The sequence below is a fragment of the Rhinopithecus roxellana genome, chromosome 8 (assembly GCF_007565055.1).
Source record: "Rhinopithecus roxellana isolate Shanxi Qingling chromosome 8, ASM756505v1, whole genome shotgun sequence".
Taxonomy (NCBI): domain Eukaryota; kingdom Metazoa; phylum Chordata; class Mammalia; order Primates; family Cercopithecidae; genus Rhinopithecus; species Rhinopithecus roxellana.
Genome location: NC_044556.1, coordinates 8,321,095 through 8,576,662, shown reverse-complemented (window position 1 = coordinate 8,576,662; position 255,568 = coordinate 8,321,095). Strand labels below are relative to the sequence as shown.

General features: G+C 49.8%; 4 protein-coding genes, 1 long non-coding RNA gene and 1 pseudogene across 15 annotated transcripts in view; 3 read left to right on the top strand and 3 right to left on the bottom strand.

Moving 5' to 3' along the window:
• Window positions 1–2,625, bottom strand: part of TEX45 (testis expressed 45) — an 8,167-nt gene extending 5,542 nt beyond the window's left edge. Inside the window, exon 1 of the mRNA XM_010385088.2 lies at window positions 2,033–2,625. Within this exon, the coding sequence (XP_010383390.2) occupies window positions 2,033–2,609 (577 nt within the window). The 5' untranslated portion in view covers window positions 2,610–2,625. The remainder of the gene's footprint in view (window positions 1–2,032) is intronic.
• A 10,081-nt stretch (window positions 2,626–12,706) lies between these two features.
• Window positions 12,707–13,636, bottom strand: LOC115899040 (annotated as a pseudogene). Its single transcript, XR_004058644.1, has one exon. The product of XR_004058644.1 is annotated as a probable ribosome biogenesis protein RLP24 pseudogene (transcript).
• A 1,957-nt stretch (window positions 13,637–15,593) lies between these two features.
• Window positions 15,594–27,529, top strand: PEX11G (peroxisomal biogenesis factor 11 gamma). 2 transcript variants are annotated; one of them, XM_030936246.1, is made up of 6 exons: window positions 15,597–15,681; window positions 18,731–18,919; window positions 22,212–22,390; window positions 24,670–24,739; window positions 26,046–26,108; window positions 26,955–27,529. In XM_030936246.1, exons 1-6 carry the CDS (start codon window positions 15,622–15,624, stop codon window positions 27,033–27,035), a joined length of 642 nt encoding a protein of 213 aa, XP_030792106.1. In that variant the 5' UTR covers window positions 15,597–15,621; the 3' UTR covers window positions 27,036–27,529. The 2 variants fall into 2 exon arrangements, with proteins under 2 accessions (XP_010383392.1, XP_030792106.1); XM_010385090.2 differs by lacking the exon at window positions 24,670–24,739 and having other exon boundaries at window positions 15,594–15,681.
• A 4,033-nt stretch (window positions 27,530–31,562) lies between these two features.
• Window positions 31,563–161,732, bottom strand: ARHGEF18 (Rho/Rac guanine nucleotide exchange factor 18). Of its 6 annotated transcripts, none has more exons than XM_030936242.1 (30): window positions 161,583–161,732; window positions 147,015–147,139; window positions 136,584–136,843; window positions 133,500–133,650; window positions 132,618–132,732; window positions 130,638–130,695; window positions 130,106–130,150; window positions 128,432–128,509; window positions 126,203–126,305; window positions 125,895–126,036; window positions 66,403–66,541; window positions 65,114–65,226; window positions 64,827–64,967; window positions 62,449–62,699; window positions 59,737–59,862; window positions 56,074–56,191; window positions 51,054–51,302; window positions 48,422–48,498; window positions 45,877–46,055; window positions 44,577–44,668; window positions 41,909–42,091; window positions 40,372–40,509; window positions 39,634–39,764; window positions 37,357–37,413; window positions 37,215–37,262; window positions 36,649–37,119; window positions 34,951–35,257; window positions 34,036–34,161; window positions 33,755–33,944; window positions 31,563–33,527 (listed from the first exon to the last, which is right to left on the bottom strand). In XM_030936242.1, exons 1-29 carry the CDS (start codon window positions 161,680–161,682, stop codon window positions 33,772–33,774), a joined length of 4,296 nt encoding a protein of 1,431 aa, XP_030792102.1. In that variant the 5' UTR covers window positions 161,683–161,732; the 3' UTR covers window positions 31,563–33,527; window positions 33,755–33,771. The 6 variants fall into 6 exon arrangements, with proteins under 6 accessions (XP_030792102.1, XP_030792103.1, XP_030792101.1 ...); XM_030936243.1 differs by having other exon boundaries at window positions 31,563–33,005; XM_030936241.1 differs by having other exon boundaries at window positions 31,563–33,944.
• Window positions 161,733–172,481: 10,749 nt separating this feature from the next.
• Window positions 172,482–207,709, top strand: LOC115899283. The gene is made up of 4 exons (XR_004059029.1): window positions 172,482–172,566; window positions 177,861–177,991; window positions 179,563–179,716; window positions 207,504–207,709. It is a non-coding gene; the product is annotated as an uncharacterized LOC115899283 (long non-coding RNA).
• Window positions 207,710–210,041: 2,332 nt separating this feature from the next.
• INSR (insulin receptor) overlaps window positions 210,042–255,568 on the top strand; it is a 189,748-nt gene continuing 144,221 nt past the window's right edge. For 3 of the 4 annotated variants that reach the window (XM_030936305.1, XM_030936304.1, XM_030936302.1), the window contains exons 1-2: window positions 210,043–210,627; window positions 234,431–234,982. In XM_030936305.1, coding sequence (XP_030792165.1) covers window positions 210,528–210,627; window positions 234,431–234,982 — 652 coding nt within the window. In that variant the 5' untranslated portion in view covers window positions 210,043–210,527. Of the gene's footprint in view, window positions 210,628–234,430; window positions 234,983–255,568 lie in introns of all 4 variants that reach the window. The other variant, XM_030936303.1, reaches the window with a different exon arrangement.

Sequence of the window (255,568 nt, the reverse complement as noted above, 5' to 3'; positions counted from 1 at the left end):
GACGGAGTCTCGCTTTGTGGCCCAGGCTGGAGTGCAGTGGCACAATCTCGACTCATTGCAACCTCCGCCTCCCAGGTTCAAGTGATTCTCCTGCCTCAGCCTCCCAAGTAGCTGGGATTACAGGCACGCATCACCAGCTCAGGCTAATTTTTGTATTTTTAGTAGAGATGGGGTTTCACCACATTGGCCAGGCTGGTCTCCAACTCCTGACCTCAAGTGGTCCACATGCCTCAGCTTCCCAAAGTGCTGGGATCACAGGCGTGAGCCATCATGCCCGGTCCCACCTTCTTGGACCTGGTATCATTTCTCTTATGTTACAGTTTCCTTGAGGCTCAGAGAGGTTAAGCAACTTACCAGAAACCACAGAAACTAGGAACCACAACTAAATGTCAAATCAGGGTTTGACAATCCCTGAGGCCATCTTAGGGACATCTGACCAGTAATGTTCACCAGAAGGGTTCCTGGAGTCACAGAATTGGAAAATCATACGAATGGTGGCTACTCTTTGTTGGGTGCTCTCTGCACCAGACACACCATACACATTCAGCTTTACCAGATCCTGTGAATGGGGCTCTGTGATTGCACCCATTTTGTAGATGGGGAAACTGAGGCTTGGAGAGGTCAACTCATTCAGTCTCACACAGCTACTAAGGTGGTAGGGGAGGAGGGTGTGCAGATGGAAAACTTAGCTGATTTGTCTGACCCCAAACTGGCATTCGTGACTCCTGCCAACCACGCACCACTCTGGACAGATTCAGAAGATATGTCCACCCACCTGATGCTGAAACTGACGCTCAAGGTGGTTCCAGGGTTTCTGAGGCTTGGCGTGATTGACATTTGGGGCTAATTCTCTGCTGTGGGGGCTACCCTGTCTGTGGGAGGATACTTGGCAGCATCTCTGGCCTCTACCCGCTGTCTGCTGGTAGCACCTCTGCCCACCTTTTTAAATTTTATTTTGTAAGGGCTGGGCTCATTGGCTCATGCCTGTAATTCCAGCACTTTGGGAGGTCGAGGCGGGTAGATTGCTTGAGCCCAGGCATTTAAGACCTGCCAGGGCAACGTAGTTAGACTGCATCTCTACAAATAAGTACAAAAAATTAGCTGGGCCTGATGACAAGCATGTCTGCAGTCCCAGCTGCCTGGGAGGCTGAGGTGGGATGATCGCTTGAGATGGGCAGATCCAGTCTGTGTGAACCGAGACTGTGCCACTGCGCTCCAGCCTGGGTGACAGAGAGAGAGACACTTTCTAAAAAAATTATATATATATATAATATATATAAAATGTATATATATAAAAATATATATAATTTTTGTGTATATATATATGTATTTGTAGACATGGGTCTTGCTATGTTGCCCAGGCAGGTCTCCAATTCTGGCCTCAAGAGATCCTCCTGCCTGGGCCTCCCAAAGCACTGGGACTACAGGTGTGAGCCACTGCGCATGGCCTCCGCCCCCCACCAAGTCTGTCTTCCTTCCTTCCTTCCTTCCTTCCTTCCTTCCTTCCTTCCTTCCTTCCTTCCTTCCTTCCTTCCTTCCTTCCTCCTTCCTCCTTCCTTCCTTCCTTCCTCCCTTCATTCCTCCCTCCCTCCTCTCTCTCTCTCTTTCTTTCAGACGGAGCCTTGCTCTGTCTCCCAGGCTGGAGTGCAGCGGCACAATCTCGGTTCACCGCAACCTCTGCCTCCTGGGTTCAAGCAATTCTCCTGCCTCAGCCTCCGAAGTAGCTGGGATTACAGGCACCCACCACCATGCCATACTAATTTTTGTATTTTAGTAGAGACGGGGTTCCTCCATATTGGCCAGGCTGGTCTCGAACTCTTGACTTCAAGCGATCCACCCACCTTGGCCTCCCAAAGTGCTGAGATTACAGGTTTGACCCACCGCGCCCGACCAACCCCCAAGTCTTGACCATCAAAACCGTTTCCAGACATTGCCAAATGTTCCCTGGGGGAAGGGGAATGAAGAGTCCTTGCCCCTCTTTGAGAACCACTGGGTGAAGCAAATCGCCCTCTCAGTCCAGGTGCGCGCTCACCGAGGTGGCGACTGGGCGCACGAGGCTGCGGGCGCGCGTCGTGGGGTGGAAAGAGTGCCTGGTGCGTGGTGGGCGGGATGCGCAACTTGTCGCGGTCGCCGGGCGGCAGGGAGTCGCGGTCGAAGATGAGGCGCGCGCCGCGGATCCGCTCTCGGGCGCGCGCCGGCAGCTCGGGCCAGCCGTAGGCGGCGCGCGCGTTGGAGAGGCCGATCCCGGCGTGCGCGTCCTCGTGCAGGTGCAAGTTGCTGGCCCGCATGGCGAGCGTGCGTTCCCGCGCCTGCGCTTGCAGCAGCTCCCACGGCGGCGTCGACGGCGGCGGGAACGCGCGGCGCGCCTCCGACACGCGCTCTTCCCGGTCCCAGCGCGGGTCCGTTGGGAAAAGCAGCGCGGGCGGCGGCTGCAGGCTTGGCGACTCCCGGGTGGCAGTCGGGTAGGCGAAGTCCCGGTGCGACGTGGTGTGCATGGTACCCTCGTGCAGCCGCAGGTCGGGCCCCAGCGAGAAGTGTGAGGCCTTGAGGAAGTCCTGCTGGGACATCGGGCACGGGCGCGGGCACGGCAGGAGGGCGCCTGCGGCCATCGCGGGACACCAGCCACCTGCGAGAGGGTGGAGATGAGGGACTGAGCAAGTGGCCAGCGGGGCACTTGCCTTTGACTTCTGCCTTTGACTCCTGCCTTTGACTCCTTTCTGCTCGCCAAGCACTGAGCTGGAGGCTGGGGACATCACGGGAAACTGGCACAGCCTTTGTGCCCTCCTCTAGCAAGAGCAGAGATAGAAATAATCATTCATGGCCGGGCGCGGGGGCTTACACCTGTAATCCCAGCACTTTGGGAGAACCGAGGCGGGTGGATAACCTGAGGTCAGGAGTTCGAGACCAGCCTGGCCAACATGGTGAAACCCCGTCTGTACTAAAAATAAAAAAAATGAGCCCGGAGTGGTGGTGGCACCTGTAGTCCCAGCTACTCAGGAGGCTGAGGCAGGAGAATCGCTTGAACCCGGGAGGCAGAGCCAAGATTGTGCCATTGCACTCCAGCCTGGATGACAGTGTGAGACTCTGTCTCAAAAAAAATAAAGAAGAAAAGAAAAATCATTCATGTGGTGCCTACTGTAGGCCTGGCACACAATAGGCACCACATAAATTGATTATTTCTGTCACAGCTCTAGGCCTGGAGGCCAGCAGGGGTTAGGAACTAACATTAGTTCACCAAATAGACCTAGATCCCTGACTTTGTGGAATTGATAATGGGGCGGGAGATGACAGACAATAATGAAAAAATATAACAACAAAAATTGAAAAGTAGGTTAGAAGGTAATAGCCAGGTACTGTGGCTCATGCCTGTAATCCAGGCACATTGAGAGGCCAGAGCGAGAGGATTGCCTGGGCAATATAGTGGGACCCGTCTCCACACACACACACGCACAAATTAGACAAGTGTAGTGGGCTTAACCTCTTCGGCTCAAGCAGTCCTTTCACCTCAGTCTTCTAAGCATCTGGGACTATAGGTTTGCACCACCATGCATGGCTAATTCTTTCTTTCTTCCTTTCCTTTCCCTTTCCCTTTCCCTTTCCTTTGAGACAGGGTTCTCGCTATGTTGCTCAGGCTGGTCTCAAACTCCTGGGCTCAAGCAATCGTTCTGCCTCAGCCTCCCAAAGTGCTGGGATTACAGGTGTGAGCCACCATGCCTGGCCAAGGGTAGGTTTTAACCACTGCTTCACAAAAGACGTTGAGGCTCAGGGAGATCATTTGCTTGAGATTTGAACCCAGGGCAACTGATTCTAGAACTTGGAGAATTAACCACTGCATTCTACTGTATGTCTGATACGAGAACCCCGTCTTCTCACCCTCAGTCAGTTATCAAGGCCACGGTTTTCTCCTTCTTCCCCTCTGCAGACCCTTTTTTGTTCCTCTGCCTGACTCCAGCCCTGCACCCCAGCCGCTGGCCATTTCTGCTTCTGCCACGCTCCCTCCCTCCCTCCCTCCCTCCCTCCCTCCTTCCTTCCTTCCTTCCTTCCTTCCTTCCTTCCTTCCTTCCTTCCTTCCCACAGAGTGAGACTCTGTCTCCCAGGCTGGAGTACAGTGGCGCGATCTCAGCTCACTGCATCCTCCACCTCCTGGATTCAACTGACTCTCCTGCCTCAGCCTCCCAAGTAGCTGGGATAACAGGTGCCTGCCACCACGCCCAGCTAAGTTTTGTATTGTTGGTAGAGATGGGGTTTCCAGGTTGGTCTCGAACTCCTGACCTCAAGTGCTCTGTCCGCCTCAGCCTCCCAAAGTGCTGGTATTACAGGTGTGAGCCACCACGCCCAGCCTGCCACACACTTTCTTACTGGTTTTCCCTTCCTCTGCAGTTGTCCTAGGTCCTGCCTATTGTCAATCTCTTCCTGTCTTCACACTTTTTGAGAGCTCTCTCTTCTGACCTTCAGCTTCAGACTCCAAGCCTCCCTTGACCCTCCGCCTCTGCTCAGCCACCTGGGACTTCCTTGCCTTTGCTTAGATCACAAGTGTCTCCCCTGGTCTCCTTTCTGTCTCCCTTGGAGACCAGCATTCCAAGTTCTCAGGCTCACCTCCTGCAGGAAGACCTCCCAGATCACTTCAACCCACAAAACCTGCTTACCTCTACCTATTTAGAAAACATGGACTAGATGGGCACAGTGGCCCAGGCCTGTAATCCCAGCACTTTGGGAGGCCGAGGTGGGTGGATCTCCTGAGGTTGGGAGTTCAAGACCAGCCAGACCAACATGGAGAAACCCCATCTCTACTAAAAATACAAAATTAGTCGGGTGTGGTGGCACATGCCTATAATCCTAGCTACTCCAGAGGCTGAGGCAGGAGAATAGCTTGAATCTGGGAGGCGGAGGTTGTGGTGAGCTGAGATCGCACCATTGTACTCCAGTCTGGGCAACAAGAGTGAAACTCTGTTTCAAAAAAAAAAAGAAAAGAAAAGGAAAGAAAGAGAGAGAGAGAGAAAGAGGAAAGAAAGGAAGGAAGGAAGGAAGGAAGGAAGGAAGGAAGGAAGGAAGGAAGGAGGGAGGGAGGGAGGGAGGGAGGGAGGGAGGGAGGGAGGGAGGGAGGGAAGGAGGGAAGGGAAAAGAAAAGAAAAGAAAAGAAAGAAAAAAAGAAAAAAAAGAAAAAAATTACAAAAATTAGCCGGGCATGGTGGCATGCGCCTGTAATCCCAGCTACTTAGGAGGCTGAGGCAGGGGAACTGCTTGAACCTGGGTGGTAGAGGTTGCAGTGATCCGAGACCACGCCACTGCACTCCAGCTTGGGTGACAGAGTGAGACCCCATCACGAAAATAGAAAACATGGATGAAGAGGGGTGTGTGTGTGTGTGTTTTAATGAAACCACAAGTTTTCAGTGTGTTAAGTTTGTTCTTTTTTTTTTTTTCGGCTCACTGCAACCTCTGCCTCCCAGGTTCAAGTGATTCTCCCACCTGAGCCTCCAGAGTAGCTGGGACTATAGGTGTCCGCCACTATGCCCGGCCATTTTTTGTATTTTTAGTAGAGATGGGGTTTCGCCACGTAGGCCAGATTGGTCTCAAACTCCTAACCTCAGGTGATCCACCCGCCTTGGCCTCCCAAAATGCTGGGATTACTGGCGTGAGCCACCGCGCCTGGCTGAGTTGGTTGCTTTTTGAATCAGTTTGCCACCTGAAATAGTTGAGAGTTGAATGTGACCTCCAAAATGGGTCATCAGAGAATCCAGCAACTGAGATTACTAGCCAGGTAATGTTGGAATAAGTAATTAAGTTCCCATGAGCCTCAGTCTTCACCTCTGTACATCAGGGACAAGGACAGTGTACCTACCTCAAGGGATGGCGTGTGAATCAATGAGTCTTAGAAAACGCACTTAGCTACAGACTAGATCTTTGGATCTCCCTCTGTCCCTGGTCTCTCAGAGGACCCTCGTGTTCCTTCCCAGGCTGCATCCAAGTGTGGTCTGCCCTGCCCATTGTGATCCCAAGAGCTTCCTTTATGTAATGAAACTGTCACAATGACTACTCAGCACCTCTAGGGGCAGCCGGGAGGAAAATTACCAGGCAGGCTTGGTGCAAATCCTGCCTCCTTAGAGCCCCAGGAACCCAGGCAAGTAATTGACTTCTTGGAGCCTCTGGGATTTTTTTTTTGGTTGGTTTCATTTTCGAAGTAGGGTCTCACTATGTTGTCCAGGCTGCACTTGAACTCCTGGGCTCAAGCAATCCTCTCGCCTCAGCCTCGCAAGTAGGTCGGTCTACAGGTGTGTGCCACCATGCCCAGCTAGAACTTAGGTTTTTGTCATCTGCAAAAGGGGATTGGTGATGGTAACCACTTCAGAAAGCAGTGTCAGTGTTGAGGACTTGATGAAATAGGCTGCTGGTGTCCATTATTATCATCCTCTGAAGTTTTTCTGTCCCTCTACCTTCTACACACCCCACACAGAATGGACCCAATTCCCTGAGTCACTGCGCCTCTTAATATTATTCTAGGGCGCACAGATCTCCAAAGTGCCCTTTAAAGGGGACAGTCATCCCTCCTCCCCCAGCTAAAGACCACCAGCAATGTTTTCGTGATTAAGCACATTCAAGCTTATTACTCATCAAAGAGAGAGAGACAGAGAGAGAAAGAGAGCGGGAGAGAGAGCTCATACATGTCATAGGGCATGATGGGGGTCTCAGTAGGGAGGTGTTAGAAAGAACTTATTTTTATTTATTTTTTTGAGACAGAGTTTAGCTCTTGTTGCCCAGGCTGGAGTGCAATGGCGTGATCTCAGCTCACCGCAACCTCCACCTCCCGGGTTCAAGTGATTCTCCCACCTCCGCCTCCCGAGTAGCTGGGATTACAGGCACACACCACCACGCTGGGCTAATTTTGTATTTTTAGTAGAGACGGGGTTTCTCCATGTTGGTCAGGCTGGTCTCGAACTCCCGACCTCAGGTGATCCACCCACCTCGGCCTTCCAAAGTGCTGGGATTATAGGCATGAGCCACCGTGCCTGGCCAGAAAGCACTTATTATGGGCTTTGCAGTTCTGCTCGGTGTTTTGGGGGCACAGCTTAAGGAAGTGGGGGTTTGGGTGGGATGAATTTATTGGTTGGAAATTTTACTTTCTTTTTTTGAGATGAGTAGATAAAAACATATAAAAGCAACACACAGGTGAGGCATGGTGGCTCACATTGGTAATCTCAGCCTCCCAAAGTACCATCCAGAAAAGGGCTGTTGTGGCTAGGTGCAGTGGTTCACTCACGCCTGTAATCCCAGCACTTTGGGAGGCTAAGGCAGGTGATCACTTGAGGTCAGGAGTTTGAGACCAGCCTGACGAACACAGTGAAACCCCGTCTCTACTGAAAATACAAAAATTAGCCGGGTGTGGTGGCTCACGCCTGTAATCCCAGCACTTTGGGAGGCTGAGGGGGGCGGATCCCCCGAGGTCAGGAGTTCGAGGCCAGACTGGCCAACATGGTGAAACCCTGTCTCTACTAAAAATACAAAAAATAGCCGGGTGTGGTGGTGGGCACCTGTATTCCCAGCTACTCAGGAGGCTGAGGCAGGGGAATCTCTTGAATCCAGGTGGTGGAGGTTGCAGTGAACCGAGATCATGCCACTGCACTCCAGCTTGGGTCACAGAGCAAAACTCTCTCTTTTTTTTTTTTTTTTTTTCAGACGGAGTCTCACTCTGTCGCCCAGGCTAGAGTGCAGTGGCGCGATCTCTGCTCACTGCAGACTCCACCTCCCAGGTTCAAGCAATTCACCTGCCTCAGCCTCCCGAGTAGCTGGGATTACAAGTGCCCGCCACTGTGCCCGGCTAATTTTTGTATTTTTTTAGTAGAGACGGGGTTTCACCATATTGGCCAGGCTGGTGTCGAACTCCTGACCTTGTGATCCACCCGCCTCAGCCCCCCAAAGTGCTAGGATTACAGGCGTGAACCACTGTGCCCAGCCCCTCACCCCCCCAAAAAAAGAAAAGGAAAAAAAAAAGCAAGGGAGACCGAGTGCAGTGGCTCAGGCCTGTAATCCCAGCACTTTTGAGAGGCTGAAGTGGGAGGATGGCTTGAGCCCAGGTGTTTGAGACCAGCCTAGGCAACACAATGAGACCCCATCTCTACAAAAAATTAAAAAGCCAGGTGTGGTGGCGCATGCCTGTAGTCCCAGCTACTCGGGAGGCTAGGTGGGAGGATTTTTTGAACCCAGGAGGTTGAGGTCGCAGTGAGGGTGCAGTGAGCTATGATTCCACCACTGCACTCCAGCCTGAGTGACAGAGTGAGATTCTGTCCCAAAAATGACACAGAACAAAAGAGCAGCTAGGGAGAGAAGGAACTCTATTATTCAGCATCTTTTTTTTTTTTTTTTTGAGACGAAGTCTTGCTCTGTCGCCCAGGCTGGAGTACAGTGGCCGGATCTCAGCTCACTGCAAGTTCCGCCTCCCGGACTTACGCCATTCTCCTGCCTCAGCCTCCTGAGTAGCTGGGACTACAGGCGCCCGCCACCTCGCCCGGCTAGTTTTTTGTATTTTTTAGTAGAGACGAGGTTTCACCGGGTTAGCCAGGATGGTCTCGATCTCCTGACCTCGTGATCCGCCCTTCTCGGCCTCCCAAAGTGCTGGGATTACAGGCTTGAGCCACCGTGCCCGGCCTATTCAGCATCTTAATCATCTGTGCGAAGAAGTCGGAGGGAAGGGAGGGAGGGAGGGAGGGAGGAAGGAAGGAAGGGAGGGAGGGAGGGAGGGAGGGAGGAAGGAAGGAAGGGATTTGGGATCTGCAGTTCTGTTAGGTGTTTTGGGGGCACAGTTTTGGTGCAAATCCTGCCTCCTTAGAGCTCCAGCGAAGCTGGAAGGAAGGAAAGGAAGGAAGGAAGGAAGGAAGGAAGGAAGGAAGGAAGGAAGGAAGGAAGGAAGGGAGGGAGGGAGGGAGGGAGGGAGGGAGGGAGGGGAAGGAAAAAGGAAAGAAGGAAGTAAGGAGGGAGGGAAGGAGGGAAGGAGGGAGGGAGGGAAGGAAAGCAATGAAGAAAGAAGGAAGGAAGGAAGAAGGAAGGAAGGAAGGAAGGAAGGAAGGAAAGAAGTCGGAAGACTAAAGCTGTGCTTGGTAAGGAACAGCCGTCGCTGGTATTAGCTGGCAGCAGAGGAGGTCCAGTTACTCTGATGGTATGGACAGTGTTCGTGTTTTGCCTGTGTTCAGACATGATTACGGAGCAGGCTTGTTTTGTCTTGCTCTGCCACGGTCACAGAGTGGCCTTGTCTGATGTCGGCGTCATGTGAGATTGTTTATGTCCAGCAGGAGGACACCAGGGCCCTGCTTTGACTGCCAGACCAGCTCCTAGCAACACCAAGGCCAGCTGTGAACACCAGGCCAACTCCTGGTTCTGTTTCAAAGGTCGAGCTCAGACCCAGCCAGAGGGGGGACGCTGGGAGGGCTGGGCTGTGTCTGCAAAGCTCACTGCTGTATCTCTGTTGCCCAGAACAGGACCTGGCACACAGGAAGCACTCGGGCAAATGCATTGCGCTGTTCCAAGGCTGTCAGGCTCGAGAGGAGGGTTCTGCTTATTCATGCAGCAGCAGGCTTTGCAGCCAGAGGCCTCTTTCCTCTGCATGTCTGGACCTTGGCTTTGGATTTTTTTTTTTTTTTTTTTTTTTGATTTTTACTTTTTTAGATGAGTCTTGCTGATGCCCAGGCTGGAGTGCATTGGCGTGATCTCAGTTCACTGCAACCTCCACATCCTGGATTCAATTGATTCTTATGCCTCAACCTCCTGAGTAGCTGGGACCACAGGCACAGGCCACTGCAGATGGCTTGGCTGTGGACCCAGGTCTTCATAGGAGCAGGTGTTGGCTGGATGTAGGAATTAAAGAGTCTCTTGGGGCCAGGTGTGGTGGCACACACCTGTAATCCCAGTGCTGTCGGAGGCTGAGGATGGAGGATCACTTCAGCCCAGGAGTTCAATGCAGCAGTGGTGCTATGATCACGCCACTGTACTCCAGCCTGGGCAAAGAGTGAGATTCTGTTTCAAAAAAAAAAAAAAAAAAAAAGAGAGAGAGAAAGAAAATCATAGGAGTGGACAAGATCTTTCTTGTGCCCCCTTGTGTTCCATGCTCCCTTGGTGCACAAGAAAAGACCTTTGGACAGGGTGCTGAGCCCCGCAGGCAATGAAACTTACAAAACAGGTTCTCTGTTTTCTGCCAGGCTGTGGGGATATAGCCATGAATGAGACAGATCACCAGCAGGTAACACGGGTGGGAAGTGTCCAGAAGGGTGTGATTGGGTGGGTCCCATGAAAGAATGACATTTGAGTAAAGGAAGTTAGGGAAGGAGGGAGCCACGTCGGTATCTGGCGCAAAAACATTTCTGCAGAGGAAGCACAATGTGCAAAAGTCCTGAGGCAGGAATCTGCTGTAATTTTAAACAACAGGAGGAAGGCAATGCAGAAGAGTAACAAGAGTTGAAATCAAGAGGAAATATTTTGTGAAAGAAAAGTGGTTAACATCAAGGCCAGACACGGTGACTCATGCCTATAATCCCAACACTTTGGGAGGCCAAGGTGGGCAGGTCTCTCGAGGTCAGGAGTTCGAGACCAGCCTGGCCAGCATGGCGAAACCCCATCTCTACTAAAAATATAAAATTAGCCGGGCACAGTGGCAGGTGTGCTGTAATCCCAGCTATTTGGGAGGCACGAGAATTGCTTGAACCTGGGAGGTGGAGGTTGCAGTGAGCTGAGATCACCACTGCACTCCAGCCTAGGCAATAGAGTGAGACTCTGTCTAAAAAAAAAAAAAAAAAAAAAAAAAAATTCAAACAAAAAGTTGGTTAACATCATTAGTCATCAGGAAAAGGCAAAACAATACCACAACGGGATACTACTTCACACCTACTACGATGGTTATCATAATCAAAAAAGGATGTTGCAAGGATGTGGCAAAACTGGAACCCTTGTGTAACGCTGGTGGGGATGGAAAATGGTACCGCTACTGTGGGAAACAGTTGGGCAATTACTCAAAAAGTTCAACATAGAGTTACCAAATGACCCAGCAACCCCACTTCTAGGTATAGACCCAAAGAAACTGAATCCAGGGACTGCAACTACATATTCACGAATGTTTCTAGCTGTACTTATTCACGATCACCAAAAGGCAGAAACAGCCCAAATGACCATCAGCTGATGTGTGCATAAACAAAATGTGGTCCATCCACATGGCGCAGTGTAATACAGCTGCAAGTGGAATGAAATTCTGATACATGCTGGAACTTAGATGAACCTCAACACCATTATGCTCAGCTGGGTGCGATGGCTCACACCTATAATCCCAGCACTTTGGGAGGCCAAGGCAGGAGGATCCCTTGAGTCCAGGAGGTCGAAACCAGCCTGGTGAACATAGCGAGATCCCATCTCTACAAAAGAAAAATTTAAAAAATTGCCCAGATGTGGTGGCGTGCACCTGTAGTCTCAGACAATGTGGAGACCGAGGCAGGAGGATCTCTCAAGCCCAGGAGTTCGAGGCTGCAGTGAGCTATGATCCCACCATTGCACTCCAGCCTCGTGACAGAGCAAGACCCCGTCTCAAAAACAAAAAGCAAATACCAAAACAGCCCATTATGCTTGCTGGAAGAGGCCAACACAAATGGTCACATATTGTATGATTCCATTTGTATGAAATATCAAGAAGACCAGGAATGGTGGTTCACGCCTGTAATCTCAGCACTTTGGGAGGCCGAGGTGGGCAGATCCCTTGAGGTCAAGAGTTCAAGACCAGCTTGGCCAACATGGTGAAATCCGTCTCAACTAAAAATACAAAAATTAGCCGGGTGTGGTGGCACGCACCTGTATGTATTCTCAGCCACTTGGGAGGCTGAGGCAGGAGAATTGCTTGAACCCGGGAGGCAGAGGCTGCAGTAAGCTGAGATCGTGCCACTGTACTCCAGCCTGGGCAACAGAGTGAGATTCTGTCTCAAAAAAAAAAAAAAAAAAAAAAAGAAAAGAAAAAAAATCAAGAAGAGGTAAAAATAAAGAGAGACAGCAGAGAATGCAGATTAGTGGTTGCAGGGGCTGGGAGGAGGGAGGAATTGAGTGATTGCTTTATGGGAACAGGGTGTAGAGGAGGAAAAATACTTTTTCCTTTATTCTTACTTCTTAGCTGTGATGGATCCTTGCAATGAAAGAATTAACAAGGGCGGGCGCGGTGGTTCACGCCTGTAGTTCCAGCACTTTGGAAGGTCGAGGTGGGAAGATTGCTTAAGCCCAGGGCTCAAGGCCAGCCTTGGTAACACGGTGAGACTCCATTTCTACAAAAAATAAAAAGAAGTTAGTCACTGGTGGTGGTGGGCACCTGTGGTCCCCGCTACTCAGGAGGCTGAGGTGGGAGGATCGCTTGATCCCAGGAGTTCAAGGCTGCAGTGAGTTAAGATCATGCCACTGCACTCTACCCTTTTTTGTGGGTAGTTGATCATGCTACCATGGGGCAGAATGTAGCAAGCTCTGGGGATCAACCTGGGTCCTCAGGCCCAGAGAGCACACATCTGGTGGCCTCACATCTGCACATTTGGTTCCTCCCACAGTGAGACCCTGTCTCAAAAGAAAAAAAAAAAAAAAGAATTAACAAGGAAAAAAACACTTATTATACCTTATGTATACATGGGAGATGCCAAGAGAAATGAGGTGGCTTATATAGCTTATATAACTCCTGCTTATATAGCACTTTTTTTTTTTTTTTTTTTACTGCAAAGAATATTTTATTTTATACATCACTAGCCATGAATTTTTGCCATTAGTTACTATACAAATGCTGCCTAGTGCCATTATCCAAATGGCATAACCATTTTACATCCACAATTCACTTCTATGGTTATAAGTAGAATTTTCATGATTTACGTAAGTACATCTATCAGTGAAGATTTAACACTGAGATGCAATCTAACATCCGTAATATCTGATGTTATGTAGAAGGCAATGTAGGAAAGATGTATTTTAATTACTTTTCATTTAAGTGACCTTATGTAAAAAATAAGATAATTTAACAGTTCCAAGTATCCAAAGGGTATTTTCAAATGTACACAAAAGAAATGGTTACAGAGACTTTTAAGGAGCATCTTCCATGTCCACATCCTCTTGTAACTGCTGTACCATTTTCTCTTCCAACTGCTTCCCTTTGCCTACAAGAGGGGCTCGGATAAGATGGATGTTTTGCTTGACTTCTTTGATATCCTGAACTTTCTGTAGCTCTTTATTTTTCTTCAATCTGTTTATTATAAATTTAGCTTGGCGTTTCTGTTTGATCTCTTCAACTCTCTTCATTGCATCAATAGTTTTATTCCATAGCTCTTGCTGGTATTTGATAGGTTCATTTCTACGTTTTTCAAATTCAAATGAATTATCCACTGTAAGCTCTTTACCAGCTGCTTTCCGGAATGCTTTGGTCCACCTAACTTTGCGAGGATTGCGCTTCTTTTTAAAGTTTTTATGACATTTAGATTTGCAAAATCTGAACACCTTGCAATCGTTGCGGACGAACATCATGCCGTGTCCAGGGTAGATGGGCCCCGAACAGAAATAACACTTCTCGATACGCATGTTGAACCCGCGTGGGACCCCACCAAACAAACGCCAAGCTTGAGAGGAAGTGACACATCCCCATCACCGGAAGTGACCTCTATATAGCACTTTCAACATAGAGCAGCAAATGTTTGGAGAAGTGACAAGATGAAGGAAAAGGACATTGAGGCCGGGTGCAGTGACTCACACCTGTAATCCCAGCACTTTGGGAGGCTGAGGCGGGCGGATCACTTGAGGCCAGGAATTTGAGACCAGCCTGGCCAAGGTGGTGAAACCCTGACTCTACCAAAAATACAAAAATTAGCCAGGCAGTGATGCACACCTGTGATCCCAGCTACTCGGGAAGCTGAGGCAGGAGAATTGCTTGACCCAGGGAAGCAGAGGATGCAGTGAGCAGAGATGGCGCTACTGCACTCTAGTTTGGGAACAGAGCAAGACTCAGACAAGAGTCTAAAGGTGTCCCTGGTGATAAATCAACCTTTGTCCTTCCTGGTAGAGAGGGGAGGAGGGCACCTTTGTACATTTAGGTCCTGCTTTGAGGCAAATCAGGGAAGAGCAAAGAGCTTTTCCGGGATCAGCTCCATTGATCTCAGCTCAAAATAATCCTATACCAAGGTCGCGTATTTCAGAGTGGCATATGCTGGTCTCCTACCGGGGTGTCTTTTCGGGGTGATAAAAATACTCTGAAACTAGCAAAGGGTGATGGTTGTACAACATGTGCATGTACTAAATGTCATTGAATTGTGCATTTTTATTTATATTTATTTATTTTGAGGCGGAGTCTCGCTCTGTCGCCCAGGCAGGAGTGCAGTGGCCCTATCTTGGCTTACTCCAAGCTCCGCCTCCCGAGTTCACGCCATTCTCCTGCCTCAGCCTCCCAAGTAGCTGAGACTACAGGCGCCTGCCACCATGCCTACTTATTTTTTGTATTTTTAGTAGAGACGGGGTTTCACCGTCTTAGCCAGGATGGTCTAGATCTCCTGACTTCGTGATCCACCCACCTTGGCCTCCCAAAGTGCTGGGGTTACAGGCGTGAGCCACGGCACCCGGTCTTATTTTTTATTTATTTTATTTTTTTGAGACGGAGTCTCTCTCTCTCTCTCTTCCAGGCTAGAGTGCAATGGCCTGATCTTGGCTCACTGCAACCCCCGCCTCCAGGGTTCAAGCGATTCTTCCGCCTCAGCCTCCCAAGTAGCTGGGATTACAGGCGCCGGCCATCATGCCTGGCTAATTTTTTTTTTTTTTTGGTATATTTGTAGAGATGGGGTTTCACCATCTTGGCCAGGCTGGTCTCGAACTCCTGACCTCAGGTGATCCTCCCAAAGTGCTGGGATTACAGGAGTGACCCAACGCGTTTGGCCAAAAATCGTGCATTTTTAAATGGTTAATTTCATCTTGTGCGAATTTTACCTCAATAACAAACAAAAACGGGTGAAAATGGTATTTGACTTTTTTTTCCCACGAGATGATACAAGCATATTGCACAAAATTTAACAGCTACAAAATGGCATAAAGGTGAAAATGTAATATTTTCCCCAATCACACGGTTACCTTTTCTGGAGAAAGTCCAGTTACAATTCTTGTGTATTCTAGAACAATTCTATGCGTTTCCTTAACGTCGAAAGATGCCTTGTTATATTACAGCAGTCATTCCTGCTCACTACAGGCAAGCAGACAGTGCAGAAAAGGGGAAGCACAAAAATTAAAAAGGAAAATCTCTCCTTGAGCCATTGCTAACAAGTTGGTGGTTTTGCTTGGAATATTTTGGGAGCGTGTGGGTAGTTGGTTAAACTTGGAAATATATTTTTTTGTGCGTGGGTAGTTGGCCAAACCGCCGTGGGGCAGAATGCAGCAAGTTCCGAGGATCATCCGGGGTCTGCAGGCTTGGAAAGCACACACGTGTCGGCCCCACCTCTGCAAACTCTGTCCCTCCCCTACAGCGGACAAGAAGCCGGTCCGGGGACAAAGGCCTGCAACCGCGCCTGCGCGCAGGCCTTCTGGGCGCTCCCGGGACCCCGGCCTGGCCCCGCCCTCTGGTGCGGCGCGCCGACGTCGCGGTGACGTCACGGAGTTGCCATGGCGTCGCTGAGCTGCCTGGCGTCGGCGCTGGAGTCTTACAGGGGCCGGGACCGCCTGGTGAGGCAGGGGCGGACCGGGGCCGGAGGGCCAAGAGTTTGGCCCAAGCTCAGAGACGGGGAAACAAGCCAGAGAGGGGAAAGAGTCGCCCAGGATACTCCGTCGCAGAGGCCCCGTCCGAGCTAGGCTCAAACGCGGTGCCCTAGCATTGGACATTTATTTATTTATTTAGGCTGGAGTGCAGTGGTGTGATCTCTGCTCACTGCAGCCTCCGCCTCCCGGGTTCAAGCGATTCTCCTGCCTCAGCCCCCCCAAGTAGCTGGGACTACAGACGCCCTCCACCACGCCCTGCTAATTTTTTGTAATTTTAGTAGAGACAGGGTTTCACCGGGTTAGCCAGGATGGTCTCGATCTCCTGGCCTCAAGTGATCCTCCTGCCTCGGCCTCCCAAAGTGCTGGGATTACAGGCGTGAGCCACCGTGCCCGGCCAACGTTGGACATTTAGATCATTTCTGTCAACCCAACCTGGCGGGACATTGACACACTGGCCAGATTCCTGTGTTTGGACGTTTTGGATCTGACCAGGCCACTGAAGTCAGTCCCTGCCTCGTCCTGAACAATCTCATGTCGGGATTTGGGATGTTGCAGGGCTCCCCTGTGGCTGGACATTCATTTCCAACCAGGTCACCTATAGGTGGGCATTTAGGTTTTTTCAGCCAGCATAGACCAAAGAACCCACCGTGGCCTGGGCCCTGCCATGCCTAAGCAGTGATGGGTTCCAGCAAAACCCCAGTTGGTCATTTAGATCGTTTCCGCCAACCCAGCCTGGCTGGACGTTTACATACCAAACAGATTCCCATGTCTGGACATTTAGGATCTGACCAGGCCACTGTAGTTGGTCCCTGGATTGTCCCCAACAATCTCATGTGGGGATTTAGGATATTGTAAGACTCTCCCTATGGCTAGACAGTTTTAAGTTCCAATCAAGTCCCATAGGATTTAGGATATTGTAAGACTCTCCCTATGGCTAGACAGTTTTAAGTTCCAATCAAGTCCCATATGGTTGAGCATTTAGGTTATGCCATCCATGCCCCTGAGTCTGGACTCTTAGCTTGTCTCCACCAGTCTCTTATAGGTAGACATTTAGGTTGTACTAGGGGATGTACTGGTGGCTAGGCATTTAGATTCCATTCACATCTCTTATGACTCGGTGTGGGGGGGGGGTTAACAAATCCCCCCGAGTTAGACATTCAAATTGCAGTGTTTTGCCGTTATAATGGGCTGGAAAGGAATTACAAGTAGAAATAAATAAAGCAGGAACAAGCAATTTCTGAAAAGCAGGTAAAATAAAGATATAAGGGAGGCCGGGCATGGTGGCTCACGCCTGTAATCCTAGCACTTTGGGAGGCTGAGGTGGGTGGATTGCCTGAGCTCAGGAATTTGAGACCAGGCTGGACAACGTGATGAAATCCCGTCTCTAGTAAAATACAAAAATTAGCCTGTTGTAGGCCGGGCGCAGTGGCTTATGCCTGTAATCCCAGCACTTTGGGAAGCCGAGGCGGGCAGATCACGAGGTCAGGAGATCGAGACCATCTTGGCTAACACGGCGAAACCCTGTCTCTACCAAAAATACAAAAAATTAGCCGGGCGTGGTGGCGGGCACCGTAGTCCCAGCTACTCGGGAGGCTGAGGCAGGAGAATGGCATGAACCTGGGAGGTGGAGCTTGCAGTGAGCCGAGATGGCACCACCGCACTCTCGCCTGGGTGACAGAGCTAAACTCCGTCTCAAAAAAAAAAAAAGAAAAGAAAAAAGCCAGGTGCGGTGGTGGGTACCTGTAGTCCTAGCTACTCGGGAGGCTGAGGCAGGAGAATTGCTTGAACCTGGGAGGCAGAGTTTGCAGTGAGCTCACACCTTTGCACTCTAGCCTGGGGAACAGAGTGAGACTCTGTCTCCAAAAAAAAAAAAAAAAAAAAGAAAGATATAAGAATAGTGAAGATGACTTATTTCACACGGCTCCAAATCACCTACTGAGTAGGTTCTTTCTAAAGTAATTCAACCAAATTATCCTATTGTTCACTGGGTTGAAACCTTTTCACCTGCACCCAGCGTTCAGCACAGCCAAAGGCTTTGGTCCAGGCAGGTAAATGTAAATATACACTTTAGCTGCGGCTTCCTGCCACCTGGGAAAAGAAGGACCTGGGAGGTGGGAAGTAAGGAGTTTTGTTTTCTTTGTTACTGTCACATCTGTCCCCAAAGTCTGTGCCCTTCAGTTACATGAGCAGGCACTCTCCACAGTACCTTTGGACAATGATGTTATGTTTCTTCATTTGTCCCACCTACAAGTATGTTTTTAAACTTTCAGCTTTTTTTTTTTTTTTTTTTTTTGAGATCGGGTCTCGCTCTGTCACCCTAGCTGGAGTATAGTAGCACGATTATAGCTCGCTGCAGTCTGGAACTCCTGGGTTCAAGTGATCCTCCAGCGTCAGCCTCCCAAGTAGCCACCATGCCCTGTTAACTTAAAAAAATTTTGATAGAGACAAGGCCTTGCTATGTTGCCCAGGCTGGTCTCAAACTCCTGGTCTGAAGGCATCCTCTCACCTTGGTCTCTTAAAGTACTGGGGTTACAGGCGTGAGCCACTGTCCCCGACCTACACTTTCAGCTTTTACTGTCACTTTGTAGATTTAGAATCTTCCAGACCCTTGGGTCAGGCACCGTGTCTCATGCCTGTAATTCCCACACTTTGGGAGGCTAAGGCAGGTGGATCACTCGAGGTCATGGGTTTGAGACCAGCCTAGCCAACATGGTGAAACCCTGTCTCTACAAAAAATACAAAAATTAGCAGGGTGTGGTGGTGGGTGCCTGTAATCCCAGCTACTTAGGAGGCCAAGGCACAAGACTCGCTTGAACATGGGAGGTGGAGGCGGCAGTGAGCCAAGATGGCACCATTGCACTCCGGTCTGAACGTCAGAGTGAGACTCTGTTTCAAAAAAAAAAAAAAAAGAATCTTCCACACTCTCAATCCAGTGGGGCCCAGGCCAGGTCGGGGGAGATGCAGCTCAGTTCTGCAGAACAGGAGGGCCACGCTGACTACTTCTGGTTTCCCACAGATCCGAGTGCTGGGGTACTGCTGCCAGCTGGTTGGTGGGGTCCTGGTTGAACAATGTCCTACCAGGTCCGAAGTGGGGACACGTCTGTTGGTGGTGTCCACCCAACTCAGCCACTGCAGGACCATCTTGCGACTCTTTGATGACCTGTCCATGTTTGTCTACACTAAGCAATACGGCCTGGGGGCACAGGTAACATGGTTTGTGGGGCTCTAGGGAGTAGGGCGGATCTGAGTGGACATTTAAAAAAACTTTTTTTGGCCCCTCACAGTGGCTCAAGCCTACAATCCCAACACTTTGGGAGGCCAAGGCGGGTGGATCACGAGGTCAGGAGTTTGAGACCAGCCAGGCCAACACGGTAAAACCCTGTCTCTACTAATAATACAAAAATTAGCCGGGCGTGGTGGCACACGCCTGTAGTTCCAGCTACTTGGGAGGCTGAAGCAGGAGAATCGCTTGAATCTGGGAGGTGGAGGTTGCCGTGAGCCAAGATTGTACCACTGCACTCCAGCCTGGGCAATGGAGTGACTCCATCTCAAACAAACAAAAAAAAAAATTTTTTTTTTAGAAACAGGGTCTTGCTGTGTCATCCAGGCTGGAGTGCAGTGGCGAGATCATAGCTCACTGCAGCCTTGAACTCCTAGGCTCAAGTGGTCCTCCTGCCTCAGCCTCCCTGAGTGGTGGGATGACAGGCGTGAGCCACCATGAGCGTTCTATAGTCTTGTCCCAAAGTGCTCCCTGCGTGGGTAAGTTTATTACTTTTAAAAATTTCACTTTCTTCTTTGAGAGGATCAGATGTTCTCATTATGATTTCAATTTTTAAAAATAGCGAACATGTTCACACGTTCCAAAGGGGGATATAATTTTAAAAATCCTCCCTCCTTCCTGATCTTCCAGGCCTCCAATTTTTCCCCACAGAGGCAGCCACCATGGTCAGCTTCTTTTTTTTTTTTTTTGAGACAAGGTCTCACTCTGTCACCCAGGCTGGAGTGCAGTGGCACGATCTCGGCCCACTGCAACCTCTACCTCCGGGATTCAAATGATTTTTCTGCCTCAGCCCCTCGAGTAGCTAGGATTACAGGCACCCCCACCATGCCTGGCTAATTTTTGTATTTTTAGTAGAGATGGGGTTTTGCCATGTTGGCCAGGCTGGTCTCGAACCTGTGACCTCAAGTGATCCACCTGCCTTGGCCTCCCAAACTGCTGGGATTACAAGTGTGAGCCACCGTGCCTGGTCCTGTGGTCAGCTTCTTGTGTCTCCTTTGTGAGATTTCCTGTACTTGCATAGGCAGATACATATGGTTTACATAAATAGTGCTTTTTTCACTTAGCAGTACAGCTTGGGCATCATTTCTTTATCTTTCTTTTTTTTTTTTTTGGAGACAGGGTCTCACTCTGTCACCCAGGCTGGAGTACAGTGGCATGATCATGGCTCACTGCAGCCTTGACTTCCTGGGCTCAGGTGATCCTCCTACCTCAGCCTCCCAAATAGCTGGGACTACAGGTGCACCACCACACCTGGTTAATTTTTTGCGTCTTTTGTAGAGACAGGGTTTTGCCGTGTTGCCCAGGCTGGCCTTGAACTCCTGGGCCCAAGTAATCCACCTGCCTCGACCTCCCAAAGTGCTGGGATGACAGGCATGAGCCACCGTGCCTGGCCACAGATCATTTCTTATCAGTCTAGAAAGAGCTCCGTTCTCGGGACCACATAGTGTTCTGCTATGCAGATTCAGATTTATTTAACCGGCCTCCGGCTGATGCACAGGGCAATGATTTCTAAGGTTTTGCTATTGCGACAGTGTGCAGAGAGTAGCCTTGTCCCTGTGGTGTCCCACAGGCGTGCCAGCCTATCTAGAGGGCCATCTTGTCCCCCAGGGGATGATCTCAAGCGGGTGCGTGGGCCAGCCTCTCAGGGTCATGCCCCTCCCTGGGCTGCCCTGTCTGTTCTCTCTGTCCTCCCAGGGATCACCCCTCAGAGCCACTTGCTACTGAGATGCTCCCCGCCTCGAACCCCCAAGCCCACCCCATTCAGCTCCACGTGTCCTTGGCCCTATCATCCCACATCACCAGTGTTGCTCTGGGCCACCTTCCTGTTTTGACACCTGTGGCATCCTCCTCCTCCGTGTCTGATTAGGACAACGCTCTGGTGCATCCCTGATACCCCTCCCTCCTCTATCTCCTCTGTGGAAGAGCCCTCAGGCAAGGGGTGGGGGCCCTTGCACCTCAAGTGTCCCTGGGCCAGAACAAGAGCCTCTTTTGTTGGGTTCCCAGTTTATACGTCTGTGTTCCTTCCTGCCCTGGTGAGCCTCTGCCCCTCCCCAGAGTCTAGCCTGGATCCTGCCGCTTCTCAGGAAACCCGGGTGGAATGACCACATTGGGGCGGGGTCTGCCATCCTCAGGGAGGTGGGAAATGTACCAGGACACGCCAGGCAGATGAGGGAAGCTGGAGTGAGGTTCAGAGCCCAGAGGGAGGCAGGATCGTGTCTGGCCAGAAAGGAGAGCAGCATCAGCAATCAGCGGTGGGGGCGGGGAGGAGCTTCCTGGGAAGTCAGAGAGGAGGGGAAGGGTGTGGCAGGCAACAAGGAAGGTGAAGGTAGAGGGGGCGAGGTCCCCAGGGGCGGGACCCCAGTTGGCTGCGGGGCTCCAATCCCAGAAACCAGGCTTCAGCGCTGTGCTCCTACAGCCTCCGCTGGTCCTGCCTCGCTGGCTGTAGGCGGTGGTTAAGAACTTGGGGCAGAGGGTGTGGGCAGCGTGCAGCACCGAGAGCCCGCATGTGCATTGCAGTTTGAGGGCCTGGAGGACCATCCCTGCTGGAACTGGGACAGCAGCTTTCCCTGAGAGCCTCAGCATGGCTGTCTGCAACGCGGGACAGTAACTTGCTCGGAGCTGGGGGAGGCGATGAGCCTACAGCACTGTGCCTGGCGCGTGCTCAGCACTAGGCGTGCGGTGGCCCACGGGTTGGCACACCACCTCAGCCTGGTCAGGGTTCCCTGTGGGCCACCTCTCATGCTCCCTGCATAGAGTCTGGCATCAGAGGTCCTTGCCTGTGCAGGAACTGGAAGCCTTTGGGAAGGAAGGTTCTGACACAGGGGTCCCACTTGGCTGTACCTGGGAATCCCCTGGGAATGTGAAAATTGCTTGTGAAAATTCCTGGTACTGGGGCCTGCCCCAGGCTAAGTGAGGCAGAATCCTCACGGCTGGCACTGGGCATGGGGTTTCTTAAGCTCCGCAGAGGATTGCACTGCACAGATGCGTCGGGACCCTCCCTTCAGGGGGCCCTGAACACCGTGCTGCCGAGACACGGAAATCAGGCCTGTGCGGAGACCCGAGCCCCAGAGCCTTTCTCCTGCAGGGCCTGCCGGGCCTGGACATGGCCCAGGGACTGGGGTCAGGAAATAGCTCACTGCTTCCTGGCATGGCTACAGTGCTAAAATGGGCAGTGGGTAAGTCTGACCCTAGGCCCCCTCTGCTCCTGGTCCTGCAGGAGGAGGACACCTTTGTCCGCTGGGTGTCCGTCCTAGGGAACCTGGCCGACCAGCTCTACTACCCATGTGAGCACGTCGCCTGGGCGGCTGATGCCCGGGTCCTCCACGTGGACTCTTCCCGGTGGTGGACCCTGAGTACAGCCTTGTGGGCCCTCTCTCTGCTCCTGGGGGTTGCCAGGTAAGTGGCATGGGCCAGAAGGCAGCACCCAAGGTCCCCGGGCGGAACCTCCTTAGCAAAGCAGCAGCGGCCCCAGCAACAGCACAGGCTTCAGACTGAGGCATGTGGGTCTTTGCCTCTTAGAGTTTTCCTTAGAGGTTTTATTGTTCCTTTTGTGGATGTATTTGTTTAGAATAACTGCTGAAACAAATTACCACAACGTTATAGCGCTGGGCAACAGAAACTTACTATCTTAGGATTCTGAGGCTGGAAGTCGGAACACTCCCTGGGCTAGTGTCAGCAGGCGCTGATGCCTTCTGGAGGCCCCAGGGGGAGGTCTGTTTCCTTGGATTTTCCAGCTTCTAGAGGCCACTCACATTCCTTGGCTCATGGTCCCTTCCTTCATCTTCCAAGCATGACCTCTGCTTTCAGGGTCACACCTCCTTCGCTGACCCTCATCCTCCTTCCTCCCTCCTGTAAGGACCCCTGTGATGACATGGGGACCACCTGGATGATCCAGGGTAATACCCCATCTCAAGATCCTTAGCTTAGGTTGGGCATGGTGGCTCATGCCTCTAATCCCAGCACTTTGGGAGGCCAAGGTGGGCGAGGAGCCCAGGAGTTCTAGACCAGCCTGGCCAACATGGTGAAACCCGGTCTCTACTAAAAATACAAAAAATTAGCTGGGCTTGGTGGCATACACTTGTAATCCCAGCTACTTGGGAGGCTGAGGCGGGAGGATTGCTTGAATTTGGGGAGGCAGAGGTTGCAGTGAGCCGACATCACACCCCTGCACTCCAGCCTGGCAACAGAGCAAGATTCTGTGTCAAAAAAAGAAAAAAATCCTTAGCTTAATCCATCAGCAAAGCCTCCTTTGCCTTGGAGGTAAACATGTTCACAGGTTCAGGGCATGGCCATTTTTGGAGGGGCCATGACTCTGCTGACTATACCCAGAAAGAAGAAGTAACTCCAGGGCCTGTGAGAAGCAGCCAGCGGAGTGACCTTTACCCGGGTCCCTGAGTCCTGCCACCCCGGAGAAGACAGTCAGCAGTTTCCTGACTAGCTCTGTGCCTCCAAAAACTGTACAGTTTCTAGAACTTTCCAGTAATGGTTTCCTCCCAAACATTTTCCTCTTTGCAAATGTGCTGAGTCGGAATCCCCGGCCCCTGAAAACACCAGGAGGAGCTGGGCGCCCTGGTCTCCATGTTTCAGTGGCTGTGAAGGGCTCTTAGATCACTGGGCTGAGGCGCGGCTGTCCCCGGCCTTGGGGTAGGCTGTGTCCTTGGTTGTGGGGGAAGCGTTTGCTTTTCCCCGGGCGAGGTTCTGACTCTCAGTAGTTCTTGTTTCCCCCCACACAGATGTCCTAATTACATGCTTACTGTAGACAATCTGGAAAATGGATAAACCTCAGAGTAGAAGATTTGAATCACCCACAATCCAACCCAGAGACTCCCACTGTTCAAGCTTCGGTGGTTATTTTCCAGCCTTTGACCTAACACCCTGTCTACGCATTTCGACCGTCTCAAAAGGGTCATGTTTCATGGCCGTGGACCCTGGAGGCCGCAGTGTCTGTGGTGCTGGCCTTCCCCATGTGCTGGCAGACCCGGGGAAGGGTGCCTGGGCCCAGCCCGGATGCTCCCGGGGCTCAGGTCAGAGCAGGGCTTTGGCTCACAGCCCCTCTTCCTCCACCTTCCTCTGGGTGCCTCGTGACCTCTGGTTTGTATTTTAGGGGCAGCCTTGGTTCCTTTCTTTTTTGCTTAAATAAGCTTTTTTTTTTTTTTTTGGGACAGGCTGGAGAGCAGTGGCTGAATCTTGACCCACTGCAACCTCCGCCTCTTGGGCTCAAACAATCCTCCCACCTCAGCCTCCTGAGTGGCTGGGACCACAGGCATGTGCCACCACACCTGGCTAACTTTTATAATTTTGTTTTTAGAGATGCGGTTTTGCCATGTCGCCCAGTCTGGTCTCCAACTCCTGGGCTCAGGTGATCCACCTGCCTCAGCCTTCCAAAGTGCTTGGATTACAGGTGTGAGCCACCACACCCGGCCCAGACCTTATTTTTTTAGAGCAATTTTAGGCTCAGCAGAATTGAGTATAACATTCAGAAAGCTCCCATATACCCCCAACCCCTCCCCCAGACAGCCTCCCCAACTACTGGCACCATCCCCATGGTGCATTTGTTACAACTGATGCCCCTCCATGGATCCACCATCACCCTGAGTGCATAGCTCACATTAGGGTTCACGCTAGGTTTTGGGCATCCTGTGGGTTTGGACGCTGACACATGTCCCCCCTTGCAGTATCCAATGGAATTGTTGCATGGCCATCAAAGTCCTCTGTGCCCTGCCTGCTGCGGCATTATTGTTTCAGGCATGTGGTTTTCCATCATTTCTCTGGGTTTGGGGTGAGCAGGGGGAGTGGGTGGAGAGCATTCCGTGTGTGCTCATCATGACCAGACATCTGCCCTAAGGCCCAGGGCTGCCAGAGCATCAGCCAGGAGGTTGCTAAATGGAGATGCCTGGGTCCGGTGCCCAGGGCTTCTGATTCTTTTTCTTGAGACACAGTCTTCCTCTGTTGCCCAGGCCAGAGTGCAGTGGTGTGATCTTGGCTCACTGCAACCTCCGCCTCCCAGGTTCAAGTGATTCTCCTGCCTCAGCCTCCCGAGTAGCTGGTATTTCAGGCACCTGCCACCACCCCTGGCTAATTTTTGTATTTTTAGTAGAGACGGGGGTTCACCATGTTGGCCAGGCTAGTCTTGAACTCCTGACCTCAGGTGATCCGCCTGCCTTGGCCTCCCAAAGTGCCAGGATTACAGGTGTGAGCCACCGCGCCTGTGCTAGAACTTCTGATTCTGTGGGTCTAGGGAGCCCAGGAATCAGTGTTTTGCCCTAGCCCCCCAGGAGGCTCCCACCTGCTGTACCACTGGTGCTACCCTGCATCCTGCACCCTGGGTACCCGGTGGCCAAAGAAGATGTGACCAGGCCCTGCCCATTCTGGTCAGGAGGTCACAGTCACAACCTGGCACACCCCACTGCCGAGGCTGGAGAGTGCAGGTGCCTGGTGGACTGGCCTGGGTGGGTGCCATGCACGGCTGCAGAGTCCTCTGGGAGCACAGAGGCTGCCCACTGGGTAGCCCCTTTCTCAGCCTGCAGATGCCAGCCCTGGGGACCCAAGGGGTCATCCAGATAGATCCAGCCAATGTCCGGGGTGTGTGTGCAGGGGACGCTGGCATGGCACTGGTTTGGGCCTTTCCATACAGAGCAGGCGAGGCAGCTGAGGCCCGGAGGGGAAGTGGCGTCCCCAGGCCTGTCCAACTGCAGGCCCCTTGGCATCCTCTTCTGTCTAGGACTCCCTGCCAGGCTGTGAACACCTCACGGGGCTTGATGTTCCTTTGAGCACTTGCCAGTGGTTTGCAGAGGCTGGGCCAGGCCCTGGATGGCCGTGTCAGAAGCGCAGGACGATGTCCAGGGTGGGACGGGGCCGTGTTAGGGATGAGTCCCCGGGAGTTTGAGGCACAGCGGGAGGGCGTGGGACTGTGGGGGCAGGGAGAGGGCAGGCCATTTATTCGAGATGCAGCACCTGTCCCAGACTGTCTGTCTGGGGCCAGCGTTGCGGAGCTAACCCTCCTGCTCCCCCGCCCCCCCGGGGCATCCTCCCTCGGGCTCTGGTGCCGCAGGTCCCTGTGGATGCTGCTGAAACTGAGACAGAGGCTGCGGAGCCCCACGGCGCCCTTCACCAGGTAGGAGCCCGCGATTATGCAGCAGGAAGGCCCACTCCCTCCAGCAGGCGTGGGATCCTGGCTCAGAGCTACCCCTGTGCAGGCCCGTGCTGGGGTCTGTTGTGCTCAGGTCATGGGGGTCTCACTGCAGCCTCTGGTGGGTGGTGGTACCTTTGACAGATGGGGAAACTGAGGCTTGCTTGAGCGAGGACTCCAGGGCTGAGCCTTCATGGCTGTGCCCCCAGCAGGAGAGAATGATCAATTTCCCGAGGGCCATGGCCATTGTTACTGTTGCTTTTTCTTTTCTGAGACAGGGTCTTGCTCTGTCGCTCGGGCTGGAGCACAGTGGTGCCATCTCGGCTCACTGCAACCTCCACCTCCTGGGCTCAACTGATCCTCCTGCCTCAGCCTCCCGAGTAGCTGGGACTACAGGCACGTGGCACCATGCCTGGCTGATTTTGGTATTGATTTTTTGGTGGGGATGGGGTCTCGCCACATTGGCCAGGCTTGTCGTCACTGTGTCTTCCTGAAAAAGAAAGCCTGGGCAGGCACAGGCCACGCTCCTGGGGTTCCCCTTTGCCTCCATAGCACTCCCAAAGTGCATTTGTGCTTTCTGTGTTTTACAAGGACCCCCCCATCTCCGGGTGTTCAGGAGGAGTGAGGTGTGGATTTGAGGACTTAGACCCAGGTCCCTGCCCTGTTTGTGCTTGGGCCGTGGGGGTGATGGGGACTCCTCGGCCCTGCCAGCTCCCCCAACTCACAGGCAGGGGCTCAGGGCTGCCAGGTCACACAGGGCCTTCGGGGGCTCGGGAAGGGCAGGCAGGCAGGTGTGAGCGTGAGTGTGAGTGGCTCCTCTCTGCCCCACAGCCCGCTGCCCCGGGGCAAGCGGAGGGCCATGGAGGCGCAGATGCAGTCGGAAGCACTGTCACTTCTCAGCAACCTGGCTGACCTGGCCAACGCCGTGCACTGGCTGCCCCGGGGCGTGCTGTGGGCCGGCCGCTTCCCGCCATGGCTGGTGGGCCTCATGGGCACCATCTCCTCGATCCTCAGCATGTACCAGGCGGCCCGGGCCGGCGGCCAGGCCTAGGCCACTACACCCTGACACTGCCAGAAGAGCACAGGGACGCAGCCGGAGCCCATGGAGGGCCCTTCCTGCAAAGCAGAAGCCACTAGGGCAGGGGCTGGGGCTCTCATGGAGCTGCCTTTGGCAAAACCCATAGGTTTTTGGGTTTTGGGTTTTTTTGGGTGGAGGGACTGATGGGAGGTCTCCCAGGCCTCAGCCCTGAGCTCCTGAGCCGGAGTTTTCAGGGGCTGCGAGGGCTTCAGCAGCACCTCCTGCCTGCCAGCTGGAGTCTTGTATCCAAATCAGGATGAGGAGGAGGGAGCCTGTCGTGCCTTGGGAAAGCTGGAACGGGAATCTCAATTAAACATTGTGGTGCTGGTGCCTGGCTCAGGGTGAAGGTTATTATACTGGTGGCTCCTGGCCCCTTACCCTCCATGGGATGGAGCCACAGTTGGAAACCACACTTCCCCAGCCCACCTTCAGGAATGCCCTCGGCCCTTTGGGTCCTCTCCATCTTTGAGCAAGCATTGCCTACGGACCCCAAGTGGCCTCCAGCCATTGAGGGCTGTTCTCTACTCCCCAGAGTCCTGGGCACACGGGCCAGAGGTACCACCTCCGGTCAGGCCACCTGAGGGCATGGCCTCATGCCACTGTGATGCAGACGCAGGGCCACTGTGAGCGTTTTGAGGGCTCCAGGCTGAGACTGGGCAACACACACTGGCATCGCTGAAGACACTTGGGGCCTCCACGTCAGCAGTGTGTGGTGGGACGGGATGAGGGTACTTCTTAGTCTGCTGGCTGAGAACGACACTTCAGAGTCTGTGCACATGTGGCTTCTGGCAGACACTGGGGCACAGCCGGGCCCAGGAATACAATCGTCAGTATGGTGTCCTTGGGCCTCGAGATATCAATTGCACTGCCTTGATTTTTGTCTTTTTGACACAGGATCTCACTCTGTCACCCAGGCTGGAGTGCAGTGGTGCGATCATAACCTCACTGCAGCCTCAAACTTCTGGGCTCAAGGGATCCTCCTACCTCAGCCTCCTGAATAGCAGGAATTATAGGCATTTATCACCACGCCCAGCTAATTTTTAATTTTTTTGTAAAGACGGGGTCTCGCCATATTGCCCAGGTTAGTCTTGAACTGGCCTCAAGCCATCTGCCTGCCTCGGCTTCCCAGAGTACATTTGTGGTTTGTTTTGTTTTGTTTTTACAAGGAAGACACCAGGTGGCTCTGAGCCGCTGGGAGGCCCGGGACTGCTCAGGATCAAATGGGTGCAGGAGATCCCATCTCTGGGGGCTCATTCTGCCCAGGACTCACGAGTGGGCCAGGCTTGGTGGGTTTCCCCCTTCTCTCCCTTGTCGGGGGTGCAGGCCTGTCCGGGCCCTCAGCAAAGGCCACCTTCCCAGACCCTTGCGGCACCTGCATGATTAGGACATCTCATTATCTACCTGGAGACCCAATTACTTACCAGCTCATACCTGTGGGGCCCTTGGAGCGGCGCCTCTGTGGGGAGGCCACACGACCACCTGGTCACAGGAGCCAGGAGGAAAAGTAAGCCACCTTCAGGGATACAGCCTGGGCTGGGAAGGCCTTGGACACTGACCATGTGGAGCCCAGGCACAGACAGGTCAGATGCTTCCAGAAAGGGAGGCTGCTCTCCCACTCTGTCAGCTGGTCCAGTGGCTGTGTGTGTGTGTTTAAACAGTTTTATTGAAATATAATTCACATATAAAATTTATCCACGGAAGGGGGACAGTTCAGTGACTTTTAGTACATTTTCAGTCGTGCAAGCAGAGCCACAGTCAACCTCAGAACATTTCCATCACCCCAAAGAGAAACCTCATACCCCTCAGCCGTTATCCACCCGCAGCCACCAGGCTTGGTGACCACTGCCCTGTCTCTGAGTTGCCCATTCTGGTCCAGTGGTTCTCAACCTTTTAGGGTCTGGGAACAGACCCCTTTGTGAACCTTAGACGGCGGGCCCTCGTTTTTGAGGCAGAGTCGCTCTGTCGCCCAGGCTGGAGTGCAGTGGCGCGATCTCAGCTCACTACAACCTCCGCCTCCTGGATTCAAGCAATTCTCTGTCTCAGCCTCCAGAGTAGCTAGGACTACAGGTGTGCGCAACCATGCCCGGCTAATTTTATGCTTTTAGATGGGGTTTCACCATGTTGCCCAGGCTGGTCTTGAACTCCTGGGCTCAAGTGATTCACCCGCCTTGGCCTCCCAAAGTGCTGGGATTACAGGTGTGGGCCAGCCACCGTGCCCGGCCCCTACAGGCCCTCTTTGCAGAACATCTCTAAGCCCCCCCCCGCCCCCAGGGCCCATAAGGTGTGCTGAGGAAGGCTGGGGGCTTCCCAGGGGAGGGGTCAGCTAGGCAGAGGTCAGAGGATGGCTGGGGCTGGGGTGGAGCAAATCAGAGGGTGGGGAGACACACACACACACACACACACACACACACACACACACACACACACACACACACACCAATGTCCACCATCAGGAGAATAGCTACTGGTCAGTTTTGTGTTGTGTGCATTTGACCACAATGAAGAAATAATAGGCTGGGCACAGTGGTTCATGCCTGTAATCCTAGCACTTTGGGAGGCCGAGACAGGCGGATCACCTGAGGTCAGGAGTTCAAGACCAGCCTGGTCAACATGGTGAAACCCCATCTCTACAAAAATACAAAAATTAGCCAGGCATGATGGTGGGCACCTGTGATCCCAGCTACTCGGGAGGCTATGGCAGGATCATCACTTGAACCCAGGAGGCAGAGGCTGCAGTGAGTCAAGATAGCATGCCACTGCACTCCAGCCTGGGTGACTGAGCAAGACTCCATCTCAAAAATAAGTAAAAATGAAATAGTAAATTAATTTCATCCTTTTTCTTTTTTCTTTTTTTTTGAGACAAAGTCTTACTCTTGCTCCCCAGGCTGGAGTGCAGTGGCGCAATCTCGGCTCACTGCAACCTCTGCCTCCGGGTTCAAGCGATTCTCTTGCCTCAGCCTCCAGAGTAGCTGGGATTACAGGCGTTTGCCACCACACCCGGCTGATTTTTGTGTTTTTAGTAGAGATGGGGTTTCACCACATTGGCTAGGCTGGTCTCGAACTCCTGACCTCAAGTGATCCTCCCGCCTCGGCCTCCCAAAGTGCTGGGATTATAGGCATGGGCCACCGTGCTCGGCCCTTTTTCTTTTTTGAAAAAATTTCATTTCTTTTTTCGATCCCCAAAATTTCCTTTTTTTTTTTTGTTTTTTTTTAAGCTCTTTAGAGACAGCGTCTCACCATGTTGCCCAGGCCGGAGTGCAGTGGCACGATCATAGCTCACTGCAACTTCGAACCCCAAGGCTCAAGCAATCCTCCTGCCTCAGCCTCCTGTGTAGCTGGGACTACAGGTGCATGCCACCATACCTGGCTAATTTTTTAATTTTGTGGAGAAGGGGTTTCACTATGTTGCCCAGGCTGGTCTCGAACTCCTGGGCTCAAGTGATCTTCCTGCCTCAGCCCCCGCCCCCACAAAATGCTGGGATTACAAAGATGAACCATTGTGCCCGGCCCTCCTTTTACTTTTTTAATATGGCTACTAAAAATGAAAAATTCCACACGTGGCCTGCATCATCTTCCTGGTGGAGAGTGCTGCCTGAGAGTTCCCTTTTTGCACTTCCTAGTGACTTGGTGATTGACTTCACACCTAGTCACCTCGTGACGGGAAACCCTCTGTTGAAACAGCACTGTCCTTGCCTCACTGGGACTCAGACCAGGTGGAAATGATGATTTCACACTCATAGCCAAGCTGCCTCTCACACCAGATGGAGGAACTGAAAGTTACACTCTTGGGGGTTATTTTGGATTAAAAGCAAGAAGATTTTTGTGGAGGCACCACAAAAGCCTGAAGTGTACCCGGTGGGCAGGACCCTCCACAGGCACCTCCACGCCCCACTCCTGCCTCTTGGCCGTAATCCCAGCACTTTGGGAGGCTGAGGCGGGCAGATCACTTGAGGTCAGGAGTTCGAGACCAGCCTGGCCAATATGGTGAAACCCCATGTCTACTAAAAATAATACAAAAATTAGCTGGGTGTGGTGACGTGTACCTGTAATCCCAGCTACCCGGGAGGCAGAGGTTGCAGTGAGCTGAGATCCTGTCACTGGTCTCCAGCCTGGGCGACAGAGCGAGACTCCGTCTCAAAAAAAAAAAAAAAAAAGCAGAAACAAAAAAAAAAAGAACCCCCAACAACTTCTGGGGACTGTACCTGAAGGGGTCTTCAGAGTGTTAAGCAGGACACGGAGGGCAGGGGGGCGAGCTGAGGTGCAGGAGCCATGGGAAGCCCTCACCAGAACCCGCTACTCCTGCAGCGACGTTTGGGCAGAAGAAAATCCTAAAACAAAACCCCCAAGAACGTGCACGCCAGTCACTGCTCACCTTGGACACGTTTATTGCTAGAATCAGGTCTTAAGTTCTAAAGCAGGTCAGAAATATCCCGCGGTGAGGAAATGTTGTAATCATTGTAAAAATAATTAGCAGGTGACTAAGATCACGATCACGACTGACAAAGACGTGTGCAGATCCCACGAAAATATGAACATGTGCTCGACTGTCAACTTTACAAATAAAATCGGGCTCCAACCCAGGAGTGGCCGAGGGGCACTGGCGAGGGAAAGGCTGTCAATGCCGCCGCCCCATGCCTAGCACGACTGAGACCCCTCGGCCATGTGGCGGGGACGCAGGGTTCCCACTGAGTGGCCGAGCAGAAATTCCTTGAACTACTTCTCCCCCATCCAAGGAATTGTGGCATCTTGGAGGGCTGGACCGGCACATGCCGGCTCGGGAGGGTGCGAGGGTCTGGGAATGCTCTCTTCACAACAGAACAGGAATGTACAGTCAGCTTTTGTAAAGTGCTCCGATACTCAGTACAAAAATACAAAACACTGATGATAAACATGGCACACATGGGATGTGACGGGGGGCGGAGAGCGTCACTGATGGCCAACGACTGGGCTGGGCGGAGTCGAGGTCGTCGGAGGGGCCAGGAGTCTTGGGACGCCTGGCCACTCACTGTGTTCTCAGGACCTTGTCACCGATGGGCTGTATGGCTGTGGGGCTCTGGTCCTGGTTGGCACCAGCTCCTGCCCCATCCCCTCCTGAGCCCACAGCACCCAGTGGGTGCCTCTGCCCAGGGGAGCACTTCCTGATGGAGTTTCCCATCCCCTGTGCCCGTCTGTCCCCGAGTGGCGGGAATGTCCCTGTTCGCTGTATTCAGGGTCACAGGAACGCCTCTGCCAGCACAGTGGGAGAAGGGCTGAATCCCCCCAGGATATGCGGTTCCCAGGACCTGGGTTCAGGAGAAGGACTTGGCCCTGGCAGGGGCTCACGTGTACCCCACTGGGAACAAGGATGACCAGCCAGGACCCAGTCCTGCCACTAATGCTTGGGGTGCAGAACAGGCTTGAAACGTGCCTCCTTCTCCACCGGAGCTGGATCATGGATGGATCTCACCATCCCGGGATCACCACCATGGGACGTCCCAGCACCTTTGACACTGCCCAACACTCCTTTCTCCACTCCTCCAGGGAAGGGGCCATGAGCTGCAACAGCTCACTACAAGCGAGGGGCCCACACAGCGGCCACTTGGCCACTCGCTGCAACGTCTCTAGGTGCTTCCTCCACACGCCCCGGGACGTGGCGCTCTCGACAGTCCATGATGTGCCAGCCCTGCCTGGAAGGTGGGATGCCAGCTCCAGAAGCTCATTTCCCGGGGGCTGAGGACCCTGCGTCCGGGGTGTGTATGCGCCCTGGCTGAAGCTAGAGACCCGGCTGCCCAGACAGACCTCGCGTGTGAACAGCAGTGGGTGACCTCGGGAAGCAGAGTTTGGGAAACAGCTGGTTTCAAAACCAATGCCAAGTAAAAAGGGTCAAAGGTCAGCCCCTTTCACAGTGGGCTTTCGAACCCACAGAACTGCCTGGAGGGCCACTGATGTCCCCTCAGTGGGCCCTGCCCTGTGGCCTTCTCTGCCCATGCCCCCGTGCCTGGCTCATTCCCTGGCCCTGAGGTTCACAGTGAACCTGCGTGAGTCTCTGCTTGGGAAGTGGATTCTGCCTGATTCTGGGGACAGATGCTGCTGACGCCACCTGGCTCCTCCTGGTGCCCTAACCCCTGACTCCAGTGTTGCGTGGTGGCCGTGGAGCGTGGCCCCAGCCGGCAGCTCCTCCTCAGAGTGAGGTCTGTCCTGTCCTCAGCTCCGTGCAGAGCCGGCACCGTTCCTCACTGCCTCAGAAAAACAGCTTGGAGTTGATCTCCCCGCCACCAGCATGGGGCGCTATGATTTCAGACAGCTCCCTGGTTTAGTTCTGGCTCAACTTTCCATTAAAAACTTTCCTTTTTGGAAAAAAAAAAAAAAGAGGTTCAGAAAGTGACCCAGGCCACCACCACTGCTAATCCTACAGAAAGAACTGCGAGGCCCAGAGCACCGACAGGCCAGCCCCTGCCAGGCGGTCATCGGTGGTTTGCTGGGGAAGAGGAGGGGACAGCTGGGTGGGCATGGTGACCCCATGGGGGTCCCCAGAGAGCAGGAAGGTTGGGCGGGGCAGGGAGGGGCCTTGCACCTTGAGTCACGGCCCTTTTAGAAGAAGATGACGTCTTCCTTGCTGGCGTCCTCCTTGGCGCTGAGTGGTGTGGCCGGCAGTGGCGAGGGAGCTGGGGGCCCGGGCAGGAGGGCTGTGCCCCCGGCCTTGAGAGAGAAGCCATCAGAGGGGCTGTCAGCTGGCGGTGGGCTTGGGGCGGGGAAGCCAGGGTCTGGAACAGAGAGGGGGTCCAGACTGAGCAGTCGCCGGGTGGTGCCGCAGCTGCCCAGTGGGACTGGGCTCCTGTCGGGGTGGGGGCTCACCTGGCGGCAGCGCGGGGCTGTGTCTGCTGGGCAGGATGGGGCTCAGCGAGCGGCGGTTCCGTGAGGTGCTCTCATCTTTCCCCACGAACTTGTTGAGCAGCAGCTGCTGCTTCAGGTCGAAGGACGCTGTAAGAGGGAAGGTGCTCGGGCCAGCTCCAGGCTGCGTAGCTGTCCCCACTCCCTAGGGCAGCCTCCGAGAGCAGAGGGGCCTGGCCACCCCCACCTGACACTTCCCACTGGCAGCCTGGATCCCATGACCTGAGCTGCTCAGACGCTAAGCCCCAAATTCAGGGAGAACGGCCCCAACCTCACTGTGGAAGGACCTGCAGAGTCACCTGGCATCTGGAGAGGGGGTTGAGCCTCCTGTGGAAACAGCACAGGCCCCAGTGGCCACGGGACACACCCTAGTCTTCAGGCAATGTCTCAGAACATCCCTGGTTGTCCCCCAGAGAGGTGTCCCCCAGAGGAGCAGGGCTGGCTCTCGTGCCAGAGGAGCCCCTGGGCACCCTCCATGGAAACACTGGGGCTGCTCTGGGCTCTGTGTCCCCCTCTGTGGAACAGGGACGATGAGCAGAGGCACCTGCACCTGTCCCCGCCCTGGCTGTGCTGATCCCAGGTGGCCAGGGCTCTCTACCTTCTTGTCCGTGTCCCTAAGGCTCCTGGTCCCCATCCCACTGTTTGAGGGTTGAGGTGGGGAAGACACACAGTGGATCATCTCAGTTTTGGGCCTGGAGACCAAACATGGCCCTGTGTGGGGTGGCCTCAGCCATGATGCCAGCTCTGCCTTCTGGTTTTCCTCTCCGGAGGACGGCACAGGCGTCCTGAATTTCCTGGCTCCCAGCGAGCCCCTAGAGCCTGACCAGTTGCCCATGGCTGCAGCTTCCGGGCCCAGGCGAAGGGGCGGGGCCGGCTCACCTGAGCTCTCCCAGCGCTGAGAGCCCCTGCTCTTGCCGCCCTTGTCCTTGCCACCCTTGGTGGAGGCTGCCAGCTTGGTGGGGATCTGCTGCTGCACGGCCGCCTGCCTCTGGAACTGGTTGGTGGCGCTGAGCAGTTGGATGGGCACATCGCTCTTGGCCAGCCGGCTCTCAGTGGGGGCGCTGTCCCGGCGAGCCACCTCAGGACGCTCTGTGTACTCTGGCCCCACACCGGACAGCAGTGTGCTCACCCGAGGCCCCTCCAGCCCTTCCCCGTTGAAGCTGGGAGGGTGGCTTGGGGGCTGGGCCTGGGGGGACAACAGCACATACATCCCAATGCCAGGTTCCTGCTGTGCGGCCTCTGGAGAGCCCCCGAGGGTCGTGCACAGGAGACCCTCGACCTCTCCTGTTCTGGACAGAGCCAGGTGCAGCCTGAAGGAGCTGCTGGTCATTGCCTGTCCCCAACCCCTGTTAAATGTGCATACTTGTGACACTCAGTGGCACCCATACTGTCACATACGCATATACAAACATCTCACACATTCGTGTCCACACCCACACAACCCATGGTTTATAGGTTTGTTTTCAGAGACACAGTCTTGCTCTGTCACCCAGGCTAGAGTGCAGTGGCACAGTCACAGCCCTTAAGCCTCTTGGGCTCAAATGATCACCCTGCCTCAGCCTCTCAAGTAGCTGGGATTACAGGTATGTGCCACCATGCCCTGCTAATTTTTGTTATTTTTTTTTTAGCACTGAGGTCTCACTCCATGGCCCAGGCTGGTCTCAAATACCTGGCCTCAAGCAATCCTCTGGCCTCAGCCTCCAGAGTAGCTAGGGCACACACCATGGCACCCAATTTTTTTCTTGTTTTTGTCCAGGCTGGAGTGCGGTGGCGTGATCACGGCTCATGGCAGCCTCAACCTCCCGGGCTCAAGGGATCCTCCCACCTCAGCATTCCAAGTAGCGGGGACCAGAGGTGCATGCTACCATGCCTGCTCATTTTTGTATTTTTTTGTAGAGATGGAGTTTCGCCATATTGCCCAGGCTGGCCTGGAACTCCTGTGCTCAAGCAATCCGCCCGCCTCCACCACCCAAAGTGCTGGGATTACAGGAGTGCATTTTTTTGTTTGTTTGTTTGTTTGTTTTTTGAGACGGAGTCTCGCTCTGTCGCCCAGGCTGGAGTGCAGTGGCCGGATCTCAGCTCACTGCAAGCTCCGCCTCCCGGGTTTACGCCATTCTCCTGCCTCAGCCTCCCGAGTAGCTGGGACTACAGGCGCCCGCCACCTCGCCCGGCTAGTTTTTTGTATTTTTTAGTAGAGACGGGGTTTCACCGTGTTAGCCCGGATGGTCTCGATCTCCTGACCTCGTGATCCGCCCGTCTCGGCCTCCCAAAGTGCTGGGATTACAGGCTTGAGCCATCGTGCCCAGTCTCTTTTTTTTTTTTTTTTTTTTTTTTTTAAAGAAGTTTCTAACATTTATGGAATGTTTTGAGCAACAGCGTTGTTAGGCATTTAGCCAGCTCTGAGAAAGGTTCTACATTGTGGCATGAACTGTTAATGCAAGGGTATCTTGTGCCGTTTGCTCTTACACTCCTGCACGCATGCACCTGCGAACCCTGTCATCTTCATGCACTCGTGCAAATAAATGCATGCGCAAACCGGTCACCCCCACCTGCGCACACTGGCTGCTGAGCGCTCACCTCGGTCAGTGTGTCGGGTGGCAGTGCGCCCGGCGCGGTGTTCTGCTTCTTGAGGCGGCGCAGCAGCTCCAGGCGCTCCCGCTCGCGCTCCACCGCGCGCTGGGCCTCGCGCAGCCGCTCCAGGTCGTGCTGGTAGGCCTGGCGCTGGCGCTCCAGCTCGGCGCGCTCCTGCTCCAGCCGCTCGCGTAGCTGCCGCGCCTCGCCCTCGCGCTCCTGCAGCAGGGCGCCCGCACGCTCCAGCTCCTGTTGCTGCCGCTGCCGCTCGCGCTCCCAACGCTGCTGCTCCTGCCGCAGCTGGCTCTGCAGCTTCTCTACAGCCGCGCGCTCCTCCCGCTGCTTCTCGAAGTTGCGCTGCCGCTCCTGCTCCAGCAGCAGGTTCCCACGCGTCGACTGCAGCCGGAACTGCTTCTCGCGCTCCAGGATGGCTGCCCGCTGCGTCTCTACATAGCTGTCCTGGTGGGCGATGACCGCCTGCGGAGGGCCAGGGCCGGGTGGGTGAGAGCCACACCCGCGCCCCAGCCAACCAGGAAAGGGCACGTGTGGCCGGCCCCAACCCACCCCTGTACCTGGAGGTTCAGGAGCAGCTGGGACAGTGTCTGGATCCGCTGGACAAGCTGCGGGGAGGAGAGGGAGATTGATGCTAGTTCTCGGGCCTGAGGCCACAGGCGCATGTACATGGCCCTGGGGAGATGGCCAGCGGGCGCCTACCTCCAACTCCAGGACGGTGGGTAGACGGGGATCAGATTCCGTGCCTGGAGCCTCCACCTGGGAAGAGGACACCGTCAAATCACAGAGAGCGCTCAAGACCCTTCCGACTAGACCCAAGCCTGCTGCTGCTGCTGCTTTTTTTTTTTTTTTACTTTTTTTTTGAGACGGAGTTCTCCTCTTGTTGCTCCAGCTGGAGTGCAATGGCGCGATCTCCTCTCACTGCACCCTCCTGCTGCTGGGTTCAAGTGATTCTCCTGCCTCAGCCACCCAAGTAATTGGGATTATAGGCACACACCTTCACGCCTGGCTAATTTTGTGTTTTTTAGTAGAAACGGAGTTTCACCATGTTGGCCAGGCTGGTCTCAAACTCCTGACCTCAGGTGATCTGCCCGCCTCGGCCTCCCAAAGTGCTGGGATTACAGGCGTGAGCCACCATGCCCGGCTTCTGTTTTTTTTTGTTTTTTGTTTTTTTTTTGAGGCAGGGTCTTGCTCTAGAGTGTAGTGGCCTGATCCTCCCCTCTCAAGTCTCCTGAGTAGCTGGGACTACAGGTTTGCACCACCCGGATCAGCTTTTTAAAAATTTTTTTTTGAGATGGAGTTTTGCTCGTTGCCGAGGCTGGGGTGCAATGGCACGATCTCAGCTCACTGCAACCACCACCTTCCTGGTTCAAGTGAGTCTCCTGCCTCCGCCTCCCAAAGAGCTGGGACTGCTCGCATGCGCCACCACGCCCGGCTAATGTTGTATTTTTAGTAGAGGCAGGGTTTCACCATGTTGATCAGGCTAGTCTTGAATTCCTGACCTCAGGTGATCCACCTGCCTTGGCTTCCCACAGTGCTGGGATTACAGGCGTGAGCCAACATGCCCAGCAGCTACTTTTAACTTTTTTGAAACAAAGTCTTGCTCTATCGCCCAGGCTAGAGTGCAGTGGCACAATCTCGGCTCACTGCAACCTCCACCTCCTGGGTTCAAGCGATTCTCCCATCTAAGCCTCCTGAGTCGCTGGGATTACAGGTGTCCACCACCACGCCCAGCTAATTTTTGTATTTTTAGTAGAGACAGGGTTTCACCATGTTGGCCGGCTGGTCTCAAACCCTGGACTCAAGTGATCCACCCGAGTTGGCCTTCTGAAGTGCTGGGAATATAGGCATGAACCACCACGCCCGGCCAAAGGATCAGCTATTTTAAAAATATTTTGTCGACATGTGGTCTTGCTATGTTGCCCAGGCTGGTCTCAAACGCACGGCCTCAAGTGATCCTCCCAAGGCCAGGTACGACAACCTTGCCTGTAATCCCAACACTTTGGGAGGTCGACAGGAGGATTGCTTGAGCTCAGGAGTTGGAAACCAGCCTGGGCAACATAGTGAGAGCCAGTATCTACAAAAATTTAAAAAATTAGGCAGGTGTGGGGGCACACACCTGTGGTCCCAGCTACTTGGGAGGCTGAGGTGGGAGGATTGCTTGAGCCCAAGAGTTAGAGGTTGCATGAGCTGTGATCGTGCTACTGCCCTCCGGCCTGGGTGACAGAGTGAGACCTTGTCTCCAAAAAAAAAAAAAAAAAAAAAGTGATCCTCTCACCCCGGTCTCCCAAAACACCGGGGTTATGGGTGAGGCACTGCACCTGGCCCCTGCTTATTACTGAAAATACATTCCTTAGTTTGGATAACAGGAAGGACCCAGGACCGGGTCATGACTGGGAACACTGGCCCTGCCGGTCACCTGACTTGTGCAAATCTAGGTGTTTGGAAAACGAGGGGCTGGGGCCGCCTGGGAGGTAGAGTGGGCTTGGCTATAAGGCCTGCGTGCCAGCTCTGGCCACAGCGGCAAGTCCAAGCCTCAGAGCTGACCAGAGGCAGCTGGCCTTGGCCTCTGCCCCCTAACCTGGGCAGGGTCGGGTAGGCACCTGGCCTTCTGATTCAAAGGCAAAGGAACAGCCAGGGAGATCTGGCATCTGGCAGGCGCCACCTCACCTGCCCTGGCTGAAACCTGGTGGTCCCTGTAGGGGGTTTCTCACCTGTTGATGAAGCCACGGTGAGTGCCCTGAGCCTGTCCCCTCCCCAGCCTTCCTCCTGGGGACCTCTTGCTTTTCCCGGGAGGCTGCAGGAAGAACTCAGCTGCCAGCGTGTTAATCTGGGCTGAGATACTGTTATTCACCACAAAACGAACTACGCTTGTCGATGCTGATAAGACTAAAACTAGACAACCCCAGCAGAAGCTGCTCACACGTGTGAATCCTTATGACGACTCAGACTGTACCGAGCAAACGGATATCCACGTACCACCTGTAGCGATTCCTCGGAGCCCCCAGGAATGTCACTGTGACTGAGCTTCAAGTCCGGGCTGTTTGGGGGGCCTCGCCAGTCTCGGGGCCTGGGGTCGGTGCTGCTGACTTTCTTCTTGAAACTGCCATCTGAGAACCCCAAGCCAGAGGCGTGAGGATGCTGCCATCCCATGGGGAGGGGAAACCTTCCCAGTCCACCCCCAGCCCCTGCCCAGGTAGGAAACCCAGGCTGGGCCCGAATGGAGGCGTCTGCAGCACAGACACCTGCCGGAGAGGGGCGGGCTGGTCTGGGTGCTGCTGTCACAACACAACCGACAATGTCTGCAGGGTTTCAGAAGGTTCCAGAAAACTGGCCGGGAGCGCTGGCTCACGCCTACAATCTCAGCACTTTGGAAGGCCGAAGCGGGTGGATCACCTGAAGTCAGGAGTTCAAGACCAGCCTGGCCAACATGGTGAAACCCTGTCTCTACTAAAAACACAAAAAGTAGCCGGGCGTGGTGGTGTGTGCTTGTTGTCCCAGCTACTTGGGAGGCTGAGGCGGGAGAATCACTTGAACCCGGGAGGCGGAGGTTGCAGAGAGCCGAGATTGCGCCATTGCACTCCAGCCTGGGCGACAGAGCGAGACCCTGTCTCAACAACAACAACAACAAAGAAGCTTCCAGGAAACCCCATACAAGCTAATGTGCATCCTGAGGGGTGGCCCTGGGGCCAGGAGGGGCGATGGCCCCACTCTTACTCTTGGTGGGGCTGTTTGTGCAGTCGTAGCCCCCGAAGGTCTCGGCCCTCCTGGGCGGGCCTGTGGAGCTGCCTCCGTCTTCTGCCTGACCGTTGGCGCTGCCCAGCCGCCTGCAGATCAGGCTCTGGATGCCCTCAACTGTGGAATGAAGGGGACAGGAGGCACGGGTCGCCCTGCGGAAGTGTGCCGGGGGAATATGGAGTGCTGGGGCAGTGAGACCGGGGTGGATGGAGGGACTCATTAGGGTGGTGATGGCCTGCCCCGCACTGTCTGCAATGGGATTTCGGCCCCACTGTCCCTGTGCACACGCCTACTTCAGGTATGGCCACCAGGACAGGCCAATCCTCGTCTAAGTGAGAGGACAGGGCTGTAGGGCAGCCATGGGGAGGGCGGGTACAGGTTCCAGCCGCACCTTCCACCAGGCCGCCCTGGGCCAGGGGCTGGCAAATGCCGGATGTGGCCCTGCCCAGGGCCAGCAGGACACACTTGGTGTGCACAGAGGTGGGGACAAGAACATTCCAGGCCAAGGTGCGGGATATGAGAGTGTCCTCAGGGGGCCAAGAACAACGGCCACTGGAGGCGGGTGGAAGGATGTCAGTGGGGCTGGAGGGGGAAAGACGGACCCCAGTCTCTGCCTTCTTGTTCTGCGGAAAGGCTCTGGAAGGCAGGGGCTGTGTTGGCCTCCCTCACTGTTGAAAGAGCCGATTGGGGCAGGGCACAGTGGCTCACGCCTATTATCCCAGCACTTTGGGAGGCAGAGGGGGGTGGATCATCTGAGGTCAGGAGTTCAAGACCAGCCTGGCCAACATGGTGAAACCCAATCTCTACTAAAAATACAAAAATTAGCTGGGCGTGGTGGCAGGTGCCTATAATCCCAGCTACCCAGGAGGCTGAGGCAGGAGAATCGCTTGAACCCAGGAGGTGGAGGTTGCAGTGAGCCGAGATCACGCCACTGTATTCCAGCTTGCGTGACAGAAGGAGACTCCATCTCAAAAAAAAAAAAAAAAAAAAAAAGAAAAAGAAAAAGAAAAAAGAAAGAGCAGACTGGGCACTGACTTCCTGCCCAAGCGGCCAGCTCAGGGGCCTGGCGGCTGTGTTGGAGTGGCTGTGTTGGAGCTGTGCGTGGGGAACCCCTGAGGGAGCATGCGTGTGTTTTTCTGGGGATATCACCAAAGACCCACCTCCCAGGGAGAAGAGGAACCTCTGATGGGTAGGGAACCAGTGTCAGTCAACTTCAGATCCTCCCCAGCCCGGCTTAGCGCCTCTGCATGCAGGGAGCATCAGAGCGGTTGTTAAATTGCGGGGGGGGGAAGTGCTTTATGTCTGCAAGGAGGGGCTGGCCCAGATTGTATCTAAGGCCCTTCTGGCTCTAGCAGGTACCAGTTGAGGGGTCAGTGCTGCTCCTGGCCCCCCCCCAGATAGAAGCCTGTCCTGGACAGAGTGCCGTGTTGGCCACACTGAGCCGTGAGCCTGTCCTGGGGTCCCCTGGGCCCACCCAGGCAGGACTGCACCCTTGAGGTGTGGGCAGCCAACTTACTCTCGCTCATGGCTGACTTGAGAATTAGCTCCCCCTGCAGGGTCTCGGATGGGTCCCCTCCACGGAATAGGCCTCGGGGCTGGGGCAGGTCTTCGAGGCCGCTCATCTCTGCCATCTCCAGGTAGATCTGCTGCTTCTCTAGGAGGCTCTGTGCAATCAGCTGGTCTTTCATGCTTAACCGCTCTGCAGAGTGATGGTGGAGGTGGCAGTCAGCCTGGTCGGCCTTCCCTGGAATCGTCTGAGCCCCAGGGACTGGCCTCAGGATGAGGACCCCCGCTGACCCTGCCCTGAGATAGGCTGCCCCTGTGTCCTGCATTCCTGGGAGGTGGCGGAGGGCATGGCCTTGTCCTCTGATTATTTTCGCCCTCGTTATAAAAATCAGGTTAGATAGGTCGGGCGCGGTGGCTCAAGCCTGTAATCCCAGCACTTTGGGAGGCCGAGACGGGCGGATCACGAGGTCAGGAGATGGAGACCATCCTGGCTAACATGGTGAAACCCCGTCTCTACTAAAAAATACAAAAAAACTAGCCAGGCGAGGTGGCGGGCGCCTGTAGTCCCAGCTACTCCAGAGGCTGAGGCAGGAGAATGGCGTGAACCTGGGAGGCGGAGCTTGCAGTGAGCTGAGATCCGGCCACTGCACTCCAGCCTGAGCGACAGAGCAAGACTCCGTCTCAAAAAAAAAAATCAGGTTAGCTGTGGTGGCTCAGGCCTGCAATCCCAGCACTTAGGGAGGCCAAGGTAGGAGGATTCCTGCAGCCTGGAGTTCGAGACCAGCCTAGGCAACATAATGAGACTCTTTCTCTACAAAGAAATAAAACATTAGCTGGTTGTGGTGGTGCATGTCTGGGAAATGAGGCAGGAGGATCACTTGAGCCCAGAAGTTCAAGGCTGCAGTGAGCTATGACTGCACTACTGTACTCCAGCCTGGCCAACAAAGCGAGACCCTGTCTCTAAAAGAAAGAAAATCAAACACAGTAGCATGTGAGTGAGGATTGTATCAGCCCTGTTTATTAGTCTGGGATCAACTTAGAGCCTTAGAAAACTGATTTTTCCCTCCTCCCTTTCTTTCCTTCTTTTTTGGAGGAGTCTGGCTCTGTTGCCCAGGCTGGAGTGCAGTAGCACGATCTTGGCTCACTGCAACCTCCACCTCCCAGATTCAAGTGATTCTCCTGCCTCAGCCTCCCGAGTAGCTGGGACTACAGGCATGCACCACCATGCCTGGCTAATTTTTTTGCATTTTTAGTAGAAATGGGGTTTGCCATCTTGACCAGGCTGGTCTCAAACTCCTGACCTCAGGTGATCCACCTGCTTCGGCCTCCCAAAGTGCTGGAATTACAAGCATGAGCCACCGCACCCAGCCTAATGTTTAAATTTTTTGTAGAGGCAGGGTTTCGCCATGCTGTCCAGGCTGGTCTCAAACTCCTGGCTTCCAGTGATCCATTTGCTTCAGCCTCGCAAAATGCTGGGATTACAGGTATGAGCCACCATAGCAGGCCACTTATTGTTTTAGTCTCATCCAATTTAAAAATGAATAATACAGAGCTGGGAGCAGTGGCTCACGCCTGTAATCCCAGCACTTTGGGAGGCCGAGGCAGGCCGATCACAAGGTCAAGAGATCAAGACCATCCTGGCCAACATGGTGAAACCCTAAAAACTCTAAAATTCTCTACTAAAAACACAAAAATTAGTGGGGCGTGTGGCATGCGCCTGTAGTCCCAGCTACTCAGGAGGCTGAGGCAGGAGAATCCCTTGGACCCGAGAGGTGGAGCTTGCAGTGAGCTGAGATCGCGCCACTGCACTGCAGCCTGGTGACAGAGCGAGACTCCGTCTCAAAAAAAAAAAAAAAAAGTACAGACAGTGAAAGGGAAGAAGGGAGCTCGCTATAGGCTACAGGGTACCAGGAATTGTTCTTGACAATGTGCTCACTGAACGCAGATGAACCTTGACAACATCACACCCAGCGAGAGAAGTCAGACCCAAAAGGCCGCGCAGCGTGTGACTCCATTTATGTGGAATATCCAGGACAGGCCAATCCACAGGGACAGGAAGTAGATTCCTGTTGCCAGGGTTGGGGCACGGGGTGGGGAGTGACTGTTAAGGGGGAAGGGGCTTCTTTCTGGGGTGGTGGAATGTTCTAAAGTTAACGTGATTTTGGCTGCATAACTGGAAATGCACTAAAATGCCACTGAACCCAGCGCTTGGGAGGGTGAGTGGCATGGTGTGTGAATTACATCTCAATAACGTAATTAAACAAACAGGGAGGAGGAAGCTCTGGAAGGAGGCTGTGGGGGCCCTATGCTATTCCTTCCTAGGGGACTGTGATGCCCTGTCAAGCTCCTGGCTGCACGAGGACAGGGTGGCGGCGGCATTTTGTGGCTGCGTGGTCGGCTCTGGAAGGGGCTTAGGGCTCCTGAGCTCTCCTCCCTCCCTCTCCTACATACCCCTGCAGGGCTAAGTGACCTCTGGAGATCGCTATGTCATGGCACAGCCCAGTTCTAATGCTTCACAGAGCTGCAGGACACGGCACAGCCCACAGGAAAACGCCGGGTCACTTTGGGGGTTTCACACGGGTCACTTGGGGGACAGTTTGCCCTCTGTGGCCAACTCTGATGGGGGGCCCAGGGCTCACCACACACGGGGTGTGCCCAAAACCCCGTCTCCCCCTCACCTTGAAAGTCCCGGAGTCTTGTGGCGCGGGCCTCGACCACCTTCCTTTCCTCTTCGGGCAGGCTGAAGGGTCCCTCCTCCTCGTCAGGGCAGCTGCAGGGAGAGGAGTCAGGTGGGTAACTGCCTCCCAGGCAGGCCAGGCTCTGGCACAGACGCTGGTTCTGCAGAACCAGCCGCCATGACCGTCTCTGACTTTGGGAGTGATTTAGCTTGTTCATGGTGCAGGAGGATGAGGAGGGGAAGAGAGAGAGCCACTGACATTCATCCGGCCCCAAAGCACCAGGGCATAACCAGGAAGAGACTTTACGTGCCTGTCTGTGACTTGGAGGAGGAGTCCAGGGGACGGCAGGCTTGCAAGGGATCTGCCAGGTGCAGATGGGTGGCTGCAAGCCCCACAGAGCTACAGCTACTGTGGATGGGGGAGTCTGAACCAGGCTAAGGCACCAGGAAGCCTCCAGGTATCAACAGAGGGAGTGGCCGGGCATGGTGGCTCATGCCTGTAATCCCAACACTTTGGGAGGCCAAGGCAGGGGGATGGCTTGAGGCCAGGAGTTCAAGACCAGCCACAGTGGCAACACAGTGAGGCTCCATCTCTATGAAAATCAAAACTCTAGCTGGGTGTGGTGGTGTGTGCCTGTAGTTCCAGCTACTTGGGAGGCTGAGGGGGAGGATGGCTTGAGCCCGGGAGTTTGGGATGCAGGAAGCTATGACTGTACCAGTGCACTTCAGCCTGGGTGACAGAGCAAGGCCCGACTCTAAAAAACAAAACAAAACAAAACAAAATAGGCTGGGTGCAGTGGCTCACGCCTGTAATCCCAGCTACTCAGGAGGCTGAGGCAGGAGAATCGCTTGAACCTGGGAGGCGGAGGCTGCAGTGAGCTGAGATTGCACCACTGCACTCCAGCCTGGGGGACAGAGCAAGACTATCTCAAAAAAAAAAAAAAAAAGAGAGAGGGGAAGCCAGCTGGTCCCAGGCCCCTGAGGGGTGCTCGGCCCAAGAAGCAAGGACAAGATACCATGCCCTGCTCCAACAACTCTGGCCCTAGAATGCAAACAGCCCGCCATGTCAGGTGCAGTGGCCCACGAATGCAGAGAGGCCCGGGTTACAGCTGCCTTTCCAGGCCCGTTAGCCTCAACATCCAACAGGCTGAGTCATCAGAAGGAGCTGGCATAGCATCATGGGTCCCAAGGTGGGATGAGCAAATTCAAGGTCACAGCCGATGGCCAACCATCAAAGCCAAGGGTGGACCAGTCAGCGGAAGGAATACAGGGAGTGGGGAGACCCTCCAGGCCCTCCTCACCTCTCCACAGCCCTTCGGATGTGGGCCATCCAGGCATTCCTGTCCTCTTTGGAGCTCGTGTAGATTTCATACATCTCTGGCCCTTGCAAGGAAGCGCTGATCAGAAACATCGCTTTCTCCTCGTTGGCCACTTCCCTCACGATGAGCTTTTGTAATGAGATGACGGGTGGCTTTGAGTCCTGCATGGGTAAAGGGCATTGGGAGATCACCCTTTACCCCACCGCACCCAAACAGCAGCGAGGTCAAGGGCCTGGTAAGGGGAACGAAGAGAGTGGGGGTCACGCTCCTCGTTTCTTTTCAAACAATTCAAAGCAGAAATATTTTGCCATCTGGGGGAAAAAAGACGCCATTGCAATGAAATCCTAGAATCCTTTTTTTTTTTTTTTTGAGCCAGAGTCTCGCTCTACCGCCCAGGCTGGAGTGCAGTGGCTGGATCTCAGCTCACTGCAAGCTCCGCCTCCTGGGTTTACACCATTCTCCTGCCTCAGCCTCCCAAGTAGCTGGGACTACAGGCGCCCGCCACCTCACCCGGCTAGTTTTTTGTATTTTTTGGTAGAGACGGGGCTTCACAGTGTTAGCCAGGATGGTCTCAATCTCCTGACCTCGTGATCCACCCGTCTCGGCCTCCCAAAGTGCTAGGATTACAGGCTTGAGCCACCGCGCCCGGCCTTTTTTTTTTTTTTTTTAAACTATCTTGGAGGCCAGGTCTTGCTCCGTAACCCAAGCTGGAGTGCAGTGGTACAATCATTGCTCCCTGCAGCCTTGACCTCCTGGGCTCAAGTGATCCTCCCACCTCAGCCTCCTGAGTAGCTGGGATTACAGGCATGTGCTGCCAGGCCCAGCTAATTTTTGTATTTTTTGTAAAGATGGGATCTCACTATGTTGCCCAGGCTGGTCTTGAACTCCTAAGCTCAAGTGATCCTCCTACCTCGGCCTTCCAAAGTGCTGCATTTACAGGAGTGAGCCATCTTGCCCCTTAGTATCCCGATAATGTGTCAATTTCATCAGCTTAAAATTTTTTTTAAAAATAGCAATGCACATACACACTTCAAAGCTCAAAAGATACAACAGTGTGTAGTATAAAACAACAAATAAGCCTCTGTCTTGTGCCTCAGGCCACCCAGTCTGTCACGCATCCTTCAAGAGACAATGCTTCCACAGACCAGCAAAATGTACATTTTAACTGGTTAGAGTGGGCTACACTGTGTTCTCCACAAATTCATATGAGGTCCTGACCCCCAGTACTTCAGAATGTGGCTGTCTTTGGAGATGAGGCCTTTAAAGAGGAGATTAAGGTCTGGGGGCGGTGGCTCACTCCTGTAATCCCAGCACTTTGGGAGGCTGAGGCGGGTGGATCACTTAAGGTCAGGAGTTCGAGACCAGCCTGGCGAACATGGTGAAACTCTATCTCTACTAAAAACACAAAAAGTAGCCGGGCGTCGTGGCGGACGCCTATAATCCCAGCTACTCAGGAGGCTGAGTCAGGAGAATCACTTGAACTCGGGAGGTGAAGGTTGCAATGAGTCGAGATTGTGCCACTGCACTCCAGCCTGGGTAACAGAGCGAGACTGTCTCAAAAAAAAAAAAAAAAAGAGAGAGAGATGATTATGGCAAAATGAAGTCATATGGGTGGGCCCAAATCCAATCTGACTGGCATCCTTCTAACAAGAGGAGATTAGCACAGAGACACACACAGAGGGATGGCCACGCGAGGACACAGAGAACAGATGAGCAGATGGCTGTCTACAAGCCAAGGGGTCTCAGAAGAAACCAACCCTGCCGACACCTTGATCTTGGACTTTCAGCCTGCAAAAACGTGAGATGATAAATTTATGTGGTCCAAACCACCCAGTCCATGGTACTTTGTTTACAGCAGCCTTAGCAAACAAATACACTGGTTAACAACACACCAGCAGCTGGGCGTGGTGGCTCAAGACTGTAATCCCATCACTTTGGGAGGCCAAGGTGGGCGGATCACTTGAGGTTAGGAGTTGGAGACCAGCCTGGCCAACATGGTGAAACCCCGTCTCTACTAAAAATACAAAAAAATTAGCCAGGCGTGGTGGCGGGCACCTGTAGTCCCACCTACGTGGGCCTGGGAAACTCACAGGGGCACCTTCCATGGGCAGTTTCAGCCAACCTCCCAACAAGGTCCCAGCAAGCAGGGCCCTTCATCTGTTTTTTTGTTTTTTTGTGTGTTTTTGTTCTGAGATAGAGTCTCACTCTGTTGCCCAGGCTGGAGAGCAGTGACACAATCTTGCTGGAGTGCAGTGGCACAATCTCAGCTCACTGCAACCTTCGCCTCCCGGGTTCAGGTGATTATCCTGCCTCAGCCTCCTGAGTAGCTGGGACTACAGACATGGGCCACCATGCCTGGCTAATTTTTGTATTTTTAGGAGAGGTGAGGTTTCACCATGTTGGCCAGGGTGGACCTGAGCTCCTGAGTTCAAGTGATCCGCCCACCTCGGCCTCCCAAAGTGCTGGGATGATAGGCGTGAGCCACTGCACCCGGCCGACCCTTTGTCTGAAGAGACAGGATACATACCACAGAAGCAAAGACGTATTTCTGATCTTTTTCTTGTAGCAGCAAAAGTACGTCGGTCAGCAGGACAGCCAGGACATCTGGGAAAATAGTATGGAAGGAGGCATCTTAAAAGTCCCATGGCCAGGAGGTCTTGCTGGGCACCCCCGTGGATGCAACCTCCCAGAAAGGTGTAAGCAGCATGATGCTTCTGCCTGGGCCTAGAAGTTTCCTTTCTGCCTTGCCTGCATGCCGCCCCCCTCCCCATCACCTTTCCAGGTCTCAACCTTCAGCATCAACGAGCAGCTGGAGCCTCCTCTAAGTCCCTTCTGTGTCCAGTGCTCCAACCAGAGCCCCTGCCCATGTCAGGCCACTGTGCCCCACAGTTCTCTTTGCTGTAACAACATCTCCTGGATCTGACCTTTGAGAGTCGATATGGTTTGGCTGCATCCCCATCCACATCTCATCTTGAATTCCCATGTGCTGTAAGAGGGACCCAGTGAGAGGTAACTGAATCATGGGGGCAGATCTTTTCCGTGCTGTTCTCGTGATAGTGAATGAGTCTCACAAGATCTGACAGTTTTATAAGGGGGAGTTTCCCTGCACAAGCTCCCTCTCTCTTTGCCTGCTGCCATCCATGTAAGACGTGACTTGCTCCTCCTGCCTTCTGCCATGATTGTAAGACCTTCCCCACCAGGTGGAACTGTAAGTCTATTAAACCTCTTCCTTTGGTAAGTTGCCCAGTCTCGGGTATGTCTTTATTAGCAGCGTGAACATGGACTAACACAGCATCTCTCCCTCTGATTTATCAGATGTGAATGGAGCTCTCTGTTCTCCCTGCTCCTGGTTCACCAGGACCCAAGTCACTGCAGCGATGCAGGCCAGGGGTGGTCTCAGTCCCCTCGTGCCCCTCAGTCCCCCTCGCTGCCTTGTCCCTGTATGAATGTCTCGTGCTGTAAGGCTTGCTGCACATAGATGCAAATCATGAGCTGTGTTTCAAGGGCAACACCACTTTTGGGGAGCTGCTTCACCTGTCTAAGTCAGACACGCCTTCGCTAATTCTCTCGCATTGCAGTCTGCTGGCTTCCTTAAAGCATTTGCTGGGCTTATAACTAGTTTTTCTGTTTGTTTGCTTGTTTCTCTCTTTCAGCCTGAGGGACTGATGCCCTAAAAGGCTGGGCACCAGGTCTTGCCCGGTGGGGTGTATTCCTACCATCCAACTCGGCACCTGGCAGGCAGAAGGCGCTAAACCTGTCTGCGAAATACATGCCTGCTCAAATGATGAGTGGGCAAATGCTGTCATTTGGCCACCTCAGTGACTCCCTCAAGATCCTTAAAGATGCTGATGCAAATAGATAGCTTGGGATGTTTCTAGAGGCTCCAAAAATGAAGAGGAAACCCAGGGATGAATCCTGAGTGCTCTCTGGTCTGAACTGCAACAGGTCTCGAAAGCAGGGCTCGGAGCACACCCTGGGCAGCGAGTGGGATGCCTGGGGACACTGATCAGCAGTCCTGGGGCTATTCTCTATCCACATGGGGGCCTCTCAGTGGCCCATGGCAGGCTGGCCCATGACTGCCCCAAATGGGCAGCTGAGCGTGTTTGGAATTCTGGACCCAAACCTGGGGTGTCACGATGTGTCACCAATGCCCTGGGTTTCCACTTGGAAGTCAACAACTCAGCGTGGCCTCCTGGTTTGTACTGCATCCTTCCAAAGACCAGAGGAGGAGGACGGTGATACAACCACCTCTTTTATGCTACACCCCAGCTGTCTCGCTCATCCTGACTCAGCTCATAACCTCCCTTCAGCTATGAAGTAGCCAGACTTCAGTGGTTCTGTGTCAGTTGACACCCAGCAAACCAAGATGGTGCCCACCGTCGTAAGAGGGCACCCACTGATCCGAGATGATGCCACCAGTCTGAGATGGCACCCACCAATCAAAGATGGTACCCTCACTCCCAAGACCATGTCACTGATCTGAGATGGCACCCACCAATCAAAATGGAGCCCACTGATCCAAGAGGGAGCCCACTGATCAAGATGATGCCACCATTCCAAGATGGTGCCCACTGATCCAAGATGGCGCCATCATTCCCAAAACCGTGCCACCAATCCAAGATGGCACCCACCAACCCAAATGGTGCCCACTGATTCAAGAGGGCACCCCCCAAGATGGTGCCACTGATCCAAGATGGTACTACCATTCCCAAGACCGTACGACCAAGATGGCACCCACCACTCTAAGAGGGTGTCCACAACTCCCAAGATAGTGCTACTGATCCAAGATGGCACCCACCAATCCAATATGGTGCCACCACTCCAAGATGGCGCTGCTAATCCAATATGGCACCCACCAATCCAAGATGATGTCCGCTGATCCAACATGGCACCCAGTTCTAAGATGGCACCCACAACTCCCAAGATGGTGCTACCAACCCAAGACAGCACCCACCAATCCAATTTAGTGCCACCAATCCAACATGGCACCCACCAATAAAAAATGGCAACCAACACTCCAAAACGGTACCCACTGATAACAGGATAGTGCCACCAATCAAGAGAGTACCCACCACTTCGAGATGGTTACCACCTCTCCAAGATGGTACCCACTGATCCAAGATGGCACCCACTGGAGGTGGCCAGGGGCAGGCCTTTACCTTTCAAGCGCCCTGATGTGGTCTTCCAGCAGAGCATGCCCTCCAGGTGAAGCTGCCGCTGAAGCATGTCTTCCTTGCGGAAGGTGAGCCCGTTCTTGAGTTTGCCGGAGGACTTCAGGTCCATCTTCCCTGCGATCTCCCTGAGGCGCTGGCCCTTCTCAAACTCGCTGACCTTGGCGTCCACTTGTGAGATGATATCTTTAATGAGGTTCAGGGCCTGGGTCAGGTCTTCGTAGTCCTCAGTGCCAGCTGCCACACAGAGCAGAGTTAGCGTCTTTCTTTTCCACTTTAACACAACAGAAGTGAACACACTCACTATGTATGGGTGTGTGGGATCTATGAGGTGTGTGGACACAGTATATATGGCAGTGTGGGATCTATGAGGTGTGTGGACACACTCACTATGTATGGGTGTGTGCGATCTATGAGGTGTGTGGACTCACTACGTATGGGCGTGTGGGATCTATGAGGTGTGTGGACTCACTATGTATGGGCGTGTGGGATCTATGAGGTGTGTGGACTCACTATGTATGGGCGTGTGGGATCTATGAGGCGTGTGGACTCACTATGTATGGGTGTGTGGGATCTATGAGGTGTGTGGACTCACTATGTATGAGAGTATGGGATCTAAGAGGTGTGTGGACACAGTATGGGCGTGTGCGATCTATGAGGTGTGTGGACTCACTATGTATGGGAGTATGGGATCTAAGAGGTGTGTGGACGCACTATGGGTGTGTGGGATCTATGCGGTGTGTGGACTCACTATGTATGCATGTGTGGGATCTATGAGGTGTGTGGACTCACTATGAATGGGCGTATGGGATCTACGAGGTGTGTGGACTCACTATGTATGCGTGTGTGGGATCTATGAGGTGTGTGGATGCACTATGTATGGGTGTGTGGGATCTATGAGGTGTGTGGACTCACTATGTTTGCGTGTGTGGGATCTATGAGGTGTGTGGATGCACTATGTATGGGTGTGTGGGATCTATGAGGTGTGTGGACTCACTATGTATGCGTGTGTGGGATCTATGAGGTGTGTGGACGCACTATGTATGGGTGTGTGGGATCTATGAGGTGTGTGGACTCACTATGTATGGGTGTGTGGGATCTATGAGGTGTGTGGACTCACTATGTATGCGTGTGTGGGATCTATGAGGTGTGTGGATGCACTATGTATGGGTGTGTGGGATCTATGAGGTGTGTGGACACACTACGGGTGTGTGGGATCTATGAGGTGTGGGGACGCACTATGTATGGGTGTGTGGGATCTATGAGGTGTGTGGACGCACTATGAGTGTGTGGGATCTATGAGGTGTGTGGACGCACTATGGGTGTGTGGGATCTATGAGGTGTGGGGACGCACTATGTATGGGTGTGTGGGATCTATGAGGTGTGTGGATGCACTATGTATGGGTGTGTGGGATCTATGAGGTGTGTGGACTCACTATGTATGCATGTGTGGGATCTATGAGGTGTGTGGATGCACTATGTATGGGTGTGTGGGATCTATGAGGTGTGTGGACGCACTATGGGTGTGTGGGATCTATGAGGTGTGGGGACGCACTATGTATGGGTGTGTGGGATCTATGAGGTGTGTGGACGCACTATGGGTGTGTGGGATCTATGAGGTGTGTGGACGCACTATGGGTGTGTGGGATCTATGAGGTGTGTGGACGCACTATGTATGGGTGTGTGGGATCTATGAGGTGTGTGGACGCACTATGTATGGGTGTGTGGGATCTATGAGGTGTGTGGACGCACTATGTATGGGTGTGTGGGATCTATGAGGTGTGTGGACTCACTATGTATGGGTGTGTGGAATCTATGAGGTGTGTGGACGCACTGTGTATGGGTGTGTGGGATCTATGAGGTGTGTGGATGCACTATGTATGGGTGTGTGGGATCTATGAGGTGTGGGGACGCACTATGTATGGGTGTGTGGGATCTATGAGGTGTGTGGATGCACTATGGGTGTGTGGGATCTATGAGGTGTGTGGACGCACTATGTATGGGCGTGTGGGATCTATGAGGTGTGTGGACGCACTATGTATGGGCGTGTGGGATCTATGAGGTGTGTGGATGCACTATGTATGGGTGTGTGGGATCTATGAGGTGTGTGGACGCACTATGTATGGGCGTGTGGGATCTATGAGGTGTGTGGACGCACTATGTATGGGCGTGTGGGATCTATGAGGTGTGGGGATGCACTATGTATGCCTGTGTGGGATCTATGAGGTGTGTGGACGCACTATGTATGGGTGTGTGGGATCTATGAGGTGTGTGGACGCACTATGTATGGGTGTGTGGGATCTATGAGGTGTGTGGACGCACTATGTATGGGTGTGTGGGATCTATGAGGTGTGTGGATGCACTATGTATGGGTGTGTGGGATCTATGAGGTGTGTGGATGCACTATGTATGGGTGTGTGGGATCTATGAGGTGTGGGGATGCACTATGTATGGGTGTGTGGGATCTATGAGGTGTGTGGATGCACTATGTATGGGTGTGTGGGATCTATGAGGTGTGTGGATGCACTATGGGTGTGTGGGATCTATGAGGTGTGTGGATGCACTATGGGTGTGTGGGATCTATGAGGTGTGTTCTCCAAGGCCACCACTCAGAAGACCCTCAAGATCACTTCCCAACTATAATCTCCCGAGATGCAAATACTTCTTCAAAATAAATGCAACACCTCAGAGTTTAGTTTTTTGGTTTTGGTGGAGGGGAGCGGGACGGAGTCTGGCTCTGTCATCCAGGCTGGAGTACAATCTCAGCTCACTGCAACCTGTCTCCCAGGTTCAAGCGATTCTCCTGCCTCAGTCTCCTGAGTAGTTGGGATTACAGGCACCCATCACCACCCCCAACTACTTTTTTTGGTATTTTTAGTAGAGACAGGGTTTCACTGTGTTGGCCAGGCTGGTCTCAAACTCGTGACCTCAAGTGCTCTGCCTGCCTCAGCCTCCCAAAGTGCTGGGATTACAGGCATGAGCCACCATGCCTGGCTCAGAGTTTAGTTTTTATCCAGGTATAGGTTCTATCAAATGCAGAAGCTAAGGTGCAATTCAAGTGGCAAAACTGCCACGACTAGCTCTGCCATCTACTGCTTGGTAAACACACTCTCCTCTGTCCCAATCCCTTCATAAAAGACTCCCAGCTGGGCGTGGTGGCTCATACCTGTAACCCCAGCACTCTGGGAGGCTGAGGTGGGAGGATCACCTGAGGTCGGGAGTTCAAGACCAGCCTGACCAACATGGAGAAACCTCGTCTCTACCAAAAATACAAAAATTAGCCGGGTGTGGTGGTGCGTGCCTGTAATCCCAGCTACTCGGGAGGCTGAGGCAGGAGAACCACTTGAACCCGGGAGGTGGAGGTTGTGGTAAGCCGAGATTGTGCCACTGCACTCTAGCCTGGGCAATAAGAGTGAAACTCTGTCTTAAAATAAATAAATTAATTAATTAATTAATTTAAAAAAATGAAAAGACCCCCTCCACCTCCTGTTGTGACTGGGATCTGGCTCCTCCCACTCCAAGGATGTAGCTTTTATAGCAGGGAAACTTGTTCATCCTCTCACGGCCTGAATTCACTGGTGAAGCAAGAGCTATGGTCAGCATGGCCCTGGCTCCCAGAACTCCTGGCTGGACTGCCCGCCCTTCTCTGCCTCCCTGGCTCCAGGCACATTCCTTGCTCAGCCCTGGGCATGTGACACAGAGGCCATGTCTGGGTCTGTCGGAACCACCAGGGCACCATCTCCATCCATTCATCCTTTCCACAGACACTGACACTGAGGGCCTGCGCTGGCCCAGCCTGTGCTAGGGGCTGGGGGACACAGTTGGCAAATAAAACCTGGCTCCTGCTTTCATGGTGTTGACCATCCCATCTTTCTTGCATCAAAAACCCCAGGCCAAGCCAGGCTGGGTACGGTATGGTGGCTCACACCTGTAATCCCAGCACTTTGGGAGGCCAAGGTGGGCGGATCATTTGAGGTCAGAAGTTTAAGACCAGCCTGACCAACATGGTGAATCCCCATCTCTACTACAAATACCAAAATTAGCTAGATGTGGTGGCTGGCGCCTGTAACCCCAGCTACTCAGGAGGCTGAGGCAGGAGAATCGCTTGAACCTGGGAAGCGGAGATGGCAGTGAGCCGAGATGGTGCCACTGCACTGCAGCCTGGGGGACAGACTGAGACTCTGTCTCAAAACAAAACAAAACAAAACAAAACAAAACAAAACAAAACCCAGGCCAGATGTGATGGCTCATGTCTGTAATCCCAGCACTTTGGAGAGACCAAGGCAGGAGGACCACTTGAACCCAGGAGTTCCAGAATAGCCCGGGCAATACAGCGAGACCCCATCTCTAAAGAAAAAAAAAAATTTTTTTTTTTTAATTAACTGGGTGTAGTGGTGTGTACCTGTAGTCCCAGGTGCTTGGGAGGCTGAGGTAGGAGGATCACTTGAGCCTCGGAGTTGGAGGCTGCAATGAACTATGATTTCACCACTACACTCCAGCCTGGACAACAGAGTGAGACTTTGTCTCTCTAAAAAAAAAAAAAAGGCCGGGCGTGGTGGCTCAAGCCTGTAATCCCAGCACTTTGGGAGGCCGAGACGGGTGGATCACGAGGTCAGGAGATCGAGACCATCCTGGCTAACATGGTGAAACCCCGTCTCTACTCAAAAATACAAAAAACTAGCCAGGAGCAGTGGCGGGCGCCTATAGTCCCAGCTAATCGGGAGGCTGAGGCAGAAGAATGGCGTAAACCTGGGAGGCGGAGCTTGCAGTGAGCTGAGATCCGGCCACTGCACTCCAGCCTGGGTGACAGAGCAAGATTCCGTCTCAAAAAAAAAAAAAAAAAAAAAAAAAAAAAAAAAAAAAAAAAAAAAAAAAGGAACCCCAGCACCCAGCAAAGTGGATTCCCAAGGGCATTTATCCAGTCTGCTGCTAAATAGGGAGTGGGTGCACAGTGAGAGCCCTGTGCTGCAACAGCACGGGCGGGCGGGGCAGTGGGGAGAAGGCCTACCTTCTGTGTTCTGGATGATGCGCTCCACCAGCACTGGGTATTTGGTTATGCGCTGTGTTACCAGGAGAATGCACTCCTGCACACCAAGCCGCCGCACGATGGAGAAGTTGCCAATTTTCTAGGAAACACAAATCAAGATCCCGCATTAACATCTCGGAAATGGAAAGCCAGATCCCGCTTTAACATCTCGGAAATGGAACGCAACATCCCATATTAACATCTTGGAAACGGATAGCCAGATCCCGCATTAACATCTCAGAAACGGACAGCCAGATCTCACATTAACATCTCGGAAATGGAAAGCCAGATCCTGCATTAACATCTCGGAAATGGACAGCCAGATCCCGCATTAACATCTCAGAAACAGACAGCAAGAGCCCGCATTAACGTCTCGGAAATGGAAAGCCAGATCCCGCATTAACGTCTCGGAAAGGGACAGCCAGATCCCCGCATTAACATCTCGGAAATGGACAGCAAGGGCCTGCATTAATATCTTGGAAATGGACAGCAAGATCCTGCATTAACATCTCGGAAACGGACAGCCAGATCCCACATTAACATCTCGGCTCCTGGGCCGGGCGCGGTGGCTCAAGCCTGTAATCCCAGCACTTTGGGAGGCCGAGACGGGCGGATCACGAGGTCAGGAGATCGAGACCATCCTGGCTAACATGGTGAAACCCCGTCTCTACTAAAAAAAAAATACAAAAAACTAGCCGGGCGAGGTGGCGGGCGCCTGTAGTCCCAGCTACTTGGGAGGCTGAGGCAGGAGAATGGCGTAAACCCGGGAGGCGGAGCTTGCAGTGAGCTGAGATCCGGCCACTGCACTCCAGCCCGGGCGACAGAGCGAGACTCCGTCTCAAAAAAAAAAAAAAAAAAAAAAAAAACATCTCGGCTCCTGCCCAATTAGTCAACAATTGGCTGCCAAGGCTGGGGACTCCTTCCTTTCTCAGCTCACCAGGACCCTTCTTTTGCCACTCTGGAAGAGACAGACACCAGATATCTGAAAGCAGGGATCACCTGCTGTATACACAAAGGCCACCAAAGGCCAGATGTGGTGGTTCATGCCTGTAATCCCAGCACTTTTGGAGGCCAAGGCAGGAGGAATGCTGGAGACCAGGAGTTTGAGACCAGCCTGGGCAACACAGCAAGACCTCATTTCTACAAAAAATTAAAATATGAGGTGGGCGTGGTAGCACACTCCTGTAGTCCCAACTACTCATGAAGCAGAGACAGGAGGGTTTGCTGGAGCCCAGGAGTTTGAGGCTTTATTGAGCCACTGTACTCCAGTCTGGGCGACAGAGCAAGACCTGACTCTAAAAAAAGAAATGAGAATCAGCCAGGGGGTCGACATGGAAATCATCTGTCAAGCTGTCCACAAACACGATGTACAAATGAACACACACCCCCTAACCCATGACTGCTGGAACCCTCCAGAACTAGAGTGGGCATGTGCCTTCTGATTGGGTCCCTGGGTGCAATATTGGCTCACTGCAACCTCCGCCTCCTGAGTTTAAGCGATTCTCCTGTCTCAGCCTCCGAGTAGCTGGGATTACAGGCGTGTGCCACCACACCTGGCTAATTTTTGTAGTTTTAGTAGAGATGAGGTTTCGCCATATTCTTCAGGCTGGTCTCAAACTCCTGGGCTCAACTGATCCGCCCGCCTTGGCCTCCCCAAAAAGTGCTGGGATTCCAAGCGTGAGCCACTGCACCCAGCCTGGGTGCTTTCTGATGCTCACCTCTGGCTAAGAACCAAAAGCAGTCACCTGACGCCCTCTCGGGAGCACAGCACATTTTCTGCTTGTTTGCTCCCGCTGCTCTTGGATACATTTTAGGGATGCCAGCACTTGCAAAGAGCCACTGAAGAGGCCCAGAGCCGCTGGGATTTGCAAGAGTCCATCACGGAGGCTTCACTGGAATCCCTCTCCTGGCTTCAAGGAACTGCGGCTCCAAAATGATCCTCCCCCTTTCCCAACTATCCTATAACACAGTGAAATTTAAATGCATGTCACTCCTAACTTTGGACCACTGGGTGTAGAATGCCACTGCAGAATCAAGTCCTGGCCAGGCCACAGGTGATGCAGCTCTTGTGGAATCAGCGGTGTTAGGGCCTCTAAAGAGGTGAATGTTGATAGAACCAACTAGCCATCATCCAAGTGCAGTTTCTAGGATGCGGGAGGTGGGGTCTCCCTTGACTTGGCTGACTCTGGCTGGGCTTCGAGCACCTACCCACACTCACACAAAGGAGGCAGGAAGATCCATCTACAGGCTCCGGGGGCGAACACAGACCAGCAAGGGGACAAAGGCTTGGAGTAACCCTCCTTTTTTTCTTTTGTATTTTTTTGAGACAGAATTTCACTCTTGTTCCCCAGGCTGGAGTGCAGTGGTGCGATCTCGGCTCACTGCAACCTCTGCCTCCTGGGTTCAAGTGATTCTCCTGCTTCAGCCTCCCAAGGGGGTGGGATTATAGGTGCGCGTTACCACGCCTGGCTAATTTTTTATATTTTTAGTAAAGACGGGATTTTGTCATATTGGGTAGACTGGTATCAAACTCCTGACTTCAGGTGATCTGCCCGCCTTGGCCTCCCAAAGTTACAGGGATTACAGGTGTGAGCCACCGCACCCAGCTGGAATAACCCTCCTTCAGACAGACAGCATCCCCAAGGCAAAACAGGCCGGCTTTGGAGGGCCAGTTCCTGGGGCAGGGCAGCCCCTTCAAACAATCCTTTGTGTCATCCAAACAGTGATGACACAGCGATGGTCAGCAGGAACCATGCTGAGGGCTGCAGGGATCTCTTAGGGCCCACTGTGGCCTGGCAAGGAACAAAGTCTAGATATGCTTTCTTTGATTGATTTTGTTAATATGTGTATGTGTATATTTATGTATTTTATATAATAGAGATGGGATCTTGCTATGTTGCCCAGGCTGGTTTTAAACTCCTGAGCTCAACTGATTTTCCCTCCTCAGCTGCTGGAGTAGCTAGGGTTACAGGTGTGCACCAACATGCCTGGCTAATTTTTAAATTTTTTGTAGAGACAGGATCTTGCTATGTTGCCCAGGCTGGTCTCAAACTCCTGGCCTCAAGCAATCCTCCCGCCTTGGCCTCCAGAAGTGCTGGATTTACAGGCATGAGGCATTGCATCTGGCCTGCTTTATTTTACATCTCAGGATTCTACGTACGATTTCACTGATGTGTTCTGAATGGAGTTGTGGTTAAAACCCAAACCAAACCTTGAAAATCACTGCTACATAACAAATGCCTTATAATTCCCAAGTCCCAAGACTCTACAATTCTGTGGAAAAACTCGACAGTGAAGAATATAAGTTTTTTGTTTTTTGTTTTTGAGACGGAGTCTTGCTCTGTCACCAGGCTGGAATGCAGTGGCATGATCTCGGCTCACTGCAACCTTCGCTTCCTAGGTTTAAGCGATTCCTCTGCCTCAGCCTCCCAAGTAGCTGGGATTACAGATGCGTGCCACCACGCCCGGCTAATTTTTTGTATTTTAATAGAGATGGGGTTTCACCATGTTGGCCAGGACGGTCTCGATCTCCTGACCTCGTGATCGGCCCGCCTTGGTCTCCCAAAGTGCTGGGATTACAGGCGTAAGCCCCTGAGCCCGGCCAGAATATAAGTTTTTGATTTAAAAAAAAAAAATTGTTTTTACCTTGATCAAGTTTTGAAATTTCTTGTTTTGCTGAAGCAGCAACTTGTAATGACTAACAGCTTCATTGTGGCCACTACAAAACACACCATACTTTTCTTTCATTCTCTCCCCATTTTCACCTGAAAACTAATAGACAAAAGAACAGAAATGTTAATTAAACACGAAAACTGCCAAAGTATATTTTCATCTAATTCGTCTGACTCTGCTAAAATAAATATCGATTTATTTGCAATTCCATTTTCTTTATTATCATTATTTTTTTTTTAGAGACAGCATCTTGCTCTGTGGCTCAGGCTGAAGTGCAGTGGCACGATCTCAGCTCACTGCAACCTCTACCTCCTGGGTTCAAGCGATGCTCCTGCTGTAGCCTACTGAGTAGCTGGGATTACAGGTGCCACCACCACACCCGGCTAATTTGTTTTTAGACGGAGTCTCGCTCTGTTGCCCAGGCTGGGGTACAGTGGCGTGATCTTGGCTCACTGCAACCTCCACCTTCCGGGGTCAAGTGATTCTCTTGCCTCAGCCTCCTGAGTAGCTGAGATTACAGGTGTGCACCACCATGCCCGGCTAATTTTTATATTTTTAGTAGAGACCATGTTGGTCAGGCTGGTCTTGAACTCCTGACCTCTTGATCTGCCCACCTCGGCTTCCCAAAGTGCTGGGATTATAGGCGTGAGCCACCGTGCCTGGCCAGCCAAAGCATATTTTCATCTAATTCATCTGACTCTGCTAAAATAAATATTAGATTTATTTACAATTCCATTTTTGTGCGATCTCAGCTCACTGCAACCTTCGCCTCACGGGTTTGAGCAATTCTCCTGCCACAGCCTCCTAAGTAGTTGGGGATTACAGGTACTGCCACCACATCCAGCAAATTTTTAAATTTTTTTTTTTTAGTAGAGATAGTGTTTCACCATGTTGGTCAGGCTAGCCTTGAACTCATAACCTCAAGCGATCCACCTCCCTCAGCCTCCCAAAGTTTTGGGGTTACAGGTGTGAGCCACAGAGCCCGGCTGCAGCTCCACTTTCTAATATGTCCTCAAACAGAGAAATGCTTCAGTTTGGGGCGTCTAATCACAAGGTGTCAAAAAGGTAAAATAAAAAAACCTGCTTCGGGGCTTTGCTACATCACAGATGCTGTAAAACTTCCTGAGAGCCGAGAAAAAAAGTAAATGTCAGCCAAAGGACGTTAGAAACATAAAAAGTAGGCTAGGCGCAGTGGCTCACACACGTAATCCCAGCAGTTTGGGAGACTGAGGCAGCCGGATCACTTGAGGTCAAGAGTTCGAGACCAGCCTGGCCAACATGGTGAAACCCTGTCTTTACTAAAAATACAAAAAAATTAGCCAGGTGTGGTGGTGGGCACCTGTAATCCCAGCTACTCGGGAGGCTGAGGCATGAGAATTGCTTGAACCTGGGAGGTGGAGGTTGCAGTGAGCCGACATCACACCACTGCACTCCAGCCTGGACAACAGGGCGAGACTTCATCTCAAAAAAAAAACCTTAAAAAGCAAAAGGAGTGTTCTTCTAATTAGTTGGCCCAGGATGCTTTGAGCAAATAGTTTGAGGTCACACGAGGGCCACAGCTCCCCTGGGTAAATCTTGGCCTAGGGTGATCGTTTGGGGTTAATACCACTACCATGGATGGTGCTGGTCCACAGGTATGCTTCCCTGCTTCCCCCCTCCCCCCTGATATGGGGTCTTGCTGTGTTGCCCAGGCTGGAGGGCAGTGGCATGATCACAGCTCACTGCAGCCTTGACCTCCCATGCTCAAGCAATCCTCCCACCTCAGCCTCCTGAGTAGCTGGGACTACAGCTATACGCCACCACAGCTGGCTAATTTATTTTCATGTTTTGTAGACATGGGGTCTTGCTATGTTGCCCAGGCTGGTCTGGAACTCCTAGGCTCGAGCAATTCACCTGCTTGGCCTCCCAAAGCGCTGGGATTACAGGTGTGGGCCACTGCACTCAGTCAACAGGCATACTTTGAACGGTTGAAAGCATAAGTGATTTGAACCAAAAAACAAAAACCAACCAGCCAAACGAGCATAGAATAGAAGAATGTAACACCGAATAGTGTTCAGCCAGGGACGCCGGCTAATTAAGGCCTCTGTGTTTCTAGAATATGAACTGCAGGCATCGCTATCAGGGGCCCAGAGCTGTGTGTCCTCAGGGGAGCAGGTACTCAACAAACAGGAGCCACTCTCGTTTTATTATTCAAAGGAACAGACCGGCACAATGGCTCATGCCTGTGATCTCTGCACTTTGGGAGGCCGAGGAGGGAGGATCGCTTGAGGCCAGTAATTTGAGACCAGCCTGGGCAACAAAGCGAGACCCCATCTCTACAAAAAATAAAAAATTAGCCAGGCGTGGTGTTCCCTGGAGTCCTGGCTACTTGGAAGGCTGAGGCAGGAGGATCACTTGAGCTCAGGAGTTCAAGACCAGCCTGGGCCATATAGTGAGACCCCATCTCTACAAAAAATAAAAAATTAGCTGAGCATGGTGGTGCACAGCTGTAGTCCCTGCAACTTGGGAGGCTGAGGTGGGAGGATCACCTGAGCCTGGGAGGTTGAGGCTGCATTGAGCTGTAACTGCACCACTGCACTCCAGCCTGGGTGACACAGCAAGACGCTATCTCAGAAAAAAAGAAGAAAGGAACAGAGACAGGGCAGAGGCTTTGAAGACTGTTGAGATGAACATGGCTGCACCCACCTGCTGAACCAGGAGGTCGCCGATTTTCTGGATGACATAATTCCGGTCGCTGCCCTCCTCCAGGGACTCCTGGCGGCGCTCCTTGAGCCGAGCGAGGAAATGGCTGTGCGTCTCCAGCAGGTCGTCAGCACATGGGAAGAGGCGGCCAATGGCCTTGCTGCTGAACTGCAGCTCCTCCTGCAGGGCCCTGGAGTACACCTTCAGCATGATCTTGAGAGTCCGCACGTGGTGCACCTCCGTCTGCATTAGCTCTGCAGGGACACGGACGGCAGGACTTAGCCACGCTGGCTCCACGGCCCCGCTGGACAGTCGTGGGTGCTGCCTGCCCTTCACGTGCTGAACTGGCTTCTGAGAGTTCTCTGCCTAAGACCTTGTGCCTTTGGGGTCTTTCTTACTTCCAGGGCGTCCAGGGTTTAGCGTGCTGCAGGGGGTCCCAGACTAAAGGAGCAGGGCAAGGAGACGGCCCTGGGACCTCCCCATCACAGGAGGGTTTTGGGCCCAGTGTCAACCCAACGGACAACATTTTAAGTCCGTGTGGTTTTTGTTTTTTTGTTTTTTGTTTTTTTTTTTTGAGATGGAGTCTTGCTCTGTCACCCAGGCTGGAGTGTAGTGGCACAGTCTCAGCTCACTGCAACCTCTGCCTCCTGGGTTCAAGCGATTCTCCTGCCTCAGCCTCCCAAGTAGCTGGGATTACAGGTGCGCACCACCAGGTCCAGCTATCAAGTCTGTTTTTAGAAAGAAGAGTGTTCTGAGGAACACTCCTGTGGCTGTCAAAACTCACACATCACATCTGTGTGTGTCCCTGACCAGACCTAGACTGCAATGAACAAGATGTTTGTGTCCGCCAAAATTCGTATGTTGAAATTCGAACCCCCAAGGTGATAGTATCAGGAGGTGTGGCCCTTGGAAGGTGATGAGGTCAGAAGGGGTTGAACCTCATGGGGGGACTAGTGCCCTTAGGAAAAGGACCTGAAGACTGGGGGTGATGGCTTACGCCTGTAATCCCAGCACTCTGGGAGGCCGAGGTGAGCAGATCACTTGAGGTCAGGAGTTGGAGACCAGCCTGGCCAACACAGCGAAACCCTGTCTCTACCAAAAAATAAAAAAATTAGCTGGGCATGGCCAGGCATGGTGGCTGATGCCTGTAATCCTAGCATTTTGGGAGGTTGAGGTGGGCAGATCATGAGGTCAGGAGTTTGAGACCAGACTGGCCAACATGGTGAAACACTGTCTCTACTAAAAATACAAAAATTAGCCGGGCACGGCGGTGGGCACCTATAATCCCAGCTACTCAGGAGGCTGAGGCAGGAGAATTGCTTGAACCTGGGAGGTGGAGGTTGCAGTGAGCCGAAATGGGACCACTGCACTCCGGCCTGGGCGACAGAGTGAGACTCCATCTCAAAAAAAAAGAAATTAGCCGGGCATGGTAGCAGGCACTGTCATCCCAGCTACTCAGGAGGCTGAGGCAGGACAATCGCTTAAACCTGGGAGGTGAGGCTGCAGTGAGCTGAGATGGCATCACTGCATCCAGCCTGGGTGACAGAGTGAGACCCTGTCTCAAAAAAAAAAAAAAAAAAACAAAAAAAAACAAAAAAGGACCTGAGAAAGACCAGGAAGACCTTGTGAGGACACAGCCAGATGTCACCATCAGGAAGCCAGGAAATGGGGCCTCCATGGACACTAAGTCTGCCGCTGCCTTGATCTTAGACGCCCCAGCCTCAAGAACTGTGAGCAAACTTCTGTGGCTTCTAAGCCACCCTGTGTATGGTGTTCTATGAGAGCTGCCTATACAGGCTAAGACAGCACAAAACAAGGGAAGAAGAAGATGGATCCGGGCTTTCAGCCAGATGCGTCCACAGGGACGTATTCTAACAAAATCCTCTCCGACTGTCTCTACCTTGGCATGGGAGGAAGGGCTGCACCAAGGGGGGAGAGAGAAAGGGGGAGGCCAGGCACCGTGGCTCACGCTTATAATCCCAATACTTTGGAAGGCCCAGGCGGGCGGGTCACTTGAACTCAGGACCAGCCTGGGCAACATGGTGAGACCCCCGTCTCTACAGAAAATAAAAAAATTCGCCAGGTGCAGTGTCGTCCCAGCTACTGCGGAGGCTGAGGTGGGAGGATTGCTTGAGCCCAGGTCGAGGCTGCAGTGAGCTCTGATTGTCCCACTGTACTCCAGCCTGGGCAACAGAGAGAGAGACTCTGTCTCAAAAAAGAAAAAAAAAATAAAGAGAGAAAGAACAAAAGAGGGAAAGAGAGAAAGACAAAGATAAGGAAGGAAGGAAGGAAGGAAGGAAGGAAGGAAGGAAGGGAGGAGGGAAGGAGCAGAGAAGAGAGTGGAGGGCCGGCGTGGTGCCACAGGGCTGTGGACTCCTCACCGTAAAGGACATCTTGTCTCTTCACCACCTCCCTCTTTTGCTTCCTGGCATAGGCCGGGTCCACGGCGAGGCTCCAGGACTCAGCTTCAAACTCGTGGCCATCTGACTCAATCTCACTCCTCAGAGAGGCGGCGTAGGGATCTGAGGGAAGAGCGAGGGGCGGCTGCTGGGGGCCCAGAGCCATGTCACCCGGATTCCCTCCGGTGGATGTGCTGACACGGGCTCCAGCTCTTCCCAGGAGGGACAGGGACTGTGTGGCAGCCGCGAGAGAGCGGAGATGACCATACCTTCTACAAAAATGGACTCGGCGTTCGAAGTTGTGAGGGACAGAGAGTCATCAGCTGTCTGCTTAAGTTTTAAAAACACAGAATCGGCTTCATCCATCTCTCCTGTGATTGGTCTGAGTGCAAACAATAAAAACAATTGTTTTAGAAAAGTGAATTAAACACACACGCACATCCGATTCCATACTCTCTGAGAACTCTCCAGATTTTCACAGAAGTCTCAACTTTGTCTACAGGTCATTTTTTTAACATTGGGAGATTTGCCAGGTGCGGTGTCTCATGCCTGTAATCCCAGACTTTGGGAGGCCGAAGTCAGGCAGATCACCTGAGGTTAGGAGTTCGAGACCAGCTCGCCCAACATGGCAAAACCCCATCTCTACTAAAAATACAAAAATTAGCCGGGTGTGGTGGCAGGTGCCTGTAATCCCAGCTACTTGGGAGGCTGAGGCAAGCAAATCACTTGAATCCTGGAGGTGGAGCCTGCAGTGAGCTGAGATTGCGCCACTGAACTCCAGCCTAGGCGACAGAGTGAGACTCTGTCTATAGAAAAAAAAAAAAGCCGGAGGCGGGGGCGATTATCTGTCAATGTCACATCAGGATTTCTCCCATAGTAACTTCCTTCAATGTTTAGTTACATTCTAATGGGGTGTGGATTGCAGCGTCCTTGACAGACCACTGGAGCCCACTTGGGGCCCCTAGGATCCTGTCTACCAGGAGTTAAGTGGAGATGGCTTCATGGTCAAGGGTGGGAGCGCAGTCCTTACTCAGAGGAAAAAGGTAATCTATTCCCTTTCCCATGAACTCATGGAATAGCCAGCACAAACATATCAGCTTCTAGCACCACTTTGTACTCGGACACCGCTGCAGGCGTTATCAAGGGAACCACTTTGAAGTCCTATAAAACGAGGTAAGGCACAGATAAGGGGCCGCCGCCGCCACACACACCCAGCAGGACTTTGAGCATCACCTTGAGTAAGGAGCCTGGCCTAAGGAGCAAGTCCAAGGATCCCTTGAGGCCACTAGGCAAACTGGCTCCACCAGGGGTCGAACACACCCCGGGACACATCGAATACACCCCGGGTCACATCGAATACACCCCGGGACACATCGTTTTTGCAAAAAGGCGTGGATCCCGGAAGCAAGCGTTAATGGGAATTTCTCTGCTTGGCACAGGGGCTGCCCTGTGGATTCACACAGATCTAAGTCGGGGTCTCCCTCTGGAGAGGCTGTCAACAGCTCCCCGGGGAACGCCACCCACCCGAGGGCAGAGCAGAGAGGGGACTCTGGCTTACCCGAGTTGCGTCCCAGGGCCAGCCGGGCTCGGTGTTGGCTGGGGACCCCCTTTCTGAGAGACCGTCATACCGACATTCCTGGACAGGGCCGGGCTGCCATCGGACAGGAGGGTGCCCCGGGGGTTCTCCTTGAGCGAGGCTGTGACAGAGGCAAGGACAGAGTTGGTGCTGAGAAAGTGGGTCGGGTAGCGGAGGTCGCCCGCGCGGAAGCCCCGCTCCGACTGCGGCCGCAGCACGGACAGGATCTTGGAGGTCAGCAGCTCGTTATCCAAGAAGACGTTCTCGCTCCATTTCCTGGGGAAAGAGCCGTAAAAAGACAGCTCGGGGCGGCCGGGGAGCGTGCCGTGCCTGTCCCCGCTTTTGGAGTGAGCATTCCCCATGTTCGCGCCCGGGGCTCCAGGACCCGGCGCGGTGCCAGGCTGGGCTGCGCCGATTTTATGCCTCGGTGGGATCCTTCTAGAAAACAGAGCTGCGTCTTCCCTTGCTGTATTGGCTGAAGCAGCGGGTCTGGAGGGCAGGATATTGGTCCCCACTGTGACCATTTACTGTGGAAATTGCACAGTATTTGCTGCTTTGATAGAATAAAACAGGAAAAAAAAAAAAAAAAACCCTCTAGGGTCTCCCTTGGTCTTTGCAGGGTGTAAAAACCAAGTGAGCTGTTTCAGTTTGCTGTAAATAGTCTAAGATCATGAAACTGTGAGCCTGGTGCGCTTCATGCCAAAACCTCGCACATGATGATAATTAATCTGAGATCAGATGTTAGGGTGACTCTAAGACCCAGAGATGGCAGGACACGGTGTTTAGCCGCTCCTGGTCATCAGGACTCGAATAGAATTCTACCGTCGAAGCGGACCTAAGGCTCTGCTTCTGTTCCATACTGTGATTATAAACCAATCCAACATCAACAGGGGCTGCAAACAGTTGTCTACACCCACCTGTTCATTAATTTAAGGATTCAGATCATAGGATACATGTGCCCGCAGATAAGCTCACCTACTCACGGAAAGACGCAACTCTTTTAATTAATTATTATTATTTTTAGAGACAGTCTGACTCTAGCTCAGGCTGGAGTGCAGTGGCCGACCACAGCTTACTGCAGCCTTAAACTCCTAGGCTCAAGCAATCCTTCTGCCTCAGTCTCCTGAGTAGCTGGGATTATAGGTGTGCTGTATAATTTAAAAATATTTTCTTGTAGAGAGATGGGGGTCTCACTATGTTGCCCAGGCTGGTCTTGAACTCCTGGCTTCAAGTGGTCCTTCTGCTTTGGGCCTCCCAAGATGCAACTCTTAATAAAGCTCAACTATGGCCAGGCACGGTGGCTCACGCCTGTAATCCCAGCACTTTGGGAGGTCAAGGTGGGTGGATCACAAGGTCAGGAGTTTAAGACCAGCCTGACCAAGATGGTGAAACCCTGTCTCTACTAAATGATAATAATAATAATAATACAAAAATTAGAAGGGCGTGGTGGCGGATGCCTGCAATCCCAGCTACTCAGGAGGCTGAGGCAGAGAATTGCTTGAACCTGAGAGGCAGAGGTTGCAGTGAGTGGAGATCGTTTCACTGCACTCCAGCCTGGGCGACAGAGTGAGACTCTGCCTCAAAAATAAAATAAAATAAAACAAAATAAAATAAATAAAGCTCAATTATCATTCATTAGGTTCAGTTTTCCCCTCCTATTTGACAAGTGTAGTTGAGATGGGCTACTTGGCTAGTTTATTCCTACATTTTATAAAATTGTATCTTCAAGCTCTGCCCAGGTAAAGAGTAGCATTAAAAAGAAATCTGGGCTGGGCGTGGTGGCTCATGCCTGTAATCCTAGCACTTTGGAAGGTAGAGGTGGAAGGATCGTTTGAAGCCAGGAGTTCAAAACCAGCCTGGGAAACATAGCAAGACCCCGTTTCTACACAAAATAAAAAATTAGCTGGGCACAGTGGCGCACACCTGTAGTCCCAGCTACTCGGGAGGCTGAGGCAGTAGGATCGCTTGAGCCCAGGAGTTCAAGGCTGCAGTGAGCTATGATCGCGCCACTGCATTCTAGCCTGGGCGACAGAGCGAGACTGTCTCAAAAAGAAGAGAAGAAGGGAGGGGAGGGGAGGAGAAGGGAGGGGAAAAAAGAGAAGAGAAGAGAATAGAGAAGAAAAATAGAAATCTGATCTGTCAGGCCGGGTGCAGTGGCTCATGCCTATAATCCCAGCACTTTGGAAGGCCGAGGCAGGTGGATCACCTGAGGTCAGGAGTTTGAGACCAGCCTGGCCAACATGATGAAACCCCATCTCTACTAAAAACACAAAATTAGCTGTGCATGGTGGGGAACAACGGTAATTCTAGCTACTCGGAAAGCTGAGGCAGGAGAATCACTTAAACCCGGGAGGCAGAGGTTGCAGTGAGCTGACATCATGCCACTGCATTCCAGCCTGGACACCACCAGTGAGACTCCATCTGAGAAAAGAAAAAAAAAAAGAAATCTAATCTGTCCAGTGGCCTCCTGGCTCCTAGGTACTGACATACCACTGGTTTGTCCATGTTACAGGAAGAGAGCAGCTGGAAGTCTCTTTCTTGGGAACATGGAGTTATAAACCAGGGGGTGGGCAGAGCTTGCCCTAGTGGAAAACGTACTCACAGCAGCTCTCCTGGGAGAGGATTCAGCATTCTGAGCAACTTCTTTGTATTTTTGTTTTTTTTTTTTTTTGAGACAGATTTCCGCTCTTGTTGCCCAGGCTGGAGTGCAGTGGCGCCATCTCGGCTCACCGCAACCTCTGCCTCCCGGGTTCAAGTGATTCTCCTGCCTCAGCCTCCCGAGTGGCTGGGATTACAGGCTCCCCACCACCACACCAGGCTAATGTATTTTTAGTAGAGACGGAGTTTCTCCATGTTGGTCAGGCTGGTCTCGAACTCCCGACTTCAGGTGATCCGCCCACCTCGGCCTCCCAAAGTGCTGGGATTACAGGCTTAAGCCACCGCACCCGGCCTCTGAGCAACTTTTAATTTAGCTGTAAATTGAAAATGATTGTTAATGTGCAAGTGGGTGTGTGTTAGAGATTTTCTGGCAGAGGAGCGAAGAATTCTCGCCGATTAAGACATCAGTCACTGGCCGGGCGCGGTGGCTCAAGCCTGTAATCCCAGCACTTTGGGAGGCCGAGACGGGTGGATCACGAGGTCAGGAGATCGAGACCATCTTGGCTAACATGGTGAAACTCCGTCTCTACTAAAAAATACAAAAAACTAGCCAGGCGAGGTGGCGGGCGCCTGTAGTCCCAGCTACTCGGGAGGCTAAGGCAGGAGAATGGCGTGAATCCAGGAGGCAGAGCTTGCAGTGAGCTGAGATCTGGCCACTGCATTCCAGCCTGGGGGACAGAGTGAGACTCCATCTCAAAAAAAAAAAAAAAAAAAAAAAGACATCAGTCACTAAGCTGTGTAACAGCACATTGCACACATACTCAGTCGCTGTTCATTCTTTCCACGGCCCAGCACAGCGAGGATGACATTTGTTCAGTGGCCAGAAACATTCTGACGTCATGATAATACATGACTAACAATTCCTATTATTATAGGAGACAAAGCAGTTGACGACGTAACTCACAAGGCAACACCTATGTAAAAAAACAGGAATCCTGAACCAAAGGCGACACGGTCCAGGACAGGCATTTCCTGCCATTTCTGTCCAACAACTCCACCCAGACGATTATGACCTAAACGTACAAATACGGTGCAAACCCCGAGATGTATCCTTTGCCCAGCAGCATCTTGGCACGGCTGACACATGGTTGCTTGTGGACTGAGGTCCTGACTGAAATCAGATGAATTCTGCTCTAGCACAATAGTCCATAGAAGAAAAAGTCACTAAAAACAGCATCTGGCCAGGCACGGTGGCTCACACCTGTAATCCCAGCACTTTGGGAGGCCAAGGGGAGTGGATCATTTGAGGTCAGGAGTTCAAGACCAGCCTGGCCAACATGGTGAAATCCTGTCTCTACTAAAAATACAAAAATTAGCTTGGCGGTGGTGGTGCACATCTGTAATCCCAGCTACTCAGGAGGCTGAGGCAGGAGAATCGCTTGAGCCTAGGAGGCACAGGTTGTGGTAAGCCGAGATCATGCCACTGCATTCCAGCCTGGGTAACAGAGTAAGATCCTGTCTCAAAAAAAACAAAAAACCAAACCAAACCAAAACAAAAAAACAGCATGTAAAGCAATGTCAATTCCCAAAATCAAGTTGATGGCAAAAAAAAAAAAAAAGAAAGAAAGAATGAAAGAAAGAAAGAAATGCTGATTCCAAAGAATTTTAATAAACTATTGGTAATGCTAAATCTATGGGAACAGATGTAAATCTTCCTTGCATGATTTAGAAGACACTTAAGTTTTCACATGTTGGGGTCATGACCAGGGCACACCAGGTTAGAGACCAGCCTGGGCAACATAGTGAGATCTCGTCTCTTAAAAAACAGCAACAACAAATGAGGCAGGCATGTTGGTGTGTGCCAGGAGTCCCAGCTACCTGGGAGGCTGAGGTGGGAAAATCGCTTGAGCCCTGGGGTTCAAGGCTGTGGTGAGCCATGATTGCCCCACTGCACTCCAGCCTGGGTGACAGAGCAAGACTCTGAAAAAAATGAAATAAAATGAAATAGAATGTAAGAGGTGGACAGTCATAAGTAGAGTCTTCCTGGAACACGTGCGGCCGCTGAAATAGCTGACGGGTCAAGACATGAGTCACTGGCCCTGCCACAGACCTGCTGCATTGATTATGTTCTTTTATTCCGTATTTGTGATGCTTTGACCTCTTGGGGCTCTGCTGAGCACGGACGCACAGCCCCTCCCAGGGCTGGCCAGTTTCTAGAGATAGTAAACGGTCTGCAGCCAATGCAGAGCTCAGACCCCCAGTTGCCTCCTTTATGGGGCTGTCACACTCCTGGCCGTGGTCCCACTGCCCTCATCACCTCGGGGTCCCGTCCTGAGCCTGCTCACCCTGCCTGGTCCATTTGTTCCCCAGGAAACCACAATGAACACTCCTGTCCATATTTTCCCCTGTCCCCCAACCGACCCTGGTGCTTCCCCGTGTAGCCCCTGTGTGGTGTGCCCTGCCTCCTGCTTCCAGAGGACTGTGAATATAAACTTCTTCCTTCCTGATGGTCATTTCTGGGTCTGCGAGTCTCATCATACTGGGTTCAGACAAATCCCAGGTATCCTAAAACGACAGCTGCCCAGGGACCAGAGGTCTGCTTGCCAGGGATGGGAGAGCCTCAGATCTTCTGCCACCTTTTTTTTTTTTTTTTTTTTTGAGATGGAGTCTTGCTCTGTCACCCAGGCTGGAAAGCAGTGGGGGTGATCTCGGCTCACTGCAACCTCCACCTCCGGGGTTCAAGTGATTCTCCTGCCTCAGCCTCCTGAGTAGCTGGGATTACAGGTGCCTGCCACCTTGCCCAGCTAATTTTTGTATTTTTAGTAGAGACAGGGTTTCAACATGTTGGCCAGGCTGGTCTCGAACTCTTGACCTCAAGTGATCTGCCTGCCTTGGCCTCCCAAAGTGCTGGGATTACAGGCGTAACCCCCGCACCTGGCCTACGGTGTTTCTTTTTGGGGTTCTACGATCCATTGTGGTGACTCTGTGAATACACTAAAAGCCCCTGGGTTGTACTCTTTAATGGGTGCATTGTATGGTCTGTGAATTACATCTCAATAAACCTGCTCAACCAACAAATTCACACCTGTGATGGACAGGCTTCCTTCTGCGGGGGGGGGGGGGAGAGCAAGATATCTGATTTGCAGTTCAACATACGGTGGGAATTAGTCACTCTGCTCTTGGCTCCGAGAGAGACAGGGATACATATTTATCTCCTGCTACGGTTTTTCCTACAGCAGACAGCCATGGCGCTTGGGGTTCAGCTTGTGCTGTCCAGCACTTTCTGTGCAGCTGCAAAAGCTACTCAGAGTCTAATTAGCGCCTCCTGCCCACTGCTGAGAGGTGCGATCGATTGGCGAGCACCTGGTGGCCCGCCGTGGCCACTGTATGCAGCAGAGCTCTTTCTGTAAGGGGACCTGGAGGATGGATGGAAAGAAGTGAACGGTGAAAATCAAAACAGTTCTGACCTGAGGGGGAAAAAATATACCCTATTCTCAGCAACAAACACAGACAGTGGTCTATCCTCAGGGTGATTTTTAAAAGCTGGTTTTGTCTTGATTTCATAAATTCAAGAGTAGTCTCTGGCCAGGCACAGTGGCTCACGCCTGTAATGCCAGAATTTTGGGAGGCTGAGGTGGGAGGATCGCTTGAGGCTAGGTGTTCAAGACCAGCCTGGGCAACATAGTGAGACCCTGTCTCTATAATTTTTTTTTTTAAAAAAACACTAAAACAAGAGCAATCTCTGAGCAAGTTAGATGACAAAGCTTCCGTAACGGGTGTCAGGATCCCACCTGCATTACTTTACTAGGACACAAGATTCCATACTTTTCTTCTTCTTCTTCTTCTTTCTTTTTCTTTTTATGAGACAGATCTCACTCTGTCACCCAGGCTGGAGTGCAGTGGCGCGATCTCGGCTCACTGCAACCTCTACCTCCCGGGTTCCAGTGATTCTCCTGCCTCAGCTCCCCAAGTAGCTGGAATTACAGGTGCCCGCCACCACGTCTGGCTATTTTTGTATTTTTTGTAAAGATGGTTTTTCTCCATGTTGGCCAGGCTGGTCTCAAATTCCTGGCCTCAAGTGATCCACCCGCCTCAGCCTTCCAAAGTGTTGGGATTACAGGCCTGAGCCACCACACCCAGCCTAAGAGCCCAGACTTTTTTAAAATTATTTTTATTTTTGAGACGGAGTCTCACTCTGTCGCCCAGGCTGGAGTGCAGTGGTGCAATCTCAGCTCACTGCAAGCTCCGCCTTCTAGGTTCACGCCATTCTCCTGCCTCAGCCTCCCGAGTAGCTGGGACTACAGGCGCCCGCCACCACGCCTGGCTAATTTTTTGTATTTTTAGTAGAGACGGGGTTTCACCATGTTAGCCAGGATGGTCTCGATCTCCTGACCTCGTGATCCGGCTGCCTCGGCCTCCCAAAGTGCTGGGATTACAGGCGTGAGCCACCGTGCCTGGCCGACCCCAGACTTTTTCTAGTGCCTCTGTGCTTCCTTTGTGACTCAGTCTCTCATAAATCCTGTAAGTCACAGGCTTTGTCCTCTGATATCCAAGGACACTCCTCATTAGGTCTTTTTTTTTTTTTTTTTTTTTTTTTTTTTGAGACGGAGTCTCGCTCTGCCGCCCAGGCTGGAGTGCAGTGGCCGGATCTCAGCTTACTGCAAGCTCTGCCCCCCAGATTTACGCCATTCTCCTGCCTCAGCCTCCCGAGTAGCTGGGACTACAGGCGCCCGCCACATCGCCCGGCTAGTTTTTTGTATTTTTTAGTAGAGACGGGGTTTCACCGTGTTAGCCAGGATGGACTCGATCTCCTGACCTCGTGATCCGCCAGTCTCGGCCTCCCAAAGTGCTGGGATTACAGGCTTGAGCCGCCGCGCCCGGCCTCCTCATTAGGTCTTACAGGAAAAGGACTCACCAAAAATTACATGAAAATGGCTGAATAGTTACTAGCCTGTTCAAAGTAATATTCAAGAAAATCCTGATACACCTTTTTTTTTTTTTTTTTTTTTGAGACAGTCTTGATCTGTCACCCAGGCTGGAATGTAGTGGCACAATCTTGGCTCACTGCAACCTTCACCTCCCTGCAGTGGTGCAATCTTGGCTTACTGCAACCCCGCCTCCCGGTTTCAAGTGATTCTCCTGCCTCAGCCTCCCCAGTAACTGGGACTACACGCGTGTCCAACCACACCCAGCTAATTTTTGTATTTTTAGTAGAGATGGAGTTTCGCCATGTTGGCCAGGCTGGTCTCACACTCCTGACCTCAGGTGATCCACCCGCCTAGGCCTCCCAAAGTGCTGGGATTACAGGAGTGAGCCACTGAGCCCAGCCTGCTTTTTTTTTTTTTTTTTTTAAGAGAGACAGAGTCTCGCTCCATCACCCAGGCTGGAGTGCAGTGGCATGATCATAGCTCACTGAGGCCTCCAATTCCTGGGCTCAAAGGACCCTCCCGCCTCAGCCTCCTGAGTAGCTGGGATTACAGGTGCGTGACACCATGCCCGGCTAATTTAAAATTTTTCTGTAGCAACGGGGGTCTCATTATGTTGCCCAGGCTGGTCTTGAATACCTGGCCTCAAGGGATCCTCCCACTTTGGCTTCCCAAAGTGCTGGGATTATAGACATGAGCCACTGTACCCGGCCCTGATATGACATATTAAGTGACTGTCTTAATTGGTTTCAAATTGTCTTTTATATATAATCTAGAGGCACACTGACTTCTAGAAATGCCAATTTGTAAGCCTAAATTGCAGATTCCTATATAGCCTCTCACTTGTAAAGGCACCCCAACCCCTATATAGCCTCTCACTTGTAAAGGCACCCCAACCATCCTTTAAAGGCAGCTGGGCCCTGGTCCTTAAGTCTCCACAGTTTTCTGCAAAGGACTGTTCAAGAAACACATGGGGCTGGGAGTGGTGGCTCAAGTCTGTAATCTGAGTACTTTGGGAGGCTGAGGCAGGAGGATCCCTTGAGCCCAGGATGTCGAGACTGCAGTGAGCTATGATGGCACCACTGTACTCCAGCCTGAGTGACATAGCGAGACCCTGTCTGTGAAAAAAAAAAAAAAAAAAAAAAAAAAAAAAGAAAGAAACAAGTGAACCAGACAAGTGTCTCGGTTTCAAGGCCTGGCGTCAGAAATCATGGCTTCTTTTCTCACATTTAGGGGGTTTTCTGTCCCCACCCATCCTTCTGTTCTTTGTTTCAGCCCAGACTTTTCTTTTAGGCTGAGAGTGCGACCTGGCTCTAGAGAGTTCTAGCAAGCACTGGCTTACCGGCGAGTGTTCGAGAGACAATTAGAGAAAATCTGATGCCAGATGAAGTTTTCAGTTCACAGTTCCTGCCTTTTCAGCCACCTGGGAATAGACTAAATCGATGAGAAGGCGACTTCATTGATTTCTCTTTCTTGTCTCATTTTGATGTTACACAAGCAAGATAGTATTAAAAAGAATAAAAAGGTAGGAGGAAGAAAAAAACCCCTTCGTCCCACACCTCCGGGGAGAAATAAAAATTTAAAAAGACATCTTGCAGCTTAGAAGGTAAGTATGACTCAGAATATTCCTCCCCAACCTGGTACTATCCACAAACAAGAAACAAATCAAAAAGCCTCCTACTCCAAACTACATGTCAAACCCCCAAAATACCATTTTAAAAAAATGTGGTAATTCGTAGCAACAGGTCCTATTTATTGAGTGCTTCTTGTGTTCCAGGCTGGGTCCTGAGGACCTAATAATTCTTTCTTTCTTTTTTTTTTTGAGATGGAGTCTCACTTTGTCATCCAGGCTGGAGTGCAGTGGCATGATCTTGACTCACTGCAACCTCCACCTCCTGGGTTCAAGCGATTCTCCTGCCTCAGCATCCTGAGTAGCTGGGATTACAGCCGCCCACATCCATGCCCGGCTAATTTTTATATTTTTAGTAGAGACGGGGTTTCACCACGTTGGCCAGGCTGGTTTCAAATGCCTGACCTCAAGTGATCCGCCCACCTTGGCCTCCCAAAGTGTTGGGATTACAGGGGTGAGCCACCGTGCCTGGCCTCACTTAGTATTTCTTAAGTCCTGCAGTCCTCACAAAGATTCAACAGTAGGTACTACTGTTATTTTATCTTTGTATGTTTTGAAACAGGGTCTCACTCTGTCACCCTGGCTACAGTGCACAGGCACTATCACGGCTCACTGCAGCCTCAACCTCCTTGTCTCGAGTGATCCTCCCACCTCAGCCTCCCGAGTAGCTGGGACCACAGATGTGTGCTATCATTCCTGGCTAATTTAGAGATGGGATCTGGCTGTGTTGCCAAGGCTGGTCTCGAACTCCTGGACTCAAGTGATGCTCTTGCCTTGGCCTCACAAAGTGCTTGAATTCATTTTTGTTATGAAGTATAACATTTAGGTTGAGGTTGGTTAGTTGATTTATTTATTGTCTATGGATGTGGGCATTATTGTTCTATTTTATTTACTTATTTATTTGAAGACAGCGTCTCGCTCTGTCATCCAGGCTGGAGTAGAGTGGCACAGACATAGCCTACTACAGTTATGAATTCCTGGGCTCAAGCAGTCTTCTGGCCTCAGCTTGCCAAGTGGCTGGGACTCTAGGTGCATATCGCCATGCCCAGCTAACTTTTTAGATATTTTTGTAGAGACAGGGTCTCCCTATGTTACCAAGGCTGATCTTGAACTCCAGGCTTTAGCTGTCTCCCACCTCAGCCTCCCAAAGTGCTGGGATTACAGGCAACACCATGCCTAGCCTGTGTTAATTTTGGGAGCTGTATATTTGGGTACAGTGGCTCACGCCTATAATTCCAGCACTTTGGGGGGCCGAGGTGGGAGGATCACTTGAGGTCAAGAGTTTGAGATCAGCCTGGCCAACATGGTGAGATTTCATCTCTCCAAAAAAAAAAAAAAAAAAAAAAAAAAATTAGCCAGGCATGGTAGTGTATGCCTGTAGTCCTGGGTGCTCGGGAGGCTGAGGCAGAAGGATCGCTTGAGCCTGGGACCTCAAGGCTGCAGTGAGCCATGATTATGCCACTGCACTCCAGCCTGGGTGACAGAGCAGGCCTTCATCTCTTTTAAAGAAAAGAAAAGGCTGGGCGCGGTGGCTCAAGCCTGTAATCCCAGCACTTTGGGAGGCCGAGACGGGCGGATCACGAGGTCAGGAGATTGAGACCATCCTGGCTAACACAGTGAAACCCCCGTCTCTACTAAAAAAATACAAAAAAAACTAACCGGGCGACGTGGCGGGCACCTGTAGCCCCAGCTACTGGGGAGGCTGAGGCAGAAGAATGGCGTAAACCCAGGAGGCGGAGCTTGCAGTGAGCTGAGATCCAGCCACTGCACTCCAGCCTGGGCGGCAGAGCAAGACTCGGTCTAAAAAAAAAAAAAAAAAAAAAAAAAAAGAAAAGAAAAAAAGACAGGGAAGTATCTCAAAAGTTAAATCCACCAAGTGCAATGTGGTAGCCTGAGCTGGATTCTGGAGCAGAAAAATGAGTGAAATTTGGATAAACCCTGGGAGTTTAGTCAACAGTTATTAATGTGAGGGGAAACTGGGTGTGGGCTACATGAATATTCTCTTTTCTATCTATGCAACTTTTCCGTAAATTGAAATTATTCCCAAGCAATAGGTTCCTTAAAAAAAAAAAAAAGTTTATTGAGGCACGAATCAATTAAAAAAAAAAAAGTACTTCCAGGACGCACTGAGGCTTGTTAAACACAACAGAGTTTTTGGTAAGGCATATGCACGGGGGTGCTCTGACTTAAGAAAGAACCAGAACTCACTGGCACGGAGACAGCGCCCTCTCTGTGGCATGCACGCCACTGCCCTCTGGGCCCCTCCTGTGGGATCTTCTAGAGCCTCCTCTTACGGATGTGGGGCCCTCCCTCAGTGCCAGGGACATGAGCCCCAGCTTGGGGCACCTATGGGACGATGACTTCTCTTGCACCTTGAAATCCAATCGGCCACAGTCCTGCCTTCTGCCTGTTTCTTAAAATTTTTATTTATTTATTTTTGAGATGGAGTTTCACTCTGTTGCCCAGGCTGGAGTGCAGTGGCGCGATCTCAGCTCACTGCAACCTCTGCCTCCTGGGTTCAAGCGATTCTCCCTCCTCAGCCTCCCGAGTAGCTGGTATTACAGGCACCTGCCACCACGCCCAGGTAATTTTTGTATTTTTAGTAGAGATGAGGTTTCACCATGTTGGCCAAGCTGGTCTCAAACGCCTGAAGTGATCCACCCGCCTCGGCCTCCCAAAGTGCTGGGATTACAGGCACAAGCCACCGCACCTAGCCTTCTGTCTGTTTAAACGAGCTTTGGGGCTAACCCCTGGTCACTTAGCCCAGGCCGAGATCACCGTGAGTGGCTGCCCATCCAGACTCACCCATTCTCATCCCACCCCATCTACAGGGTCCAGACGCTCCCTGGCCTCACCTCTTGCCACGTTTTGTACCCTGCATCCCAACTACACTGACATGCCATACCAGGAAGGCTCAGAGGCCTGGGCCCCTTGGCTCAAGACGTCTCCCTTATCTGTCCTGCTGTGGGGCCAGGTCAGAGTCCTTCTGCATGACGCACCCCCTCCCTCGGGCCCCATGGCTTAGGCCTGCAGGCTTTCTTTACAGCTCACCACGCTCATGACTTTATCACACTGCCTCACTGCACCTTGACCTCCCTGGGAGCAAGGGTCAGGTGCTGTTCATCTCCAGGCACTGGCGTCACATCAGATCTACGCACTCAGCCCGTTGCGGCATGAGCACACAGCCATGCAGGCTACCACGGCCCTGTGGCGAAGGGTGCAGTTGGGGAGGGCACCGGGCAGAGTGAGGAGAGAGATCAGGGAGGGCACCCAAAGGTGCGACCTGCGGGAGTCCAGGGTAATCTCCTTCTCGGCCATTTCACTTTCGTATTTTTTGACAGTCTCACTCTGTTGCCCAGGCTGGAGTGCAGCGGCGTGGTCATAGCTTGCTGTAGCCTCCAACTCCTGGGCTCAAGTGATCCTCCTGCCTCAGCCTCTTGAACCATTAAAGACAACAGCCACCTTCAGGGCCATTATCTTTGGCGGGATTTTAAGTTCTACTTAAAAAAAAAAAAAAAAAAAAAAAAACAACTCTTTAGAAGGCCAAGGTGGGAAGGTCATTTGAGGCCAGTAGTTCAAGGCTCCAGTGAGCTGTGATCGCACCACTGTACTCCAGCCTGGGAGAGAAGTGAGAGTCCATTTCAGAAGAAAGAAAATATCCATGCAACAGGCTGTGGGGTCAACTAGGCTCTGCTGGAAGGTGAAGGAAGGCTACAACCAGGAATCAAGCGGGTGGGTGCCTGGCCTGACAGATGGGAACACAAACTACCTCGCAAAGCCAGGGGTTACTCACCCAAGAAAATTGAGTTAAAAACTGCCTGAAAAAAATGCATTTTAAGCACTGCTATTTCTTAAGTGGAATTGTATGACTCTTCGACTTAGCTACCACCCACCCCCAGTCAGTTTCACATAAACACGAAAATCCTTACACATTCTCAACACGACCGCAGGAATTAACTGTTGAGCTACTTTCTGGTTTTATCATCTTATTCTTCTCACTGTTTATTTAAGTTCTGAACATATTTGCCCAGAGGTTTGACCTGTTACAAACTCCTATTCCTTTACAAGAGAGGTGATTTTCATTTTCCTCTCTCTCTCTTTTTCTTTTTTGAGACAGAGTCTCACTCTGTCATCCAGGTTGGAGTGCAGTTGCGTGATCTCGGCTCACTAGACTCTGCCTCCCAGATTCAAGCAATTCTTGTGCTTCAGCCTCCCAAGTAGCTGGGATTACAGGCGTGTGCCATCACACCTGGCTAATTTTTGTATTTTTATTTTTATTTTTTTATTTTATTTTATTTCAATTTTTTTTTTGAGACGGGAGTCTCGCTGTGTCGCCCAGGCTGGAGTGCAGTGGCGCGATCTCGGCTCACTGCAAGCTCCGCCTCCCGGGTTCCCGCCATTCTCCCGCCTCAGCCTCCGAGTAGCTGGGACTACAGGCGCCCGCCACCGCGCCTGGTTAGTTTTTTGTATTTTTAGTACAGACGGGGTTTCACCGTGTTAGCCAGGAGGGTCTCAATCTCCTGACCTCGTGATCCGCCCGCCTCGGCCTCCCAAAGTGCTGGGATTACAGGCGTGAGCCACCGCGCCCGGCCTTCCTTTTTTTTTAGAGACAGGGTCTCACTCTGTCATCCAGGTTGGAGTGCAGTGGCGTGATCATAGCTCACTGCAGCCTTGACCTCCTGGGCTCCAGTGCAGTGATCCTCCCACCTCAACCTCCCAAGTAGCTGGAACTACAGGCAGGCACTCCCACACTTAGGGCTGATTTTTGTATTTTCTGTAGAGACAGCGTCTCGCTATGTTGCTCAGGCATGTTGAATTCCTTCCTGTGCTCAGGCAATCCTGCCACCTTGGCCTCCCAAAGTGCTAGGATTATAAGCGAGAGCCACTGTGCCTGGCCAAGACAGCCCTTTTTTTTTCTGGACAGTGCCTGGACAGGCCCACACACATCCCCCCTCCAGGGTACTGGGTAGACACACCTGCCCTTGGGCCCAGCTTGCAAAAGTTAGGCTGCTGGGGCAACATTTGAGCTTAGGGAGACTCGTTTCTTCACTGGGGGCTCTCCAGAAGCCTGCGGTGAATTGGGCCCTAAAACATCCTGTGTGCGACTTTCCTGGCAGGTTCTGCGACAGCAAAAAGGCCAGACGGAACCACCTTCTTGCCTGCAGTGGGGGTTTGGGTTTTCCCCACCTCGAGCTTATGAGAGGGAAAAAGGAGGGCGGGGTCATCTCTAACCCCAAAGCTCCTCCACCCCAATCATTCAAACTTAACTTTCTTTGAGATTCCGAAGGCTCTGTAGAACCTTTCAACACAGCGAGGTAACCTATGATTTTAGAATATTTGACAGCATAACTGCATAACTAAGAACTCAAGCGTCCACAGTGAGAAACCGCATTCTCTATGGCAACCCATCGAAGCCGTTTTTCCCCCTGGGACCAGTCTCATCCTAAGAGTAAGGGATGCCTCACAGTACAAAACACACTTGCTGCTGGCTGGAAATATCCACGTCCTAAGGCCTTTATCCTGGTGGGAATGTTCCATTCTGAGCACACGTTCTTTCATCCAGGGCAGCAGCATTTCTGTGACATAGGAAAATATTACGTGATTTTGCGTAAGCGGAAAACTGAGGTGGAGGTGGGAAAGGCAGCCAGAGAGCTAGATTTTGGTGCCCAAATCACTAGATGTCGATTAGGTGTCTGGTATACCGCCTAAGAGTAAATTCTCATCGTTCTTTGGTGCTTTTTTTCTTTTTCTTTTTTTTTTTTTGAGACGGAGTCACACACTGTCACCGGGCTGGAGTGTGGTGGTACAATCTCAGCTCACTGCAACCTCTGCCTCCCAGGTTCAGGCAATTCTCCTGCCTCAGCCTCTCGAGTAGCTGGGATGACAGGCACGCTCCACCATGCCCGGCTAATTTTTGTATTTTTAGTAGAGACGGGTTTCATCATGTTGCCAGGCTGGTCTCAAACTGCTGACCTCAGGTGATCCACCCGCCTCAGCCTCCCAAAGCGTTGGGATTACAGGCATGAGCCACCATGCCTGACTCATTCTTTGGTGCTTTTTTTCTTTTCTGAGACAGGGTCTTGCTCTGTTGACCAGGCTAGAGTGCAGTGGTGCAATCATGGCTCACCACAGTCTCCAACTCCTAGATTCTAGCAATCCTCCTGCCTCAGCCTCCCAAGTAGCTGGGACTACATACAGGCATGTGCCACCAAGTCCAGCTAATTTCCTATTTTATTTTATTTTTTGAGACAGGGTCTCCCTCTGTTGCCCAGGCTGGAGTGCAGTGGTGTATTTATAGGTCACTGTAGCCTTGAACTCCTGAGTTCCAGCAATCCTCCTGCCTCAGCCTCCTGAGTAGCTGGGACTACAGGCACACACCACCATGCCTGGCTAATTTTTATGTGTTTTGTAGAGACAGGGTGTTGCTATGTTGCCCAGACTGGTCTTGAACTCCTAACCTCAAGAGATTCTCCTGCCTTGGTCTCCCAAAGTGCTGAGATTATAGGCATGAACCACTGTGCCTGGCCTCCCATCATTCTTAATAAGCATTTTTTTTTTTTTTGAGATGGAGTCTCTGACACCCAGGCTGGAGTACAGTGGCGCGATCTCGGCTCACTGCAATCTCCGCCTCCCAGGTTTAAGCAATTCTCCTGCTTCAGCCTCCCAAGTAGCTGGGATTACAGGTGCCCACCACCATGCCCGGCTAATTTTTGTTTTTTTAGTAGAGATGGAGTTTCACCATGTTGGCCAGGCTGGTCTCGAACTCCTGACCTTGTGATCCGCCCACCTTGGCCTCTCGAATTGCTGGGATTACAGGTGTGAACCACTGCGCCCGGCCTATTCTTTTTCTTTGAGACAGAGTTTCACTCTGTTGCCCAGGCTAGAGTGCAGTGGCATGATCTCAGCTCACTGCAAGCTCGCCTCCCAGGTTCACACCACTCTCCTGCCTCAGCCTCCGGAGTAGCTGGGACTACAGGCCCCCGCCACCATGCCCAGTTAATTTTTTGTATTTTTAGTAGAGACGGGGTTTCACTATTAGCCAGGATGGTCTCCATCTCCTGACCTCCTGATCCGCCCGCCTCGGCCTCCCAAAGTGCTGGGATTACAGGCGTGAACCACTGCGCCTGGTCCATTCTTAATAAGCTTTAACTCCAAAGGTTTGTGTTTTTTTGTAGGGGAGCAGGGGGAGATCCCCAGCTTTTTTCCATTGATATAGAAGGCATTTCTCTAAATGTGTAAGACCAAGCCAGAGCCCTACTCTTGTTTAATAAAGATAAGAACTAAGGCAAACTGCTCTAGGTGAGACACCTTAGGGGGATTAGAAAAAAAAAAGGGGAACAAAATGGAACATTCTTGGGCATAAAACCAGTTGGCTGCATGTTATGGTCTTAAAAAAGTACAAATGTGGTACAAACTCTTCATCTGCAAAGATTCCTGGCTGATAAATGGCTCTCATGAAATACTGATAAGGCTCATGAAAAAATGTCACCTATAGCACTGTTACCTGAATTTGAGCCTTTTTTGGGGGGCGGGTAGGGGATGGAGTCTCGCTGTGTCACCAGGCTGGAGTGCAATGGCGCGATCTCAGCTCACTGCAACCTCCGCCTCTCAGGTTCCAGCGATTCTCCTGCCTCAGCCTCCCGAGTCGCTGGGATTACAGGTACCTGCCACCATGCCTGGCAAAGTTTTGTATTTTCAGTAGAGACAAAGTTTCACCATGTTGACCAGGATGGTCTCGATCTCCTGACCTCGTGATCTGCCCGCCTTGGACTCCCAAAGTGCTGAGGTTACAGGCGTGAGCCACCGTACCCGGCCTAAATTTGAGCCTTCTTAATGAATAGTACAAGAGTGAACTAAAATTTAAAATTAAATTAAAATCGACCAGCACTCTTACCATCAGTTATAAATGTCTCTATGCCCCCATCTTTATTGACATGGGTGTATATGTTCAGTTGTAGTTGCAGGGAACACACGAATATTTCACATTGCTATGGGCTTTGTAAGTACTGCTTTAATAATTTCCCTGCGGTTAGACATTCGATACATTCTAATTTCATACATGAGTCTCTGTGAGACGAGATTTTGGATGCAGAGGTTACAAATCCTTTCTGATTTTTAGACTTGCATTACCAAATTGCTTTTCCCAAGGACTCTGCTAATAAGTGTAACCGTGCAGGAAAATCTGGCTCAAGAAAGAAACTCCAGCCTGGCGTGGTGGCTCATGCTTGTAATCCCAGCACTTTGGGAGGCTGACGTGAGCGGATCACCTGGGGTGAGGAGTTCGAGACCAGCCTGACCAACATGGAGAAACCCTGTCTCTACTGAATATGCAAAATTAGCCGGGTGTGGTGGCACATGCCTGCAATCCCAGCTACTTGGGAGGCTGAGGAAGGAGAATTGCTTGAACCCGGGAGGTGGAGGTTGCATTGAGCCAAGATCGCGCCACTGCACTCCAGCCTGGGCAAAAAGAGCAAGGCTCCATCTCAAAATAAATAAATAAATAAATAAATAAATAAATAAATAAATAAATAAAGTAAAAACCTCAAGGTGGATGGCCACCATTTTTGATGCCACCCCATATCAATAGGGTGTCAGTTTTCAGATGGCTTGCTTCTATGAGATCCACTTCTGGATCCACTTCTACTAGATCTACTAGAACACACAGCCTGCTTCTATTGAATACTAGACCCACTTCCTCTGTTTCCTTTCCCAAGTGTGGGGGTGGGGGCTGTAGAATTAGGGGCATCTTGATACATGACATTTCTCTTCCAAAACCCAGGCTCTGGCATCAGGTAGAACAGGGGTTTGAATCTTATTCTGCCACATGCTTTTTTTTTTTTTGAGATAGAGTCTCGCGCTCTGTCACCCAGGCTAGAGTGAGGTGGCGCAACCTCTGCCTCCTGGGTTGGTTCAAGCGATTCTCGTGCCTCAGCCTCCCCAGTAGCTGGGATTACGGCCATGCATCACCACGCTCGGCTAATTTTTTCTATTTGTAGTAGAGAAGGAGTTTCACTATGTTGGCCAGGATGGTCTCAAACTCCTGGCCTCAAGTGATCTGCTCGCCTCAGCCTCCCAAAGTGCTGCCACGTGCTTTTACTACCTTTGTGATCATGGTCAATTAATGACCTGGTTCCCCTGAGATTGTTTAGTCATCTGTGCAGGAGCAATAAACAGCACCCACCTCATAGGACTGTTAGGACAATTCAATGGGGGAAATAAACCTCAAGAATCTGAGAACAGAGCAAGGGGCCAACTGTCAGCTCCCTTACGCCCAGCCCAAATACTCAAACAGCTAACTGAAGAAAGACAGGACAACATTCTCCTGAGCGCAGACAGGACCGTGCAAATGGGCTCAGTAATAATCCGTGAAACGCCAGCACACTGGAACAAGGAGGAACTGGGGCTTAGCTCCTCTTGGCTGTTAATCCCTGGGCTGGCCAGACAGTCACTGGTGACCCATGAGCCATGTTTCCAAAGAAAAATTATTTACACATTTGTTTAGAAAAGTTAAAACAGCCGGGCGGGGTGGTTTATGCCTGTAATCCCAGCACTTTGGGAGGCCAAGATGGGCGGATCACTTGAGCTCAGGAGTTTGACACCAGCCTGGCCAACATGGTGAAACCCCATCTCTGCTAAAAATACAAAAACTAGCTGGGTGTGGTGGTGTGCACCTGTAATCCCAGCTACTTGGGAGGCTGAGGCCGGAGAATTGCTTGAACCTGGGAAGCAAAGACTGCAGTGAGCTGAGATCATGCCACTGCACTCCAGCCTGGGTGACAGAGTGAGACTCCATCTCAAAAAGAAAAAGAAAAGAAAAGAAGTTAGAACACATTTTGTTGTGGGACTGATGATGCGATGTTTGAGAGGAGGTCTCCAGTCCAGAGGAGCCCAGGTGATCCAGGAGGTAATGTGTTAGCAAAGGATGATGGGATCGCCAATAGTGGGAGCTGGGGTGGCTTGAGGAGGAAGGTGAGTCATTTTGCCTGGAGGCAGAAGGTCATGGGATCCTTTGCACTGGGTTTTGAGGGATGAATAGGAGGTCATTAGAAGAATGAAGGATAAGAGAAGGTCATTCCAGGAGAGGACAGTGGGCAAGGGCAGAGGCATTAACAGGGGGATGATGGCATATTGTGGGGAAGGTGGTTGTAGGACAAGGGGATGGGGGGAGCCATGGGCAGGAGCTGGGCAGGCAGGCAGTGCCAGAAGAGTGTGGCGGGAGATGAAGATTAAATGCAGGCTGAGCGTGGCATGTGTGGCATTTTACATGCTGTCTTACGGCACTCTTCCAAAATGGGAGCCAGGGGAAGGTTTTAGGCAGGGAGAGGCATGATTAGACCTGCATTAGAGGTAACCAGTGATAGGAGAGGCAAATGATTAGATGGGACAGAGAGATGACAGAGGCAGGGAACCAGTTTGGCAGCCTAAGTGTGAGGTGACAAAGTCCTTAAGGAAGGCAGAGGGTGAAAAGTCGGGATAGGAGGTCAGAGGCAGAACCAGCAGGACTTGGTGCCCTGGTAAACACGGACGCAGATGGAGGAGGCCAGGATGACAAAGATGTCTGGTTTGGGCTACTGAGGTGGGACCTGGAAGAAGGAAGGGAGAAGGGGACAGAGGTGGGAAAAAGAACAACAGCTCTCCTAGCAGACACGGTCAGTCTGAAATGCCACCCAGGACACTCTGCTCAGAAGTCCTGAAGGCTGTTGAGACATGCGTGGAGTCAGGGTCATCATCAAGGCTGGGGATATCTATCTATCTATCTATCTATCTATCTATCTATCTATCTATCTATCTATCTATCTATCTATCTATCTAGAGGAGGGGTATCTATCTATCTATCTATCTATCTATCTATCTATCTATCTATCCATCTATCTATCTATCTATCTAGAGGAGGGGTGTCACTCTGTTGCCCAGGCTGGAGTGCAGTGGTACCATCTCAGCTCACTACAGCCTCTGCCTTCTGGGTTCAAGTGATCCTCCTGTCTCAACCTCCCAAGTAGCTGGGATTACAGGCGTGCACCACCATGCCTGGCTAATTTTTGTAATTTTAGTAGAGACGGGGTTTCACCATGTTGGCCAGGCTGGTCTTGAACTCCTGACCTCAGGTGATCCACCTGCCTTGGCCTCCCAAAGTGCTGGGATTACAGATGTGAGCCATTGCAACCGGCCAAGGCTGGGGATATCTATTTGGGAGCAATCCCTGTACAGAAGCAGAAAAGAAGAGGAGGGTACAGTTGTCCTGCATATGAGAAAAGTCGGCCCTCCGAATCCGCACGTTTTCATCCTGAGAACGCTGTATTTTTGATCCTGTATTTTTGATCCCCTTTGGTTGCAGAAGCAGAACCTGTGGCTGCAGAGGGCCGACTGTATTGACTGGAAAAAAAGTCTGTGTGTAACTGGACCCACGCAGCTGAAACCCATGCTGTTCAAGGGTCGACTGCAGTCAAAGACAGAATCCTGAGGAACGGCATTTGGAGGCTGAGGTGGGCAGATCGCTTGGGCCCAGGAGTTTGAGACCAGCCTGAACAACACAGTGCGACCCTGTCCCTACAAAAAATACAAAAATTAGCTGGGTGTGGTGTCACGTGCCTGTAGACCCAGCTATTCAGGAGGCTGAGGTAGAAGAACCACTTGAGCCTGGAAGGGGGAGGCTGCAGTGAGCCGTCATCATACCACTGCACTCCAGCCTGGGCGACAGAGCAAGACTGTTTTGAAACAAAAACAAAAAAACAAAAGGCAGTTTTGAACAGAGCTGTCTGCCATCCATCCCAGGTGAACCAGCACAGCAGATGGCGTCTTAAGACTCTTACGTTAGACAGGCTCACGCTATAATGTCTCCTCTCCACAAGTGTGACTCAGGGCAGGGCCACGTGCCCTCTGCAGCTGTCTGCCTGCAAACTGTGCTTACCCAGAGCCATTACTGTTTGTTCCCAGGGCTGTGTGCGCCATCGCTGCCTGCCATCACAGTTACGCACTTGAGCGACAAAGCGCCACCTAAACTCATGAATGCACAGGTGCAAAAAAGAGTGGAGTGTTTCTACGAAACAGAGTCAAATGCTCTGGAAAAAATGAAAAGCAAGTGACTTAAAAATAAGCCAAACAGGCCGGGCGCAGGGTCTCATGCCTGGAATCCCAGCACTTTGGGAGGCTGAGGCGGGAGGATCACCTGAGGTTGGGAGTTTGAGACCAGCCTGGGCAATGTGGTGAAACCCTGTCTCTACTAGAAATATAAAAATTAGCTGAATGTGATGGCACATGCCTGTAGTCCCAGCTACTACTCAGGAGGCTGAGGCATGAGAATCGCTTGAACTGGGTAGGTGGAGGTTGCAGTGAGTCAAGATTGCACCACTGTACTCCAGCCTGGGCAACAGAGCAAGACCCTGTCTCAAAATAATAATTGCTCAGCTGGGAATGGTGGCATACACCTGGAGTCCCAGTCCCACCTCTACTTACGAGGCTGGAGCAGGAGGATCACTTGAGCCCAGGAGTTCAAGACCAGCCTGGACAATACAGCAAGACCCCATCTCTAAAATATATATATATATATATGGCTGGCCTTTTTTGATTAGTTGCCAATCTCTGAGAGCTCAGTTGGCCTGAGGCTATCATCGGGGCTTAGTGTGGGTGCAGGGGCTGAGTGTGGGTGCACCTGGGGTGCGGCAGCCGGGTGTGGATGTGGAGGCTGAGTGTGGGCACACCTGGGGTATGCGGGCCAAGTGTGAGTACATCTGGGGTACAGAGCCCGAGTGTGGGTGTATCTGGGGTACAGAGCCCGAGTGTGGGTGTATCTGGGGTACAGAGCCCAAGTGCGGGTATATCTGGTGTACAGAGGCCGAGTGTGGGTGTATGTGGGGTACAGAGGCCGAGTGTGGGTGTATCTGGGGTACAGAGGCCGAGTGTGGGTGTATCTGGGGTACAGAGCCCGAGTGTGGGTATATCTGGGGTACAGAGCCCGAGTGTGGGTGTATCTGGGGTACAGAGCCCGAGTGTGGGTGTATCTGGGGTACAGAGCCCAAGTTTGGGTATATCTGGGGTACAGAGGCCAAGTGTGGGTATATCTGGGGTACAGAGGTCAAGTGTGGGTGTATCTGGGGTACAGAGCCCGAGTGTGGGTGTATCTGGGGTACGGAGCCCGAGTGTGGGTATATCTGGGGTACAGAGGCCAAGTGTGGGTATATCTGGGGTACAGAGGTCAAGTGTGGGTGTATCTGGGGTACAGAGCCCGAGTGTGGGTGTACCCTCCAGGCAGCTTCCTATGGTGGAGTGTGTGTATTCAAAACACAGATGCAGAAGAGGTAAGTGCCACCTGCATGGGCTCGGGGTTCAGAAGTCTGTCCTGGAAAAAAGCGCCCTGCCCGACACCTTCCCAAGTGACTGCAACATGCCCTCCGCAATTCAGTGTTCGAGACGGCAGGTCTGGAGTGTGTGGGAGAATCCTCTATGAGGTTCAGGCTAGGGTGGCTCGATGGAGAAAAGGAAACCCTTCAAGGGAAAAGGGTTTTGAAGGAGGGTGGGCTTGAGGGCAAGACTAGGGCGGTGCCTGTCCTGCAGCAGGCAAGGGTAGGGAGAGAGGGAGAGAGGGGTCCTTCTGAGACAGGCTGGAGGCCGGGAGTTCCCTTCATGGTGGGATGGGTTGTCCAGGCTGTGGCGAAGGAGCTGCAGGTGTGCCTGGGGTGTGGGGACTGAGTATGGGTACATCTGGGTTGTAGCGTCTGAGTGTGGGTGCACTGGGGTGCTGGGGGCAAGTGTGGGTGCATCTGGGGTGTGGGGGCCAAGTGTGGGTACACCTAGGGTGCAGGGGCCAAGTGTGGGCGCACCCGGGATGCGGGGGCCGAGTGCGGGCGCACCCAGGGTGCAGAGGCCGAGTGTGGGCGCACCCGGGATGCGGGGGCCAAGTGCAGGCGCACCCAGGGTGCAGAGGCCGAGTGTGGACACACCTGGGGTGCAGGGGCCAAGTGTGGATACATTGGTGTACAGAGGCCGAGTGTGGGTGCATCTGGGGTACAGAGGCCGAGTGTGGGTACATCTGGGGTATTGGGGCCGAGTGTGGGTGCACCTGGGGTGAGGGGCCTGCTGGGGACCAGAGAGCAGACACACCTGCAATGCAGAAATGAAGGGGGAGGCCTTTCCATTCCCTGGTGCTTATTGAACAGGTGCCAGGTAGAGTAGCAGACATCTAAAAGGAAAGACTCCCCAGGAAACAAGTATTTGTGGAAACTCAAAAGAGCCGTCAATGCGTGCCACCTTCACCTCCTCTCCTCCCTCTCTACCCCTTGAATCCACATCGACGACTCCATCAGCCACATGTCCTGGGGCAGAGAGGGCAGGTGTGCTAGGAACAGACATTGCAGCCACGCTGCCCGGGCTCAAACTCCCACCTCCGAGATTCAGAGCGAGGGACCTAACAGCACCTTGCCTCCGTTTCCCCCATCTGTAGGATGGGGGTCATAGTAGTGTCTGCTGGCTGGGCACAGTGGCTCACACCTGTAATCCCAGCACTTTGGGAGGCTGAGGTGGCAAGGTGACAGAGTGGCCACCTGTCACTGACAGAATGGGAAGACTGCTTTAGCCCAGGAGTTTGAGACCAGTCTGGGCAACACAGCAAAACCCCATTTTTACAAAAAATAAAAAATTAGTCAAGCATGGTGCACGCCTGTGCTCCCAGCTACGCAGGGGGCTGAGGCAGGAGGATCGCTTGTGCCCAGGAGTTCTAGACTGCAGTGAGCTGTGACTGTGCCACTGCACTCCAGCTGGGGTGACAGTGAGATCCTGCCTCAAAACGAAAACCCACACACACAAAAAGCCAGTAATGCCCTCTCTGGGGGTTGGCTGTGATGAAGAACATTCTGGAATGCTGTCTGGCACAAGGCAAATACTATCCTTGACTATTTGTACTACCACTCACTTCCTCCGTAACTGCTGGAATGATTCCACTAACAACCAAGTCAGGCATTTCTCTCCTCTGCTCAAAGCCCTGCCATGGCTCCCATCTTCCCCAGGAACCCGTCTTGACTGTGACTTGCAAGAGCGGTGAGCTAACTATGGCCCCAGGGCCAAATCCAGCACCTGCTTTGGTAAAGCAAAAATATACGCCAGAGGCCTTATGTGGCCCAGAAAGCCCAAAGTGTGTACCATCTGGTCTCCTACAGAGAGTCCAGGACCTCTGGCCCCACCCAGGCCATCTCCTCACCAGCTACCACCCGCCTTCACTCTCCCCATCTCCTGAGCCACCTGGCTCCACCACCCTGGCCTCCTCCAAACATGTCACCACCCCACTGGGCCCCTGTGGCTGCTGCTCCTTCTGCCTGCCCCTATCTTCTTTTTCATTTTATTCTTATTGAGACTGAGTGTCACTCTGTCACCCAGGCTGGAGCACAAAGGCGCAATCTCGGCTCACTATAACTTCCACCTCCTGGGTTCAGGTGATTATCATGCCTCGGTCTCCTGAGCAGCTGGGATTACAGGCGCTTGCCACCACATCTGGCTGCGTTTTGTATTTTTAGTAGAGAAGAGGCTTTGCCATTTTGGCCAGGCTGGTCTCCAACTCCTTGCTTCAAGTGATCTGCCTGCCTGTCTCCCAAAGTGCTAGGATTACAGGTGTCAGCCACCGTGCCGGGACAACTTTTATTTTTAAATATATAATTTTAAAATACAAACAGGGTCTTACTATGCTGCCCAGGCTGGTCTCGAACTCCTGGCCTCAAGCAGTCCTCCTCCCTCTGCCTCCCAAAGTGCTAGAATTACAGGTGGTAAGCCATCTTGTCTGGCCTGCCTACCTTCTCAGTGAGGCCCCAGAGGCCACCTTGTTTAAAATATCATCCAGGCCAGATGTAGTGGTTCAGGTCTGTAATCCCAGCACTTTGGGAGGCTGAGGCGGGTGGATCACTTGAGGTCAGGACTTCGAGACCAGCCTGATCAACATAGTGAAACCCCGTCTCCAAAAAATACAAAAAGTACACAGCTGTGGTGGTGCGTGTCTGTAATCCCAGCTACTTGGGAGGCTGAGGCAGGATAATCGCTTGAACCTGGGAGGCAAAGGCTGCAGTGAGCCGAGATGGCGCCACTGCACTTCAGCCTGGGCAACAGAGTAAGACTCCATCTCAAAAAACAAACAAACAAAAAAAACAAAAAAACAGCCGGGCACAGTGGCTCATGCCTGTAATCCCAGCACTTTGGGAGGCCCAGGCAGGCGGATCATGAGGTCAGGAGATCAAGACCATCCTGACTTACACGGTGAAACCCCGTCTCTACTAAAAAATACAAAAAATTAGCCGGGCGTGCTGGCGGGAACCCATAGTCCCAGCTACTCGGGAGGCTGAGACAGGAGAATGGCGTGAACCCGAGAGGCGGAGCTTGCAGTGAGCCGAGATCGCGTCACTGCACTCCAGCCTGGGCGGCAGAGCGAGACTTTGTCTCAAAAAAAAAAAAGAAAAACAACACCCAAATAAAATATTATCCACCCCAAAACACACACACACACACACACACACACACACACACACACACACATGAATTTTCTCCGTAAGGCACATCACTGCCTCCTTGCACTCAGGGGCACTTTCTGGTACTTCGGCACTATGTTTGAAGGTCATTTTTTTTCTAAAAATTTTATTATTATATCATTATTTTAGAGATGAGGTCTCTGTTGCCCAGGCTGGAGTGCAGTGGTGTGATCATAGCTCACTGCAGCCTTGAACTCCTGGGCTCAGGGAATCAACGGATCCTCCTGTCTCAGCCTCCCAAGCAGCTGAGACCACAGGTGTGTGACACCATGCCTGGTTAATTAAAAAAAATTTTTTTAGAGATAGGGTCTTGCTATGTTGCCCAGTCTGGCTGGCCTCAAACTCCTGGGCTCAACTAATCCTCCTGCCTAGGCCTCCCAGTGTGCTGGAATTATAGGCACGAGTCTCCTCGCCCAGCGAGGGGTCACTTTCAACGTTAACATCACCAACAAGAAGCACGCAAATGCGAAAACCGTGGCATTCCATAGACCTTTAACAGGGCGTGTGTTTACAGTGTGAGAGGCTGAACAAGAAGGCAAAGTGTCGCCTCGCTCGGCCTCAGCGGGGAACGTGCGTGGGAACTCCATTCCCCACCAATATGAATGGATTGATGTTGCGGTTACAGAGAAATTTTAGCAAGCCAGGTGAAAATTAAACAAAGAATTACCATCCGATCCAGCAGTTCTACTCCTGGGTATATCTTCGAAGGAGTAAACACTGACTCCGCAAACCCCGAGGCTCGACTGTAGTTGTGTTTATTTAGAAGGGAAACTCCAGGAGCTGCGGGTCCCTGTGGTCATGGCTGGCACGAGGCCTGTCACGTGGTGGGTGGGTGCTTAACAAATATGCGCTTCAGGGAGGGAGGGAGAGGGTGTCTGGGAGGGACCTGGTCTGGACTGGTCAGAGGAGAAAGGAAAGGGCAGGGTGGAGGGAATGTCTTATTCCAGGAGGTGCTGCCGTGGGCCTTGGGGGCCTTTGGAGAGTCACTTTCTCATTGAACCTGAAGCCATGTGGAGGAGTGGATGAGCTCTGCTTCTAGAAATGATGGCCGCAGCGTGGGGAGCGGGGCACACTGGAAGGGGTTGCTCGTGGACGCAGGGCGACCTGGACCTTCAGGGCAGGGTGGAGAGTGGCAGAGAGGGGCAGTGCAGGGGCCATAAGGTGGGGGGCAGAGTGGTGAGCTCGGCAGCAGGCGCCGCTGGCACGGGGTGTGGCGCTCAGGAGGGCGCTCTAGGAAAGGGAAGGAAATTTGGGCCTAAGGTGCTACCTGGAGCCTAGGAGATCCCAGGAGTGCCCAGGAGCAGGGCTAGAGAGGTGGTTTAACGGAGCTGCCTGGAGATTCAATGGGATAAGGGATGGAACTAAGGTCCTTGGGTCCAGCTTTGTTGAAAGCGGTCTTGGGGACCAGAACAGGTGAATGGCCTGAATGGTTTTTATTTTGGGGGAAGGGAGAACACAGTTGTATCATAACCACTGGCTCAAACTAGTATTATTTTATTTATTTACTTATGTATTTTGAGATGGAATTTCACTCTGTGGCCCAGGCTGGAGAGCAGTGGCACGATCTCGGGTCACTGCAACCTCTGCTTTCCAGCTTCAAACGATCCTCCTGCCTCAGCCACACAAGTAGGTGAGATTACAGGTGCACGCCACCATGCCCGGCTAATTTTTGCATTTTTATTTTTATTTATTTATTTTGTTTTTGAGACGGAGTCTCGCAGTCGCCAGGCTGAAGTGCAATGGCGCGATCTCGGCTCGCTGCAACCTCCACCTCCTGGGTTCAAGCGATTCTCCCGCCTCAGCCTCCAGAGTAGCTGGGATCACAGGCATGTGCCACGATGCCCAGCTAATTTTTGCATTTTTAGTAGAGACGGGGTTTCACCATCTTGGCCAGGGTTATCGCGATCTCTTGACCTTGTGAACCGCCTGCCTTGGCTTCCCAAAGTGTTGGGATTACAGACGTGAACCACCGTGCCGGGCCTAAGTTTTGTATTTTTAGTAGAGATGGGGTTCACCATGTTGGCTAGACTGGTCTCAAACCCCTGACCTCAGGTGATCCACCTGCCTTGGCCTCCCAAAGTGCTGGGATTACAGTCGTCAGCCACGGTGCCCGGCCCTCAAACTAGTATTATTATGACTTTTTAAAAAAATGATCGACAGAAATCCTGAAGTTGTTTCCTCGCAAGCTGTCACTAGGTTCTGTTTCCCCATCCTGCATTTATATGGTTGCTTACTTGGACCGGCGATTCTCTACCAGGGGCGATTCTTGCTCTCAGGGTCATTTGGCAGAATCTGGAGACATTTTTGGTTGTTATGGGAGTGACAGGGGAAGAGGGGTGCTCCTGGCATCTGATGGATGGAGGCCAGGGATGCTGCTCAGCACCCTGCAGCGCCCAGGTAGGTCCCATCCCAAAGAACGATCCAGCCCCAAATGCCTACAGGGTCTAGGCTGGGAAACCCTGATTTAGACCCACGCGCAGGAATCTAAGCATCCCAGTACTCACTCTGTCACCTGGTGATTAAAGCCACCTCTCTAGCTGTCTGTCGTCTCCAGCTTTGATAAGTGAGCTTTCTACATCTTTATCTTCCCAAATTACAAGTTAAATGACTGACCGAGACACAGCAGAGGACAGAACCGTGGGTGGCTTCCTACTAAGTTAACACCAGCCTATTAATTAACAGCTTTGTGAACTTCCATCCACCGATGAGCGTGGCTAAAAGACGATTACCTCACAACTGTCTTGTTTGTTTATTTTATTTATTTTTTGGAGACAGAGTCTCGGCTGGAGTGTAGTGGTGTAATCATAGCTCACTGCAGTCCCAAACTCCTGGGGCTTAAGTAATCCTTCTCCCTCTCTCCCAAGTAGCTGGGAGGACAAGCGCACACCACCACAGCTAATTAAAAACGCTTTTTTTGCCGGGCGCAGTGGCTCATGCTTGTAATCCCAGCACTTTGGGAGGCAGAGATGGGCGGATCACGAGGTCAGGAGATCGAGACCATCCTGGTTAACGCAGTGAAACATCGTCTCTACTAAAAATACAAAACATGAGCTGGGCAGGCGTCTATAGTCCCAGCTACTTGGGACAATGGCAGGAGAATGGCATGAACCTGGGAGGCAGAGGTTGCAGTGAGCCGAGATCGCACCACTGCACTCCAGCCTGGGCGACAGAGTGAGACTCTGTCTCAAAAAAAAAAAAGCTTTTTTTTGGTCTGTTTTGGTAGAGACAGGGTCTCGCCATGTTGTCCAGGCTGGTTTTGAACTCCTAGGCTCAGTCGATCCTCCTGCCTTGGCCTCCCACAGTGTTGGAATTGCAGGCGTGAGCCACCATACCCAGCCCATAACTATCTTAATACCTCTGCGTGCTTCTGATCCTGCCCCCCAAAAATACGGCTTTCTATTTCCATGTGTTTGATCCTGTTTCGCTGGCTGAAATGCAAAAGGTCACGGGAATTTGTGACTCACTTTCCAGCTCTTGCAAGATCCTACAGTGTCTGATGCAACTAGTAAGGGGACCCCTCCAACTCAACAATAAAAAACAAATACTCCCATTCACAAATGGGCAGAGGACTTGAACAGACATGTCTCCAAAGAAGAGATACAAATGACCAGTCAGCACATGAAAAGACGTTCAACATCAGTAGTCACTAGGCACACGCAAAACAAAACCACCTGCTTCACACCCACTAAGGTGGTACAATTTACTTTATTTTATTTTATTTTATTTTTGAGACAGAGTCTTGCTCTGTCATCCAGGCTCCAGTGCAGTAAGTAGCTCGATTTCAGCTCACTGCAACCTCTGCCTCCTGGGTTCAAATGATTCTCCTGCCTCAGCCTCCTGAGTAGCTGGGATTACAGGCACCTGCCACCACGCCTGGCTAATTTATGTATTTTTAGTAGAGATGGGGTTTCGCCATGTTGGCCAGGCTGGTCTGGAACTCCTGACCTCAGGTGATCTGCCCGCCTCGGCCTCCCAAAGTGCTGAGATTACAGGCTGAGCCACCGTTCCTGGCCTAAAATGGTATAATTTTAAAAACAGAAAATTACGTGCCTTGGTGAGAAGGCAGAGAAACCAGGACCCTCATACACTGCTGGTAGGAAGGTAAAATGGGGCAGTTGCTATGAAGGACAGCTTGGTGGTTCCTAAAAAAGTCTAGCATAGGCCAGGTGCGGTGGCTCACGCCTGTAATCCCAGCACTTTGGGAGGCCGAGGCGGCTGGAACACGAAGTCAGGAGTTCGAGACCAGCCTGACCAACACTAAAAATACAAAAATTAGCCGGGTGTGGTGGCACGTCCCTATAATCCCAGCTACTTGGGAGGCTGGGGCAGGAGAATTGCTTGAACCCGGGAGGCGGAGGTTGCAGTGACCTAAGATCACACCGCTGCACTGCAGCCTGGGTGACAGAGCGAGACTCCATCTCAAAAAAAAAAAAAAAAAAAAAAAAAAAACACACACAAAAAAACATAAAACGTGGAAATGGAAATAAGTGTGCATGTATAGATGAATGGTTAAACAAAATGTGACACACGCACATACATTGTAATATTATTCGGCCGTAAGAAGGAAGTTCTGACACAAAGATGGACCTTGAGGACACTATGCTCAGTGAAATAAGCCAGTCACAAAAGAATACATCGTATATGACTCCACTTCTAGGAGGTCCCTAGAGTTGACAGATTCACAGAGACAGGAAGTAGAATGGTGGGTACCAAGGGCTGGGGAGGCGGATGGAGATGGAGAGTGAGTGTTTTATGAGGACAGAGTTACAGCTTGGGAAGAGGAGAAAGTTCTAGAGATGCATGGTGGTGATGGTGGCATCAGCAATGTGAATGTGCTTGATGCCACCAACCTGTGCACTTAAAAATACTTTTTTTAAAAAAGATGCCACTTGGCTGGGCATGGTGGCTGATACCTGTAATCCCAGCACTTTGGGAGGCCGAGGCAGGCGGATCACTTGAGGTCAGAAGTTCAAGACCAGCCTGGCCAACATGGTGAAAGCCTGTGTCTAATAAAAATACAAAAATTAGCTGGACGTGGTGGTGTGCACCTGTAATCCCATCTACTCGGGAGGCTGAGGCAGGAGAACTGCTTGAACCCAGGAGGTGGAGGTTGCAGTGAGCCGAGATCACACCACTGCCCTCCAGCCTGGGCAACAGGGCAAGACTCTGTCAAGAAAATAAATAGAAAAGAAAAGGGAAGGGTAGGGGAGGGGAGGGGAGGGAAAGGAGAAAGGGAAGGCGAAGAGGTAGGGGAAAGGAACGGGAAGAAAGGAAGGAAGGAAAGAGAGGAGCTTGGTGTGCAACTTCACTTTTAACATAAAAGAAAGTGCCTAAGGCCAGGTCTCAGGCGGAGAGGCCTGCGCTGCCCAGGCTTGTTCTGAGATCCTCTGCTTCCTTTTGTGCAAAATTCACACTACTTTCTGGTATCAGAATGGAGGGACCTTCAGTATCACCCATAGATGTTGCAGATGCTGACAAAGCATCTGCCTTGTGAGTATTTCTCTTGACACTGGGCACAGGCCAGATGCTGAAGTATAAGAGGGCCCAGCAAAACCATTCCACCCCTTGAGGCCTTCTCAGGAAGGGCAGCGTGCAGCATCTTTTAAACAATTACGTAAATTCTATTGACTGGGAAGAAATCAAAATGACAAGGGTGAAACACTTTTTTTTTTTTTTTTTTAATTTGAGATAGAATCTCACACTGCTGCCCAGGCTGGAGTACAGTAGCGCGATCTCAGATCACTGCAACCTCTGCTTCTCAGGTTCAAGTGATTCTCGTGCCTCAGTCTCCCGAGTAACTGGGATTATAGGTGCACGCCACCACACCCAGCTAATTTTTGTATTTTTAGTAGAGACGGGGTTTCACCATGTTGGCCAGGCTGGTCTCGAACTCCTGACCTCAGGTGATCCGCCCGCCCAAAGTGCTGGGACTACAGGCGTGAGCCACCACGCCCCGCCCCTGAAAAACATTTTGATGAAAACAAAACTGATTCTGAAAAGATTAATTCAGGTCTAGTTACATAGCCGAAATTTTCCAGAAAGCTGGAAGATTTATATACATATATATGTATATATGTGTGTATGTATGTATATATGTATGTATGTATGTGTGTATATGTATATGTGTATATGTGTGTATGTGTATATATGTGTATATATGTGTGTGTATGTGTGTGTATATGTATGTGTGTATATATGTATGTATATATGTATGTGTGTATATGCATCCATGTATATGTATATATGTGTGTATATGAGTATATGTGTATGTGTATATATATGTATATAAATGTATGTGTGTATATATGTATATATGTATGTGTGTATATGTATATGTGTATATGTGTGTGTATATGTGTATGTATGTATATATATGTGTATGTATGTGTGTATATATGTATGTATATATGTGTGTATATGTAACGTGTATATGTATATATGTATGTGTGTATATATGTATATGTATATATATGTGTGTGTGTAGATATATATTTTAAGCCAACAATTTTAATATGGTAAATAAATGTCAGCGGCGGTGTCTCTAAGAAGGGCAGAGGAAACCAAACACCTGAGAGAGGCTGGGGTTTCTCTTTCAGCAGATCAAAAGCAATCTGTCACAGGCGGAAGGCAGGGCAGAAAAACAGGCGTGTAGAATGCCAGAAAAAAACCTGTTTGCCTTCAATGGGCGGGGAAATTATTCAAGGGCACTGCATTTTTGCAAAAAGGGAACTGAAACGATGTCAGGGCAGGTGAACCTGAGAAAAACCCTTCACAGGCCGGGCGCAATTGCTCACGCCTGTAATCCCAACACTCTGGGAGGCCGAGGTGGCCCTCGGCTCAAGTGTGAGGTCAGGTGTTTGAGACTAGCCTGGCCAACATGGTGAAACCCCGTCTTTACTAAAAAAAAACGAAAATGCAAAAATTAGCTGGAGGTGGTGGCAGGCGCCTGCAATCCCAGCTACTCAGGAGGCTGAGGCAGGAGAATAGCTTGAACTCAGGAGGTGGAGGTTGCAGTGAGCCAAGCCTGTACCATTGCACTGCAGCTTGGGTGACAGAGTGAGACTCCATCTCAACAAAAAAAGAAAAAGAAAAAAAAAAAACAACAACCCTTCAGAGGGAGTTTCCAATCTAATCCCAACTCTCACAGAGGCCAGTCTTTCCATAGCATGGACTGGGACTGCCACAGGTCTTTTTTTTTTTTTTTTTTTTTTTTTAAAGGAACAGGGTCTCGCTCTTGCCCAGGCTGGAGTGCAGTGGTGCAATCACAGCTCACAGCAGTCTCGAACTCCTGGACTCAAGCGATCTTCCTGCCTCAGCCTCCCCAGTAGCTAGGACTACAGGTGCACACTACCTACCTGTAGTCACCATGCCTGGCTAAGTTTATATATTTCTTTTTGTAGAGATGAGGTCTCACTATGTTGCCCAGGCTGGTCTTGAACTCCTGGGTTCAAGAGATCCTTCCGCCTTAGCCTCCCGAAGTGTGAGATTACAGGCGTGAGCCACTGCACTCGGTCTTGTTTTAACCCGGGTGGGCGGACCCAAACTCTATGGTGAACACCCCCAGACTTGCAAACACCACAACAGATCATTATCCCCTTAGAAATTGCACTGCAGGATAAAGAGGGGCCTCTTGGGGAGGTGCTACTCATGCACGGCCCCAGATTGTGCAGACGCCAACCTGGGACACAGCTGCTGAGCTCATGAGACAGGTGAGGTCCTCCTGTTCCCTAACCCGCGTCCCTCGCCAAATTTACAGTCAGATCATCGTGGCCCTAGAAATAGAACTGTAAAAATGATGAGTCTACTGTAGGGGCTGGCCACCTGTTTTTGTAAATAAAGTTTTATCAGAACACAGCCACACCCACTTGTTTCTCTGTTGTCTGCAGCTTTTTTTGAGTTGAGTTGCTGTGAAAGAGGCTATGTGGTCTGCAAAGCCTGAAATATTTACTATCTGGCTCTTTTTTTTTTTTTTTTGAAACAGGGTCTCACTTTTGTCATCCAGGCTGGAGGCAATGGTGCGATTTCGGCTCACTGCAACTTCCACCTCCTGAGTTCAAGCAATTCTCCTGTCTCAGACCCCCAAGTAGCTGGGATTACAGGTGTGAACCACCATGCCTGGCTAATTTTTGTATTTTTAGTAGAGACGGGGTTTCATCATGTTACCCAGGCTGGTCTTCAACTCCTGGGATCAAGTTATTGGCCCACTTTGGCCTCCTGAAGTATTGAGATTACAGGTATGAGCCACCGCACCCAGCCTACTTACCTGGCTCTTAACAGAAAAAGTTTGCTGGTCCCTGGTCTACTATATCTAATTGGTTTGTTCTGGAAGGGAGGGCCTATTTCCAAGAATTCAAATGCACCCAGCTGGGCTCATTCAGTCTGGGAACTCCCAATGCTCTATCCCTGATGTGCGGAAGGAACCGGAATAAAACAAGTGGCAAAGTGGATTCGCTGTGCAAAGTCATTACTGAATTCCAGAGCCCTGAAATTGTCCATGCTGGGAGCAAACAGGTCACAAAACAAGTAGCAAAGAGGTTGGTTTCTTTTTTTGTTTTATTTTTTTTTTGAGACACAGTCTCACTCTGTCGCCCAGGCTGGAGTACAGTGGCTCAATCTCGGCTCACTTCAACCCCTGCCTCTCGGGTTCCAGCGATTCTCCTGCCTCAGCTTCCTGAGTAGCTGGGATTACAGGCGCCCACCACCACACCTGGCTAATTTTTGTATTTTTAGTAGAGACAGGGTTTTCACCATGTTGGCCACGCTGGTCTCGAACTCCTGACCTCAGGTGATCCGCCCACCTTGGCCTCCCAAAATGTTGGGATTACCAGCATGAGCCACGGTGCCTGGCCAGTGGTTGGTTTCTGAGCACCTCAAATCTCAAGTTCCCTACCACCCTGAGTATGATGGCTATAACTATTAATGTAAGTCAGCAACCAGCTCCTACGCTAGGAAAATTCCAGAACCTTGCAAAGACCTTCATTAGTATTCCTTTTAGAATTGCAACAGTGTGAGCTTGAATATATTTTAACATACCCTGTGTCTCAAGGGCAGCTTGTAAGCTAGGTGCAGGGGTAGGCAGCTGCTTTGTTTTTTGCCGCCCTCTCTGAATCTATAAAACTTTTGTGTTTGATGAAGGTGGTATCTGAATGCAGGGGAAGGAGTAGATGATATGGAGTATAGGCACACGGCCAGACATTTGACATATGACAGCATCAGGTTCCTACTCATACTTTTTGGCAAATTCACAGAGAAATCAGATTTAGAAGTTTTCAAAAAGAATCTAGAGCCAGGTGTGGTGGCTCACGCTTGTAATCCCAGCACTTTGGGAGGCCGAGGTGGGTGGATCACCAGGAGTTTGAGACCGGCCTGGCCAACGTGGTAAAACCCCGTCTCTACTAAAAATACAAAAAAATTAGCCAAGCGTGGTGGCACGCGCCTGTAATCCCAGCTACCTGGGAGGCTGAAGCGCGAGAATCGCTTGAACCTGGGCGGGCGGTGGAGGTTGCAGTGAGCTGAGAAAGCGCTACTGCGCTCCAGCCTGGGCGACAGAGAGAGACTCCGTCTCAATAACGACAACAACAACGAAGAATCTGGAGTTCTCCTGAAGACCTCCTCTTTCCTCTCTGCAATTAACTGGTTCTAAAGAGTGAGGCTTTCTACATTTACTTCATCTTCAAAATACTGGAAAATCACTGTGTTGTAAAGAACCTAAGAAATGAGCACCAATGACTTGTAAACTTGTTCTAGGCTGGGAATGGTGGCTCACACCTGGAATCCCAGTGTTTTGGGAGTCTGAGGTAGGAGGATCCCTTAAGCCCAAGAGTTTAAGACCAGCCTGGGCAATATGGCGAAACCCCATCTCTACAAAATAATATTTAAAAAAACCCACAATTAGCCAGGCGTGCTGGTGCATGCCTGTGGTCCCAGCTACTCAGGAGGCTGAGGCAGGACGACTGCTTGAGGCTGGCAGGTAGAGGTTGCAGTGAGCTATGATCGCACCACTGTACTCTAACCTGGGCAACAGAGCAAGACCCTGTTTCAAAAACTAAAACAAAACAAATTTGTTGTTTACAAATCACTAGAAATAGGAGGTTCCTAAAGTGGGCTGAACAGTGTCCCACCAAAATTCATGTCCACCGAGAACCCTGGAAGGTGGACTTCTTTGGAGAAAGAGCCTGGGCAGAGGTCATTAGTTAAGGATCTCGGGATGAAATTTCGATTTAGGGTGGGCCCTAGAGCCTATGACTGGTGTCTGTGTAGAGAAAGGAGAGGGAGATTTAGACACAGATACAGACGGGAAACACACACACAAGTGAAGGCCACGTGACCACAGAGGGTAGGGAATGACGTGGCCACAAGCCAAGGAATCCCTGGGGCCACTTTTAGAAGTTGGAAGAGGTCGCCAGGCACAGTGGCTCACGCCTGTAATCCCAGCACTTTGGGAGGCCAAGGCGGGCGGATTGCCTGAGGTCAGGAGTTCGAGACCAGCCTGACCGACATGGTGAAACCTCGTCTCTACTAAAAATACAAAAAATTAGCTGGGCATAGTGGCGGACAGCTATAATCCCAGTTACTGGGGAGGCTGAGGCAGGAGGATCACTTGCACTCGGTAGACAGACGTTGCAGTGAGCCAAGATCACGCCATTACATTCCAGCTTGGGTGAAAGAGTGAGACTCCATTTCTCAAAAAAAAAATAAAAATAAAAATAAAGCACCCGAGTCTGTCGCACACAATAAAGATTAGTACAGTTTGGTAATACTTTGCAACCTATTATTGTATGTGTACCCACTGCGTCATGGTATAGAATGTTCTGTTTTTGGTCAAAACAAAATGCACCCATCTGAAGGAGCTACAAGAGACTGCCAGAGGCCCCTGTCTTCAGGCCCAACCATCAGACGAACCTTCCAGACCAACAGGAAGCTACCCTCATGCTAACATACTCCAGGACTGGGATGTTCAGGTCAGATTAGCTCCACGATCTATCTAAAAGGCCTTTTAGTAAAGACATGGCAAAACCGCGTCTCTACTAAAAATACCAAAATTAGCCGGGTGTGGTGGTGGGCGCCTGTAATCCCAGTTACTGGGGAGGCTGAGGCAGGAGGATCGCTTGAACCCAGGAGGTGAAGGTTGCAGTGAGCCAAGATCGTGCCACTGCACTCCAGCCTGGGTGGCAGAGCGAGACTCCATCTCAAAAAAAAAGAAAAAAGAGAGAGAGAGATCTTTCTGCCTCAGCCTCTCAGAGTGGGTTTGCTTTGGGTTTCTACCCAACTGTGTTTCTTTCTGCTTTTTGTGACTTGACAACAGTTGTCCAGATCAGTTGGTATTTACAGGACAACAGAGAACCCAGCCCAAGAAGCCCCTCAAGCATCTAACTGGCTCCCTGGAGCCAGGACAGGGAAGGGATCAACAATGACCATACAAGGTCAGGTCAACGGAGTGAAATGGCCCCAGGACAGCCCGTACCTGCCTCTGGCAAGGTGCCCCTTACTATTCCTTCCAAGTTCTTCTTACAGATCTCACAAATAACTAGGCCAGGCGCAGTGGCTCGCACCTGTAATCCCAGCACTCTGTGAGGCTGAGGCAGGAGGATCGCTCGCTCTCTCTCTTTTTTTTTTTTTGAGAGGGAGTCTCGTTCTGTTGCCCAGGCTGAAGTGCACTGGCTCAATCTCAGCTGACTGCAACCTCCACCGCCTCCCTGGTTCAAGCGATTCTCCTCCCTCAGCCTCGTCAGTAGCTGGGATTACAGGCACTAGCCACCACGCCTGGCTAATTTTTGTATTTTTAGTAGAGATGAGGTTTTGCCATGTTGGCCAGGCAGGTGTTGAACTCCCAACCTCAGGTGATCCACCTGCCCTGGCCTCCCAAAGTGCTGGGATTACAGGTGTGAGTCACTGCGCCCAGCAGGAGGATCTCTTGAGCCCAGGAGTTCAAGACCAGCCTGGGCAACATGGCGAAGCTTCATCTCTACAAAAAATAAAAAATTAGCCAGGCATGGTGGCGCACACCTGTAGTGCCAGCTACTTAGGAGGACGAGACGGGAGGATCGCTTGCACCCAGGAGGTCAAGGCTTCAGTGAGCTATGATTACTCCTAGCCTGGGTAACAGAGCAAGACTGTCTAAAAAAAAAAAAAAAAGAAAAGGAAGAAAAAGCTAAGTTTAGGCAACAACGTAAATGAATCTTACAATTGTTATGCTAAGTAAAAGAAGCCACATTAATACTGTAAGATTCCACTGATATGAAAAATCTAGAATAGACAGATCTAGAGACAGAAAGTAGGGTTGTGGCTGCAGGGGGCTGGGAGGATAGGGGAACGGGCAGTGAAAGCTAAGGGTGTGGGCTTTTCTTGTGGGTGAGGACAATGTTCTGAAATTATAGTAGTGACAGCTGCACGACTCTGTGAACATAGTAAAAATCACTGATTTGGCCGGGTGTGGTGGGCTCACGCCTATAATCCCACCACTTTGGGAGGCCGAGGCGGGCGGATCACTTGAGGTCAGGAGTTCGAGACCAGCCTCACCAACATGGTGAAACCCCATCTCTACTAAAAATACAAAAGCTAGTCGGGCATGGTGGCCTGCACCTGTAGTCCCAGCTACTTGGGAGGCTGAGGCAGGAGAATCGCTTGAACCTGGGAGGTGCAGGTTGCAGTGAGCCGAAATTGTGCCACCGCACTCCAGCCTGGGTGACGGAGTGAGACTCTGTCTCGAAAAAAACAAAACAAACACATTGAATTGTACATTGTAAAAGGGTGAATTGTATGGTATGTGAATTACATTATCCCAATTTTAAATTTGCGATAATATAAATTGCGATAATATAATTATCTTGGCCAGCAGCAGCTGGTCAAGAGGGTTTTCTGGGTCATGCCTGGGCTATACCTGCTGTGAGGCTCTCACCTCGTCACATTGGATGGCACAGACACACTTTGTAACCTTCTCCTACGTGGTCCTACATGGCAGGGACCAGCACGTGGGCATACTGACATTCATTCTCCTGAGCATTAGGCAATCTATTAACCTAGCCTCACACCACTTACAGGGCAAGCTGGTCCCCTTTCCTTTAGGGTTCTCTTAGCTTTACCCCCTAGTCTTCCTGCTACTCAGTCTCAAACCGTTCCTTAAAATTCTGTCCCATTGCCGCTGTGCTTCCAGTTCTTATCCCATCTCTTCCTCTCTTTGTAACTGCTTTATTGAGATAGAATTCTTGTACCACACGATACACCCTTTGAAAGCGTCCCATTCAATGGTTCTTAGTATATTCACAGAGTTGTGCATCAATCATCACAATCTATTTTATTTATTTATTGTATTTATTTATTTATTTTTTGAGACAGAGTCTTGCTCTGTCGCCCAGGCTAAAGTGCAGTGGCAGGATCTCGGCTCACTGCAACCTCCATCTCTGGGGTTCAGGCAATTCTTATGCCTCAGCCTCCTGAGTAGCTGGGTCTACAGGCACGTGCCACCACGCCTGGCCAATTTTTGTATTTTTAGTAGAGATCGGGTTTCACCATGTTGGCCAGGCTGGTCTCGAACTCCTGATCTCATGATCTGCCCATCTTGGCCTCCCAAAATGCTGGGATTACAGGCATGAGCCACTGTGCCCAGCCTACAATCAATTTTAGAATGCCTCCATCCCCTTAAAAAGAAACCCCGTTACCTTGGCCACCACTCCCCACTCCACCACCCCTAGCCCGTGGCAACCACTAATCCACTTTCTGTCCTTGTGGATTCGCCTGTTGTATACATTTCATATAAATGGAATCATCTAGCAGGTGGCCTCTGGGGACTGGCTTCTTTCACTGAGCAAGTTTTTTCCAGGTTCGTCTGTGTATCAGAACTTCTTTTTCATGGCCAGGTAATATTCCACAGTATGGTGGGACCACATTTTATGCATCCATTCCTCAGCGGATGGACGTTTAGGCTGCCTCTGCTTTCTGGCTATTTGGAATAATGCTACTGTGAACATTCCTCTGCACGTTTTTGTGTAGACCTATGTTTTCATTCGTCTTAGGAATCTACAGAGGAACAGAACTGCTGGGTCCTATGTTAATTCAAGGTTCAAGCTTTTGAGGAACTGCCTGTGTCCCAAGGCAGCTACACCAACCTATATTCCCACCAGCCCCGCAGGAGGGTCCCAGTTTTTCCATCTTCCCGTCCCTCTTAGGGACGGACACAACAGCTCATGCCTATAATCCCAGCACTTCGGGAAGCCAAGGCGGGCAGATTGCTTGAGTGCAGGAGTTCAAGACCAGACTGGGCAACATGGTAAGACCCCTCTCTCCAAAATATAAAAAAATTAGTCAGGCGTGATGGTGTGCGCCTGTGGTTCCAGCTATTTGGGAGGCTGAGGTGGGAGGATCACTTGAACCCAGGAGGTTGAGGCTGTGGTGGGCTATGATCGTGACACTGCACTCCAGCCTGGGTGACAGAGCAAGACCCTGACTCAAAACCAAAACAAACAAAACCTCATTGGTTAGGAGCCCCCCAGTGGACATCACAAAGGGTCACACGGACCCACCATTGGCCACCACACCCTGGCACTGTCAGTGCCACAGAGCTGACCCCTTGCTGCCTCCAGCGCCCAAGGATGCTGAAATCCTTTGCTCTACATTCTATCTGGTCCGTCACTATCCATTTCACCCTTGTAAGGGAACTACTGAGTCCGGTAACCCCTACTGTGGATAACTTCCCAACTTACTACTGTTTCTAAATTCAATTTCACTCTTCAAATGAAACCTCAGCAAATTAGAGGTATCTATACACGGAGCGTAACTGGGATGTCCCTGTATGCAAGATGACGCTAGATTCCTGCCAAGTAATTTGACACGGTCCTCCCCTCCTTCCATCCCACACTGCAGTGAGAAAGCACCTGCTCAGGACTCCCTCTTCTCATTTATAAATATTTATTTATGTATGTATGTATGTATGTATGTATGTATGTATGTATGTATGTAGAGATAAAATCTTGCTCTGTTACCAAGGCTGGAGTGCAATGGTGTGATCACAGCTCTCTGTAGCCTCGACCTCCCAGGCTCAAGCAATCCTCCCATCTCAGCCTCCCAAGTAGCTGGGGTCACAGGTGTGAGCCATCCCATCTGGCCAATTTTTCAATTTTTTGTAGAGCTAGGATTCTTGGCATGCTACCCAGGCTGGTCTTGAACTCCTGGCCTCAAGTAGTCCTCCTGCCTCAGCCTTCCAAAGTATTGGGATTACAGGTGTGAGCTGCCGTGCCCAGCCAATTTTTGTTTTCATTTTTGAGCCGAGACTTTCTCCAGACCAACTCCCTCTTTTCACTTTCTCTCCTCCTGAAACCCACCCACAAGAATGACGAGCTGAGCCAGGTATGGTGGCCGACGCTTGTAGTCCCAGCTACTCAGGAGGCTGAGGCAGGAGGATTGCTTGAACCCAGGAGTTTGAATTTAGCCTGGACAACACAGCAAGACCCTATCTGTTTTTTGGTTTTTTTTTAAATGATAAGATGTCCTGGAATTAAATACTGATGACTGTTGCTTAACTCTGTGAATATACTAAAACACACCAAATGGTACACTTTTAAAAGGTGAATTTTATGCTGTGCTAATTATATTTCAACAAAGTTGCTGTATTAAAAAAGTGACATGAATTAAAAATGTAACCATCTACAGTGTATTAAATGTGTTCAGTTAGTGAAACCTTTAGAATATATATTTTTTCAATATATGACCATAAATCAGTGTATGAAGCCAGGCACAGTGACTCATCTCTAACACTTTGGAGACGAAGGTAGGAGGATCGCTTGAGCCCAGGAGCTTGAGACCAGCCTGGGCAACCCTGTCTCTAACACACACACAAAAATACAAAAATCAGTTGGGCGTGGTGGTGTGCGCCTATAGTCCTAGCTCCTTGGGAGACTGAAGTGGGAGGATTGCTTGAGCCTAGGAGGTCAAGGCTGTAGTGAGCTGTGATCGCACCACTGCTCTCCAGCCCGAGTAGTAACAGCAAAACTGTCTCAAAAAAAAAAAAAAAAAAAAGGAAAAACAAAAACATTAGTGTATCTACTGCTTGAACACATTGGACATAACCAGACTAGAACTCTATACTCAGTTGAAACTATGGATCTATCTCCGACAAAAGCAGAGAAGCAAGCAAACTTAATTTAGCTCACATACAACTTAATCTGCATCATAAAAATGAGAACAACTGCTGTCACTGAACGCCCTCGGAGGACATTAGTTTACCCAGTTTCCCTCCCTCGCCCAGTCAGCCACAATCCTCCTCCAAAAAAATTCCTCCAGGCAGCTGCGGCGCTTCCACTGGTGCTGTTCTGCACCTAGAGAGAGGGTTTTCAAAACACGGTAGCTCTTGACCACCTCAGGGGAAAGTAAAGTTTACCTAACAAATAACAAAGAAACAGCGATTGGCTGGACGTCACATAAGGTCTCTGAGCTTTTAAATGATTTTCAGAGAGCTGGCAGCAAAAATGTTTTGTAAGTCATAGAGTTTGAAGACATGGGAACGTGACCCAGGACGACTGAGAATAAGGGAGATCTTGACACAGGATCGGAACTATGTTAAACATGTGCTAGGTAAACACCCAGGGAGGCACAGCCAGTCACCACCGCCCTGGCCCACCAACGGTAATGGCCTTGAAGCTGTAATTGCTACTGTGTGACAAGAATGAAAATTATACCACAGCTACGCCAGAAACAATGCACGTGCCACTTCCCCTTTTAAAGTGGGGACATTCTCAAGTCCATTTAAGCAAGAAAGAGAGAAAGAACCAAACAATCTCTTTTCTTTCTTTCTTTTTTTTAATTTTTTTTATCTTAAGACGGAGTCTAGCTCTGTTGCCCAGGCTGGAGTGCAGTGGTGCGATCTCAGCTCACTGCAACCTCTGCCTCCCAGGTTCAAACGATTCTCCTGCCTCAGCCTCCCAAGTAGCTGGGATTACAGGCGCATGCCACTATGCCCAGCTAATTTTTGTATTTTTTAGTAGAGATGGGGTTTCACCCTGTTGGCCAGGCTGGTCTTGAACTCCTGGCCTCTCTGCCCACCTCGACCTCCCAAGGTGTTGGGATTACAGGTGTGAGCCATGGTGCCCAGTCTCTTTTCTGCTTCTTTAAGGTATGCCACTTAAAAATGAAATATGACCGGGCGTGGTGACTCATGCCTGTAATCCCAGCACTCTTGGAGGCCAAGGAGGGGAGATCACCAGAGGTCAGGAGTTCAACATCAGCCTGGCCAACATGGCGAAACCCTGCTTCTACTAAAAATACAAAAAATTAGCTGGGTGTGGTGGCACATGCCTGTAATCCCAGCTACTTGGGAGGCTGAGGCAGGAGAATTGCTCGAACCTGGGAGGCGAAGGTTGCAGTGAGCCAAGATCACACCACTGCACTCCAGCCTGGGCGCTAGAGCGAGAGCATCTCAACAAAAAAAGAAAAAGGAAAAACGAAACACATTTGAAGTATATATACACCATGGCATGGTTAAATCTAGCTTAGCAACAAACACAGCACTTCGCATAGCTCTCATTTTTGTGGTGAGAGTACTTAACATCTGCTCCTCTTGCATTTTTCAAGAATACGTCATGTTGTACACGATAAATACATACACTGTTATCTGTCAATTAAAAAAGCAAAAACAAAAACCACAGGCTCTGGCAGCTCATGCCTGTAATCCTAGCACTTTGGGAGGCTGAGGTGGGAGGATCACCTGAGTCCAGGACTTCAAGACCAGCGGGGCAACATAGCAAGACTCCACCAAAAAAAAAAAATTTTTTTTTTTTTTGAGACAGTGTCTCATTCTGTCGCCCAGACTGGAGTACAATGGCGTGATCTCGGCTCACTGCAACCTCCACCTCCTGGATTCACGCCATTCTCCTGCCTCAGCCTACCAAGTAGCTGGGACTGCGGGCGCACATCACCATGCCCAGCTAATTTTTTGTATATTTAGTAGAGACGGGGTTTCACCATGTTAGCCAGGATGGTCTCGATCTCCTGACCTCGTGATCCGCCTGTCTCGGCCTCCCAAAGTGCTGGGATTACAGGCGTGAGCCACTGCGCCTGGCTCAAAAAATTTTTAAAAACTAGCCAGACATGGAGGCACGTGCCTGTAGTCCCAGCTACTTGGGAGTTTGTGGCAGGAGGATTATTTGAGCCCAGGAGTTCGAGGCTGTAGTGAGCTATGACTGTGCTGTTGCACTCCAGTCTGGGCAACAGAGTGAGACCCTGTCTCCAAAAAGAAAAAAAAAATTTTTTTTAAAGTAAAATCACATACTAATTTCAGAAGAAAACAAAAGTGAAATAAGCTGTACAAAACCAAAACAAAGTAATGTTTACAAAAATGAAATGTATTATGCCTTCCAGCTGTTTGCTCTTTTTTGCTCTAGAACCAACACATCTTCTTTTTTTTTTTTTTTTCTCAGAAAGGCTTGTTGACCTGCAGAAAATAGCAAACTACTGACAAAGTGTAAACCCTGACCTGGTCCAAACAACATCCGAGATGCTCAAATTTTCCAAACTCTTTATATTGGGAATGTTAACCCAAACATCCAAGCCTGGCAGCATTCACGTAGGCACACGGCGTAGAACACTGATGGGAAGTTTGCCATATGCCAGACACCTCTGTGATGCACCTTACAGATTATCGCATAGAAACCCCAACCAACCCTTATTCCCATTTTAAAGACGGGAAGACGGAAACTTAGTGAAGTTACATGGCTAACAGGTGGTAGAACTGGGACCAGAACCCAGCTCGGATCTGACCTCAAGCCTCTGCTCCTGACACTTCTTCTTCTTTTTTTTTTTTTTTTTTTTTTTGTAGACGGAGTCTTGCTCTGTGGCCAGGCTGGAGTGCAGTGCCCGGATCGCGACTCACTGCAACCTCCGCCTTCCAAGTTCAGGTGATTCCCCTGCCTCAGCCTCCAGAGTAGCTGGGACTACAGGCGCCCGCCACCATGCCGGGCTAATTTTTGTATTTTAGTAGAGACGGGGTTTCACCATGTTCGCCAGGATGGTCTCGAGCTTTTGACCTCGTGATCCACCCGCCTTGGCCTCTCAAAGTGCTGGGATTACAGGCTTAAGCCACCGCGCCCGGCCGCTCCTGACACTTCTTACAGCTGGAGAATTAATCATTCACCCAGACACCTGCAAAACTCATCCCTTGGCCACTGGGCTGTCTACATTGTCCTGAACTCTCTCTCTGGTCATTGGGAAGAGAATGGGGCCCTTCAAAGCTACTGGCTGGAGTTTCATCTCCACGAAAACAAGGCAAAGGGGGAAACGCTGTGTTGACCGCTTCCCTTCCGTGGTAAAACTTTAAGAATGTTTTTTAACCCTGTGGTCCAGGCTTTAATCTCAACAGAGCAAGAGATAAGGGGCAGACAGCAAAACACTCAAGCACTAGCCGAATTAACGCAGGAACAGAAAACCAAATACCGCACTTCCCCACTTAAGTGGAGCTAAACCTTGGGTACTCATGGACACAAAGAAGGCAACAGAAACTGGGCTCTACTAGAGCGGCGAGGGAAGGAGGAGGGCAAGGGTTGAAACACTAACTATTGGGTACTATGCTCAGTACCTGGGTGACGAGATCAGTCGCACCCCAAACCTCAGCATCACGCAATATATCCAGGTAACAAACCCGTACATGTACCCCCTCACTCTAAAATAAAAGTTGAAATTTTAAAACGTAAAACAAAAGGAAACATACAAGGACCAGGGGAAAGCTTCTCGCTCCCGTCCGCAATGAAAGCACCAGCTGAGTTCTTACACAAGAAACTAAAACCCAAGGCACAGACAGTTCTCCTGGTTTTACACCCAAACGCTCCCTGCCAGGGAGGGCTGTCTGCTCCGGGGTGTGAGGGTTCTCCCGGGAGGCCTGAAACACGACAGTGCTGGGTACTGTGGTGGGTTCCATTCCATCCCTGGTCCTGCCGCGGGCGCTCCCGAACGAGGAGCAGAGGCTGGGGCCCGAGTGACCCCTCCTCTCCTCTCCTGGAGGAGGGTAAGCTGCAGCACCCCAGGACTGGCTGGGGCTCGGACGGAGCCAGCGGGCATCGTCTGCACCTGTGCAACCTGCAATCGCCGCCTAGAGCCTCCACGCATTGAAGGAGCAGCCTGCACCCCAGCACCCGTTTCCCCGCCTGGAGGAGTCCCCCAGGAGCCGGCGGGAGGCCCGAGGCAGCCCCGGGGGTCCCGCACCCCAGGCCATCCCCTGAAAAGAGCGAGGGCCCCCTCCTGAGCCCCATTTTCCTCGTGACCGCCCCGCCGCCGCCGCCCTCACCTCGGCCCGATCGCCCGCAGGCCGCTCTCCGCCAGCTCCTCTGCCACTCTCGCAGCCGCCTCGGACGCCTCCGCCCGACCTCCGCCCGGCCTCCGCGGATCCACAGTCCCCAGCAACTGGGAGCCGGAAGCTGGAAGCCTCGCAAAGAGAGCGGCGCATGCGCGACCCCGCCTCGGAGGCGGGGCAGAGGGCGTGACCCGGAAGGAGGCGTGCCCTCGAGGGCGGGGCGCTCCCAGGTACCTGGGGCTGCGGCTCCCCGAGCCGCGGGGAGGGGGCGTCGGCTCGGCCTTGAGCTGGGCGCGGGCACCGAAGTGGGGGGGGTGCTTGCGGCGAGGATAAGGGCGACTTTTGAGGGGCAGGTCAGCGGGGTTGGGGGGCTTTTTGAAGGAGATCAATGCGAGCCTGGCTATCAGTAGGGCCGGGGGCTCTGAGGGGACAGCTGGGTTGCGGGGATCCGGAGGGAGAGCAGCAGGGTTAGGTGGGCGTTTTGTGGGGTTAACGGAAGCCTGGGTGATTAGCGAGGCTGGAGAGGGAGTCCTGAGGAGGACAGCGGGTTGGGGGATTTCAAGGGGGGTACGGCACAGTTAGGGGGACCCTGAGGGAGGACAGTGGGGTTGGGGGGACCCCAAGGGAGAAGGGAGAACAGTGGAGCTGGGGGTGTTTTGGAGGAATCAAAGGATGCCTGGAAGGGTTGTCAGTGGGCTCCTACGGGCTTGTTAGGATTGGAGGTACCTAAGCGGGGCACCCCGGTGGTAGCGAGTCTTAGTGGGGAGAGTCCAAGAAATGGAGAGGGCAGGGTCTGTCACCTGAGAAAAAGAAGCAGCCTCAGGGCGTGGCGGGAGGATCACTTCAGCCCAGGAATTCGGGACCACCCGTCTGGGCAACATAGCAAGACCCCATCTCTACAAAACATTTTTTAAAATGAGCAGGGCGTGGAGGCACCTGCTTGTGGTCCCAACCCCTCCAGAAGCTGAGGTGGGAGGATGACTTGAGCCTGGGAAGTCCAGGCTGCAGTGAGCTATGATCATGCCACGGCACTCCAGCCTGGGCAACAGAGCGAGACCCTGTCTCAAAACAACAACAGAAAAGAGGCAGCTTCGACTTCAGAAAGGCTGGTCTGGGAAAAATGAATCATATTTCATTGGGGTCTCAGACACCCAGCATACATACCATCAGATCCCCTAAACACAGACATCCAGGCAGGTGCCATCAGATACCCAAAACAGGTTTCCAAGTAACCCCCAAATATATCAGACACTCCACGTAGGTCCAGCAGATACCCCCAAACACATACTAGATAACCCCAATACAGATGCTGTCAGATACCCTCAAACAGGCGCTGAGAGTCTGAAACACGTACCATACCCTCCCCCATCCACTTCCACACAGGTGCTATTTGGCAGATGGGGACAGGCCAGATGGTTCCCCCAGCACCAGAAGCCTCTCAATTGCCATCAGACACCCCAGCCTTGAGGTTGCCTGTCTAATCCAAGTCCCCCTGACAGGGGAGGCAGTTGAACAGTAACCAGGAGTCAAGCAGAGCAGCTCTCACCAAGGTTGGCTGGTCAGCCAGGCCCAGAAGATCTCCCCCTGGCCAGACAAGATGGCTCATGCCTGTAATCCTAACACTTTGGGAGTCCGAGGAGGGAGGATCACTTGAGTCCAGGAGACTGGGCTGGGAAACTTAGCATGACCCAGTCTCTATTTTAGAAAAAAAGATTTCCCCAAACCAAATCACTTAAAAACATGCACAATATGTTGTTGAGAGTCCCCAGTTGAGAAGCTGGGGGGTGGCATCCCCAAATGGACCAGCCTTCAATTTAAGTCCAATCTTCATGGTCCAGAGGAAGGGAGCATGTTCAGGGAATTGGATGGCTCAGAAATGCAAGACATAATTCATCAGGCACCCTACTGCAGCTGAGGTCAGAAACCCTAACACGGGAGTTTATGAGGGCTCAATGGATGAGCAGCTGTTTCTTCTCTGAGTAGCTGTGACTTTTGGACTTAGGGCCATGAACCTTATTTTTTTCTTTTCTTTTTTTTTTTTTTTTTTTTTTGAGACAGGATCTCACTCTGTCACTCAGGCTGGAAGTACAGTGGCACAATCATAGTTCATTGCAGCTTCCATCTCCTGGGCTCAAGTCATCCTCCCACCTCAGCTTCCCGAGTAGCTGGGACCACAGGCATGTACCACCACACCTGGCTACTTTTTTTGTATTTTTTGTAGAGACGGGGTTTCGCCATGTTGCCTAGGTTGGTCTTGAACTCCTGGGCTCAAGTGATCTGCCTGCCTGGGCCTCTTAAGATGCTGGGACTGTAGGCATGAGCCATCATGCCTGGCCTTTGAACCTTATTTCTTTCTTTCTCTTTCTCTTTTCCTTCCTTCTTTCCTTTCTTTCTTCTTTTTTTTTTCTTGAGACGGAGCCTCTGTCACCCAGGCTGCTGTGCAGTGGCACCATCTCGGCTCACTGCAGCCTCCACCTCCTGGGTTCAAGTGATTCTCCTGCCTCAGCCTCCCAAGTAGCTGGGACTACAGGTGTGCACGACCAAGCCTGGCAAATTTTTGTATATATATATACTTTTTTTAGTAGAGTCATGGTTTCACCATGTTGGCCAGGCTGGTCTTGAACTCCTGGCCTTAAGTGATCCTCCCACCCTGGCCTCCCAAAGTGTTGGGATTACAGGCGTAAGCCACTGCGTCTGGCCATAAACCTTAGTTCTGTAGCTATCTTGGTTATAGGAACCTTCAGGTGGACCCAGTCCTCCCCTCAACATAGAAACCAACTTTCTCAGAGATAATCAGGAAGGAGAAGCATCTCTCGTCTTTCTTTTATCCATCCAACCATTCTGCATTTATGAGTCTCTTGTTTTTTTTTATTTTGTTTTTGAGATGACAGAGTCTCACTCTGTTGCCCAGGCTGGAGTTCAGTGGCGTGATCTTGGCTCACTGCAAACTCTGCCTCCCAGGTTCAAGCAATCCTCCTGCCTCAGCCTCCCGAGTAGCTGGGATTACAGGTGTCCACCACCACACCTGACTAATTTTTGTATTTTTTGTAGAGAGAGGATTTTACCATGTTGGCCAGGCTGGTCTTAAACTCCTGACCTTAGGTGGTCTGCCTGCCTCAGCCTCCCAAAATGCTGGGATTACAGGGGTGAGCCACCACACCCAGCTTCATTTATGAGTCTTTATCATGGGCCAGGGGCTCTAAGAGCTAAGGAGATGCAACGAACTTAGGCCCAGAGCAGGATTTTCTCAGTCTTGGCACTTTCGACAATTAGGGCTGGATAATTCTCGGTGGAGTGGCAGGGGTGGTCTCCTACGCACTGGAGGGTGTTGAGCAGCATCCCTGGTCTCTACCTCCTAGATGCCAGTGGCTCCCCCGGTCCTGAAAAAAAATGCCTCCAGATGTTTCCTTGGCTGAGAGCAACTGGCCTAAGAGACATTCAGACACTTACCCAGCCTAATTCCGACTTCCTGGAGGAAGTGGGCCTGGGCTTTGTCTTAAAAGGATGAGTAAGAGTTAGGTGGGAGAGGGAGTTCCAGGAACAGCGCCGGATGAGCAAGGCACAGGTGATGTGTATGAACAGCCATGAGACTTCAGGGTGGCTGGGCCGTGGAGTCTGGGGAGCCTGAGTAGTGGGAGAGAAGCATGGAGGGATAGGTGGGGTTGAATCATAAAGAACCTCAAAGGTCAAGGCTAGGAACAGGACTGTCCGGCGTGGTGTCTGTTCTCTGAAAAGCATCCCAACTTTATCATAGAGGCCCACCTTCTCTAATTACCTGGAGTGTGACTCATTCTCTGTTCTGTTTGTTTAACTTACTGGGAGGCTGTTTCCTCCATGGGAGAGACTGTCACGTCTGGCTTTGAATACCTTTAAAAGAAGGTAGGCCTGTGGGGAGGCCTACCTTGTCCTACCTTGTCCTACCTTGGGAGGACCTTTCTCAGTCTGCTGGGAATGAGACACGGGTGTTCTGGCCCCTGCATGCTTCCTGACACAGGTGGGGAGGGGTTAGGGTCTGTGATTTTTTTTTTTTTTTTTGAGACAGAGTCTCAGTCTGTCAACGGGTTGGAGTGCAGTGGCGTGATCTCAGCTCACTGCAACCTCTGTTTCCCGGGTTCAAGTGATTCTCCTGCCTCAGTCTCCCGAGTAACTGGGACTACAGGCAGGCACCACCATGCCCAGCTAATGTTTGTATTTTTAGTAGAGACAGGCTTTCACCATGTTGGCCAGGATGGTCTCGATCACTTGACCTCGTGATCTTCCCTCCTCAGCCTCCCAAAGTGCTAGGATTACAGGCATGAGCCACCATACCTGGCTGGGTCTGTGATTTATTATTATTTTTATTTATTTTTGCAGCTTTGCAGAGGCAAGGGTCTATGATTTAAATGCTAGCTTTACCTCTTATTGGCTAAAAGGCTTTATATGACAATAACAAAAAAATGAAGAGGATGATGATGATGATACAAGATACCATTGCCCATATGTGCCAGACATCATGCCATCATGCTAAGTGCTACCCACATCATCTTTCTTTCCTTCCTTCCTTCCTTCCTTCCTTCCTTCCTTCCTTCCTTCCTTCCTTCCTTCCTTCCTTCCTTCCTTCCTTCCTTTCGAGACGGAGTCTCACTCTGTCACCCAGGCTGCAGTGCAGTGGTACAATCTTGCCTCACTGCAACCTCCACCTCTTGGGTTCAAGGGATCCTCCCACCTCAGCCTCCTAAGTAGCTGTGATTACAGGTGTGCGCCACCATGCCCCACTAATTGTTTTGTGTTTTTAATGGAGATGGGGTCTCACCATGTTGGCCAGGCTGGTCTCACACTCCTGACCTCAAGTCATCCTCCTGCCTTGGTATCCCAAAGTGCTGGGATTACAGGCGTGAGCCACCACACCTGGCCTTTACCCACATTATTTCTTTTTTCTTTTTAGGGACAGGGTCTTGCTCTGTGGCCCAGGCTAAAGGGCAGTGGCAGATCGTAGCTCACTGTAGCCTTGAACACCTGGGCTCAAGCAATACTCCCACCTCAGCCTCCCTAGTAGCTAGGATTATAGGCGAGTGCCACCACACCTGGCTAAATTTTTAACATTTTTGTTGTAGAGACAAGGGTCTCACTATATTGCCCAGACTCCTGAGCTCAAGGGATCCTCCTGCCTCAGCCTCCCAAAGCACTGAGATTACAGGCGTGAGATCACAGGCGTGAGCTTCCGCACTCAGCCCCATATCATTTCTTTCACACAAACTCAAATCTTTCTTGAATTCAAAGAGTTGTCCTGCAAATCAAAATCAAATGATGTCTATAGGAGAAAGAACTTCATTCCTACCACGCTGAGAGTGGGATGGATGTCATGACTGGCTTCCAAAGAATAGAGTAGGGAAACTGAAAAGTAGTTACTTTTGGAGACGTTACCTTCACAATGATTAAGGTTGACATCTCCAGGGATGTCCTGCAGATAGCATGGACCTCCTGATTTGATGAGACAAGAGAGTTCTAAAAAACCACAACCCCTGGCTCATTCTAATAAAACATCAGACAAACCCAGATCGGGAGATTATGTACCAGATACCTGGCTAGTACTTCTCAAGACTGTCACAGTCAAAAGCAGTAAGGTAAGATGGAGATACCCTCACAGGCCAGAGACATTAGGGAGAGAGGATGATTAAAGATGACGTAAGGCAGGCGCGGTGGCTCATGCCTGTCATCCCAGCACCTTGGGAGGCCAAGGAGGGCAGGTCGCTTGAGGTCAGGAGTTTGTCACCAGCGTGGCCAACACGGTGAAACCCCATCTCTACTAAACATACAAAAATCAGCCAGGCGTGGTGGTGCACGCCTGTAATCCCAGCTACTCGGGAGACTGAAGCAGGAGGATCGTTGAACCTGGGAGGCGGAGGTTGCAGTGAGCCGAGATGGCACCACTGCACTCCAGCCTGGATGACAGAGTGAGATTCCGTCTCAAAAAAATAAAATAAATAAATAAATAAATAAATAAATAAATAAAATGCGGGGTGGATGCAGTGGCTCATATATGTAATCCCAGCACTTTGGGAGGCTGAGGTGAGTGGATCGCTTGAACCCAGGAGTTCAAGACCAGCTCGGGCAACATGACAAAACCCTGTTTCTACAAAAATAAAAATAGAAATAAAATAAATTATCCTGGTGTGATGGCATGTGCCTCCAGTCCCAGCTACTTGGGAGACTGGGGTGAGAGAATTGCTTGAGCCCATGAGGTGGAGGTTGCAGTCAGCCAAGATCACACCACTGCACTCCAGCCTGGGCAACAAGCAAGACCCAGTCTCATTAAAAAAAAAATTAGCCAGATTTGGTGGTATAAGATTGTAGTCCCTGCTACTTGGGAGGCTGAGGTGGGAGGATCTCGCAAACTCAGGAAGTCGAGGCTGCAGTGAGCTGTGATCATCCCACTGCACTCCAGCCTGGGCAACAGAGTGAGACTCTGTCTCAAAAAAATTAAAAATAACATCAGGAGAAGATGGGAAGGAGGGCTTAAGGGGACTGTCTCTACTTTCTTTGTACTTTCCTATAAATATAAAATTAAAAGTATATTTTTTAAAAAATCAAAGGGCAGGTCAGGCACAGTGGCTCACGCCTGTAATCCCAGCGCTTTGGGAGGCTGAGGCGGGTGGATCACCTGAGGTCAAGAGTTTGAGACCAGCCTAGCCAACATGGTGAAACCCCGTCTCTACTAAAAATACAAAAAGTAGCCGGGTATGGTGGCACATGCCTGCAATCCCAGCTGCTTGGGAGGCTGAGGCAGGAGAATGGCTTGAACCTGGGAGGAGGAAGTTGCAGTGAACTGGGATGGCACCACTGCCCTCCAGCCTGGGTGACAGAGCGAGACTCCGTCTAGAAACAAACAGACAAATAAATAAATAAAATCAAAATCAAAGGGCATCATGTGGCAATGGACTGGTGATCAGGGGCTCAGGCTGTGAGTTCAAATCCTGACTTAAGCAAAAACTTAACTTCTTTGGGCCTCAGTTTCCTCATCTGTGAAAGAGAGAAAGTGCTAGTGTCTATAGAGTTACAAAGCTGAATGAGGAAATCGGTTTAGAGCACTTACAGACCAGGCTCGGTAGTTCACACCAGTAATCCCAGCACTTTGGGAGGCATAGGTGGGAGGATCACCTGAAGGCAGGAATTCGAGACTAGCCTGGATAACATAGCAAGACCCTGTCTCTATAAAAAAATAAATATCAGGCCGGGCGCGGTGGCTCAAGCCTGTAATCCCAGCACTTTGGGAGGCCGAGACGGGCGGATCACGAGGTCAGGAGTTCGAGACCATCCTGGCTAACACCGTGAAACCCCGTCTCTACTAAAAAATACAAAAAAAGCTAGCCGGGCGAGGTGGCTGACGCCTGTAGTCCCAGCTACTCGGGAGGCTGAGGCAGGAGAATGGCGTAAACCTGGGAGGCGGAGCTTGCCGTGAGCTGAGATCCGGCCACTGCACTCCAGCCTGGGCAACAGAGCGAGACTCCGTCTCAAAAAAAATAAAAAAATAAAAATAAAAATAAAAAATAAATAAATAAATAAATATCTCAATAAAAACAAACTAAAGCACTTACAGTGTTTGTGACAGTGTAAGTGCTCTGTACGGTAATGCTAACCATTGTTGTTATTTGTGCAAAGTCTTTTATGATTATAAAGTGACATTCAGGAAATTAGACACTGTTGGAACTCTCATCGCTCAAGGTCATTTTTGTAAGGGGTTTATTGATTTGCAGGACATGATAAGCTACTCGCCTTGCTTGCTACCAGATAACCTCATTCAGGGGTTGGCAAACTTGCTCTGTAATGCTGCAAACTCAACTCTGCCAACCAAAAGTGTAGCTTGAGCCAAACATGGTGGCTCATGCCTATAATCCCAGCACTTTGGGAGGCAGAAGTGGGTGGATCACTTGAGGTCAGGAGTTTGAGACTAGCCTGGCCAACATGGTGAAACCCCATCTCTACTGAAAAAAATTAGCCAGGCATGGTGGCAGGCACCTGTAATCCCAGCCACTCGGGAGGCTGGGGCATGAGAATTGCTTGAACCTGGGAGGTAGAGGTTCCAGTGAGCCGACATCGTGCCACTGCACTCCAGCGTGGGCGACAGAGCGAGATTCTGTCTCAGAACAAAACAAAACAAAAAACAAAGATGTAGCTTGGAAACAACTGAAGATGATACATAAATGACAGGAGAGCTGTCCTGCAACAAAACCTTATTTGCAGACTGTAAAATGCAAATTTCATAGAATGGTTGTGTGTCACCAAATATTTGTTTTCAACCACTTACAAATGCAAAAAACCCACACTATTCTTAGCTTTCAGCATATACAAACAAACAAAAAAACTCAAAAAACAAAAAACAGGTGATGGACTGCAGTGTGCCAGTCCCTGACTTAGTAAATTGTTGCCAACCCTTTCCGAGGTTGCATGGTCTATTTGGAGATCTGATGAAAACCCTGGATGCTCACCTCCTCCAGAAAAATGCAGGGACACAGCAGATGTGGCATATAACTCCAGGGGGTCTGAAAGCTCATAAGCGGGTGCTGGAGGCTGTCCCGCCCAAATCCCCAGCTAGAAGGCAGGAATTGTCTTTGCAGCTCCCCCAGTGGAGAAGGGGTCCCGAGCAGCAATGGCAAATTCCAGGCTCACAAATTCCAGGGGCCACTGAAGCCTGCCTTCCCTGAGAAGAGTCTAGGTGGAGGCTGGATTTGCAGACAGCAAGCCCAGCCATCAAGTGACAAGTGACAGGGTCCTCTGAGCAATCCCCCGGTTGGGGGCAGGCATGCACGTTTGTGTGACCTGCAGCGGGTTCCGACAGACCTCTTCTACCTCCACTTCAAGCACACTGGCCTTTCTGCCGCCTGAGGCACATTCCTGCCCCAGGACCTTTGCACCTACGACCTGAAATACTCTTCCCTACATATCCACAGGGCCCTTTTCCCACTTCCTCCACATCTGGATTCCAACGTCACCAATTCGGAGAGGCTATCCCTGGACACTTAAGGGAGAGCCGTGGTCCTCACCTGGGGGTGACTGCATTCCTACCCTGCCACTAGAGGACACTCAGCAACTTGGTCATCATAGCTAGGGGTGCTCCTGCCACCAAGTGGGTGAAGGCCATGGATGCTGTTCAACCTCCTCCCAGGCACAGGGCAGCCCCACACGACAGCCCCAAATGTCAGTAGTGCTGAGGTTGACAAACTCTGTAATCACTCTGTCTCCTTTTCCAACTTCATATTTTTCCTTTGTCTTTTTTTGAGACAGAGTCTCACTCTGTCACCCAGGCTGGAGTGCAGCGGTGCAATCTCAGCTCACTGCAATCTCCGCCTCCCGGGCTCAAGCGATCCTCTCACTTCAGCCTCCCGTGTAGCTGGGACTACAGGCATGCACCACCATGCCCAACTTTTTTTTTTTTTTTTTTTTTTTTTTTTTTGAGACGGAGTTTTGTTCTCATCGCCCGGGCTGGAGTGCAATGGCGCGATCTCAGCTCACTGCAACCTCTGCCTCCCGAGTTCAAGCGATTCTCCTGAGTCAGCCTCTGAGTACCTGGGATTACAGGCATGTGCCACCACGCCTGGCACATTTTTGTATTTTTAGTAGATATGAGTTTCACCATGTTGGCCAGGCTGGTCTTGAACTCCTGACCTCAAGCGATCCGCCCACCTCGGCCTCCCAAAGTGCTGGGATTACAGGCATGAGCCACTGCACCCGGCCAGGAAATACTTTTGGTTGTCCCAACTGGAGGGGGGGGGGTTGCTATTGGCATTGAGTGGGTCTAAAGGCCAGGGATGGTAGTCAACATCCTGCAATGCACAGGAGAGGCCCCCATGATAGAAAGTGATTGGGCCCCAAATAGGTCAATAGTGTTGAGTCTGTGAAACCTGCCTGTCAGCAGCAATGAGCCAACTAACGGCGTACAAATCACTCTGGGTTCTTGTTAAAATGCAGATTCTGTTTCAGTCCATCTGAGATGGGACCTGGGATTTGGTATTAAAAGTTCCCAGGTGGGCCAGGTGCAGTGGCTGATACCTGTAATCCCAGCACTTTGGGAGGCTGAGATGGGAGGATCACTTGGGCTGGGGATTTCAAGACCAGCCTGGGCAACATGGAGAAACCCCATCTCTACAAAATATTAGCCAAGTATTTGTGACACGCACCTGTAGTCCCAGCTACTCAGGAGGCTGAGGTGGGAGGATCACTTAAGCCTGGGAGGTGGAGGTTGCAGTAAGCTGAGATTGCACCACTGCACTTCAGCATGGGTGACAGAGCCAGACCCTATCTTAAAAAAAAAAAAGGCTGGGAGCGGTGTCTCACACCGGTAATCACAGCACTTTGGGAGGTCGAGGCAAGCAGATCATGAGGTCAGGAGATCGAGACCATCCTGGCTAACATGGTGAAACCCAGTCTCTACTAAAAATACAAAAAGTTAGCTGGACGTGGTGGCAGGCGCCTGTAGTCCCAGCTACTCAGGAGGCTGAGGCAGGAGAATGGCGTGAACCCGGGAGGTGGAGCTTGCAGTGAGCCGAGATCGTGCCACTGCACTCTAGCCTGGGTGACAGAGCAAGACTCCATCTCAAAATAAATAAATACATAAATAATTAAAAACAAAAAAGTCCCAGGTGGGCCAGCCATGGTGGCTCATGCCTATAATCCCAACACTTTGGGAAGCTGAGGCAGGAGGATCCCTTGAGCTCAGGAGTTTGAGACCAGCCTGGGCAACATAGCAAGACCCCATCTCTACAAACAGACCAAAAAAATTAAAAATTAGCAGGATGTGGTTATATATGCCTGTGGTCCCAGCTATTTGGGAGGCTGAGATGGGAGGATTGCTTAAGCCAGGGATTTCAAGGCTGCAGTGAGCTATGATCACACCACTGCCCTCCAACCTGGGGCAGAGAGAGAGAGAGAGAGAGAGAGAGAGAGAGAGAGAGAGAGAGAGAGAGAGAGAGAGAGAGATCCTGCCTCTAAAATAAAAATAAAATTTTTAAAAGTTCCCAGGTGACAGCCCAGGTAAGGTGGCTCACACCTGTAATCCCAGCACTTTGGGAGGCCGAGGCAGGCAAATTACTTGAGGTCAGGAGTTCGAGACTAGCCTGACCAACATGGTGAAACCCTGTTTCTACTAAAAATACAAAAATTAGCTGGGCATGGTGGTGGGTGCCTGTAATCCCAGCTACTCGGGAGGCTGGGGCAGGAGAATCACTTGAACCTGTGAGGTGAAATTTGCAGTGAGCTATGGTCATGCCACTGCACTCCAACCTGGGTGACAGAGTGGGACTCCATCTCAAAATAATAATAATAATAATAATGAAGTTCCCAGATGATGGTGATGCTCTAAGTCAGTGGGCCAAGGTCATACAAGACCTTGGATGACCCCAAATCAGAGTTTAAAGACCTCAGGATTTTTCTGAAAAGTGAAAGCAGGAACAGAAACAAATGGAGAATGATAGTGAACCAGCAATCATAGAAGAAAGTGCCTAGTTCAGCTCAACCTGGAGCTGTTCAAGCAAGAGCACCCAAGAGCAGGCTCCCAGAACCTGCTCTGTGCAGCCTTGGTTCTAGATCTCTGGCTTTACTCACCCAACTTCCAACCTCCTACCTGCCCCTTGCATCTGATGCCTAAGATAGATTGAGCTCACCTCATGCCCTGCAGAAGAGAACAAGGTGTCAGGGAAAAGAGGGAGTCACCTGCTGTCCCACATTAAGGACTTCAGCACGCCGACTTTGTTGGTGCACTGAAGATTTGGCAAAGACTGGGCACGGTGGGTGACTCACACCTGTAATTCCAGCACTTTGGGAGGCTGAGGCGGGAGGATCGCTTGAGTCTAGGAGTTTGAAAGCAGCCTGGGCAATATAGTGAGATCTTGTCTCTACAAAAATAAGTTAAAAAATTAGCCAAGCATGGTGGTGCACACCTGTAGACCCAGCTACTTGGGAGGAGGGAGGGGGAGGATTGCTTGAGCCCAGGAGGCAGAGGCTGCAGTGTGCTGAGATCACACCATTGCACTTCAGCCTGGGCAACACAGTGAAATCCTGTCGCAAAAAAAAAAAAAAAAAAAAAAAAGATTTTGCAAAAAGCCCATGCCAGCCTCCGCTGAGGACGGCTCATGGGTCACAGAGCTGGATGGGGATTGCCTAACAAAGGAAAAGCCCAAAGAGGAACACCCTTGACACCACTGACCACCAACAGCCACGCCCAGCCCCATGGCCAGCAATGACACTGCAGAAAGAGAGGGAAACGTGAAAGAAGGAAAATTCCCGCACCTGGAGCAGGTAAAGCCAACAAATGCAAAGCCTGCGGTCAGGTTGCTGAGAAGCACTTGCCTCAGGGTGGAGATGTTGCTGTCACTGCATGGTCTAAGCCTATCTAGGATCTGCTTGCCCATCTCATTCACCCATAGATTCCTGTCTGGAGGCAATTCTGTCCCCCAGGAGACTTTTGGCCATGGCCGGAGACATTTTTGGTTGTTGCAACTGGAGGCAGGAGGTGGTTACTCCTGACATTTAGAGGGCAGATGCCAGGGATGCTACTAAATATCCTACGATGCACAGGATAGCCCCTTAGAACAAAGAATTACCTGGACCCAAATGTTGACAGCGCTAAGGTCCAGAAACTGTGAACTAGCCTGCGTTCTGCCAGTCACAGACGGCGGTTTGGATTCTTGCTACAAACGGCGCATGAATCTTTCCTAACACGCAATTGCCACCACCTCCTCTTCTTCATTCCCTTCAAAGTGGAGCTTATTTGCAAAATGACTAAGTTCTAAATCCCAGCGATGATCAGAGCCATCTCTTTCTGGGAGTCTCTTGAATCCGGTACTCTTTCTTGAGTAGAGACTCTTCCCCTCGCAACCCCGCGACCACCGAGAGCCCCAGGAAGCAGAAAACGACCTGTTATGGATAAAATGGTATGCCTCCCCACCATCAAATTCATATGTTGCAATCCTACTCCCTCACTTCTGTCCTGTAGGATGTGACCTTATTTGTAAATAGAGTCTTTGCGAATGTAAATAAGCTAAGATGAGGCCACACTGGAGTCTGGTGGGCCGCTAATCCAATGTGGCTGGTATCCTTATAGAAAGGGGAAATTGGGATACAGGCAGGGCCATGTGATGCTAAGGGATGAAGCCAGGAGAGATGCCTGGAACAGATCATTTCCTGGCACCTTCATATGAAGCTCAGCACTTGATCTTAGACTTTAAGCCTCCAGAACTGCAAGGGAATATATCTCTGATGGTTAAGCCACCTGGTAAGTGGTGCTTTGTCCTGACAGCCCTAGCAAACCCATCCGTGGCTCAAGTCCAGATGCTGCAGGAGGATTCCCACAATGTCAAAAGCTGGGACTTAAAGGGACTGTTGCCAGTCCTGAGTTAGCCCAAGGGACCCTGTGCCCAGGGAGCCATCCCTCGTTCTTTCCAGGGAGCCGCCAAGGAGAGGGCAAAACAGAACGAGGATGCACACATCAAGAGAGCCCAGAAGTATGATTGAAAGGACGCGAAGAAGAGAAGGTGACTGCCCTCCAGGAGGATGGATTGGGCCACCAGACTTACCCGAGCTCAAGAAGGGTTTGCCACACAGGGGGCAGCTGGAGGGGCTGGAGAAGGTCCCTTGCACGAGCTGGTGCCCATGGACACACTCCCGCCTCTCTCGTGCATCCTGGCCCTTGTCCTTTAGATGTGCTGGGCTCTTCCCCTGGATGGGACAGAGGCAGGTCTCAGGATGCCCTCTGCAGGGGCTGGCCCTCTTAGGTACTGTGTACGCAGCGCACCGCCAGCCCCAATCACAGGGCTCCCGGGTTAAGGGCAGCATGCCAAGCTGGGGAAGGCAGAGGGGGGCCCCGTGGCTCAGCTCCCCTGACCTTCTCCTTCTGCCTGGTCACTCGACTGCGGAGGCAGCTCAGCCTGCGCTTCACGCTGGTACTCTTGTCACTCTTCTCATTCTTGCCAGCGCTGTCCTCGCTCCTGGGGGACGAGAGGGAAGGTCCACTAGAGGGAGCCAGCAGCCATTCTGAGGCAGCCCTGTGGGTTGCTCCAGGAATCCACCTGGAACCTGTCTCCCTGTGGCCTCCCGGTCCTGCCTTACTCCTTCCCTGGCCCTTGACTTCCTCCTTCCCTCCCTCCTTCCCTCTCTTACTTATTCACTCGGCAAACACGAATGAATGTTTGCAAAGTTCCGGGAGCTTTGGGGACTGGGTTTGCAGACTGAAATGCAACATGATCTCAGGTTTGCGGTCCCTCAATGCCTGGGCTGGGAATTTCAGCTCTCTTCACTTGTGATTTCTATCTCTAATTCACATCCCCCACCCCCACTCGGTATCTAATTGACCTTATTTATTTATTTGTTTAAATTTTTTCTGAGACAGAGTCTCACTCTGTAACCCAGGCTGGAGTGCAGTGGTGCGATCTCCACTCACTGCAACCACTGCCTCCAGGTTCAAGCGATTCTCATGCCTCAGCCTCCCGAGTAGCTGGGACCACAGGTGTGTGCCACAGCTAATTGTTGGTTTTTGTTTTTTGTTTGTTTTTGTTTTTGATTTTTTGAGACTGAGTCTTGCTCTGTTGCCCAGGCTGGAGTGCAGTGGTGCGATCTCAGCTCACTGCAAGTTCTGCCTCCTGGGTTCACGCCACTCTCCTGCCTCACCCTCCCGAGTAGCTGGGACTACAGGCGCCCGCCACCACGCCCAGCTAATTTTTTGTATTTTCAGTAGAGACGGGGTTTCACCGTGTTAGCCAGGATGGTCTCAATCTCCTGACCTCGTGATCCGCCCGCCTCGGCCTCCCAAAGTGTTGGGATTACAGGTGTGAGCCACCGCGCCCAACCTGTTTTGTATTTTTAGTAGAGGCGAGGTTTCACCATGTTGGCCAGGCTGGTCTCGAACTCCTGACCTCAGGTGATCCATCTGCCTTAGCCTCCCAAAGTGCTGGGATTACAGGCATGAGCCACCGCACCCAGCCCTAATTGGTCTTTAAATCTTGCTCATTCTTCTATCTCCTCCCCCATCCCCAACTCCATCCTTGGGTCACTGGCATGGCTTCCTGGATTTCAGGGACACCCTCATTTAATAAATATTAGGTTAGTGACATATAAGGCAGACATGATTCCTGCTCTGGTAGGATCTATTTCCTGGGTGGAGACGCCGTTTCTCCAGTCTGTGCCCCCGATCCCAGTCCAAGTGGCTTCTGGAACTTTGTAAATATTCGTAAATGTTTGTTGAATGAATGAGTGAATGAGAAAGGGAGGGAGGAAAGGAGGGAGAGGGAGGGATTCAGGGACCTTCAGCCTTGTCTGTGATCCTCATCCTGTCCCCATCCTATCACCAGAACTGATGATGCTTGCAGGCCTCCCTGCTATTTATTTATTTATTTGTTTGTTTGTTTGTTTGTTTATTTTTGAGAGGGAGTTTCACTCTGTCGCCCAGGCTGGAGTGCAAGGGCGCGATCTCGGCTCACTGCAACCTCCGCCTCCTGGGTTCAAGTGATTCTCCTGCCTCAGCCTCCCGAGCAGCTGGGATTACAGGCACCCGCCACCACATCTGGCTAATTTTTGTATTTTTAGTAGAGATTGGATTTCACCATGTTGGCCAGGCTGATGTTGAACTCCTGACCTCAGATGATCCACCCTCCTCGGCCTCCCAAAGTGCTGGGATTATAGGCATGAGTCACAACACCTGAGCCCCACTGCTCTTTAGGATAAAGTCTGCGCTCTCTCATGTGGTTGAGGTGGTCTGGTCTCTGTTGACTTCTCCCACCTTCCCTCCTCCCCGCCCTACTCTGATGTCATTCCCTAAGCCTTCTAATTCCATTTTGTTTCCTTCGTCTTCATCTGCACATATTGGCAAACTCCTACCCTTCCGTCAGAACCCTGCTTACATCGTCACTTCCTCCAGGAAGTCTTCCTCTGTTCTCTCAGAGTATACGAGAGCCTCATCCCTCCCTTCCCTGCCAGCTCCCACCATTGCCCTGATGGGGGCCCCAGCTCCTGCCTCCAGCACAGGGGGCCTGGCCCAAAGGACCATCCGTAAACACTTGTTCAAATCCAAGGCTGCCCTCCCCTGCCGTTCTCACTTGCAGCAGGTCTGTATACTTACTCCGACAGGAATTCAAACCAGGTCAGGTTCGAGTGGGCTTCTCCGGAGTTGGCTGACATGCAAGCCCTCTGCCGGGCCCTGCAGGATCAGAGGGGACAGATACCTGGGTCGGCAGCCTCCTCTCCCACTCACCTACCCCAGTGCTACCAAGTACAGGCAGGCACCAGGTACCCCATCTAAGAGCCCACCTGTCCTTGACACTCTGGGCTTGTGTGTGAGACATTATGACAGGTTTTCCAGCAGAGGGCAGTAATGTGTCTTGGCTGAACAAAATCAGTGTTAGCAGGAAGATTTTTTTTTTCTTTTTAAATAGAGATGGGGTCTCGCTCTGTTGTCCAGGCTGGAGTGTAGTGGTACAATCACAGCTCACTGCAGACTCGACCTGTGGGGCTTGAGCGATCCTCCCGCCTCAGTCTCCTGAGTAGCTGGGACTATAGGCATGTGCCACCATGCCTGGCTAATTTTTAATTTTTTTTTTTAACCAAGTACTTAAATCTTACACAATTTTTTTTTTTTTAAAAAACAAGGTTTGGCTCTGTTGCTCAGGCTGGTCTCAAACTCCTGGGCTCAAACAATCCTCCCACCTCAGCCTCCCAAATTGCTGGGATTATAGGCGTGAGCCACGTCACCCAGCAAGTTTTTAATTTTTTTTGTAGAAACAGGGTCTCACTATTTTTCCCAAGCTGGTCTCAAACTCCTGGCCTCCAAATGATCCTCCCACCATGGCCTCCCAAAGTGTTGGGATTACAGTGGTGTGAGCCACTGCATCCGGCTACAAGAAGATTTTGTAACAGATGGCAGTGTCTTAGGCAGGAGGCACCTTTACCTGTTTGCTCCAAGGGCCCCCTGTGCCAGGGCAGCCTGCCCCTCTCCACCTCTTGTCTTCTAACCTCCTCCCTCCTCTCCTGCCTCGTTTTTCTTCCCTTGAATGCAGCCTTCCCTTTTTTCTTTTTTTTTCTTTTTAAGTCAGAGTCTCACTGTGTCACCAGGCTGGAGTACAATGGCGTGATCTCGGCTCGCTGCAACCTCCACTTTCCGGGTTCAAGCAATTCTCCTGCCTCAGTCTCCTAAGTAGCTGGGATTACAGGTGTCCGCCACCATGCCCGGCTAATTTTTTTTTTTTTTTTTTTTTTGAGGCGGAGTCTCGCTCTGTCGCCCAGACTGGAGTGCAGTGGCGCAATCTCGGCTCACTGCAAGCTCCGCCTCCCGGGTTCACGCCATTCTCCTGCCTCAGCCTCCCTAGTAGCTGGGACTACAGGCGCCCGCCACCTCGCCCGGCTAGTTTTTTGTATTTTTAGTAGAGACGGGGTTTCACCATGTTAGCCAGGATGGTCTCGATCTCCTGACCTTGTGATCCGCCCGTCTCGGCCTCCCAAAGTGCTGGGATTACAGGCTTGAGCCACCACGCCCAGCCTTAATTTTTGTATTTTTAGTAGAGACAGGGTTTTGCCATGTTTGCCAGGCTGGTCTCGAACTCCTGACCTCAGGTGATCCACCCTCCTTGGCTTCCCAAAGTGCTGGGATTCCAGGCATAAGGCACCTCGCCCAGCCCTCACCCAGTCTTCTCTACCCCTGTCTCCCACACCTGTACACGCCCCTACATGTCTCCTACTCTTGTCTCCCACTTTGTTCCTCCATGTCTGTCCCCTCGTGCCTGTCCCGATTCCCACTTACCCATGGTACTGTCGAAGTTCTTGAAGCACCTGCTGGACAATCAGCCTGTGGGGTTGGGGGGGATTAGAACAGCCCACGTTAGCTCCAGGTGACAGACACTCTCCCAGAGACAAGCTGGGGTTGCCCAACCAGGCCTCAGGTCCTGATGCAGACCCTACTCAAAGCCAGCTACTCTGGAGGCTGAGGCAGGAAATTCACTTGAACCTGGGAGGCAGAGGCTGCAGTGAGCCGAGATTGTACCACTGCACTCCAGCCTGGGTGACAGAGGGAGACTAAGTCTCACAAGAAAAAAAAAAAGCCATAATTATCTCCCAAGGCTACACTGAGAACCTTTCTGAGGGGCCTGGGCCTCTCCCACCCGGAGAAGGATGGTGTCAGAAAGAAGATGAGGTTATGGGGGACTAGTGGGATGGTGTCTGGCCCTGGTCACTTATGGCCAGCAACACTGCACCCCGGCAGCCCTCCTCCCACAGCCCTGACTTTCCGGTCTGTTCCCTGGTGGTCCTTTCCCTACCACGAGGCAGAAACTCACACGTGATCTGGTTCCACGTGGTCTTTTTCCATGCACTCCAGCACTGGAGGTTCCAGGCCTGGAAGAAGCGCCCCCATCCCAGGAAGCACAGTTGTGAGGAGTTCTGGGACGGGACCAGCCCAGCAGAGCCCTCCCGGATGCCACCCTGAGCCCCTGCAGAACTGGAGGCCATGCAGACAAGGCCTGTACTCTCGGGGAACAGAGACGAGAAGAGGACAGAGAGCCAGGGACAAACGCAGGGGTCCCCAGTGTCTTGTGAGTGCTTACACCCTACTAAGTGCTTTACATGTGTGAGCTCAGCAGACTCTCCAAGTGGCCTTAAGAAGATAATGCTTATTATCCCCCCTCCCCTTTTTTTCCTTACGCAGAGTCTCACTCTGTCACCCTGGATGGAGTGCAATGGCTCAATCTTGGCTCACTGCAACCTCCGCCTCCCGGGTTCAAGTGATTCTCCTGCCTCAGCCTCCCGAGTAGCTGGGATTACAGGCACGCACCACCATGCCTGGCTAATTCTTATATTTTTAGTAGAGATGGGGTTTCACCATGTTGGCCAGGCTGGTCTCAAACTCCTGACCTCATGTGATCCACCTCCCTCGGCCTCCCAAAGCGCTAGGATTACAGGCGTGAGCCATCGCACCAGGCCTTTTTTTTTTTTTTTTTTTTTTTTTTTTTTTTTTTTTTTTAGACGGAGTCTCGCTCTGTCGCGGCCCAGGCTGGAGCGCAGTGCAGTGGCCGGATCTCAGCTCACTGCAAGCTCCGCCTCCCGGGTTTACGCCATTCTCCTGCCTCAGCCTCCCGAGCAGCTGGGACTACAGGCGCCCGCCACCTCGCCCGGCTAGTTTTTTGTATTTTTTTTTAGCAGAGACGGGGTTTCACCGTGTTAGCTAGGATGGTCTCGATCTCTTGACCTCGTGATCCACCCGTCTCGGCCTCCCAAAGTGCTGGGATTACAGGTTTGAGCCACCGCACCTGGCCTTTTTTTTGGAGACAGTTTCACTCTGTCACCCAGAGTGGAGTGCAGTCCTGCCATCAGAGCTCACTGCAGCCTTGACCTCCTGGGTTTAAGCGATCCTCCCACCTCAGCCTCCCAAGTAGCTGGGACTACAGGTGCACACCGTCATGCCCAGCTAATTGTTTTTATATTTTTAGTAGAGACAAGGTTTTGCCATGTTGCCCAGGCTGGCGTCAAACTCCTGGGCTCAAGCTATTCACCTGCCTTGGCCTCCCAAAGTGCTGGGATTCCAGGTGTGAGCTGCCACGCCTCTTCTAATAGAGGAAGCCACAGAGGCTCAGAGACTTGTTATGTGTTTAGACTCCAGGTTTGTCTGATGCCAGAGAGGTGCAAGGTCTCGGGATAAAAATTCAGAGATAAAGAAAGAGATAAAGAAACAGTCAGAATGCCAGGCGCGATGGTTCATGCCTGTAATCCCAGCACTTTGGGAGGTTGAGGGGAGCCGATCACTCGAGGCCAGGACTTTGAGACCAGCCTGGCCAACATGGCAAAACCCTGTGTCTACTAAAAATACAAAAATTAGCCGGGCATGGTATCGGGTGCTTGTAGTCCCAGCTACTTGGGAGGTTGAGGCAGGAGAATCGTTTGAACCCGGGAGGCGGAGGTTGCAGTGAGCTGAGATTGCACCACTGCACTGCAGCCTGGGTGACACAGCAAGACTCTGTCTCAAAAACAAAAGAGTCGGAGAGAGAAGAGAGAGAGACAAGGTCATTGCAATGGGGCAATCTCACACTGGCTCAAGGGTTGCAGGGAGAGGAGGAGGGACAGATGCTGGAGGTCCCTTCCCCTCTCTGGCTTCCCCCAACGTTCTGCCCAGTCCCTGCCCAGGGGACCCTAAGCCAACCCCCTTCCGTTCCCTGGGGCCCATTGGGAGCCCCATCAAGGGGACTCTCCAGGGTTTCACCATGTTGGCCAGGTTCCTCTTTCCCTGACTTGGTTTGAATGAAGGAAACTCCCAGGCTGGCCACCTTGAGCAGGTGGAGCAGGCACTTCCAAATCCAGAGAGATTTCCGGGGAGCGGATCTCATAGGAGGACACAGGAACGGACCTTGACCTCACTCTTTTCTTGGGGCTGTCACATTCCTGCAGGGAATTAAACCTCTCACTAAGCTGGGAAGGCAGCCTGGACTGCAGGCAGTTTCCCTAGGTTGAGGGTCCCCACCCACAGCCAGGGCCACCTCCACAGAAACGGGGTGACACACTCATCCAAGCCTCAGCCTCCAGCCATTCTCCCCAGCCATAGGGCATGGGTTCAGCCACCCCCTTCCCAGTCACAGAGATGTAGTCCTGGCCGAGGAGCCTCCAGCTATGAGCTGGAGCCCCAGGTATCAGGGCCACAGGTTCCAACAATGGCCAGAAATTTCCCCCAGGGTCATTTGTGATCATAGCCAAAGATGTCTCAGCCACCAGCCACTCCAAGCATGCATTCCTCAGGTGTGAGCTGGGATCTCAGGTCAGAGACAAATTCTCCTTAGCTGCCTACCCCAACCACAGACACAGCTGCCTTCCAGCTGCAGGCTACACTCCAGGCAAAGATCCTCCAAGCCTGGCTGAAACTGCAAGATAAGACATCCCCCATCCCCTTGTCTCCAGCCCTTGGGTTGCAGTCATGGCCATGCATAGCCTGCCCTAGATGCTTACCCAGGGAAAACCCTTCAGGCATGGGCTGGAATCTTAGGACCCAGAGACTACCAAGGCATGGGCCACGCCATAGATAAGCACCCCCCACCCCGCCATGGTGGGTAAACACCACCAGCCCTGGCAAGTCAAGTCTCTCCTTCCTACCCATAGCACTGGCTTCTGGACCCAAAAACATGCTATTGTCAGGGGTGGCTGCAGGTTACACGCACTTTGCCTGGGCTGTCTGCAGGGGTCCCGCCCCCAGACAGACAACCTTGAGTCCAAGTCTTCAGCCCTCCTCCCGGCAGGTTCAAAGCAAGGCTGGCCAGTGTTCGAGGGAGACAGGGTTCCTCATCCACAGCTGAGTCATCGAGGCTGAGCCTAATGGGAGAAGACAGGGTACTGGGGCTTCTTGCCCACCTGGCTGCTGCCCCAGGCATCCAGGGGGACTTGAAAGAACATGCAAGGGGGACCTTCCAGGACAGGGAAGGGTACACAGGCCACAGACAGGGGTCTAGACCTCCCAGTATGAGAGGATTTGGTGACAAGGGGGAGAGTACAAAGAAAGCCAGCCTGGTTATATTTGTTGGAGCTACATTTGCATCTCAGATCGTTTTTACACAGACTGGTTTTCTTTTTCTTTTCTTTTCTCTTTTCTTCTCTTTCCCTTTCCCCCTTCCCTTCCCTTCCCTTCCCTTCCCTTCCCTTCCCTTCCCTTCCCTCCCCTTCCCTTCCCTTCCCTCCCCTCCCCTCCCCTCCCCTCCCTTCCCTTCCCTTCCCTTCCCTTTCCCTCGCCTCGCATCCCCTCTCCTCCCCTCCCCTCCCTTCCTTTCCCTTCCCTTCCCTTCCCTTCCCTCCTCTCTCTCTCTTTTTTTTTTTTTTTTTAGACAGAGTCTCACTCTGTCACCCAGGCTGGAGTGCGGTGGCACAATCTCGGCTCGCTGCAACCTCCGCCTCCCAGATTCAAGCGATTCTCCTGCCTCAGCTTCCCAAGTAGGTGGGATTACAGGCACGCACCACCATACCCAGACAATTTTTACATTTTTAGTAGAGACAAGGCTTCACCACGTTGGCCAGGCTGGTCTCAAACTCCTGACCTCAAGTGATCCCCCCGACTCTGCTTCCCAAAGTCCTGGGATTACAGGCATGAACCACTGCACCCGGCCTGAATTTCTATTTGGGATGACTTGGAAGGGGTTGAGAGACACGGGTTAGGGGTGGCTAGAGCGCCCCTCCTGCTATTTGGTGCTGCTACTGTGGGGTGCCTGGCATCTCACACATTTCCGGTTTGATCATAAGTGCATGGATGCAGATCACATTTAGGCTTATATGCATGGGTCTGATGGGGGCTGAGCATGACTGTACTCTCAGTGCAGCTGTGTAAGATTGGGTTTTTGTGTGCTTGCAGTGTGTGTGCTTGCAGTGTGTGTGCTTGCAGTGTGTGCGTGCAGTCGATTTTTTTTTTTTCTTTCTTTCTTTTTTTTGAGATAGAGTCTTCCTCTGTCGCCCAGGCTGGAGTGCAAGTGGCACAATCCTGGCTCACTGCAACCTCTGTCTCCTGGGTTCAAGTGATTCTCGGGCCTCAGCCTCCTGAGTAGCTGGGACTACAGGTGTGCACCACCATGCCTGGCTAATTTTTGTATTTTTAGTAGACAGGGGGTTTTGCCATGTTGACCAGGCTGGTCTTGAACTCCTGACCTCAGGTGATCCACCCACCTTGGCCTCCCAAGGTGCTGGGATTACAAGTGTGAGCCACTGTGTCTGGCCTCACGTGCAGGTTTTTTGGGCTGCCTCTGATGGTGCAGATGCCTCTCATGGCCCTACAGCAGGGATCCCCAACCCCTGGGCCACAGACTGGTAGGTACTGGTCCGTGACTATTTATTTATTTATTTATTTATTTATTTATTTATTTGAGACAGAGTCTCACCCTGTGGCCCAGGCTGGAGTGCAGTGGCCAGATCTCAGCTCACTGCAAGCTCCGCCTCCCGGGTTCACGCCATTCTCCTGCCTCAGCCTCCCGAGTAGCTGGGACTACAGGCGCCCGCCACCACACCCGGCTAATGTTTTTGTATTTTTAGTAGAGACGGGGTTTCACCGTGTTAGCCAGGATGGTCTTGATCTCCTGACCTCATGATCCGCCCATCTCGGCCTCCCAAAGTGCTGGAGTTACAGGCGTGAGCCACCGCGCCCGGCTGCCGTGAGCTTTTAGAATCAGGGCTGCAAAGCAGAAGGTGAGCGCGTATGTGTGAGCGAAGCTTCCTCTGTATTTACAGCTGCTCCCCATTGCTTGCATGACCGCTTGAGCTCCGCCTCTTGTCAGATGAGTGGCAGCATTAGATTCTCAAAGGAGCAGGGGCCCGGCCTGTTGGCTCATGCCTGTAATTCCAGCACTTGGGAGGTCGAGGTGGGCGGATCCTCTGAGGTCAGCAGTTTGAGACTAGTCTGGCCAACATGGTAAAACTCCGTATCTACTAAAAATACAAAAAATCAGCCGGGTGTGGTGGTGTGAGCCTGTAGCATGGGCAACAGAGTGAGATTCTGTCTCAAAAAAAAAAAAAAAAAAAAAATTCTCATAGGAGCGAGAACTGTATCGTGAACTGCACATGTGAGGGATCCAGGTTGCACAGTCTTTATGAGAATCTAGGCCAGGCGCAGTGGCTCACGCCTGTAATCCCCGCACTTTGGGAGGCCAAGGCAGGCGGATCATGAGGTCAGGAGTTCGAGACCAGCCTGACCAACATGGTAAAACCCCATCTCTACTAAAAATACAAAAATTAGCCTGGTGTGGTGGTGCATGCCTGTAATCCCAGCTACTTGGGAGGCTGAGGCAGGAGAATTGCTTGGACCCAGGAGGCGGAGCTTGCAGTGAACCGAGATCACGCCACTGCACTCTAGCCTGGGCAATGTAGTGAGACTCCATCTCAAAAAAAAAAAAAAAAAAAGAGAATCTAATGCCTGATGATCCCATCACCCCCAGAATGGACCAGCTAGTGCAGGAAAACAAGCTCAGGGCTCCCACTGATTCCACATGATGATGAATTGTATAATTACTTAATTATGTATTACAATGTAATAATAAAAGAAATAAAGTGCACGATAAATGGAATGTGCTTGAATTATCCAGAAAGTATCCCCTTTCCCCCTGGGTCCATGGAAAAATCGTCTTCCATGAAACCGGTCCCTGGTGCCAAAAAGGTTGGGGACCATGGCAGGTGCAAGGGGCAGCTTGTCTCAAGACCTGGCTCTGGCCTTCTGGACCCCTGCCCTGTCCCGGGGGTGCATTGTGGGAGGCAGGCAGCAGCGGGGAACTGACCTCCGCCAGCTCTCTGAGCAGCTCCGCGACCTTTCCCAGCTGCGCCGCTTTGACAGATCCTGGGACCCCGCCAAGTTGGAGAAAAGAGAATCCCTTCCTGGTTCTTCACTGGGGGCACGGCTGTCTGAGGCCTCCCCAGGCTGGCTGTGGGAAGGGGCCCCAAGGCCCAGGTCCTGCAGATACTCGCTGCCCTGAAGGGCCCCCAAATCCAGGCTGAGGTCCTCCGCACTCTCGCTGAGCCGCCTGGGAAAATCATCCTCCTATAGGTTGGGAGGGTGAGGAGGGAGAAGATGTTCACCAAGGGGCAGCAGAGCCTGGGGTCTCTTGACCACAAGGTCCCTGCTCCCAACATTCAGACCCTGTCTGTCCCCCACCTGGGCTCAGCGCCCTTCTCACAGCGAGTGGAATGGAATGGGAGGGAGTAGTCCCCCAGTGCCCTGCCTAACCTGGACCTTCAAGACCTCACCCCCACAAAAGGACCAGAAGTCTGGTCTTCCATGCCAAATTCCCCTACTTCTAGCCTTGGCAAAGTACTTCTCGTCACTGAGTTTCCATCTGATTATCTTTTTTTTTTTTTTTTGGTTGTTTTTTTTTTGGTACAGTTCCTGCTCCTGTTCCTATTTCTTTTTCCTTCCCTTCTTTTGTCTTTCACTTCCCTCTTCTCCCAGTCATTCTATTTGTCATTCTGTCCAGCCAGGGCACCTACCTTTTCTTCTCCTTGCAAAACCTCCTCTCCCACCCAGCCCATCCTGAGTCTGTCTGGTGAACTCCTATGCATCCGTCAAAACCCAGCTTGGGCATGCCCTCCAGGTTGCTTTCCTGACTCCTCAAGGTTGGTAAGATGCCCCTTCTCTGGGCTGTCAGGATCTGGAGGACAGGAATTGCCCTTTTTCAGGCCTTTGTTAGGACTGTCTGCACACAGGATTTGGTGAGTAGGTGGGTGGGTAGGCTTCCCCCATGGCTCCATGTGAGGCCAGTGCTGAGATGTGGCTCCAGGCATCCATGTGATCTCAGGCAGCCCTTGGTAGATGCTGTCAATTTGTCAGCTGCACATTTTGGCCGGCAGGAGGCAGGAGGTCCGTGTCCACACCTGTCTTAGGATGAGGAAGGAGGAGCTACGCAGCATTTGCCCTTTTACCTGAACTCACCCATGTTGATGTCTTTATAGATTTGGCCCCTCCCTTCTTTTTATTGCAGTGAGATACACATCACATAAAATTTATCATCTTTTTTTTTTTTTTTTTTTTGAGATGGAGTCTTGCTTTATTGCCTAGGCTGGAGTGCAGTGGCATGATCTCGGCTCACTGCAACCTCCACCTCCCGGGTTCAAGCGATTCTTCTGCCTCAGCCTCCTGAGAAGCTGGGATTACAGGCACTCTCCATTATGCCCAGCTAATTTTTGTATTTTCAGGAGAGACGGGGTTTCACCATGTTGGCCCGGCTGGTCTCGAACTCCTGACCTCAGGGGATTCGCCTGCTTTGGCCTCCCGAAGGGCTGGGATTACAGGCATGTGCCTGTAAAACCGCTTCTGGAGAATTTATATATATTTTTTAGTAGAGACGGGCTTCACGATGTTGGCCAGGATGGTCTTGAACTCCTGACTTCAGGTGATCTGCCTGCCTCAGCCTCCCAGTGTTGGGATTACAGGCAGGAGCCACCGCTCCCGGGCCCATCTCTTAACCATTTTTAAGTGTCCAGTTCAGCATCATTAAGCACATTCCCATTGCTGTACAACCGTCACCTCCATGTATCTCCAGAACTTTCTCATCTTCCCAAACTAAAATTTTGTTGCCATGAAACACTCCCTCCTCATTTCCCTCCCCAGCCCCTGGCACCCACACTTCTACTTTCTGTCTCCATGAATCTGACCAGGCCTGGCATGGTGGTTCATGCCTTGGAATCCCAGCAATCTGGGAGGATCGCTTGAGCCCAGGAGTTTGAGACCAGCCTGGACGACGCAACAAGACCCTATCTCTACAAAAAAAAAAAATTTAAATTGAGCTGGGCATGGTAGCAGACTACTTGGGAGTCTGAGGTGGGAGAATCACTTGAGCCGGGTGGTCGAAGCTGCAGTGAGCTGTGATCATGCTACCGCACTCTAGCCTGGATAACAAAGAAAGATCCTGTCTCAAAAAAAAAAAAAAAAAAAAACCAGCGGGGGGTGGTAAATCTTGAACCCGACAAGTCCAGAGATCTCCTACGAGGGGAATCAGACAGTATTTGTCCTTTTGTGTCTGGTTTATGTCACCGAGCATAGCATCCTCACGGTTCCTCCACATTGCGGCACGTGTCAGAATTTCCTTCCTTTTTAAGGTTGACTTGTATTCCATTGTGTGGATCGATCACATTGCATTTATTCATCCATCCATCAACGGACACCTGGGCTCTTTCCATCTATTGGCTCTTGTGAATAATGCTGCTGTCAACATCAGTGTGTGAATATCGGTGAGTCCTTGCTCTCAGTTCTTCTGGGAAGATATCCAGAAGTGGAATTGCTGGATTGTATGGTCATTTTATTTTTCTATTTATTTATTATTATTATTTGAGACAGAGTCTTGCTCTGTCGCCCAGGCTGGAGTGCAGTGGCACCATCTGGACTCACTGCAACCTCTGCCTCCTGGGTTCAAACGATTCTCGTGCCTCACCCTCCTGAGTAGTTGGAAATACAGGTGTGCACCACCACGTCGGGGTGATTTTTCTATTTTCAGTAGGGACACGGTTTCATCATGTTGCCCAGGCTGGTCTCAAATTCCTGATTTCAGGTGATCCTCTCCCACTCAGCCTCCCAAAGTGCTGGGATGACAGGCGTGAGCCACTGCGCCCAAACTCTTTTATTTTATTTTTTGAGACAGTCTCCCGCTCTGTCACCTAGGCTGGAGTGCAATGGTACAATTGCGTGGCAATTTTAAGTTCAACTTTCTTTATTTTATTTTTATTTTTCTGAGATGCAGTCTCACTCTGTTGCCCAGGCTGGAGTGCAACGGTGCTATCTCGGCTCACTGCAATCTCTGCCTCCGGGGTTCAAACAATTCTACTGCCTCAGCCTCCCGAGTAGCTGGAATGAAAGGCGCCTGCCACCAAACCAGGCTAATTTTTGTATTTTTAGTAGAGACAGGGTTTCACCATCTTGGCCAGGCTGCTCTCCTGAACTCCTAACCTCGTGATTCACCCACCTCGGCCTCCCAAAGGGCTGGGATTATGGGCGTGAGCCACTGTGCCTGGCTAATTTTAGGTTTAACTTCCTAAGGACTCACTCTACTGTTTCCACAGCCTGCCTTCTTCTTCAATCTCTCCTTTGTGGCCACCATCCTCGTTTCCCTCCCACCTCCCTGCTGACTCCTCCTCTGCCTCCTCTTCCTCCCTCTGCCTTTTGATCACCAGGGTCCCTCTTTTTCAGTCTCTTTCTAAAGAGCCACAGCTCTAGCTCTGGCTGGCCCTCATGTGACTTGGGTGGCAGCCTCCTTTCAAATCCCCACTTATCCCCCAAATGGCTCCATTCCTACCCCCGTGCCTGGACAACCTCCTACTGTCTTTTCTGTTTCTGCCCCCGAAGGTTTTTTTGTGTCTCTGGTTTTCATCCTCCTGTGAATATAAACATGTCAGGACAGCCTCTTGGCCTGGCTGAGCCTCCCTCTTTCTCCTGCATCTGGCCTCCCTCAGAGGAGGCAGAGGTGGGAGCCAGGCCAGAGATGGGGGTGGAGCCGGGGAGTGGGGAGCCGGGCAGTACAGGCTGTTCCAGCGGCAGTACAGGCTGTTCCAGCTCCCACTGGTAAGTACATTGAGGGAGGGAGACAGTGAGTGTCTCATCTTTTATTTTGGAGCTTGCACCTTTGCTCTGACATATCTTGGGCAAGAAAAGATGAGAACCAGCCCAGTGGGGGTCTTTCTAGGTATCTGAGTAAACATCGTATGCTGCCCCACTGGCCCTGACACCCCAGAGAGGATGCTATAAATCCAGGCTCCTGTTCCCTACACCCGGGGCAGCCTTGGGGGATGGGATCCGCTGTCAAACCCAGAGGCGAAGCAGCCCAGGGTTCCCCACTCTTCAGAAGGGCTCACCATGCACAGTTTTTCATAGTACATGGATAAATGCTTCTTTAAAAAATGTAAATAGCTATTGATCTTGTTGTCTATTGCAAAAACATAACACACCAAAGCAGCTTCAAGCATAATGTGTCCCTGGTCCCATTTTGTCATGTAAAAAAGTGGCTTGATTTCAAACAAAATGGCATAAATCGTAGAGCAGATAGCCTGCCTTTTCTTCCTTTCTTTCTTTCTCTTTCTTTCTTTCTTTTTCTTTCTCTTTTTCTTTCTCTTTCTTTCTTTCTTTCTTTCTCTCTCTCTCTTTCCTTCCTTCCGTCCTTCCTTCCTTCTCTCTCTCTCCTTCCTTCCTTCCTTTCTCTCCCCTCCCCTCCCCTCTCCTCTCCTTCCTTCCCTTCCTTCCTTCTTCCTTCCTTCCTCCCTCCCTCCCTCCCTCCCTCCTTTCTTTCCTTCCTTCCTTCCTTCCTTCCTTCCTTCCTTCCTTCCTTCCTTCCTTCCTTCCTTCCTTCCTTCCTTCCTCTCTCTTATTTATTTATTTATTTATTTGACAGGATCTTCCTCTGTTACCCAGGCTGGAGTGCATTGGCGCCATCACAGCTCACTGCAGCCTGGAATTTCTGGGCTCAAGGCATCCTCCTACCTCAGCCTCCTAAGTAGTCGGGGCCACAGGTGTGCACCAGCATGCCCAGCTAATTTATATATATACACACACACACACACACTCTCTCTCTTATATATGTACATATATATATATATACACACACACACACTCTCTTATATATGTACATATATATATATACACACACACACTCTCTTATATATGTACATATATATATACACACACTCTCTTATATATGTACATATATATACACACACACACTCTTATATATGTACATATATATACACACACACACTCTCTTATATATGTACATATATATATACACACACACACTCTCTCTTATATATGTACATATATATATACACACACACACTCTCTCTTATATATGTACATATATATATATACACACACACACACTCTCTTATATATGTACATATATATATACACACACACTCTCTTATATATGTACATATATATATACACACACTCTCTTATATATGTACATATATATATACACACACACACTCTCTTATATATGTACATATATATATACACACACACACTCTCTCTTATATATGTACATATATATATATACACACACACACTCTTATATATGTACATATATATATACACACACACTCTCTCTTATATATGTACATATATATACACACACACACACTCTCTCTTATATATGTACATATATATATACACACACACTCTCTCTTATATATGTACATATATATACACACACACACTCTCTCTTATATATGTACATATATATACACACACACTCTCTTATATATGTACATATATATATACACACACACACTCTCTCTTATATATGTACATATATATACACACACACACACTCTCTTATATATGTACATATATATACACACACACACACACTGTCTTATATATGTACATATATATACACACACACACACTCTTATATATGTACATATATATATATACACACACTCTTATATATGTACATATATATATATATATTTTTTTTTTTTTTTTTTTTAATGGAGTTTTGCTCTTCTTGCCTAGGCTGGAGTGCAATGGCGCGATCTCGGCTCACTGCAGCCTCTGCCTCCCGGGTTCAAGTGATTCTCCTGCCTCAGCCTTCTGAGTAGCTGGGATTACAGGCACCCACCACCACACCCAGCCAAATTTTGTATTTTTAGTAGAGACAGGTTTCGCCACGTTGGCCAGGCTGGTCTCGAACTCCTGACCTTAGGTGATCTGCCTGCCTCAGCGTCCCAAAGTGTTGGGATTACAGGTGTGAGCCACCATGCCTGGCCCCAGCTAATTTTTTAATTTATTTTTTGTAGAGACAGGGTCTTGTTATGTTGCCCAGGCTGGTCTTGAAATCCTGGGCTAAAGTGACCCTCCCACCTCAGCCTCCCAAAGTGCTGGAATTACAGACATGAGCCACTGTGCCTCGCAGGGCAGATGGTTTTCAAATGGTCATTGAGTAGAAAGACCTCAGTCAAGGTTTGCATCCTGCTATGGTAGCTGTTGTTAGCTTAGCATGACCTGGGTCAAGTACCTAAAGCTCTTTGAGCCTCAGTTTTTTCCATCTCTAAAATGGGCATACTGCCACCTACTTGTAGGATTGGGTTGTGCAGATGAAATGAGATGTTTGGGCATTGCCAGCCCTCGGCCAATGGAATAATACATTGCTATTTTTAAATGTCATGAGTCGGGGGCCAGGGCTGTGGCTCACACCTATAATCCCAGTGCTTTGGGAGGTCAAAGTAGGAGGATCAGTTGAGGCTAGGGGTTTGAGACCAGCCTGGGCAACATAGTGAGATCCCATCTTTAAAAAAAAAAAAAAAAGGCCGGGTACAGTGTCTCACGCCTGTAATCCCAGCACTTTGGGAGGCCAGGGTGGGTGGATCACAAGCTCAGGAGATCGAGACCATTCTGGCTAACACAGTGAAACCCCATCTCTACTGAAAAAAAAAAATTAGCTGGGGGAGGTGGCGGGCACCTGTAGTCCCAGCTACTCGGAAGGCTGAGGCAGGAGAATGGCATGAACCTGGGAGGCGGAGTTTGCAGTGAGCCGAGATCGCACCACTGCACTCCAGCTTGGGCGACAGAACAAGACTCCGTCTCAAAAAACAAACAAACAAGCCAGATGTGGTGCCATGCACCTGTAGTCCCAGCTACTCTGGAAACTGAGGTGAGAGGGTTGCTTGAGATCAGGAGGCAGAGGTTGCTGTGAGCTATGATCACACCACTGCACTCCAACCTGGGTGACAGGGCAAGACCCCATCTCTACAAATAAATAATTAAATTACATAAAATAAATAAATTTAAGGAGTCAGGACCCTTCCTCTGAGCAAGCCTCTGACAGCCCCAAATTGAATCACACGGTCTCCCCTGTCCTCATGGAGCGAATTGGAGAAGATAGACGATTAACCCAAACACTATAATCAAGAATGCTAGAAGGTTCCAGTCAGCAGGCTGGGGAAGATCTGCGGGGGAAGAGATTATGCTGTCCAAAGAGTATCAGGGAGGGCTTCCTGGAGGAAATTGCAGCAAGTGAAAGTCTGAGGACTGAGTAGGGGCTGGCTAGGCAGATACTGCAGGTAAGCGTATTCCAGGCAGTGAAAGAACAGGACATCCAGAAGTCTGCAGGCTGGAGAGCTCATGGTGTCTTAAGCAACTGGTAAGTGTTCCTATGGATGGAGGTGTGGACAGTTGGGGAACACGAGTCTGGTTGGCCAAAGCATGGATTTAATCTGGAAGTTTCCAATAGTGGTGGTAGGGAGGGCAGTGATTGGACTTCAGAAAGATTATTCAGCTTGCTGACTGGGCGCGGTGGCTCACGCCTGTAATCCCAGCACCTCGGGAGGCTGAGGCGGGCAGATCACATGAGTCCAGGAGTTTGAGACCAGCCTGGCCAACATGGCAAAACCCCATCTCTACTAAATATACACAAATTAGCTGGACGTGGTGGTACATGCCTGTAATCCCAGCTACTCAGGAGGCTGAGGCACAAGAATCTCTTGAACCTGGGAGGCGGAGGTTGCAGTGAGCCGAGATTGTGCCACTGCACTCCAGCCTGGGTGATGGAGTGAGATCCTGTCTCAAAAAAAAAATGTATTAAGCTTGCAGAGCAGAGATGGGCTTAGATGGGGCCAAGATGCAGGCAGGTGGCCCAGCCAGGACACCCACGCAGATTATCTGGGGGAGCCATGATGGGGACCACCACCAGGGAAGGGGAAGGAGGGTACAATGCACAGAAATGGAGGGTCCTTGGGGTTCAGCATTCACAGGACTTGGTGCCTGATGGGAGAGGGAGGGGCAAGGAAAGTTCCCGGGTCTCCAGCTCTGGTGACCAAGTGGATGATGAGAATAGGGACTCAGGAAGAGGGGGCAGATTTGCTAGGGGGTGGGGGCACAACCTTGCTGCCTACTCACAGGCCTCCCTGCTTCCCCAGAGCCCACCGTTCCCCCATTGCCATGTTATCCACTCAACTGCCTGCATCCCATGGTTCTCTTTCAAAGAGGTCCAGATCCCAGGGAAGGCGCAGGGCTAAACTCCAGTCCTGGTTCTGTGATCCTTTACCCGGGACTTTCCATGACATCTGGACTAATTCCTTCACTTCTTGCATCTCAGTGTCTTTTTTTTTTTTTTTCCCCCTCATTCTGTCACCCAGGCTGCAGTGCAATGGTGTGATCTTGGCTCACTGCAATCCCCACCTCCTGGGTTCAAGCGATTCTCTTGCCTCAGTCTCCTGAGTAGCTGGGACTAAATGTGCACACCTCCACACCCGGCTAATTTTTTTATTTTCAGTAGAGATAGGGTTTTACCCCGTCGCTCAGGCCGGCCCAGGCTGGGCATGTTGGCCAGGCTGGTCTCAAACTCCTGACCTCAAGTGATCTGCTCACCTCGGCCTCCCAAAGTGCTGTGATTACAGGCGTGAGCCACCATGCCCAGCTCCTCAGTGTCCCCTTCCATAAAATGACAAGTGTGGGTACATGAATTGCCCTTTATGGCTTAACCATAACAGACCCTCCTTCCTTAGTGTAGTAGATGTTGTGGAAAGTCACTGAGATCTCCAGAGGCTGTGGGAGAAGGAACTGTCAGCTCTCAGCCCCCTTCCTGGGCAGCCCATCGGCAATGGATGATTGACAAGGGAGTATAAAGGCTTTACCATTTCAGCCCAGCTCCATCTGAGTCTGCTTCCTGAAGACCCAACACACACAATCTGACCGTCTTGGTCCCTGGTGGAGCTGGAGCTGAACTGTGTTCATGAGGCCTCTCCCCGGCCCCTGCCCTCTCAAGGATGCACCTCCTAGATGCCACATCTTCCACCCCAGGAGACCTTCCGGGAAGCAGCCTGGAGGCTGTCACCAGGACCTTTGCCAAGACCTCAGTCCCAGCCAGCCACACACCATTAGGGCTTGATGTTAACCGTGCCCCAACTCCATCCAGGGACCTCAAGCTTTCAGGGTCTTTCTTTTGAGACTGGAGCCTGGGGGCTGGCCTCCCCCACAGGCCCCTGACATAAGCGCTTGGAGAAAGTGTGTGAGAGCAGAGGGTACAGATGCAGACTGAAGAGTCAGACTGGGCTTGAATCCCAACTCTGCCATGACAGGAACTTAGGCAAGTCAGTCTACCTTTCTGGGCTGTATTTGGTTTTAGTCTGCCTTCCTTCCTTCCTTCCTTCCTTCCTTCCTTCCTTCCTTCCTTCCTTCCTTCCTTCCTTCCTTCCACTCACCCTTCTTCTCATCCATCCATTCACCCATCCATTATCCATCCATCTTTCCTTCATTCTTTCATTTATCCATCCTCCTTCGTTTCATTCATCTTCCTTCCTTGCTTCCTCTCACACTTCTACTCATCCATCCATTCACCCACCCATTATTTATCCATCCTTCCTTCATTCTTTTATTTATCCATCCTCCTTCCTTCCATCAACCCATCCATCCATCTCTTCCTTCCTTTCTTCCTTCCTTTCTTCCTTCCTTCCACTCACCCTTCTTCTCATCCATCCATTCACCCATCCATTATCCATCCATCCTTCCCTCATTCTTTCATTTATCCATCCTCCTTCCTTTCATCCATCTTCCTTCTTTCATTTTATTAATCAATCATTCATGTATCCATCCACCCATACTTCTCATCTTTCTTCCTTCTTTCCATTCACCCACCTTTCTACTCTTTCATTCATCCACCATCCCTCCTTCCTTCCTTTAATCCACCCATCCATCCATACTTCTTTCCTTCTTCCATTCATCCATCCTCCTTCCTTCCATCGGCCCATCCATCTATCCATCTAGCTTTCTTCTTTTTACTCACCCATCATCCATTTATCCATTCACCCACACTTCTACCCATCTTTCCTCCCTTTCTTCTAGTCATCCATCATCCATTCATCTACCCAACCACCCTTCTATTCATGCATGTACCCATCCATCCATCCACCCGTCCATCCATCCTTCTACTCATCTTTCCTTGATTTCCTCTTTCCTTACATCTATCCATCCATCTCTCCAGCCATCTACCCACCCATCTATCCATCCATCCATTCATCCCTCCATTGCTCCTGTCCTCTCTCTTCTTATTTCAGAACAGATTCTGGTTTCCTCATATGTAAAACAGGATAATAACGACTTTGCAAGTTTTGATGAGGATTCCCTGAGATAATGTATACAAAGTGCCTGGTAAAATACAGGTGCTAAACAAAGTGTACTTGCTGCCACTGTTGTCATCAGCTCCTGCCCGTTTCAGCAGTCAGACACCTGCCTGATCATCCCCCATGGCAGAGAAGAAGTCTGGGTTCTCAGGTTTCCAGGATCCACTGCTGCTGTTGGTGGCCGAAGCCACAGCTCCAGAGTCACAGGGCTGGACACATGACTTGGGCTCAGAGCCTGTGGAGAAAGGAGGGACAAGGTGTCAGGGATAAGCTGGGAGTGCTAAGGAAGCCAGGACCTGGATTCTGCATGTGTTGCTGGTCACCCTGGACCTCAGTTTTCTCATCTATAAAATGAGTTGGTGAGGGGAAGGGGAGGATGGTCTCAGTGATCTTGAAGCCAGCATACGTGTCACCTCTTCCCCATCCTGAGCCTATGACAGACATTACTAGTCAATCATGAGGCAATTTCCTGCTTAGCCATTTGCCCCCTCAGGATTCTTCCCAATACACCAGTTCCAGTAGCCATCACCAGGTGATCCAAGTTGGCTTATGTATGAAATCAATTTGTCATGCCTGCTCTAGCAAAAAGCCCTCAGTTGATCAATGATGCTAATTGTCCCGTAGACCAAATGCAAGTACCCCATGCCCACATTGTTTTTCCCTCTCCTCCTCCTCCCTTCTTCTTTTTTCTTCCTCCTTCTTCTTCCTTCTTCTTCTTCCTCCTCCTCTTCCTCCTCCTCCTCCTCCTTCTTCTTCCTCTCCCTCTTTCTCTTCTTCCTCTTCTTCTTCAACAGGGTCTTGCTGTGACGCCCCCAAGCTGGAGTGCAGTGGCATGATCTTGGCTCACCAAAACCTCTGCCTCCTGAGTTCAAGTCATTCTCCTGCCTCAGCCTCCTGAGTAGTTAGGATTACAGGTGCACACCACTGTGCCTGGCTAATTTTGTATTTTTAGTAGCTTCGGGGTTTCACCATGTTTTCAGGCTGGTCTTGAACTCCTGACCGCAGGTGATCTGCCCCCCTCAACCTCCCAAAGTGTTGGGATTACAGGTGTGAGTCAAGGCACCTAGCTTTCTTCTTCTTCTTTTTTTTAATTAAAAACTACTTTAAAAAATAAGCTTGGCCGGGCGCGGTGGCTCAAGCCTGTAATCCCAGCACTTTGGGAGGCCGAGACGGGCGGATCATGAGGTCAGGAGATCGAGACCATCCTGGCTAATACGGTGAAACCCCGTTTCTACTAAAAAATACAAAAAACTAGCCGGGCGACGAGGCGGGCGCCTGTAGTCCCAGCTACTCGGGAGGCTGAGACAGGAGAATGGCGTGAACCCGGGAGGCGGAGCTTGCAGTGAGCTGAGAGCCGGCCACTGCACTCCAGCCTGGGTGGCAGAGCAAGACTCCGTCTCAAAAAAAAAAAAAAAAAAAAAAAAAAAAAAAAAAAAAAAAAAATAAGCTTATTTTTTCCTCTTTTTTCTATTAGAGATGAGGTCTCACTATGTTGCCCAGGTTGGTCTCAAACTCCTGAGCTCAAGTGATCCTCCCAACTCAGCCTCTCAAAGTGCTAGGATTATAGGTGTGAGCCACTGCACCCAGCCCTAATGCCCACAATGCCCACATTTGCAGGAGAGTCTCTCTCTCATGGTGGAATTGAGGCTGCCTCTTCTTTTGGTGAGGAGTGAGAAGCAGAGAGCAGGGAGTTGGGCCCCCCAGGAGCCACATGCCCCAGGACCCACCTGCAGATGGACATGGATAAGCTCCAAGATGCTCAGTCCCAAAGCAATGACAAATTCTAATCCATGTCCCTTGCCTCCTGAACATTTCACATAAATGGAATGATAGACTATGTGGTCTCTTGTGACTTGCTGCTTTGACTTTACATATTTTTGAGGTTTGTCTATAATGTGGTATATGGTAGTGCTTCATTTCTTTTCCTTCCTTCCTTCCTTCTTTCTCTCTCTTTCTCTTTCTTTCTCTCTCTCTCTCTCTCTCTCTCTTTCTTTTTTTGAGATGGAGTGTTGCTCTGTCACCCAGGCTGGAGTGCAATGGAGTGATTTTGGCTCACTGCAACCTCTGCCTCCCGGGCTCCAGCAATTCTCCTCCCTCAGCCTGCCAAGTAGCTGGGATTGCAGGTGCACGCCACCAAGCCCAGCTAATTTTGGTATTTATTTTTTTAGTAGAGACAGGGTTTCACCATGTTGGCCAGGCTGGTTTTGAACTCCTGACCTCAGGTGATCCACTCGCCTCGGCCTCCCAACGTGTAGGGATTACAAGTGTGAGCCACCGCGCCCGGCCAGTGCTTTATTTGTTTTAGGGCTGAATAATATTCAATTGTATGGAGACACCACATTTCGTGTATCCATTGATCTGTTGATGGACGTGTGGGTTGTTTCCCAACATTGGCTATTTCGAATCATGCTGCCATGAACAATTGCTTACAGATTTTTGCACGGGTGTGTGTTTTCCATTGTCTTGGGTAGTTACCTGGGAAGGGAATTGTTGGAGTACATGCTAATCTATGCTTAACTTTTTGAGGAACCACTATTATGCAATCTCTTTTTTGAGACAGAGCCTCACTCTGTCGCCCAGGCTGGAGTGCAGTGGCGCCATCTCGGCTCACTGCAACCTCCGCCTCCGGGATTCAAGCGATTCTTCTGCCTCAGCCTGTTGAGTAGCTGGGATTACAAGTGGGCACCACCACACCTGGCTAATTTTTGTATTTTTAGTAGAGACTGGGGTCTTGCTATGTTGGCCAGGCTGGTCACGAACTCCTGAGCTCAGGCAATCTCCCTGCCTTGGTGTCCCAAAGTGCTGGGATTACAGGCATGAGCCATTTCACCTGGCCTAAAACCATGGAATTGTGTGCTTTCAATGGGTGAAGTATATGGTAGCTCAATAAAGCTGTGGCTAAAAAATTTTTTTGCTGGAGCCTCTGGCAGAGTTTTGGATGGGACAGGTACACGTGGGACCCGAAGCTTCGGTTCCATTGCTTCAAGCTAAATTTGTCCCCTGATGCCGCCTGTATTCATGGAGGAATGGCTGGATAGTAATGGGCAATGCCAGGGTTTCCACCATCACTGCTTTCCAGGCTGCCCTCCCAGGCTGGTTGGAGGGACTCTGTTCAGCTGCTGTTGTTAATCTGTCCTCTTCCTCACCCAAAAGCCGAAGCAGCATCTACGACTCACAGAAACGAAACAAGCAGGCTGTGAAGGAGGAGGAAAGCCAGGTGTGGGGGAGGGTCCTGGAGGCTGGTGGGAGCTTGGGAGGGGAAAGGCAGTCCCATTCCTCAGCCAAGTCCCCTGGGGGCTGGAGGAGAGGCAGCAGGATTGGCTTGCTTCACTGGACAGGGTCCTTGTGGAGGTCTGAGGCCTCCCGTAGCCTGCAGAACCTCATGCCCTGTATCTGTGAAACCTGAAGGTCTGGGGTCCAAAGATCAAAGGTGAAAGGCCAGGGTTGGCTGGGCGCAGGGGCTCACACCTTTAATCCAGCACTTTGGGAGGCCCAGGCGGGCGAATCACTTGAGGTCAGGAGTTCGAGACCAGCCTGGCCAACATGGCGAAACACAGTCTCTGCTAAAAATACAAATATTAGCTGGGCATGGTGGCGTGCACTTATAATTCCAGCTACTAGGGAGGCTGACACATGAGAATCTCTTGAGCCAGGGAAGGGGAGGATGCAGTGAACTGAGATTGTGCCACTGCACTCCAGCCTGGGTAACAGAGTGAGACTCTGTCTCAAAAAAAAAAAAAGAAAAAGAAATTCCAGGGTTGTGTGTTGTATGTGTGTTTTTTTGTTGTTATTGTTTTGTTTCAAGTGAGTCTCACTCTGTCACCCAGGCTGGAGTGTAATGGCTTGATCTTGGCTCACTGCAATCTCTACCTCCTGGGTTCAAGCGATTCTCCTGTCTCAGACTTCTGAGTAGCTGGGACCACAGATGTGTACCACTATGCCCAGCTAATTTTTGCATTTTTAGTTGAGACAGGGTTTCGTCATGTTGGCCAGGCTAGTCTCGAACTCCTGGCCTCATATGATCCTCCCACCTCGGCCTCCCAATATGCTGGGATTACAGGCATGAGCCATGATGCCCAACTGAGTTTTGTTTTTATAGGGAAGCTTCTGACCTAGGAACAGGTTGAGCTTGACCTGATGATGAAATCAATTCTGATCCTAATTCCCAATGACTGACTCAACTCTGATCCTAGTTTTACAGATTGAACCCTAATCTCTGTCACAGACTGAGCCATGATCCTGGTGTCATATACTGAGCCTTGATCCTGATATCATAGACTGAACCTTATCTGGCTGTCATTGGTTTAGCACTCATTCTTGTATCATAGACTGAACGCCCATTCTAGTGTCACAGACTAAGCCTTTATCCTGGTGTCATATATTGACCCCTGATCCTAGTGTCATAGGCTAAGCCCTAATCCTGGTGTTATAGTCTTAGCTCTTAGCTCTTATCCTAGTCTTAGTCCTAGTCTTAGCTCTTCCTGGTATCATAGACCAAGCCCCAATCCTGGTGTCATACACTGAATCTTGATCTGGCATCATAGACTAAGCTCCAATCCTGGTGTCATAGGCTAGTCCTGATTCCAATATTATGAGCTAAGCCCTAATCCCTATGTCATAGACTGAGCTCTATCAATTACCAACCACAATCACCCCAAACGATTGCCAATCACATTTGTAACAGACCCTCAGCTACCAGTCTGTCTCCTGTAGTCCATCCTGGAGTTGGTGTGTCCTTTTGATATGACACTCTGATGGTCACTCCCCTTCTACTGATCCCCACCCCCATAGACTCCAGTCCCCTTAGGATGACATTCAGAGCCCTTCCCAGCCTGTCCTCTTACCTCCCACTCTCACACATGCACCCCCAACTCACCATTCTCCTGGTGTCTCTGTGCGGTTCCTACCACTCTTCCTGCCTGGCAGCTGAGGGCTCTGTCTCAGATCCTCTGCAGACAATTTTAGCCACAGTACTTTGGATTGCTCTGCCTAGCTCTTTATGGAAAAGGTTTGCTGATACCTGCTCTAGAGCATGAGGTCTGTGAGGGCAGGGACTATATCTGACTCACTTTTACATCCCCAGGCTCCAAGGGGTAAAATCTTGTATCAATCACTTTCTATATGCCTGGCTTAGTGCTAAGCCCATCATGTACTTCTCAGTCTTCTATACTCACAACAACTCTCCGAGTCCTCATTTTATAGAAAGGGAAACTGAGGTTTAGAGAGGTGCATTGACTTTACCAAGGCCATACCAATCTGGTATGAGGTAGAGCTGGGAGTCAAATTCAGGTATTTCTGAATTCAAAAAAGAGCTCACAATCACCAGGCTATCCTGTGCTGTGCTGGGTTGGACACAGAGTCAGTGCCCATACATTTGCTGGTGAATGGATAAATGGGTAGATAAATGGATAGATGGCTGGTGGATGGATGGGTGAGTGGATGGTTGAATGGATGGGTGGATGTGTGAAAGGATGGATGGATGGATGAATGAGTGGATAGATGGATGGGTGAATGGTTGGATAGGCAGATGGATGGATAGGTGGATGGATGAATAAGTAGATAATTGGATGTATGAGTGGATGGGTAGATGGATAGGTAGATGGATGAATGGATATTTGGATGGATGGATGGATGGTTGGATGGATGGAAGAGTGCATGGATGGATGAATGGATGGATGGAGGGATGGAAGAGTGGATAAATGGGTGGGTGGATGGATGGATGGATGGATGGATGGAAGAATGGATGAATGGGTGGATGGATGGATGGATGGATGGATGGATGGATGGATGGATAGATGGATGAAGAGTTGGCTGACTGGCTGGTTAGCTGGATAGATAGTTGGATGGCTGCATGGTTGCAGGGATGAATGGGTAGATAGTTGGATGGATAGGTTATATGGCAGTGTCCATAGGCAGTGATGCGTTACACTCAGGAGATGGCATTCTGAGGGGGTGAGGAAGGAGATGTAAAAGGAAGAGGGACAGAATTGTGGCAGAAGAGCCACATAGGAAGGAAACCAAGGTGAGTGAGGCACAGACTGCACCAATAGATTGAGGAATGAATGAGAAAACATGAGCAGAATGGTTAACGGGGGCAGTTGATGGGGAAGGGGCACTGGGATCCTTCACTAAAAGTCTCAGTTCTCTCCCAAGCCTTACTTGCCTCCCCAAGTCCAATCCCACCCTTTCCCCAGGAAATTCCTATTAGGTGCCCAGACAGCCAATTCCAGAGCTTAAGAGGGTAACAAAAAGGCCATTCTTCCCTGCTTTCCCAGGCTACTGACAGGAGACAAAAGGTGAGGGAGTCACTCTCCCAGGGGAGCTAAGCCAGAGGAGACATGAGGCCTCAGGGAAAGGGGCTCTGCTGGGGATGCACACTGCTCCCCACCCCCATGCTCCTCTCCAAGGAGCTGTCCATCAGCCTGGATTCAGATCCCAGGCAGCCTCCTCCACTACCAGCCCCTGCAGCATCAGCCATGAAAGGGTTTAAGAGTCACTGTCAGTTCCCACAGCTCACTCCCCCACCTGCTAGCATATAAATCTCAGCCTCAATTGCCTGGGCAGGGAGACAGGGGGAGCTGAGCAGCCACAAGAGGGGCAGAACTTCTTAGGGACCTGGGTTACAGGTGGACACTTTGGTGATCCATGGCAGATACACTGATTCTTCAGGATCGCCATCCATCATTGGATCTAAAAACCCTCCCCAGGCACTCCAGCTGCCCACATTGGCAGCTTTGTTCATCGGTCAGAACACATCAAAGTGGCCTCAGACAGAATCCGCTTCAAATCCTGGTTCCTCCAGCATACACTTGCTGTGTGTCCTTGAGCAAGTCACTCAACCTCTCTGAGCCCAACTTCATGAGAGCTCAACAGCCAGCAACAACTTCTATCCTGATGATGACTCTTCTATTGCATCCCAGTTCCCAAGGCCATCCTCTCTGCCCCTAACTCCAGCCCCTGGGTCCCCTGACACTCCCACCTGCTCCCTGACCCCAGCACAGTGCCTGATATGCAATGAGCCTTCAAGGATGGTCAGTGGAATGAACCAGCTAATCAGTCTTCACATTGGCTCCCTCCTTCATAAAAACTCATTGCTACCTTGAACAAGTACGTGGCTCATGCAGGTGATGGTGGCCGTGACTAACAAGTCACGCAGGCTGAGCGATGTGGCTGGCCTGACCAGGAGGGGCTCATATGGGCAGTGGGGAACGGGGGACAAGGAAGCCCACAAGGCAACGAGTGCATGACCAGCTCTTATGATATTGTCCGGCACTGTCCTCTCGTGCCCTGCGTACCTGGACATCATCTGGTTATCTTCAAGGGTCAAACTCTTGAGCATTAAGAAGTTTCTCTTTGATGGCTGGGTGCGGTGGCTCACGCCTATAATCCTAGCACTTTGGAAGGCTGAGGCAGGTGGATCACCTGAGGTCAGGAGTTCGAGACTAGCCTGGTCAACATGGTGAAACCCCGTCTCTACTAAAAATACAAAAATTAGCCGGGTGTGGTGGGGGGCACCTGTAATTCCAGCTACTCGAAAGGCTGAGGCAGGAGAAGCACTTGAACCTGGGAGGCAGAGGTTGCAGCAGTGAGCTGAGATCACGCCATTGCACTCCAGCCTTGGTGACCGAGTGAGACTCGGTCTCAAAATAAATAAACAAATAAATAAAGAAGTGTCTCTCTTTGCAACAACAGTTCACTCAGACCTTTGATGATTTAATAAAGGCTGTTACCAGTCCCCAAAGAGGTCATCTGAGGCCTGGGGACCCTGGGGGTTGAGAGAGAGGGCACCAGTCGATGTGTGTATGTGTGTGTGTTTGAGTGAGGTGTGTGCCTGAGAGCCTCTAATCCCCCTGTTTTAGTTTCTGCCCTGAGCCTCCTGTCCTGCAGCTGGGCCAGAAACCAACCGTATCTAGGACCCCCAGGAAATCACTGGACTGCCCCTGAGGAGTTCAGCGGCTGAGTTAAGAGGGCGGACTTTCTTTCTACAAATTTACCGCCTGAGACAAGTTCCTGGCCGAGTCTTGGGAGACATTGCCTCTGAAACAAGAGGGACCCCACAAGTCTGTGATAATTCCAGGGGGCCCCGGAGAATCAGGGGTCATGGAATCCAGGGCCGGTGCCAGCGGAGTCTGTACCCTGGCCAAGAAAAAGCTCGAAGGGGGATGGCGGGCAGGCCGTCCTGGGATCCCCGCCTGGGTGGATGGCTCCCGCTGGTCACTGCCAGCTGCTTACCTCTCTTGAAGGCCCACCGCTTCAGCCACAGCTTGGAGAAGGCTGGCCAGGAGTGGTTGAGCACCGAGTCAGCCATGGGGGCCGTGCGTGTGTGCGTGTGAGAGCTCGAGTGTGAGCTGGGCTGGGAATCCCTGCCAGGATGGAGCTGCCAGTAAGAGGGGCGGAGACTGCCTCCAAGGTCTGCCAGATGCATCAGCTGATAGAAGCCTGGGGCTTCAGCAGGGGGGCTGGGGTTTCCAGCACAGGGGCCCAGGGACCCCTGGTTTGAGGGAAAGCCAAGCCCTTTAGCACCCTCTGTCCCTTAAACCCAGTCCTACAGGTCTCTTACCCTGGCTGGACAAGACAATCTTAGGGAAATACAAGTACAGCGTGGGTCCTATGGGGAGCCTGGGTGTGCGTGGATGTCTGAGTGTTTGTGTGTGTGTGCGTGCCATCGTCTCGGTGGGTTTGATGATGCATTTACATGTTTAGAGAACACGTTTCAGGGTTAGTTCTGAATATTAACTTGTCAATGTGGGGTGTATTTGATTATCTAGATAGTTTTAAAAGTGTCTCTGTGGTTGTGTTTGTGTGTGTGTGTGTGAGAGAGAGAGAGAGAGAGAGAGACTGAGAATGCCCATTTGTATCTGTGGGGTCAGATCCACCTGCATGACTCATCTGTGTCTTGGGGAGATCTGTTTCTAGTATCTGTGAGGTGGTTTTGGTGTCTGCCTGGGTTTCTGTGTTTCTACATATTTGTGTCTTCATCTGTTTCTGTTTTTTGTTTGTTTGTTTGTTTGTTTTGAGATGGGGTCTTGCTCTGTCACTCAGGCTGGAGTGCAATGGTGTGATCACAGCTCACTGCAGCCTCCAACTCCTGGGCTCAAGGGATCCTCCGGCCTCAGCCTCCTGAGTAGCTAGGACTATAGGTGTGTGCCACCACACTGGCTAAGTTTTTTTTTTTTTTTTGTAGAGCTGGGGTCTCACTATGTTGCCCAGGCTGGTCTCAAAACTCCTGAGTGCAAGCGATCCTCCTGCCGCGGCCTCCCAAAGTGCTGGGATTACAGGCATGAGCCACACCACCTTTCTCTCTGTACCCAAGTGTGGGGTATGGTGCATGTGTCAACGAGTGCTCATTCGTGCAGGTGCTGCCCCCTGGTGGTAGAAGCTCCTTTATCAGCATCTTCACTCCTTGTGTCTGAAAAATCCCTGCTTCAAATCCTGGCTTCAAATCCCAGCTCCTCCAGCACATACTTGCTGTGTGACTCTCTCCTGCAGTCCCCCAATCCTTTACATTACTTCCCAGCCCCAAATCACCCCCAGCTCCAAATCAGCTTCCCAAAGTGCTGGGATAACAGGCATGAGCCACCGCTCCCGGTCTGTTATTTTTTAACTTTTATTTTTGAGACGGGATCTCACTCTGTTACCCAGGCTGGAGTAGTGTGATCTATAGCTCACTGCAGCCTCGAACCCCTTGGCTCAAGCAATCCTCTTGCCTCAGGCTCCTGAGTAGCTGGGAATATACGTGCATGCTATCACACTTGGCTATTTTTTTGCTTTTAATTTTTTTGTAGGGATGGGGTCTTCTACGTTGCCTAGGCTGGTCTCAAACTCCGAACTTCAAGTGACTTCCACCCTTCCAAAGTGTTGGGATTACAGACGTGAGCCATAGCACCAGCCAAATCTCACTTTAAACATACAACAGGGGTATCTATTTCTTTTCTTTTTCCTTCTCTATCTCTTTTTTTATTATTTTTATTTTTTTTAGACAGAGTCTCACTCTGTCACCCAGGCTAGAGTTCAGTGGCGCGATCTCAGCTCACAGCAACCTCCAACCTCCGACTCCCGGATTCAAGCGATTCTTCTGCCTCAGCCTCCCGAGTAGCTGGGATCACAGGCATGCACCACCATGCCCAGCTAATTTTTGTATTTTTAGTAGAGGCAGGTCTTGAACTCCTAACCTCAGGTGATCCTCCCACCTTGGCCTCCCAAAGTGCTGGGATTACAGGTGTGAGCCACTGCACCCAGCTAAGTGTCCCTTTTAAAAATACAACAGGGTATCTATTTCTCTTTCTTTTCTTTCTTTCTTTCTTTCTTTCTTTCTTTCTTTCTTTCTTTCTTTCTTTCTTTCTTTCTTTCTCTCTCTCTCTCTCTCTCTCTCTCTTTCTTTCTTTCTTTCTTTCTTTCTTTCTTTCTTTTTTTTTTTTTTTTTTTGAGATGGAGTTTCACTTTTGTTGCCCAGGCCGGAAGGCAATGGTGCAATCTCAGCTCACTGCAACCTCTGCCTCCCGGGTTCAAGTGATTCTCCTGCCTCTGCCTCTCAGTAGCTGGGGTTACAGGCACCCGCCACCACGCCTGGCTAATTTTTTGTATTCTTAGTAGAGATGGGGCTTCACCATATTGGCCTGGCTGGTCTCGAACTCCTGACCTCAGGTGATCCAACTGCCTCGGCCTCACAAAGTGCTGAGATTACAGGCGTGAGCCACTGCACCCAGCTGGAATATCTGTTTCTAATGATGGCAGGCTAGCTTATTGCAGATTTATCCTCCCACCAAGAACAAATAGAAAAGCTGGACAAAATTGAAAGAGTAAAAAATCACCCTTGCTTGGAAGGCACTGGCAGTCAGATTTGGAAGAATCACGGCCCTGGAAAGAAAGGAAACCTTGGGGCTGGACGCAGTGGTTCACATCTGTAATTCCAGCACTTCGGGAGGCCAAGGCAGGCAAATCACCTGAGGTCAGGAATTCAAGACCAGCCTGGCCAACATGGTGAAACCCTGTCTCTACTAAAAATACAAAATTAGCCGGGCATGGTGGTGGGTGCCTGTAATCCCAGCTACTTGGGAGGCTGAGGCAGGAGAATCACTTGAACCTGGGAAGCAGAGGTGATGAGCCAAGATCATGCCACTGCACTCCAGCTTGGATGACATAGCAAGACTCCATCTCAAAAAAAAAAAAAAGGAAACCTAGGAAAGTGAGAAGGACATAATGAGGCAATGCTTTTCTCTCACAAACAAGTTGTTGATTTGAGCACAGTTCTTGAGTGAGTGGGAGGCAGACCAGAAAAAGCCTGAGAAGCTGAATGTAGCTCTTAGCAATCTTACATTGGGGAAATAAACATTGGAATTCAGGGTCCACAAAGAGGAGGTGATTGAGACTCCTAAAAGACTATACCCTAGGAGCAAGGAGGGACCAGACATAGACTAGCCCTCACCAAGAGCAAAATCCATCTTCAAGTCAGCGTAGGTCATAATCAGATTAAAGTGATCTTTCCTTTCTCTAACTGCCTGCCCAAAGCAAAAGTAAACCCTCTATGAAGGAGAATGGCACCATAAAGAGACACAAATGATCCCTATTGTTTTTCACAAACAAGGCCTGGCATTTAATCAAAGACTACCAGGCATACTAGAAGACAGAGCCTCATACCAAAAAACAAGAAGAAAAACAGACAATAACAGCAACCCTACAGGAGATAAAGATGTTAGAATTAAAAATACAACAGGCCAGGTGCAGTGGCTTATATCTGTAATCCCAGCACTTTGGGAGGCCAAGGCAGGTGGATCACCTGAGGTCAGGAATTCAAGACCAGCCTGGGTAACATGGTGAAACCCTGTCTCTATTAAAACTACAAAAATTAGCCAGGTGTGGTGGTACACTTATAATCCCAGCTACTCGGGATGCTGAGGGAGGAGCATTGCTTGAACCCAGGATGTGGAGGTTGCAGAGAGCCGAGACTGTGCCACCACACTCCAGCCTGGGCGACTCTGTCTCACTCTGTCTCAAAAAAAAAAAAAAAAAAAAGAGAGAGAGAGAGAGAGAATACAGTAGCATATGACACGGGGATGGGTGGATGGGATCCTCAAGAAGTCCACTCTAGCACACTTGCTTACAGATTGAGATCCACCATGGGTATGATACAGAACATTTCAGAAGATGGTGGGGACTGCTCAGGAAGGAAGGCTTAGTGACAAGGTCAGAGTATGAAGGTGTAGGTGAGGCTGACAATGTTTTCTGATCTGTTACGAGCCAGACACTGCACTAAGATCTCACAGACAAAACTTCCTAACAGGCTGAGCGAGGTGGCTCATGCCTGTAATCCCACCCCTTTGGGAGCCCAAGGCAGGAGGATCACCTGAGGTTAGGAGTTCAAGACCAGTTTAGCTAATATGGTGAAACCCTGTCTCTACTAAAAATACAAAACTTAGCTGGGCGTGGTGGCGTGTGCCTGTAATCCCAGCTACTTGGGAGGCTGAGGCAGGAGAATTGCTTAAACCCGGGAGGTGGAGGTTGCAGTGAGCCGAGATTGCACCAATGCACTCCAGCCTGGGTGACAGAGCAAGACTGTGTCTCCAACACACACACACACACACACACACACACACACACACACACACACACCCCAAAAACTCATAACGACTTTTAACAGATGAGCAAACGAAAGCTCAGAGCAGTTAATTCATTTGCCCAAGGCCACAAAGAGGACAGGGAACTGGGATTTGAACGCCCAGCTGTCCAACACAGTCACCATATCATCTACAACAGTATTGACCATCAGCATATGCCCATCCCTGTCACGGGCTGGGGGATGGCCAGGGAGGCATGGAGACAGCCCAGGCTAGAAGCACCAACGTGTTTGCAGTTGGCATCTACTGGTTCTTCACAGCATAGTGAAAAGGCCGCCTCCACCAGGAAGCCCTCCCAGAGTGACTCCCAGTCACAGCAAGGGAGTTGAAACGTGGCTCATTATGAGGGTAACCCTTTCCGACCTCTTTTGGTTATCAGGTTCTTTTCTTAGAACTGCAGGTGACCTGGCCTTGGAGCATCAGCCCCCAGAGTCACTCACCGGCTCCGTCCTCTCTGCCCCAGCCGTCCACTCTAGCTAGATTCACTCCCTCCTGGTTCTGGGGCCACCTTCCTAGACCTCAGGGTGCCTGAAGCCCGCCCTGCAGCACTGGGGGCTGGCAGGAAACAACAGACTGGGTGTGCCCGGCACAAACCGCAGCCTTCCTCTCCTACCCCTCCCGGTCCCAGGCAGGCGGTGGTGCGGGAGGCCCCCTAAGAGGTGGCCACGAGAGGAGCCAGGGGATGTCTCCCAAGGGGGAGAACCCAGAACCTCCACCTGGAGGAAGGCTGCCTGGGTGGAGGGTCGTGCACTCTGAATGATCTCAGATCAGGACAAGACCTTTCTCAGGGCCGGTTCTCAGCCATCAGCCTTAAGTGTGAGTTTGTTTTGACAGTGGATTCAGAATCTGCATCAGGGAGGTTCATGGGGTGCCCCGGAATCTGCAGTTTAAGATGCAAAGGGCACCTGAGCCTTTGCCACAGCTCCCCCATTCATTCTGTCTCCTGTCGCCATGTGGGAGGGCCTTGGCTACAAGGGGCTCTATCCTCCTTTCTTGGCCTTGCGTTTTCTTTTCTTTTCTTTCTTTTGAGACTGAGAGACTCACTTCAACCTTGGCCTCCCGGATTCAAGCCATTCTCCTGCCTCAGCCTCCTGAGTAGCTGGGATTACAGCCGCCCGCCACCATGCCTGGCTAATTTTTATATTTTTAGTAGAGACGGGGTTTCACCATGTTGGCCGGGCTGGTCTCCAACTCTTGACCTCAAGTGATCCACCCTCCTCGGCCTCCCAAAGTGCTAGGATTACAGGTGTGAGCCACCGCGCCTGGCCTCCACCTCCCTTTCTTACCTAGTGGCCCCTCACGGATCCCCGTCCCCTGGGGTGACCTCTTATGACCACAGATCTCTGCACAAAGAACGCAAGGGTCAAACAGCTTCCCCCACTCACTCAGGAAGCAAGTTGACTGCAAGGAGGAGACAGGCAGTGATGTCTGTCTGCCCGCTGTCCCCCGAGACTTCCCAGACCCCACTACCACTCTGTCCCAATGGGTGCATCTCTCTCCACTTCCCAGGATATGTACTCACCAGATGGAGCTCGGTTCTTCGACCTGCAGGCACCCAGCCCGGCTACCAGCTCCTGCAGCCCCCATGACCTACGGCCAGGGTTTCGATCTGGCCCAAGGGTAGAGCCTCGGATAACCACAGAGTGGCCCAACAGCACCTCGACTTCCTCTTTTTCAACTGCCTGCCTGCATGCTCGCCACTCTGCTCCCAGCTGCAGGCCAATCTAGGGGCCTAAGAAGAGTACAGAGGATGGGGGTTCTAGAGGAACAGAGCCCTGCTCCCACCCCTCAGCCCTGTGCATGCAGGTGTCTTGAGGAGGAGGCGTGGGGAGCTGGGGGGAGGCCCAGCATCCTCAACCCACACCCAGCAGCTTCCTGTGGAACCAACTGCTGGAGAGGAACAGGGTGTGGGGGCCTCACCCAGGCACATGGGTGTATAGACAGCAACATACAGCGACATGCAAGTCATGTGTATCTGTAGAGACTCAGGCACCCAGATGAACCCCAGCATGGTGGGTACACACAGAGAGACAGAAACACACAGTTACATTGTTACATGGGTACCTGGAAACTGGTGGAACAACACTGTGTGCTGGTAATGTTTAACAACACCTCTTCGATTTGTAGCCATTGCCAATTCTCCTGGTGTAAATACTCCCGGCATGGCTGATTTCACCTACCAATCATGACATCAAGCGTGGAGTTGACAGGAAATGCTCAAATTTGGCTTAAAAAAAAAAAAACACAACGTTTATTTTATTTTTAGAGATAGGGTCTCATTCTGTCATCCAGTCTGGAGTGCAGTGTAGAAATCAGAGCTCACTGCAGCCTCAATCTCTTGGGCTCAAGTGATCCTTCGGCTTCAGCCTCCTGAGTAGTTGGGATTACAGGCACATGCCACCATGCCTGGCTAAGTTTTTTGTTTATAGATAATTTATGTATAATTTGTATATACTTTATATATAATGATGCATAAATTATATATAGACTTCATATAATTTATATATAATTATTATATATAATTTTTCTTTTGAGGCAGGCTCTCACTCTGTCATCCAGGCTGAAGTGCAGTGGGGCCGATTTTGGTTCATTGCAACCTCTGTCTCCTGGGCTCAAGTGATCCCCCCACCTCCGTCTCCTGAGTAGCTGGGACCACAGGGACACATCACCATGCCTGGCAATTTTTTTTTTTTTTTTTTTTGGTTTGTATTTTTAGTAGAGACAGGGTCTCACCATATTGCCCAGGCTGGTCTCGAACTCCTGGGCTCAAGCAGTCCACCCGCCTTGGCCTCCCAAAGTGCTGGGATTAGAGGTGTAAGCCACTGCGCCCAGCCTAATTTTTTTTTTTTTTTTTTTTTTTTTGGTAGAGACAGGGATTTTACTATGTTGCCCAGTCTGGTCTTGAACTCGTGGGCTCAAACAATCCTCCCACCTTGGCCTCCCACAGTGCTGGGATTACAGGCATGAGCCATGATGCCCCACAAAACTTGGCTTTTGAGCTGGCTTCAGCCTGTCACTGGAGTGGGTACTCTACAAAAAAATAAAAAATTAGCCAGATGTGGTGGTGCCTGCCTGCAGTCCCAGCTGCTACAGAGGCTGAGGCGGGAGGATCACTAGAGCCCAGGTGTTCAAAGCTGCAGTGAGCTATGATTGTGCCACCGTACTCCAGCCTGGATGACAGAGTGAAATCCCATTTTTTTTAAAAGAAGGTTAAAATGGTAAATGTTATGCTATGCCTATTTTACCACATTTAATCACTTTAACATTATTTTTGTTGCATTTTCCATAATCTGTGCTTTTTTTCCTTTTCCTTTTTTCTTTTCTTTTCTTTTTTTTTTTTTTTTTTTTGAGATAGAGTCTTGTTCTGTTGCTCAGGCTGGAGTACAATGGTGCTATCTCGGCTCACTGCAACCTCCGCCTCCTGAGTTCAAGCGATTTTCCTGCCTCAGCCTCCCAGGTAGCTGGGATTACAGTCGCCCACCACCACACCAGGATAATTTTTTTGTATTTTTAGTAGAGATGGGGTTTCACTATGTTGGCCAGGCCGGTCTCGAACTCCTAACCTCAGAGGATTCGCCCACCTTGGTTTCCGGAAGTGCTGGGGTTACAGGTGTGAGCCATCACACCTGGCCTCACAATCTATGCTTTTGATGTTGCTTTTATCTACGGAACCTGTTTGGTAGAAATATGATATAATGGGTGCTGCTGCCCATCTCTTTCTGACTCACTGTTCAGTGGCGTCATTCGAAATTGGCTGTGGTGAGAGTATTTACACCATGAGAACTGGCAATGCTGTAAATCAGTGCTCTCCACTGGAGAGGTTCAACATTTACTGGCACACTCCTGCACAGCAGCGCACACAGACGGTCTTGGGATACCACACAATCACACCTCACACACGGTCACATATAGGCACAGGGACTCACAGAGGCAGGTACAAATGTGCACACCTACATGTAGGAGCCCCCCACACACACAGAGAACACGAGACACATACACGTGCACAACAGCACAACAGCCCTGCACAACAGGGCTGCAGGTTCCTGGAAACATGAAGCTCAAGTGCACACCCAGAGGACACACAAGGAGATGCAAACACACACACGTGTGCTCATGGGCACAACTTCACACCGGATCATGCAATGTCATGTGGACGCTCAGAATGGTCATGCAGACACACACACACACACACCCCAAACACCCCCGACACACACGTGGACTCACAATCACAGTCACACAGAACACACACACACACACGAGCAGATGCTGCTGGCCAGGTGCTGGGATTACAGGTGCACACCTGTAATCCCAGCACTTTGGGAGGATCACCTGACATCAGGAGTTCGAGACCAGCCTGGCCAACATGGGGAAAACCCGTTTCTACTAAAAATATAAAAATTAGCCGGGTGTGGTGGCATGTGCCTGTAATCCCAGCTACCTGGGAGGCCGAGGCAGGAGAACGGCTTGAACCCGGGAGGCGGAGGTTGCAGTGAGTCAAGATCGTGCCACTGCACTCCAGCCTGGGCAACAGAGCGAGACTCTGCCTCAAACAACAGACAAAAACAAAACAACAACAGAAAGGAGCAGATGCTGGCCACCTCTGAGAACACCTCTGGAGACACTGACTTGCACACTGGTTGCCACAGGACTCCTCAAAGTCACAAACACACAGACCCGGAAAGCCCTCACACTCACTCACTGACCCATAGCTCCACACTTGTCCCCAGGGACACACGTGGGACCGTCCAGAGAATCACAGCAACGAGACACACAGACACACACAGGACACAGGGGGACACAGACATACACAGATTTGCACACACCCATTCTGTAACCAACTGATTATTTCTTTCAGGCAACATGCATTTATCAAGCACCTACTGTATGCCAGGCACTGTGGCAGGTGAACAAGACACACAAACCCCTGCCCTGCAGGAGCTCCAGCCGGGGGAGGCAAACCGTGAATCAGGAAACACACCTAGGAGATAAATTCAGGTCCTGTGAATTGCTGCAGCAGGAAGTAAACAGAGTGATGCGACAGAGTGGGTGGGGGAGGTTGACGCTTTAGCCAGGAAGGTCAGGGAAGGCCGTTTGAGCTGAGGTCTGTAAGCTCAGAAGAAGTCAGGCATATAAATCAATGTCTAGCCGGGTGTGGTGGCTCACACCTGTAATCCCAGCACTTTGGGAGGCCGAGGCGGGCAGATCACATGAGATCAGGAATTCGAGACCAGGCTGGCCAACATGGGGAAACCCCATCTCTTCTAAAAATACAAAAATTAGCCGTGTGTGGTGGCATCCACCTGTAATTCCAGCTATTAGGGAGGCTGAGGCAGAAGAATCACTTGAACCCAGGAGGCAGAGGCTGCAGTGAGCCGAGATCGCGCTACTGCACTCCAACCTGGGTGATAGAGTGAGACCCGGTCTCAAGAAAGGAAAAAAAAAAAAAAATCTAGGAGAAAGTTATTCTGGGTGGTAGAAACTGCCAGGGCAAAGGCTTGGAGGCAAGACTGAGCTTAGGGTGTTTGAGGAACAGGAGGAAGCAGGCGTGGCCGGAGCCAGGCTGGAGGAGACTGTCATAGGACCCCAAGTGCTGGGATTAAAAATGGGAGCCACCGCACCTGCCCTTTTCTCCCACTTTTGATAGAGACATGGCAGAGTGAAATATTTCTGTGTGGTAGAAATATTCTGTGTTGGGCCGGGCGCAGTGGCTCAAGCCTGTAATCCCAGCACTTTGGGAGGCTGAGATGGGCGGATCACAAGGTCAGGAGGTTGAGACCATCCTGGCTAACACGGTGAAACCCCGTCTCTACTAAAAAATACAAAAAACTAGCCGGGCGAGGTGGCAGGCACCTGTAGTCCCAGCTACTCGGGAGGCTGAGGCAGGAGAATGGCGTAAACCCGGGAGGCGGAGCTTGCAGTGAGTCGAGATCGTGCCACTGCACTCCAGCCTGGGCCACAGAGCGAGACTCCGTCTCAAAAAAAAAAAAATAAAATAAAGAAATATTCTGTGCTGTTTGGGAGTGCCGTCCACACTTCCTGTCTACGCTTCCCCATTCTCTGAACTCTGGACTCTGTCCCCACTGCCCCCTGGACACCTGACACTGGCCTCCTGGAGGCTGAATGCAGAGGCCACCCCTCGGCTGTGCACACCTGGCTCCCTTCCTTCCCTTCCACCACCCTGTCCAGCCTGCAGAGAGGGCCGCCACCTGCTCTACCCTTTACTGCTTGTGTTGGTGGGAAAAGACACACAACATAAAATTTACCCTTTTACCTTTTTTTTTTTTTTTTTGAGATGGATTCTCGCTCTGCCGCCCAGGCTGGAGTGCATGGAGTGCAGTGGCAGGATCTCGGCTCACCGTAACCCTCGCCTCCCAGGTTCAAGCAATTCTCCTGCCTCAGCCTCCTGAGTAGCTGGGATTACAGGCACCTGCCACGACACCTGGCTAATGTTTTGTATTTTTAGTAGAGATGGGGTTTCATCCTGTTGGCCAGACTGGTCTCGAACTCCTGACCTCAAGAGATCTGCCCGCCTTGGCCCCCCAAAGTGCTCGGATTACAGGCGTGAGTCACCATGCCTGGCCTTAACCATTTTTTTTTTAATTTAAAAGATGATTTTAAAAATGTGTATACATTTAAGGAGTATAAAGGCAATTTTATTACATGGATAGATTGCACAGCAGAAAGGCTGGGCATTAGTGTAACCATCATCCAAGTAATGTCCATTGTACCCATTAAGTCATTTCTCATCCCTTACTCCTTCCCACCCATCCTCCTTTACCCCTTCCGAGTCTGCACTGTCTGAAATTCCACACTCTGACCGCGCATACGCATTATTCAACTCCCACGTATAAGTGAGAACATGTGGTATTTGACTTTCCATTTCTGAACTGTTTCACTTAAGATGATAACGGCCTACAGTTCCATTCATATTGCTGCAAAAGATGTGATTCAATTCTATATTTTAACCCTTTGTGTTCGTTTGTTTTGTTTGTTTGTTTGTTTTTGAGACAGGGTCTTTGTCACCCGGACTGGAGTGCAGTGGTGCAATCACAGCTCACTGTAGCCTCAATGTCCCAGACTCAAACAATCCTCCTGCCTCAGTAGGATTAGTAGCTGGGACTACAGGTGCGTGCAATCATGCCTGGGTAATTTTTAATCTTTTTGCACAGAAGGGATCTCATTATGTTGCCCAGGCTGGTCTTAAACTCCTAGACTCAAGCAATCCTCCCATCTGAGCCTCCCAAAGTGTTGGGATTACAGGCGTTAGCCACTGCACCCAGCCTATTTTAACCGTTTTTTTTTTTTTTTTGAGACAGAGTTTCGCTGTTGTTGCTCAGGCTGGGACGCAATGGTGCGATCTCTGCTCACTGCAACCTCCACCTCCTGGGTTCAAGCGATTCTCCTGCCTCAGCCTCCCAAGTAGCTGGGATTACAGGCACCTGCCACCACGCCTAGCTAATTTTGTATTTTGAGTAGAGACAGGGTTTCACCATGTTGGTCAGAATGGTCTCGAACTCCTGACATCAGGTGATCCACCCACCTCGGCCTCCCAAAGTGCTGGGATTACAGGCATGAGCCACCACTCCTGGCTAGATTTTTTTGTTTGTTTGTTTTTCTTTCTTTCTTTTCTTATTTATTTATTTTTTTTAGTGGTGTTGTTTGTTTCTGAGACGGAGTCTCACTCTATCTCCCACGCTGGAGTGCAGTGGCGAGATCTTGGCTCACTGCACTGCAACCTCCGCATCCCGGGTTCAAGCAATTCTCCTGCCTCAGCCACCCGAGTAACTGGGGATTATAGGCGTGTGCCACCACACCTGGATAATTTTTTTTTTTTTTTTTTTTTTTTTTTTTTTGTATTTTTAGTAGGGACGGGGTTTCACCATGTTGGCCAGGCTGATCTCAAACTCCTGGCCTCAAGTGATCCACCTGCCTCGGCCTCCCAAAATGCTGAGATTGCAGGTATGAGCCACCACGTCCAGCAGAATACATGCAATAGAACATAGGTCAGCAAACTATAACCTTTAGGCCAAGTTTAACCCAATACTTATTTTTATAAATAAAGTTTTTGTTCTTGTTTTCTGACAGACAGGGTTCCATTCTGTCACTCAGGCTGGAGTACAATGGTGTGATCATAGCTCACTGCAGCCTCGACTTCCCAAGTTCAAGGCAGCCTCCCTCCTCATCCTGTGGAGTAGCTGCGGCCGCAGGCATACAAGGCCGCACCCTGCTATTTTATTTTCTTTTTGTCTTTTTGAGACAGAGTTTCACCCTATTGCCCAGTCTGGAGTGCAATGGCTCAGTCTTGGCTCACTGCAACCTCTGCTTCCTGGGTTCAAGAGATTCTCCTGCCTCAGCCTCCCAAGTAGTTGGGATTACAGGCATGTGCCACCATACGTGGCTAATTTTTTTGTTTTGTTTTGTTTTTTTGTATTTTTAGTGGGGACGGGGTTTCACCATGTTGGTCAGGCTGGTTTTGAACTCCTGGCCTCAGGTGATCCACCTGCCTTTGTTTCTCAAAATGCTGGGATTACAGGCATGAGCCTCCCTGCCCGGCCTTATTTTATTGTTTGTAGAGACAGGGTCTCGCTATATTGTGCAGGCTGATCTCAAACTCCTGGGCTCTAGTGATCCTCCCACCTCGGCCTCCCAAAATGCTGGAATTACAGGCGTCAGCCACCCCCAGAGGGTTTTAAGCAAGGGCCTGTGAACCCATTTTGCTTTCACCTTTAATAGATGCCTTTGGCTAGGTGCGGTGCCTGTAATCCTAGCACCCTGAGAGGCCGAGGTGGGCGGATCTTGAGGTCAGGAGTTCAAGACCAGCCTGACCAATATGGTGAAACCCCGTCTCTACCAAAAATACAAAAATTAGCCAGGCATGGTGGTGCATGCCTGTAGTCTCAGCTTCTCGGGAGGCTGAGGCAGGAGAATCACTTGAACCCGGGAGCCAGAGATTGCAGTGAGCCAAGATCGAACCACTGCAATCCAGCCCGGTGACAGAACGAGACTCCATCTCAAAAAGAAAAAAAAAAAAAAGCCTTTTTCTTCCAGCCGTTGCTGCTATCATGGAGATGGCCACGTGGAGGCAGCACTTCCCCGTGGCTTCTCCTCTGGCCAGAATGACCACAGAAAGCAAAACAGAAAAAAATAAACTGACCATTGTGGAAAGCCAGAAGGCTTACAGGGGCCAGGCAGCTGCCTGAGTTAGTGAGGGCTATGGGGTGTGAGACACGGGTTTACCCTTCCTTCTACCACGTTTATTTTTTTCTTATAAAGGAGTAGTCTCACTAGGTTGCCCAGGCTGGTCTCAAACTCCCGGCCTCAAGTGATGCTTCCTCCTCGGCCTCGCAAAGTGCTGGGATTACAAATGTGAGCCACCCACACCTGGCCTTTTCTCCCACTTTTGACAGAGACGTGGCAGAGTGAAATATTCCTGTGCTGTAGAAAACAACATAATTTCAGACGGGTTAAAGACGAAATGTGAAAAATAAAGCAATACAGATCACAGAAGGAATCTACAGGGCTATTTTTACAATTGAGGCTTGAAAACATGCTTTTTTTTTTTGAAATTGGTGTGTGTGGATGTGTGTGTGTGTGTAACTAAGAAAACCCAGAAGCTATGAATGAAAATGCAGAAATACTTAATACATAAAAATCTATATAAACGTGGCAGGGCACGGTGGCTGATGCCTGTAATCCCAGCACTTGGTGAGGCTGAGGCAGGTGGATCACTTGAGGCCAGGAGTTAGAGACCAGCCTGGCCAACATGCAGAAACCTTGTCTCTATGAAAAATACAAAAATTAACCGGGTGTGTTGGCGTGCACCTATAATCGCAGCTACTCAGAAGGCTGAGGCAGGAGAATCGCTTGAACCCTGGAGGCAGAGGTTGCAGTGAGCTGAGATCTCACTACCACACTCCAGCCTGGGTGACAGAGCAAGATCCTGTCTCAAAACAAACAAACAAACAAATGAACAAACAAACCTACATAAACATCTGTTAAAAATCTTACAATAAAAATACATTAAATATAACTAACAGAATAATTTTATAAATTATCAGGGAAATATACACAAAAGCAATAAATAAAGATGAAATGGTTGTCTGAGAAGAGTTAGTACCTTTATATACAAAGAGGTTTCACCCATTGATAAGAAAAAGACACAATAGAAATAGCAAATTAAGACAGAATGTGGTGCCGGGCATGGTGGCCCATGCCTATAATCCCAGCACTTTGGGAGCCTGAGGCAGGCGGATCACTTCAGGTCAGGAGTTCGAGACCATCCTGGCCAACATGGCGAAACCCTGTCTCTACTAAAAATACAAAAATTAGCTGGGCAGGTGGTGGGCACCTGTAGTCCCAGCTCCTTGGGAGGCTGAGGCAGGAGAATCACTTGAACCTGGGAGGCAGAGGTTCCATCAGTGAGCTGAGATCACGCCATTGCACTCCAGCCTGGGCAACAGAGCTAGGCCTCAAAAAAAAAAAAAAAAAAGGAAAAGAAAGGATGTGCACAGGCATGTCTCGGAAAAGCACAGCCAAGAGCCAAAGAATGATGAAAATATAGTTCCCAGAAGCCTAGACAGTGTGAATTTCAATAATAGGGAGCTGTTTATTTCATATCTAAGAGTGTGGCAATAGCAACCACAAAAAGGAATGTATCTGATTATCATCTTACTACAGTTGAAATTATATTGGAAATTAGAAAATTTATTTCTGAAATTCTATAGGCTTAATCTGTCTATATGATATCTAATATTGTATTTTTTCTTTTCTTTCTTCTTTTTTTTGGGGGGCGGGGGACAGGGTCCCCCTCTATCACCCAGGCTGGAGTGCAATAGCACATTTTCAGCTCACTATAACCCCAACCTCTCAGGCTTAAGCGATCTTCCCACCTCAGCCTCCTGAGTAGCTGGAAAACAGGTGGCCACCCCAAGTGGCATTTCTTTTTCTTTCTTTCTTTCTTTTTTTTTAGTTTGAGAAGGAGTCTCCCAGCAGCGGCACAATCTCGGCTCACTGCAACCTCCGCCTCCCAGATTCAAGCGATTCTCCTGCCTCAGCCTCCCGAATAGCTGGGACTACAAGTGCGTGCCACCACGCCCAGTTAATTTTTGTATTTTTAGAAACGGAGTTTTACCATGTTGGCCAGGATGGTCTCAATCTCTTGACCTCATGATCCTCCCGCCTTGGCCTCCCAAAGTGTTGGGATTACAGGCATGAGCCACCGTGCCCAGCCAAATTGTATCTTTTCTTGGCAATTTTGAATAATATCACTATAAACATTTATGTCAAGGCTTCAATGTGAATATGCTTTCATGTATCTTGGTAAAATACATAGGAATAGAATTTCTGAGTCCTATGGCAAATGTATATTTAGCGTTGTAAGAAACATTTTAACGGTTCCTTTTTTCTTTTCTTTCCTTTTTTTGTGACAGAGTCTCCATCTGTCACTCAGGCTGCAGTGCAGTGGCACGATCCTGGCTCACTGCAACCTCTGCCTCCCTGGTTCAAGTGATCCTCCTGCCTCAGCTTCCTGAGTAGCTGGAATTACAGGCACATGCCACCGTGCCCGGCTAATTTTTGTGTTTTTAGTAGAGACGGGGTTTCGCCATGTTGGCCAGGCTGGTCTCGAACTCCTGACCTCAAGTGATCATCCAGCCTCGGCCTCTCAAAGTGCTGGGATTACAGGCATGAGCCACCGCACCTGGCTGGACTATTCTTCTTTATTCTTCTTTTGGTCCTCTTTCAGTTCTCTCTCTCTCTCTCTCTCTCTCCCTGTGTGTGTGTGTGTGTGTGTGTCTGTGTGTGTAGGCAAAAAGCTTAGATTAGCTAATTAGGCTGGGCACAGTGGCTTATGCTTATAATCCCAGCACTTTGGGAGGCTGAGGTAGGAGAATCACTTCAGCCCGGGAGTTCAAGATCAGCCTGGGCAACATAGCAAGATCCTGTCTCTACGAAATATTTGGAAAGTAGCCAGGCATGGTGGTGCCCACCTGTTCACCTAGCTACTCAGGAAACTGAGGTGGGAGGATCCTTCAAGTCTGGGAGGTGGAGGCTGCAGTGAGCTATGATTGCATCACTGCACTCCAGCCTGGACAATAGAGTGAGATCCTGTCTCAAAAAAAAAGAAAAGAAAAGAAAAAGAAAAATAGATCTATATATGTGCAGGAGATGTTACTTATTCAGACAAGTGAGAGTGCCTAGCACACTTGTGGACTCAGAAATAGGGTTGGCAGACCAAATATAGGAACCTGGGTGTCTTATATATTTATGTTAAATGCAGCGAGCCAATTCAGGGACTCTGTGGTAGCCTCTGTGTCCACAGGTGCTGGTTCCCCAATTCTCCTAGTAACATGTGGTGGGGCAGCAGGCTGGGCTCTTTCTTTTTCTCATTCAGGCTGTTGGACCCCAGAGAAACCACAAGGGACTTTAGAGGCTTCAACAGGAAAACCGCATCTTAATATAACCCAAGAACTGAACATTCTCATAACGAGATGTCCACAGAAGCACAGCGCCATGACTTTACGTACTTCCAATGGCAAGACGTGCCCTGGCGTGACTTCTGGCGCTGGTTATGAATCATAAAAGAGGGGTCACCCCTCTCTGAGCACTTTCTATGTAGTTTATTTAATCTCATGCAGTCTTCACAACCATCCAGGGAGGAAGGCCCTGTTGGCCCTGTCGGCCCCGTTCTGTAGATGAGGAAGCTGAGACTCAGTGAGGCAAGGCTCTGTGACACACTGTCCCCCAGAGGCTGCAGCGTGCAGAACCTCTTGGAACATCTGCTTTGTTAACAGCATGTTGAGAGAGACAGCCTCTGGGAATCTGTGTTAGGCACATTGGCCGAGGGCTGGGCAACCGTATTGCTAACCCTGCCTGTCTCTGCCAGTGACCTGGACTCATGCGGATGGTGTAGTGGACAACCTCTGCCTACCACTGGCACCTGCAAAAGACTCATCAGGGGACACAGGGCCATGCCCCAGCAGTTCCCTTCCCACACTGCATTATTCAGTAAGCACAAAGCAATATGGCAGGTGTGATCATCAGAGCCCAGGTAAGCAGTCCCTGAGCCCCAGACTGGGAAGTCCAGGGAGGCTTCCTCAGGAAGCAGGGCCCAGCAGATACCTGAAGGATGTGAGGGACCTGGGACAAGCACAGGGCCACAGGTGATTGCTCCCATCCACGACAAGGAGAACCAAGAGGAAAAGTGGCTATAGTGGAGGAAGCTGGAGACAGAGGCCATTGTGTCTGGGTCCAGTGGCATAGCTTTCAGTTTTATCCCTAAGCCAATGGGGGAGACATGGGAGGTTTTATGCAGAGGGGAGGCAAAGTCTGCTCTTTGTTTCAGAGAGCTCTCTCTAACTGGGCATGGAAGGAATGGATAGAGGGTATAATCCTGGAAGCTGGCAAAGTGGCAATGCTGTCATTCAGGAAGATAGGACAGAGGCCTGGGCACAGGAGAGAGAAAAGTGTGTGACTCTGGAGGGAAATTTGAGAGGCAAAATGAGCCAGACTTTGTGTAGATATGGGTGGATGGGGAGCAAGACTGCCACCCAGCTCTCAGCCTGGCTCCCCAGCGGACAGGGTCTGGGACAGGCTCCAGGGTCAGCACTTTTGACTGGCAGCCTCAATTCCCACCAGTCTGTGGGTGTAGTGTCCCTGTTCACTTCCCTCCATTCATCTATTTGCATTTCCTGAGGCTGGAACTTGCCAGCTGCTCCTCTGGTTGCCCTGGAAGGGAGAGGGCTGGGAAGGAGGTCTCCCACCCCAGCAGCTGGGCTGGCAAGGCAGACGCTGTCCCCAGCTGACGCTCTTCCTTTTCCTCCAGGTAGCACTGTGCCAGGGCATCTGGGAACCCCAGAGGAAAGGCAGGGTGTCTAGCGGGTGGGCAAGGGGTCATGGCCATGGGCGCCTCTCTTCCGATGCGCTTATGGGCTCAGCACCCTGCCAGGTGTCAGCAGGAGAGGGCTCAGGAATCCCAGGTGGGCAATGGGCAGTGGGGGCTGAGAACCTGTGTTTGGGTCATCCGGACAGGTGTGTGGATGTCATCCTGGGGGCACATCTGGTTCTTTATCCTTAATTTAGTCTGCTCAAACAGTACCCCCTCAAGGGACTTTGCCTCTCTCTATCTCTCTGCTCCCCTCCTTACCTCCCCCGTTTTGTTTTCTGAATTGTCTTTATTTTATTTATATATTTATTTTTGAGACAGGGTCTCACTCCGTCACCCAGGCTGGAGTGCCGTGGCACCATCTCAGCTCATGGCAACCTCCGCCTCCAGGGTTCAAGTGATTCTCCCACCTCAGACTCCTGGGTAGCTAGGACTGCAGGCTTGTGCCACTGTGCCAGGCTAATTTTTGTATTTGTTTCACCATGTTGGCCAGGTTAGTCTCACACTCTTGGCCTCAAGAGATCTGCCCGCCTCAGCCTCCCACAGTGCTGGGATTACAGGCGTGAGCCGCCTTGGGTCTGGCCTAGTTGTATAATAATTTCATTATATATTACAATGTAGTAATAACATAATAACAGTGCATCATAGTGCAAAATAAATGCAATGTTCTTGAATCATCCCAAAACCACCACCTTCCACTGTCTTCCATGAAACTGGTCCCTGGTACCAAAAAGGTTGGGGACCTCTGGCTTTAGCACCATCTCCTTTGTGCTATTCTTGTGATAGTGAGTGAGATCTCGTGAGATCCTGTCATTTAAAAGTGTTTGACACCTCTCTCCTTCCCTCACTCTCTTGCTCCTGTTCCTGCCATGTAAGACGTGCCTGCTCCTTCTTCACCTTCTGCCATGGTTGTAAGTTCCCTGAGGCTTCCCCAGAAGCCAGCACCCTGCTTCCTGTACAGCCTGTAGAACTGTGAGTCAGTTAAACCTCTTTTCTTTATAAATTACCCACTCTCAGGTATTTCTTTATAGCAATATGAGAATGGACTAATACATCATCCATCCATCCATCCGTCCATCCGTCCATCCATCCGTCCATCCATCCATCCATCCATCCATCCATCCATCCATCCATCTACCTATGACTCTAACCCATCCGTCCGTCCATCCATCCATCCATCCATCCATCCATCCATCCATCCATCCATCCATCCATCTACCTATGACTCTAACCCATCCGTCCATCCATCCATCCATCCATCCATCCATCCATCCATCCATCTACCTATGACTCTAACCCACCCGTCCGTCCATCCATCCATCCATCCATCCATCCATCCATCCATCCATCTACCTATGACTCTAACCCACCCGTCCGTCCATCCCATCCGTCCGTCCATCCATCCATCATCCATCCATCCATCCATCCATCCATCTACCTATGACTCTAACCCACCCGTCCGTCCATCCATCCATCCGTCCATCCATCCATCCATCCATCCATCCATCCATCCATCCATCTACCTATGACTCTAACCCACCCGTCCGTCCATCCATCCATCCGTCCATCCATCCATCCATCCATCCATCCATCCATCCATCCATCCATCTACCTATGACTCTAACCCACCCGTCCGTCCATCCATCCGTCCATCAATCCATCCATCCATCCATCCATCCATCCATCCATCCATCTACCTATGACTCTAACCCACCCGTCCGTCCATCCATCCATCCATCCATCCATCCATCCATCCATCCATCCATCTACCTATGACTCTAACCCACCCGTCCGTCCGTCCATCCATCCATCCATCCATCCATCCATCCATCCATCCATCATCTACCTATGACTCTAACCCACCCGTCCGTCCATCCATCCGTCCATCAATCCATCCATCCATCCATCCATCCATCTACCTATGACTCTAACCCATCCGTCCGTCCATCCATCCATCCATCCATCCATCCATCCATCCGTCCACTTATGACTCTATCTATGTATCTATCTATGTGGTATGTATCTATTTTTTTTCTTTTGAGACAAGGTCTTGCTCTGTTACCCAGGCTGAGTGCAGTGGTGCCATCATAGCGTAGTGCAGCCTTAACCTTTCAAGCTCAAGTTATCCTCCCAGCTCAGCCTCTCAAGTAGCTGAGATCATAGATGTGTACCACCACACACAACTAATTTTTTTTTTGTAGGGACAGGTTCTCACTATGTGGCCCAGACTGGTCTCAAACTCCTGGACTGCAGGGATTCTCCCACCTTAGCCTCCCAAAGTGCTAGGATGACAGGCCTGAGCCACTATCTATCTATCTATCTATCTATCTATCTATCTATCTATCTATCATATATCTATATCTATCTATCATATATCTATCATCTATCTATATCTATCATCTATCTATATCTATCTATCTATCTATCATATATCTATATCTATCTATCATATATCTATATCTATCTATCATATATCTATATCTATCTATCATATATCTATCATCTATCTATATCTATCATCTATCTATATCTATCATCTATCTATCTATCTATCTATCTATCATATATCTATATCTATCTATCATATATCTATATCTATCTATCATATATCTATATCTATCTATCATATATCTATCATCTATCTATATCTATCATCTATCTATATCTATCATCTATCTATCTATCTATCTATCATATATCTATATCTATCTATCATATATCTATATCTATCTATCATATATCTATCATCTATCTATATCTATCATCTATCTATCTATCTATCTATCTATCTATCATATATCTATATCTATCTATCATATATCTATCATCTATCTATATCTATCATCTATCTATCTATCTATCTATCTATCTATCTATCTATCTATCTATCTATCATCTATCTATTCATCTATCATCATCTACCTATGCATCCATCTATCTATAATTCTATCTATCCATCTCCGTCTCTCTGCATCTCTCCCTCCCCGACATTCCTTTCCTATCTCCCAGGCTGTCATTCATACAACACCAGGTTCTACCAGTCAAACCAATTCACAAAATCACAAAACCAGCCCAGATTCAAGGTCTGAGAGGCAGATTCCACTCCCTAACAAAATCAGAGAAAATTGCACTCATATTTTCAGGTCAACCAGAATAGCCCTTCCCCAATCTCATAACCAGGGGCTTGGGTCTTGTGGTGCTTCCCATAGTGGGGAGTTCAGTTTAAATGCCTTCGCTCCACCATTCAGGGGTTTCTACCCCGGTTGGCACAAACATCTATTAAAATATAAATGGTCTCAGTTTCTTTCTTTTTCTTTTTTTTGAGACAGGGTCTCATTCTGTTGCCCAGGCTGGAGTGCAGTGACCTGATCTCAGCTCACTGCAGCCTCTGCCTCCCCACCTCAAGCGATCCTCCCACCTCAGCCTCCCTAGTGGCTGGGATTACAGGTGCGCACCACCACGCCTGGCTAATTTTTGTATTTTTAGTAGAGACGGGATATCATCATGTTGGTCAGGCTAGTCTTGAACTCCTGACCTCAAGTGATCCACCCGCCTGGGCCTCCCAAAGTGCTGGAATTACGGCGGTGAGCTACCGCTCCTGGCCCGTGAGTTTCTTAAGAACCCTGCCTTGAGCAGCAGTCATTGCAGTGTGCATAAAATATGTAGTCAATACATGCAAATATTTTGGATAAAAATGACTTTTGAGCACTTTTTTTTTTCAGTTGTTCCATTCTCCAACGTGACTATTGTGTTAAAAAAAAAAAAAAAAAAAAAAGAAAGAAAAAGCAGTCAGCTGTCATCTGACAGAGGTCTTAGGAGAATGGGAGGGGTGCTGAATCTCCAGTCCTCTTCCTGGAAGGTAGGTGTGGGTGACCCCAGGGCTGTGTTTGAGGACGTGAGGAAGAATGACTCGCTGACTGGTTGGGACCTTCCCAGGCTTTCCTGAGCCAGACTTGGGAGAGGTTCCCACGGCAGACATTGCTTGTTCCATGGTCACATCCGAAGGCTAGGGGACTTCCAAAAGCTCAGCCCCCCGGGGGCAGCTATAGAGGGGCCCACCTCTTAGAATGAAGTTATAACAATTGTGGCAGTTAGTCAGTGTGGGCTGGGTGCCAGGCCCAGGACTACGAAGTTATGAACGCTGCTTTGTATCTTCCTCCCAACAAATCGAACATACAGGCTGCCTTTTTGTCCTTCAGACAGACCTCTCTCCAGCCCCCGGGACTTTGCACACGCTGTGCCCTCTGCTCAGCATTCTGTCTTCCAGGCCCCCTCTGCTTCCCGGATCTTCATGGGTGCCCCTTCTCATTCCCTAGACTTCAAGTCACAAGTCACAAGTCACCTCAGGCAGGCCTCCCTCCGCATGCCCCCGACCCTGCTCCTTTCTTTATTCTATTCTCACGACACTTTTTGACTTTATTCATTGTTACCGGGATTTATTCATTGTTCTCTCTCTGCAGCTGGAACGGAAGCTTGTACAATCAGGAACCTGTCCAGTTTATTTCCAACCACGTTCCATGCTCCACTATTTACCACTCATATGGGAAAGTTGTTTAACATCTGAGCCTCGTTTGTCTGATCTGTTCACTCGGTATGATGATGATCATTTATTTATTTTTTTTGAAACAGAGTCTGGCTCTCTTTCAGGCTTCAGGCTGGAGTGCAATGGAGCGATCTCAGCTCACTACAACCTCCGCCTCCCAGGTTCAAGTGATTCTCCTGCCCCAGCCTCCCGAGTAGCTGGGATCATAGGCATGCGCCACCATGCCTGGCTAATTTTTTTTTTTTTTTTTTTTTTGAGACGGAGTCTTGCTCTGTCGCCCAGGCTGAAGTGCAGTGGCTCGACCTTGGCTCACTGCAACCTCCACCCCCTGGTTTTAAGCAATTCTTGTGCCTCAGCCTCTCAAATAGCTGGGATTACAGGCACGTACCACCCTGCCCGGGTATTTTTTGTATTTTTTCACCATGTTGGCCAGGCTGGTCTCGAACTCCTGGCCTCAAGAGATCTGCCCACCTCAGCCTCCCAAAGTGCTGGGATTACAGTCATGAGCCACCATGCCCAACCCCCTTGTTATTTATTTATTTATTTATTTTTTTGAGACGGAGCGTGGATCCATCACCCAGGCTGGAGTGCAGTGGCATGATCTCAGCTCACTGCAACCTCCATCTCCTGAGTTCAAGCAATTCTCCTGCCTCAGCCGCCCAAGTAGCTGTGACTACAGGCACACACCACCACTCCTGGCTAATTGTTGTATTTTTTGTAGAGACAGGATTTCGCCATGTTGCCCAGGCTGGTCTCGAACTCCTGACCTCAAGCAATCTGCCCGCCTCAGCCTCCCAACGTGCTGGGATTACAGGCGTGAGCCACTGCACCCAGACTCCTTGTTAAACATGATGCAGTGATTGAGATAGAACCATTTATTATCAAGAAAATATAATCTTTTCCTATATTTAACAATTCATAGCACTAGCTACCATTTACTAGGTTCTTACTATTAATATTTGTCCGGCATTTTTCTAACCACTTTATAGGAATTATTTCACTTAATTCCTGCAGATAGCCTTCAGAGGTAGGTACTGATATTATTACATATGCATAGGAGAAAGCATAGGCTCAGAGAGCCCACGAAAAACCAGAAAGTGGAAGAATCAGAATTTAAACATAGGGAATAGAACTTCAGAGCCTTTGTGTTTACCTGGGCTATACTGCCCCCATTAGACAATAAAAATATCCACCACTACTAATTTACTAAACTTTTATATCAGAAATGGATAAAGATTTTATCAAACCAACAGCTGGGCACTGTGGCTCATGCCTGTAATCTCAGCACTTTGGGAGGCCAAGGTGGGCGGATCAGAAGGTCAGGAGTTCAAGACCAGCCTGACCAACATGGCGAAACCCTGTCTCTACTAGAAAAACAAAAATTAGCCAGGCGTGGTAGCGCGCGCGCCTGTAATCCCAGCTACTTGGGAGGTTGAGGCAGGAGAATTGCTTGAACCCGGAAGGTAGAGGTTGCTGTGAGCCGAGATGGTGCCACTACACTCTAGACTGGACGCCAGAGACAGACTTCATCTCAAAAAAAAAAAAAAGAGATTTTATCTAACAACTGTTTGACTTCTTTGGAGATGAACAGGCACTGTTTTTTTTTCTTTTACCTACAGACAGTGAATTTTACTTAAAAGATTTCCCAGTGTTCAAGAAGGTGCTGGCCAATGGAAAAAAAAAAAGTCCCAAATTTGTAGCATTTGCCAATTCCAGTGGTGTAAATACTCGCACTGTGGGTGATTCAAGCTACCCAGGATGATGGCGCTAAGGGTAAGTTGGGAAGAGATGCTACCCATTGGTCCATGTGACCCATCCTGAGCCAGTTCCAACACAATGCTACCTACATTGATTCGTACATGTGTTTCTGGTATAGACCTCTAAGGTCTTCAATAAACTCTATTCAAGAAACAGAAAAAGAAAAGAAATTCAATTATCTAAACAACAAAAAGGTGGCTATAAACTCAGATGTAGTTTATTATTTTATTATTTATTAATTTTATTAATTATTAATTTTATTTTATTTATTTATTTATTTATTTATTTTTTTTTTTTTTTTTTTTTTTTGAGACGGAGTCTCGCTCTGCCGCCCAGGCTGGAGTGCAGTGGCCGGATCTCAGCTCACTGCAAGCTCCGCCTCCCGGGTTCACACCATTCTCCTGCCTCAGCCTCCCGAGTAGCTGGGACTACAGGCGCCCGCCACCTCGCCCGGCTAGTTTTTTGTATTTTTTTTAGTAGAGACGGGGTTTCACCATGTTAGCCAGGATGGTCTCGATCTCCTGACCTCGTGATCCGCCCGTCTCGGCCTCCCAAAGTGCTGGGATTACAGGCTTGAGCCACCGCGCCCGGCCAATTATTAATTTTATTATAATAATTTAATTATATATCATGTATTATTTTAATACACACATATTCAATAGAGTGCATATAATGTGTTACTACCTAACACGACTTATGGTTTATATAGGAGGACCTCATAATCAAGCACATTAATATTTCAGCAGAGACAATCCATGAATATTCATATAGGTGTCATAAATAATGTGTCCTCAATAGGCTGATATCACTTTTAGTGAAGTTGGTTACCAACTTAGTTTTGGTGCCAAATTTATGCCAAATGTTTTGTGTGTCCAGAGCATTTAGGTTTTCAGAATTATGGAGAAGAGTCTGTGAACCTTAGCCAGGCATGGTGGTGTGTGCCCATAGTCCCAGTTAACTTGGGAGGCTCATGTGGGAGGATTGCTTGAGTCCGGGAGGTGGAGGCTGCTATGAGCTACGATTGAACCATTGCACTCCACCCTGGGCAACAGAGCGAGACCCTGTCTCAAAAAAAAAAAAAAAAAAAAAGAGTTAGTGAACCTAGTTTTATTTACTTAGCTCTGTGTGTGTGTATGTGTGTTTGTCTACGAGAGACAAAGAGAGAGACAGAAAAAGAGAGAGAGAGAGAACTTGGTCTTAAAAATTTTTTGGTAGATTGTCCGGTTTTGTACCAGGATTGAACTGTTTATAGAATGATTAGGAAATTTCTCGTCTATTTTAGGAATCTTTATCTATTTCTTGAACTTTTGAAGTTTAATGATTCCATAAACCTTAGAAGTCTTTATTTCTTGAACTTTTGAAGGTTAAATGATTCCATAAACCATTTGGGATTGACCTTTTTGGAGGTTATTTTTCATAGTATTTTAGTTTATTTCATCATTATTTAGTTATTCATTCAGTGCCTCTATTCCTTGAATTAATTTTGATAATTTACATGTTTATAGAAAGCTCAATTTCACTGAGATTTTAAAAATTTTGGCATAGAGTTGTACATCATATTCTTTTATTTTAAAAAAATTCTACATCTGAATTTATAGCCACCTTTCTGTTGTTTAGATAATTGAATTTGTTTTCTTTTTCTGTTTCTTGAATAAGCTCTAGCCAGTTTATTCAAGAAACAGAAAAAGAAAAACAAATTCTATTTCCCAAATTCTTTTCTTTATTCTAGCCTTTTAATGTGTTTTAATGGACAAAGCTCCACTTTTGTTACCCAGAACAAATTCCTTTCTCAGCTTATTTCTCTAGGACTTATTGAGTTGAATGCTTTGGAGGTTTATTGACTTCTATAGTATCATAGTGAAGGGAGGATCTCATTTTCTGAGATGTAGTAGAAAAGTGGGTCAAGGGAAGTAAACTTTAAGCTGGATTTTGACGGGTGAATAAGAGTTTTCCAGGAAGAGAGGTTCTTTCTGGTTGAAATAAGTGACAGTGGCAGAGTAATGAAAGACCAGCTGTGTTTTACTTTATTTAAAAATTGTTCTCTTTTTTCTTCTTCTTTTTTTTTTTTTTTTTGAGACGGATTCTCGCTCTGTCGCCCAGGCTGGAGGGCCGTGGCGCGATCTCAGCTCACTGCAAGCTCCACCTCCCAGGCTCAAGCAATGCTCCTGCCTCAGCCTCTTGGGTAGCTGGGATTATAGGTGCCCACCATAACGCTCGGCTAATTTTTTGTATTTTTAGTAGAGATAGGGTTTCACTATGTTGGCGAGGCTGGTCTTGAACTCCTGACCTCCAGTGATCCACCTGCCTCGGCCTCCCAAAGTGCTGGGATTATAGGCGTGAGTCACTGCGCCTGGCCAGGAAACCTTGTCCGGGTCTTTCTGGCTGCTTGAGAGCACCCCAACCCCACGCCAACTGGGACAGTGCCTCTGATTCCTTGCCACAAAAGAGGGTTTGGACCCCAGGATGTCCAGATTCTGCCAAGATTCCACGAGGAAGCTGCACTCCTATCCTAAATTGGCCTGGGCTCTGGGGCATGGTGAGCCTGGTTTTTTTCATCCTCCCTTCCCAGAAAGCAAGAAACAATCAACTCAGGAACATGACCATTGTTTCTGGCCTCTGTCAGGATTCTTGGAATCTTCGTCCCTGGTTCCCATCTCTCCGGAAGATGGAAAGGGGCTCCCCTTTACTCCATAGGATTGGTTTACCTCTCTGAGATCTCCCATATATAGCAGGAACCCCCAAATCACTAATGATGATTCTGAGGTTTTTCAAACAACCCCTTCATCCACTTACATGAGGTCCCTAGAGTCATCAGATTCATTGAGACAGAAAGTAGGATGGTGGGTGCCAGGGACTGACGAGTGGAGATGGGGAGTGAGTGTTTCATGGGGACAGAGTTTCAGTTTGGGAAGATGAGAAAGTTCTGGAGAGGATGGTGGTGATGGCTGGACAGCCATGTGAATGTGCTTATTGCCACCGAACTGTGCCCTGAAAAATAGTTTCAAGGATACATTTTATGTGTGATTTGCCACAAGTAAAAATTTTAAAAATTGCTGAATTGAAAAAAGCAGTAATATATACATTATAAATATATGTTATATATATTATATATATACACATTATACACACACATACACACACACACACATATATATTTTTTTTTGAGACAGAGTTTCACTTAGTCGCCCAGGCTGGAGTGCAGTAGTGTGATCTCGGCTCACTGCAACCTGCGCCTCCCGGGTTCAAGTGATTCTCATGCCTCAGCCTCCCGAGTAGCTGGGATTACAGGCACCTGCCACCACGCCTGGCTAATTTCTGTATTGTTAGTAGAGTCAGGGTTTTACCATGTTGGCCAGGCTGGTCTCAAACTCCTGACCTCACATGATCTGCCCACCTCGACCTCCCCAAGTGCTGGGATTACAGGTGCGAGCCACCATGCCCAGCCTTAACAATACATATTTTAAAAAGAAATAACACAAAAATGTAGAACGTGGAACTCTCCTGTAGTGATCTCAACCACTACGAATATTTGTATATCCTCCTAGAATGCTATAAACACACACACAGCTACATATGTATTTTCTTATGTTCTCTATCTACACCCAAATAAATATATAATACCCACGTTTTGTGAAAATGGGATCACATTTTATGCTTTTTAACACATTAATAGATCTTGCTCATTTTCCCATGTCTTTACGTAGAAAACAAGACTTACAGTGTTACTTTTAAAGAATGGTATATTATTGGCCGGGAGCAGCGGCTCACGCCTATAATCCCAGCACTTTGGAAGGCCGAGGTGGGCGAATCACGAGGTCAGGAGATCGAGATCATCCTGGCTAACACAGTGAAACCCCGTCTATACTAAAAATACAAAAAAAAAAAAAAAAGAATAGCCGGGCGTGGTGGTGGGCGTCTGTAGTCCCAGCTACACGGGAGGCTGAGGCAGGAGAATGGTGTGAACCCAGGAAGGGGAGCTTGCAGTGACCTGAGATTGCGCCATTGCACTCCAGCCTGGGCAACAGAGTGAGACTGTCTCAAAAAAAAAAGTATATTATTATTATTATGTAAATTACTTTTTTTGAGACGTGGTCTCGCTCTTTTGCCCAGGCTGGAGTGCAGTGGCGCGATCTCGGCTCTCTGCAATCTCCATCTCCTGGGTTCAAGCGATTCTCCTGCCTCAGCCTCCCCAGTAGCTGGGATTACAGGCACGCACCACCACGCCCAGATAACTTTTGTATTTTTAGTAGAAGCGGGGTTTCACCATTGGCCAGACTGATCTGGAGCTGGGCGTGGTGGTGCGAGCCTGTAATCCCAGCTACTCAGGAGGTTAAGGCAAGAGAATCGCTTGAACCCAGGAGGTGGAGGTTGCAGTGAGCCGAGATCGCACCACTGCACTCCAGCCTGGAGACAGAGTGAGACTCTGTTACAACTGGGGTGGAGCTGCTATTGGCATCGGGGTGGTAGAGGCCGGGGTGCCATTCAAGGTCCTGCCATGCACATAGGATGTTCCCTATGCCAAGTATTATGCAGTCCCAAGCATCCACAGTGCCGAGGCCAAGTAACTCTATTTTGACAGAATGAACTCTACTTGGAGTCATTTTATTTATTTCTTTCATTTTTTAATTTTTCTGTGCTGTTGAACACATTCCCGTCTCTGGGCCAAGGAGAGGGACGTGTCTTCCCATTTAGGGCAGGGCCGGCTGGGTGATAAGCTGACCCCTCTCTACTCAGAATAGAGTCGGCTTATCAGCTCCTGTTTGTTTTGGCCTTGCCTGGCGGGTGGATAGAGGATGTGACTTCAGAAGTGACCTTCAGGTTCTCTTCGTTTGGAACATGCATGTGTTGAGGTCTCTTTCAGACAGATCCAAGAACTCTAAAGCTGGGGCTGTTTTAGGGGGTTTGCTGGCTGTTGATTGTCTGGTGGTGATCACGGAGATGATGATTTTATGATTCGGGTTGTTTATGACTATCTATTTTTTGTTGCAATTTAGAGAAGGCTTCCCCCCCGCCCCCCGTGGATGGTCTCAAGACATAACCCCTGGCTATTGTTTTTCTTTTTTTAACATTTTAACTTTTGGACGAGTGCAGTGGCTCACGCCTGCAATCCCAGCGCTTTGGGAGGCCGAGGCAGGCGGATCACGAGGTCAGGAGTTTGAGACCAGCCTGGCCAACATGGCAAAACGCAGTCTCTACTAAAAATACAGGAAATTAGCTGGGTGTAGTGGCAGGTGCCTGTAATCCCAGCTCCTTGGGAGGCTGAGGCAGGAGAATCACTTAAACCCGGGAGGTGGAGCTTGCAGTGAGTCAAGACCCCACAACTGCACTCCAGCCTGGGTAACACAGCGAGACTCCATCTCAAAAAAAAAAAAAAAAATTAATTTTTAAGTTCAGGGGCAAATGTGCAGATTTGTTATATAGGTAAACTTGTGTCATGGGAGTTTGTTATATGGACTGTTATAATTTTTTTTTTTTTTTTTTTTTTTTTTTGCCCAGACTAGAGGGCAATGGTGCGATCTCGGCTCACTGCAACCTTCACCTCCCAGGTTCAAGCGATTCTCTCACCTCAGCCTCCCGAGCAGCTGGGATTACAGCTGCCCACCACCATGGCTGGCTAAGTTTTGTATTTTTAGAAGAGACAGGGTTTCACCATGTTGGCCAGGCTGGTCTCGAACTCCTGACCTCAGGTGATCCGCCCACCTCGGCCTCCCAAAGTGCTAGGGTTACAGGCATGAGCCACCGTGGCCAGCCATATATCGTATTTTCTTTATCCAGTCTATTGTTGATAGGCATTTATGTCGATTCCATGTCTCTGCTATTGTGAATAGTGCTGTAATGAACATACACTTCCATGTGTCTTTATGATAGAATGATTTCTATTGCTTTGGGTATACACCCAACCTTTGGGCCCAGGGATCGTCAGGGAAGTCTTCCCACAAGAGGTTAGCGTTAATAGACAAATAAGAGTTAGCTGGGCCAAAGGAGAGACCTTTTAGGCAGAAGAAGCAGCACATACAAAAGTTAGGAGGCTGAAGAAAGTTTGTTCTGTTCACTTCTGCAATGGTTTATTGAATATGAACAAAAGTGACCGGGCACGGCGGCTCATGCCTGTAATCCCAGCACTTCGGGAGGTCAAGGTGGGTGGATCACTTGACACCAGGAGTTCAAGGCCAGCCTGTCCAACATGGTGAAACCCGGTCTCTACTAAAAATACAAAAGAATTAGCTGGGCGTGGTGGCTGAGGCAAGAGAATTGCTTGAATCCAGGAGGCGGAGGTTGCAGTGAGCCAAGATCGTGCCACTGTACTCCAGCCTGGGTGACAGAGTGAGACCCTGTCTCAAAAAATACATTAATTACTTAAAAAAAGAATATGACACAAAAGTATGGGCAATAAAAGCCAAAAATAGACAAATGGGATTACTTCAAACTTAAAATCTTTTGTGCATCAAAGGACACAATCAACAGAGTGAAAAGGCAGCCTACGGAATGGGATAAAACATTTGCAAATATATACCTGATGAGGGGTTGGTATCCATAATACGTAAAGATACCTTCTGCAATTCAACAACAAAAATCCAATAATCCAACTAAAAACTGGGCAAAGGACTTGAATAGACATTTCTCCAAAGAAGATGTACAAATGGCCAATAAGGACATGAAAAAGATGCCCGACATCATTAGTCATTAGGGAAATGCAAATCAAAAAACAATGATATATTGCCTCACACACACACGTATATACATATCTATATCCCCATAAATGTATATATATTATATATCATATATGTATGGTATATATCAGAGCTCAGGAGTTCAAGACTAGCCTGGACAACATGGCAGGACCCCTTCTCTACAAAAAGTACAAAATTTAGCCAGGCTTGGTGGCACCTGCCTGTGTTCCAGCTAGTCAGGAGGCCAAGGTTGGGAGGATCACTTGAACCCAGAAGGCGGAGGTTGCAGGGAGCTGAGATCACACCACTGCACTCCACCCTGAGCGATAGAGCCAGAACTTGTCTCAAAAACAAAAAGGAGGCCAAGTATGATGGCTCATGCCTGTAATCCCAGCTACTTGGGAGGCTGAGGTCGGGAGGACTGCTTGAAGCCTGCAGGTGGAGGTTGCAGTGAGTCGAGATCACGCCACTGCACTCCAGCCTGGGTGACAGAGCGAGACTCTATCTCAAAACAAAAATGAAAACAAAAACAAAGATGGCACTTGTACCTGGTAAATTTACACAATTAAAAAATAACATATATGGTCTATGTGACTAATAACACTACATATGATCTGATATGCTAATAAAATAACACTATATATATGATTATATATATATATATATGATATACATCAGAAAATAAGAAGTGTGGGGGAAGATGTGAAGAAATTAGAAATTCCCATTATTGGTCGGAATGCAAAACAGTGCAGCTGCTGTGCAAAACAGTATGGCACTTCCTCAAAAAAGTAAACAGAATCATCAGCAATCCCACTTACATGTATATATCCAGCAATCCCACTTATGTGTATATATCCCAAAGAGATTAGAGTATCAAAGAGATATTTGCACACCCATGTTCATAGCAGCACTACTCACAATAGCCAAGAGGTGAAATCAACAGATGAATGGATAAACACAATGTGGTATATCCATACAGTGGAATATTATTTAGCCATAAAAAAGAAGGAAATTCTGACACATGCTACAACGTGGATGAACCCTGAGGACATTATGCTCAGTGAAATTAGCCAGTCTCAAAATGACAAATCCTGTATGATTCCACTCATAGGAGGTCCCTAGAGTGGTCAGATTCATAGAGAAAGAAAGTAGGATAGAGGGTGCCAGGGGCTGGGGAGTGGGGATGGGGAGTGAATGTTTCATGGGAATAATTTCAGTTTGGGAAGGTGTGAAAGTTCTGGAGATGGATGGTGGTCATGGTCACTCAACCAGGTGAATGCCACTCAATGCCACTCAGCTCTGCACTTAAAAATAGGATGGCCAGGTGCAGTGGCTCACACTTGTAATCCCAGCACTTTGGGAGGCCAAGGTGGGTAGATCACCTGAGGTCAGGAGTTCAAGACCAGCCTGGGCAACATGGTGAAACACCATCTCTACTAAAAATACAAAAATTAGCTGGGAGCGGTGGCAGGTGGCTGTAATCCCAGCTACTTGGGAGGCAGAGGCAGGAGAATCCCTTGAACTGGGGAGGCAGAAGTTGCAGTGAGCCAAGATCACGCCATTACACTCCAGCCTGGGCAACAAAAGCAAAACTTCGTCACGTGCACACATAACACACACACACACACACACACACACACACACACACACACACACACACACACATGATTAGGATGGCTGGGTGCGGTGGCTCACACCTGTAATCCCAGCACTTTGGGAGGCCAAGGCGGGCAGATCACCTGAGGTCAGGAGTTTGAGACAAGCTTGGGCAACATGTAGTAAAACTCCATGTCTACTAAAAAATACAAAAATTAGCTGGGCATAGTGGTGCACACCTGTAGTCCCAGCTATTCGGGAAGCTGAGGGAGGAGAATCACTTGAACCCGGGAGGCAGAGGTTGCAGTGAGCTGAGATCGCACGACTGCACTCCAGCCTGGGTGACAGAGGAAGACTCCATCTCAGAAAAAAAAAAAAAAAAAAGTTAGGATGGCTAGGTGCCATGGCTCATGCCTGCTGTAATCTCAGCACTTTGGGAGTCTGAGGCAGGTGGATCATGAGGTCAGAAATTCAAGACCAGCCTGGCCAAGATGGTGAAATCCTGTCTCTACTAAAAATACAAAAATTAGCTGGGCATGGTGGTGTGGGCCTGCAATCCCAGCTACTCAGGAGGCTGAGGCAGGAGAATCGCTTGAACCCGGGAGGCAGAGGTTGCAATGAGCCAAGATCATGCTACTGCACTCCAACCTGGGTGACAGAGTGAGACTCAGTTTGGAAAAAAAAAAAAAAAAAAGGACAGACAGGATTTGTTGAGACTGGCTAATTCCACTTTTCATTGAGCATAATGTCCTCAAGATTCATCCATGTTGTACCATGTGTTGGGATTTCCTTCTTTTTTATGGCTAAATAATATTCCACTGTATGGATATACCACATTGTGTTTACCTATTCATCTATTGATGGACACCTGGGTTGCTTTCACCTCTTGGCTATTGTGAATAGTGCTGCTGTGAACATGATCCTCTTGTCCCATCAGCAATACTGCTGAATGCTACCGATGTTATGTTGAGCAAAGGGAGCTCAACCTGTACCAGACCACAGGATTCTATTTCTATAAAGTCCTCTAAGAGATCAAAGGAGTTTAACATGATGGAGAATCACAGTTACCTCTGGAGGTTGGGGACCCCAACAGACAGGGAAGAGGCATGAGGGAGATTTTTGCAGTGATGGAAATATTCCACATCTTTATTATTATTATTATTGTTGAAGCAGAGTCTCACTCTGTCACCCAGGCTGGAGTGCAGTGGCGTGATTTCGGCTCTCTGCAATCTCCACCTCCTGGGTTCAAGCGATTCTCCTGCCTCAACCTCCCGAGTTTAGAGGCACTGCCCGGCTAACTTTTTTGTATTTTTAGTAGAGACGGGGTTTCACCATGTTGGTTAGGCTGGTATCGAACTCCTGACCTTAGGTGATCTACCTGCCTCGGCCTCCCAAAGTGGTAGAATTACAGGTGTGAGCCATTGCACCTGGCCAATATTTCACATCTTTTTAAAAAACAAGTTTACACATATAGCATTTTTTAATATATGTAAATGTATGGGGTACAAGTACTATTTTCGATTCTGAGACAGGATCTCACTCTATCACCCAGGCTGGAGTGCAGTGGTGCCATCTCCGTTCCCTGCAATCTCCACCTACCGGGTTCAAGTGATCCTCCCAACCTCAGCCTCTTGAGTAGCTGGAACACAGCCATGTGCCACCACGCCTGGCTAAGTTTTGTAGTTTTTGTAGCAACGGGCACTCACCGTGTTGCCCAGGCTGGTCTCCAACTTCTGACCTCAAGCCATCAGCCTGCCTCGGCTTCCCGAAGTACTGGGATTACAGGCCTGAGTCACCAGGCTCGGCCTTGCCATTTTGTTATATGCATAGATTGCTCCCCTAGTGGTCAAGTCGGGGCTTTACATCATACACATGTATTTTCTCATCACCCACTGCCTCTCCCCATCCTTTTGAGTCTCCATTGTCAATCATCCCATTCTCTACGTCCAGGTGTACACACTGTTTAGCACCCACTTATAAGTAAGAATGTGTGATATTTGTCTGTGTCTGGCTTGTTTCACTTAAGAGAATGGCCTCCAGGGCCGGGCGTGGTGGCTTACGCCTGTGATCCCAGCTACTCAGGAGGCTGAGGCAGGAGAATTGTTTGAACCCAGGAGGCAGAGGTTGCAGTGAGCCAAGATTGCGCCACTGCACTCCATGCACTCCAGCCTGGGCGACAGAGCTAGACTCTGTCTCAAAAAAAAAAAAAAAAAAAAAGGGGAGAGAGAGAATGACCTCCAGTTCCATCCATGAAGCTGCAAAAGATATGATCTCATTCTTTGGCAAAGAATACTATACTATTTATGGCTGAAGAGTATTTTGTGGTGTATGTAAACCACATTTCCACATTTTCTTTATTCAATCATCCATTGATGGACACTTAGGTTGATTCCATAGCTTTGCTATTGTGAATAGTGCTGCAATAAACATATGAGTGCAAGTATCTTATTGATATATCGATTTCTCTTCCTTTGGGTAGATACCCAGTAGTGGGATTGCTGGATGGAATGGTAGTACTATTTTTAGAAACATTCTGTATCTTGATGGAGCCATGGTTAAAAGGTGTGTATGCTATCAAGGCTCATCAAACCTTCTGCTTACAGTTTACATACACTTATTATATGTAAATTATACCCAGTTTAAAAATAGGCCCAGTGCAGTGGCTCACACCTGTAATCCCAGCACTTTGGGAGACCAAGGAGTTCAAGACCAGCCTGGCCAACATGGTGAAACCCCATCTCTACTAAAAATGCAAAAATTAGCTAGGCGCAGTGGCGCATGCCGGTGGTCCCAGATACTTGGGAGACTGAGGCAGGAAAATCGCTTGAACCCGGGAGGCAGAGGTCGCAGTGAGCCGAGATCATGCCACTGCACTTCAGCCTGAGTGAGAGAGTGAGACCCTGTCTCTAAAAATAAATATATAAATAAATAAAATAAGGAGTCAGAGAGCGTTTTGACAGAAGAGGAGAAGGTCATGTAAAGATAGTTGCAGAGATTGGATGATTTAGCCACAAACAAAAGAATGCCAGTAGCCACCAGAAGTGAGAAGAAGCAAGAAATGCGTGTGTGTGTGTGTATGTTTTTATTTTCTTTTTTTCTTTTCTTTTTTTTTTCTTGAGACAGACTTTCACTCTTATTGCCCAGGCTGGAGTGCAATGGCGCGATCTGGGCTCACTACAACCTCCGCCTCCTGCATTCAAGCGATTCTCGTGCCTCAGCCTCCTGAGTAGCTAAGATTACAGGTGCCCGCCACCACACCTAGCTAATTTTTTGTATTTTGAGTAGAGACAGGGTTTCACCACGTTGCCCAGGCTGGTCTCGAACTCCTGACTCAGGCAATCTGCCAGCCTTGGCCTCCAAAGTGCTGGGATTACAGATGAGAGCCACCGTGCCCGGCCTGATTGTTTTATTTCTTTAAGGAACCAGCGTACCCTTTTCCGTAGCAGCGGCACCATTTTATATTCCCACCATCACTGCACAGGAATTTTGATTTTTCCACATCCTTGCCTTGTGGCGTATACATCCTGCACCCCAACACCTTCTTAGTGTCTGCTAAGACACCCCATTGGGCGACAGTCAAGCCCCACGGCTGGGTTCCTAACCGCTGTGTTTCCCAGATTCCTTCCTGAATGCTCCATCTTCTGAATGCCTTAAAAAATAAAAAACAGCCCGGGCGCGGTGGCTCAAGCCTGTAATCCCAGCACTTTGGGAGGCCGAGACGGGCGGATCACGAGGTCAGTAGATCGACACCATCCTGGCTAACACGGTGAAACCCCGTCTCTACTAAAAAAAAAAAAAAAACTAGCCGGGCGAGGTGACGGGCGCCTGTAGTCCCAGCTACTCGGGAGGTTGAGGCAGGAGAATGGCGTAAACCCGGGAGGCGGAGCTTGCAGTGAGCTGAGATCCTGCCACTGCACTCCAGCCTGGGGGACAGAGCAAGACTCTGTCTCAAAAAAAAAAAAAAAAGAAAAAGAAAAAAGAAAAAACAATGTAGAAAATAAATAAGATTTTCTTCTGTGTGGGATGGTACAGACACCATTGATCTGGTGAACTGGAAGCATAGGTGAATTTTGTTAATTGTGCACTAAGAAAATAGCACCAATTGTTTGTGACAAGGTTAAGAAAGCATCATTTTTGTTTGTATGTTGTTATTGGGACAAGATCTCACTCTGTCTCCTGGGCTGCAGTGCAGTGGCTGAGGATGATCATGACTCACTGCATCCTTAAACCCCTGGGCTCAAGCAATCCTCCTGCCTCAGCCTCCTGAGTAGGTGGGACTATAGGCACGTGCCACCATGCCCAGCTAATTTTATTTATTTTTATTCTTTTTCTTTTTTTTTTTTTGAGATGGAGTCTTGCTGTGTCGCCAGGCTGGAGCGCAGTGGTGTGATCTCGGCTCACTGCAACCTCCGCCTCTCAGGTTCAGATAATTCTCCTGCCTCAGCCTCCCGAGTAGCTGGGATTACAGGCACCTGCCACCACGCCTGGCTAAGTTTTGTATTTTTAGTAGAGACGGGGTTTCACGATGTTGCCCAGGCTGGTCTCAAACTCCTGGGCTCAAGCAATCCTCCCGGCTTGGCCTCTTAACGTGTAAGCCACTGTGCCTGGTCCCATGTTTGTTTTTTTATTCCTCATTTTACAGAAGAGGTGCATCTGTGTCTCACACAGCTGGGATGTGGCAGAGCTGGGATCTGAGAAGGCTGAGTCCACAGCCAGGGGAATGGAGCAGAGGCTCAGGAGAGACAGAATGGCTGGTGGATGCCAACCTGGAAGTTGCAAAGGGACAGGCCCAGGATAGAGGGGAAAAGCTGATCACAGCTGGGAACAGGGAGGAAGGAAGGCCATGAGGTGGGTGCGGATGGAATTCCGGGTAAAGATTGGGAAGGCGTGTAATGGACCACGTCACTGCTCTTCCTCTTGGGAGCAAGGAGGCCACCAGCTGGTGTGTCTCAGGCAGGCGTGGGAGGTCTTGGGAGCTGAGAATAATGGGAGGGCTTCATCAGGTTGTGGAAAGTGAGTGGGGATGGTTGATCAAGAATTAGGGAAAGGAGGCTGGGCGCGTTGGCTCATGCCTGTAATCCCAGCACTTTGGGAGGCCAAGGTGGGCAGATCACTTAAGGTCGGGCGTTCGAGACCAGCCTGACCAACATGAAGAAACTCCATCTCTACTAAAAAAAAAAGTACTAAAAAATAAAATTAGCTGGGCATGGTGGTGCATGCCTGTAATCCCAGTTACTTGGGAGGCTGAGGCAGGAGAATCGCTTGAACCTGGGAGGCGGTGGTTGCGGTGAGCAGAGATCATGCCACTGTACTCCAGCCTGGGTAACAAGAGCGAAATCCATCTCAAAAAAAAAAAAAAAAAAATTTGGGAAAGGATGCTCCCAGGACCTGGGTATCTGCTGTGTACACTGTACTACAGTGGCTTATGCTAGCGGAAAACCTCCTTCTCAGGCCATCTGTGGCCCAAAGGCATTCAGAAGATGGAGCATTCAGGACGGAATCTGGGAAGCACAGTGGTTAGGAACCCAGCTGTGGGCTTGACGGTCGCCCAAAGGGGTGCTCTGGAAGCAGACACCAAGAAGGTGTTGGGGTGCGGGATGTGTAGGCCACAAGGCAAGGATGTGGAAGAATCGAAATTCCTGTGCCGTGATGGTGGGAATAAAAAATGGTGCCGCCGCTATGGAAAAGGGTACGCTGGTTCCTTAGAGCAACGAAACATAGAATCAGGCCGGGCGTCGTGGCTCACGTCTGTAATCCCAGCACTTTGGGAGACCGAGGCCGGCAGATTGCCTGAGTCAGGAGTTCGAGACCAGCCTGGGCAACGTGGTGAAACCCTGTCTCTACTCAAAATACAAAAAAAATTAGCTAGGTGTGGTGGCGGGCGCCTGTAATCTTAGCTACTCGGGAGGCTGAGGCACGAGAATCGCTTGAGCCTGGGAGGCGGAGGTTGCAGTGAGCCAAGATCACGCCATTGCAGTCCAGCCTGGGTGGCAGAACGAGACTCTGTCTCAAAAAAAAAAAAAAAAGAAAGAAAGAAAAGAAGAAATTAAACATAGAATTACTGTATGACCTAGAAATTCTGCTTCTGGGTATACACACAAGGGACTTGAAAGCAGGGACTCAAAGAGACACTTGTACACCTGTGTCTACAGCAGTGCGATTTGTAACAGCCAAAAGACGGAAGCCACTCCAGTGCCCACCAAGAGACGAATGGATAAACAATATGGTCCCTCCGTAGGCTGGGATAGGATTTAGCCTTAAAAAGGAAGGACATTCGGCCGGCACGGTGGCTCATGCCTGTAATCCCAGCACTTTGGGAGGCCGAGGCAGGTGGATCACTTGAGGTCAGCAGTTTGAGATCAGCCTGGCCAATGTGGTGAAATCCTGTCTCTACTCAAAATACAAAAATTAGCTGGGTGTGGTGGTGGGTACCTGTAATCCCTGCTACTTGGGAGGCTGAGGCAGAAGAATCACTTGAACTCGGGAGGCAGAGGTTGCCGTGAGCCGAGACCATGTCACTGCACTCCAGCCTGGGCAACAAAAGCAAAACTCCCATCTCAAAAATAAAATAAAATAAATAAATAAATAGGAAGGAAATTCTGACCAGTTGCGGTGGCTCACGCCTGTAATCCCAGCAATCTGGGAGGCCAAGGCGGGCAGATCACTTGAGGTCAGGAGTTCGAGACCACTGTGGCCAACACGGTGAAACCCCATCTCTACTAAAAATACAAAACTTAGCCAGGCGTGGTGGCACATGCCTGTAATCCAAGCTAGTTGGGAGGCTGAGGCAGGAGAATCACTTGAACTCGAGAGGCGGAGGTTGCAGTGAATCGAGATCACACCCCTGCACTCCAGCCTGGGCAACAAGAGTGAAACTCCATCTCAAAAAAAAAAAAAAAAAAATTCTGACATAGGGAAATTCATAGAGACAGAAAGTGAATTACCAGTTGCCAAGGATGGGGGTGGAATGGGGAATAACCGCTTAGTGTATGTGAGGTTTCCCTCACATATATTTTCATCCCTTTGACGGTGATGAAAATGTTCGGGAACTTGATAGAAGTGGTGGTTGTACAACATCGTAAATGTACAAAATACCACTAAGTTATTCACTTTAAGATCCTTGATCTTATTTTATGGGAATTTCATATTAATTAAAAAATACACACATACGGCTGGGCGCAGTGCCTTGTGCCTGTAATCCTAGCACTTTGAGAGGCCAAGGCAGATGGATCACCTGAGGTCAGGAGTTCGAGACTAGCCTGGCTAACACGGTGAAATCCCATCTCTCAAAAACAATTAGCCAAGCGTGGTGGTATGCACCTGTAATCCCAGTTACTCAGGAGGCTGAGTCAGGAGAATTGCTTGAACCCAGGAGGCAGGGGTTACAGTGAGCCGAGATCGTGCCATTGCACTCCAGCCGAGGCAATAAGAGTAAAAGTCTGTCTCAAAAAAAAAAAAAAAAAAAAAAAAAAGAAAGAAAGAAAAGAAAAGAAAATACACACACACGCAAACATTTCTTGCCTCTTCTCACTTCTGGTGACTACTGGCATTCTTTTGTTTGTGATTAAATCACTCCAATCTCTGCAACTATCTTTACATGACTTTCTCCTCTTCTATCAAAACTCTCTGACTCCTTATTTATTTATTTATTTATTTATTTATTTATTTATTTTAGAGACAGGGTCTCACTCTGTCACCTAGGCTGGAGTGCAGTGGTATGATCACTGCTCACTGCACCCTTGACCTCCTGAACTCAAGTCATCCTCTTACCTCAGCCTCCCAAAATGCTGGGACTATAGGGATATACCACCATGACTGGCCAATTTGAAATCTCTTTTTAAGAGATGCGGTCTTGCTATGTTGCCCAAGTGGGTCTTGAACTCCTGGCCTCTAGAAATACTCTTGCCTTGGCTTTCCAAAGTGGTGGATTACAGGTGTGAGTCACTGCACCTGGATATGTGCATTATTATTATTATTATCATTATCATTATTGAGATAGAGTCTCACTCTGTCACCCAGGCTGGAGTGCAGTGGCATGATCTCAGCTCACTGCAACCTCCACCTCCCAGGTTCAAGCGATTCTCCTGCCTCAGCCTCCGGAGTAGCTGGGATTACAGGCATGCACCACCATGCCTGGCTAATTGTTGTATTTTTAGTAGACATGGGGTTTCACAATGTTGGCCAGGCTGGTCTTGAACACCTGACCTCAGGTGATCCACCTGCCTTAGCCTCTCAAAGTGTTGGGATTATAGGCATGAGCCACTGCGCCCGGCTGGTGTGTTATTATTATTATTTTTCCCAGGACAAAGATATCTTTATTTATTTATTAAATTTTTATTTTTATTTCAGTAGTTTGGGGAGCACAGGTGGTTTTTGTTTACATGGATAAGCTCTTCAGTGGCGATTTCTGAGCTGTTGGTGAACCCATCACCCAAGCAGTGTACACTGTAGCTAATATGTAGTCTTCAATCCTTCACCCCGCCATTTTCCCCACCCAAGTCCCCAAAGTCCATTATATCACTATTTGTTTTTTTTTTTTTTAGACAGAGTTTCACTCTTGTCACCCAGGTTGGAGTGCAGGGGCACAATCTTGGCTCACTGCAACTTCACCTTCTGGTTTCAAGCGATTCTCCTGCTTCAGCCTCCCAAGTAGCCGGGATTACAGGCATCTGCCACCACGGCCAGCTAATTTTTGTAGTTTTAGTAGACATGGGGTTTCACCATTTGGCCAGGCTGGTCTCGAACTCCCGACCTCGTGATCTGCCCACCTCAGCCTCCCAAAGTGCTGAGATTACAGGCGTGAGCCACTGCGCCCGGCCGTTATATCACTCTTAAGCTTTGCATCCTCCTAACTTAGCTCCCACTTATAAATGAGAACATAGGATATTCTCCTTTTCATTCCTGAGTTACTTCACTTAGAATAAAGCTGGCCAGGTGCATCCTTAATAGCTGGGAAATACCTTCGTATTGCTTGCGGCTGTCCCTTTAAAAGCCGGTTGCATTCCTATTTGGAGAGGTTCATTGGCTGGATGAAATTTGTTTTGCTCACTTTTCACCACAAATCCGTGACGCTTAATTCTGTCCTGTGAAATGCCTGGTGCAGAGTTACAATCTCTTACCTCGTCATGGTCTCCTTTGCTCGGGATGTTTACTGCCTCTTTGATTTTTTTTTTTTTTTTTTTTTTTTGAAACAGAGTATCACTCTGTTGCCCAGGCTGGAGTGCAGTGGCACGATCTCGGCTCACTGCAACCTCTGCCTCCCGATTCAAGCGATTCTCCTGCCTCAGCCTCCCAAGGCACGTGCCATCACGCCAGGCTAATTTTTATATTTTCAGTAGAGACGGGGTTTCACCGTGTTAGCCAGGATGGTCTCGATCTCCTGACCTCGTGATCAGCCTGCCTCGGGCTTCCAAAGTGCTGGGATTACAGGCGTGAGCCAGCACCCCTGGTCTGCCTCTTTGATTCTTGCTGAGCTATTTTGTAACTAGAGATGGATGGTTTCAACTCTGCAGGTTTTTACATCAGATATGATGGGGGCAGGTTTTACAGAATTATAACCCCTTGAATGAGAGCTACTCAGTAGGAAATTCCTACCCACCACCTCCACAACAGAATACCAGGTAGCACCAACGTGTTCTGCTGTAGAGACTGGTCTCGTTGATCGTGTCCTTAAACTTCAGAGTCTGGGGAAGAGCAAACACCGTCAAAAGATCATCAGTCTGGGAGGCTGGGGATAGTGGCTCACACCTGTTAACCCCAGCACTTTGGGAGGTTGAAGTGGATGGGTTGATTGAGCGCAGGAGTTCGAGACCAGCCTAGGCAACATGACAAAAACCTTGTCTCTACAAAAAATAGAATAATTAGCCAGGTGTGGTGACGAGCAGCTGCAAGCCAAGCTACTTGGGAGGCTGAGGTGGGAGGATTGCTTGAACCCAGGCGGTCAAGGCTGCAGGGAGCTATGATTGCATCACTGCACTCCAGGCTGGGCAACAGAACCAGACCCTGTCTCAAACAAACTAACAAAATAATCACCAGTTGAAACTTGTAAAAGACAACCTTTATTGCTTAAAAAACAACTTTATTAAAGTGTAATTGACATACAAGAAAACACTCATATTTAAAGTGTACAGTAGGATACTCTTTGCTGTATGTCTACACCTGTGAAAACACCACCACCATCAGGACAGCAACATATCCATCACCTCTGAAAGTTTCTTTTCTTTTCTTTTTTTTTTTGAGATGGAGTCTTGCTCTGTCACCCAGGCTGGAGTGCAAAGGTGTGATCTTGGTTCATTACAACCTCTGCCTCCTGGGTTTAAATGATTCTCCTGCCTCAGCCTCCTGAGTAATTGGAATTACAGGCACCCACCACCACGCCTCGGCAATTTTTTTTTTTTTGTATTTTTAGTAGAGATGGAGTTTCACCATTTTGGCCAGGCTGGTCTCAAACTCCTGGCCTCAAGTGATCTGCTCACCTCTGCCTCCCAAAGTGCTGGGATTACAGGTGTGAGCCACTGTGCCCAGCTGAAAGTTTCTAACACTCCTTTGGAACCCCTCCCTCTTCCCCCTCTCCTGGTAGCTTGTGATTTGCTGTCTGTCATTATAGATCAGTTTAATTTTTCTTTTTTCTTTTCTTTTCTTTTCCTTTCTTTTCCTTTTCTTTTTTCTTTCTTTTTCTTTTTCTTTTTGATGGAGTCTCGCTGTCACCCAGGCTAGAGTGCAATGGTGTGACCTTGGCTCATTACAACCTCTGCTTCCTGGGTTCAAATGATTCTCCTGCCTCAGCCTCCCGAGTAGCTGGGATTACAGATGCCCACAACCATGACAACACCCCACTATTTTTTTTTTTTTTTTTTTTTTTTTTTTAGTACAGACGGGGTTTCACCATTTCGGCCAGGCTGGTCTTGAACTCCTGACCTCAAGTGATCTGCCCATCTTTGCCTCCCAAAGTGCTGGCATTACAGGTGTGAGCCACTGTGCCCAGCTGAAAGTTTCTACATGCTTGTTTGGAATCCCTCCCTCTTACCCCTCTCCTGGCAGCTGTTAATTTGCTGTCTGTCATTATGGATGAGTTTGATTTTTTTTTTTTTGAGATGGAGTCTCACTCTGTCACCCAGGCTGGAGTGTAGTGGCGCGATCTTGGCTCGCTGCAACCTCCGCCTCCCGGGTTCAAGTGATTCTCCTGCCTCAGCCTCCCTGGTGGCTGGGATTACAGGTGCCCGCCACCACACCCGGCTGATTTTTGTAGTTTTAGTAGAGATGGGGTTTCACCTTGTTGGCCAGGATAGTCTCGATCTCCCAACCTCATGATCCACCCACCTCAGCTTCCCACAGTGCTGGGATTACAGGCATGGAAATGGAATCCTGTACCATGCATTTTTTTTTTTTTTTGGCCTGGCTTCTTCTAACTCAGCAGAATTTCTAAGATTTTCTGGAATCATGTACCAAGCATTTTTTTTAATGGCCTGGCTTCTTCTAATTCAGCAGAATTATTTTGAGATACATCCCTATTGTTGGATGTATCAATAGTTCCTTCCTTTTTATTGTGAAGCAGTGATTCATGGAATGGTTATATCACTGTTGGTTTATCCAGTCACCTGTTGATAAAAATCTGAGTTGTTTCTAGGTTTGAGCTATTGCACATAATGAAAGCGTGGACTTTTACTATTGTTTTAATGCAACTAGAGCATCTCAGAGAGGGAAGGCAGTAGAAATGTCTTCCTCTGATGGGTAATAAGGCAAGGTGATTTAAGAAGTCAGGGCCGGGCGCGGTGGCTCAAGCCTGTAATCCCAGCACTTTGGGAGGCTGAGGTGGGTGGATCACCTGAGGTCAGGTATTCAAGACCAGCATGGCCAACATGGTGAAACCCCATCTCTACTAAAAATACAAAAATTAGGCCAGGCGTGGTGGCTCAAGCCTGTAATCCCAGCACTTTGGGAGGCCGAGACGGGCGGATCACGAGGTCAGGAGATCGAGACCATCCCGGCTAACATGGTGAAACCCCGTCTGTACTAAAACATACAAAAAAACTAGCCGGGCGAGGTGGCAGGCACTTGTAGTCCCAGCTACTCGGGAGGCTGAGGCAGGAGAATGGTGTAAATCCAGGAGGCGGAGCTTGCAGTGAGCCAAGATCGCACCACTGCACTCCAGCCTGGGCGACAGAGCGAGACTCCATTTCAAAAAAAAAAAAAAAAAATTAGCCGAGTGTGGTGGTGCACACCTGTAGTCCTAGCTACTTGGGAAGGTGAGGCAGGAGAACCGTTTGAACGCAGGAGGCAGAGGTTGCTGTGAGTTGAGCTTGTGCCACTGCACTCCAGCCTGGGCGACAGAGTGAGATCCTGTCTTTAAAAAAGTGAAAAGGAGTGTGTGCAGTGGCTCACACCTGCAATCCCAGCATTTTGGGAGGCTGAGGCAGGCAGATAACGAGGTCAGGAGTTCAAGACCAGCCTGGCCAACATGGTAAAACCTCATCTCTACTAAAAATACAAAAATTAACTGGGTGTGGTGGTGCATGCTTGCAGTTCCAGCTACTCGGGAGGCTGAGTTAGGAGAAATGCTTGAACCTAGAAGGAGGAGGTTGCAGTGAGCCGAGATCGTGCCACTGCACCCCAGCCTGGGCAACATATCAATATTTCATCTCAAAAATAAATAAATAAGAAAGAACTGAAAGTGAAGGAAGCAGGTAGAGAGGTGTTCAGAGGGCAGAGTAGGCAGTGCGACTTGGTGGGGACATCCAGGGTCTGGGAGTGGTGACTCGGTTGATGGAGGCAGTTCACAGCCACAAGAGAGTTTTTGTAGAGAAAGAGCTAGTGGTTGAGATACTCTACGTGGTCTTGGCCAAACATCTTGGTTGAGCAGCAGAACTGGGGTATGAATCCATGCTCCTGGTCACTTGAGGTCAGGAGTTCGAGACCAGCCTGGCCAACATGGTGAAACTCCGTCTCTACCAAAAACACAAAAAAATTAGCCAAACTCGGTGGTGGGCACCTGTAATCCCAGCTTCTCAGAAGGCTGAGGCAGGAGAATTACTTGAACTCGGGAGGTGGAGGTTGCAGTGAGCCGAGATTGTGTCACTATAGTCCAGCCTGTGTGACAGAGCCAGATTCGGTCACATACACAAAAACACCCTAAAAAAACAAAATACAAACATTATACAACGTGCAGGACAGACTTCCTCAACAAAGAATTATCCATGCCTCAGTGTCCATAGCCCTGAGGTTGAGAAACCCTATACCAGATGAACTTCAGAATAATTTTTCTATACCCTTTTAGGTATAGATTTTGAATGTTTTTTTTTTTTTTTTTTTTTTTTCGAGACAAGATCTGGTTCTGTCACCCAGGCTGGAGTGCAATGATACAATCATAGCTAACAGCAGCCTTGAACTCCTAGACTCAGGTGATCCTTCCACCTCAGCCTGTGGAAGCTGGGACCACAGGCAGGCACCACCACATTCTGTTAATTTTTACAATTTTTTTTGTAGAGACAGGGTCTTGCTATGTTGCTCAGTCTGGTCTTGAATTCCTGACTTCAGGTGATTCTTTCATCTGGGCCTCCTGAATAGTTGGGTCAACAGGTGGGTGCCACCATGCCTGGTTAATTTTTAAAACATTTTGTAGAGGTGGGGTCTTGCTATGTTGTCCAGGCTGATCTTGAACTCCTGGCCTCAAGCAATCCTCCTGCCTGGGCCTCCTGAGCAGCTAGGTCAACTGGTGGGTACATACTGGTTGGTTATATTTACAGAGTACACAAGATGTTTTGACGCAGGCATGCAATGTGTGATAATCACTTCATGGAGAATGGGATCTCCATCCCCTCAAGCATTTATCCTTTGTGTGACAAACAATCCAGTTATACTCTTTTAGTTATTTTTAAATGTACAATTAAGGCAGGCGTGCTGACTCACGCCTGTAATTCCAACATTTTGGGAGGCTGAGCCCGGCAGATTACTTGAGGTTGGGAGTTGGAGACCAGCCTGGCCAACATGGTGAAACCCCATCTCTACTAAAAATACAAAAATACAAAAATTAGCCAGGTGTGGTGGCGGGCACCTGTAATCCCAGCTACTCAGGAGGCTGAGGCAGGAGAATTGCTTGAACCTGGGAGGTGGAGGTTGCATGAGCTGAGATGGCACCACTGCACTCCAGCCTGGGCAACAGAGTGAGACTCTGTATCAAAAAAAAAAAAAAAAAATTAATGAAAAATAAACTACAATAAAGTTATTATTGACTATTGTGGTTTGCACTTTCACGTTGCAGGCTTCAAAAAGCATGGGTTTATTTGGGTACAGTGGCTCATGCCTGTAATCACAGCACTTTTGGGAGGCCAAGGAGGGAGGATCACTTGAGGTCAGGAGTTGGAGACCAGCCTGACCAACATGACAAAACCCTGTCTCTACCAAAAAAATACAAAAATTAGCTGGGCATGGTAGCGCACTCCTGTAATCCCAGCTACTTGAGAGGCTGAGGCAGAAGAATCGCTTGAACCAGGGAGGTGGAGGCTGCAGTGAGCCTAGATAGCACCACTGCACTCCAGCCTGAGCAGCAAGAGACTCTGTCTCAATAAATAAATATATAAATAAATAAATAAGCATGGGTTCAAAATAGGAGTGTGGAATGGGTCTGATCATTCGAACTCTAAGGAATGATGGAATATCATTCAGCCGTAAAAAGGAATAAAGCACTGGTTCAGGCAATGACAAGGATGAACTTTGAACACATTATGCTAAATAAAAGTAGCTAGTCCCCAAAGCTCGCCTATTACATAGCTCCTTTTATATGGAGTTTGCAGAACAGGCAAGTCCACAGAGATAGGAAGTGGATTAGTGGATGCCTGGGGCTGGGGAAGGGAGGTGGGGAATGAGTGCCGATGGGGACAGCGTTTCCATTTGGGGTGATGAAAACATTTTGGAACGAGATGGTGACAACAGTTGCATAACATCGTGAATGTACTGAATATCCCTGAGTCGTACACTTTAAAATGGTTAAAATGATAGATTCTGGCCGGACGTGGTGGCTCACGCCTGTAACCCCAGCACTTTGGGAGGCCGAGGTGGGCGGATTACGAGGTCAGGAGATCGAGACCATCCTGGCTAACACGGTGAAACCCCGTCTCTACTAAAAATACGAAAAAGCCAGGTGTGGTGCCAGGTGCCTGTAGTCCCAGCTACTCGGGAGGCTGAGGCAGGAGAATGGCGTGAACCCGGGAGGTGGAGCTTGCAGTGAGCCGAGATCGCGCCACTGCACTCTAGCCTGGGCAACAGAGCAAGACTCTGTCTCAAAAAAAAAAAAAAAAAAAAAAAAAAAGATAGATTCTGTGTTACGTGTATTTTACCGTGATAAACAAAAACAAGGAGGTATATTTCAATACTCACAAAAAGCTCTTTTAGTTTTAGATTTTAAATTTCTGGGGCACAAGGTACATTATTTAGGTAGTGGACACACCAGAAGCCCAGACTTCACCACGATGCCATATATCCGTGTAACAAAATTGCACTTGTACCACTTAAATTTGTACAAATAAAAAAAATTCTCATTTCTGACCCTTATGCTGTTTTTTTTTTTTTCTTGAGACAGGGTCTTGCTTTGCTGTCCAGGCTGGAGTGCAGTGGTGCAATCATAGCTCACTGCAGCCTCGAATTCCTGGGCTCCAGCGATCCTCCCACTTCAGCCTCCCATGTAGCTGGGACGATCCGTGCACACCACCACACTCAGCTAATTTTTACATTCTTTGTAGAGACAAGGTCTTGCTATGTTGCCCAGACTGAATGCATGCCTTTTATCTGTTGCATATAATTTCCTCACTTAAAATGTCTGTCTTTTGGATAGATATCACATGTTCTCATTCCTATGTGGGAGCTAAAAAAGTGGATCTTGGACGGGTGCAGTGGCTCATGCCTGTAATCCCTGCACTTTGGGAGGCCGAGGTGGATGGATCACTTGAGGTCAGGAGTTTGAGACCAGCCTGGCCAACATGGTAAAACCCCATCTCTACTAAAAATACCAAAATTTAACTGGACATGGTGGTGGGCACCTGTAGTCCCAGTTGCTTGGGAGGCTGAGGCAGGAGAATCTCTTGAACCCAGGAGGCGGAGGTTGCGGTGAACCAAGATCACACCACTGCACTCCAGCCTGGGTGACAGAGTGAGACTCCATCTCAAAAAAAAAAAAAAGTGAATCTCATAAAGATAGACAGTAGATTGGTCGTTACCAGGAAGGGTAGGAGAAAGAGCGAGATGAAGAGAAGTTGATTACTAGGTACAAATGTACAATTTGATAGAAGAAATAAGACAGTGTTTGTTAGATCAGTAGTGTGACTATAGTTTGCAGTAGCCTATTGAATATTTCAAAATAGCTAGAAGAGAATAATTTGACTGTTTCTAACATAAACAAAAGACAAATATTTAAGGTGATGGGTATCCCAAGTGCACTGATTTGATCTTTACAAATTATATGAATGTATTAAATTATCACATGTACCCCAAAACTATGTACATCTATTATGCATCAACAGAAAAAATTCTTTTTTTTTTTTTTTTTTTTTTGTTGAGACAGAGTTTTGCTTTTGCTGCCCAGGCTGGAGTGCAATGGCGCGATCTCGGCTCACTGCAACCTCTGCCTCCCAAGTTCAAGTGAGTCTCCTGCATCAGCCTCTCAAGTAGCTGGGATTACAGGCATGCATCACCATGCCCAGTTAATTTTTCTGTATTTAGTAGAGACGGGGCTTCACCATTTTGGTCAGGCTGTTCTCAAACTCCTGACCTCAAGTGATCCACCCACCTTGGCCTCCCAAAGTGCCGGGATTACAGGCGTGAGCCACCACACCCGGCCAAGAAGAATTTCTTTAAAAATCTGTCTTTTGACTTGATACATAGGGCTTTCTTTCTTTCTTTCTTTCTTTTTTTGGCTATTCATATAATCTTAATTTCTACATAGCCAAGTTTGCTATTTTACAAACTTAAACTCGGGTTTCATGTCTTGCTTGGAGAAACTTTCCTCACTCTGAAATTATAAAATAAAATGTTCATATCCTAAAGTCTTACAGTTTCAGTTTTGAACGGCTGTGAAGTTTACAAAATGCATTTTTAGTATGGAGACGCAAATCTTTTATTTTTTTGGAGATGGAGTCTCCCTCTGTTGCTTAGGCTGGAGTATAGTGGGGTGATCTCAGCTCACTGCAGCCTCTGCCTCCTGGGCTCAAGCTATCCTCCTACCTCAGCTTCCCGAGTATCTGGGACTATAGGCACCCACCACCATGCCTGGCTTTTTTTTTTTTGTATTTTTGGTAGAGACAGGGTTTTGCCTTGTTGCCCAGGCTGGTCTCGAACTCCTGGGCTCAAGTGATTTACCCACCTTGGCTTCCCAAAGTGCTGGGATTATGATTACAAGCATGAGCCACCATACCCAGTCCCAAAGCAAACCTTAATATGGCATATTCTAGGTTCTGCACCTTTTATAATAGACTTTAACTACTTATAGCCTGCTGTTGACCTGAAGACTTAGCAGTAACAAGCAGCCGATTCACAGGCATTTTGTATGTTACATGTATTACACACTGTATTTCTTTCTTTCTTTCTTTCTTTCTTTATTATTATTATTATTATTATTTGAGATAGAGTCTTACTGCATCACCTAGGCTGGAGTGCGCTAGTGGCATGATCTCGGCTCACTGCAACCTCCACCTCTTGGGTTCAAGTAATTCTCATGCCTCAGCCCTCCAGAGTAGCTGGAATTACAGGTGCACGCCACCACACCTGGCTAATTTTTGTATTTTTAGCAAATATGGGGTTTTGTAATGTTGGCCAGGCTGGTCTTGAACACCTGACCTCAAGTGATCTGCCTCCCTTGGTCTTGCAAAGTGCTTGGATTGCAGGAGTGAATCACTGTGCCCAGCCTCTACACACTATAGTCTTACAATAAAGCAAGTTAGAGAAGAGAAAATGTTGTTTAAAAAAAATCCAGCTGGGCATGGTGGCACGTGCCTGTAATCCCAGCTCCCTGGGAGGCTGAGGCGGGAGGATCACCCAAGGTCAGGAGGTAGAGGCTGCAGTGAGCCCTGATGGTGCTACTGCACTGAGCAGCAGAGTGAAACCCTGTCTCCAAAAAGAAAAAAAAAAAAAAAAAAAAAAGGAAAAGAAAATCACAAGGAAGAGAAAATACATTTACAATTACAGACCGCTACAATATTTATCATGCCATAAATTTGTTTATAAGATTAACTGTCTGTCTGAAATGGACAACCGCAGCTGTAGAGCTCAATTTATGTTACTTAGCAAGTACTTCAACTTTTTCTTGTCCCGTCCTGACTTTTCTTTGCTTCTTGGCGGCATTTCCAGCTCACTAGTGGCACTTCACATGGGCCTCATGATGTTATTCAATGTTTACGGTATTGCACTAAACACAGTGAAAAATACGCGGGAACTGCCAAGAGATCCCTTTTTACTGGGGCACAATTTCCTGGAGAGGTGAACTGCCCGCAGGGAGATAATTAATGTAACTTGACATTTTAAGCAGATAGTTTCAACACTTGCACTCACTCCAGTAGCAACAGGAGGTGGCTATGAAATTATTACAATAACACAATATATGCTGCAGTTAATTTTATGCAGCTATGATTGAATGCTGCATAAAATTACTCTTGACTTGGAATAACACCATGTATGGTTTGTAAGTGTGTGTGTACGTTTTAATACATTTTAACGTTTTGTAACAGATTTGTGTATATTTTATGTTAGCAAATGATAAAATAGGGCTGGACATGGTGGCTTATGCCTGTAATCTCTGCGCTTTTGGAGGTAGAGGCGGGAGGATCACTTGAGTTTAGGAATTTGAGACCAGCCTGGGCAACATGGTGAGACCTCGTCTCTATAAAAAGTAAAAAAATTAGCCGGGCGTGTTGGTGCTTACCAGGAGGATCGCTTGAACCCAGGAGTTGGAGTTTACAGTGAGCCATGATTGGGCCACTGCTCTCCAGCCTGGGCAACAGAGCAAGACCCTGTCTCTAAAAGAAAATAATAGCAAAAATAATAAAATAGACTAGTATCTACATTTATTTTATGCATTCATGACATACCTAATTTTTTTTTTTTTTATATTTCTTGGCTACCAAGTTCATCTGGAAATCTTTTCAAACTGTTGCAAATCTCTAAAAATGTTTCCAATATATTTATTGAAAAACAGTCTGTTTAAAAGATGACCTCATTTTGGGAGGCTGATCAGATCACCTGAGGTCAGGAGTTCGAGGCCAGCCTGGCCAACATGGTGAAACCACATTTGTACTAAAAATACAAAAATTAACTGCGTGTGGTGGCGTGTGCCTGTAGTCCCAGATACTTGGGAAGCTGAGGCAGGAGAATCGCTTGAAACTGGGACATGGAGGTTGCAGCTGAGATTGCTCCACTGCACTCCAGCGGGGTGACAGAGCGAGACTCTGCCTCAAAAAAAAAAAAAAAAAAAGTGCACGGTTCAAACTCATGTTGTTGAAGAGCCCACTGCAGCTCTTACCATGGTTTCACTTTCTCCTCTTTCTTTTCTACAGTTACAGTGAGTGCCTGGTTCAGTTGCAAGAATGCCTTGTCCACCCTCCTCTGAGCCTTTGCTCATGCCTTCCCCTCTACCTGAAACGCATCCCTGTGGCTTCCCTAGGCTGGCTCCTCTTCATTTGCAGACTTAAGCTCAAACCATGTCCTCAGTCAGGTGCGGTGGCTCACGCACCTGTAATCTCAGCACTTGGGGAGGCTGAGACAGGCGGATCTCTTGAAGTCAGGAGTTTGAGACCAGCCTGTCCAATATGGTGAAACCTCGTCTCTACTAAATATACAAAAACTAGCCGGGCATGGTGGCGTGCACCTGTAGTCCCAGCTACTCGGGAGGCTGAGGCAGGAGAATTGCTTGAACCCGGGAGGCGGAGGTTGCAGTGAGCCAAGATCGTGCCACTGCACTCCAGCCTGGGTGACAGAGCAAGATCCGTCAAAAAGCAAGCAAACAAACAAATAAACAAACAAACAAACTCATATCCTCAGCAGACTCCTCCCTATGCACCTCCCACTCCCCTCAACTCATCACACACTCAATTATTTTAAGGGCTGTCTCCCTGGCTCAGTTGTGAACTCCATAAGGAAATGGGTCATGTTTATTTTGCTCACTGAAAAATCCCCCTATTACTTATTGCTTGTTGATTCTCCCACCCAACAAGTATTTATTAAGCAACAGATATGTCAGGCACTGGGTTTAAGCAGTGAAATAAGACCGAAAAGATTTTCACTTTCGGGGGAGGGGAGAAGACACAGACACTTTCGGGGGAGGGGAGAAGACACAGAAAACGTTGAATAAGGATTTCAAGGCCAATCATGGTGGCTCATGCCTGTAATCCTAGCACCTTGGGAGGCCAAGGCAGGAGAATTGCTTGAGGCCAGGAGGTCAAGGCTGCAGTAAGCTAGGATTGCACCACTGCATTCCTGCCTGGGTGACAGCAAGATTCTGTCAAAAGGAAAAAAAAGAAAAGAAAAGAAAAAATAGAATTGCAGGTAGAGAGGTAAGCATGCTATGAAAATGAGAGAGAAGGGGCCGGGCACAGTGGCTCAGGCCTGTAATCCCAGCACTTTGGGAGGCCAAGGCCGGTGGATCACCTGAGGTCAGGAGTTCGAGACCAAATACAAAAATTAGCGGGTGTGGTGGTACATGCCTGTAATCCCAGTTACTTGAGAGGTTGAGGCAAGAGAATCGCTTGAACCCAGGCAGGGGAGGTTGCAGTGAACTGAGATCTGGCCATTGCACTCCGGCCTGGGCAACAGAGCAAAACTCCATGTTAAAAAAAAAAAAAAAGAGAGAGAGAGAGAAGGGAACGGGGAAACTGGTGGGGAGGATTTGCAAAAGTGTGGTTAGGGATTGCTCCTGGGAGCAGAGATGAAGCCATCCCGCAGTGTTACAGGCAAGGGAGACGCTGGGGCAAAGGCCTGGAGGCAGGAATAGGTTTGGCCTGTTGCATGAACAGTGGGTCCAGCTCCTAGCAAACTATTTATTTAATAAAAGAAGAATGAATGCCTTGGGTCTAGGGTTGTGCTGGGCGCTTTCTTAAGTTTTCTTTCCCCGGTACCTCCCCAGATCTGGCATGCAGGTATCATCAAACCCATTACACAAGTGAAACTGGCCCAGAGACAGTAAAGTAGCTGGCCCAAGACCATACAGGAGTGAGGGGTGGAGGAACCCTCTTCCCATTGAGTTCTGGCTTTCCTACACTGAAAGCCCCCTTCCTCTCCTTCAGTAAGGTAGGTGGAGCCGCTGCCCCGCCTTGTTGGTGAATGTCGTTGCTAGACGTTCAGACACATAGAGGCTGGTCTGCTGAAAATCTGAGAAGCCCACCTGCGCCCTCTTCGAGGTCTCCGGGCTCTTCCTTGGCCTCTTTGCTCTTTCAGAAGCGTCTGTACATTTTTCCAGGTGTCATTTCTCTAACTTGAACACAGGGAGCGCACTGGGCGCGCGGGCACGTGGCTGTCCCCAGGGGCCTGGCTTGGGTCTCGCCCCTGGGCGGGGGCGCACGCGCGGGCGGGACATCTGGGGGCGCCCACGCGCTCTGGGACGAGTGTCGCCGGCCAGGCCGGGACTGGGGAAAGGCAAGTGAGACACTACTTGCTTGGGGTGCAAAATGTAAGGGAGTGAAAAAAAGAAAGAAAGAAAGAAACGAAAACCACCTCGAGTCACCAAAATAAACATTTTAATGCAGTATTTAAAAAAAAAATCAACAGGAATCCTCCAAAGTCCACTATGAACAAAATAGCAAAATGGTAGAGAAAGGACCTGTGCTGCTGGGTAGGGCCTGTGGGGCGCCTCCGGGGGTCTGAAACTGGAGGAGACTCGGGGCTGTAGGGCCAGCGGATCTGGGGCGCCCCCTCGGTCCCGGCGCGCCCAGGGCCTCCAGCGCGGGGCCCGGCACAGGAGGCGGGGAGGCAGGCGGGGCGGGGCCGTGCGGCACCTCCCTCTCCTGCTCGCTTTCCCTCCCTCTCCTGAGCCTCTCCCGGGCGCAGAGTCCCTTCCTAGGCCAGATCCGCGCCGCCTTTTCCCGCGGCCCGCACCGGGCCCAGCTGACGGGCCGCGTTGTTTACGGGCCCGAGCAGCCCTCGCTCCCGCCGCCCGCCCGCCACCCGCCAGCCCAGGTGCCCTCCCGCCCGTCAGCTTGTCCGTTGGTCCGCGCGTCCCTCTGTCCCGGAGCCCGCAGATCGCGACCCAGAGCGCGCGGGGCCGAGAGCCGAGAGACAGTCTGGGGCGCAGCGCCGAGCTCCCGGCCCCGACATCGTGGGACGGGGCCCGGGCCGCAGCGGCCGGGGGTCGGGGCCGCCACTGCGAGGGCCTCCGTTCCCTATTTGTAGCGGGCGAAGCCGCGCGCCTCCTTCCCGGGGCTGCCTCTAGGGCCCTCCCGGGCAGCGAGGCTGCGGCCCGCGGGTCGCCGGCGTGGAAGAGAAGGACGCGCGGCCCCCAGCGCCTCTCGGACGGCCGCCTCGGAGCATGAACCCCGCGGGCCAGCGCCGCGCGCTCTGATCCGAGGAGACCCCGCGCTCCCGCAGCCATGGGCACCGGGGGCCGGCGGGGGACAGCTGCCGCGCCGCTGCTGGTGGCGGTGGCCGCGCTGCTATTGGGCGCCGCGGGCCACCTGTACCCCGGAGAGGGTGAGTCTAGGGGCGCGGGCGTGGACGGGGAGCGCCGCGATGGGGAGAGGACCCCACCCGAGCCAAAATCGAGCCCCGGCTTGTGGACTGAGAACCCTCCCCGGGGGCGGGGGGCGGTGGCCGGGACTGTAGCTCCTGCCTCGCGTGGTGGGGGGGTGGGCGGGAAGCCGCTGACCTTGGCCTTTGCCCGCCCGGGCTCGCGCCTCCGCGCCCCGCGTGCCCGACCTGAGCCCGAGGAACCTTGCCCCAGTGCCCGCCCCGCCGCGGTGGCCTCTCTGGAGCGCGCCTCCGACCCGTGCCCCAGCCCCTCCGAGCCCAAGTCGCTCCGGAGACACGACACGCGTCCTCTTTGGGTCGCGGCCGGGAAGTAGGGTCACTGGGTCTGGAGAGCCCCGTACAGCCCCGGACAGCCAAGTCCCCCGAGCGCATATGGCGTAGGTAGAGCCAAGCGCCCCGAGTGCCTCGCCGGTGGGTGACGCTGCCTGGGGTCGGGGACTGCAGAACCCCCCTCTACCCAGCTACCTTGGATTTAGGCTGGTGGCCACCCCGGACTCTACGTCCATGTTTACCCTTTTGGGTTCTGTTTCCAGATGTCTGGAGGCAAATTCTAAAGCCTTAGCAACAGCACCAATTGTAGCAGAAGTAGTGGCGGTTTTTTACCCTATTTATTGTAATTAGTATCACCGCAAGCCACAGGCTGGTCTATCTTATCTCTCTGGACTGTCGCAGTGGCCCCGGGAGGCGGATACAGTTCTGTACCCATTTCACAGAGGAGTAAACTAAGGCTCAGGTAGGACGCATAACTCCCTTGCCCTAAAGTCAGTGCCAGAGCCAGGACTTGAACCTCTCTGTGTCCCATTCTGCACAAGAATCTGGACTACTGTCCCTTGTCTGCTGTCTCCTTGACCCCTTCTCTCCCCTCAGCCCTGCCCTTTATGAAGGAGCCTTTGATCTTGAATGAGCCTTTCCTTCCCCCTGACCCCATGGGCCCCTCTCCCACGTGTGGGTAGCATCTTCCTTGCGCTTGACAGCAGGCACCTTTGGGGTTGTCAGATAAAGATGGCGCAATCTTTTAAGAGAATATAGCCTGAGTGTCCCACTGTGGGGTCTGAGGCCCTGCTTTAAAAATATCTGTTGGGTTACTGTTTCACATTTCTCCATAAAAGGAAATCAGTCGTAATGAGGAAGGGGTCAGGGAGGGAAGGAATTGAAGCTCCTAAATTTATTGATGGGGAACCGGGTGCATGTAAAATCAGAGGTGCTAGAGTGGACCAACCGGGTTTGCTGAGTGGACTCTGTCAATTACATAATGTCTAAAAGCCCTGCGGCCACCCCGCCCCCAGGTGCCTGGTAGACGGTAGGTGCTCAATGAAGGGTGGTGGTTAATTTGGGTTTTTGTTAAGAAAATCCGGCTGGCTGTTGTGACTCACGCCTGTAATCCCAGCACTTTGGGAGGCTGAGGCGGGCGGATCAGGAGGTCAGGAGATGGAGACCATACTGGCCAACATAGTGAAACTCCCTTCTCTGCTCAAAATACAAAAATTAGCGGGGTGTGGTGGAGTGCGCCTGTAATCCCAGCTACTTGGGAGGCTGAGGCAGGATAATTGCTTAAACCGGGGAGGAGGAGGTTGCAGTGAGCTGAGATGGCGCCACTGCACTCCAGCCTGGCGACAGGGCGAGACTTTGTCTTAAAAAAAAAAATCCAAGACGAGTGGTTTAGAACTATGCCAGATTCTGTGTGTGCGTGTGTGGTTCCCCGCTCTTCTGTTCATTGTAGCTTTGGTAATTAATCGTGGATCTGTGCCTGGACTTTCAGGGTCAGTAAATGGATTTACCATTTCTTTTCCCATTTATGGCTTCCATGTGGGCAGGGGTTTATGGTTTGTTGTTGATGTTGTTCACCACTGTATTTTTAGACCCGGGAACGGTGCCTGGCACATAGTAGGTGTTCAGTAAATATTTGTTCTGCAGTGGGGCACGGAAACCCTGGGTGTACTGGGCTCCTTTATCATCTTAAGAAGTTCTTTATTCTCTGCATAATACCTTCCTAAGAATTATAAGAGCAAGCTCTCAGCAGGTGCTGTTCTATTCGCTTTGCATATATAATCTCAGTTAATCCTCAGGCAAAACCCCACGAGGTGTGGTTTAATCATCCCTTTTCACAAGTGAGAAAACTTCATTTGAGGCCAGCAGGCAGCAGGGCTGGGATTGGAATCTAGCTAGTGTGGCTGCAGAGCAATGGGTTCTTAACAAATCTTTGTTCTTTTGAGTCTGACCCTCCATACCCCCCATGTTTGGGGTAATGGTGAACAAAATCCTATCAAATAAATGGGCCGTGATGCCTCTTGAAGGCTTGGGGAGGGGCAAAGAACTTTTCAGATCATTAGATCATTAATCTCTAATGTCAACCAATATGGCTTTTTTTTTTTTTTTTTTTTTTTTTTTTTTGAGACGGAGTCTTGCTCTGTCACCCAGGCTGGAGTGCAGTGGCACGATCTCGGCTCACTGCAACCTCCACCTCCCAGGTTCAAGGGATTCTCCTGCCTCAGCCTCCCCAGTAGCTGGGATTACAGGCGTGTTCCACGATACTGGCTAATTTTTTGTATTTTTAGTAGAGACAGGGTTTCACCGTGTTAGCCAGGACGGTCTCTATCTCCTGACCTCGTGATCCACCCGCCTCAGCCTCCCAAAGTGCTGGGATTACAGGCGTGAGCCACCACTCCTGGCCCAATATGACATTTTGATTGGGATGAAGGGTGGAGGAAAATCAGTGTGATTTTTGTATCTATCTACCTATCTATTCATTTTACTGTATTTATTTTTGAGATGAGGTCTTGCTCTGTTGCTTAGACTGGAGTGCAGTTGGGCAGTGACGGCTCATTGCAGCCTCGACCTGGACGCAAGCCATCCTCCTACCTCAGCCTCCCTAATAGCTGGGCCCACAGGTGCACACCACCCTGCCTGGCTAATTTTTACTTCAATTTGTAGAGGTGAAGTCTTGCTATTTTGTCTGGGCTGGTCTCAAACTCCTGGCCTCAAGCGATCTACCCGCCTCGGCCTCCCAAAGTGCTGGGATCACAGGCATGAGCCACGGTGTCTGGCCTCTGCAGTTATTCTTATTCTTTGCTTCTCTCCTGGAGACCTGCTTCTTGCCCTTCCCCATTCATGCATAGAGACCATAGTGTGTGGGCTAGTGTGTGGGCTGAGTCCCTGGGGGTCCTCACCTCACCCCACTCTACCCTTGACTTCCGTTCCTCTTTGGTTCAAGCAGAGTTCTCAGTCTCCACACTGCTGGCATTTGGGGTTGGATCATTCTTGGTGCTGGGGTCTGTCCTGCATGTAGAGTGTTGAGCTGCAGCCCTGGTCTCCACCCACTTGGTCCTGGTAGGGCCCCCTTCCACCCAGTCATGACAGCCACAAATATCTTCAGACATTGCCAGGCACTGCACTGGAGGAGTTAACCTTTTCCCTGTCTGAGACATTTACCCATCTGGGCTCTTGCTCTTTGTCCTCTCTTTGTTCAAGAATCTTTGGCTGGGTGCAGTGGCTCACGCCTGTAATCCCAACACCTTGGGAGGCCGAGGTGGGCGGATCCCCTGAGGTCAGGAGTTTGAGACCAGCCTGGCCAACATGGTGAAACCCCGTCTCTACTAAAAATACAAAAATTAGCCAGGTGTGGTGGTGGGCCCTTGTAATCCCAGCTACTAGGGGGGCTGAGGCAGGAGAATTGCTTGAACCTGAGAGGAAGAGGTTGCAGCGAGCCGAGATCACGCCACTGCACTCCAGCCTGGGCGACAGAGAGAGACTCTGTCTCAAAAAAACAAAACAAAACAAAAAAAACTTCATTTACCCACATGCTTTTTTAGCCTCTAAACACCCTGTACCCTCCGATCCCCATTACCCACCACTGACCTCCAGCCTCCACCCTGTCCAGCTTCCCCCGGCCAGTCCTCCCTGCCCTTGCCATCTCACTCTTTACTCACTATTCTGCCCCCAGAGTCTGGCTTGCATCTCCGCCACTTTACCAATGGCTGTCAAAGTTAATCTCTCATCTCCCAGTTGCGTCTCCTGCAACCTCACCTCACTTGACCCCTCTGGGTTTGATACTGCCAATCCCTCCTCCTGGAAGGCTGAGTTTCCAGTCTCACCTGAGCCTGGGTTCTTGTTTTCTACTGTTCTCTTCTCCTTCTACCTAGGCTAAGATGTTGGCTCTCTCTTCCCAGAGGGTCAGTGTTTCCTTTAATCTTCTCTCAGCTCACTTTTTTTTTTTTTTCACTTCTTCGCCCCAGCTGGAGTGCAACAGCACGATCTAGGCTCACTGCAACCTCCGCCTCCCAGGTTCAAGCAATTCTCCTGCCTCAGCCTCCCCAATAGCTGGAGTTACAGGCACGTGCCACCACACCGGGCTTGTTTTTGTATTTTTAGTAGAGATGGAGTTTCACCCTGTTGGCCAGGCTGGTCCTGAGCTCCTGACCTCAAGTGACCCACCCACCTCAGCCTCCGAAAGATCTGGGATTACAGGCGTGAGCCACCGTGCCCGGCCCACTTTCTTTTTTCTTTTTTAAATGTTTATTTCTTTTTAGAGACAGGATTTTGTTCTGTCACACAGGTTGGAATGCAGAGGTTTGGTCCTAACTTACTGCAGCCTCCAAGTCATGGCCTGGAGCAGTCCTTCCACCTAGGTTCCCCAAATAGCTGGAATCACAGGCAGGTGCCACCGTGCCCAGCTAATTTAAAAATGTGTTTGTAGAGACAGAGTCTTGCTATGTTGCCCAGGCTGGTCTTGAATTCCTGGCCTTGAGTGAGCCTCCCGCCTTGGCCTTCTGAGAAACTGCGATCACAGGCGCAGGCACCACCATGACTCGCTAATTTTTAAAATTTTTTGTAGAGACAGAGTCTTGCTATGTTGCCCAGGCTGGTCTTGAATTCCTGGCCTTGAGTGAGCCTCCCACCTTGGCCTTCTGAGAAACTGGGATCACAGGCGCAGGCACCACCATGACTAGCTAAGTTTTAAAATTTGTTTGTAGAGACACAGTCTAGCTGTGTTGCCCAGGCTGGTCTTGAATTCCTGGCCTCAAGTGATCCTCCCGCCTTGGCCTCCTGAGAAACTGGGATCACAGGCGCAGGCACCACCATGACTCGCTAATTTTTAAAATTTTTTGTAGAGACAGAGTCTTGCTATGTTGCCCAGACTGGTCTTGAATTCCTGGCTTCAGGCAACCTGCTCGCCTCCGCCTCCTGGGTACCTGGGACCACAGGCAGTCACCACCACGCCTGGCTAATTAAAACTTTTTTTTTTTTTTTTCTGTAGAGACAGGGTCTTGCTATGTTGCCTAGGCTGGTCTTGAACTCCTAGTCTCAAGCAGTCTTCCCTCCTGGGCCTCCCAAGTGCTGGGATTATAGGCATGAGAAGCCATTGCACCCAGCTAAGAAATTTACATAGATCCGACTTCTTCATCTGAACAGGGGTCGGCTAACTATGGCCCTCAGGCCCAATCCCACGGATTTTGTAAATGCAGTTTTATTGGCATGCAGCCACACTCATTTGTCTACTCATCATCTGTGACTGCACAAAAATGCCCAGACATGGCAGGTTGAGTAGTGAAAACAGGAATTCTATGGCCAAAATATTTACACTTTGGCCCTTTACAGAGAACGTTTGCTAACCTCTGATCTGGAACAGACGCCTTGAGGTTTCATTCATGATAGCATGCCTAATGGCTTGTGTGGTCCCTGGAACAATGTGAATGAAGCGAGTGAAATGAAATGCTATGTCTTTCTCTTTACACTGCAAGACACGTTAAAGAAACGTGTATCCTTTGCTGCACTGAATACACGGATCCCAAGGATGAGAAAAATCACCGTGATGTTGCCTACTTAGTTATGTGTATGATCTTATAATTTATTTATTTAAACAGCTATATTGGTATTGAATAAGGATTTCACACTCTCAGCCCTGTGTCTAGAACCGAAAATATAACTGGTGTATATAATGAGATTTTTTTTTTTTTTCCTCAAGCCTCTCTTGTGTTAATTTCTATTAAGAATACTCCCGGAGGCCGGGCGTGGTGGCTCACGTCTGTAATCCCATGCACTTTGGGAGGCCGAGGTGGGTGGATTACTTGAGGTCAGGAGTTTGAGACCAGCCTGACCAACATGGTGAAATGCCGTCTTTACTAAAAAAATGCAAAATTAGCCGGGCGTGGTGGCGCATGCCTGTAATCCCTGTCTCCTGAGGCAGGAGAATCGCTTGAATCCGGGAGGTAGAGGTTGCAGTGAGCTGTGATCGCGCCACTGCACTCCAGCTTGAGCGACAGAGCGAAACTCCATCTCAAAAAAGAAAAAAAAATACTTTTGGCCAGGTGCTGTGGTTCATGCCTGCAATCCCAGCACTCTGGGAGGCTGAGGTGGGAGGATTACATGTGTCCAGGAATTTCAGATCAGCCTGGGCATCATAGCAAGACCCTGTCTCCACTAACAAAACAAAAATTAGCCGGGCATGGTGGCCTGCGTCTGTAGTCCCAGCTACTTGCGAGGCTGAGATGGGAGGATCTCTTGAGGCTGGAAGGGCAAGGCTGCAGTGAGCTGTGATTGTACTACTGCACTCCAGCCTGGGCAACAGTGAGGTCCTCTCTCTCTCTCTCTCAAACAAACAAACAAAAATAATACTTTTGGAGTGGCCTGGTTGATGTTTTCCATTTGCAGTGTATTTATGGTTTTTAATTAAAATAGTGACAGGTAATGCATTCTCATTGCAAAAAGAAAAATTACCAAAGTATAGAAAGGAAAAAACAAAAAACAAAAAACAAAAGTGCTTTTCCAAAATCTTGTGTTGGGGCGCAGTGGCTCACACCTGTAACCCCTGGACTTTTTAGGAGGCTGAGGTGGGAGGAACACTTGAAGCCAGGAGTTCGAGACCAGCCCGGGCAACATAACGAGGCATTGTCTCTAGAAAAAATTTAAGAATTAACTGGGCATGGTGGTGTGTACCGGTAGTCCCAGCTACTCAGGAGGCTGAGGTGGGAGGATCGCTTGAGCCCAGAAGGTTGAGGCTACAGTGAGCCGTATTCATGCCACTGCACTCCAGCCTGGGTGATAGAGCCAGACCCTGTCTCAAAAAGAAAAGAAATAAAAAAATCTTGTCCTCCTGTCCCCCAAAGCATTCCATTCACGTCCAGGGAGGTAACTGTGCCATTGGTTTATGTGTCTTTTTAATGTTTAATAATTTTTTAGGCCAGGTGTGGTGGCCCACTCCTGTAATCCCAGCACTTTGGGAGGCCAAAGCAGGTGGATCTCTTGAGCCCAGGAGTTCAAGACCAGCTTGGGTAACATAGCAAGACTCTGTCTCTACAAAAGCCTCCAAAAAAGGTATCCAGATATAGTGGTGAGCACCTGTGGTCCCAGCTACTAGGGAGGCTAAGGTGGGAGGATCACCTGAGCCTGGAAGTCGAGGCTGCAGTGAGCTGTGATTGCACCACTGCACTCCAGCCTGGGTGACAGAGTGAGACTCTGTAACAACAGCAAAGTATTTAGAAAATTATCGTACAGTAAAATAGGCTTTTTAAAGGTGTACCGTTAATGAATTTTAAGCCATGTCTAGAGCTCAGGTCTCTACTGTTCCTTGGCTAAGGAAGGCTGTAAGTTGTATGGCTATTGCCACAATTAGGTTAGAGAATAGTCTCATTGTTGTCCAGACTCCCTCAATTCACCCCTTTATCACTAAACCACCTCCACCCCTAACCACAGATCTGTTCTCCATCCCTATAGTTTTCTCTAGACTTTAAAATGTTTTATCTTATAATCAGATTAATATTCCTTTTTCTTTTTTTTTTTTGAGACAGAGTCTTGTTCTGTCACCCAGGCTGGAGTGCAGTGGCGCGATCTTGGCTCGCTGCAAGCTCCGCCTCCTGGGTTCACGCCATTCTCCTGCCTTAGCCTCCCGAGTAGCTGGGACTACAGGCACCCGCCACCACGCCCAGCTAATTTTTTGTATTTTTAGTAGAGACGGGGTTTCACCGTGTTAGTCAGGATGGTCTCGATCTCCTGACCTCGTGATCCACTCGCCTCGGCCTCCCAAAGTGCTGGGATTATAGACATGAGCCACCACGCCTGGCCTGGATTAATTTTTAAAGTTGAAATTTTAAATTTGAGTCCAGTTGATCCTCATTATTCCCAGATCCCATATTTTCTTTTTAAAATTTAAAATTTAAATTTTTATTTTGAGAGGCAGGTTCTTGCTCTGATATCCAGGCTGGGGTGCAGTGGTGTGGTCCTAACTCCCTGCAGCCTCCAACTCTTGAGCACCAACGATCCTCCTGCCTCAGCCTCATGAGTAGCTGGGACTACCGGCATACACCACCATGCTCGGCTAATTTTTATTTTTATTATTTATTATTTATTTATTTATTTATTTTTGAGATGGAGTCTCACTCACTCTGTTGCCCAGGCTGGACTGCAGTGGTCTGATCTGGGTTCACTGCGTCCTCCGCCTCCTGGGTTCAAGTGATTCTCCTGCCTCAGCCTTTCTAGTAGCTGGGGTTACAGGCCTGCCACCATGCCCGGCTAGTTTTTTTATTTTTAGTAGAGATGGGATTTCACCATGTTGGTTAGGCTGGTCTCAAACTCCTGGCTTCAAGTGATCCGCCCACCTCGGCCTCCCAAAGTGCTGGGATTACAGGTGTGAGCCACCATGCCCAGCCTAATTTTTAAATTTTCAGTAGGGATAAGGGCTCGCTATGTTGCCCAGGCTGGTCTCGAACTCCTGGCCTCAAGTGATCCTCCCATCTTGATCTCCTAAAGTATTAGGATAACAGGCATGAGCCAGTGCACCTGGCCCCAGACCCTGTATTTTTCAATTCACCTACTCACTAAAATTTATTTGTAACCCGCGAACCAGCATGTTCAGTGCCTTTCTGGTCATTTTAGGACACTCATAAGTATGAATCTCAAATTTGAGGTCAAGTAAGGGGGCACTCCACGTTTTTGCTTCAGCCCTTATGCGTCAGATTCATACAATCTGTACATTGAGGATTAAAACTAGTCCTTTTTGACCGGGCGCAATGGCTCATGCCTGTAATCCCAGCACTTTGGGAGGCCGAGGCGGGCGAATCATGAGGTCAGGATGATCGAGACCATCCTGGCTAACACGGTGACACCCCGTCTCTACTAAAAATACAAAAAATTAGCCAGTGTGGTGGCGGGTGCCTGTAGCCCCAGCTACTCTGAAGGCTGAGGCAGGAGAATCCCTTGAACCCGGGAGGCGGAGGTTGCAGTGAGCCGAGATAATGCCGTTGCATTCCAGCCTGGGCTACAGGGTGAGACTCCGTCCCAAAACAAAAAACAGCAAAAACACCCGAGTCCTTTTTGTGGTTATTTGGTGCCGCATTTTTAGCATTTTTGTGCTTTCAGTTGGTGATGGGCCTGTTTCAAATGCACCCCAGGGCGCTGAAGCTCAGCTCTCTACTGTTCCTTGTCTAAGGAGGGCTGTGACCACCCACCGTTGTGGAGAAAATGCCGTGTGGCCAGGCGCAGTGGCTCACACCTGCAATCCCAGCACTGTGGGAGGTTAAGGCAGGTGGATCACTTGAGGCCAGAGTTCGAGAGCAGCCTGGGCAACATGATGAAACCCCATCTCTACTGAAAATACAAAAATTAGCTGGATGTGATGGCGCATGCCTGTAATCCCAGGTACCTGGGAGGCTGAGGTATAAGAATTGCTTGAGCCCAGGAAGTGAGGGTTGCAGTGAGCCAAGGTGGTGCCACTGCACTCCAGCCTGGGCAACAGAGAACAGAGTGAGACCCTGTCTCAAAAACAAACAAACAAACAAACAACAAAAACCCAGCACACACATACATACACATACACACACACACACACAAAGGCATGTGTTACATAAACTTTGTTCAGGCATGAGTTCTACTACTGTTGGCCGTGAGTTCAGGGTTAATGAATCAACAATATAGATTCAATAATGTCTTTCAACAGAAACACACATAAAACAAGGCTAGGTATTGAGCCGTGGATAAATGTGCTGTGGCCAGAAGTTCGCAGGTACTTACCCTTGCATTTTCCTGGGAGCAGGCGTTCGTATTTGCTAGTTCAACATTCGAGGGAATTTCACAGAGTCCACCAATAACAAGAATCGGCTGCAAGTGGTTTAAAATTGGTGAATCTGTGGCTCACGCCTGTAATCCCAGCACTTTGGGAGGCTGAGGCAGGTGGATCACCCGACGTCATGAGTTTGAGACCAGCCTGGCCAACATGGCAAAACCCCGTCTCTACTAAAAATACAAAAATTATCCGGGCATGGTGGCTCATGCCTGTAGTCCCAGCTACTTGGGAGGCTGAGGCGGGAGAATCGCTGGAACCCGGGAGGCGGAGGTTGCAGTGAGCCGAGATTGCACCACTGCCTTCCAGCCAGGGCAACAGAGTGAGACCCTGTCTTAAAAAAAAAAAAAAAAAACAAAACTGTAGGCTTGTCATTTCCCGGTTAGAATCCTTTGAATGCAAATGCTCTTTTTGTTGTATTTTCATCTGCATGGAAACCGCTGGGTTGGTTACCTTTTGGAAAGTTCATGAGATGTCTAAAAACCCCAGCCTGTGTTTCAATGAGGGGAATCCCTGCCCTCTGCCAACACTGGTGGCAGGGAGAGGCAGCAGTGGCTCTCAGGATTTTATTTATTTCATTTATTCATTTATACTTTTTTGAGAAAGGGTCTTGCTCTGTTGCTCAGGCTGGAGTGCAGTGGCACAGTCACAGCTTACTGCACCCTCAACCTCCTGGGTTCAGGTGGTCCTCCCGCCTCAGCCTCCAGAGTAGCTGGGACTACAGGCGTGTGCCACCACGACTGGCTAATTTTTGTATTTTAGTAGGGATGGAGTTTCGCCATGTCGCCTATTATTATTATTATTATTATTTTGAGTGGAGTCTTGCTCTGTTGCCCAGGCTGGAGTGCAGTGGCACGATCTCGGCTCACTGCAACCTCCGCCTCTGGGGTTCAAGTGATTCTCCTGCCTCAGCCTCCTGAGTAGCTGGGACTGCAGATGTGTGCCACCACGACTGGCTAATTTTTGTATTTTAGTAGAGATGCGGTTTCCCCATGTTGCCCAGGTGGGTCTCAAACTTCTGACCTCAAGCCATCCGCCTGCCTTGGCCTCTCAAAGGACTGGGATTACTGGTGTGAGCCACCTTGTCCGGCTGGCTTGAAGGATTATTATTATTATTTTGAGATGGAGTCTTGCTCTGTTGCCCAGAGCTGGAGTGCAGTGGCGCGATCTCGGCTCACTGCAACCTCTACCTCCTGGGTTCAAGCAATTCTCCTGCCTCAGCCTTCTGAGTAGCTGGGATTACAGGCGTGTACCACCACACCTGGCTCTTTTTTGGATTTTTAGTAGAGACGGGATTTCACCATGTTGGTCAGGCTGGCCTCAAACTCTTGACCTCAAATGATCCACACACCTCAGCCTCCCAAAGTGCTGGGATTACTGGTGTGAGCCACGGCGCCCGGCCGGCTTGCGGGATTTTAGAAACGTATTTTGTTTCCAGTAGAACGAGGTTTGCTATTCTGTGGTGCCATGTACAGACCGGCTGTAAGTTCCTGTTGGAGTTCAAAGCGGACTTGTGAGAATGAATGTTTAATTTCACATCAGGCATTTTCTTCCAGTTCCTTAAAAGTAGGGTGTCTCAGGCCGGGCGCGGTGGCTCAAGCCTGTAATCCCAGCACTTTGAGAGGCCGAGACGAGCGGATCACGAAGTCAGGAGATTGAGACCATCCTGGCTAACACGATGAAACCCCGTCTCTACTAAAAAACACAAAAAACTAGCCGGGCGAGGTGGCGGGCGCCTGTAGTCCCAGCTACTGGGGAGGCTGAGGCAGGAGAATGGCGTAAACCCGGGAGGTGGAGCTTGCAGTGAGCTGAGATCCGGCCACTGCACTCCAGCCTGGGCGACAGAGCGAGACTCCGTCTTAAAAAAAAAAAAAAAAGTAGGGTGTCTCATCAGGTTTATATAAAAGCCCCTGATGTGTGTTCAGGAAGGGCAGGATGCTATCATGAGATTCTTGTTTCCTTTGCCTTTGTGGGAATGTGGAAACCATAGGTACTTTCTAAAAATTACCCTTGTTATCAATGCAGGCAAAAGTAGTCAGACAGGAAGGGACTCAAGACAGTAGGGATGCAACTGCTTTTTTAAAATTGATTTTGAAATCTCATTTATTTTTATCATTAGAGACAGGGTCTTGCTATGTTATCCAGGCTGGAGTGCGGTGGTGGGATTATGGCTCATTGCAGCCTTGAACTCCTGGGCTCAAACAATTCTTGTGCTTCATCCTCCCAGGTAGCTGGGACTACAGGCATGCACCACCATGCCTGGAGAGTTTTTATTTTTATTTTTATTTTTTGCAGAGACAGGGTCTGGCTGTGTTGCCCAGGCTGGCCTCAAACTCAAGACCTTAAGTGATTGCCCCGTCTCAGCCTCCCAAAGTACTGGGATTACAAATGTGAGCCACTGTGCCTGGTGGGATACAACTGTTTTCTGACTGCGTGTGTGTGTGTGTGTGTGTGTGTGTGTGTGTGTGTGTGTTGTTGCCATTCTACTCTCAAGGATGTATCCTTTTGTTTCCTTCCAGAAGATCAAAAAGGGAGGACCCCATATGTTCCCTCCTAATTATACCCAGTTACAGGGTCTCCATACCACCTGTTACAAAGTGCCTTTCTGGTCTTGCAGGACTTCTCTCGTTTTTCCTTCTGTCTTCTGTGTGTCCTGTCTGCTCCTGTCTGTATAAATTTCAGGACTCCTGAAATAGCACAGAAGCCCCCTTCTTTTTTTTTTTTTCTTGAGACGGAGTCTTGCTCTGTCGCCCAGGCTGGAGTGCAGTGGCCGGATCTCAGCTCACTGCAAGCTCTGCCTCCCGGGTTTACGCCACTCTCCTGCCTCAGCCTCCCGAGTAGCTGGGACTACAGGTGCCCGCCACCTCGCCCGGCTCATTTTTTGTATTTTTAGTAGAGACGGGGTTTCACCGTGTTAGCCAGGATGGTCTCGATCTCCTGACCTCGTGATCCGCCCGTCTCGGCCTCCCAAAGTGCTGGGATTACAGGCTTGAGCCACTGCGCCCGGCCAGAAGCCCCATTCTAATCCTGTGGTTTGATGTTTGATATTGTTAGGATTATAAAACTATGTAATAGACTAGAGGAGTCAGACATTTCAGACAGAGCTCATAGAAGGTGTTGATGTTAGGGTGGCATGGGACAGGTGCCCCTCCTAGTCCCTGGCCTTTCATACTGTGTCCCCTGGAGCCCCTCTTTCTTTCTGTTTTTTTTTTTTTTTTTTTTTTTTTTTTTTTGAGATGGAGTCTCGCTCTGTCACCCAGACTGGAGTGCAGTGGCACGATCTTGGCTCACTGCAACCTCGGCCTCCCAGGTTCAAGAGATTCTCCTGCCTCAGCCTCCCGAGTAGCTGGGATTATAGGCGCCTACCACAACATCCGGATAATTTTTTTAATTATTTATTTATTTATTTATTTTGAGATGGAGTTTTGCTCTTGTTGCCCAGGGTTTCGTGCAATGGCATGATCTTGGCTCACCGCAGCCTCTGCCTCCCAGGTTCAAGCAATTCTCCTGCCTCCGCCTCCCAAGTAGCTGGGACTACACACATGCGCCACAATGCCTAACTAATTTTGTATTCTTAGTAGAGACGGGGTTTCTCCATGTTGGTCAGGCTGGTCTTAAACTCCTGATCTCAGGTGATCCACCTGCCTTGGCCTCCCAAAGTGCTGGGATTGCAGGCGTGAGCCACCGCACCCAGCCTTTGTTTTGTTTTTGAGACAGGGTCTCGCACTGTCACCCAGGCTGGTGTATAGTGGTGTGATCTCAGGCCTCTGCAATCTCCATCTCCCAGGCTCAAGCAATCCTCAGCCTCCCAAGTAGCTGGGACTACAGGTGCACACCACCACACCCATTATTTATTTTTTAGTTTTTATTTTTTTTTAGAGATGGGGTTTTGCTATGTTACCTAGGCCGATCTCAAACTCCTGGGCTCAAGCAATCCACCCATCTCAGCCTCCCAAAGTGCTGGGATTCCAGGCGTGAGCCTCTCTTTCTATCCTTTTCTTCTCTCAGTTTTCTCCCCGCCGCCTTTCCTGCAATATCACCTATTGTCACTGCGTCCACCAGCATCCGTACCTGTTCCCCCATCTTCCCAACGCCCACGGAACCCACATCCCTGAGTATCCCGTAGCCCTCACAGACTCAATATGCCCCCAACTGAGCCTGTTGTTCTTGCCACTGTAAACTGGTCCTATCTTGGATGCTTCAGGCTCTTTGACAATCCCTCCTCACTCTCTTCTCCCTCCTCTCTTCCATTTCTCCTGGGTATGAAGTCCTTTTCACACAAACTGCCCCTGGTGTCTGTGGTATTATGCATGCTGTCTTCAGTACCTTCTTCATTCTGCTGCCAGAAGGCTGTTTCTCTCTTTCTTTTTTATTTTTTAATTTTATTTTTATAGACATGGGGTCTTACTGTGTTGCGCAGGTTGGTCTCAGACTTCTGGACTTAAGTGATCCTCCTGCCTCAGCCTCCCCAAGGGCTAGGATTATAGATGTGAGCCACTGTGTGCTGTCTAGAGGGATATTTCTTTTATTTTCTTTCTTTTCTTTCCTTTTTTTTTTTTTTTTTGAGACAGAGTCTCACTCTGTCGCCCAGGCTGGTGTGCAGTGATATGATCTCGGCTCACTCAGCCTCTCCCTCCTGGATTCAAGAGATTGTCCTGCTTCAGCCTCCTGACTAGCTGGGATTACAGGTGTGCACCACCATGCCTGACAAATTTTTGTATTTTTAGTACAGATGGGGTTTTACCATGTTGGCCTGACTGGTCTCGAACTCCTGACCTCAAATGATCTGCCCGCCTCGGCCTCCCAAAGTGCTGGGATTACAGGCGTGAGCCACTGCGTCCGGCCTTGGTTTTTTTTAGAGATAGGGTCTCACCCTGTCACCCAGCAGGCTGGAGTGCAGTGGTGCAGTCATAGCTCACTGCAGCCTCAACCTCTTGGGCTCAAGCAGTTCTCCTCCCTAAGCCTCCTGAGTGGCTAGGAGCACAGATGCACCTCACCACGCCTGGCTATGTTTTGTATTTTTAGTAGAGACAGGGTTTTGCCAGTTGCCCAGGTTGGTCTTGAACTCCCAGGCTCAAGCAGTCCACCTGCCTAGGCCTCCCAATATGTTGGGATTGCAGGCGTGAGCCACTGCGCCCAGCCAACATCTCTGCAGTTCTTTATTTTACTACTTTGTCCTTTAGCTCTGGTGGTCGCTTATCACAATTCTTTAGGTGCATCTTTCCTTTCCTTGTGTAAGAGTGCAACCTTATTTGTCTTGAGAGTCCCCCTGGGCCTGGCACAATGTCTGGCCCACTGAGATGCCCAGCAAACGTTTGTTGAGTGAATACAGGAATGATTTCCACGTGGCTGATTTGCCAGGTCCAGAACCTACAATTGATCCATGACGCCTCCATTCCTCCTCACAGAGGTAGATTTGAAAGCTATTCTTGCAGACAGGTGGAGAATCTTAACGATCTCTGACCAGTGTGTCCAAGCTCTAATTTCTGGAGGTAATAAATCTGGGAATGGATTCCATATGGCTCAGATGGGAGACAGAACAGGTATACACAGCCAGACCTCCAGAGGTGGGGATCCAGCCCTGGACCAAATCAAGGTCTAGCTACAACAGGGGTAGGGCTGGCTGGGCACAGTGGCTCACGCCTGTAATCCCAGCACTTTGGGAGGCCGAGGCAGGTGGATAACCTGAGGTCAGGAGTTCGAAACCAGCCTGGCCAACATGGTGAAACCCCATCTCTACTAAAAATACAAAATTATCTAGATGTGATGGTGCATGCCTGTATTCCCAGCTACTTGGGACGCTGAGGCAGGAGAATTGCTTGAACCCAGGTGGCAGACGTTGCAGTGAGCCGAGATCATGCCACTGCACTCCAGCCTGGGCAACAGAGTGAGACTCCATCTCCAAAAAAACAAAACAAAAAAACCAACAACAACAGCAAAAAAAGGTGCCGTCTAACACCACCAGCTCGCCCTCGAATTCTTTCCTGGGTGAAGCCAAAAACCCTCCCAGGGTAGGGTCAATTTTGGGACTTGCCTCTTCTACGTCAAACCTACATTTTCAATGATACCCTTTATAAAATCTACATAGACAGATCAAATATTTCTTTCTTTTTTTTTTTTTTTTTTGAGACGGAGTCTCGCTCTGTCGCCCAGGCTGGAGTGCAGTGGCCGGATCTCAGCTCACTGCAAGCTCCGCCTCCCGGGTTTACGCCATTCTCCTGCCTCAGCCTCCCGAGTAGCTGAGACTACAGGCACCCGCCACCTCGCCTGGCTAGTTTTTTGTATTTTCTTCGTAGAGATGGGGTTTCACCGTATTAGCCAGGATGGTCTCGATCTCCTGACCTCGTGATCCGCCCGTCTCAGCCTCCCAAAATGCTGGGATTACACAGGTCAAATATTTCTAATGAAAAATAAGCTTCCGTTTCAAGATAGGCTGCCAGGGTAAAGCACACACCACATCTTGTAGGCATCATGGGAGAAAAATCCTGCAGACCAGGGATCCCCAACCCTTAGGCCACAGACCAGTAGCAGTCCATGGCCTGTTAGGAGCTGGGTTGCACAGCAGAGGTGAGCGGAGGGCAGGTGAGCATTGCCGCCTGAGCTCTGCCTCCTGTCAGATGAGTGGCAGCACTGGATTCTGATAGGAGCTCCAATCCGATTGTGAACTGTGTGTAGAAGGGATCTGGGTTGCTTGCTCCCTATGACAATCTAACTGATGCCTGATGAGCCGAGGTGGAACAGTTTCATTCTAAAACCATCACCACCCATCCCCATCCATGGAAAAATTGTCTTCTATCATTGGTCCCTGGTGCCACAAAGTTGGGGAACACTGCTATAGACTATCTCATGAATCTTTTTTTTTTTTTTTTTTAGGATTGATTACATGATGAAATTTGTTGTTGTTGTTGTTTTTTGTTTTTTTTGCTTTTTGAGACAGAGTTTCACTCTTTTTGCCCGGGCTGGAGTGCAATGGCGCGATCTCGGCTCACTGCAACCTCCACCTCCCACGTTCAAGCGATTCTCCTGCCTCAGCCTCCTGAGTAGCTGGGATTACAGGCATGCGCCACCACGCCCGGCCAATTTTGTATTTTTAGTAGAGACGAGGTTTCTCTATGTTGGTCAGGCTGGTCTTGAACTCCTGACCTCAGGTGATCTGCCCGCCTTGGCCTCCCAAAGTGCTGGGATTACAGGTGTGAGCGACCGTGCCTGGCCTTTTTTTTTTATTTTTGAGATGGAGTCTTGCTCTGTTGCCCAGGCTGGAATGCAATGGCATGATCTCAGCTCACTGCAACTTCCATCTCCCGGGTTCAAGTGATTCTCTTGCCTCAGCTTCCCAAGTAGCTGGGATTACAGGCGTGAGCCATGGTACCTGACCCATTTGGCATATTTTAGTATGGAGATGGTGGTCAGGCATGGTGGCTCACGCCTGTAATCCTAGCACTTTGGGAGGCTGAGGTGGGCGGATCACCTGAGGTCAGAGTTTGAGAACAGCCTGGCCAACATGATGAAATCCGGTCTCTACTAAAAATACAAAATTAGCTGGGAGTGGTGGCAGGCACCTGTAATCCCAGCTACTCGGGAGGCTGAGGCAGGAGAATTGCTTGAATCCCGGAAGTGGAGGTTGCAGCAAGCCGAGATCGTGCCACTGCACTGCAGCCTGGGCAACAGAGTGAGACTCAGTCTCAATTAAAGAACAAAAAAAAAAAAAAGAAAGAAAGAAAAAAGAAAATATTAGCTGCCACTAAAACCCTCTTCCTCATTGCCTTTCTTTACCTGTACAAAGAGTGGCCATTAACCAGGTACCCATTATGAAGAACTTGAAGCACCCTTCACTCCCACTCAGAGATGTTAAAAGCCAGCAGAAGTCCTTGCGTCTATTTCTGCCGTCATTTCTAACATCCTCTGGGTATGTTCTGTCCCAGGAGTAAATTGCTGTATTGTCTTTCACTAATAGGGACACATACAGCTTTAATGAATTAAGAGTTAGATTCATAGGAGATTTAAAAAGAAAAGCAATTCTTGATTGTTCCCTACAATTATAGCTGTTTAATCTTAACTCATAACAACTTTAGTGAGATAGAATTCACATGACATACAATTCACCCATTTTAAGTGTGCAATTAGGGTGGTTTTGAGTACATTTACAGTTGTGCAACTGTGACCACAGTCAGTTTTAGAACGTTTGCATCATTCTCAAAGAAACACTGTACCCTTTAGCTACCACTTTCCATCCCCCATTTCCCTAGCTCTTAGCAGCCACGAATCTATTTTCTGTCTCTGTGGATTTGCCTCTTCTGGATTTTTTTGTATGAATGGAGTCGGAAAACGTGGCCTTCTCTGTTCGACTTCTTTTATGGAGAAGGTTCATACCTGTAATCCCAGCACTTTGGGAGGCAAAGACTGGAGGATCGCTTGAATTCAGGAGTTTGAGGGCATTCTGGGCAACATAGCGAGACCACTGTCTCTACAAAACAAATTTTTAAATTAGCTGGGCATGGTGGTGCATGTCTGTGGTTCCAGCTACACTGGAGGCATAGTTTTGTTTTGTTTTGTTTTTGTTTGTTTGTTTTTGTTTTTGTTTTTTTTGTGTGTGTGTTTTGAGATGGAGTTTCACTCTGTCACCCAGGCTGGAGTGCAAAGGCACGATCTCAGCTCACTGCAACCTCCGCCTCCTGAGTTCAAGCCATTCTCCTGCCTCAGCCTCCCTAGTAGCTGGGATTATAGGCATGTGCCACCCCACCCAGCTAATTTTTGTAGTTTTAGTAGAGACAGGGTTTCACCGTGTTGGCCAAGCTGGTCTCGAACTCCTGACCTCAGGTGATCCCCTCGCCTCGGCCTCCCAAAGTGCTGGGATTATAGGAATGAGCCACTGTGGCTGGTCTTTTATTTACATTTATTTATTTATTTAGAGATAGAGTCTCACTCTTTCACCAGGCTGGAGAGCAGTGGTGTGATCTCGGCTCACTGCAACCTTTGACTCCCGGGTTCACACGATTCTTCTGCCTCAGCTTCCCAAGTAGCTGGGATTATAGGCACGTGACACCACGCCCAACTAATTTTTTTTTTCTTTTTAATTTTTAGTAGAGATGGGGTGTCACCATGTTGGCCAGGATGGTCTTGATCTCCTGACCTCATGATCCACCTGCCTCGGCCTCCCACAGTGCTGGGATTATAGGTATGAGCCACTGCGGCTGGCCTGTATTTACTTTTGAGACAAGATCTTGCTCTGTTGCCCAGGCTGGAGTATAGGGGTGCAAACACAGATCACTGCAGTCCCAGACTCTTAGGCTCAAGCGATCCTCCTGCCTCAGTCTCCCATGTAGCTGGGACCAGAGACACACACCAGCATCCCTAGCTAATGTTTTAATTTTTTATAGAGATGGAGTCTCACTATGTTGCCCAGGTTGGTCTTGAACTCCTGGACTCAAGCGATCCTTCCATCTCTACCTCCCAAAGTGCTGGGATTATAGGCGTGAGCCACTGCACTCAGCCTCAGCTATTATGAATAATACTGCTATAGACATTTGTGTACACGTCTTTGTGTGGACATAAAGTATCATTTCTCTTAGGGAGTTACCTAGGAGTGGAATTGCCGGGTCATATGACAACTCTTGATTTAATATTTTGAGGAACTACCAGAGTGTTTTCCACAGTGGCTGCACTGTTTTACATCCCCATCAGGAATGCAAAAGGATACTAATTTCTCTACATTTTCTTTTCTTTGAGATGGAGTCTCGCTCTGTCGCCCAGGCTGGAGTGCAGTGATCTTGGCTCACTGCAACCTCCACCTCCCAGGTTCAAGTGATTCTTCTGCCTCAGACTCCTAAGTATCTGGAACTACAGGCGCCTGTCACCACACCCAGCTAATTGTTTTTTGTATTTTTAATAGAGATGGGGTTTCTCCATGTTGGCCAGGCTGGTCTTGAACTCCTGACCTCAGGTAATCTGCCCGCCTTGGCCTCCCAAAAAGCTGGGATTACAGGCGTGAGCCACGGTGCCCGGCCCATTTCTCTACATTCTTTGCACTTGTAATTGTCACTCTTTTTGGTTTTAGCTATCCTAGTGGGGATAAAGTGATATCTCTTTGTGGTTTGCATTTGTATTTCCCTAATGTCCAACAGCCAGTTAATCTTTTGTTGTTGTTGTTGTTGTTGTTTTTGAGACAGAGTCTTGCTCTGTCACCCACGCTGGAGTGCAGTGGCGTGATCTTGGCTCACTGCAAGCTCCACCTCCTGGGTTCACGCCATTCTCCTGCCTCAGCCTCGCGAGTAGCTGGAACTACAGGCACCCACCACCAGGCCCAGCTAATTTTTTTGTATTTTTTAGTAAGAGACAGGTTTCAATGTGTTAGCCAGGATGGTCTCGATCTCCTGACCTCGTGATCCACCCATCTTGGCCTCCCAAAGTGCTGGGATTACAGGCGTGAGCCACCGCCCTCAGCTGTTGTTTTTTTTTTAAATCGAGACAAGGTCTCACTCTGTTGCCCAAGCTGGAGTGCAGTGATATGATCATAGCTCGCTGTAACCTCCTATTCCTGGACCCAAGTGATCCTTCTGTCTCAGCCTCCCAAGTAGCTGGAACTGCAAGCACATGCCACCATGCCTGGATATTTATTTATTTATTTATTTGTTTGTTTGTTTGTTTATTTAGAGACAGAGTCTTGCTCTGTCGCCCAGGCTGGAGTGCAGTGGCACAGTCTCGGCTCACTGCAAGCTCTGCCTCCCAGGTTCATGCCATTCTCCTGCCTCAGCCTCCCGAGTAGCTGGGACTACAGGCACCCGCCACCACGCCTGGCTAATTTTTTTGTATTTTTCGTAGAGACAGGGTTTCACCATGTCAACCAGGATGGTCTCAGTCTCCTGACCTCATGATCTGCCCGCCTCAGCCTCCCAAAGTGCTGGGATTACAGGTGTGAGCCACTGTGCTTGGCCCATGCCTGGATATTTAATTATTATTATTTCTTTTTTAGAGTTGGGGTCTTGCTATGTTGCCCAGGCTGACTTTGAACGCCTGGCTTGAATTGATTCTCCCACTGTGGCCTCCCAGACTGCTGGGATTACAGGCAGGAGCCACTGTGCCCAGCCCTAGTTAACCTTTGAATGCATATTCATGTCTGATTTTGGTTCTGCCATAGCCTGGGGAGACTGGCGGGCAGGTGTTCTTTGTACCTGCAGTGTGTGTGTGTGTGTATGTGTGTGTGTGTGTGTGAGAGAGAGAGAGAGAGAGAAAGAGAGAGAAAGAGAAATGAAATATAGTGTGGGACTCAGGGCTGAGAAGCCCAGGGCTATGGCCCAATCTAAGACTAGGATGCCGGCCAGGCATGGTGGCTGATTGCCGGCCTGGCATGGTGGCTGATTGCCAGCCAGGCATGGTGGCTCATGCCTGTAATCCCAGCACTTTGGGAGGCCGAGGCGGGTGGTTCACGAGGTCAAGAGATCGCGACCATCCTGGTCAACATGGTGAAATCCCAGCTCTACTAAAAATACAAAAATTAGCCGGGCATGGTGTTGGATACTACTCAGGAGGCTGAAGCAGGAAAATCACTTGAACCCAGGAGGTGGAGGTTGCAGTGAGCCAAGATCATGGCACTGCACTTCAGCCTGGGCAACAAAACGAGACTCCATGTCAAAACAACAACAACAACAACAACAAACCCCACAAGAATTTCGTAGAAACAACGAGTAATTTTTTTTTAGGGTAAGTATGTCCCAAACATCGCATGGGATATACTTATCCTAAAAAAGATTTTATTGCTTATCTGAAATTCAAATTCAACTGGGCATCCTCCATTTTTATTTGCTAAGTCTGGCAATCCTGCCAGTCGCTGGTGAGTTGCGTGTCCTTGAGTGATGGCCTTTGCCCTTTGGAGCTTCAGTTTTCTCATCTGTGGGATGGGGACAGAGCTTGCTGGGAGGCGTCAGTGGCACACAGGGTCCTGTGACATCTCTGGATGTGGAAGCCGTTGATGTGACTGTGACTGGGAGCCTCAGACTGGGGTTGGGTCCTTGACTAGGAGGGGTAGGGGGCTAGAACTGGCATTCTTGTCCCCTTGAAGCTGCCTCTCAGCCTGAGCTTGGTCCCTGCAGGGTTCCTGCTTGGTTCAGACCCCAGGCAGCCAGTGTTGAGGGGAGGGTGGAGGTTATTCCATAGTTGTGTGCTGGGGCTTTCCTCCAACTTCCTAGCAAGTGACTGTATGTGTGTATGTGTGCGTGTGTTTTCTTGACTTAGCCTAATCCATTTGCTGCATGGAATGTGATTCAGAATTATTGCTACTTTGTTTTTCCCATTTGTTTGCTTTTGCTGTTTTTTGTTGTTGTTTTTCTAATTTGTGCTTCTTTTGTGGGTAATTCTCAGGGTGGATTTTTTTTTTAAGAGGATTTACTATTCTTTAGAACAATCGGTTTTCCTCAAAGATATTGGTGGAAGGTTTAGTGTTTTCGAACAAAATAAGCAGGAGTTATATAGTGAGCCTTACATTCTAGGTGCTGAGGATTGTGGTGTGTGTGTTGGGGAGACGGTGTGTGTGTGTGTGTGTGTGTGTGTGTGTGTGTGTGTGCACGCGTTGGCAGAGAGAAGCCATCTGAAGAGTTTGATTTTGAAAAATGTCAACTCAAGTGTAAGGGACACCAGGAGGAGAAACACCCAAATAGGTATGCTGAGGAAAGGAAATCAGGGAAGACTGCCTGGAGGAGGAGGCAACATTTGAACTGGATATCTTGAAGCATGATAGGCTGGGTTTAGAAATAGGGAGCTAAGGTCCAAAGCACTTTCCCAGCCAAAAGATAGACTAGCCTAGAGATGCCTAGAGATGACTGTTATATGTTTGGAGGAATAGACAACAGAAGCAGCAACAACAACAAACAACAAAATAGCTGACATTAATGCAGCACTTGCTATGTTTCAGGCACTGTTAGAGTGTTTGCCCTGAGTTGTTTCACTTCTTCTTCCACATAAGCCATGTTACAGAGGAGGATAGGAGTCTTGGAGTTGTGCAAGAGTGGTGGGCAGGCCTGTGTAGTGGGTGCAGGGGATGGAGGGGCAGAATCTTGAGGTGAGTGCAGGGTGATGGGGAGCCATGGAGGGCATTGGGGCCTGGGAAGGACCGCCTTCAGGAGAATGAGAACTCAGGGCATTTGTGCAATGGAGATCGGGCTCCCTGGGAAGCTCTCACCACACCCAGGTAAAAGGTAATTAGGTCTTGATTGCAGGCCAGGAGAGCAGTCCGGGAAGGAAAGTCAGCCAGCGAGGTGGGAGGATTGACAAAACAAATACATTCAGCTTTCCTTGCCCCATTTCTGACGCGGGCACCTTTATCCCCGTAAATCATCTCCTGAAGATCTTCAGTGTTGACGCACTGGAGACAGTTTCCCTTTCACCTTCTGCACCTGTCGCGTTACTCAATCCCCTGTAATCCCATTGTCCCAATTGCATCATTTCAGGGGTGATGATTTTAAGGATTTTAACAGGGCTTGCCAAAAGAATTATTTTCTTGGCCTTTTGAAAGTAATTACTTAGGCATGGGCACTTTACAGAGAAAACCACTCATCCCGGCTGGCTGCAGGGTTTACAGGGCCCGGGATGAAAACACAGGGCCCAGGTTTCACGTCCATGAGGCCAGTTCTGCCCCGATCCTTCTGACGCATCCACCGTGCGTCTGCTCACCTGTCTTTGCTTACTGTTCATTTTCTCTTCTAGTGTGTCCTGGCATGGATATCCGGAACAACCTCACCAGGTTACACGAGCTGGAGAATTGCTCTGTCATTGAAGGACACTTGCAGATACTCTTGATGTTCAAAACGAGGCCCGAAGATTTCCGAGACCTCAGTTTCCCCAAACTCATAATGATCACTGATTACTTGCTGCTCTTCCGGGTCTATGGGCTTGAGAGCCTGAAGGACCTGTTCCCCAACCTCACGGTCATCCGGGGATCACGACTGTTCTTTAACTACGCGCTGGTCATCTTCGAGATGGTTCACCTCAAGGAACTCGGCCTCTACAACCTAATGAACATCACCCGGGGTTCTGTCCGCATTGAGAAGAACAACGAGCTCTGTTACTTGGCCACTATCGACTGGTCCCGCATCCTGGATTCCGTGGAGGATAATTACATCGTGTTGAACAAAGATGACAACGAGGAGTGCGGAGACATCTGTCCGGGTACAGCGAAGGGCAAGACCAACTGCCCCGCCACCGTCATCAATGGGCAGTTTGTCGAACGGTGTTGGACTCATAGTCACTGCCAGAAAGGTATGCTGGGGATACAGGGTTCTAAGCAGTGTCTAGTGCCTTGTTCTAGAAAGCTTAAAATGTTTATAGCTTAAAAATGTTAAATGGACATTAGGTAGGGACCAGGGAACAGTGGGTGGTGGCATTCACTAGCCCAGGGAGTGGCAGACTTTTTCTGTAAAGACTCAGATAGTAGATACTTCAGATTTTGCAGGCCATATGGTTTCTGATGCAATGACTCAATCCTGCCATTGTAGTGGGCAAGCAGCCACAGGCACGCATAAACGTGACTGTGGCTTTGTTTCAATAAAACTTTATTTACAAAAACAAGTCGTGGGCCAGATTTTGCTTGAGGACAGCAGTTTGCCACCTCCTGTGCTAGACAGGGAATGTTCTTCTTGCTTGGGAGAGGAAAAGGACTGGAAAACTATAGATTTGTTTTTTTTTTTTTTTAAATAGTTTAGTTCTTATCTGATTATAGAAGTGATATTGCTTATAATAGACATTTGGAAAAAGAAACGTGTAAACAAAAAAAAGGAAAACATTTATCTTATTCCACAATGCATGTCGCTGAGAGTACTTTATTGGGGGTTGTTCCTTCTAGTGGTCTTCAGGAATCTGTTGTATCTGCTAAGGTTTCCTTAACCATTCCTGTTATTGGGCATTAAGATGATTTCCAGACTGGGCGTGGTGGCTCACACCTGTAATCTCAGCATTTTGGGAGGCTGAGGAGGGTGGACCACTTGAGGTCAGGAGTTTGAGACCAGCTTGACCAACATGGTGAAACCCTGTCTGTACTAAAAATACAAAATTAGCCAGGGCATGGTGGTGCATACCTGTAGTCCCAGCTACTTGGGAGGCTGAGGCAGGAGAATCACTTGATCTCAGGAGGCGGAGGTTGCAGTGAGCCGAGATTGTGCCATTTTGCACTCCACCCTGGGCAACCAGAGCAAAACTCCATCTCAAAAAAAAGATGATTTCGGCTGGGTGCGGTGGCTCATGCCTGTAATCCCAGCACTTTGGGAGGCCGAGGCGGGTGGATCACAAGATCAGGAGTTCAAGACCAGCCTGGCCAAGATGGTGAAATCGCATCTCTACTAAAAATACAAAAAAATTAGCCGGGCATGGTGGCATGCGCCTGTAATCCCAGCTACTCCGGAGGCTGAGGCAGAGAATTGCTTAAACCTGGAGGGGCGGAGGCTGCAGTCAGCCGAGACTGTGCCACTGCACTCCAGCCTGGGCGACAGAGGGAGACGCCATCTCAAAAAAAAAAAAAAAAAAAAAAAAGATGATTTCTAGTTTTCACAAAGAGAGTGATGAACATTTTAGAGTCAAAGCTTTATCTAGCAGTTATTTCTTTAGGCTTGCTTTCCAGAAGTGAAATTTCTGGGTCAGAGGCTCTTGGTGCCGATTGCCAAATGGTGTTCCGGAAACATTGTACCAACGGCCGCTCCTCCTAGCTTTGGAGGAGAGGGAACACCTTGGCCAGCTTTGAGTGTTATTTGAAAGATCTTTCATAATTTACTGCGGGAGGGAGGAGCTGATGTGTTGTCATTGTTTCTATTTGCATTTCTTTGATTGCTATCGGGGCTGAACCTTTTAAAACATGTTTGTCATTTGGGTTTTCTCTTCCTGTTCATATCCTCTGCCCATTTGTCTTTTAGTACCTCAGTAGCTTTTGCAAAGTTAATCTGTATGTGGTTTTCATCAGTGAAGGCTACTAACCCTTTGCCAGTTGCATTTTATTGTTTTTGTTGCTGTTCAGTGGTTTAAATGCCCTGGGATTTGTTTTGCTGGAGAAGCTTAAAATGTTTATGGAGTTCAGAGCTGGATTTCTGTGTGCCACTTCTGTACTTTACACTTAGAAAGTCTTCCTCTACCCATGAAAGGTTTTTTTTCCTCTACATTTTATATTTTAATTTAGTTTTTTTTTTCTGAGACAGAGTTTCACTCTTGTTGTTCAGACCGGAGTGTGATGGTGCGATCTCGGCTCACTGCAACCTCCGCCTCCCGGGTTCAAGCGATTCTCCTGCCTCAGTCTCCCAAGTAGCTGGGATTCCAGGCACCCACCACCATGCCCAGCTAATTTTTGTATTGTTAGGAGAGATGAGGTTTCACTACGTTGACCAGGCTGGTCTCGAACTCTCAGGTGATCCACCCACTTCGGCCTCCCAAAGTGCTGGGATTACAGGTGTGAGCCACCATGCCCAGCCTATATTTTAATTATTATCATCTAAAAAAATTCAGCCTCACTGCTTGAGATGTTTGTGTGATTCAACGGGTGTTTCTTTTCTCTTCCAAATAGCTAATTGGGGGCCTCAGACAGCTATTGATTATAGAAATCGACCTCTTTGCCATTGCTTTGGGGTCTGTTTCTGATGTGTCCGTAGATTTGCCTCTCCATGCCACAGAGCCGAGACTGTTCTGATCATGGTAGTTTTATCATGTTTTCATGCTCAAGGAGGCAGTTCCACATACACACATGTTACTGGTTTGTTGTTTCATGGACTTCTTTTCATGTTTCCCTGGGAAGAACTAGAGGACATGCGATGGAGGTGGGAAGAAGTTAAGTAGGTGGCTTGAGGGTTGTATCACAAAAGATAGAAGGGAGGGGAGAAAGGAGGATCTTCTTATCTGAGCCCAACGCTCTGGGGAAGCCACCCAGAGTGAGTGAGTCCTTAAATAAATCTAAATAGAATCCTTGGAATTGTCTGTGAGGACTCCCTTGGAGCCCGTAGGATGAATCCTTCCATGGTACATGTTGGATGGTTGGAAATGGGGAGTGGGAGGGTTGGAAAAAGAAGATGGGGTAGTGAAGGGAGGTGGGAGAGGGGACTATTATTTTTTTCATTTTTTTTTTTTTTTGAGATGGAGTCTCGCTCTGTCGCCCGGGCTGGAGTGCAGTGGCCGGATCTCAGCTCACTGCAAGCTGAGAGGGGACTATTATTATTGTACTGTGGAAAAATCCTGAGAACATTGTAGGTCGGGGCAAGGAGAAGCTAAACTATGACCAGAGAGGTTACTTAACTTGCCCAGGGCCACACAGCTAATAAAAGACAGAACTAGGGTTTGTGCCAAATTTATGCAAGACATACACCAAAATAAAAACTATGATTTTTGGGGGGAGTGGGAAGGATGTCCCCTCTGTTTAGAAACAAGTGAGCTGCTTCTAACTGGGACACCAGGGGAAACAGTGAACATTCTTTTATTCTGTTACTGAGTTTTCCAAATGTAGGTGCTTTTTTGAAATGCTCTAGGCTTACCTGTCTTGAGATATAATTTAAGACATTCCTCTATGGATTTAGTTTTGGATCCGTTTTAGACAAGATATCCAGAATGGTGTTATCTGCGATTGAGTCTCCTGCTCCCTGATGGGTTTTTAGTTGCTGTTGTTGTTTGTTTGTTTTTGAGACAGAGTCTTGCTTTGTCACCCAGGCTGGAGTACAGTGGCGTGATCTCGGCTCACTGCAACCGCCGCCTCCCAGGTTCAAGCAATTCTCCTGCCTCAGCCTCCCAAGTAACTGCGATTACAGGTGCCACCACATCCGGCTACTTTTCTTTTTCTTTTTTTTTTTTGTGAGACAGAATTTCGCTCTTATTGCCCAGGCTGGAGTACAATGGCATGATTTTGGCTCACCGCAACCTCTGCCTCCCGGATTCAAGCGATTCTTCTGCCTCAGCCTCCCGAGTAGCTGGGATTACAGGCTTGCACCACCACGCCCGGCTAATTTTGTATTTTTAGTAGAGACGGGATTTCTCCATGTTGGCCAGGCTGGTCTCGAATCTGCCCACCTTGGCCTCCCAAAGTGCTGGAATTCCAGGGGTGAGCCACCACTCCCGGCCAACACCCAGCTAAGTTTTGTATATGTTGTGGAGACAGGGTTTGGCCATGTTGGTCAGGCTGGCCTCAAACTTCTGAGCTCAAGCAATCCTCCCGCCTCGGCTTCCCAAAGTGCTAGGATTACATGCGTTGGCCAGTGTGCCTGGCCGTGCCTGGCTGTGCCTGATGTTTTAAGTGAATTAAAAATTGCTTTGCTACTAAGAACCAGGCTTCTTGCGTCCAGGAGGTCGAGGCTGCTCTGAGCCCTGTTCATGCCACTGAGCTCCAGCCTGGGTGACAAAGTGAGACTCTATCTCAAAAACAAAAGAAAACAAAATCAAAAATGAACACAAAGCAAAAGAGTGAAAAGAACCGGGGTTGTTTTTCCAGTACTGGGGGGTTTTGTCACCCGGAGAAGGTGCGAGTAACACTTCCTGGGGTACCAGGTTCCTGGCATGTGGTGCGTATCTCAGCCACCCATTTAGTAGCAGTATCCCTAGGGGGCCTGCCATGTCCTGATGATAATGTCAAGAAATGATTGTTTTTTGAACTGTCGCCCCTGTCTTTGGAGAGCAACTCAGCCTCAGCTTTCTTTCCCTTCCTCAATTTATTTTATTGTGGTAGAATACACATAGAATACATTTGCTATTTTAACCTTTTTTTTTTTTTTTTTTTGAGATGGAGTCTCGCTCTGTCGCTCAGGCTGGCGTGCAGTGGCCGGATCTCAGCTCACTGCAAGCTCCGCCTCCCGGGTTTATGCCATTCTCCTGCCTCAGCCTCCCGAGTAGCTGGGTCTACAGGCGCCTGCCACCTCGCCCGGCTAGTTTTTTTTTTTTGTATTTTTTAGTAGAGACGGGGTTTCACCGTGTTAGCCAGGATGGTCTCGATCTCCTGAACTTTTGATCCGCCCGTCCGCCCGTCTCGGCCTCCCAAAGTGCTGGGATTACAGGCTTGAGCCACCGTGCCTGGCCTTTTTTTTTTTTTTTTTTGAGATGGAGTCTTGCTCTGTCACCTAGGCTGGGGGGCAGTGGTGCGATCTCGGCTCACTGCAACCTCCGCCTCCTGGATTCAGGTGATCTCCTGCTTCAGCCTTCCAAGGGGCCGGGACTTATACAGGCACCGGCCACCACGCCCGTCTAAGTTTTGTATTTTCAGGACAGAGGGGGCTTTGCCACGTTGGCCAGGATGGTCTCAAACCCCTGGCCTCAAGTGATACACCCACCTCAGCCTTGCACAGTGCTGGGATTACAGGTGTGTGTCACTGTGCCGGGCCCCATCTTAACCATTTTAAGTGTACAGTTCAGCGGCAGTAAGCACGTTCACATGGTTTTGCAACCAATACCACCACCATCTCCCCAACTTTCTCATCCTCCCAAAGTGAAACTCTGTCCCCATGAAACGCTCACTCCACCATCTCCCACTCCCAGCCCCTGGCACCTACCATTCCTATTTTCTGTCTCTATGAATGGGATGACTCTAGGGACCTCCTGTGAGTAGAATCAGATGGGATTTGTCCTTTTGTGCCTGGCTTATTTCACTGAGCGCGATGGCCTCAAGGTTCATCCACGTGGTAGCCTGTGTCGGAAATTCTTTCCTTTTTAAGGCTGAATCATGTCCATTGTATGGAGGGAGCACATTTTGCCTGTTCATTCATCCGTCCATGGGCACTGGGTTCCTTTCATATTTCTGCCATTGTGTATCAGGGCTGCTGCCGTTTACACATCCAGCTTTTCAAGGCCTGCATTAACCTTGTTGCTGTGGCTTTAGGAGACTTATTTATTTATTTTTTGAGATGGGAGTTTTGCTCCCGTTGCCCAGGCTGGAGTGCAACCATGCGATCTCAGCTCACTGCAACCTCTGCCTCCTGGGTTCAAGCGATTCTCCTGCCTCAGCCTCCCATGTAGCTGGGATTATGGGCACCTGCCACCATGCCCAGTTAATTTTTTGTATTTTTAGGAGAGATGGGGTTTCACCATGTTGGCTAGGCCAGTCTCGAACTCCTGACCTCAGGTGATCCACCCACCTCAGCCTCCCAAAGTGCTAGGATTACAGGCATGAGCCACCTCGCCCAGCCTTCAGAGGCTTATTTAATGTCTGATGGGATTTTTTTTTTTTTTTTTGAGACGGAGTCTCGCCCTGTAGCCCAGGCTGGAGTGCAGTGGTGTGATCTTGGCTCACTGCAAACTCCACCTCCTGGGTTCATGCCATTCTCCTGCCTCAGCCTCCTGAGTAGCTGGGACTACAGGTGCCCGCCACCACGCCTGGCTAATTTTTTAGTATTTTCAGTAGAGATGGAGTTTCACCGTGTTAGCCAGGATGGTCTCAGTCTCCTGACCTCGTGATCCGCCCGCCTCGGCCTCTTGAAGTGCTGGGATTACAGGCGTGAGCCACCATGCCCTGCCGTGATGGGATTTTGGAATGCAGAATAGATTGAACCTTCAGAGGATACTCCTCTGTCTTAGGTGACAGAAATGGGCTGGAGAAAACTATCCATCAACCCCTCTTTTCCCCCAGAGTCTTCTCAGATCCTTCCGTGAACATCTGTAATTGCTGTTTTTGTCTTCCACATTTGGCAGCTTCTGGAAGCATCAGGGGAATGGATCAATATTTAGGATGAAGATGCTGGTTTGTCCTTTGGACCTAATTTAAGCAATTCCAAGCAAGATACACCCCTTCTTCTATTTGCCCCTTAAGCAGTGATGCTTTTTACAGAAAGACCAAAGGAAGGCTTTCGATGGTTAAGGGGGCCGGGTATGGAGGCCCCACACCTGTAATCCCAGCACTTTGGGAGGCCGAGGTGGGCGGATCTCTTGAGGTCAGGAGTTCGAGACCAGCCTGGCCAACATAGTGAAACCCTGTCTCTACTAAAAATACGAAAATTAGCCAGGCGTGGTGGTGGGCACCTATAATCCCAGCCACTCAGGAGGCTGAGGCAGGAGAATCACTCGAACCCAGGAGGCAGGGGTTGAAGTGAGCCGAGATCGTGCCATTGCACTCTAACCTGGGTGACAGAGTGAAACTCTGTTTTTTTTTTTTTTTTTTTTTTTGAGACAGAGTCTTGCTCTGTCGCCCAGGCTGGAGTGCAGTGGCCGGATCTCAGCTCACTGCAAGCTCCGCCTCCCGGGTTCACGCCATTCTCCTGCCTCAGCCTCCCAAGTAGCTGGGACTACAGGCGCCCGTCATCTCGCCCGGCTATGTTTTTTTTTTTTTTTTTAAAAAGAAAAAAAAATGGTTAGGGGAATTAAAAGAAAAAAAAAACAACACATGGCATGTGCTAATGATCCATAGCCTGGACAGGACACCCTCTCTCCATTATCCTGCGATGGATTTGGGGCGAAGATACCAGAATGGGTCCAATGCACGAAGCCCTGCATGAGAAGAGTGGAGACGGGGTCTATGCAGCTCGTTTATTGACTGCCTACTAGGTATCATGTTCTGGGGCACTCAGGGCATAGGAAGAGAGCCAGCCTTTGCCTCCTCAGAGCAGCCAGTCTAGTGGCAAATGCAGATGTTCACAATCAAACCAAGTATCCTCAGAGTAGTGGGAGTGTTAGAGGGGAATCTACATTAGTTCAACCAGCTGGGCACCGTGGCTCACGCTTGTAATGCCAGCACTTTGGGAGGCCGAGGAGGGCAGATTGCTTGAGCTCAGGAGTTCAAGACCAGCCTGGGCAACATGGAGAAACCCCATCTCTACAAAAAATACAAAAATTAGCCAGGCATGGTGGCAGGTGCCTGTAATCCCAGCTACTTGGAAGGCTGAGGTGGGAGGATCGCATGGGCCGGGGGGTGGAGGTTGCAGTGAACTGAGGTCGCACCACTGCACTCCATCCTGGGCGACAGAGTGAGACTCGGTGAGACTCTGTCTTTAAAAAAAAAAAAGAAGTTCCTGGAGGCGGGCAGCACCAGCTTCCAGTCTCGTTTTACCATTGACTGGTCACAAGCTGGCTCAAGCCTCACTTTCTCCATCTGAAAAATGGGGCTCATTAGGGGACCCGCTTCTTAGGGTGGTGTTTTGGGGGTTAAATGAGATGGTGCAGGGGGAGGCACTTAACCCAGCCTCGGGTGCTCCGTGAGTGTTCTGGAAGCTTCCAGTTAGTAAGCACCATGGGCCCACCCTATCTGGGCAGACTAGCTTCCAGGTGAATATCTACCAGGCTCAGCCTCATTTCTGACTTTGGTTTTGAGGCAGGCAGAGGAACGTACATCTTGTGACGTGCTGATGAGGGATGGGTGCCACACCTCCAGCCCTGGAGGGAAGACCACCCTGATTTTCGGGTGCCAGCAGCGTGGGATGCTCTGGAAATTCTCAGCTCTGGGCATTTCGAGGGGACCAGAAGCCACAGGGTTTGCCTGACCAGCTGCTTTAGCCAAACCCACTGGCATTTTCTTTCTGGGAGGTCACCCCAGCTGCTTACTGCCGGCCAGAGGGGTGGGTGAGGTCGGGACATGCTGGGTGCCAGGGGAAACCAGCCCGAGATGCCACATATGGACGTCGGCACCAAAGCAGGAGGCGGAGGCCAAAAGCAGCAAATCCCTCCTCCCTGGGTCTGAGATTACAGCTCCAAGTCAAAGTCTCTGAAAGTGTAGTATTCTGCCTACCACATTAAATATCATGTATTTAAATGTACTAGTTTAAATGCATGCTCTTGGAGGGTTTGATTTTTGGCAGAATTTTTAGCTGCCTATGGAAACTCTCTGCTTTTTTTTTCTTCTTCCATTTAAAAAGTCTTGCCTTGATAGTTTATTTTTTTACATTTTTATTTAGTTTTTAATATTTTTAAAAATTGAGATGGAAGTCTTGCTATGTTGTCCAGGCCGGTCTCAAACTCCTGGGCTCAAAGGAATTCCCCCACCTCAGCCTCTCAAAGTGCTGGGATTACAGGTGTGAGCCACCACGCTGGGCTTACCTTGATTTTTTTTTTTTTTTTTTTTTGAGACAGAGTCTTACTCTGTTGTCCAGGCTGGAGTGCAGTGGCATGATCTCAGCTCACTGCAACCTCCGCCTCCTGGGTTCAAGCAATTCTCCTGCCTCAACCTCCTGAGTAGCTGGGATTACAGGCACGTGCCACCATGCCTGGCTAATTTTTGTATTTTTAGTAGAGATGGGGTTTCGCCATGTTGCCTAGGCTGGTCTCGAACTCATGGCCTCAAGTGATCTGCCTGCCTTGGCCTACCAAAGCGCTGAGATTACAGGTGTGAGCCACCACTCTGGGCTTGTCTTGGTATTTTAACAATCGAAATTGTCTTTGCAGCAAATGTTGATTTCATGCCAGCCATGGTTCTAGGTGCTTTGATTAGGATATTGCATCCCATCTTCCCAACGATCTTATTTATGGTTGAGGCCACTAAGGCTTCGAGACGTTAAGCAACTTCCACTTCCAACACCGCCCTGCCCCACCACTACCCCACCACGCGTGCACACACACACACACACACACAGACACATACAGACACACACACACAGACACACAGATGCACACACACACAGACACACAGATGCACACACACACAGAGACACACAGACACACACACACAGACACATACAGACACACACAGAGACACACACACAGACACACACACATGCACACAAACACACAGCTACACACACATACACACGGGTAGTAAGTAGTGGAGACAGGATTTGAACTTGGGTATTCTGGCTCAGAATCCAGGCTCCTTACCATTGTGTCTTATAGATGTCATTGGGGGAAGTTGGTGAAATGCAGGAAACTAAACAGAAAGGAAGGAAGGAGGGAAGAAAGAAAAGGAAGGAAGAAGGAGCGAAGAAAGAAAAGGAAAGAAAGGAAGGAAAGAAGGAAGGAAGGAAGGTGGGAAGGAAAAAAGGAGGGAAGGAGGAAGGAAGGAGAAAGGAAGGAAGGAGGGAAGGAGAAAGGAAAGGAATGAAGGCAGGAAGGAGGAAAGAAAGGAAGGAGGGAAGGAAGGAAGAAAGGAGGGAGGGAAAGAAACTGGAGAGGAAATCTTGAATTTGCCCCTGCCAACATGCTTGTTGCCTCTTCTTATCAGCCTTCTCATCTTGTCTTGACTTAGGGCCCCTCCCATCAGTCCCCGAAGGCAGGGACTTTGTGGTATCTCAAGCACCTGTCTAGTACCTGGCTCACAGTTGACAAACAATGACATCCTTAACACTCATCAATAGCTAGTGTTTATTGAGCACTTACTATGTGCTAAGCAATGCCTTAGGGGATCCCACCACAGCCTGTGAGGGTTTGTTACCCTCATTTTACGCAAGAGGGAACTGAGGCATGGGTAGGAATTAAGAGACTTGCTCTAGGAGACCTAGCTGGGGAATGGTTTGACTTCAGACTTGTCTGACGTAAGACCTTTGTCCAGTGATCAGCAAACTATGACCTGTGGGCCAAATCCAGCCCGCCAGCTGCTATTTTTGTATGACCTATGAGCTAAGAATTTTTTATTTTATTTTTATTTTTAGAGATGGGGTCTCACTCTGTCGCCCAGGCTGGAGTGCTGTGGGATGACCATAGGTCACTGCAACCTCAGCCTCCTGGGTAGCTGGAACCACAGGCATGCACCACCATGCCCAGCTAATTTCTTTTTATTTTTTTGGTAGAGATGGGGTCTTGCTATGTTGCCCAGGCTGGTCTCAGACAGTTGGGTTCAAGCAATCCTCCTGCCTTGGCCTCCCAAAGTGCTGGGGCTATAGGCGTAAGCCATAGTGCTTGTTTGGCTTAAGACTGCTTTTTCACATTTTTGGCCAGGCATGGTGGCTAATGCCTTTAATCCCAGCACCTTGGGAGGCCGAAGTGGGCGGATCACTCGAGGCCAGGAGTTCGAGACCAGCCTGGCCAACATGGAGAAACCCCATCTCTACTAAAAAAAAGTACAAAAATTAGCTGAGCGTGGTGGCAGGCACCTGTAATCCCAGCTACTCAGGAGGCTGAGGCAGGAGAATCACCTGAACCTGGGAGGCGGAGGTTGCAATAAGTGGAGACTGTACCACTGCACTCCAGACAGGGCAAGACTCCGTCTCTCTTTATATGAGCTGGACATTCAGCATTCAGGGATAGAGGCTGTTTCAGTGGAACTTGGGAGCACCATGGCCTCAGGCCCACAAAGTCCAGCTGCCCTTTGCTGGTACTGACCTTTGCTGGTACTTTCCTTCCTTCCTTCCCTCCTTCCTTCCTTCCTTCCTTCCTTTCCTTCCTTTCCTTCCCTCCCTCCCTCTTTCCTTCCTTTCCTTCTTTCCTTCCTTTCCGAGACTCCTCAAAAAAAGAAAAAAAAAAAGAAAGGTGAGGTAGAGCATGTAACGCGAATCATGGCCCACTTGAATTTCTCATTCATCTCTCTTCCCTTTTGTGTTGTCAAAGATCTGTAAAAAAAAAAAAAAAAAAAAAATCTAGGAGAGAAACAAACAAACACAAATCACTGTACTGAAAAAAATTCCATAGTAGCCATAATTCATTTTTCACTCAGATGATTAGCATTTGTTTTTCTTTCTTTCTTTTTTTTTTTTTTTGGAGCTCTCTGTTTGGGTGGAGGAGTGCAGTATATGTACAAGGCAAGGCCCCTTTCCACCCGCCTCCCTCCTCCCACCCCGCCTTTCCCCTTTGAGTGAGTCATCAGACCGGTGCTTCTAGACGTGTTTGGAGCAGAGTACTTGGAAATCATGATGCTCTCCAGATAACAGGGAATATTGATAAATTCCCTTGTGGCGATGTTACTGTCGTCCACGCAGAATACAAGAAAGTGTAACGCCTGCACATGGGGATCCAACAAAAAGAAAAAGATAAGGTGGGGGAAGCCGGGCATGGTGGCTCACGCCTGTAATCCCAGCACTTGGGGAAGCCGAGGTGGGTGGATCACCTGAGGTCAGGAGTTCGAGACCACACTGGCCAACGTGGTGAAACCCCATCTCTACTAAAAATACAAAAATTAGCTGGGTGTGGTGGTGGGCGCCTGTAATCCCAGCTGCTGGGGAGGCTGAGACAGGAGAATCGCTTGGCGGAAGTTGCAGTGAGCCGAGATTGCACCATTGCACTCCAGCCTGGGCGTCGCAGCGAGACTCTGTCTCAAAAAAAGAAAAATGAAAAAAAAAAAGGGTGGGGTAGAGCATGTAACGCCAATGATGGCCCACTTGAATTTCTCATTCCTCTTTCTTCCCTTTTAAGTTGTCAAAGATCTTTTTAAAAAAAATCTAGGCAAGAAACAATCACTGCACTGATAAAAATTCCACAGAAGTTGTAATTCATTTTTCACTCAGATGAGTAGCATTTTTTTTTTTCTTTTTGAGACAAGGGTCTCAAGTCTGTGGCCCTGGCTGGGGTGCAGTGGCGCAATCTTGGCTCACTGCGGCCTTGACCTCCTGGCTTAGTGATCCTCGTACTTCAGCCTCCCAAGTAGCTGGAATTCCAGGCACGTACCACCATGCCCGGCTAATTTTTGAATTTTTTGTAGACGTGGGGTTTCACCACGTTACCCAGGCTGGTCTTGAACTCCTGGGCCCAAGCAGTCCACCCGCTTCAACCTTCTTTTTTTTTTTTTTTTTTTTTTTTGGGACGGAGTCTCGCTCTGTCGCCCAGGCTGGAGTGCAGTGGCCGGATCTCAGCTCACTGCAAGCTCCGCCTCCCGGGTTTATGCCATTCTCCTGCCTCAGCCTCCTGAGTAGCTGGGACTACAGGCGCCCGCCACCGCGCCCGGCTAGTTTTTTGTATTTTTTTACTAGAGACGGGGTTTCACCGTGTTAGCCAGGATGGTCTCGATCTCCTGACCTCGTGATCCGCCCGTCTCGGCCTCCCAAAGTGCCGGGATTACAGGCTTGAGCCACCGCGCCCGGCCTTCAACCTTCAAAGTGTTGCGCTATATTATAGCTGTGAGTCACGGTGCCAGCCATGATTGGAATTATTATTTATTCATTTATTTATTTAGTGAGATGGAGTCTTGCTTTGTTGCCCAGGCTGAAGTGCAGTGGTGCAGTCTCGGCTCACTGCAACCCCCACCTCCTGGGTTCAAGTGATTCTCTTGCCTCAGCCTCCCAAGTAGCTGGGACTACAGGCGCCCACCACTACACCCGGCTAATTGTTTTTTTTTGTGTGTGTTTTTAGTAGAGATGGGGATTTCTCTATTTTGGCCAGGGTGGTCTCGAACTCCTGACCTTGGGTGATCCTCCCACTTCGGCCTCCCAAAGCACTGGGATTACAGGCGTGAGCCACCGTGCCCGGCCCTTATTTGTTTATTTTTATTTTATTTTTAAATAAAATACATTTTAAAAATGTGAAAGTTTTTAAACTTTTCACTTTGGAGATGATTGGATTTTGTAGAGCAGGAAAGAACAAGCATTCTAGAGAGTATGTTTCTGGGCTCCCAGCTCCTCTTCCAGGGGCTGAAGATGAATTGCCGTTGGCATTTGTAAAAGAAGAGAGATTGTTCCAGATCGGAGTGGCAGGGACGTGCTTTGGTTTGGGTGTCAAGGATCACAAAGAAAGAGGATGAGGTTGGTACGGTGGGTCACACCTGTAACCCCAGCACTTTGGGAGGCTGAGGCAGGAGGATTACTTGAACCCAGGAATTTGAGCTCAGCCTGGGCAACATAGCAAGACCCCATCTCTTTTTTTTTTTTTTTTTTTTGAGACGGAGTCTAGCTCTGTCCCCCGGGCTGGAGTGCAGTGGCAGGATCTCAGCTCACTGCAAGCTCCGCCTCCCGGGCTTACGCCATTCTCCTGCCTCAGCCTCCCGAGTAGCTGGGACTACAGGCGCCCGCCACCTCACCCGGCTAGTTTTTTATATTTTTTAGTAGAGATGGGGTTTCACCATGTTAGCCAGGATGGTCTCGATCTCCTGACCTCGTGATCCGCCCGTCTCGGCCTCCCAAAGTGCTGGGATTACAGGCTTGAGCCACCGCGCCCGGCCCGCAAGACCCCATCTCTACAAAAAATTTTTAAAAGATTAACCAAGCATGGTGCTGTGTGCCTGTAGTCCTAGCTACTCAGGAGTCTGAGGTAGGAGGATCGCTTGAGCCTGGGACTTGGAGGCTGCAATGAGCTATGATTAGACCACTGTACTCCAGCCTGGGTAACAGAGTGAGACCCTGTCTCAAAAACAAACAACAAACAAATGAACAAAAACAAAAAGAAAGAAAGAAATGAAAAACAAAGACAAGACAAGAAAAAAAAAGAGAGAAGAGAGGGTGAGAGGGGAGGGTATTCAGGTGGATGAAATGGCAAAGACAAGGCCAAGAGGCGTTTTGTGGGAAAGAGGGAAGAGGGTGCCTCATGCTGGGAAGGGAGGCTTGGACCAGTGCAGAGTCCTTATGGGCTCCAATGCCATCATGAAGGTCACACGGGGGCTGTGTTTAGGAGGGGCTGTTTCCACCAGTGCTGAGTGGACAGCCTTGCTGAGCCAGGCTTTTTGCTGGGGCTCTGCAGTCCTTGCTGAGTCAGGGAGGAAGTCAAAGTAACTATCAGGTTATATAAACTGGGTGGGCAGAAAGTGCTTTAGTGGGTTCAAGGCTGCGCTGCAAGATGGTAGACTAGTTGGCCGTGTGGTCACTTGGCAGCCCCACAGATGATGTCTAAATCTTGAGTGGTGAAGATAATGAATTTACAATTCCCATCACTGCCTGGCTTCCTGGAGCCGGCGGGTGCGGGGGCGGGGGCGGGGGCGGGGGGCCGGGGCGGGGAGGCTGAGGGCTATCAGTTGAAACTGACCTTTTGGCCCAATCCTTTTGGGAAGAAGGCGGGTAGAGTTAAAATCCATCGTTATGGAAAGGCGGCTTAACTGGTCTGACAAGTTTTTCTTTTTCTCCTTCCTACCTGATATTCAGTGACCAGTTCCTTCCCATGTCACCCGACCCTTTGTCAGAATTAAAATCTGTTCTTTGTGACTGAACACCTGAAATGCCCCGGGGAGGACCCAGGGACGCCAGCAAGTGCCGTGGGTCAGGTCGGGAGCTCAGGTCCTTCTGTGGTCTGTCTCTCTGAATGTGCCTGCGTCAGCTAGAACCGTCCATTTCCCAATAAAGGGAGGTGATGTGTGTGCTGGAGTTTCAAAATTGTACCCCTTACCCTATCTCCCCTTTCCTCTGTCTTTGCTCTCTGTTTTTTGTTTTGTTGTTGTTTGTTTGGTTTTGAGATGGGGTCTTGCTCTGTCACCCAGGCTGCAGTGCAGTGGTGTGATCACAGCTCACTGCAGCCTCAACCTTTTGGGCTCAAGCAATCCTCCAGCCTCAGCCTCTCCAGTAGCTGGAACTACAGGTGCACACCACCACGCCCAGCTAATTTTATTTATTTATTTATTTATTTATTTAAGAGATGGAGTCTTGCTATGTTTCCCAGGCTAGTCACAAATTCCTGTCCTGAAGTGACCCTCTTGTCTCAGCCTTCCCATTAGCTGAGACTACAGGTGCGCACCACCATGCCTGGCTCATTTTTTTTTTTAACTTTTCTTTTTGTAGACATGGAGATTTTGCTATGTTGCCCAGGCTGGTCTTGAACTCTTAGACTCAAGCAATCCTCCCACTTTGGGCTTCCCAAAGTGTTAGGATTACAGGTGTCAGCCAGCAGGCTGACCTGTTTGATCATTTTTTCATTTTCCTTTTTTTTTTTTTTTCAAGATGGAGCTTCGCTGTGTCACCCAGGCTGGAGTGCAATGGCGTGATCTCGGCTGATGGCAACCTCTGCCTCCCGGGTTCAAGCGATTCTCCTACCTCAGCCTCCTGAGTGCTGGGATTACAGGCGCATGCCAGCACACCTGGCTGGTTTTTGTATTTTTTTAGTGAAGACAGGGTTTCACCAGGTTGGCCAGGCTAGTCTCAAACTCCTGGCCTCAAGTGATCCACCAGCCTCAGCCTCCCAAAGTGCAGGGATGACACATGTGAGCCACCACGCTTGGCCTGTTGCTCATTTTTAAATATAAATGATGTCAAGAGTGGGAAGCAAACAAGAAAGCATTGAAAATATTGGTCTCCTCTGCTCCCTGGTTCGCTGTCATCCTGGGGCCTGAGGAGTAGCTGTAGATTGGGCCACCTTCCTCCAATCACAGGTTTGGGAAGTGGACTAAGGTCTCTCAACACACTGGACTTAGCATGATCATCAAATTTGCACTGGAGGGGCCAGGCACAGTGGCTCACACCTGTAATCCCAGCACTTTGGGAGGCCCAGGCAGGTGGATCACCTGAGGTCAGGAGCTTGAGACCAGCCTGGCCAACATGGTGAAACCCTGTCTCTACTAAAAATACAAAAATTATCCAGGCCTGGTGGTGGGAACCTGTAATCCCAGCTACTTGAGGGGCTGAGGCAGGAGAATCGCTTGAACCCAGGAGGCGGAGGTTGCAGTGAGTCGAGATCACGTCACTGCACTCCACCCTGGGTGACAAGAGCAAAACTTTGTATCCAAAAAAAAAAAAAAAAAATTACACTGTAGGGCATGTGGTAGATGAAGCCCACCATTGTGTATTACCTACCTAGAGGGTTTAGGGTAGAGGGTCCTGTGGCGTCTTTTTTTTTTTTTTTTTAAAGACAGAGTCTCACTCTGTCACTAGGCTGGAGTGCAGTGGCACAATCTCAGCTCACTGCAACCTCCACCTCCCAGGTTCTAAAGGATTCCCCTGCCTCAGCCTCCTGAGTAGCTGGGACTATAGGCACATGCCACCACGCCTGGCTAATTTTTTCTATTTTAGTAGAGACGGGGTTTCACCCTGTTGGCCAGGATGGTCTTGCTCTCTTGACCTTGTGATCTGCCCGCCTCGGCCTCCCAAAGTGTTGGGATTACAGGCGTGAGCCACTGCGCCTGGCCGTGGCTTCCTTATCCTAGAAGTTTCTTTGCCTCTCGTTTTGTCCCAGGCAAGGAGGGTCTTGGATCTTTAAATGACCCCATGGCTTATTGACTGCAGCCTAGAAAGAATGGTTTTTTAATAGGCTTTATTACCAAGTGTTTCCAAGGGCTCACCTGGGGAAGGAAAACATTCTTACTCAAAGGTCTGATAAGGATGGGCTTTAAAGCGCTGGCAGCTAGTCATGCCGACACGCGGTGTGCGAAGTACTGCGTTGTTTACTGACCACCTGCAAAGCCCGTCAGCTGGTGAACAAGGCTCTTGTCTCAGGCTGCCTCATTGGCGGTGATGACGTTAAGGGTTTCCTCATTTGCAAAGAAATTTACTAACCTAGCAGACAGGTTTGATCCAAAGCGGTCAAGATTCCTTTTCTTTAAATTTGTTTCTTTTTTTTTTTTTTTTGAGATGGAGTCTTGCTCTGTCACCCAGGCTGGAGTGCAGTGGCGTGATCTCAGCTCACTGCAACCTGCTGGGTTCAAGCGATTCTCCTGCCTCAGCCTCCTGAGTAACTGGGATTACAGGTGAACACCACCACACCTGGCTAATTTTTTGTATTTTGAGTAGAGATGGGGTTTCGTCATGTGGGCCAGAATGCTCTTGAACGCCTGACCTCAAGTGATCCACCCGCCTGTCCGACCTCCCAAAGTGCTGGGATTACAGGCGTGCACCACCACACGCTGGCAAATTTTTGTATTTTCAGTAGAGACAGGGTTTCGCCATGTTGGCCAGGTTGGTCTCAAACTTCTGACCTCAGGTGATGCACCCACCTCATCCACCCAAAGTACTGCGATTACAGGCATGAGCCACCGCACCTGGGCTATTTTCACTTCTTTCGAAGTTATACCTGGGAGTGGAATCGCTGGGTTACTTGGTAATTCTATGTTTAATTAATGGAATCAAGGCTTCTTTTTCATTTTTTTGGTTTTACTTTTAAAAAATTATATCTTATTATATAAAAAAACCACAGATTCAGAAAGCCACACAAAACAAATGAATAGCCTAATGGTTCACTCTAACGTGAACACCCTTGTAATCCCTAACTCTGGTTGAGAAATAGTACTTTGCCAGAACAACCCCTCCAAAAGCCACGGTATGGACCACATCCTACTCACAGCCTAGTCACCGTGCCTGACTAATTTAAAAAATACATTTTTGCAAAATTAGCCAGGCGTGGTGGTGCATGCCTGTAGTCCCGGCTACCTGGGGGACTGAGGCGGGAGGATCGCTTGAGCCTGGGAGATTGAGGCAGCAGCGAGCCAAGATCATGCTACTACACTCCAGCCTGGGTGACAGAGCAAGACCCTGTCTCCAAAAATTAAAAAAAAAAAAAAGAAAAAGAAAAGAAAAGAAAAAAAAAGATGGAGTCTTGCTGTGTTGCCCAGGTTGGTCTTGAACTCCTGGGCTCGAGTAATCCTCCTTGAGCTTTGGCTTCCCAAAGTTCTGGAATTATAGGCATGAGCCACTGCACCTGTCTGGGTCCTGCTTTTGGTAGTGATATAGAACCAACTTAGTGAAATTCTAGAATTACACTATCTACTAAGGTAGCCCTGCCAGCCACAGCCACGTGTGGCAATTTAAGTAGAAATTCATTAAAATTAGATATTTGCCCCTCAGTTGTACTCACCATATTTAGACGACGCAGACAGAGAATGTTGCTATCACTGCAAAAATTTGTATTGGGTATAACTACCTCTGCCTTGGAACTTTTCATTCCATGATGAAAGATTGTTCTGGAGTCAGACAGGGCTACATTTGAATCCTGTATCTGTTTTGTGACCTTGGGCACATTGTCTAGCTTTTCTGAATGTCTGTCTTCTCTCATGAGGACGTGATAAGGGTAACAGTCTCCAAGGTTTTCCTCAACTTTGAACTGCTATATCCCTTCTTTCGATAAAAATAAAAATCCAGTTCCTCTTCCCTACTTGGAGTTTGTTCTTTTTTCCTCTAAGTATAAAATATACCATTGAATGTTTTTTCAACCTCTCCACCCCTTGAGAGTCCCTGGAATAGAGAGGAAGGAGTGGCTTGGGAAAGTTGATCACAATGAAGAGGCTATTATAGGTACATCTAAGCTAGAAGAGGAACAAGGAAGGAGTACAAGTGTTGACCGGGGCTCAGAGTGTCTTGTCTGTGGGTCACCAAGAATGAGGAATATGTCAGCTCCTTCCTGGCTTCTCCTCTCTGGGAACAGAGAACAGTGCATTGCAGCTTAAGTGGAGTAAAATGGGTATGGGTATGGAGGAAGTGGGTTAAGGATGTGGAAGGGGCTGTGAGAGAGAACCCCAGCCTGAGTTTGTCTTCCTGGCTCAGCACTGAGTGTCTCAGTCAACACATGAATGCCAGTAATGGGAATCTATTTGGACTCACTTAAGCCATGGAGGTGGGGGCAGGGTGTTAATTGGGGCAACACAGGGCTTTCAGCTTGTGTCAGCTAGCTTTTGCTGTGTAGCAAACCACTCTGAAACATGGAACTTGAAACTTGTATCCAGATTCAATCATGGAGCTTGTATCAGCTAACTTTTGCTGCGTAACAAACCACCCTGAAACAGAGAACTTGGAACTTGTTGTATCCAAGTTCATTCCTGGAGCATGTATCAGCTAGCTTTTGCTGTGTAACAAACCACTCTGAAACATAAAACTGGGAACTTGTTGTATCCAAGTTCAATCATGGAACTTGTATCAGCTAGCTTTTGCTGTGTAACAAACTACTCTGAAACCTAATGGCTTAATCAACAATCGTGTACTTAGCTCATGATTCTGTGGGGTAGCTGGGCAAGTTTTCTTGTTTAGACCCACCAGCAGACCACAAACACAGGCTCTGTTCTCTCTCATGTCTGGGATCAACCAGTGGGTTGTCTGGTAGCTGGATGGTCTAGCATGGCCTCATTCACATGTCTGGTGGTTGGTGCTGGCTGTCAGCTGGGAGGCCTTGGTTTCCTTCCCTGTAGCTGCTCATCCTCTCATCCTCCAGTTGGCTAGTTTGGGCTTAGATTACATGATGGTCTCAGCGTTCCAAGCGTGGCAAGAGATCAATTTCCAGTGCACACGTGCCTTTTGAGTTGCTGTTTGCATCTTGTATGCTAACATCCCATTGGCTAAGGTGAGCTGGGGGGAGGGGGGAAGGGAGAATATAGAATTTACCTGTTGATGGAAGAGGAAGAATTTGTGGCCCTGTTGGCCATCTGCCAAAGAACCCTGGAGTGAGAAACAGTGGGGCTCATAAAACATTTTTTTAAAAACCTTTTATTTTAGGTTAATGGGTACAATAACATTTTAATCAGAATTTGGAGCTCAGTTCGACATCAGGACTGCGGATGGTGCGACTGAGGACATTGAATGAGTTTTCTGAGTAGGAATTTAATTTTTATGAATTCCACTTGTTGAATAACCAATTCCTTCCCCCAGTAATTCTTGATGTTTTCTTCATCAGGTATTAAATTAAACCAAAACCATGAATTTGCTTTTGGGATATCCATTCGATTTCAAGTCTTCTGTGTCTTAATCTTACCCCAGTACCATACTGTTTATAGATTTAGAGTGTGTTTTTTAAGTTTTTGTTGTTGTTTTGTTTTGTTTTTAAAGAAGTGGGGCTTGGCTGGGTGTGGTGGCTCACGCCTGTAATCCCAGCACTTTGAGAGGCCGAGGCAGCGGGATCACTTGAAGTCAGGAGTTCGAGACCAGCCTGGCCAACATGGAGAAACCCCGCTAGTATAAATACAAAAATTAGCCGGGTATGGTGGCACGTGCCTGTAGTCCCAGCTACTTGGGAACCTGAGGCAGGAGAGTTGCTTGAACCCGGGAGGTGGAGGTGCAGTGAGCCGAGATCGTGCCACTGCACTTGAGCCTGGGTGACAGAGCGAGACTCTGTCTTCAAACAAGAATGGGGCTCACTGTGTTGCCCAGGCTGGACTCAAACTCCTGGGTGCAAGTGATCCTCCTGCCTTAGCCTCCAAGTAGCTGGGACTACAAACTCATGCCT

Coding starts and splice junctions, on each gene's coding strand:
- PEX11G (XM_010385090.2), top strand. CDS start 15,622: ATGGCGTCGCTGAGCTGCCTGGCGTCGGCGCTGGAGTCTTACAGGGGC. Junction 18,920..22,211: donor AATACGGCCTGGGGGCACAG/GTAACATGGTTT, acceptor CTGGTCCTGCAG/GAGGAGGACACCTTTGTCCG. Junction 22,391..26,045: donor CTGCTCCTGGGGGTTGCCAG/GTAAGTGGCATG, acceptor CTGGTGCCGCAG/GTCCCTGTGGATGCTGCTGA.
- ARHGEF18 (XM_030936241.1), bottom strand. CDS start 161,682: ATGCCGGGAGTATTTACACCAGGAGAATTGGCAATGGCTACAAATCGA. Junction 48,499..51,053: donor CACATCAGGGCGCTTGAAAG/GTAAAGGCCTGC, acceptor CTATTTTCCCAG/ATGTCCTGGCTGTCCTGCTG. Junction 46,056..48,421: donor AATACGTCTTTGCTTCTGTG/GTATGTATCCTG, acceptor TTACCCATGCAG/GACTCAAAGCCACCCGTCAT.